Genomic DNA, 288358 nt, shown 5'->3' with positions numbered 1-288358 from the left:
TATCCAGGGGAAATACGTTGTTCTTTCTTGTGTGTCTGGGAGTCGGGTTTTTCACAATCTTTTTGTCGGGGAACGATGGAGAGAGAGGACACAAATGGAAAGAGTCGGAAGACCACCAGATGGAGTGGACGGAGGAGTGAGGGCCTGAGGGCTAGCAATGCTTGGAGGAGGTCAATGGTTGATGAATAGCCATATCAGTGAGCTCCAATGTGCACTTTGGACTTTTTTCCTTAAAATGGGCCCTTTTCCTTATTATTTACTTTACTAACCCTTTATTCAGATTAAGAGTTATAAAGTTCAATCATTTAATTGCATATGATATACTGTCTGATATTTTGCAGTGCAGATTTGTAACTGGGCAGCATCATACAGCATCCACACAAACGAGATTTCTCAGTTTGGTGGGGCCAGAAGTTGTTTTCCACTAGACGAACATGTGCTGGCGACTCTGAGGGTTACATGTATATTATAACTAATTTCCTAATAGAAAAAGAGAGATAGAAAACAGAGTGGGACATGTGGAGCAAACTGAAACTGGACAAAGAAAAGAAGGCAGCATTAGAAAGACTTGTAGAAAGGATATGGGAGCTTTAGAGAGGGTACAGAGGAGACTTACCAGGTTACTGTCTGGATTAGAGAGCATATCTTATGAGGATAGATTGAGCGAGCTAAGGCTTTCTTCTTTGAAGAGAAAAAGAATGAGAGGTGACCTGATAGGGGAGTACAAGATAATATGAGCTACAGATTGAGTGGACAGTCAGAGTCTTTTTCCCATGGTGAAAATGGCTAATGCAAGGTGTTATAATTTTGGGATGATCAGAGGAAAATATAGGGGAGATATCAGAGTTAAGTTCTTTACACAGAGAGTGGTGGGAAGATAGAATCACGGAATGAGTTGTAGACAGTTCCTTGTAGACTTATCAGTTTAAAAAAGTGAATGGTACCTGTTGGGACTTGTCTGTGGAATGGGAGATCGTGGAGTGAGTAGGAGACAGTTCCTTGTGGTCTTTTCGTGTTAGTTTTAAAAAGCAGGTGGGGCCTGTCGGGCCATGTCTGTAGAGTAGGAGATTGCTTGGATTATTAGTAACCAAGATTAATTAGCAAGGACCAATAAAGGGAATCAAGGTTTGAGCAGAGCAGCTGTTGTTGGGTCAGCCACTGTGTGAGTGAACAGTGTTAGAGTGGTCAAGCTTTGGCTCAACAGGCTTGGGAGAGAACAGGCGTAGGCTAGAACTTATGTTGGGCTCAATGGGCCAAATGGCCTAATTCTGACAAAGCCAAGGAACTGGAACTGGATGCACTCAGAACTGGAAGTAAAAAATTCATAGGTGAGTCTTTTACTGAGATGGTCACACCCAGAGTACAGGCTTCAGATAGTAGATGGGTGACCAGTAGGAGAAGTAAGGGGAAATAAGCAGTTAAAGCAGAGTTTTCCTTTGGATATTCCCCTCAGCTACAAGTATACCCCTTTAGATACTGCTGGAAGAAATGATTTCTAAGGGCACTGCAGCAGCAGCCAGGCCAGTGGCACTACGGTGCTCTGAGAAGGGTAAAGTCAAGATAGTGATAGGCGATTCAATAGCAAGTGGATGGACAGCAGATTTTATGATCACAAAAGAGAAGTCAGGATGGTGTGTTGCCTCCCAGATGCTAAGGTCCTGCATATAGAATGGTGCAGAAGGTTCTCAAAAGGCAGCCAGGGGTCATGGTATACATTGGCACCAATGACACAGGTAGAAAGGGGGAAGAGATCTTGCACAGTGAGTATAGGGAGTTAGAGAAGAGGCTAAAGAGCAGGACCTCTAGGGTAGTAATCTCTGGAGTACTCCTGGTACCATGTGCTAGTCAGAGCAGGAATAGGATGAGTGGCTGAGGAAGTGGTGCAGGAAGCAGTGTTTCAGATTTCTGGATTACTGGGATCTTCTGGTAAAGGTATGACCTGTACAAAAAGGATGGATTACACCTGAACCTGACGGGACCAATATCCTTGTGGGCAGGTTTGCTGGAGCTACTGGGGAGGATTTAAATTAAGTTGGCAGGGGGATGGGAACCAGAGTGATAGGGCTGAGGATGGGACACTTGGTATATAAGTTGATACAGTGTGTAGTGGTACTGTAAGGAAGGACAGCAGATAATAGAGGAAAATTCCAATCAGTGGGTTGAGTTGAAGTGTAATACGGGAGCAAAATTAAAAAAGGTGATGAGTACAAGACTGAAGGTGTTATAGTTGAATGCACACAGTACACAGAATAAGGTAGATGATCTTGTAATGCAGTTAGAGATCGCAGGTATGACATTGCAGGCATCACTGAGACAAGGCTGAAAGAAGATCATAGTGGTGAGTTTAACATCCAAGGATACACCTTGTACTGAAAGGTTAGACAGGTAGGCAGATGGAGTGGGATGGCTCTGTTGGTAAAAAATGAAATTAAATCTTTAGAAAGAAGTGAAAGAGAGATCGGAAGATGTAGAATCCTTGTGAGTGGAGCTAAGAAACTGCAAGGGTAAAAAGAGTTATGACCAGGTCCCCAGACAGTAGCCAGCATGTGGAATATAAATTTCAATGGGCAATAGAAAAGGCATGTAATAAGGGCAATGTTACGATAGTCATGGCGGATTCACTACGCAGGTAGATTGGGAAAATCAGATTGGTGCTGGATCCCAGGAGAGGAAATTTGTAGAATGCCTACAATAAATATATCAAAAATTAGTGCAAAGTTAGAGGATTTGGCAGCTTTTAAAAACCAGCAGAAGGCAATTAAGAAAGCCATAAGGAGAGAAAAGATAAAATATAAAGGTAAGCTAGCCAATAATATGAAAGAGAATACCATAAGTTTTTTCAAATATATAAAGAATAAAAGGGAGGCAAGAGTGGATATTGAACCACTGGAGAATGATGCTGGAGAGGTTGTAATGAAGGACAAAAAAATGGTGGAGGAACCTAAGAAGTACTGTATGTCGGTCTTCACTGTGGAAGACACTGGCAGTATGCCAGAAATTTGAGTGTTGGGGCAGGAGTGAATGTGGTTGCTATTACTAAGGAGAAGATGCTTGGGAAGATGAAAGGTCGAGAGAGGTAGATAAATCATCTGGACCAAATGGACTAAACTGCAAGGTTCTGAAAGAGGTGGCCAAAGAGATTGTGGAGGCATTAGTAATAATCTTTCAAGAATCACCAGATTTTGGAATAGTTCTAGAGGAGTAGGAAATTGCAGAAGTCACTACCTTCTTTAGGAACTGAGGGAGGCAGAAGAAAGGAAATTATAGGCCAGTTACCCTGGCTTCAGTGATTGAGAAGATGTTGAAGTCCATTATTAATGATGAAGTTTTGGGGTACTTGGAGGCACATGATAAAATAGGCCAAAGTCTGCATGTTTTCTTAAGGGGAAATCTTGTCTGACAAATCTGTTGGAATTCTTTGATGGAATAAAAAGCAGCAGAATTGGTAAATATTGTGTACTTGGATTTTCAGAAGGCCTTTGTCAAGGTGCCACAAATGAGGCTGCTTAATAAGTTAAGAGACCATGGTATTAGAGGAAAAATACAGCATGAATAGAAAGAATATTGGCTGACTGGCAGGAGGCAAAAATGAGAATAAAGGGCACCTAGCTGCTGATGACAGCTGATGTTCTGCTGCAGTCAGTGTTGGGACTGCTTTTTTCACATTATATGTGAATATAACTGTGAACTGGTCTGCAGACCGGTACCGGGCCACAAAGCATGTGCTACCAGGCCATGAGGAAATGATATGATTTTGCGATATGAAACGATATGAGTCAGCTGCACATTTCCTCATTCCCTGTCACGCCCACTGTTGAACTTGAACGCACGGGAGGTCATCAGTCGCCTAAACGCAGTGATACCCTCGTGCCAGTGATCACTGGTTGGCCTCGGGGAACTGGCCGCTTCATGTGGCTGGTGAGAAGTGCCGTTGCTACTGGCCTGGAGCGCGGACAGATGGGTGCTGCCTCTAAACCTGTTTACCACACCGAATGTTCATGGGGAATCCAATGCTAAAATATTTGCAGATGACCTAATTCGGGACCAGGGTTTTGTAAGTAGCAGAGCAGCTACCTCCTGCGATCTACTGAAAGTCATCCCTTGAGCCAAACTTTTGTCGGCTGATAGATCCTACCTACCTATGGGGTTGGGGGGGGGGGGGCGGGCGCGCGCCCTGTCGCACTCCTCCTTGCTCTCCGGACTGCAACCGTCGCATCCCCGGCACGGGGACCTCCAGCCCTTACCTTGTCCTCTCACCCCACCCACGACCAGCCACCAAGGCGTCTGGCGGTGGGGGAGTGGTAGGCTGGAGTTCGGGCCCGGAGGCTGTCTAATGAAGCAATGAAAACTGCTTCGGCACCTTAAGTCCAAGCACCCTGCACTTAAAGACTAACATGTTGAATTTTTTGAGCAGAAAAAACGTGAGCAAGTGGGACAGAAACAAGTGCTGAGAGCCACGAAAAATAAATTGCGGAATAGTCTGAACATAAGGAACCCATCACCCCTTGATGGGACAATCTTGTTGCAGGGAAACAAGCCCAGGGCTCCCACTGATTCAGCGATATTGGTGTGTTAATGATTTTATATATTCATATGAGGAAAATATGCTGTGTGTGTTTAATATCCAAACATTATTTAAAATGTTATGATGCTATTGACTTACAAGTGACTTATAATTGACTTATCACTATATTCACGTGAGGAAAATATGCGCTGTGTGTTTAATATTAAATTCGTTAGATAAACCCTTCTGGAAACAAAATTGAGTGTATTAAACCAGTCCGCAGTGCAAAGAAGTTTGGTGACCCCTGATTTAAATGATCAAATTGATAGCTTTGTGGCCAAGTTTGCAGATGATACAAAGATAGGTTGAGAGGCAGATAGTGTTGAGGAAGCAGGGAGTCTGCAGAAGGACCTGGGCAGATTGGGAGATTGGGCAATGAAGTGGCAGATGGAATATATTTTAGGGAAGTGTAAGGTCATGCACCTTTGTAGAAGTAAGAAAGACTTAGACTATTTTCTAAATGGGGAGAAAATTCAAAAATCAGAGGTGCAAAGGGGTCCTTGTGCAGGATTCCCTAACGGTGGTAAGGGAGGTACATGCAATATTAGCATGGATGTTAGCATTCATTTCTAGAATTTGCAAGGATGTAATGCTGAGGCGTTATAAGGCATTGGTCAGACTGCACTTTAAGGGCAGTTTTGGTCACTTATCTTAGAAAAGATGTTCTGGCATTGGAGAAAGTCCAGAGGAGCTTTAAGAATGATTCCGGGATGAAAATGTTAATGGATGAGGAGCGTTTGAAGGCTCTGAGCCTGTATTTGCTGGATTTAGAAGAATGAGGGGAGATCTCATTGAAACCTATCGCATATTGAAAGGATGTGGAGAGAATGTTCCTATATTCCCAGATGGTATGGGACATCTTGGATCAAGTCCTCAGCCTTCTTAAGCGGGAAGGGGAACAGCCAGAGGTTGTGATCTATGGAGGAACCAATAAGATAGGTAGGAAGGGTGACAAGGTTCTGCAAAGGGAGTTACATGCTTAGTTAAAGGGCAGGACCTCCAGGGTACTGATCTCAGGACTGCTACCCATGCCACATGCTAGTAAGGTCAGAAATAGGGAGTTTAACATGTGGCTAAGGAGTTGGTGTAGGAGAGAGGGCATAAGATATTTGGATCTTTGGGCTCTCTTCCAGGGAAGGTGGGATCTGTACAGAAGAGATGGTTTGCTCCTGAACTGGAAGGGGACTAATACCCTAGTGGGAAGGTTTACTAGTGCTGCATGGTGGGGCTTAAACTAGAGTTGGAGGGTAAAGGGAACCAGAGTGCCAGAACAGTTAGTAGAGAAGTAGTAGAGACAGATGTTGTTAAGATCACAAAGTCAGGAATCAAAAGGTTGGGCATGGTGTGACTAGTGCCCTGAGCTGTGTATATTTCAATGCAAGAAGTATCAGGAAAAGTGGATGAGTTCAGGGCATGGATCAACACCTGGAATTATGATATACAGTAGTAGCCATTATTGAGACTTGGATGCAGGAGCGGGCAGGACTGGCGGCTCAATATTCTGGGGTTCCATCATTTTAGACGCAACAGAGTGGGAGGGATTAAAGGAGGAGGGGTGGTGTTACTAGTCAGAGCAAGGCAGTGCTCAGTCAGGGCAGACTGGTGGCATTGTCTAGTGACGTGTTATGGGTGTAACTGAGAAATAAGTAAGGTATGATCATGTTAATGGGGCTGTATTTACAGACCACCAAACAGTCCAAGGGATTCAAAGGAACAAATTTTCAGAGAGATCACAGATTGTTGTAAGAAACATAAGGTTGTTATAGTAGGTGATTTTATCTTTCCACATATTGACTGGGAATACTATAAAAGGACTAGGTGGGACAGAGTTTGTTAAATGTGTTCAGGGAAGTTTCTTTAATCTATATGTATAAGTCCCAATGACAGAGTATGTGATGTTTGATTTGCTATTAGGGAATGAGACAGGGCAGGCGACAAATGTTTGTGTAGGGGAACACTTTACATCTAATGATCACAATGCTATTAGTTTCAAAGTAAATATGCAAAAACACAGGTCTGGTCCGTGGGTTGAGAGTCTAAATGATGACATCAGAACGGATCTGGCAAATGTGGATTGTGACAGGCTGTTGTCTGGCAAAGGTGTACGTGGTAAGTGGGAGGCCTTCAAAAGTGAAATTTTGAGAGTACAAAGTTTGTACGTGCCTGTCAGAATAAAAGGTAAAGATAATAAGTGTAGTGAACCTTGGCCATCAAAAGGTATTGAGGAACACGTACAAACACACTGGAGGAACTCAGCAGGTCGGGCAGCATCCGTGGAAACGAGCAGTCAACGTTTCGGGCCGAGATCCTTCATCAGAACTGAAGAAAGAGAGGGCAGGGGCCCTATAAAGAAGGTGGGGGAAGGTTGGGAAGGAGAAGGCTGGTAGGTGCCAGGTGAAAAACCAATATGAGGAAAGGTCAAGGGGTGGGGGAGGGGATAGGCAGAAAAGGTGAAGAAGGAATGTAAGGGGAAAGCACTATAGGTAGTAGAAGAAGGCAGAATCATGAGAGAGGTGACAGGCAGCTAGAAGAGGAGGCAGAGTGAAAGTGGGATGGGGAAGGGAGAGGGAGGGAATTACTAGAAGTTGGAGAATTCGATGTTCATACCAAGGGGCTGGAGACTACCCAGACGGTATAAGAGGTGTTGCTCCTCCAACCTGAGTTTGGCCTCATCATGGCAGTAGAGGAGGCCATGTATGAACATATCCAAATGGGAATGTGAAGCAGAGTTGAAGTGGGTGACAACCAGGAGATCCTGTCTGTTGTGGCGGATGGAGCGGAGGTGCTCGACGAAGCAGTCCCCTAATCTGCGTTGGGTCTCACTGATATAGAGGATGCGGACCAGGAGCGCCCGATGCAATAGATTACCCCAACAGGACTCACAAGTGAAGTGTTGCCTCACCTGGAAGGACTGTTTGGGGCCCTGAATGGTGGTAAGAGAGGAGGTGCAGGGACAGGTGTAGCACTTACACTTGCAGGGATAAGTACCAGGTGGGAGATCTGTGGGGAGGGACATGTGGACCAGGCAGTCATAGAGGGAATGATCCCTGTGAAAAATGGAGAGGGGTAGAGAGGGAAAGATATGCTTAGTGGTGGGGTCCTATTGAAGGTGGCTGATGTTGCAGAGGATAATATGCTGGATCCGGAGGCTGGTGGGGTGGTAGGTGAGGACAAGGGGAACACGGTCCCTGTTGTGGAGATGGGAGGATGGGGTGAGGGCCAAAGTGCAGGAAATGGAGGAGATGCGAGTGAGGGCATCATTGATGACGGCAGAAGGGAAACCACGATTCTTAAAGAAAGAGGACATTTGAGATGTCCTGGAATGGAAAGCCTCATCCTGGGAGTAGATGTGGCAGAGACAGAGGAACTGGGAATAGGGAATAGCATTTTTACATTTGGCAGGGTGGGAAGAGGTATAGTGGGTTTATAGAAGATGTCAGTGGACAGTCTATCTCCAGAGATGGAGACCAAGAGATTGAGAAAGGTGAGAGAACTGTCCGAGATGGACCAAGTGAATTTGAGGGCTGGGTGAAAGTTAGAGGCAAAGTTGATGAAATTGACGAGCTCAGCATGGGTGCAGGAAGCAGCACCAATGTAGTCGTCAATGTAGCGAAGGAAAAGTTGGGGAGCAGTACCAGTATAGATTTGGAGCATAGACTGTTCCACATAACCCACGAAGAGGCAGGCACAGCTGGGGCCCATGCAAGTGCCCATAGCTTCAGCCTTGGTTTGAAGAAAGTGGGAAGAGCCAAAAGAGCAGTTATTAAGTGTGAATACCAGTTCCGCCAACCAGGTGGTGTTGGGGAACTGGTGAGGTCTATTGTCAAGAAAGTAGCGGAGGGCTTTGAGGCCTTCTGGATGGGGAATTGAAGTGTATAAGGATTGAACATACATAGTGAAAATGAAGCGGTCGGGACCAGGGAACTGGAAGTTATCGAAGAGGTGGAGGGCATGGGATGTATCCTGGATGTAGGTGGGGAGGGACTGAACTATGAGTAACAAACTGGAGTCCAGGTAGGCAGATACAAGTTCAGTGGGGCAGGAGCAAGTATTGAGGCCCTGGTTAAGAAAAAAAAATGAAGATACGTAGCAGGTAAAGGCAGGTAGGAGCAAATGAGGTGCTTATGGAGTATAAGAAATGCAAGCAAACACTTAAGAAAGAAATCAGAAAGGCTAAAAAAAGGTATGATGTTGCCTTAGCAGCCAAAGTGAAGGAGAATCCCCAGGGGTTCCACAGATAGGTTAAGAACAAGAGGATTGTAAGGGACAAAGTTGGTCCTCTGGAACATCAGAATAGGGGAAATCTTAAATAATTGTTTTGCATCTGTATTTACTCAGGAGATGGACACAGAGACGACAGGAGTGAGGCAAAGTGGCACCAACTTCATGGACCCAATACTGAGAAGGAGGTTTTTGCTGTCCTGAGGCATATCAGGGTGGATAAATCCCTAGAGCCTGACAAAGTGTTCTCTTCAACTTTACAGGAGACAAGTGCAGAAATTGCTGGGGCCCTAGCAGAGATATTTTTTTAAATTTTTAGTGTGTCGCACCAGACAGTCAGCCATTCTTGTCTGGCGTGTGGTGTCAGGATTGGTCTCCTTTCAGATTAACTGGGTCACGATATGAACGTTCCTGACTTGACCTTTGTTTTTTTTACAACACCGAGTGGCTAGCTCGACACTCAACCTGGCACGGTTGGGAAGCGTGCTCAGGGGTGGCCCGATTTGGATTTGAACTTGGGAGCCTTCACTCCGGAGTCCGGAGCTGATGCCATTGCATCACCAGCCGGCCAGATACTTAAACCATCCTTAGTGACAGGTGATGTGCAGGAGGATTGGAGGACAACCAATGTTGTTTTGCTGTTTAAGAAAGGCTCTAAACATAAACCAGGGAATTATAGGCTGGTGAGTCTGACATCAGTTGTGGGAAAGTTATTGGAGGGTATTCTAAGGGACCAGATATACAAGTATTTGGATAGACATAGACTGATTAAGGATAGTCAGCATGGCTTTGTGCATAGTAGGTCACATCTAACCAATATTATACAGTTTTTTTTTGAGGAAGTTACCAGGAAAGTTGATGAAGGCAAGGCAGTGGATATTGTCTACATTGACTTTAGCGAGGCATTTGACAAAGTCCCACATTAGTGGTTGATAGAATAGGTGAGAACTTCAGTCACCTGGCATTCAAGATGAGGTTGTAAATTGGATTAGACATTGACTTTGTAGGACAAGCCAGAGAGTGGTAGTAGATGGTTGCCTGTCTGACTTGAGGCCTGTGGCTAGTGGAGTGCCACAGGAACTGATGCTGGGTCCATTGTTGTTTGCCATCTGTATCAATAATCTGGACAGTAATGTGGTAAATTGATCAGCAAATTTGTGGATGATACTGAGATTTGGGGTGTAGTGGACAGCGAAGAAGCTTATCATGGCTTGCAGAGGGATCAGCTGGAAAAATGGGCTGAAAAATGGCAGATAGAATTTAATGCAGACAAGTGTGAGGTATTGCACTTTGGTAAAACCAACCAGGGTAGGTTTTACATAGTGAACAGCAGGTGAGGAGTGTAGTAGAACAGAGGGATCTGGGAATAGAGGTCCATAATTCATTGAATGTGTTGTCACAGGTAGATAGGGTTGTAAAGAAAGCTTTTGGCACATTGGTCTTCATAAATCAAAATACTGAGTGCAGGAGATGGGATGTTATGTTGAGTTGTATAAGACATTGGTGAGGCCTAATTTGGAGTATAGTGTTCAGTTTTGGTCACCCATCTACAGGAAAACTGTAAGGTTGAAAGAGTACAGAAAAACTTTACAAGGATATTGCTGGGTCTGAGGGACCAGAGTTATAAGGAAAGATTGAATAGGTTAGGACTTCATTTCTTAGAGCACAAAGGATTGAGAGGAGCTTCAATAAGGGGTAGACAAAATTTTGAGGGGTATAGATAGGGTAAATGCAAATAGGCTTTTTCCACTGAGTTTGGGTGGGACTACAACTAGAGGTCATGGGTTAAGGTTGAAAGGTGCAAAGTTTAAGGGGAACATGAGTAGAAACTTCTTCACTCAGAGGCTTGTGATTGTAGAACGATCTGCCACCACAAGTGGTATATGCGAGCTTGATTTCAATGTTTAAGAGAAATTTGGAAAGGTACATGGATGGGAGGGGTAAGGAGGGATATGGTTTTGGAGCAGGTTGATGGGAGTAGGCAGTTTAAATTTTCAACATGGACTAGATGGACTGAATGGCCTGTTTCTATGCTGTATTTTTCAATGACTCTATGACTGCATAGTGGATGAGTCTAGGACTAGAGGGCACAACCTCAGAATAGAGGAACATCCATTTAGAACCAGAGATGAGAAAGTATTTCTTTACCAAAGTGCAATACCTCACACTTGTCTGCATTAAATTCTATCTGCCATTTTTCAGCCCATTTTTCCAGCTGATCCCTCTGCAAGCCATGATAAGTGTTACCTAGGCTAACTTAATTTGTTTTAGAACCATGTCTCTGTAGAATCTGTAGAACTTACTGTCATTGACCACGTAGAGGCCAAGTCATTGAATAAATTTAAAGCAGAGGTTGACAGGTGTTATGGAAAGGAGGCAGGAGAATGGGGCTGAGAGGGATAATAAATCAGCCATAATGGAATGGCGGAGCAGGTTTGATGGGCCAAGTGGCATAATTCTGCTCCTACAATACACCTTATGGCCTTATGGAATGCCCTGCCAGGAGTGGTGGTAAAAGGAGATACATTAAGGCATTTAAAAAACTCTTAGGTAGGCATATAGATGATAGAAAAATGGAGGCTATGTAGGAGGGAAGGGTTAGATTTTTCTTTGAGTAAACCAAACAGTCAGTAAAACATTGAGGCCGAAGGGCCTGTACTGTGCTATTATGTTCTTTGTTCTGTGTTCTATTTTAATCTCAGTACAGCGGGTGGTGATCTAAGTTAGCCTGCACCTACCTAAGGATCTATCAATGAATTTAAAAATCAGCTGTATAGTGACAAGACAAAAGAGATAGTTAAAAGTGAATCAAAATATCTTGGGTTACAAATATTTCAGTTTTAAAAGAAAATAGATTAAAATATTTAATGCAGGAAAATTACACATTAAATACAACCTTGCCTGTGTGCAATTCTTAGGGATTCTTAAAAAATATGAATTAAAACAATGACTTGGATTGTACATTCAAACAAACCATCTTCTGAGCTCTTAAGACTCTGAGCCTGAATAATGTAGAACGTTGTTTTACTATCAAATTCTCACAATGAAGCTTTACGGTATTGGCTTTTACATTATGCAAAGAGTATTAAACAACCAATGATGTCACCAAATGGCAATTGTAACCATCGACTTCTGACCTCTGAATCCTCCTTTTAAGGTCACCCTCTGACCTCCGACCTTCTCCTCTATATATTACTGCTCGCTGGCAGGTTGCTTCTGACAGTCAAAATGAAGGGACTGGTCTCATTCAGTATCTTCCTCTCTCTTCTGGTCTTTATGACAGCAGGTAGGTCCTCTTTTTAAGTGGTGGTTGGCCAAGTGTTACCTAGGCTAACTTAATTTGTTTTAGAACCATGTCTCAATTTTGTGCTATGTATAAGATAAGAACATTAAAGTTCAATTGAATGAACTGCCTGGAATCAGAGGCTAACCAACGGAGTAGAGTGCAGCAGCTGCAGCTATTACTTGCCACCAACTGTTCCTATAAAAGATATATACAGTGCGGGATTGCTGAAATTGACAAAGCTTAGTTTGGTATTGGAGTCTGAGCTCAAAGTTTTGCTAATGAAAAGCCCTTTTTTTTTGGGGTCCCCCATTTTTGGGCTTTCAAAGAGTGTCAGTTTGCAAAGTCATGGAGTGAGAGTTTGCAATAGTAGAAAACAAGTGATTATTCAAAGTAATTGTCATCCTGGAATACATGGAATGGAATTTAATTCTCTGTATTAAACATAAAAATGACTTCTGTGGAGAGTTGATGGAAGGAGGGCGAGGAAAGGGATCTGTATAAGATACCCTTGTGTGCCCTTGGGTTAATTTGATCTAGAAATTTTACAGTGGCTCATGTTCGAGTATTCAGGGTTGGTGTAAAGGAACTAAGTATGGAAATGGCTTTGTAACTGGACACTAACCCTGGCTCATTGCCTCGCTATGCCAGCAGCAGTTGTTGGCTCTCTGTGCTGTTACACAGGAGATTTATCCCATCTTTTTGACCATTTAAGGAGATCTTTTATTTTTCAAGAGAACTGAGATATTTGAGCAATTGAATCTAGCGTTGTCCCCTCAAGCATACTAGAGAAGTCCTGTAACTACTGACTACCAGGGATTCTTGGCTATAAACCATTCCCCTTTACCCTTCTCCATACAATTGTCTTGGGAGTTACTGAATAGAGTTGACGCTAGAAGCCCCAAATCCCCAACACCTGCTTCGTTCAATTGCATTCTTCCAAAATGACAACTTAACCCACACCACACATCCTGCCCTTCCCTTAAAGAAAGGAAGAACAAGTTTCCATTAGGCTTAGAATTTTGGTCAAATAGTCAACTGAATTTTTTTGTAGTCTGCTCACTTTTGGATATATCAAAAGCAGAAACCACTTTTTGCACAATAAAACCTTGCAAGCGGTAACATGATAACAACTCACTAATTCATTTTATTGAACAACGTTGGTCAGAACACTAGGAAAATTCTTCCTGTTTGGAGAGTGCTTGGGATCTTGGCTTAATGGCACACCTCCAAAAGTATGCACTTTCTCAGTTTGGTACTGTTCCTGGTTTTTAAAGTAAGACTGACAGCTTTTGATTTCCAATAATACAGGAAACTAATGAAGTGTAAACCAAATGACTGAGTTAAAGGCTCCAAACTATCCAAACTTATGTAGAAAAATCAGCTTGTATTTCTTAAATGGAAATTTATGTAGAAACGTCTCTTGTATTTCTTAAATGCAAGAGATTCTGTAGATGCTGGAAATCCAGAGAGACACCCACAAAATGCTGGAGGAACTCAGCAGGTCAGGCTGCAAATATGGAGAGGAAGGAACAGTTGACAGTTCAGGCTGAGACCCCTCATCAGAATTGGAAAGGTTCATCAGTAGCCTCCTCTCCATAGATGCTGTCTGATCTGCTGAGTTCCATGTTATGTGTGTTGTGTTGTATTTCTTGCCTTATATCATGTGGTGTTGAGACTTGGGGACTATTTAGTAGTAGGTAGGCACAGGTGAAGGTGAAGGTGAAGGTCCTAGTTACTAAAGATACTTTCACAACTTATGCAGCCTTCACTGATTGAGTATTGCCCTTGTCATTCATTAAAATGCACCTCATGCAAGGCCTATAAACACGATTGAAGTTTTCATTGTTGGATGGCTTTTTTCCCATTCAGTAGCGCCCTTCGTTACATGGTGTCCTGCAACTTGGCCTCAACCTTTCTTCTGCAGAATGGACTCTATTTGAAACAAATCAGACTTCAATCAGTCTACAATTCTTTAACCCTTTATTGACAACCTTCTTCTGATAAGCCGTTTCATTAAAGCTATCTTACAACTTGTGTTGTGACTGGCCTCATGGATGAATAATAGAGTTAGCCTCCAACAAGCATTGTTTCCAGCTCCATCCAATAGACTTTAAAGAGTCATAATTATAGAGCACTACAGCATAAATAAGCCCTTCAGCCCATCTAGTCCATCCTGAACTATTACTCTGCTTTGTCCCATCAACCTGTACTCAGACCATAGTGCTCCATACCCCTCCCAATCATGTACTTATCCAAACCTCTCACAAATGCTGCAATTGAAACCACATCCACCATTTCTGCCAGCAGCTCGTTCCACATTTTCACCACGCTCTGAGTGAAGAAGCTCCTCCTCAGGTTCCCCTTAAGTATCTCACCATTTCACCCTTAACCTTTGGCCTCTAGTTCAAGTCTCACTGAACATCAATGGAAAAAACCCACTTGCATTTACCCTTTCATAAATATAATCATAATACCCCTCATTATGCCGATGATACTAAGGTAGGAGGTGTTGTGGATAATGAGGTGGATTTTCAAAGCTTGCAGGGAGATTTATGCCGGTTAGAAGAATGGGCTGAACGTTGGCAGATGGAGTGTAATGCTGAGAAGTGTGAGGTTCTACATTTTGGCAGGAATAATCCAAATAGAACATACAGAGTAAATGGTAGGGCATTGAGGAATGCAGAGGAACAGAGAGATCTAGGAATAACTGTGCATAGTTCCCTGAAAGTGGAGTCTCATGTAGATAGGGTGGTGAAGAGGGCTTTTGGAACGCTGGCCTTTATAAATCAAAGCATTGAGTACAGAAGTTGGGATGTAATGCTAAAGTTGTACAAGGCATTGGTAAGGCCAAATTTGGAATATTGTGTGCAGTTCTGGTCACCGAATTATAGGAAAGATATCAATAAATTAGAGAGAGTGCAGAGACGATTTACTAGCATGTTACCTGGGTTTCAGCAATTAAGTTACAGAGAAAGGTTGAACAAGTTAGGTCTCTATTCATTGGAGCGTAGAAGGTTGAGGGGGGATTTGATCGAGGTATTTAAAATTTTGAGAGGGATAGATAGAGTTGACGTGAACAGGCTGTTTCCATTGAAAGTAGGGGAGATTCAAACTAGAGGACATGATTTGAGAGTTAGGGGGCAGAAGTTTAAGGGAAACACGAGGGGGTATTTCTTTACTCAAAGAGTGATAGCTGTGTGGAATGAGCTTCCTGTAGAAGTAGTAGAGGCCAGTTCAGTTGTGTCATTTAAGGTAAAATTGGATAGGTATATGGACAGGAAAGGAGTGGAAGGTTATGGGCTGAGTGCGGGTAGGTGGGACTAGGTGAGATTAAGGGTTCGGCACGGATTAGGAGGGCCAAGATGGCCTGTTTCCGTGCTGTGATTGTTATATGGTTATATATATTATCTGGAATTCTAAGGACAACTTCCCAAATCACGTATATTTTAAAAGCTATCATCAATTTCATTTCCAGCACATTGTCTGCTGGATATCCAATATCATAACACTTTGTTTGGGATATAAAATTCTCTTACCTTCTTTATTTGCTCTATCAATGATATGATTCTGATGTCTCCCAGTTACTAATCAGTTGTTAGTATTATTAAAAGCAGATAATCATTACACCTGCCCAATCACCTCCACCCTCACCTCCATTCAGGGCCCCAAACAGTCCTTCCAGGTGAGGCAACACTTCACCTGTGAATCTGCTGGGGTTGTCTACTATGTCTGGTGTTTCCAATGCAGCCTCCTATACATTGGTGAGACCAGTCATAAATTGAGGGGACGCTTTGTTAAGCATGTCCACTCCATCTGCCAAAAGTGGAACTTCCCAGTGACTTCCAATTATCATTCCCATTTCAACATATTGGTCCATGGCCTCCTCTGGTTCCATGATGAGCCCACCCTCAGAATGATGAAGCAACACCTTATATTCTGTCTAGGTAGTCTCCAACCTGGTGGCATGAACATTAATTTCTTCCAACAGTTAAAAACATTCCCTTCCATTCCCTTCTTCTGTTTTCCACTCTGGCCTCTTATCCCTTCTCACCTGCCTATCATTCACCCCCAGGTGCTTTCCTTCTTTCCTTTCTCCTATGGCCCGCTCTCCTCTCCCATCACATTCCTGGTTCTCCAGCCCTTTGGTTTTCCTACCCACCTGGCTTCAACTATCACCTTCTAGCTATCTGCCTTCCCTTTCACCCACCTTTTAATTCTGCACCTTTTCTTTCCAGCCCTGAAGGAGGGTCTTAGCGTGAAACGTAGACTGTTCTTTCATTTCCATAGATGCTACCTGATCTGCTGAGTTCCTCTAGCATTTTATGGGTGTTGCTTTGGATTTTCAGCATCTGCAGGATTTGTCATATTTATGATAATCATTAGGTCTGGATAAAATGTCTTGTGCTTTTAAGAGAAGCAAGAGCAGAAGTAACAGATGCACTGATCATTTACCAGTCATATTTGTTTATTGCTGCTGATGGACTGGAGGAATGCTCATGTAGTACATTGTTCAGAAAAGCTCAGATCAGAATCAGAACCAGAATCAGAATCAGAATCAGACTTTAATCGCCAAGTACCTCTGCACATACAAGGAATTTACTTCCGGCAGATGTTGTCTCTCTGCTCACAACAATAATAATGATAAATATAAATGAAAATATAGATTATACATACAAGTAGTGTAATCCAAGTAATAGTTAGCCGACAGTTAACCGACAGTTAACTGTTCAGCAAAGTGACTGCAGTAGGGAAAAAACTTCTCCAGTGCCTATTAGTCTTAGTCTGGAGGGATCTGAAGCGCCTACCAGATGGAAGCAGTTCAAACAGTCCGTGCGCAGGATGGAAGGAGCCCTTTATGATGTTCCCCACCCTCTTCTTCAACCTGGAAGAGTACAGGTCCACAATAGAGGGCAGGGAGGCTCCAATGATGCGCTCGGCAGTCCTCACTGTGCGCTGTAGTCTGGTTCTATCCTGCTTGGTGGTGGCTCCAAACCACACAGTGATGGAGGTGCACAGGACAGACTCAATGACTGCAGTATAGAACTACAGCAGCAATTCCTGAGGCAGACCATATTTCCTCAAGAGCCGCAGGAAGTACATCCGCTGCTGGGCCTTCAGGATGGAGCTGATGTACTGCTCCCACTTCAGATCCTGAGAGATGGTGGTTCCCAGGAACCTGAAGTTCTCCACGGTGGACACAGGGCTGCCAAGGACTGTGAGGGGGGACATAACGGGGGGATTAATCAATTCTCATCACCATAGGTGTGTGGAGGGAAATTGTGCTTAACTAACTTGACTGAATGTTTGCAAGGTTGACTCAGTGGTTGAAATCAAGGGATGCATGGATCTCTGTTTTCAGGACTTGGTGATAGGCTCATTGCTTTTTAAGATGTGTCAAGATGATACAAGGCATTGAAAGAGTGTACAGTCAGATTCTCTTCCCAGGGAGGAAACGGCTAATACAAGCGGGAACAACTTTTTAAGATACTTGAAGGAAAGTATAGGGGGGATGTCAGAGAGAGAGATGTCAGAGCTTTTTACATAGAGAGAGCTGGGTGCCTGGAACACTCTGCCAGGGATGGTGGTAGAGACAGATACATTAGGAACACTTAAGAAACTATTAGAAAGACAGATGGATGAAAAAAATAAAGGGCTACATGGCAGGGAAGTGTTAGATTGATTTTAAAGTAGGTTAAAGGGTTGGCATAACATTGTGGGCTGAAGGGCCTGTACTGTGCTGAAATGTTCTATGTACATCAACGATTTTCATTTGAATGTGGAATCTATGATTAGATTGTTTGCAGATTGTGGTTGATAGTGAGAAAGAAATCTGCATACTGCTAGAAAATATCAAAGGATTGTTTAGGTGGGCATTCCATTGGAACTCAATCTATACAGATGTGACATTAAGGACCCTAAGACCCAAGACATGTCCTCTTTTCATTGCTACTAGTGACAAGGAGCTACAGGAACCAGAAGACACACAGTCAACATTTTAGGAACAGCTGCTTCCCTTCCACCATCAGATTTCCGAATAGACAATGACTCCATGTACGCTACTTCACTATATTTTTGTTCTCTTTTTGCACTATTTATTTAATTTAATTTTAATATATATTTCTTATTTTAATTTATAGTTTTTAACTATTATTATGTACTGCTGCTGCAAAACAATAAATTTCATTACATCTGCCAGTGATATTAAACCTGAATCTGAGATAAAAGCAGATAAATTGGACTTGTTTCGTATGGCGGGTGTTTTTTCCCCTCACGCTTCTGATTGGTTTTTGTCAAGCCACCCCTCCAGCTTGTGGCCGCATCAATGGACCATGGCAAAGCAGTCTTGGATCTTGGTGAGAGGGCATGTTTGGATCAGGTGGAAGACGTCCTGGGTTGGGGCACTGCAAGGGCAAGCTAGGGTTTGTCAGTTGCCCCAATCGATGTAGTGTTTGCACTGTTTTGGCATGTCGAATTCTGAGTCTACTTGTGGCAGTCCAGTTTCTTCTGGCAGCTATAGTAAACCCTGGGAGGAGTGAGCTGGGGTCACTGATCAGATCTCTGCTGAGGGCCATGTTGCTGTGCCAGTACTGGCGCCATTCAGTGTATTCATCATAAAAGTCAAGGTTTATCAAGTTGTAGAAAGGTTTTCGGGATTTGAGTCAGGAAGTTGAAGGAGTATTTACGATGAGTCTATGAACTGGAATGCTGTTGGGCATATCTTGGATACACTTCTACTAATACACAAATTTTGGATAAGCTACTCTTCTACAGTTCTCCGGGGGTGCAATTCCGCTCATTGTTGGGAGCCATTGGACAGGTGTGGATTTTAGGGCTCCTGAGATTATTCTCATACAAGTATAGAGCTCTGTATTGATGATGTTTATACAAATCCAGATTCAACTTGTACGAATCTGAGGGGAAACCAACATCCTTGTGGGCAGGTTTGCTAGAGCTGTTGGGAGTGGTTTAAACTAATATGGCAGGGGGACGGGAACCAGGATGATAGAACTGAGGATGAGCCAGCAGGTTTACAAGTATATAATGGGTGTAACATGAATGTAAGGAAGGACAACTCAAAGATCAGACACAAATGCAGACAGTGCAAAGAGTTAAATTGTAACACCGAGGCAAAACTCAAAAGGGCAAGGAATGCAAGATTGAAGGCACTGTATTTAAATGCTCATAGTATTCAGAATAAGGTGGATGAATTCATAGCACAATTAGAGATTGGTCAATAAGATGTTGTGGTCATCACTGAGTCATGGCTGAAAGAAGGTCATAGTTGGGTGCTAAATATCAAAGGATATTTGTTGTATCGAAAGGACATGCAGGAAGGCATAGTTGGTGTGGCTCTGATGGTAAGAGATGGAATTACATCTTTAGAGAAAGGTAACATAGCGTCAGAGAACGTCGAATCTTTGTGGGTGGAGTTAAGAAACTGCAAGGGTAAAAAAATTATGGGAATCATAGATAGGCTTCCAAATAGTAGCCAAGATGTGGGGTTGAGACTGCAAAGAGAGCTGGAAAGGGCATGTAATAAGGGTAATGTCACAATTGTAATGGGGACTTCGATATACAAGGGGATTGGGAAAATCAGGTTGGTGTCAGATCGCAAGAGAGAGAATTTGTTAAATGCCTATGTGATGGCTTTTTAGAGCAGCTTGTGATCTACTCAGGGAAAGGCTATCTTAGATTGGGTGCTGTGTAATAACCCAGATTTTATTAGCAAGTTTAAGGTAAAGGAACCCTTTGGAGATAGTGATCATCTTATGATTGAATTCATACTGTAATTTGAGAGGGAGAAGCATTACTGACATGCATCAGTATTACAATGGAATAAAGGGAATTACAGAGGCACGAGAGAGGAGCTTACCTAACTGGATTGGAGGGGGATACTTGGCGGGTTTGGCAGCTGAACAGAGGTGGATGAAGTTTCTGGTAATATTTCACAAGATGCAGGATTGATATGACCCAAAGAAGTTGTTCTCAAATGGAAGGGGTAGGCAACTATGGTTGACACAGGAAGTTAAGGACAGCATAAAAGCCAAGGAAAGGGCATATAATGTAGCAAAAGTGAATGGGAAGCTGGAAGATTGGGATGTTTTTAAAATCCAACAAAAGGCTATAAAAAGGGAAAAGATAAAATATGAAGGCAAATTAGCCAATAATATAAAGCAGGATACAAAAACTTTTTTCAGTTACATAAACAGTGAAAGGGAGGTGACAGTTGATATTGGACCACTGGAAAATGATGCTAGTGAGGTAGTACTGGGGGACAAAAAATGGCAGATGAACATAATAAGTATTTTCCTCAATCTTCACTGTGGAAGACACTACCAGTGTGCCAGAGGTTATGAATGTCAGGGAGCAGGAGTGGGTGCTATTGCTATTACAAGGGAAAAAGTGAAAGGTCTTTAGGTGGATAAGTCACCTGGACCAGAAGGACTACATCTGTCAGTACCTCTATTCAAACTCTGTCTTTTTGTGTCTTTCCCCCTCGTTGTCAGTCTGTGCTTTTGTATTGCTATGGGCTCCTGTCCCTGCTCCTGCTCTACTCCAGCCCCTGTATTACTGAGTACTCCGTCTCTCGTCTGTTTCTCATTATTACCTGTGTTGCTGCCACCCGTGTCTCATTGTGCTCCACTTATCATCTGCCTCTCTGTTTATTGTTTGGTGTATTTTAGTCCTGTGTTTTCACCTATTTGTTGCCAGATTGTGCCAGTGAATTTTCCTGAGCATTTCCAGCATTCGTATCTGTACTCTGTCCGTCTGAATATTGACTCTGCCTGTTTCCTGATTCTGGTTTTTGGATTTCTCTGGGTGATTTGATCTCTGCCTGAACTTTGACGCTGACTTTGTTTGTACCTTGGAATTTGTTACTCAATTAATATCATTGTGTATACAATACCGGGTCTGTGATTGGATCCCTGCTCCAGTGTCCTGACAATATCCCAGAGTTCTGAAAGAGGTTACTGAAGAAATAGCATTGGTTATGATCTTTCAAGAATCACTTGATTCTGGCATGGTTCTGGAGGACTGGAAAAGTGTAAATGACACTCCATTCTTTAAGAAGGGAGGAAGGCAAAAGAAAGAAAATTATAGGCCAGTTAGCTTAACCTCAGTGGCCGGGAAAGTGTTGGAATCCATTATTAAGGACAAAGTTTCAGGGTACTTGAAGACTTTTGACCAAGTAGGTCAAAGTCAGCATGGTTTCTGTAAAGGGAAATCTTGCCTGTCAAATCTATTGGAGCTCTCTGAGGAAGTAACAAGCAGGGTGGACAAAGGAGAGGTAGTAGATGTCATTTACTTAGATTTTCAGAAGGCATTTGATAAGGTGCCTCACATGAGGCTGCTTAACAAGATAAAATCCCATGGTATTACAGAAAAGATACTGGCACAGATAGAGGAATGGCTGACAGGCAGGAGGCAGTGAGTGGGAATAGAGGAGGCCTTTTCTGATTGGCTGCCAGTGACTAGTAGTGTTCATCCCGGCTCAGTACTGGGACCACTAGTTTTCACACTGTTTGTCAGTGATTAAGATAATGGAATTGTTGGCTTTGAGGCAAAGTTTGCAGACGATACGAATATAGGTGGAGGGTAGGTGGTGCTGAGGAAGCAATGTGATTGCAGGAGGACTTAGACAAATTGGAAGAATGGGTAAAAAAAGTGGGAGAGGAATACAGTGATGGGAAATGCATAACAATGTATTTTGATAAAAGGAACAATAGTGCAGACTATTATCTAAATGGGGAGAAAATTTAAACATCAGCGGTGCAAAGGGACTTGGGAGTCCTTGTGCAGAACTCCCAGAAGATTAATTTACAGGTTGAGTCTGTGGTAAAGAAGGCAAATGCAATGTTGGCATTCATTTCAAGGGGATCAGAATATATATATATATATATAAAAAGAGATAATGCTGAGGCTTTTTAAGACACTAGTAAGGCTACACTTGGAGTATTGTCAACAGTTTTGGGTGTCATATCTCAGAAAGAATGTCTTGTTATTGAAGAGAGTCCAGAGGAGGCTCACAAGGATGATTCCAGAAATGAAGAGGATAACATATGAGTAGCGTTTGGCAGCACTGGGCCTGTACTCACTGGAATTTAGAAGAATGTGATGGGATCTCACTGAAACCTACCGAATGTTGGAATGACTAGATAAGGTGGGTGTGGAGAGGATGTTTCCTGTGGTGGGGGTGTTCGGAACTAGAAGGCACAGCCTAAAAATTGAGGGGAAACCATTTAGATCAGAAATAAGGAGGAATTTTTTTAGCCAGAGAGTAGTGAATCTGTGGAATGCTCTGTCACAGACAGCTGTGGAGGCCAAGACCATGGGTGTATTTAAAGCAAAAGTTGATAGTTTCTTGATTGGTCAGGGCATCAAAGGTTATGGCGAGAAGGCAGGTGTAAGGGGTTGAGTGGGATCTGGGATCAGCCATGATGGAATGGTGGAACAGACTTGTAATCTTATGCTCTAAATCTAGCTAGGCCACCATTGGAGAACTGCAATAGTTCTAGGCCCCACAAGAATCTGGAATCAACAACACGTTTATGAAGATATGCCAGCACCAGAGAATAGTAAGGATGTTTTCTTTTGAATATCAGTGGCCAATGGGAGAGTTAATTGAGGTGGATGGAATTATCAGAAGTCCAGGCAGTTGAATGGAAAGCACTTCATACTTTAACAGTAAGTTCAATAACCAGGATCACGGATTTGATACAATTTGTTAAGATTTAGGAACTAATTAGGCTTATTTTGCTGCTGTTGTTGCTTGTGTTGTTCTACTGAGCTTAGTGGACATGCAATGTTGGTGTCAGAATGTGTGGTGACATTTGCGGGCTGAACCACAACACATCCTCAAATTGTGTTGGTTGTTAATACAAATGATGCATTTCACTGTATAATTCAATGTATATGTGATAAATAAATTAATTCAAATCTGAAAATGAACCTCAGCCTGGATTAGTGGAGCCGCGAAAGATGTTTTCAGGTGGAGGTAGAAGCATCCAGCAATTAAGAAGAGCAAGTTATTATACTGTTTTTCACACACAGAAATGCCTTTGAAGTAAAGTCATTGTTGATAAAATAAATTCTTGTTCATATGGAAAAGGCCAGAAATGCACAAAGAATAAATTATTTTAAGAAGACAAAGATAGAAAATTGTCTGAAAGCATGGGAAAGCTCTAATGAGGCTGGATCCAGCAGTCAGATTCATACTTCACTGCTCCCTGGTTTATATACATTTTTTTTCTTATTACTAGAACTGTCACAGATCTGTTTCAGGGATTCAGCACATATGCCTGGGTCAGCCTTTGAGAGAATCTGAAAGTTAAAATAACTCAAAACTGAATGCCAATTCAATCTATCTAGTCAGGTGTCTTGTTGATGCTCAGCCAACAAGGGGAGCTCTGGGTCTATCTAGCACAGATCAAACATTGTGTTGAAAGAAGCTTTTATCCTCCCCCTTTTACATGAGACTTTATAAACATAAGAAATTGTGCAAATGATGGAAATCAGCCCCTTACCTCTTAACACTTATCACTTCCCAGCTTCTTACTTCATCCCCTAATCCTCCACACATGTACCTTCTCCCTCACCTGGTCTCACCTATCACATGCCAGCTTGTACTCCTTTCCTTACTGCCACTTACTTATTCTGACTTGTTTTGCTTTGATGCTGTTGCTGCTTGTTGTTCTGCTGAATATTGTGGACATGCTGTGTTGGCTACAGAATGTGTGGCAATACTTGCAGGATGCCCCCAGCAGATCCTTAGATTTTATTGGTTGTTAATGTAAATGATGCATTTCACTGTATGTTTTGATTATATATGTGAATCTATTTATTCCCCTCCATAGATGCTGCCTAATTTGCTGAGTTCCTCCAGCATTTTGTGTGTATTGTATATGAGACTTTCTATTGTTTTTTGTCCAAAAATGCTTTGGTGAGCAAGATGCACTATTTCCATGAATAAACTGGTAGTCAGTCTCTTGCTTAAGAAACAAAACATAGGAGCAGAAGTTGGCCATTTGGTCTCTCAAACCTGCCCCACCATTCAGTATGATCATGGCTGATTATGCTCCAAGCATGATCTCTTCTGCATATTCCTCAATTCCCTGAGAGTAATCTACTTCCTATTTAAATATCCCCATCGGTCTACCCACCACAATTCTCTGATGTAGAGAATTCCAGAGATTCACCATCCTCAGCTTGAGCCATTGTCATCCATGTTATAAAGATGTTCCATCCACAAAGCCACTAGGTAGAGATACTGGCCCAGCAGCAATGCTGACATACACTCAGTGGCCATTTTATTTGGCACAGGAGAGGAATCCAGTGTGGTCTTGCACTACAGTAGTCCATCCTTTTCAAGTTCAATGTGTTGTGCATTCAGAGATGCTCTTCTGCACACCACTGTTGTAACACATGGTTGTTTGAGTTGATGTTGCCTTGTCTCAACTTAAACCAGTCTGGCTGTTCTCCTCTGACTTCTCTCATTAACAAGGTGTTTTGTATACAGAACTGCTCCTCACTGGGTGCTTTTTGTTTCTCATATCATTCTCTGTAAACTCTAGAGACAATTGTGTGTGAAAATCCCAGGAGATCAGCAGTTTCTGAGATACAGCACTCAAACAGCTCCCTCTGGCACCAACAATTATTCCACAGTTACAGTCACTTAGATCACATTTCTTACACATTCTGATGTTTGGTCTGAACAACAACTGAGCTCTTGACAATGTCTGCATGCTTTTATGTATTGAGTTGCTGCCAAATGATTAGCTGATTAGATATTAGCATTAATGAGGTGTGTGGCCTCCAAGTGTAAGTCCAGACCAAAGTAGTGAGTGACATGGAGGTGAATTTTGAGAAGCTAAATTCCTATTAGTGGAAAATATAGGAGATAGGCATTATAGGGTTCTGTAGAGATTAGGGATATGGTGTTATAATGGCTAAAGTATTGGATTAGCAATCCAGAATCTACTGAGTACAAATCCCACTTTGAGAACAAGAGAATTTAAATTAAGTTAATTACATAGATTTAGAATTTTAAAAAAATCCAGAGCCCACTGAGTGACAAACAGGATTAAAAACATGATGAAACATAAAAGGTGCATGGAATATGTCATCCAACTAAATGTAGTATAAATCAGACTGGATATTGTAAACTGGGAAAAGGATGAAAAGAAAACTAAAACTGAAGGAGAGACTATTTGAATTAAGTAGTAATTAATAGAAAAAAAGAACCTAAAAGTCTTCCTTAGGCATGTAAGTGGGATGTCAGTAGAGCCAATTAGGGACAAAGAGAAATATCTATGTTGAGACAGAGGACAGGGCTAAAACTCTTGAAGGATATTTTATATCTGACTTTAGCAAGGGAGATGCAGCGTGATAGCAGTTACATAATGCTATTACAATGCCAGCAACCCAGGTTCAATTCTTGCTCCTCTCTCTATGGGGTTTTCACATTGTCCTTGTGACTGTCTGGGTTTTCTCCAGGTGCTCTGGTTGCCTTGCATATTCCAAAGACAGTAATTGGGTGGAGCGAGCCTGTTACTGTGCTGTATTTCTAAATAAATAAAATAGAAGATAACAGATGAACAGATGAAAATTGTCTGGTAGGTATTAAGCTTGAAGAAATGGTCCAAATGAAACGCATCCCTTACTGTGGAGGAGATAAACATAGAAAACCTACAGCACAATACAGGCCCTTCGGCCTACAAAGTTGTGTTGAACATGTCCCTACCTTAGAAATTACTAGGCTTACCCATAGCCCTCCATTTTTCTAAGCTCCATGTACATATCCAAAAGTCTCTTAAAAGACCCTATCGTATCCGCCTCCACCACCGTTGCTGGCAGACCATTCCACGCACACACCACTCTCTGAGTAAAAAACTTACCCCTGACATCTCCTCTGTACCTACTCCCCAGCACCTTAAACCTGTGTCCTCTTGTGGCAACCATTTTAGCCCTGGGAAAAAGCCTCTGACTATCCACACTATCAATGCCCCTCACCATCTTGTACACCTCTATCAGGTCACCTCTTATCCTCCGTCGCTCCAAGGGGAAAAGGCTGAGTTCACTCAACCTATTCTTATAAGGCATGCTCCCCAATCCAGGCAACATCCTTGTAAATCTCCACACCTTTTAGAACTTTATTTCTGAATTGAGGATTAAGTAGTGGATCTTCTCAAGGTGTAGACTGGACATGATGTCCCTGAGCCACTGGGCGTGGGTGGGCGGGGTAGCATCCCTCCACTTGAGCAAAACTGCATGCCTGGCCAACAGAGAGGCAAAAGACAGTGTGCGACGTTTAGTCAGACTTAGGTGCATGTCCCCCTCTCCAGAGGTGCTGAAAAAGGCAATCAAAGGGTTAGGTTCCAGATTGTAATTAAGTATTTGGGATAGAGCTTGGAAGACTCCTTTCCAGTAGTTTTCCATGTTCAGTACATATGGATAAGGGCCTCTTAAAATGGTGGATAAGTACTTCTCGTAGTAAAATTACTTTTTCTGGACTCAGACTTTACTTGAATCACTTAGACATTATTTATTGAAACTCTAAGGGCTGTTGACAATCTCTCCCCGGATTTGGTGTGTCTTTTTTAAATAGACATTCTGTGCTTAATGTTTCCCTATGGACGTTTAAATAGTACTAGTGTAATCTATTTTATTCTTGTATACCTTTATCTATAGAGTTCTACAATTGACTCTAACTTGTTTTGGAAGTTTCAAGTCTTTATTGAAGGCCTCCCTGTTTGTTGGTTCACAGTTTAACTGCTGATTATTTTTTTATTTATTATTTTTTTTCACCTTTTTTTTTAATCTTTGATTTTTTTCCCTCTCTGTAAATGGTTGATAAGTACTCTTCTTGAATCTATAATTTTCCCCTTCCTCCCTTTTTTTTCCCTTTCCCTTACTTTATTCTTCCATAATTTTTCGCGGGTAGGTTAGTTTTGGTTTTCTTCCGATTTTCTCTGTATTAAGTTTTATATTTCTGCAGAAGATGTTCCAATTTGTAGTTATGTTTTCTAGTGCATAAACTAGTTACTATTTGCTATAGTATTTATACGGAACTGCTGTTAATGACACAGATCTGGAAGTTATATTTGGGTTAATTTTTTTGGTAGAGCTAGCTGCTTATTTTGGTAGCCGTCTAGTTTTGGGTTGTGAGAGTGGGGTGGATTTTCCAGTTCCAACATCACTCACTGTATTTATTGTTTGTCTTTATCGCTCAGGACATGTTTATGTTTTGATTTCACGAATCTATGTTTACATTTCTGCTCCCAGACTGCTATTCTATTGCTTGACCTTTTATATGCCTGCTGCCTTTTATGCATTAGTAATTGATAATGGCTAGTGCACTTAAGTTCGTGAGCTGGAATGTAAAGGGACTGAATCACCCTGTTAAAAGGAGGAAGGTATTCTCACGTATTAAACAACTCAAAGCTGACATTGCTTTCCTTCAAGAAACTCATATTCGTTGTTTTGATAACTCCCGGCTTCTGTCAAAGTGGGCGGGTCAGCATTTTCATTCATCCTTTGCCGCTAAAGCTAGGGGAGTCTCCATTCTTATTAACTCAAATATTCCTTTTGAACTCCATAATAAAATATCTGATACAAATGGCCGTTTTATTATTGTTTCTGGTAAACTATATAACACTAAAGTTGTACTAGCAAACCTGTATGCCCCCAACTTTGATGATGTTAACTTTTTTGAACGTTTTTTTTCCTCACTACCAGACTTAAGCTCATACTCTCTTATACTGGGTGGTGACTTCAACTGTTGGTTAGATCCTAATCTGGATCGATCGTCCTCTGTTACCAGATCACCTACTAAATCTGCCTTAGCTATTCAATCGTTTCTCTCTAATTTTGGTATCTCTGATATATGGCGTTTCCTTCATCTACTGAGAGAGATTATTCGTTTTTTTCACATGTTCACCATACCTTCACTCAAATTGACTATTTCTTACTCGATAACCAACTTATTCCATTGGCCTACTCTTGTGACTATCAGAGTATACTGATTTCTGACCATGCCCCAATTACTCTCTCTCTGAACTTTCCTGGTCTCCCTCAGAGGAATAAACACTGGCGGTTTGATTCAACTTTATTATCGGATGATGATTTTTAAAAATTTATTAAGGATCAGATAACCTTTTATTTTAACACTAATACATCACCTGAAGTGTCATCCCAGATTGTCTGGGATGCCATGAAAGCATATTTGAGGGGTCAAATAATCTCTTACACAGCAAATCTCAACAGAAGATCCTGTGCAGATCGATTAGACATTAACCAGATTAAAGAATTGGATCAACTATATGCTCAAACTAAGAACCCTGAACAATACAAGAAGCGTGTTGAACTCCAAACTAAATTTAATCTTCTGTCTACTCAACCTGTCGAATGCCAACCTCTCGAAAGCAAGAGTCGCTTTTACATTCATGGGGATAACTCTGGTAAATTTCTAGCCAATCAGCTGAGGCTTCCAAAGCCAAACAACATATTACAAAGATCCGGAAAGAGAACAGAGACTTTACATTGGATCATTTAGAAATTAATGACGCATTTAAAATTTTTTATTCTCGGCTTTATTCCTCTGAATCTTTGAATGACAATATCTCTGCTGATCAATTTTTAAAGAATCTGAATATTCCTTCACTTTCATCTGATTCTAAAGCCAAACTTAATGCACCTATATCATCAGAAGAAATATCTTTTGCAATTTCTGCACTGTCCTCAGGGAAATCTCCTGGACCTGATGAGTTCCCTGTAGAATTTTATAAATCATTCTCTTCATTTCTTTCTCCTCAGTTATTTTCAGTATTATCTGATTCGTTCAATAATGGCAAATTGCCACCCTCTTTCAATGAGGCATCTATTATTCCTCTATTAAAAAAGGGCAAAGACCCAACAGAGTGTTCCTCGTATAGGCCGATTTCTTTGCTCAATGTTGATGTAAAGATCTTAGCTAAAGTTTTGGCTCATAGATTAGAAACCATTATTCCCTCCATTATCTCCTCCATTATCTCTGATGACCAATCAGGTTTTATTAAAAACCGTCTCCCTTTTTTTAACATTTGGCATTTACTTAATATCGTATACTCACCTCCAACTGGGATTCCTGAATGTGTTATTTCCCTCGATGCGGAGAAAGCATTTGATCGTATAGAGTGGAACTACCTTTTTGCAGTCTTAGAAAAATTTGACCTCGGTCAAAGTTTCATCTCTTGAATCAAATTGCTGTACCTGTGTCCTACTGCTTCTGTTTTAACTAATTTTCAGAAATCCCAGGTATTTAATCTCAAACGTGGCACCCGTCAGGGATGCCCCTTAAGTCCCTTTCTCTTTGATATGGCTATAGAACCTTTGGCGATAGCATTTCGAAATTGTCCTGAATTGACCGGGATTTGGAGAGGGGGTGTTGAGCATTAAGTTTTTCTTTATGCCGATGACTTATTACTCTTTCTCTCAAATCTGTCTACATCCTTACCTCCAATGTTTTCACTTCTTGACCAGTTTAGCCAGATCTCTGGCTATAAACTTAATTTACATAAGAGTGAACTTTTCCCAATTAATAAAGAAGCACAAGAATTAACATTTCGTGATCTCCCTTTTAAAGTAGTCCATAATCAATTTACTTATCTTGGAATTACAGTCACAATGAAGTTTAAAGATCTCTTTCGTGAAAACTTTGCCAATCTTTTATATACTATAAAACAGAGTCTGGTACAATGGTCACCTCTATCTATGTCTTTGGTAGGTCATATTAATGTTGTTAAAATGTATGTTCTCCCCAAATTTTTATACTTATTTCAATCTATCCCAATTTTTATTCCTAAATCTTTTTTTGATTCCTTAGACTATTTTTTTGTCATATCTGTGGAAGAATAAGCGCTCTAGAATTAATAAAATCCATCTCCAAAAATCTAAAAAAGAGGGTGGCATGGCTTTACCTAACTTTCGTTTATATTATTGGGCAGCTAATATACATTGTGCTACCTTTTGGTCTTTCTTCCATGGCCAACCCGAGTGCCCTAATTGGGTGGCAATGGAGTTGAGCTCCACTAAAGAATTATCTATCTCTGCACTTCTTGGCTCTGCACTCCCTAGCAGTCTGTCCAGATTAATAGCTAATCCTCTTGTTAGACACACTTTGTGTATATGGGCTCAGTTTAGGAAATGCTATGGTTTCCATGGTTTTTCCGTTTCCAGCCCTGTCATACATAATCACCTTTTTTTACTTACCATGTATGATTCAGCATTCCAGGTTTGGTATAGGAAGGGCATTAGACATTTTGAAGATCTTTTCATTGATAATCGCTTCGCTTCTTTTCAGCAGCTCTCTGTTAAGTTCAATCTGCCCAATGCTCATTTTGTTAGATATCTCCAAATCCGACACTTTATTGCTCCTTTAATTCCTAACTTTCCTGAAATGCCTGCGAAAAATGCTATGGACTTATTTCTTTCCATTAATCCACTAGGTAAAGGTTTAATATCAATTATTTGAGATAAATTAGCAGCCTTACGACGGGCCCCTGTGGATAAAATTAAAATGGCATGGGAGCAGGATTTAAGTACCTCCTTATCTGATGAGAGCTGGGACTCGATTCTCAAATCGGTTAACTCAACCTCTCTTTGTGCTCGCCATTGCCTTTTACAGTTTAAGATTTTTCATAAAGCCCATATGTCTAAATCTAAACTATCTCGATTCTACCTTGACATTAGTCCGCTCTGTGATAAATGCAAGAGGGGCGAGGCCTCTCTCATTCATATGTACTGGTTCTGTCCTAGCTTGGAGAAATTTTGGAAAGATGTCTTCACTACGTTATCGTATATTCTGAATCAGCACCTAGAACCAAACCCCTTAATTGCTTTGTTTGGTTTCTGGGGCAAGACAGATTTACGTCTGAGTCCGACCAAATGCCGAATATTATCCTTTGCCTCTCTCCTGGCTAGATGCTTGATCCTCCTTAGATGGAGAGATGTTGCCCCGCCCACCCATGCTCAATGGCTTAACGACATTATGGCCTGATTGGACCTCGAAAAAATTCACTATTCAGTTCTTAATTCGGACCTAAAGTTCCATAAGGTCTGGGGACCTTTTATCAAGTACTTTCATAACCTTCCTCTTGACTAGGGTTTTTTTCTTTTCGGTCCCTTGCTTTCAGCTCCCTTTTTTTTCTGGTAGTAGGCATTATTATCCTCTGTTGCTAAGTGTATTCACAGTCTGGGAGTTTGATTGTCCTGATTTATAGTCTCTATATTGTGTTGTGGTTGGTCTGGAGTTTTTTTTTGTGTTGTGGGGGTTGGGGAGGATACTAAGTTTACTTGTCTTCAATTTAGGTGCTTTTTTTAAAAATTCCCTTTCCTTGCATCATATTGTCACTTGTATGCTTAATTTTGCACTGTATTAATGTTCCTCATTGTGATTTGGGGTTTTTTAATCTGTAAAATGTATAAAAAAACTAATTAAAAAAAAAGTACATATGGATAAGGGAAGCATCGCCTCTTTTGCATTTGTCGCAACAGGGATTAACATCTGGGTAAATACAAGATAATTTAGTTTTAGACATATGGGCCCTGTGAACGACCTTGAACTGTAAATAGGCAGTGGTGGGCACATAAAGAGGCTAAGTTAACTAATTTGAAGACTTCATCCCATACCTCCTCTGACATCGAAAAATTTAAATCTTGCTCCCAGGCAGTATTTAATTTTGTCAAGAGAGGCTCACCTCAGAGCCGTCAACTGGTCGCAGACCATAGATATTAGACCTTTATGCAATGGATTCATACAGAGAAAGAAATCAATGACGTTTATGTTGGGTGTCTCAGGGAAGTTTGGTATCAGAGGGCAGGTAAAATGTCTAATTTGCAAATATCTAAAGAAATGATTGTTGAGTAGATTAAACTTTGCAGACAATTGTTCAAATGATGCAAAGCAGTTGTCTAAAAAATATCTTTAAAGCGTCTGATGCCCTTTCTGTACCAGTCTTGAAATGTTGAATCATGCATAGAAGGCTAGAAGAGATGATTATGCAGGTACACCTTCTTAACCACAGAGCCAATCTGCACAGCTGCTTTAAGCGTCCTATGGACTCAGACCCCAAGATCCCTCTGATCCTCCACACTGCCAAATACTATATTCTGCCATCATATTTGACCTACCAAAATGAACCACTTCACACTTCTGGGTTGAACTCCATCTGCCACTTGTCAGCCCAGTTTTGCATCTGATCAATGTCCTGCTGTAACCTCTGACAGCCCTCCACACTATCCACAACACCTCCAACCTTTGTGTCATCAGCAAACTTACTAACCTATCCCTCCACCTCCTCATCCAGATCATTTATAAAAATCACGAAGAGTAAGGGTTCAAGAACAGATCCCTGAGGCACCCCACTGGTCACCAACCTCCATGCAGAATATGACCCATCTGCAACCGCTCTTTTGCCTTCTGTGGGAAAGCCAGTTCTGGATCCACAAAGCAATGTCCCCTTGGATCCCATGCCTCTTTACTTTCTCAATAATCCTTGCATGGGGTACCTTACCAAATGCCTTGCTGAAATCCATACACACTACATCTACTGCTCTTCCTTCATCAATGTGTTTCGTCACACCCTCAAAAAATTCAATCAGGCTCGTAAGGCATGACCTGCCCTTGACAAAGCCATGATAACTATTCCTAATCATATTATACCCCTCCAAATGTTCATAAATCTTGCCTCTCAGGATCTTTTCCATCAACTTACCAACCACTGAAGTAAGACTCACTGGTCCATAATTTCCTGGGCTATCTCCGCTCCCTTTCTTGAATAAAGGAACAACATCCGCAACCCTCCAATCCTCGGGAACCTCTCCCTTCCCAATTGATAATGCAAAGATCATCGGCAGAGGATCAGAAATCTCCTCCCTTGCCTCCCACAGTAGCCTGGGGTACATTTCATCCGGTCCTGGTGACTTATCCAACTTGTTGCTTTCCAAAAGCTCCAGCACATCCTCTTTCTTAATATCTATATGCTTAAGCTTTTCAGTCTGCTGCAAGTCATCACTACAATCACCAAGATCCTTTTCCATAGTGAATACTGCAGTTAAGTGTTCATTAAGTACCTCTGATATTTCCTCCAGTTCCATTCATACTTTCCTACTGTCACACTTGATAGGTGCTATTCTTTCACATCTTATCCTCTTGCTCTTCACATTCTTGTAGAATGCCTTGGGGTTTTCCTTAATCCTGCCTGCTAAGACCTTCTCATGGCCCATTCTGGCTCTCCTAATTTCCTTCTTAAGCTCCTTCCTATTAGCCTTATAATCGTCTAGATCTCTAACATTACCTAGCTCTCTGAACCTTTTGTAAGCTTTTCTTTTCCTCTTGACTAGATTTATTACAGTCTTTGTTGACCACAGTTCCTGTACCCTACCATAACTTCCCTGTCTCATTGGAATGTACCTATGCAGAATTCCACACAAATATCCCCTGAACATTTGCCACATTTCTTCTGTACTTTTCCCTGAGAACATCTGTTTCCAATTTAAGCCTCCAATTTCCTGCCTGATAGCCTCATAATTCCCCTTACTCCAATTAAACACCTTTCTAACTTGTCTGTTCCTATCTCTGTCTAAAGCTATTGTAAAGGAGATAGAATTATGACCACTGTCTCCAAAATGCTCTCCACTGAGAGATCTGACACCTGATCAGGTTCATTTCCCAATACCAAATCAAGTACAGCCTTTCCTCTTGTAGGCTTATCTGCATACTGTGTCAAGAAACCTTCCTGAACACACCTAACAAACTCCACCCCGTTTAAACCCCTTGCTCTAGGGAGATGCCAATTGATATTTGGGAAATTAAAATCTCCCATCATGACAACTCTATTACTATTACACCTTTCCAGGATCTGTTTCCCTATCTGCTCCTCGATATCCCTGTTACTATTGGGCGGCCTATAAAAAACACCCAGTAAAGTTATTGACCCCTTCCTGTTCCTAACCTCCACCCACAGAGACTCTGTAGACAATCCCTCCATGGCGTCCACCTTTTCTGCAGCCGTGACACTATCTCTGATAAACAGTGCCATGCCCCCACCTCTTTTGCCTCCCTCCCTGTCCTTTCTGAAAACTTTCTGAAATAGGTGGTGAAGATCGCTGAAGTGCTTATTCAAGTCTTCCTATATAGTGGGGACAAGCAAAGGACTAAAAGATGACCAACGTGACTTCCTTGATTAAAAATTAGTGCGAGGACTTGTCTGGCAACTAAAATCAGAACAGCTTAAATGTAGTTTTGGAAACTACAATCATCGAAAAGAATGCTGGCTTTAGAAGAAAACTTGGAAAAGTTTGAATTAATAAAGGAAACCCATCACAGATTTCAAACTTCAAAGTTTAAAGTATATTTATTATCAAAGTATATATACTATACACAACCTTGAGATTTGTCTCCTTATTTGCAGCTACAGAACATAGAAACCCAAAAGAACCCATTAAAAAAGACTGTTCAACATCCAATGTGCAGAAAAAAAACGAATTGTGCAAACAATAAAGTTAATCAAGCAGCAGTCAGAACTGAAGTTCAGGAAAGTGAGTCCACAGCTATGAAGCCAGACACAGCGAATCCAGGAGCCAGTTAGGCAAACCCTCAGTTCAGGGCAGAGATGAGTAAACCTCACGAGCAGTAAGCTGATCACTGGAATCACGATTCACATTTTTGATCAGGTAACAAAGAAGTTCGGGGCAGCACAGTGACATAGTTAGTGACCCAGTTTCAAATCTGACCTATGCGGAGTTTGCATGTCCTCCCTGTGACCATAGGGGTTCCCTCTGGCTGATTGGGCTTCTTTCTATAACTCAGAGATGGGTGGGTTGGTAAATGAATTAACCCTCGTACGTGGGAGAGTGGTAGTAAACAGGGGAGTCTATGGACATATGGAAGAATAAAATCGGATGACTCTAGCTTGGTAATCAGTATGGACATGGTGGGCTAAAGTGGTTGACTCTTTGACTCCATGAGAAGCTGATAGATCTGACTAAAATTCCATTTTAAGGCAATAGAAACAGAATCTGAACTTTTAAATGGGGATTTGATACGGATTTGGATGGGAAAATGTAGTCAATTATGGGGAAAGAGCAGGGAATGGGTTAGGATTAATTGGATTGTTCTATAGAAAGCCAACAAGGCATACTTCTGTGCAGTAATTATTCTATCCTGTCAACAACAGTGACTGTAAAAACTACCAGATTGTCATAACAATCCAGCTGTTTCATTAATGTTCCTTTGGGAAGAAAACCACCTCTCTTTATTTGGGGAGGTCATAACATAAAAGAGGTCAGTCTCAAAAGTGATTGGCAGTCCTGTCCCTGGATTCAATAGCCACCACAGGATAGATCCATTAATGGCTGCACTCTATAAGAAGCTCTCAGAGGTTATGGGTCTTGTTTGAAGAACTCAGACCCTCACATTGCGATTGATTTTCAACTATTAATAAAAATGGCCTAGAAATCTGCTAAGTTCAAGGGCTGTTCAAACTTGTCTAACCAACAATACCATGCTGTGTGCATAAGAAAAGAAAGGCATTAAAGACAGCCCTGATGAAGTGTCTCCACTCGAAATGTAGACTATTTATTCCAATCCATTGACACTGCCTGACTTGCTGAATTCCTCCAGCATTTTCTGTGTGTGTGTGTTGCCCTGAATTTCCAACACCTGCAGAATCTCTTGTGTTTAAAATATTGATGATACTGTGCATCCTGGAGATGAGACCCAGTGGTGGAGTGGGTGAATATTGAACTGAGTGTAAGGAGAACCAATCAAATGATCTACCCTGTCCTGTTGTGGGGATGGGGGGAGTCAAGCCTCCTAAATGTTGTTGTGGCTGCCCTATTCAAGCAAGTGATCTTACAAACTGTAGACTACAGAATTAGATGTCCAAATGATGAACCATTGATCTGTGCACACTGAAAATGAGCCTTTTGTATTGTGAAAGGTACACCAGAAAAAAATTGCTCCGACGTGACCACAGATGGTGGTACTTTTGATCCTTGCTTGGTTCCAATTGGAACTACAAGTTGGTAACATGCCACCAGGAAAACCACTGGGGCTTAATCCTTGCTATAATGAATTAACACACATTCCAATATCCCTAGATCACTGCTTCACATCACATGTAACATGATCATGAATATGCATTTTCAAGGTTAAAGGCCAGCTCTTTTTTATGTCTATTGCAGTGTTGTATTACATTTTAGTAATAATTTGACATTTAATATCAAGTTGTACTGTTAACACCAATTACTAGTGAACCCAATTACTTACAACATGTCCCAAACTGTAAGTGGATTATTAAGGTTCTCGTCTTGTCCTATCAAGGTTGGTGTAATAGTTCTAACAAATCTAGGTGTATGTATGTTTTTTCTATGTAACATATTTTCATTGGTAATGACAATATACTGTTGTTAAGATGACAGACAAAATTAAGTTCAGATGTAATATCCAAAGATTTTATGTGTAACCACACGTTAAAGATGATTTCTTGGGAAAGTGCTGAAAGAGAAGATCTAGGTCAAAAGAGTGGGGAGACGAAGTGAAGGAAAATGTGACTGAAATGAAGACTGACTGGAGATGGGAAGAATATTATCTGTGAGAGAATAGAGAGAAGAATTTGAGGTACTGGAGGGACAAGAAACTAAGGGGTGAAGGTCCACAGACTAAATAACTCTAGGCAGATTACTGGACAGGAAGTAATCTGGCAGGGAGGACAATGTACCAAATAGGTAAACATAATGTTGAAGTCTTAGAGTCATAATGCATCAAAGCAGGCCATTCAGCCCAGCATATTCACACTTTCCAGTGGATACCCATCCTTATTAATTCCAGGGAGACACAAGAGACTGAAGCTGCTGAAATCTGGAGCAACACACAATCTGCCCACATTGGGCCTTTGACTTCCCCAGTGGACCTGCAGAGATTTGTTAGATGGAGGCTTCCATAGACTTCCAGACTTCTCATTGAACTTCGAGGTTCGATCTTCAGTATCAACCCAAAGACTCACCAGAATCAGAATCAGGATCAGGTTTATTATCACCGGCATGTGTTGTGAAATTTGTTATTTAATGACAACAATTGCAGACCCTGGATGAGGACCTGATCTCCAGGCTTTGAACTCCAGTCCGGCCAACTTGCGTGCCTAGAGAGGATTACAAGCCCTTGTACCTTCTGCCTGCTTGGAATTCTGATCTGAGAAACTCCCAGCAATTCACTAACGTGGGAGGGCCACCAGCCACCGTCCTCTCTGTTTTGCTGACTCGATATCTGACTACTGATGTCCTTCTTCTCGTGTCCACATCACTAGTCTTCAGAATGCAGAGTGGAGGTGTAGACTCTGGCTTGACCTCTAACTCACCCACACCCCTCTCTCTATACCCTATCCTGACCTCTAACTCCACTGTCTGTCCTGAAAACCATCCCTACAAACCTAAGAACAACTAAAAAACATTTGTCTGAGCTGCATCCTTGATGGAGACTGTAGCTTGGCTTCTAATTAGATGGCAGTGTAATTGGAGTCAGGCTGAAAACTTGGACACAAGACCAGCTACTCATTATTTAAAGAGATTATGGGAGCTGATGGACAACTATCAATATCAACTGTCATGAGTAAGGTGGGAACTGGTATTCTGTACCTTTTTTGTTTATCTTAAATATTTTTCTTTCCTTTTTTTGGTGCCATGTTGGATTGAAACCTTCTAAAAGACTGAGAGTATGACGATGAGCAGCCATTTTAATCTGGGTCAAGTGATACTTACATATGCTCCTGATATGCTACTGAATACAAAAATCACATTCCATATTCATAGTTGCTCTTTGCTTGACCTGATCTCACTGCCCTATTCTTTCCTCATAGTTTTATAATATGCTCTATTTCAAGTCTTTATAAAAATTTTATCATTAAATGCAAACCACTCATTTACAGCAAGATGTTCCAAACTCAAACTATCCTCTGCGTAATTTCTCATAAACCTTTCTATTTGCTCTCTAAATGACATTACTCAATTTAAACAAGAATTGCGATTAGTTAAAAAGAAATTTGAACAAGTTATTTGGACTTCTGGTCAAGATGGTCCTTCAGTCAACATCTCTGGATAGATCGTGAAACCATATATCTCACTTCTTTTATGTCTTTTACAGTTATTGTTAATTTTTAATGTGATTCTGAAACTGTTGGAGCCTGTGATTTGCAGTTCAGAGATCATTTGGGTGTTTTAGCGCTCTGCAGACTCCAAGAGGGTTTTGGGAGGCAGAGGCAGCAAGCCCAGCCCTTGTGTCAAGAAGGCTGCAGGAGAGCTGCAGGGCATGAACCAATGTTTGATTCCATTTCACCAATTAAAACTTCCATTGTTCGCCGATTGAAGTGACAAAGGAGATGGAAACATCAAGGCGAATTCAGAAGGTAAAAGCCAACTGCCTGCCTTTTGATCGCTGGTGGGATCACTCTGCTATCAGAGACAGAGACTGTCTTTTGATCACTGGTGGGATGCTCTGTTAACAGAGAGGGGAGACTGCCTTTTGATCTCTGGTAGGATCGCTCTGCAGTTGGAGAAGGAGACTGCCTTTTCATCGCTGGTGGGATGCTCTGCTAACAGAGAGGGAAGACTGCCTTTTCATCGCTGGTGGGATCGCTCTGTTAACAGAGAGGGGAGACTGCCTTTTGATCGCTGGTTGGATTGCTCTGTTAACAGAGGGGGGAGACTGCCTTTTGATCACTGGTGGGATTGCTCTGTTAACAGTGGGGAGACTGCCTTTTGATCGCTGGTAGGATCGCTCTGCAGTTGGAGAAGGAGACTGCCTTTTCATCGCTGGTGGGATGCTCTGCTAACAGAGAGGGAAGACTGCCTTTTCATCGCTGGTGGGATCGCTCTGTTAACAGAGGGGGGAGACTGCCTTTTGATCTCTGGTGGGATGCTCTGCTAACAGAGAGGGGAGACTGCCTTTTGATCGCTGGTGGGATGCTCTGCTAACAGAGAGGGGAGACTGCCTTTTGATCTCTGGTAGGATCGCTCTGCAGTTGGAGAAGGAGACTGCCTTTCATCGCTGGTGGGATGCTCTGCTAACAGAGAGGGGAGACTGCCTTTTGATCTCTGGTGGGATGCTCTGCTAACAGAGAGGGGAGACTGCCTTTTGATCGCTGGTGGGATGCTCTGCTAACAGAGAGGGGAGACTGCCTTTTGATCTCTGGTAGGATCGCTCTGCAGTTGGAGAAGGAGACTGCCTTTTCATCGCTGGTGGGATGCTCTGCTAACAGAGAGGGAAGACTGCCTTTTCATCGCTGGTGGGATCGCTCTGTTAACAGAGAGGGGAGACTGCCTTTTGATCGCTGGTTGGATTGCTCTGTTAACAGAGGGGGGAGACTGCCTTTTGATCACTGGTGGGATTGCTCTGTTAACAGTGGGGAGACTGCCTTTTGATCGCTGGTAGGATCGCTCTGCAGTTGGAGAAGGAGACTGCCTTTTTATCGCTGGTGGGATGCTCTGCTAACAGAGAGGGGAGACTGCCTTTTGATCGCTGGTGGGATGCTCTGCTAACAGAGAGGGGAGACTGTCTTTTGATCGTTGGTGGGATGCTCTGCAGTTGGAGAAGGAGACTGCCTTTTGATCGCTGGTGGGATGCTCTGCTAACAGAGAGGGGAGACTGCCTTTTGATCACTGGTGGGATGCTCTGTTAACAGAGAGGGGAGACTGCCTTTTGATCGCTGGTGGGATCCTCTGCTAACAGTGGGGAGACTGCCTTTTGATCGCTGGTAGGATCGCTCTGCAGTTGGAGAAGGAGACTGCCTTTTGATCGCTGGTGGGATGCTCTGCTAACAGAGAGGGGAGACTGCCTTTTGATCACTGGTGGGATGCTCTGTTAACAGAGAGGGGAGACTGCCTTTTGATCGCTGGTGGGATGCTCTGCTAACAGAGGGGGGAGACTGCCTTTTGATCACTGGTGGGATTGCTCTGTTAACAGTGGGGAGACTGCCTTTTGATCGCTGGTAGGATCGCTCTGCAGTTGGAGAAGGAGACTGCCTTTTCATCGCTGGTGGGATGCTCTGCAGTTGGAGAAGGAGACTGCCTTTTCATCGCTGGTGGGATGCTCTGCTAACAGAGAGGGGAGACTGCCTTTTGATCGCTGGTGGGATGCTCTGCTAACAGAGAGGGAAGACTGCCTTTTCATCGCTGGTGGGATCGCTCTGTTAACAGAGAGGGGAGACTGCCTTTTGATCGCTGGTTGGATTGCTCTGTTAACAGAGGGGGGAGACTGCCTTTTGATCACTGGTGGGATTGCTCTGTTAACAGTGGGGAGACTGCCTTTTGATCGCTGGTAGGATCGCTCTGCAGTTGGAGAAGGAGACTGCCTTTTCATCGCTGGTGGGATGCTTTGCTAACAGAGAGGGGAGACTGCCTTTTGATCGCTGGTGGGATGCTCTGCTAACAGAGAGGGGAGACTGTCTTTTGATCGTTGGTGGGATGCTCTGCAGTTGGAGAAGGAGACTGCCTTTTGATCGCTGGTGGGATGCTCTGCTAACAGAGAGGGGAGACTGCCTTTTGATCACTGGTGGGATGCTCTGTTAACAGAGAGGGGAGACTGCCTTTTGATCGCTGGTGGGATGCTCTGCTAACAGAGAGGGAAGACTGCCTTTTCATCGCTGGTGGGATCGCTCTGTTAACAGAGAGAGGAGACTGCCTTTTGATCGCTGGTTGGATTGCTCTGTTAACAGAGGGGGGAGACTGCCTTTTGATCGCTGGTGGGATTGCTCTGTTAACAGTGGGGAGACTGCCTTTTGATCGCTGGTAGGATCGCTCTGCAGTTGGAGAAGGAGACTGCCTTTTGATCTCTGGTGGGATGCTCTGCTAACAGAGAGGGGAGACTGCCTTTTGATCTCTGGTAGGATCGCTCTGCAGTTGGAGAAGGAGACTGCCTTTTCATCGCTGGTGGGATGCTTTGCTAACAGAGAGGGGAGACTGTCTTTTGATCGTTGGTGGGATGCTCTGCAGTTGGAGAAGGAGACTGCCTTTTGATCGCTGGTGGGATGCTCTGCTAACAGAGAGGGGAGACTGCCTTTTGATCTCTGGTAGGATCGCTCTGCAGTTGGAGAAGGAGACTGCCTTTTCATCGCTGGTGGGATGCTCTGCTAACAGAGAGGGAAGACTGCCTTTTCATCGCTGGTGGGATCGCTCTGTTAACAGAGAGGGGAGACTGCCTTTTGATCGCTGGTTGGATTGCTCTGTTAACAGAGGGGGGAGACTGCCTTTTGATCACTGGTGGGATTGCTCTGTTAACAGTGGGGAGACTGCCTTTTGATCGCTGGTAGGATCGCTCTGCAGTTGGAGAAGGAGACTGCCTTTTTATCGCTGGTGGGATGCTCTGCTAACAGAGAGGGGAGACTGCCTTTTGATCGCTGGTGGGATGCTCTGCTAACAGAGAGGGGAGACTGTCTTTTGATCGTTGGTGGGATGCTCTGCAGTTGGAGAAGGAGACTGCCTTTTGATCGCTGGTGGGATGCTCTGCTAACAGAGAGGGGAGACTGCCTTTTGATCACTGGTGGGATGCTCTGTTAACAGAGAGGGGAGACTGCCTTTTGATCGCTGGTGGGATCCTCTGCTAACAGTGGGGAGACTGCCTTTTGATCGCTGGTAGGATCGCTCTGCAGTTGGAGAAGGAGACTGCCTTTTGATCGCTGGTGGGATGCTCTGCTAACAGAGAGGGGAGACTGCCTTTTGATCACTGGTGGGATGCTCTGTTAACAGAGAGGGGAGACTGCCTTTTGATCGCTGGTGGGATGCTCTGCTAACAGAGGGGGGAGACTGCCTTTTGATCACTGGTGGGATTGCTCTGTTAACAGTGGGGAGACTGCCTTTTGATCGCTGGTAGGATCGCTCTGCAGTTGGAGAAGGAGACTGCCTTTTCATCGCTGGTGGGATGCTCTGCAGTTGGAGAAGGAGACTGCCTTTTCATCGCTGGTGGGATGCTCTGCTAACAGAGAGGGGAGACTGCCTTTTGATCGCTGGTGGGATGCTCTGCTAACAGAGAGGGAAGACTGCCTTTTCATCGCTGGTGGGATCGCTCTGTTAACAGAGAGGGGAGACTGCCTTTTGATCGCTGGTTGGATTGCTCTGTTAACAGAGGGGGGAGACTGCCTTTTGATCACTGGTGGGATTGCTCTGTTAACAGTGGGGAGACTGCCTTTTGATCGCTGGTAGGATCGCTCTGCAGTTGGAGAAGGAGACTGCCTTTTCATCGCTGGTGGGATGCTTTGCTAACAGAGAGGGGAGACTGCCTTTTGATCGCTGGTGGGATGCTCTGCTAACAGAGAGGGGAGACTGTCTTTTGATCGTTGGTGGGATGCTCTGCAGTTGGAGAAGGAGACTGCCTTTTGATCGCTGGTGGGATGCTCTGCTAACAGAGAGGGGAGACTGCCTTTTGATCACTGGTGGGATGCTCTGTTAACAGAGAGGGGAGACTGCCTTTTGATCGCTGGTGGGATGCTCTGCTAACAGAGAGGGAAGACTGCCTTTTCATCGCTGGTGGGATCGCTCTGTTAACAGAGAGAGGAGACTGCCTTTTGATCGCTGGTTGGATTGCTCTGTTAACAGAGGGGGGAGACTGCCTTTTGATCGCTGGTGGGATTGCTCTGTTAACAGTGGGGAGACTGCCTTTTGATCGCTGGTAGGATCGCTCTGCAGTTGGAGAAGGAGACTGCCTTTTCATCGCTGGTGGGATGCTCTGCAGTTGGAGAAGGAGACTGCCTTTTGATCTCTGGTGGGATGCTCTGCTAACAGAGAGGGGAGACTGCCTTTTGATCGCTGGTGGGATGCTCTGCTAACAGAGAGGGGAGACTGCCTTTTGATCTCTGGTAGGATCGCTCTGCAGTTGGAAAAGGAGACTGCCTTTTCATCGCTGGTGGGATGCTCTGCTAACAGAGAGGGAAGACTGCCTTTTCATCGCTGGTGGGATCGCTCTGTTAACAGAGAGGGGAGACTGCCTTTTGATCGCTGGTTGGATTGCTCTGTTAACAGAGGGGGGAGACTGCCTTTTGATCACTGGTGGGATTGCTCTGTTAACAGTGGGGAGACTGTCTTTTGATCGCTGGTAGGATCGCTCTGCAGTTGGAGAAGGAGACTGCCTTTTCATCGCTGGTGGGATGCTCTGCTAACAGAGAGGGAAGACTGCCTTTTCATCGCTGGTGGGATCGCTCTGTTAACAGAGGGGGGAGACTGCCTTTTGATCACTGGTGGGATTGCTCTGTTAACAGTGGGGAGACTGCCTTTTGATCGCTGGTAGGATCGCTCTGCAGTTGGAGAAGGAGACTGCCTTTTCATCGCTGGTGGGATGCTCTGCAGTTGGAGAAGGAGACTGCCTTTTCATCGCTGGTGGGATGCTCTGCTAACAGAGAGGGGAGACTGCCTTTTGATCGCTGGTGGGATGCTCTGCTAACAGAGAGGGGATACTGCCTTTTGATCTCTGGTGGGATGCTCTGCTAACAGAGAGGGGAGACTGCCTTTTGATCGCTGGTGGGATGCTCTGCTAACAGACAGGGGAGACTGTCTTTTGATCGTTGGTGGGATGCTCTGCAGTTGGAGAAGGAGACTGCCTTTTGATCGCTGATGGGATGTTCTGTTAACAGAGAGGGGAGACTGCCTTTTAATCACTGGTGGGATGCTCTGCAGTTGGAGAAGGAGACTGCCTTTAGATCGCTGATGGGATGCACTGTTAACAGAGAGGGGAGACTGCCTTTTGATCGCTGGTGGGATTGCTCTGCTGCCGGAGAGGGAAAAGCCTGCTGCTGTGCCTGGAGGATGTTACCCAGGTTTTCTGTTTTTTGGATATGGACTTGGACTATAGTCTTTTCTCAGTCTTATAGTTTTTTTGTATTCTGTGATTTTCACCTGATCTTTTTTGTTTTTATTTATGCTGAGAAGGGGGATTATGGGGATCAATGTGACAGTCCCATTTTTGTTTATGTTGTGTGTGTGTGTGTGTGTGTGTGTGTGTGTGTGTGTTGGGGGGGGGGGGGTAAGAGGGATATGAGGGTCGATGCTGCCGTTCTTTTCTTTCTTGGTTTCATCGCTATCTGGAGAAGAAGAATTTCAGAGCTGTTATTATACTTTGATAATAAATGAACCTTTGAATGTGTTGTATATTTCCTGAACGCGTCCCTTAATCAAGTGCACCCAATTCCCTTGTGACCAACTGATGGAATCCACCAGAAACTATTGCATAGAATCCACTACAAACCAGTGAGCTTGACATCAGTGGAAGATAAATTATTGGAGAAAATCCTAAGGGATAGGATTAAAGTGCATTAGGAAAGGCAGGGGCTGATCAGGAACAGTCAGCATGGTCTTGTGAGGCAGGAATCATGCCTCACCAATTTAATAGAATTTTTGAGCAGGTAACTAAGAAGATTTATGAAGGCAAGTAGAAGTCATCACTGTAGATGTTAGACTATTTTCTAAATGGGGAGGAAATTCAAAAATCAGAGGTGCAAAGGGGCTTGGGAGTCCTCCTGCAGGATTCCTTAAAGGTTAACTTGCCTTTTGAGTTGGAGGTAAGGAAGGCAAATGCAATGTTAGCATTCATTTTGAGAGGATTAGAATATAAATACAAGAATGTAATGCTGAGGCTTTATAAGGTATTGGTCAGATCGCACTTGGAGTATTGTGAGCAGCTTTGAGCCCCTTATCTAAGAAAAAAAAGTGTTGACTTCGGAGAGCTTCTGGAGGAGAGTCATGAGAATTATTCTGGGAATGTAAGGGTTAATGTATAAGAAGTGTTTGATGGCTCTGGGCCCTGTACTCTCTGGAATTCAGAAGGATGAGGTGGGAATTCATAGAAACCTATTGACTATTGAAAGGCCTATATAGATGGGATGTGGAGAGGTTGTTTCTTATAGTGGGGTAGTCTGGGACCAAAGGCACTGCCTCAGATTAGAGGGGCATACATTTAGAAGAGATGAGGAGGAATTTCTTTAGCCAGAGGGTATGAACCTGTGGAATTCATTGCTACAGACATCTGTGGAGGCCCAGCTATTGGGTATATTTAAGTGGCGGCTGATAGCTTCTTGTTTATTCAAGGCATCAACAGTGATGATGAGAATGGGGTTGAGAGGAATAAAGAGGAATAATATATTAGCTATGATGGAATGGTGAAGCAACCTCGATGGGCCGAATGGCTTAATTCTGTTCCTATGCTTTATAATCTTATGGTTAGTAAGACATTTGACAAGGTTCCACAAGGTAATGTAGTTGAGATACATTAGCATTGGTGGTGTTGTGCATTATACAGAAGATTGTCCAAGGCTACTGCAAGATATAAATCAGTTGGAAAGTAGGGCAATCCAAATGGCAAATAGAATTTATTCCTGAGAAATGTAAGATGATGCACTTTGGGAAATCAGATAGTAGGATGATAGATACAGCAAATAGCAAGGTGCGAAGGGATGTTGATGAACAGAAGGATTTTGGGGTTCAAGTCCATAGTTTACATAGTGGCAAAAAAGGAAGTTAGGGTGTTGAAGAAGGCAGATGGCATGCTAGCCTTCATAAAATAGAACATAAAATATAAAAATTGCATTGTTATGTGGCAAACATAAAATACCGGTGGGACCACACTTGAAATATTGGACCATAAGACCATAATATATAGGAGCAGAATTAGGCCATTTGGCCCATTGAGTCTGCTCTGCTATTTCATCATGTCTGATCCAATTTTACTCTCAGCACCAACCTCCTGACTTCTCCCTGTATCCCTGTGGTGAACTATGTGCCTGTCTGGACACGCCCCCTGCTGACTGCTCCTGTGGCTCCTCCCACAGGCCTCTGTATAAAGGCGATCTGAGGCCTGACGCTCGGCCTCAGTCTCCAGGTCATAGTATGATGGACACTCACTCCTGGTTCCTTCTTCCAGTCAATAAAAGCCGATATCTCGCCTTACATCTCAGTGTGAGTTATTGATGGAGCATCAATCCCTTCATACCCTGACCAATCAAGAATCTATCAACCTCTGCCTTAAATATACATAAAAACTTGGCCTCTACAGCTGCATGTGGCAAAGAATTCCACAGATTCACCACCCTCTGTCTAAAGAAAATTTTCCTCATCTCCATTCAAAAAGGACATCCCTCTATTTTGAGACCGTATGCTCTGGTCTTGTGTTCTCCCACCATAGGAAACATCTTCTTCTCCACACCCACTCATCAAGGCCTTTCACCATTAGATAGATTTCAATGAGGTTACCCCTCGTTTTTCTGAATTCTAGCAAATACAGGCCCTGAGCCATCAAACGCTCTTCATGTGACAAGCCATTCAATCCTGGATTAATTTTTGTGAATTTCATTTGAGCCCTCTCCAGCTTCAGCACATTCTTTGTAAGATAAAGGGGCCAAACCTGCTCACAATACCCAAAATGAGGCCCCACCAATGCTTTATAAAGTTTCAACATTGTGTACTGATCTAATCGCCTTCTTTATAGGAAGGACATGGAAACACTGGAGAGTGTGCAGAGGATTATGGTACCATTACAGGTCAATGGGAGCCAGCAGTTTAAAAACTCTATGACCCTATCCATATTAGACTTATGGACAGAGATTAGACAGGCTGGTTTTGTCTTCCCTGGAGCTAAAGAGGCTGATGGGTTACTTGGTAGAATATATAATTAAAGAAAGGTATACACAGTCAGCATCTGGGGATAACAAATACAAGATGATATAGGTTTTAGTTGAGAGAAAAGAGTTTTAAAGGGGATTTGAGGGGAAAATTCTTTTTTTCTAGTGCATAGAGTGGTTGATAACTGGAAGTTGCTGCTTAGAAGATGGTGGAGTCAGATACAATTACAGTGTTTAAGAGACATTTAGAAATACACTTAAATAGGCAAGGCGGAGAAGGATACATACCTTGTGCTGATAAATGGGATTAGTGTAGATGGGCAAAAAGATTGACATCAACATAGCTGTCCGTAGGGCCTGGTTCTGTGTGGTATAACTCAATGGCTGTAACTCAAGTACTCCATCATGCTGGGTCAATACTCAGAGGTTGGTGGTCCAAATTTGAAAGCCCAATGTCTGAGAATCTGAGGCCAAGGACTGGAGGTGGCCTGACTTGAGGCTGCAGGCCTTTCAGTGCCTGTGAGTGGGTGGGAGGGTAGGAAAGGGGCTTGTTTTTCTGTTGTTGTCTTGTTGCTGTTGTTGTTGATGTTGCTGCTTATGTTGTTCTGCTGAACATGGTAGGCATGGTTGGCGCTGTAACGTGTGGCAACACTTGTGGGTTGCCTCCAGCATATCCTCAGGATGTGTTGGTTGTTGACACATTTTTCAACAGCTGGAATTTCCTTTATATGCAAGTAGGTTCAGATATGCGTCATTAGAGGGAGCCAACACCCAGTTATACACCAATATTTGTAGGGATTCCCTCAAAGTGTGTTAACATGTGCAGGGATTCCCCAAGGAGTGTGCCAGTTTTTGTAGGGATTGCCAGGAGTATGTCAATGTTAAAAGGGGTCCCCAGATGTCAGTGCCAATAGTTTTACTTATTTAGAGATACAGTACAGAATAGGACCTTCCGGCCCAATGAGCCGCACCACCCAGCAACCCACCTCTTTAACCTACTAGGACAATTTACAATGACCAATTAACCTACAAACCAGAATGTCTTAGGACTGTGGGAGGAAACCGAGATGCTCATAGGGACTGTGGGGAATCCTCAGTTGCATGCCAATATTTTTTGTGGAATCCCCTAGGAAGAATGTAAGACAATACAGATGAAAGGATAAGATGATGGAATTTGGAGTAATGAACTCCAATTGGACAGTCAGAACATTCAGTGGCGATAAGATAGATAAAAAATATTATATAGTATCTTTCACAATGGTTATATTCATAATCTGATATCTCAAGATTTCCAATCAACACCTTTTAAGTGTTGTCCCTGTTGTTCTAAGAAAAGACTACACTGAATTGATAAACAGTAAGCTCCCACATGGAGCAAATCTTGGCTAGGATACATACAAATCTCACTGGCCCCCTACCACATATCTACCTATAACAGCAAATGGAACCACAATTTCAAAGATTCAAAGTATATTTATTATCAGAGAATGCATACAGTATACAACCCTGAGATTCATCTTCCCAGAGACAGCCATGAAACAAAGAAACACCATGGAACTCATTCAAAGAAAACATCAAACACTCAATGTGCAAAAAAAAGAGCAAATCATAGAAACATAGAAAACCTACAGCACAATACAGGCCCTTCGGCCCACAAAGTTGTGCCAAGCATGTCCCTGCCTTAGAAATGACTAAGCTTACCTATAGCCCTCTATTTTTCTAAGCTGCATGTACCTATCTAAAAGCCTTTTAAATGACCCTATCGTATCCGCCTCCACCACCGTTACCGGCAGCCATTTCCACGCACTCACCACTCTCCAAGTAAAAAACTTACCCCTGATATCTCCTCTGTACCTACTCCCCAGCACCTTAAACCTGTGTCCTCTTGTGGCAACCATTTCAACCCTGGGAAAAAGCCTCTAACTATCCACATGATCAATGCCTCTTATCATCTTGTATACCTCTATCAGGTCACCTCTCATCCTCTGTTGCTCCAAGGGGAAAAGGCCAAATTCACTCAACCTATTCTCATAAGACATGCTCCCCAATCCAGGCAACATTCTTGTAAATCTTCTCTGCACCCTTTCTATGGCTTCCACATCTTTCCTGTAGTGAGGCAACCAGAACTGAGCACAGTACTCTAAGTGAGGTCTGACTAGGGTCCTATATAGCTGCAACATTACCTCTCCCCTCCTAAATTCAATTCCACGATAGATGAAAGCCAATACACCATACGCCTTCTTAACCACAGAGTCAACCTGCGCAGCTGCTTTGAGCTTCCTATGGACTCGAACCCCAAGATCCCTCTGATCGTCCAGACTGTCAAGAGTCTTACCATTAAATCTATATTCTGCCATCATATTTGATCTACCAAAATGAACCACTTCACACTTATCTGGGTTGAACTCCATCTGCCTCTTCTTAGCCCACCTTTGTATCCTATCAATGTCCTGCTGTAACCTCTGACAGCTCTCCACACTATCCACAAATAGCGCAAACAGCAAAAACGAGTGAAAAATAGTCTATAAAACATCAAACTACAGGGTCATTGAAACAGTCTGGGAATGTTTAGTTTCGTGCTGTGTCATTCGTTGACTGCAGACTGTAGAGCCAATCCACTGCCATCAAAACCACACAAAATAGCTATAAAAAAAGGAGTAACCAGAAATCAGAAGCACTTATAACATGAACTGCAGATTCCATATCCACAAACTGCATTGGATAGCAGTAACAGGATCGGTCCGAGTCAGCATGGATTTACAAAGGGGAAATCAAACTTGACTAATCTGCTGGAATTTTTTGAGGATGTAACTATGTAAATGGACAAGGGAGAGCCAGTGGATGTAGTGTACCTGGACTTTCAGAAAGCATTTGATAAGGTCCCACATAGGAAATTAGTGGGCAAAATTAGAGCACATGATATTGGGGCTAGGGTACTATCATGGATAGAAAATTGGTTGGCAGACAGGAAACAAAGAGTAGGGATTAACGGGTCCTTTTCAGAATGGCAGGCAATGACTAGTGGGGTACCGCAGCTACTTACAATATACATTAATGATTTAGATGAAGGGATTAAAAGTAACATTAGCAAATTTGCAGATGACACGAAGCTGGGTAGCAGTGTGAAATGTCAGAAGGATGTTATGAGAATGCAGGGTGACTTGGACAGGTTGGGTGAGTGGGCAGATGCATGGCAGATGCAGTTTAATGTGGATAAATTTGAGGTTATCCACTTCGGTGGCAAGAACAGGAAGGCAGATTACTATTTGAATGGTGTCAAGTTAGGAAAAGGGAAAGTACAATGAGATCTATGTGTCCTTGTTCATTAGTCACTGAAAGTAAGCATGCAGGTACAGCAGGCAGTGAAGAAAGCTAATGGCATGTTGGCCTTCATAACAAGGGGAGTTGAGTACAGGAGCAAAGGGGTCCTTCTGCAGTTGTACAGGGCCCTGGTCAGACCACACCTAGAGTATTGTGTTCAGTTTTGGTCTTCAAATTTGAGGAAGGACATTCTTGCTATTGAGGGAATGCAGCGTAGATTCACGAGGTTGATTTCCGGGATGGCGGGACTGTCAAATGTTGAAAGATTGGAGCGACTGGGCTTGTATACACTGGAATTTAGAAGATGAGAGGGGAGCTGATAGAAACATATAAGATTATTAAGAGATTGGCCACACTAGAGGCAGGAAACATGTTCCTGATGTTGGGGAGTCCAGTACCAGAGGCCACAGTTTAAGAATAAGGGGTAGGCCATTTAGAACGGAGTTCAGGACAAACTTTTTCACCCAGAGAGTTGTGGATCTATGGAATGCTCTGCCCCAGAAGGCAGTGAAGGCCAATTCTCTGGATGCTTTCAGGAAAGAGTTAGATAAAGCTCTTAAAGATAGCAGAGTCAAGGGATATGAGGAGAAGGCAGGAACGAGGAACTGATTGTGGATGATCAGCCATGATCACATTGAATGGCGGTGCTGGCTCAAAGGGCCGAATGGGCTACTCCTGCACTTACTGTCTATTGAGTAAACCTTCCCCAAGATCCAAGACACCGGCACCATCAAGTGGGAGGGGGAGAGAGACCAGTCAAATGCAGGCAGATGGCACTGAACAGCTGCTCGCCTTCTGCTCTTATCCTCGTTCATTTCACGTTTGCTTGATGCTTTAATTGGCGAGATCAGCGAGAAATGTAGTGAAACATGGCCTCGTGCCCCATCTTGGCCTACAGGCTTCACAATCCACTCAAAACCTCACCAAACTCCCTTGTAGGCAGCAAAGTGCCTGGTCACTCAATTGGTTTGAATACACACCATCAAAATGTAAATCACAGGTTCCAATCGCATGCAGCTTAAGAGCAGAATCATATTCGTAAGAAGAAGAAGAAAAAGAAGTAGTTTTGTGAATTGTCTGAAAGACATCACTTTTTGTGTTAAAAAAGGATCTTGTGTTTTCCTGGTGAGTATCACAAATAAGGCTTCCAGCTGGGTACAGTTACCGATTATAACTGACATATTGAAGATAAACTCTGCCGTCTTCTTCAGGGATTATGTCTAGTAATGTCTAGTCCGGTGGTATTTATACCCACTTAGTCTGTCCCTCCTGAATGGTTAGTCCTCATTCAAGTAGGTTTCCACTCTCCCACCTTAGTTACAATCAAATTGCAGTTCTTGCTTAGAGCAAGACCTTTATCTTTGTTAAAATTATTTTCCTCTAGTTTTATTTCAATGGCTTCTTCTACCACGTGGTCTCATTGGTGCGGCACAGTAGTCTCGCTCGAAGAATTGGAATTCGATTGTAAGCAAGGTGGGAGAGCAGAAACTTGATTGGATGAGGACTAATTGATCAGGAGGGGCGGACTATGGGGGTATAAATACCACTGGACTAGACATGTCCAGGCATCATCCCTGAAGAAGATGTCAGAGTTTATCATTGATAGCTGTACCCAGCTGGAAGCCTGAGAAGAGTTTATTTGGTCATTTTGTCCACTGGCACCATTGTAACATCTCTCCAGAAGGTAAAAGTACTGCATTAGATTATCTGCCTAAATTGTTCCATGAAAATACTTCTGAATTTTCAGTCATAACATTGTATAATTATCTACTTTTTTTCCGGGTTTGAATTTTATAGGGAAGAAGGGCTGTTGTGCTCATATTACCTCTTAAATCAGAACAATATGTTTACAAGTACTACTGGATTAAAAACAAGTAGTACTGGTTAACTAAAACTAATTTTAGGTTAAAGTAGGACAAAAAAGAGTCTGAGCTGTACCTTTCATATCCTCAGAACATTCCAAGAGTACTTCACAGACAATTTTGAAGTGTAGTCACTGTCGTAATTAGGGAATGGTGCAAAAAAATTGACGTAACTCGAGGTCCCACTAACAGATCTGCACATGCTGGAAATCTTGAGCAACACACGCAAAAATGCAGGAGGATCTCAATAAATCAGGCAACATCTATGGAGCTGGGATCCTTCATCAGGACAGTAACAGTAACAGAACTGTTTTAATCACAGAATCACGAGAGCCTATTGAATCCACACTTGCTCCTTACAGAACAATCAGCTCAGTCACATTCCTTTATAATTCCTGATCGCCCTTAGAATGATTTTCATTCAAGTACCTGCCCATTTCCTTTTTTGAAAACTCTGATTGATTCTGTTCCTACACTTTCATAGGCAGTTCCAAATCATAACAATTCTCTGCATTTAAAAAAGTTTCTCTGCCTGCCCTCTCCCTACATATTTGGTGATCATTTTAAATCCATGTCCACTGATCTTTTTTTATCATCTTCTTATATTCTTTTTATTTACCATATATAAAGCTAATGCTATCATATACATCTCTGTTGAATTCCCTATCAGTCTTTGCTCCAGGGAGAACATCTTCATGCATCTAATCTAATAACTGAAATCTTCCATCATTGGAAGATGGGATATGGGAACCAGTATGATGGAGCTGAGGATAAGCCAGCATGTTTACAGGTAGATGATGTAATATGTAATATGAATGTAAGAAAGGACAAACCAATGATTGGGTACAACTGCAGACAGAGTAAGGAGTTAAGTTGTACCACAGAGGCAAAATTCATATGGGTGAAGAATGCAGGACTGAAGGTGTGTGCTGTGTTTAAATACATGTAGCATTTGGATTAGAGGGGACGAATTCCTGGCACATTTAGAGATTGGTCAGTATGATGATGTGGGCATCATTGAGTTGTGGCTGAAAGGTCATAATTGGGAGTTTAAAGAAAATACCTTGTACTGAAAGGACAAGCAGGAAGACATAGTCGGTGGTGTGGGTCTACTGGTAAGAGATGGAATTACATCTTTAGAAAGAGGAGACATAGGGTCAGAGAATGTCGATAAAGAATTTTACAATGTATATTGTATACATTTCTCCGACTTTAAATGTACCTATTGAAACTGGAATCTTTGTGGGCGGAGTTATGAAAATGCAAGGATAAAAAAAACATCATGGGAATAAAATAGAGGCCCCTAAATAGTAGCCAAGATGTAGAGTTGAGATTGCAAAGGGAGCTGGAAAGGGCACATAATAAGGGTAATGTCACAATTATAATCAGGGACTTCAATACTATAGGGGATTGGGAAAATCAGGTTGGTGTCGGATTGCAAAAGAGGGATTTTATTGTATAATAACATCTTATTAGTCAGCTTAATGTACAGGAGCCCTTAGGAGCTAGTGACTATAATATGATTGAATTCATATTGTGAGGGAGAAGTATAAGTCACATGTATCAGTATCGCAATGGAATAAAGGGAATTACAGAGGCATGAGAGAGGAGCTTACCCAGTGCATTGGAAGGGGATACTGGTGGGGATGACTGCTGAAAAGAGGTGGCTGAATTTACTGGGAATAGTTCACAAGACACGGGATAGATATGTCCCATAGAAGAAGTTGTTCTCAAACAGCAGGGGTCAGCAACCATGGCTGACAAAGGAAGTTAAGGACTGCATAAAAGCCAAGGAAAGGACATATAATGTAGCAAAAGTGAGTAAGATGTGGATGATTGGGAAGCTTTCAAAATTCAACAAAAGGCAACTAAAAAACTATAAGAAGGGAAAATTTGAAATATGAGGGCAAAGTAGCTGACGATATAAAGCAAGATACTGATAGTTTTCACAAGGAAATCTGCAGATGCTGGAAATTCAAACAACACACACAAAATGCTAGTTGAACACAGCAGGCCAGGCAGCATCTATAAGGAGAAGCACTGTCAACGTCTCGGCCCGAAACATCGACAGTGCTTCTCCTTATAGATGCTGCATGGCCTGCTGTGTTTCACCAGCATTTTGTGTGTGTTGTACTAATAGTTTTTTTCAGTTATATAAAGAATAACAGGGAGGTGAGAATTGATATTGGACCACTGAAAAATGATGCTGATGAGGTAGTAATGGGGAACAAAGAAAGGGCAGATGAACTTAATGAGTACTTTGCATCTGTCTTCACTATGGAAGACACTAGCTGTATGCCAGAGGTCAACGAGTGTCAGGGATCAGGAGTGAGTGCCGTTGCTATTACAAAAGAATAAGTGCTAGGCAAACTGAAAGGTCTTAAGGTGGATAAATCGGCTGGACCAGAGGGACTATGTCACAGAGTCCTGAGAGAGGTTGCTGAAGAGATAACAGATGCACTGGTCATGATCTTTCAAAGATCACTTGATCTTGGCATGGTCAAGATCATGGCATGGACTGGAAAATTGCAAATGTCGCTCCACTCTTTAAGAAGGGAGGAAAACAAACAAAAGGAAATTATAGGCCAGTTAGCCTAACCTCAGTGGTTGGAAAGTGTTAAAGTACATTATTAAGGAAGAGATTTTGGGGTACTTGGAGTCAAAGTCAGTATGGTTCCTAACAAAATCTGTTAGAGTTCTTTGAGTAAGTAACAAGCAGGGTGGACAAAAGAGAGGCAGTGGATGTCATTTACTTAGATTTTCAGAAGACATCTGTGAAGGTGCCTCACATGAAGCTTCTTAACAAGATAAAATTCTATAACGTTACAGGAAAGATACTGGCATGGATAGCAGAATGGCTGGCAGGCAGGAGGCAGCAAATGGGAAAAAAGGGGGCCTTTTCTGGTTGGCTTCTAGTGGTGTTTCTCAGGGGTCAGTATTGGGACTACTTTTCACAATATTTGTCAATGATTCTGATAGTGGAATTGATGGCTTTGTAGCAGTTTGCAGATGTTCTGAAGATGGGTGGAGAATGAGGTAGTGCTGAGGAAGCAATGTGATTGAAGCAGGACTGAGACAAATTGGAAGAATGGGCAAAAAAGTGGCATATGAAAGATGGTTTTGGGGATTGCATGACAATGCATTTTGGTAAAAGGAACAATATTGCAGACTATTATTAAATGGGGAGAAAATTCAAACATCAGCGGTGCAAAGGGGCTTAGGAATCCTTGTGTAAGACTCCCAGAAGGTTAATTCACAGGCTGAGTCTGTGGTACATGCCTATGGAGCTTTACTAAATGCCCTCTTAACATGTCCTATCTTAGTCAAAGGTTTCTACTACACTCAGTAGTCACATCATTAGGTACCTTCCGCACCTAATAGAGGCCACTAAGTGTACGTTCATACTGGTGCTGTAGCCCATCCACTTCAAGATTTGACATGATGTGCATTCAGAAATGCTCTTCTGCACACCATTGTTGTAATGCTTTGTTATTTGAGTTAGTCGCCTTCCTGTCAGCTTGAACCAGTCTGACCATTCTCCTCTGACCACTCTCATTAACAAGGCACTTTTGTCCACAGAACTGCTGCTCACTTTTTTTTTGTTTTTCACCCATTTCTCTGCGAACTCTAGAGATTGTTGTGCGTAAAAATTCAGGAGATCGTCAGTTTCTGAGATACTCAAATCATCCTGTCTGGCACCAATAATCATTCCACTGTCAAAGTCACATAGATCACATTTCTTCCCCATTCTGAGATTTGATCTGGACAACAATTTGACCATATTTAATGCTTTTATGCATTGAGTTGCTGCCACCTGATTGGCTGATTAGATATTTGCATTAACAGGCCAGAATATAGGTGTACAAAATAAAGTGGATACAGAATGTACATGTATACAGATTCCTCCATTCCTGTATACCCTTCAGAAACATGTCATTTCACTTATGTTGTCTCTTCTTGCACTTACAACCAAATAGGTCACTTTAAACCTAATTATGTCCTCTAACAGTTTATTATTATTGTTAGCATTGTTTATAACTGCTGCAATATTAGTATCAAATAATCTGATCACTGGTATTATTGAGGGATTATATTCTGGCCACGATAACTAGAATCCCTCTGCTCTTTTTCAAAACTGCAATTAAGTATTCAGGGAGGTGGCAAAATTGGTTTTAAAAAATAAAGGCTTAAAGGTGGCTAAATCGCCTGACGAAGGGCCTTGTCCTGAAACGTCGACTATTTATTCCTTATTCTTATTATTTTGCCTTTAACCCTGACAGGAACATACAAGCTCTGCACTCTCAAAATTTCTCCTTTGAAGGCCTCCCACTTACCAATCACATCCTTGCCAGAGAACAACCTGTCTCAATCTATGCTTTTTAGATCCTTTCTCATTTCTTCAAATTTGGCCTTTTTCCAGTTTAGAACTTCAACTGAGGACGAGATCTATCTTTATTCATGATCAAGTTGAAACTAATGGTGTTATGATCACTGGAACCAAAGTGTTCCCCTACACACACTTCTGTCACCTGCCCTAACTCATTTCCTAATAGGAGATCTAATATTGCATCCTCCCTAGTTGGTACATCTATATATTGATTTAGAAAACTTTCCTGAACACATTTTACAAACTCGAAACCATCTAAGTCTTTAACAGTATAGGAGTCCCAATCAATGTGTGGAAAATTAAAATCCTCTACAATCACAACTTTCTGTCTCCTGCAGTTGTCTGTTATCTCTCTGCAGCTTTGCTCCTCCAATTCTCGCTGACTATTGAGTGGTCTATAATACAACCCTTTTAATGTGGTCATACCTTTCCTGTTTCTCAACTCCACCCACATGGCCCCAGTAGACAAGCTGTCTAATCTGTCCTGCTAAAGGACTGCTGTAGTATTTTCCCTGACTAGCAAAGCCACACCCCTCCCCCCGACCCTTCATCCCTCTGCCTCTATCATGTCTGAAACATTGGAACCCTGGAACATTGAGCTGCCAGTCCTGCCCCTCCTGTAGCCAAGTTTCAGTAATGGCTATGATGTCATAATTCCATGTGTCAATCCAGGCCCTCAGCTCGTCTGCCTTTCCCACAATACTCCTCGCATTGAAATATACACACCTCAGAAGATTATTACCACCACACACAACCTTACTATTTGTAACTTTGCATGAACTATTAACATCATTTATTTTTACCCCCGTCCCACTATCTACTCTGGCACTCTGGTTCCCATCCCCCTGCAAATCTAGTTTAAACCCTCCACAATAACACTAGCAAACCTCCCTGCAAGTATATTGGTCCCCTTGTAGTTCAGGTGTAACCCGTCTCTCTTGTACAGGTCCCACCTGCCCTAGAAGAGGTCCCAATGATCTGAAAATCTGAAACCCTGCCCCCTACACCAGTTCCTTAGCCACGTGTTCATCTGCCAGAGCATCCTACTCTTACCCTCACAGGCACGTGGCTGATGCACCATCAATAACTCACACTGAGACGTAAGCCGAGATATCGGCTTTTATTGACTGGAAGAAGGAACCAGGAGTGAGTGTCCATCATACTTTGTCCTGGAGACTGAGGCCGAGCGTCAGGCCTCAGATCGCCTTTATACAGGGGCCTGTGGGAGGAGCCACAGGAGCAGTCAGCAGGGGGCGTGTCCAGACAGGCACATAGTTCACCACAGTGGCACAGGCAGCAATCCAGAGATTACTACCCTCGAGGTCCTGTTTTTCAACTTCCTACCAAGCTCTCTGTACTCACTCTTCAGGACCTCCTGACTCTTTCTACCGATGTCATTGGTACTGATGTGTACCACGACATCTGGCTGATCACCCTCCCACCTCAGAATGCTGTGCACATGATCAGAGACATCCCTGACCCTGGCACCCGGGAGGCAACAAACCATCCGGGAGTCTCTGTCACGACTACAGGATCTCCTGTCTGTACCCCTGACCATGGAGTCCCCTATCACTACCACTCTCCTCTTCTTCCTCCCTCCGTTCTGCACTGCAGAACCAGACTCAGTGCCAGAGATCCGGCTGCCGCAGCTTGTCCCAGGTAAGCCATCTCTGTCCCCCCCCCCCCCCAAAACAGTATCCAAATCAGTATACCTGTTTTGGAGGGGAATGGCCACAGGGGAACCCTGCACTACCTGCCCTTTCCCCTTCCCTCGCCTGACGGTAACCCAATTACCTGTGCCCTGTTCCTTAGTGTAACTACCTCCCAGAAGCTACTATCTATAAACTGCTCAGTCTCCTGAATGATCCGGAGGTCATCCAGCTCCTGCTCCAGTTCCCTAACACGGTCTGTTAGGAGCTGCATCTGGATGCAGGTATTGTTGTCAGGGACACTGGAGGTCTCCCTGACTTCCCACATCCTGCAAGAGGAGCATTCCAACATCCTGCCTGGCATTTTCTCTAGTCTGAACAACAAAAAAAGCAGAAAACAGAAACTTACTGGAACCTACCCTCACCTCTGCCTGTTTCTCGCCGAAGCCTGACTGAGCCAAAGCCATCCCACCGACTCAGTCCACTCCAACGATGGCCGCCACAATGATGGCCGCTGTATATGGTGGTCTTTCTTTTAAACCTTGGCACGCTATGTCACGTGCCTGCGCAGTCTAGCCTCTTTTCCCTGAGCTGTTAAAGAAAAATGACCTTCTCTCCACAATGCCTTCAGTCCTCCACTCTCAGCCTCTTGTTTTGCTTGACAAACTTTGATAATAAATTAACTTTGAAGGTAGTGAAAATGGCTTTGTTGGGGGAGATTCTGTCTGATCAATTTCATTCAACTTTTCAAAGAGATAACATATCAATAAGGGCAGTGTAATTTTTGTGGTCTGCATTAAGGTCTTTGACAAGGTCTCGCATGGGAAACTGATTCTAAAGTTTTGAATCCAGGGGATCCAAGGCAATTGGATACAAAATTGGCTTGGTATTAGGAAGCAGAGAATGATGGTGAAAGTTTAATTTTTGTAACTGGAGCCTGTGACCAGGTGTGTATCACAGGGATCAATGCTGGGTCCCTTACTGTTATACTTAATGATTTGTATATACAATGACCTGCAAGCTTGGGCACCCCGGTCAAAATTTCTGTTACTGTGAATAGCTAAGTGAGTAAAAGATGACCTGATTTCCAAAAGGCATATAGTTAAAGATGACACATTTCTTTAATATTTTAAGCAAGATTACTTTTTTTATTTCCATTTTTTACAATTTCAAAATAACAAAAATGGAAAAGGGCCTGAAGCAAAAGTTGGGGCACTCTGCATAGTCAGTACTTAGTAACACCCCCTTTGGCAAGTATCACAGCTTGTAAACTCAGCAGGTCGGGCAGCATCCATGGAAATGAACAGTCAACGTTTCAGGCCGAGACCCTTCATCAGGACTGAAGAAGGAGGGGGCAGGGGCCCTATAAAGAAGGTGGGGGGAGAGAGGGAAGGAGAAGGAAACATTGACTGTTCGTTTCCATGGATGCTGCCCAACCTGTTGAGATCCTTCAGCGTGTTGTACATGTTGCTTTGACCCCAGCATCTGCAGTGTATTTTGTGTTTAAATAGTGGGTTGTAAACGCTTTCTGTAGCCAGCTAAAAGTCTTTCAGTTCTTGTTTGGGGGATTTTCGCCCATTCTTCTTTGCAAAAGGCCTCTAGTTCTGTGAGATTCTTGGGTCGACTTGCATGCACTGCTCTCTTGAGGTCTATCCACAGATTTTCAATGATGTTTAGATCGGGGGACTGTGATGGCCATGGCAAAACCTTCAGCTTGCGCCTCTTGAGGTAGTCCATTGTGGATAATGAGGTGTGTTTAGGATCATTATCCTGTTGTAGAAGCCATCCTCTTTTCCTCTTCAGCTTTTTTACAGATGGTGTGATGTTTGCTTCTAGAATTTGCTGGTATTTAATTGAATTAATTCTTCCTCTACCAGCAAAATATTTCCCATGCCACTGGCTGCAACACAAGTGCAAAGCATAAATGAGCCACCCCTGTGCTTAACAGTTTGAGAGGTGTTCTTTTCATGAAATTCTGCACACTTTTTTCTCCAAACATACCTTTGCTCATTGTGGCTAGAAAGTTCCATTTTAACTTCATCAGTCCACAGGACTTGTTTCCAAAATGCATCAAGCTTGTTTAGATGTTCCTTTGCAAACTCCTAACACTGAGTTTTGTGATGAGGACGCAGGAAAGGTTTTCTTCTGATGATTCTTCCATGAAGGTCATATTTCTGCAGGTATTGCTGCACAGTAGATCAGTGCACCACCACTCCAGAGTCTGCTAAATCTTCCTGAAGGTCTTTTGCAGTCAAACGGGGGTTTTGATTTGCCTTTCTAGCAATCCTACAAGCAGTTTTCTCGGAAAGTTTTCTTGGTCTTCCAGACCTCAACTTGACCTCCACCATTCCTGTTAACTGCCATTTCTTAATTACATTATGAACTGAGGGAATAGCTACCTGAAAACGCTTTTCTTATAGCCTTCTCCTGCCTCCTGCTTTGTGGGCATAATTTATTTTAATTTTCAAAGTGCTAGTTCGAGGAGCCCATAGCTGCTGATTGTTGGGACAAGGTTTGAGGAATCAGGGTATTTATAAAGCTTTGAAATTTGCATCAACTGGCCTTTCCTAATGATGACTGTGAACAAGCCATAGCCCTAACAAGCTAATTAAGGTCTGAGACCTTGGTAAAAGTTATCTGAGAGCTCAAGTCTCTTGGGGTGCCCAAACTTTTGCATGGTGCTCCTTTCCTTTTCTTCACTCTAAAATTGTAGCAAAAAAAACCCCACAAATATTGCTTAAAGTGTTAAAAAGAATGTTTCATCTTTAACTTTATGACTTTTGGAGATCCGTTCATCTTCTACTCACTTAACTATTCACAGTAACAGAAATTTTGACCAGGGGTGCCTAAACTTTTGCATACCACTGTAGCTGTAAGAGATAGGTTTGCAGATGACATGAAAATTAGCAGTTTTGTTGTAGTGAGGACAGTCTTGGACTGCAGAATGATATTCATCAGTTGGTAAAATATTGAGAATAATTGCATATGACATTTAATCCAGTTAACTGTGAGGTGATGTGCTTTGAAAGAATAAAAAGGGTAGGACATACATAGTAAATGGTAGACTCCTTGCTAGTATTAAGCTAAAAAGGCTCCTGGGTGTTCAATTTCAGAGATCCCAGAAGCTGGCAGCTCAGTTAAGAAAGAAAACATATGGGTTACTTCCTTTATTAGCTAGGGTATAGAAAATGAAAGCAGAGAGTATGGCACAATTTTATAAAACCTTAGTTCTATATAATACCAAAAGGACCATAAGACATATAAGCAGAATCAGGCCATTTGGCCCATCATCTGCCTCACTATTTGATCATAGCTCACATTATCCCTCTCAAATCCACTCTCCTGCCTTCTCCCCATAACCCTCGACAACCTTACTAATCAAGAACCTATCAACCTTCACTTTAAATATATCCAATGGCTTGGCCTTACAGCCATCTGTGATGATGAATTCCACAGATTCACCACCCTCTGGCTAAAGAAATTCCTCCTCATCTCTGTTCTAGAGGGATGTCCCTCTAATCTGAGGTTGTGCCCTCTGGTCCTCATCTCTATAACTATAGGAAACATCCTCTCCACATCTCTATCCAGGCCTTTCTATATTCGACAGGTCTGAATGAAATTGCCCTCATTCTTCTAAACTCCAGCGAGTACAGGCCCAGAGATATCAAAACCTCCTCATAGGGTATTCCTTTTATTCCCTGAATCATTCTTGTAAGTTATGAAAAAAAGATGAGAAAATATTTTATATATTATTAGACAGGCCTGTTTAGTGTTTTATTTGAGAGAAGAATGTGCAACGGTCCACTATTCTCTCATTACTACTGCACAGCATTAGTCTGGATGTCATAATCAAGTTTTTGGAATATAACTTGAATCTATGAATGTCTGACACAAAGGCCTGTGTATTACCCACTGAGACAAAGCAAATGGATGTGATGACTCATAGACAAAAGCATCAGACAATTGTGGTGCACAGCACAAGAATCTGAAGGTTACAGGGACACATGCTGACTTTGGATTTATTGAATACCCCTGATGAACAATGTGACTGCGTGCCCTGGGAGTACTGCCAGTACCATTCATGGAATGCAAGCAGTCAAGGCTAAGCTATTTGCAACTTAAAATTAGAATGAAATCTCCCTGTTCCACTGATGTAACTGAATGGAAGACCTGCTAATTCTTTCACACAACCTTTGATGTTTTTTATTCACCATCTCAAAACTGGGGCTACTATTGACAGTACAATGCAGGCCACCTACAATGTACATATTATAATTTACCAGCTAAATAGCTGTTTTAAGCTTAAAATGTAACATTCAAGCTATTGATTCTGATGTAAGTATGTTCCAATGCATCTGATTTTCCTGATGCTGAATCCCTTCACCTGGCAATGTGCTTGTCTTATTTCATGTAAGAGTTAACAATCTTGTCCCTAGATTCTCCCACTAATGGAAGATCCTCTCCACATCCTATCTATTGAGGCCTTTCAATATTCAGTAGGTTTCAATACCATCCAGCCGCGCCACCCCCCCCCCCCCCCATTGCCCAGAACCATCAAGCACTCTTCATACATTATCCCTTTCATTCCTGGGATCAACCTTGCTATTCTGTGCAATACACACCCTTAATAATCATAGTCACATTACTAGGTGTTCAGAATTGATTAAGAAAAGGTGAAATATCAATTACGATTTGGGCAGCACAGTAAGTGTGGCGCTTAGCGTACTGCGTCACATAGATTTAATTGGGAGTCTTGGGCTCATTGGACTGGAAGGACCTGTTATTGTTTTATATTTCTAAAAAAATGATTATCAACAATATCTTAACAGACAAGAGAACTCCCCTTACTGAAGCTAATTTTGCCTCATTGAAGAAGAAGGTGGCTACTCAGTTCTTTAAGTCTGTTTTCCCATCTGCCAGATTGTGCCTGAACTGTGCCACTATTCCGTTTGCCTGGTGTAGCTCCAAAATTCCTTGATGATCTCATTTAACATTTTATTGATCTTTGTTTCACAAGTTTCGTTTGATATCTACCTCAACGGTGTTTTAGAGGAAAGTCTTTGATTGCAATTATCTTTGATAATTGATTCTTGATATCTACCTAAATAGGCTGGTTCTAATTTTAAGACTGGATTCCCCAACAGAGGAAACAGATTATATCTACCCTATGGAATCCTCAAAATTTTAAACACTTTTTAAAATACTTCTTAAGCATTTAAATCAAGGGCATATGAATCAAAATGCAATAAACTAGGTTTCCAAAATTCCTCAATGTGCAGTAATGGACAATGTAGGTCTAGCTTTATTTATTTATCAGTCATACGTACATTGAAACATATGGTGAAATGTGTCATTTATATCAATGACCAACACAATCTGAGGATATACTGGGGCAGCCTGCAAGTGTCACAACATATCATGTCCACAGCTTATAATCCTTAACCTGTAAGGCTTTGAAATATGGGAGGAAACCCATACAGTCATAGGGAGAATGTACAAAATCCTTACAGATAATTGCAGGAAATGAACCTCGATTGCTGGTGCCGTAAAGAATTACTCTAACGGTTGCACTACCATGCCACCAGTCACAAATTTTACACGTGTCTGAATACGTGGGTTTCCCCTGGGTGCTCCAGTTTCCTCCCACATTTCAAAGAAGAATGGGTTAGGGTTAGTAAGTTGTGGGCATGTTAAGTTAGTGACACTTGCAGGCTGCCCCCAACACATCCTTGGACTGTAATGGTTGGTAACACAAAGAACACGTTTCACTGGATGTTTTGATGTACATATGATAACTAAATAAACACACTAAAGCTAAATTGTCCATTACTACGCATTGAAGGTTTTTTTCTGATACATGGTTTATTGCATAATTTTGACTCAAATGCCCTTGAATTAGATGCTTGAGGAGTATAATACTATTTAAAATGTTGAGGATTCTATGAGGTAGATACAATCAAACTGTTTAAAGTTATATCATGCTATTATCAGATTGAAGTTGAAGTTTAGATAGTACAGCCTAGCATAGCACAATTATTCCCTACATTCCAGTTGTGCAAAATAGCTTGTCAAACTCACACATCACTCGATCCTTTCAGATAGCCAGAGTTGATAGAAATTTGAAGGTGCTAAGAGAAGAAAAGATTATGGCTTTAATTTCATCTGAATTGGAAAATTGTTGGAGGCCTTAAATGTCATTAGATGGATAGAAGGTAGGCAGGATTTAGTTCCTTGGTGAGAGTGGGGAGGGAGGTGCTGGACATTGTAACAAGGCATGCTCTATTTATTTTATCCTTATAGTCATACTGAGTGGACTTCCTCTCATTAGCCTTACATAATACTCTTCTCATAACTCAGTTGTGGGTTATTGGGAATGGCAGAAGATAGCTTATTTCAAGAGCTTGCAGGCTGTTAGTTGTTGTACTGATTGTGTTGTTCTGTGGAATATTATGGGAATGTTATTTTGGTGCCTGAATGTGTGGTGACACTTGTGGGCTGCCCCCAGTACAAATTATGTTAATACAAATGATGTAGCTGGATCAATAGGTATGGCTGTGGAGCAGAGATAAGAGTGCAGTATGAGCCTCAGAGTAATTTGGTATTGGCTACCATTAAGTTTGGGTAATTGGGAAAATTAGTGAGTGCAAGTTTAACTTTGGCCTGTCAAAACTTGCTGGTCTACCAGTGCAAGGAAGTGTCCACAACCAAATTTACAAACTAGCACATTTCAAACTGCAATGCAACAAGCTGAAGGATGTAATAAAGCTGCTGCAAAAGTTTGAGGAAGAAACCCACAATCTGAGCTCTCTCCTCATTGCACATTGTGAAACTGGAACTTGTGCAGAATATTAAAACAAATTACCTAGAACAGTGTAGCACAGCACAGTACAGACCCTTCAGCCCACAATGTTGTGCTGTCCTTTTAACTTACTGCAAGATCAACTGCTCATGAAAAATATGTAAAAGTGAAATTGAGGCCAAACTGATATAATGGAACTTCTGTAAGCAAATATAATTATACCTCTTGAATTAAAATGACAATATATAAATACACAATGTTACACATTCAGTAGCCACTTTATTAGATACACTTGTACACCAGCTCAATAATGCAAGTATCTAATCAGCCAATTATATGGCAGCAACTCAATACATAAAAGCATGCAGACATGGTCAAGAGGTCCTACTGTTGTTCAAACCAAACATCAGAATGTGGAAGAAATGTCATCTAAGTAACTTCGACCGTGGAATAATTATTGGTGCCAGATGGGGTGGTTTGAGTATCTCAGAAAATGTTGATCTCTTGGAATTTTCATGCATAACAGAGAGTGGTGCAGAAACAGAAATGATCCAGTGTGCACAGTTCTGTGGGCAAAAACACCTTGTTAATGCGAGAATGGAGGAGAATGGAGGAGAATGGCTACAAACGTTTGTAGATTGGTTCAAGCTGACAGGATAATGGCAGTAACTCAAATAATTGCATGTTACAAAGGTGGGGTGCAGAAAACCACATCAGGTTCCACTCCTGTACCTAACTAAGAGGCCATTGAGTATACATTTGCAGTTTTAATAAGTGAAGCAATTTTGCGAGAAAAATAGGGATAAAAATTCTAAGCGTTGTATCCAATGATACTGCACCAAGATTGTAACCAAGAATCTGAGTGTGTGGTTAAGTCTCATTTTTCTCAAGCAGTCTCTCAAGGTCAAGGGTGACTTGCTTCCAATCCAGTAACACAGACAAAATGCTGGACAAACTTAGCAGGCCTGGCAGCATCTATTGAGGGGAACAAACAGTCAATATTCCCCTCCACTGATACTGACTGCCTTGCTGAGTTCTTCCAGTATTTTGTAAATATTGCTCAATGTGGTGAACTACATATACCTGTCTGGACACACCCCCTGCTGACTGCTCCTGTGGCTCTTCCCACAGACCCCTGTATAAAGGCGATCAAGGCCTGAGCCCGGCCTCTCAGTCTCCAGGATGTAGTATGGTGGTCACTCACTGCTTGTTCCTTCTTCCAGTCAATAAAAGCTGATATCTCGCCTTTACGTCTCAGAGTGAGTTACTGATGGTGCATCACTCAGTTTCCAGCATCTGCAGAATCTCTTGAATTTATAACTGGCTTCCACTCCAGTTCTATGGGTTTTTGATTGTTGAGGAGTCCTGTGTAGAATCTGAAGATTCCACCACAGAACTACCTCCATGTAACCTTGACATGCTCGGTGCCTTCCTGAATACTATCCATTTCAAGCAGAAAAAGTCCATGAGTAGGTGAGAATATCATAGTTTTTCTAGGTTTTGAGAGTATCCTTTGTCCTCGTGAATACTCTTGCTGTAATGGAGCTCAGAGTAGAGTGCTTGCATCAAAAGTATAGTGTCAGACATAAAGGCAATGAGGCCCATCCATGGTAGCTTATTAGACCCTTCATGCAGTCCTGAGAAAAATTGCTAACAATGGTTAGTCTGTTTCACCAATGGCCATAGACAATCTTTGGAGGCAGCCTCTGAGTACTTCTAGGGTGCATATTGCAGGCTATCCATATCTCTGAAGCATCAGGAGGGTGGGGATCACAAATTTGTGGTAAAACATCAAAGTTCAAAGTTAATTTATTATCAAAGTACATATGTGTCACCATATATTACCCCATGATTCATTTCCTTGCAGGCATTTACAGAAAAAAGAAATACAATAGGATTTTATGAAAATTTCTACTTAAACAAAGACTGACAAACAAACAACCAATGTGCAAAAGAAAAATTGTGCAAATAAAAAAAATACTGAGAACATGACCTTGTGTACTTATAAATTGTAGAGTCCTTGAAAGAGAGTCTGTAGGCTGTGGGATCAGTTCAGAGTTATGGTGAGTGAAGTTATCCACACCAATTCAGGAGCCTGATAGTTTCAGGGTAATAACTGTTTCTGAACCTGGTGGTGTGGAATTTCTAGCTTCTGTACTTCCTCCTGATGGTAGCAGCGAGAAGAGAGTATGACCTGGATGGTGGGGGTCCTTGATAATGTGTGCTGCTATCTTGTGGCAGTGTTCTCTGTAAATGTGGTCGGTGGTGGGGAGGGCATTGCCTGTGATGGATTGAGCTGTATCCACTACTTTTTGTATGCCTTTCTATTTCTGGACTTTGGTTTCTCATGCCGTGCTATGATCATCAACATATCATCTGCGGCATGAAGGTCCGCAATACATTTTACCACTGCTATACTACTGTAAGGGTAATTACTGTTCCTGAAACACGTGTAGCAGGAACTAAGGCTTTTGTATCTCCTGCCCGATGGTAGTAGCAAGAAGAGGTATGGCCTGGATGGTGGAAATCTTTAATGATGGAGTCATACCTCAACCACTTGACTTCCCAGGTCACCAATCTTAACTCCACAGATCTAGCTCTCAGCAGTTTGGAAATCCCTTGATTAATCCTGGGCTTAATGATGAACACACCATGTTCTACGATTTTTATTTTCCTCTGGGGGCCAAAGGGTGTGCTGGCACACTGGAAGCTTTGGGCAATTCTGTCATTAATGTCTACCATCACTTACAGGTGATTCCAAAGATATGGAAGCATCTTCCAGGATTTGCTACAGTTTTTAATTGTTGGTGGGAAGTGGAGAGAAAGCTGCATGGCAGGGCAGGTTAGGTTTGCCTTCTGTCTGTTATTTGTAAGATACTTCCTTTTCAAGATTCAAGATTGTTTAATGTTATTTCCAGTACACAAGTGTAAAGGAGAATGAAATAATTGTTAACTTAGCTCTGATGCAGCACAAAAAAACCCACTATAAGATAAAGGACATGATCATAATTAAAAACACACAATAAACATAAACACGTAAGATGCCTTACATACATGGATTGATTATATGTCCATAAAGTGACACTAGGCACAGGAGTGTCTGTACATAAGGTGACTGACAGGAAATGAAAAAGTAGTGGTGGTTGGGAATGTGGTGAGGTGCGGTAGAGGGTGGAAGAGTTAATTAGCCTTACTACTTGGGAAAGTAACTGTTTTGAGCCTGGTGGTCCTGACGTGATGGGAGATTGACAAATAGTCCATGAGCAGGGTGGGTGGGATCCTTCATGATGTTACTGGCCCTTTTTGGAAACTTTTCTGTATATCTGTTCTTGATGGCAGTACTGGTGCCAGTGATGAGTTTGGTGGTTTTAACTACTCGTTGTAGAGCCTTCCTATCCATTTTTGTAAGCTTCTGAGAAAGAGTCAACACTAACTTGAAGCTCAGTCTCTGAATTTGAGCATGCATATGTGTTGTCTGAATACTGTAAACCCAAAACTATGCTTGGGGTGATGTTGGTATTGGAGAGAAGATGATGAAGGTCAAGGAGTTTCCTATTTATTCTGTAGATTAACTCCATTTTAATGAGAAGCTTAATGAAGGAATATGCAGTAATCTACAAAGAAGATTAAGGGTTAACACATTAGTCAAATACAATAATCAATAGTTAATCAATTTAATGCATACAAGTGTGAAGTGATAAGCACGGAAGATTTTGGAGATGCTGGAAATCCAAAGCAACAGACACAAAATGCTGGAGGAACTCAGCAGGTCAGGCAGCATGAGAGAAATAAACCATTCATGTTTCAGGTTGAGATCCTTCATCAGAATCTTTCATCAGTGTGCGGTGAAGCAATTTTGGAGGTCAAATGCAAGAGAAAATACACAGTAAAGGGCAAGACTCTTAGACACTGATGCACAAGAGAATCTTAAGGTGCTGGTCCATATTTCCCTGAAGATGGCACACAAGTGGATAAGGTGGTGGAGAAGACATACTTGCCTTTATCAGTTGGGGCACTGATTACAAAAGTTGTGAAGATGTGTTGCAGTTGTATAAAACTTCAGCTAGGCCATAGTGGGAATATTATGTGCAGTACCGGTCACAGCATTAGAATCAGAATTTGAATCAGAATCACGTTTATTATCACCGGCATGTGTTGTGAAATTTGTTAACTTAGTAGCAGCAGTTCAATGCAATACATAATATAAAAAAATAATAATAATAAATAAGTAAATCTTATTCAGTATACTTTATACAGTATACGTATATTGAATAGATTAAAAATTGTGCAAAAAAGAAAAATACTATATATATTTAACAAAAGTGAGATAATGTCCAAGGGTTCAATGTCCATTTAGGAATGGGATGGCAGAGGGGAAGAAGCTATTCCTGAATCACTGAGTGTGTGCCTTCAGGCTTCTGTACTTCCTACCTGATGGTAACAGTGAGAAAAGGGCATGCCCTGGGTGCTGGAGATCCTTAATGGACGCTGCCTTTCTGAGACACCATTCCTTGAAGATGTCCTGAGTACTTTGTAGGCTAGTACTCAAGATGGAGCCAACTAAATTTACAACCCTCTGCAGCTTCTTTCGGTCCTATGCAGTAGCACCCCCATACTAGACAGTGATGCAGCCTGTCAGAATACTCTCCATTGTACATCTATAGAAGTTTTTGAGTGTAGTTGTTGACATACCAAATCTCTTCAAACTCCTAATAAAGTATAGCTGATGTCTTGCCTTCTTTATGACTGCATCAATATGTTGGGACTAGGTTAGCTCCTCAGAGATCTTGACATCAGGAAGTTGAAAATGCTCACTCTTTCCACTTCTGATCCCTCTATGAGGATTAGTATGTGTTCCTTCATCTTATCCTTCCGGAAGTCCACAATCAGTTTTTTTGTCTTACTGATGTTGAGTTCCAGGTTGTTGCTGTGGCACCACTCCACTAGTTGGCATATCTCACTCCTGTACGCCCTCTCGTCACCACCTGAGATTCTACCAACAAGGGTTGTATCATCAGCAACTTTATAGATGGTATTTGAGCTATGCCTAGCCACACAGTCATGGGTGTATGAAGAGTAGAGCAATGGCCTAAGCACACATCCATGAGGTGCACCAGGGTAGATCATCAGTAAGGAGGAGAGGTTATCACCAATCTGCACAGATTGTGGTTTTCCGTTTAGGAAGCTGAGGATCCAATTGCAGAGGGAGGTACAGAGGCCCAGGTTCTGCAACTTCTCAATCAGGATTGTGGAATGATGGTATTAAATGCTGAGCTACAGTCGATGAATAGCACCCTGACATAGGTGTTCATGTTGTCCGGGTGGCCTAAAGCTGGATGGAGAGCCATTAAGATTACATCTACTGTTGACCTATTGTGGCGATAGACAAATTGCAACGGGTCCAGGTCCTTGCTGAGGCAGTTCAGTCTAGTCGTGACCAATCTCTCAAAATGTTTCATCACTGTAGATGTGAGTATTACCGGGTGATTAGATCATTAAGGCAGCTCACATTATTCTTCTTAGGCACTGGTATAATTGTTGCCTTTTTGAAGCAAGTGGGAACTTCTGCCCATAACAGTGAGAGATTGAAAATGTCCTTGAATAATCCCACCAGTTGGTTGGCACAGGTTTTCAGAGCCTTACCCGGTACTCCATCAGGACCTTCCGCCTTGTGAGGATTCACTCTCTTTAAAGACAGTCTAACATCAGCCTCTGAGACAGAGATCACAGGGTCATCAGGTGCAGCAAGGATCTTCACAGCTGTAGTTGTGTTCTCCCTTTCAAGGTGGGCATAGAAGGCATTGAGTTCATCTGGTAGTGAAGCATCTTTGCCATTCATGCTATTGGGTTTCACTTTGTAGGAAGTAATGTCTTGCAAGCCCTGCCAGAATTGTCGTGCATCCGATGTTGTCTTCAATCCAGTTCGAAAAGAAGAACATGGAGGATTTGGAGAGGATGCAGAAGGTGTTAGCCAGAATGTTGCCTCGATTGGAATATATTAGCTATAGGGTGACCTTGGACAAATTTGCTTTGTTTTTTTGGAATTCGAAGACTGAGCGGAGACTTGAAAGAAGGATATACAATGTAAGCAAGATTGGTTAAGGATGGCAGATTTCCTTCCCTGATTGATTGAGTGGACAACCAAAGATTTTTCTCCCCAGGGCAAGAATGGCTAATACAAGGAGGCATAATTTTAAGGGGATGTCAGAGTTAAGTATTTTCCACAGAGAGTGGTGAGTGCATGGAATATCCTGTCCGGGGTTGGGGGGGGGGGGAGTGGTAGAGACAGATATATTAGGGATTTTTAATTAATGCTCTCTGAAAGTTATCAATGAACCACTTGGGTTTTTCAAAAATTAATTATTTTGTCTGATTACAAATATCTTGTCTGTAAACATCCCATCTACCATTAGGACTAAATTGAAACTATCTCATTTAATGACTTCTTCTACCATGAGGCAAAGGAGAACAGTCTTGTTGAGTGAGGTACCAAGAAGCTTCAATCATGCCACAACAGAAATGAATGACTCCCTTAAGATGGAAAGGTAACAGATATAAGGACCAAAATGGGAAAAGAGTCAGGAGTGGGATAAGGTGGCTCATGGTGCAAGCAAGTTTGCACAAAAAGAAGGTTGGAAGTCACCTTTGGAGAACTTTCTTCTGTCTGGCTGTAAAAAGGTGGCTATCACCTCTGTTGAAACATCAAGGGGAACACTCTGATCTGTCAAGGTTCCACAGCAGTCTCTCCGAACATCCTGACTATCCCACACGTCTCCATCAGATTTCTAACATAGCTTCCGTGGTTGTTCAAATAGATGATGAGCTCAGTACATTGCAACAGCATTACCAAGATATAAGCCCACACTCCCAAAACGTCTATATATTTAAAGGTTACAGAATCGAAGAGAACAGTTCGTAGATGGTGGGTGTTTTATATATACAAACCCCATTTCCAGAAAAGTTGGGATATTTTCCAAAATGCAAAAAAAACAAAAATCTGTGATATATTAATTCACGTGAACCTTTATTTAACTGACAAAAGTGCAAAGAAAAGATTTTCAATAGTTTTACTGACCAACTTAATTGTATTTTGTAAATATACACAAAGTTAGAATTTGATGGCTGCAACACACTCAACAAAAGTTGGGACAGAGGCACATTTACCATTGTGTTACATCACCTTTCCTTTTAATAACACTTTTTAATCATTTTGGAACTGAGGATACTAATTGTAGTAGATTTGCAATTGGAAATTTTGTCCATTCTTGCTTGATATAAGACTTTAGCTGCTCAACAGTCCGTGGTCTCCGTTGTCTGACTCTCCTCTTCATGATGCACCATACATTTTCAATAGGAGATAGATCTGGACTGGCAGCAGGCCAGTCAAGCTCACGTACTCTGTGTCTACAAAGCCACGTTGTTGTAGCCCATGCAGAATGTGGTCTGGCATTGTCCTGCTGAAATAAGCATGGATGTCCCGGGAAGAGACGTCGCCTTGATGGCAACGTATGTCTCTCTAAAATCCTAATATACACCTCAGAGTCAATGGTACCTTCATATACATGCAACTCACCCATGCCACGGGCACTGATGCAGCCCCATACCATCACAGATGCTGGCTTTTGCACCTTTCACTGATAACAATCAGGGTGGTTGTTTTCATCTTTGGCACAGAGAACTTGATGCCCGTTTTTTCCGAAAACTATGTGGACTCATCTGACCACAGCACATGGTTCCACAGTCTTTCGGTCCATCTGAGATGAGCTTGGGCCCAGAGAACTCGCTGGCGTTTCTGCATAGAGTTGATGTATGGCTTCCTCCTTGCATAATACAGTTTCAAGTTGCATTTCTGGATGCAGTGACAGACTGTTAAGTGACAATGGTTTTCCGAAGTACTCCTGAGCCCAGGTGGCTATAATTATCACAGTAGCATGACGGTTTCTTAGGCAGTGCTGCCTGAGGGCTCAAAGATCACGCACATTCGACAGTGTTTTCCGACCTTGCCCTTTATGCACTGAGATGTCTCTGAATTCTCTGAATCTTTCCACAATATTATGTACTGTAGAGGTTGAAAGACCTAAATTCTCTGCAATCTTGTGTTGGGAAATGTTCCTTTTGAACTGACTAACAATTCTCTCACGAATTTTGGCACAAAGGGGTGAGCCACGACCCATCCTTGCTTGCAAAGACTGAGCCTTTGATGGACGCTACTTTTATACCCAGTCATGATACCTCACCTGCTACCAATGTCTTCCAAACCGGTGTAACTTAAATATTCTGTGCACTTTTCAATCTTATTTTAACTCTGTCCCAACTTTTGTTGAGTGTGTTGCAGCCATCAAATTCTAAATTTGTGTATATTTACAAAATACAATTAAGTTGGTCAGTAAAACTATTGAAAATCTTTTCTTTGTACTTTTGTCAGTTAAATAAGGGTTCACGTGAATTAACATATCACAGATTTTTGTTTTTATTGCATTTTGGAAAATACCCCAACTTTTCTGGAAATGGGGTTTGTAGATTAATAGATATCCTGGAGTAGTTTGAGGCAGTAATCCATTTGAGGGTTTAGTGAATTTATATATATCGAACAAGAACCATCTGGTTGTGAATTACAGCCTGGTTTAATTGGCTTCAATTGAAGGAAAATTTGGCACGCTCTAAAACGGTTTACTGAAACACCATAAGTATATCCCGCGCTGCAAATGGAGACCAGCACTCCATGGATTCCCCTTGCCTCATCGAGTCCCTGATCCAACTTAAATACCACATATGAGATTTTATTTCCCCATTATTTTTCTCTCCTTTTTCATTATAATTTTAGTGTTATCCCAGGAAACAACACAGACCAAATGTCTAGAAGGCTTTGTGCCAGACTTCAGGTAGTCTGCTCAGGGCAGTAAAGGACTTTGCAGGGGTGGTACATAGGAGCACTAATGACATTGACAGGACAAGAAAGAAATTCTGTGTAGTCAAGCACAGGCAGGCCTCCAATCTTTGGCCTTGGACTCTCAGACTTACAGACATCAACCTCCAGTCCTTAGTCTGGACTCACAGACATCGGGCATTACCTTTGTAACCTGTCATACCTTTGTGAGGAGCTGGCAGCTAAATTAAGAAGCAGAACAGAAAAGGGTATAATAGCTATTTGGGGTGGCATGGTAACATAGCAGTTAGCATAACACTATTACATCATTAGCGACCTGTGTTCAATTTCTACTCCTGTCTATAAGGAGTTTGTACATTCTCCCCATGATCATGTAGTTTTTTTCTAAGTGCTCTGGTTTCCTCCCACATTCCAAAAATGTAAGGGTTAGTAGGTTAATTAGCCACATGGGTCTAACTACGCAGGCAGGCCCTTTGGTCTGGGAGGGCCTGTTACCATACTGTGTCTCTAAATAAAACAAAATAAGTTGAATTATCAGCTCAGCTACTTGAAAATGAGTACAGGGCAAAGAAGATTAAGCCAATGTATGCACAGCTCACAGTCAGATGTGCTCAGGTTTGTGGGGCACTGGTGTCATCAGTGGGGAAAGTGGGGACGGTCTACACCTGAACTTTGCTGGCACTGGCGTTCTTGCCATTTGCATGACTAAGGCAGTAGATATTAATTCACCATAGGGACAAAGGGTTAACACTGGGAAAATTTGGTTGATCAAAGAGTAGATATAAGGGTTAGGAGAAAGGCATTATTAATATGGGAATGGTAAGCAAACTATGATATGGGGTATGAATGTAAGAGTAAATCAACAAATGAGGTTACAGATAACAAAGTTAATAATGATACAGATTCCAAAGATAATGTCCAAAGTTTGCATGTACGTGTTGCTGTGTTTGATACTGAGGAAGAGTGCAGAGCGCACACCAGGAGGTTAACATGCAGGATACTCAATTTAACTTTATACAATAGTGAACTCCTCCCATGTGGGAGCGGCTAACTGTGTGGCATAGGAATAACACTATTAACTACCACATCTCCCCTTCTTGTGAAAAAAAGAAAAACTAGGTATGTACTTCTTTCCATGGAATTGTATTGAAATTATAGTCACTGAAATTGAGCAATTCTGTTGACTACCCATAGCACATAACTTATGCTCCTCACATAAACATAAAAAGTAATTATGTATAAACTCTCCTTGGGTTTCATTGAAAGTGGTGGAGTTTGTCATCCAGATATCAGTAAAAATTAACATCTGTACCTGGCTGGACATCATATACACCAGGAAAGCACTAGATGCTTTTCCATTTAAAAAATTCCTGATTTATAACTGTCTTTCTCTTTGTTTTTAACGGTCCCTCTCTCTCTTTGTTTTCTTCCTTTTTTTCATCAATTCCTTTTTTAAGAACAGTCTCATTTGTGAAATGTTTTCAACATTAGAGCTCTTTTTAAAAAAAATACTAAATCTAATGGAGGCCAGGGTAGACTACCCGAACACTCTGGTAAAGTGGAATTATTATTCTACCTCTTCAGTCACTTGCCCTAAGGTATTAGGCTATGGGGTATATCTCTATAAATGATCCAATCTGGTAGAGGTTCCTGGAAGTGTTGAAGCTGATGGAGATTTTTGAACAGGTGTGTCCGCTTCAGGTAAGTGGTCCTAGTCATAACGATCAGGCCACTCTATTTCTTCCTCTACCTTTCGTGCATTTTGAATGTGCGTGAGTACACACCTGTTCTGCCTATCTCACCTCGTGATGTTTTGGTCACAAATAATCATGGTGCATGCTGCCAGAATATTGTTCCTTTGGTGGACTGGTCTGAAACCCAAACAGCTTCTCCACTCCTGAGTAGAAACAAAGATTTTACTCTGTATCTTAGTATCATGAGTGCTCTTGGTTTTCTTATGCTGTGTTGTTTCAAAATTGCTAACTTTGTCTAAGTCCAGTAAGTGAAGCTAGAGAATGGAAGGAACAACAAGCAGGCTTGTTCTCAGTCTCTGGCCCATTGACAGTTCTGATGGACTGCTGCCATTTGTAAGAGGTGTGGAGCAATAAGCTTGCAGTGCTTTGTTGGGTCCTTCACCTTCAATAGAAGACTGTTAACAGTTTGTACTTCTCTTTCTGCTTCTCTATTTGCCTATCGGTAGTGTGGACTGTGGGTCTGGTGTTTGAAATCATTGTCCCTAGCAAAGGCTTTGAATTCTGAGCAATTGAATTGTGGATTGTTGTCTGATACAAGTGTCTCTGGTGTTCCATGGTGAATGAGTACAGCTTTCAGGTGCTGTATAACTGCTGTTGAGAATGTAGAGGACAGCTTGGAACTTCAACGTTTTGTGAGTAGTAATCCACAGTGAGAAGACATTTGTCTCTTTTCAGCTCAAAAGTGTCTGACCTGCAATTTGCCATGTGCGTGACAGAGAGGTTCAGCATGATCTTTGTGCAGTTTTCTGCTTGCTTCACATTGCTTTATGTAATTTCCTAGCTAAGTGCTCAGACCAGGCCACCGCATGACTTGCCTTGCTCTTGGGCAACATTTTTCAATCCCTTGATGTCCTTGGTGGATTTGATTTTGCCATGTATAAAAGCAGGAATGATGAACCTGGAGCCCTTGAACACCAAACCATCAAGAATGGTGAATGTGCCTCTTTCAAGCCGGTAAAATCTGAGTTTGTGAGCTCCTCTTGGAACAGCTGGCCATTCATGCTCATAGTAATGCATGACCTTGCTGCAGATTTGGACTTATTTTCAACTCAGCTCGAACTTTGTCTAGTTTACTCTGTGGTGCAGAAAAGCATTTATGTCCCTGAGCTAAGTAGATGCTTTTATTTTCCATGAGGGTGGAATCAGCATCTGTCCATTCACTTTTGCATGGTATCCTAGACAATGTCTGGTGTAGCGAAGGATTTGCCAGGGACATGTTCAAAGTCATAACAGTATTGCAAAAGCTCATTCTGAATCTTTGCAGATGTGGAGGTAAGTCATCCAAGAGTTTTGAACTGAGCAGACAGATCAACGGCTTGTGGTCTGTTTCAAAGTGGGAATTTAGTAGCAGCTGAAGCATTCACGAGCCCACATGAGAGCTAGTGTCTCCTTCTCAATTTGTGGATAACGCTATTCAGTAGGAGTCAGTGCTCTTGATGCATATGCCACCAGTTTCCAAACACTACTACAGTATTGCATGAGCACTCACCCTAGGCCAAAGGAGGAGGCATCTGCTGACACCTTGGTTGCTTTGTTCAGATCAAAGAATGCCAATGTTGGTATGCTCTGCTTTAAGTGATGAGAATGACTTCTCCTGTGGTGCATCCCAGGTCCAAATGTTTCTCTGAGAGAGGAGGTCACATTGTGGCTTTGTTTTCTCTGCCAAGTCTGAAATGAACTTCCCCAACTGGTTTACCATGCCAAAGAAATTACAGATCTCTGATACATTCAAGATTGTTTCATGTTCTGAACTCCTGCCAGTTTGTCTGAATCTGGTTGCACTCCCTCTGAGGATAGTTGATGGCCTAAGAACTTCACCTCCAACTTGGTTAATTCACGTTTCATGTTGTTCAGGGTATTCCAGCCTGTTTCAGTTTCTCCAAGGCAGCTTCCACTCTTTCATTATGTTCCTCACTTGAGCCTCCGAAGATGAGTCTATCAGCCATGTGGCTGACTTCTCCTTTCAGTCCCTCCAAAATTTGGTTCATCCTTATCTGAAAGTGTTCAGGGCAGATCAGATGTCAAAAGAGAGCCTCTTGAGGCATAGCGTCCATATGGTGTGATATAGGTTGTGAGCTTCTCTGATTCAGGAGCTAAACAGATCTGTCAGAACCATCTAGTTTGGTGAAGGACTTTGCTCCACCCAGCATACCCAATGTGTGTTCAACTTTAGGCAGAATAAGCTTCACTCATCTCACTGTATTGTTCAACACATATGCTCAACTGTGTTATCTGGCTTGGGAATAGGAACAATGCCAGCACACTAGTCAGTAGATCCATTCTCTCTAGTTATGATGTCAAGTGCCTCTATTCTCTCAAGTTCAGCTTTGACTTTATTCATCAATGGGACTGATATATGCCCTGGTGAAATTGGAGAGTAGAGCGTCACTCCTGGCCTCAGTTGGATAAGGGTACTTTCTTTTAGTAACCCCAGGCCTGTGAACAGCTCCAGCAACTTCTGCCACTGAACATTGTTTAGCAGATCCAACCTTACAATGAGGTTCAGCTTCTCAAAGGCATGTCGTCTCAGTAGTGGCAAGAAGAAGATAGACATCCTCTTTTAACTGTTTGTCATTTTTTATTAATGGAAGTAATAAACATTCCTTTCACACTGAGCTTATGTATCCCAGGCACCAAGTGCACTTTCTTTGTCGGGCTTAGCGTAATGCCTGGTTTCTTCACCAGTTTTGTGGGATATCTGTGACACCTGTCCCAGTGTCAATTTTGAACATCATTGTCTCATTTGGCAACAGAAACATAGTACACTAGCTTTATCTATTTGAATCTAGAGCTCCAAGGAAAGCTCCCTCTTCATCTGAATCATGATCTCCTTTGACCTCCTGAAGAACTGTTTTTTTGAGTGACACTGGCTTTTATAATGATCAACTCTATTGCACCGGTGGCTTTTCCCTTCTTTTGCTGGACAGAGCACTTTGATGTTGAATGGGGACTTGCCATATCTTCTGTAGTTGGACATTTTACCTGCTCATTGTTTTGTTTGTCTTTTGTTTGAGCTGAGCTCTACTGTCTCCTCATTCTGTAGTCTCTCCGAGTGCACCTTGTTTCCTCATATATCACATTTCACTTTCCTGTGAAATATTCTTTGAATTTGTCCTACATTGTTTTGTACCCCATTTCCTGAATATGTCAGTCCTAATCCACCCATGATGTCATCTGCTTTGTGTCCTATGCAGTGTAACAGTGTGCTTACTTGATACTTTACTGAAGCTTGAGTGAGATTACTTGCAACCCTAAATCTCTCAAAGCATCTAAGCCATCATTGAAAGTCCCCTGGTTTAGAGAAATCAAATGTCTCAGGTGGGGGGGGGGGGAGGGGGAGGTTTATTAGGTAGGTAGATGTAGGCACTGTAGCTATTTGCTCCATTTTCCTGTTTGTCTGTCTATTTATTAATTTATTTATTTGGACTACAGAAATCTTCTTTTCTCTCTGACTTCTGAGTTTAACTGACTTCACTGTTGTGCCTGCGTGTCTCTTCACTTCCCCAGGCTAGCAGCTCACAGATTATTACATTTTTGGGTGCAGCCTGAAGGGTTGCCTAGCAACTCTGGCCAGTTCTTAGCTCAGTTAGCAAACTAGCATAGGTAGTTTAGTTTGATAAGTCTTTGGATATTTTTCATAGATATATACAAATAAAACAATCAAACTGTAAATTCTTTCTTGTTGGGGGTCTCTCTTGGTCTGTGGCATGAATTCATCAACAATCAACTATTTCTGATATCATGTGTTCAATATTGAGGAAGAGTTCAGAGCACATACTAGGAGGCCAGAATGCAGGATACTCACCTCAACTTTACAGAAACTCTGCTTGTACAATATGTGAACACCTCCCATGTGGGTGTGGCTAACTGGAGTAACAGAATTAACTCCACAACATTGTGTGTGTGTGTGTGTGTGTGTGTGTGTGTGTGTGTGTGTGTGCGTATGTGAGAGAGAGAGAGTGTGGGGGGGGGAGGGAGGGGCATGGTTTTGTTGTGCTCTTGTTGGGTAAAGCCCTCCTCACCATTGAACACATCTATAAAGAGTGCTGTCGTAGGAAAGCAGCATCCATCCTCAAGAACGCCCCACCACCCAGGCCATGTTCTCTTCTCGCTGCTGAAATCAGGAAGGAGGTATAGGAACCTCAGGACCCACACTACCAGGTTCAGGAACAGTTATTACCCGTCAACCATCAGGCTTCTGAACCAGAAATGTTAGCATCACTCAGCCTCACTCACCCTAACACTGAATGTTCCCACAACCCATGGATTCCCTTTCTCAATATTTATTGTTTATTTATTTATTATTATTAAATTTTAAATTTTTTTGTACTTGCTCAGTTGTCTTTTGAACACTGGTTATTTAACTTTTTTGTATGTGTAGTTTTTCATTGATTCCATTGTGTTTCTTTGTATTTATTGTGAATGCCCACAAGGGAATTAATCTCAGGGTTGTAATGTACTTTGAACTTTGTTGTTGCTTGTGCTGTTACACTGGACATTGTGGGCATGCTATGCAGGCACTGGAATGTGTGGCATCACTTGTGGGCTGCCCTCAGCACATCGTTGGATTGTGATGGCTGTAAATGCAAATGAAGCATTTCACTGCATGTTTCAACGTACATGTGATAAATAAATCTGAATCTGAAGGGTAAAAATTAAAGCATCTAAAGCAGAGAACATTCTAAACAAATCAAATGAATCAAGAGCACAAATGAAAATAAATGTAATCTGATGGCCTCCACAGAGACTTGAGTGCAGGATGCCATTGTTTGTAACCTGAATATTTAGGGGTAGATAATTGGAAGCTAGGGAAAAGTGGAAGAGTGGCTCTATTTAATGTCACGGTCATGGGCTCAATCAGTGACTTTTTGGAATCCAGGATGCAGAAGCAGTTTGGGTGGAGATTAGAAATAATAAAGGCAAGTCAATGTTGTGGGTGAATCTTCAGCACAATCAGTCTATGTCAACAATGGGTACCACCAAGCTAGTCCAAATTTCTTGTGTTTGGCCCATATCCCTCTGGCCCCTCTCCTCCATGTGAGTACAGTTTGTCTCCACCAGTTCCTCTGGCAGCTCATTCTATATAATCCCCACCCTCTGCATAAAAATAAATGCCCCTCAGGTCCATTTTAAATCTATGCCCCTTTCTTACGTGGTAGGATGGAGTATAGAGGAAGAAATAATTGGATAACAGAAATTGTCAGAACACCATCCATGTGAAACAACATCTGTGAAAGGAGAATTTTATTTGATGAGGACCTTTGCCCTGAAACATAAATTCTGATTCCCTTTCCACAGAAGCTGCCTGATTTGCTCAATGCTTTCAGCATTTTCTGTTTTTATTTCATATTTTCAGTACCAGCAGTTTATGGAGTCCTTTTTGGGATAAGAAGTGCTACTCAAGTAACATCATGAAGGATCCCATCTATCCTGCTAATGGACTGTTTGCCCTACTCCAATTTAGGAGGAAGTAATGTAGTATCCACACCAGGACCACCAGACTCAGTTATTTTCCCCAAGTAATAAGGCTGATCAACACCCTCATCCACTAACCCACCCCTCCATACCCCCATCTGCCATTACTGTAGCATTTCCTCTCAGAGTCATCTTATTTACGAACACTCTTGTGCCTAGCATCTCCTTATGGACATACAGCACAATCAATCTATGATATAAGCTATCTTATGTACTTGTATTTATTGTGCCAGCACCCAGGGCATGCCCTTTTCTCACAGTTACCATCAGGTAGGAGGTACAGAAGCCTGAAAGCACACACTCAGTGATTCAGGTACAGCTTCTTCTCCTCTGCCATCTGATTCCTAATGGACATTGAACCCTTGAACACTACCTCACTTTTAAAATATATATTATTTCTGTTTTTTGCACAATTTTTAATCTATTCAATATACATATACTGTTATTTATTTATTTATTATTTTTTCTTCTGTATTATGTATTGCATTGAACTGCTGCTGCTAAGTTTACAAATTTCACAACACATACCAGTGATAATGAACTTGATTCTGACTCTGTTTTTATTATTGTGTTATTTAGCTTATGTGTTTTTTTTTGGTGCTGCATCAGATCTGGAGTAACAATTATTTCATTCTCCTTTACCCTTATGTACTGGAAATGACATTAAATAATCTTGAATCATGAATCTTGAACAACTACTGTATGTCTTGGCTTGGAATTTGTAATGCTTTGTAACAGAATGAAATTAACAGCTTGTTATCAGAAGTATCCTTCTGTTGCCATCCAAAAGGATTCAGATGTTTAAGGAAGGCGCAATCACATTCTGGCCTCCACCTACCAAGAATCCATGGCAATTTTGATTCAAGATTAATTCATGAGTTTTCTCTACAGCTCCAATTAATTTTTATGAAATCAATGACAGCAAATAGGATATAATGTGGGAAGTGACAAATTATCCATTTTGGTAGGAAGAAAGGGAAAGTAGAATAATTTTAAATTGTGAGATACTAGTATATAGCAAGAAATGATCATCTTTGCACTCAGATAACAGTACATTACTCTTTGGGAAAAACAGTCAATTAGGGAGGCAAGCAGGTTGGAGCATAAAATTAAGGAAATCCTGTGTGAATATAAGAACACTGATGTCATCATATCTAGTATACTCTGGTGTGATTTCAAGGATGGACATAATCACCTTGAAAGGTTCTTGAGGGTAAAGGAATGAGCTTTCACTCTGTTCTTGTGAGTGTTGATGAATTGATGATTGGTGGCTGATGGTCCATAGACTATACTTTTGAACAACTATGTGCTCTGGTGTTTGAAGTAGATTACAGTGTCATCATCTTCACTGTTGGGTGTAACTATAGCATGGCAGATTGTTACATTTCAAAAGGTGGCCAGAGAGTTCATGGTAGAAAAGTTGACTGATAAAGATCACTAAGGTAGCTGATGTTTGAGGTCTGCATGCAGATGGAGACTGCATGCTGATTAATGTTCTTTGTGAATGTCTTCACACTCCAACCCTTCCTTAATATGAAGACTAAATTTGGTTTTGACTTCCCAAGTACAATGTGACAGGAGGTCTCTATATATAAATCCACTCCTCGCCCTCCCATACACAACAAAATTCTGTGACCATTGTAATACTACATCACACATATACTCACATGGGGATATCTTCATTCATTTCCTGCAACTGGATGTTTGTTATAAGCCTTTCCCTACCAAAACATCAGGCTAAAGTGGCCAGTGATATTTTAAAAAGCGTCCCATTCTCTCAGAATTCATCTAGTGCAAACCAAATAATGCCATTCATCCAAGCTGTCCACCCCATTAAGAAGGGACAGGGATAGAAAAAATTCCAGTTAAGAACTGGGATCTTTGACCTATCAGTTGGGTACAACACAGATAAGGTTCACTCAATGAAGTAACATTTCTGTTGAGAAATGATTCTCTGCTGCCCAAATGTCAGTTGGTCCCCACAGAATATGCAAACACTTTAACATAGGTTTCCTTCAAAACTATGATATGTTTAATAAGAATGGTATGCTATTGGAAGGGGGAGAACATCACAGAGAAAGTTACCTGATGTCCCACATAGGAGTTTATTTCTTACACTATCACTAGTCAGTTGCTAGTATCAAGGACCAGAGAGCTATTTTTCCATCTTAGTCCAAATAAAATGCTTCTTTTGGCATCAATCTTGAGGTCATCTCTGTGTTATTCATCAGTACTTGGAACAAATGAACCACAGAGCCAACTCTCCACACCTAATTTGGAATATTTGATAAATATTTACAAAAATATTCCCACGATTTTAATTGTCCTGACTAGTCATCTAGACTATGACATTCCATAAAACCATAGGAACAGAATTAAGCCATTTGGCTCATCAAGCCTGCTCCACCATGGCTAATTTATTATCCCTCCTAACCCCATTCTTCTGCCTTATCCCCATAATCTTTGAAGCTCTGAACCTTTCACCTTCCACTTTAAATACAGTGGATCCCAGTAAATGGGACACAATGGGGACCAGTACATTTTGCCCCATTTAAGTGACTACCCCAATTAGCTGAAGTTTCATGGAAATAATTAAAAAAGTATAAAAAAAGACAAATGGTAACAAATTATGTATTTAAGTGAAATACTGAACAAATTTGAACACTATCAATACTACTACAGTACTATAAAACTGGGTATTAGTTCCTAATAGCTATCGATGGAGGAATTTATCCTGTGTGAGCTACAGTATTGTTTTGATTGAAGCAAATGAACAAATCAGGGCAGGCACCCAGTGCAGATATGGACTGCCTTCATATAGTTCCTTTAATGATAGCATCCCCCAAATCTTCACTTTCACTGTAACATTCAAGATAACTGCCACTACCTTCAAATACCTCATAGTTCCTAACTTGTTGAAGTAGTGAAATCATTTCAGTTTTAATCCCAACCATTTCTGGCATCTCCAAGCCTAAATGCTTGAAACGACAGTGAGCAAAAGACTTCTGAATTGTCTCACTGTGTATTTCTAGACAACTAGCATAACAAAAATCACTGCTTTTTAAACACAGACACATGCAACTAATGCTATTAACTGTTTACTCTAAGCATGGTGTAGTGTCTAACATTCACACAAATGCATGCAACTGATGCTAGTTAGAAACTATTCGTCAATAGTTCCTGGCCCAATGAAGTGGCAAATACAGTCCCAAATAAACAAAGGAATTCTGACTATTTTCTGGATTAGTTTTTCCTTCTTTAAGCATTGTCCCAAATAAGTGGCTGCCCCGATTATCAGATGGTGCAGTTAACTGGAATCCACTCTATACCCAATTACTTGACCTCCATAGTTGTCTGTGACAATGAATTCCACAGTTTCACCATCTTCTGTGACTTAATATGAGGGGTTTCTTATTAATTAATGATCTTATTTTTTGCTACTAATTTGTTAATTATATTGCAGGAAAACCACAAAAGAATTTGGATCAGTAAGGGATGCACACATTTGCACATAACCCTTTGCGGTTTCTGCAGAATAAGTGATTTCCCCTTTAATGAAGTCAAGTCTACACTGTTTGATCTCCCTACAATAGCTTTTGGCACCATTCTGTACCCATAAATAATAATATTTTCAATATTTATTTTGTTATATCCCCAGAACCAGATTTATTGAAAAGAAATCAAAAAAGAAGCTGACATAATAACTGACTTATAATGTTCCTCAATTCCAATGTCACAAGTAAAAATTTGCCTCTAACCTTGTGGGTTCTGATCACTTAGAATCCAAGACTTTACCAAACCCAACAGTGAAGATGTTGTCACTCTTACAGGGAGCAGTGCCTTGGCCTCAAACCCAAGAGTTGATGTGAATGATGAGAAGCTTATGAATGGTATACAGCAAGCTGTGGATGGTAGGCCACCAGGGTATGCTGACTCAGCATTTGATGACAGTTCAAATTTGGGATCATCCAGTCCTACAGAAGGATCCAGTACATGGGAACACGGTCAATCACACTTTGACAGCTGTGCATCAGCATGTTCAAGGTGTGCTACCACACGTAAACATGTTATTAAAACAGCAGAAGAAGATGAAGAACATCAAAGTAATGAAAATAACAAGAATGATAATGGGGAATCGGAAGAAGAAAGTCACAATTTAGGCTCTGGCACTACTGAGTACAATGAAAATATTCTCAATGATAACATCAGCAAATCTCAAGAAATAGGTGTCAACAGCACCGTAATAACTCCATCTGTGGAAAGTGAATCAAGGGAATTGATGGAAAATACTGTAAATGAAATCCATGGAGATGGAAAGGAAAAAAAATTAAGAGAGCAAACACATAATGGGGTTCTGGAACCTGAACCTGATCCTGATGGAGAAACTGAAAAGAATGAAGACGGTAGACAGCCTGAGGAAAATCCCAATGGTGAGCCAGGTCTCAAGGAAAACCCTTCAAATGAAGTTGATGAGGCACAAAGTGAAGGAGAAGAAGACAGCATCAAAGATCTGGAAAGGGAAGTGCTGGATATTGAGGCAGAAAATACTGAAGTAGCATATTCTGAACAGGAAGCTCATATTCAAGAGAATGAATCTGTGAAAGAGGGCCAAAACAGTGAGAGAAGTGAGGATAAAATGGAGGAGAATGGAGCTGATGAGGTAGGTTCTGAAGATGCTGAAGATGAGGAGACTGAAACAATTACAAAAAGTGACAGTGGCAATGGATCAAATGAAGGAGGAGATGACACCAAAACATTTGCAAAGGAAGTGCAAATGATGGATCAAAAAACTGAAGGAGTAAAAATTGGGCAGGATGAGATTACTGAAGCAGGTTTTATTTCTGATGAAGGAGCAGCTGTTCCCTTCCAAGAGTCTGATGTAAAAGGGAAGGAAAAGGCTTCTGAATCTGAAGGAAGAGTGGCTGAAAGCATCAGTGAGAACACAAGGCTGTCTTCTGAGATGCAGGAGCAGGAGAAAGATGGTGAGTCAGCAAGGACTTGCCATATCACACCGTCAAATGAACATTCATAGTTTTGTAGAGTTTAACATTCATCCATTGGAATTTAATTGTTATTTTGGCATCACCCCTCAAAATAATTTAACACAACTGTATGGAGTGAGACTGACCAATGGAATGCAATTGCATTTAAAGATTTTGCAGTTGATGTCCCTAACTTCACTAATAATTGCTGTAATGGTTCATTCATAACATCAGAAAAAATTCCCATGATTCATGACTTCATGATTTCTGTGTGACCTTGCTTGTCCTATGCTACTGAATAGCCTGTATTAGACATTTATCATTACACTAACAGCACAATCAGGTAATATTTATGACCTGAACAGTCCAAGTAAATCCAAATTCAACCTTTTATAACCATATAACCATATAACAATCACAGCACGGAAACAGGCCATCTTGGCCCTCCTAGTCCGTGCCGAACTCTTAATCTCACCTAGTCCCACCTACCCGCACTCAGCCCATAACCCTCCACTCCTTTCCTGTCCATATACCTATCCAATTTTACCTTAAATGACACAACTGAACTGGCCTCTACTACTTCTACAGGAAGCTCATTCCACACAGCTGTAATCTGAATTTCATGTATATCAAAATTATGGGTGATATGGTTGTGTTTGCATAACACTCCTCTATGAAGTACAGCTAATTTTACAGTGAGGTAAAGCTCCCTCTCCTGAACAGCTGGGGAAAGGCCAGAGGTCACAGGGAGGACATGCGAACTCCAGACAGCACTGGAGGTTGGGGTTGAACCTGGGACTCTGAAACTCTGAGGCAGCAACACTACTCAGTGCCCCACTGTGTCACCTATCACTTTCCATTAATGTAAACGACAATAGTTGTTTAGAGTCTTAATATGGGCTTGTAATCGCTGGAGTTTGGAAGAATAAGGGTGAGTCTCATTGAGACTTACTGAATATTGAAAAGCCTGTATAGAGTGGATATGGAGAGGATGTTTCTAATACTGGGTGAGTCTAAGAACAGCGGGCACAAACTCAGAATACAAGAGTGTCCCTTTAGAGAAGAGAAGAGGAGGAAATTCTTTAGCCACAGATGGCAATAGACAATAGACAGTAGGTGCAAGAGTAGGCCGTTCAGCCCTTCTAGCCAGCACCACCATTCACTGTGATCATGGCTGATCATACACAATTAGTACCCCGTTCCTGCCCTCTCCCCATATCCCTTGACCCCACTACCTATAAGAGCTCTATCTAACTCTCTCTTGAATGCATCCAGAGACTTGGCCTCCACTGTCTTCTGGGGCAGAGCACCATTCTCTGGGTGAAAAAGTTTTTCAGCATCTCTGTTCTAAATGGCCTACCTCTTATTCTTAAACTGTGGCCGCCAGTTCTGGACTCACCCATCAGCGGGAACATGCTTCCTGCCTCCAGTGTGTCCAATCCCTTAATAATCTTATATGTTTCAATCAGATCCCCTCTCATCCTTCTAAATTCCAGTGTATACAAACCCAGTCGCTCCAATCTTTCAACATATGACAGCCCTGCCATTCTGGGAATTAACCTTGTGAACCTACACTGCACTCCCTCAATAGCAAGAATGTCCTTCCTCAAATTTGGAGACCAAAACTGCACACAATACTCAAGGTGGGGTCTCACCAGGGCCCTGTACAGCTGCAGAAGGACCTCTTTACTCCTATACTCAATTCTTCTTGTTATAAAAGCCAGCATGCCATTAGCTTTCTTCACTGCCTGCTGTACCTGCATGCTTGCTTTCATTGACTGATGTACAAGAACACCTAGATCTCATTGTACTTCCCCTTTTCCTAACTTGACTCCATTTAGATAGTACTCTGCCTTCCTGTTCTTGCCACCAAAGTGGATAACCTCACATTTATCCACATTAAATTGCATCTGCCATACATTTGCCCACTCAGCCAACCTGTCCAAGTCACCCTGCATTCTCATAACATCCTCCTGACATTTCACACTGCCACCCAGCTTTGTGTCATCGGCAAATTTGCTAATGTTACTTTTAATCCCTTCATCTAAATCATTAATGGCTGTGGAGGTCAAGTCATTGGGTATATTTATAGGTTCTTGATTGGTCAAAGGTTAGGGTAAGAAGGCAAGAGAATGGAGTTGAGAGGAATGATAAATCAGCCATGATGGAATAGCAGAGCAGACTCAATGGGCTGAATGGCTTAATTCTGCTCCTAAATCTTATGCCAGCCTATCAAACTTTTGTGGGGCAGCTAAACATAGGTTAGAAACAAAGTAAAGCTCCGTCCATATCATGCCATCAAATATTCTTGAGGTAAGCAAACCACAGATATAAAAGCAGAACATTTAAAGATAAGGCGAGTAATATTCACTTATATTATAGTGTGAGAAAACTGATAGTATTTTAAAAAATTATTGCTTAATTACAAACCAAGAGCATTACATCTCATGCTAGAACAACATATCCATTTGTCAGATTCTCCATGTGCCCTTAGCTTGAAACCCTGCACAAACAATGATGAGAATGGGAGAATAGAAACATGGGCATGAGGAACCCCAACCATCACAGATTAAACTCAAACCAAAGATTCTGAAATTGCCAGCATTAAAGATAACTAAAGTTTTAACATAGAGCATAATATGCTGAAAGCAGGAAATATCTATGGAGAGTCAAACAGAATTAACATTTCACAGCTGATATAAGGTTATTGACCTAAAATGTTTACTCTGTTTCTTTCTCCACTGGTACCACCCAAGCAGCTGAATATTTCCTTCATTTCCTCCTTTGTCCCAGTTTTTCTGCAACTGCAATAATTGAATGATATTTTATTCTCACTCATTTTGTTTTGTGGATGTATCTCACATATTGGATGACAATGCTTATTTCACTATTTAAATATTGTCAGACAGTTTGGTCTAAACACAGGAGATTCTGCAGATGCTGGAAATCCAGAGCAACACACACAAAATGCTGGAGGATCTCAGCAAATCAGGCAGCATCAATGTTTCGGGCCTTTTGTGTATTTAACCTGATCAAATGAATTGTTAAGTGTTTTCGAAGTGCATTATGAGATATATGAACATTGTCAAGCAGTTTTTGGCAAATAGCCAAAAGATGTGATTGAATTTAGAGTGCATAAGTTCTCAAAGATCAGAATTATCACAAACGCAAGAAGTGTATTGTTTTGGGGGCACCAGTACTGTGCCACAAAGTGATGGGACATGTATCTTCTTGAGTTACTCATTTTAATCATGTTACAGCAGTGGCCAATTTGGAAGAGGTGATAATTCTAAATATAGTCTCATTTTAGCCAACAAAAGGCTGGATTAACACTGTCTTCCTTTACCTGCTTTTAGTGCAAAGAGATTGAGAAACTCATACCATGAGGAAATGCTGAGCAAGCTAGGGTTCTTCTCTTTGGAGTGAAGGAGGATGAGAGGTGACTTGATAGAGGTGCACAAAATGATACGAGACATAGATTGAGTGGACACGCACCATCTTTTCCCAGGGTGTCAATGGCTAATACAAGGGGACATAATTTTAAGGCATTTGGAGGAAATTATAGGGTAGATGTCAGAGGTAGGTTTTATTTAATATCATTAATATAGATTTCTTTCAGAAATTAATATTTTGGAGTAGAGCTGAGTTACAGTATATGCAGACTGAAGTATACTTGGTAAAAGAATGTGACTTTTATACTTTCACATTTTTCTTCTAAAAATAAATCTGATTTTTCATTTTCAGTCAATGTAAATAGAATCAACACCTGACCCATCTCAGGCAGTACAATAGCATAGCAGGTAGCACAGCACTCAATTCCCACTGCTGTCTGTAAGGAGTTTGTTAATTCTCTCTGTGACTCTGTGACTGTGTGGGTTTCCTCTGGGTGCTCCATTTTCCTTCCACATTACAAGGACATGAGAGTTAGGATTAGTAAATTGTGGGCATTCTATGTTGATGCCAAAAGCATGAGACACTTGCAGGCTGCCCTCAGTACATCTTCGACTTTGTTGGTCATTGACACAAACAACACATTTCACCATGTGTTTCAATTTACCTGTGACAAATAAAACTAATCTTTATTTAAATATTTGGAACTATGTTTCCAAAGGTTACAAATATGAATCATATAACTGGACAGTGAAGTTTTAGGGTTCCTTGTCTCCAAGAATCAGAGGTAGAACAACTCTTACAGTTTACCACATTTCAACTTCATTCCAAAGCCCATCAGTCTGATGGAAATCACTCATGGGGTGGTAAAGGTGGAATAATGGAAACAGATCCATGCTCATTATTGCAGAGGGTAAATTAAAGGCACAGGCACAGACCCAAGATTTTCAACAAATGTTTGTCTCCTGAGAGCAATCTCCAAACTTGTTTACTCTATTTCTGACTTTTTCATTCCACCATTAAGAGGAAAGGACTGTGAGCAGTAAGACTGTATCTGCAGATTTAATTTGTCCTAGCTGCATACCTACAGCAAAAGCATAACAAAATTAAAAATTGCAATGATATTTAATCTTCATGCAGCATGAATATTGAAGGCAGAAGTGCACATTCTCCAGGGACCACGGCTGAATCAAGAAGAATAATGGCAAGATTATTGTAATCACAAGAGATTCTGCATTTGCTGGAAATCCAAAACAACACACACGAAATGCTGGAGGAACTCAGTTAGGTAGCATCCACAGAGAAGAAGAAACAATAAATGTTTCAGGCCAAGACCCAGGGTCACAAAACGTTGACTGTTTACTCCTCTCTATATAGGATAGGTTCAATCTCTCGAAGGTAAAATAGTCCAATATCACTTGCAGTGCAGGCTCACACAGAAGGAATGACCACGTAGTTACTAAGGTAGCATTATCCTTACCAGGGAGTGATAATGTTCAATGGAAAGAATAATTGGAATGGAGGGTTAAAAAGGAGAAGTGAAGAGAGCCCTGTAAGATTCGAACATTTTGAGCACAGCCGAGATTGATCAAGTGTTGATTCTATTTATATTGACTGAAAGTGATAAATCTGGTTCATTTTATAAAAATAAAATAAAGATAAGAGTTGAATTTGCAAAGTAATGAGGACTAATTCTCAACCAAGCAACATTTTTGGCTACTACGGCGAATTTTTCTAAAACTTGGCCTTGTTCTACCCCTTCCTCATCCTCACCTTCAAATAGTCCCAGCAGAGCAAATGAAGCTCAACGCACAAAGTGAACAGCAGTGAGTTTAAACTGAACATTTACACTCAATGGGCACTTAAGAACACCTGTATACCTGCCCATTAATGGAAATCATGCCAATTATTGTTCAATCCAAACATCGGAATGGGAAAGAAATATGATCTAAGTGATTTTGACAGTGGAATGATCGTTGGTGGCAAAAGGGGTAGTTTGAATATCTCAGAAACTGCTGACCTCCTAGGATTTTCACACACAACAGTCTCTAGAGTTTACAGAGAATTGTACGAAAAACAAAAAGAGAAAATCCAATAGTTGAGCGAAAATACCTTGTTAATGAGAGGCCATAGAAGTATGGTCAGACTTGCTCAAACTGTCAGGAAGGTAACAGTAACTCAAATAACCATGTGTTACAACAGTGTTGTACAGAAGAGCACCTCTGAATGCACAACACATTGAACCTTGAAGCAGAAGACCATGAACATACACGCAGAGGCTACTTTAGTAGATACAGGAGGTACCTAATAAAGTGGCCACTGAGAGTACAACTCATTGATTATCTGAATTTATTCTGACAAAACCCTGTAATTGGGCATGTGAAATTCACAGCAGCACTTCAGTCCTTACTCTTTGTCCTGCAGATGAAGGAGATGAGGCTGATGTGGAAGTAGAGGAGGAGTCTCTGTTGCAGCTACCTTTCAGAGATCGATCTCACATTGACAAAACACTTCGGTTGAATGAAAAGACTACAACTGATGATTTCTCAGGTAGGTCAATTGTTACAAGGGTCATGTTTGATTCTGTTACTGGGGATCCTAAACAACATTGTTTTTGAGAACATTCCCAGTCCCCATCCACTCAGTAATTCATGAATAGAAACATATTTTCAGCCTCTGGCATCCTATTGGAGTGTTTATATCTGCTGTCACTTCTGTGCAGTAGGTTAACTTATGGGGAGTTTAGAATCATTTTGTAATCTGGAGAGGAGAAGTCTTCTGAGAATGTCAGATGAAGCAACATCCTAAAAATACACAATCCTCTTCTCATCAATGGAGCTTCTTGTCATCCATATCACCAGTAATCTCAACTGATCCCTTCACACTGGTGTGGTGACCAGGAAAGCGTGTAAGTGTATTTCCTTTCTTTTGTGTCTGAGGAGATTCGGCATGTACTCCAGAAGTATCTCAAACCTCAACAAATGCACTCTAGAAAGTATTCTGAGAGGTTGTGTCTCAGCCTGATATGGAAACTGCTCTGCATTTCACAGAGAGAACCTGCAGAGAGTGGTGAACACAGCCCAGTCCATCACAGGCTCATCATTTCCTTCTATTCAGTATATCATCATGGGGCGTTACCTCAGGAAGTGAAACAGTATCATCAAAGAAGTTACCACCCCAGCCATTCCCTTTCTCTCTTCTACCTTCGGGGAGAAGATACAGCAGTTAGAAAGCCCAGATGTCCAAACTCAGGAACAGAATCTTATCCACTACTATCAGACTTCTAAACCAATCATCTTGTTTTCACGTGTTCTCACACTTTTAACACAATCTCTCTCAATAATACTGTTATTTCCATTTTGACATTTCCTTTTGCACTACTTCAGACTGCTCTACAATCTGTGTGCTTTCTGTTGTCCTGTGTTTATTGTTGTAATATATCTACTGTCACCACTTAAACTGTTTAAAGTATGAGTTTCACATGAACAAGGGATTTCGTTGCACCTAGGTGACAATAAACTAAGACCAAATTAAACAATTTTCTAGATTATTAAATTAACTGGGAATGAAAGAGTGTTTGTGCAGACTGATATGGTAAAATTTAACGGAAGGCCAATGGTCATTATAAAAGGCAAGGTTATCAACAGAATGAACTGTTCTGCATTCTATGTATTCTTGTTCTCTTCACCTATTTTTGTCTGTCCTTCATTACCAGGTGTACTGCAGCGGTTACGGAAGATATACAACAATGCTATCAGACCTATGGAGCAAGCATACAAATACAATGAACTGAGACAACATGAAATTACAGGTAGGAAAGCATACAGTGAGCGCTCATGTACAAAAAATCTGAGTACATGAAATCTGAATGGAAGTGGGGAGCTGTGCCTTATCAGCAATTTAAAGCAGCAAATCAATAATTAATATTCCTATTGGAAATACCTGCTGTCTGCCCTATGCTTTTAACAGTTGAAGTCAATACTATTAAAAGGAAAGCAGAAAACTGAGCAAATTGAATGTGAAAGGTCATTGATGTCATGCACACAATAATTAATTTATTGAAAATAAAGCCAAGTGAAAAAGAATTAATAGCAAGTGCTATTCTGCAAGACTGTTTCAATAGATGGAACAAGCTGCTAGAGGAAGTGGTTGAGACAGGTACTATAACAACATTTAAAAGGTATGTGAACAGGTATGTTTAAAAGAAGGTTTAAGGGGATATGGGCCAAACATAGGCAAATGGGACTAGCTTATTTGGGAATCCTGGTAGCAGGGATGATTTAGTCCAAAGAGCTTGTTTCCTTGCTGTATGCTTTATGATTCTATATTGAATAGGATGATTATTATACCAATCACTATTAAATAATTTAACTAACTTATCACAATCTTCTCAAAATAAAATACATATTTGATAACTGCTTATAAGACTACTGATGTGATTCGAAGTCAGAGTCAAGTTTATTGTCATCTGCATAAGTAGATGTATGCACAAATGCAATGAAAAACTTACTTGCAGCAGTATCACAGACACACAGTATCATAAAAGCAACATTTACAAGAAAAACACAGATTAGACATGAATTATATACAACCTTTACAAGGAAGAACACAATTAAAGAAGCCAAATCATTGGAGTTTATCAACACTCTGATCACATTGCATTAAAATTGGCCAAAGGCCATTCCACTTTAGTGCAATGTACTTCAAGTAGTTAATGTTGATAAACTGTAGTAATTAGAATTGTGTTGATTGGTTCAAGAACTGAATGGTTGAAGTGAAGTAGTTCCAAGGAAATAATCTGATTAGATGATTTATGAATGTTGCAGCATATTAACTCTAACCAGTTACACATTACCCTGAAATTAGGTTCCATCATTCTCGGATACTTACTTTGCTTTAAAAGTGAAATATGAACTCTAGCATTGTAAGGGCACCAAAATATGAAAGGGAGGTGAGGTCATCAAGATAAAATCAAAGGCAGTGATATAGAAATCGTAGAACCAAATTTATTGAGGTCATTGAAGAGATAACAGTAGACAAGAATAATGCAGTTGTAATATATCTAGATTCACAGACAGCATTTGATAAGGTACTATATGCAACTTTAAAAAATAAGGTCATAGCATTCAGTGTTTTGGCATCAGTAGTAGAAGAGATAGCTGGTTAGCTTGATGATCCATCTAGAACGTGGATGGAGCATAGAACAATACAGCACAATCTCTCCAGCCCATGATGTACCAACCTTATTACCCACTCTAAAATCAATCTAACTTTTCCTTCCCACACATTTTCTAGCATCAATGTACTTATCTAAGAATCTCTTAAATGTCCCTAATGGGGTTCTCTGTGTAAAAATCTAGCTCTGATATCCCCACTATACTTTCCTCCAATCATCCTCATATTAGTTATTTCCACACTGGGAAAAAGTCTCAGATCGTCCACTCGATCTATGCCTTTTATCATTTTATACATCCAGATAAAGGATGGCTAATTGTGACTGAAGATTGAAGGTGTTTTCCAATTAATGGACCACAATTGTTTACAATTTACTAATAATTTGGACATTAAATAGATAATTTCTTAATTTTGTGAGGATTATAAATTGGATGGAGAGAGACTTTGTTAGGGATTGTTATGATTATAGCCAATAATAAACAACACCGTGACAAATTAAAGCATGTTTAAATAACTTTGGTAGGGGCAGTGATGATTACAACCAATTCTAAGCAACACCATGACAAATTAAAGTGTATTAAAAATAACTTACAAAATTTGCAAGTAGCTAAAATTAATTTATATGGTTATAACTTGTTAGAAAAAAATCCAAATAGTAATTGTTAAATCAAGAATGGCAAGGTAAATACAGGATGTCAGAATACACATATATTAGTAGTAACAAAAATTAGCAAGTCCACAGAAAAGCACATGGATTCATTTCAGGAAGGAAATGATAAAAAGTGTAGAAGTCATGCAAAATGTGTGTTAAGTGTTGGATAAGAGTGTGCAGTCCTAGTCAGAATATTATGAAAGTAGAGAGACACTAGAGAGGGTATAAAATGAGTTACACATTGATGTTGAAAATGTATAGTAATGTATAGTCTTTAAGGAAAGAATGAAATCATTGATGGGAAAGCAGACTTCAAAATTAATAGAAACAGGGAAAGAAAATATCCAACTGAAGGGCAAGTAGATGTAATATAATTACTGAAGGATCACAAATGGAATTTAGGAGAAATGCTTCATTGGAATTTACTATCAGAGGGAATGAACAGTATAGGTCCTTCAGCCCACAATGCTGTCGAAGATCATCTAACCCATCCATCCCACAGAGCCCTCCATTTTTCCTTGATTGAGAATGATCAATAATACAGATGCATCTACAATGAAGCTGGAACAGAGGATGATGCTAAGAGAAGTAAGGAAGTAAGTAAGGGATAGTAAGGAAGGGACTGCACAGTAGTCAAAAGTCTTTTTCTCAACATATTCAATGCAAAAATAGGTAGCTTTGTTTAAAGTTGGTTCAACTTCTGCTCCCAAGTAGGTTATATTGTCTATGCTAAATCTAGTGCATCCCTGAGCACTACAAATTAACAGAGTATACTTACAAACAGTTAACAGTGAAACCCAGCTCACCTTGGGATATGACTGGTAAAACATAACCCAAAGTGGCAAGCAGTTGCAGTTTCCAGCTATTGTGGACAAGAAATTATAGATAATGCAACTATTATTGGACACCACTGTGCAGCGTTTAGCACGATGCTATTACATCTCTGACTGTTGGAGTTTGGAGTTCAAGTCTGACGTCACCTGTAAGGAGTTTGTATGTTCTTCCTGTGTACCATGAGGATTTCCTCTGAGTGCTCTGGTTTCCACCCATATTCCAAAGACTTGCTGGTTAGTAGGTTAATTGGTCATCGTAAATTGTCCTGTGATTAGGCTAGGGATTAGATAGGTTGCTGGGTGGTGTGGATTTTTGGGCTGGAAGGGCCTGTTCCATGTTACGTTTCTAAATAAATAAAATAAATAAATTTCTATCAAATTCTGTATTTGAAAAGCTATGAAAGAAACAATAAAAATGAATAGGAATGAGATGTTTTATAAGCGCTCCTTCTGAAATAAGATGTTCATATTCATCCAGCCCAGGTTAGGTCAGGCTGTCAAGGAACATAATGACATGGTGGGACTTTTTGCTACCTTTATAGTATCACTTGGGTTATAATATTCAGCTAACAGAAGACTGTTCAGGAGAAAAGCCTGGAGTTTGAGTTTTTTCAGTAATTTTTACCAACTGCATTTGATAAAACCAGATGCAAACCATTTTATATCACTTCCATGTACCTCAGCAAAATGAGTGAGTTAAATTGGAAAGAGGGTATCTGATTGGGAAATGATGGCAAAAGTGGATAGAAACATAGAAAATCAACCAATACAGTCCCTTCAACCCACAATGCTGTGCTGAACATATACTTACTTTAGAAATTACTTAGGGTTACCTATAGCCCTCTGTTTTTCTATTAGATCAATGAACCAGGAAAAAAAACACACAACCTAACAAAAGCTGACACAATTTTCTATATACATTATGAATGTTGAACTTCGCAAGTTTTTTGGCCAATGAAATGAAAACAAAAATACATCTCTTAGTACTCTAAAACAAGGAAACAGTATAATGATTAGGACAAGCTCTTCAACAGTCTGGAATCCTAAGCATAAGCAATATAGAGAATTGTGAAGAAGCCAAGTGAGGAAACCACCATGAGGCAAGATCAGTTCCCTGTGATCAGGATTTTATTAGGAGCATTGGAAGATGTGAAAACTGCTGCATATAATGAAAAAGAACATCTTGGCAAGCAACTGAAGAGACCATTATCAATGTTTTCAGATCTTTGGTCCTTTTTTAGAAACATAGAGACAAAGAAAACCTACAGCACAATACAGGCCCTTTGGCCCACAAAGCTGTGCCAAACATGTCCTTACCTTAGAATTACCTAGGCTTACCCATAGCCCTCTATTTTACTAAGCTCCATGTACCTCTTCAGGATTCTCTTAGAAGTCCCTATTGCAGAGGAGATTTACAAGGATGTTGCCTGGATTGGGAAGCATGCCTTATGAGAATACGCTGAGAGAACTTGGCCTTTTCTCCTTGGAGCGATGGAGGATGAGGGGTAACCTGACAGAGGTATATAAGATAATGAAAGGCATTGATCATGTGGATAGTCAGAGGCTTTTTCCCAGGGTTGAAATGGCTAGCACAAGAGGGCATAGTTTAAGGTGCTTGGGAGTTAGGTACAGACGAGATGTCAGGGGTAAGTTTGTTACGCAGCATGTAATGAATGCATGGAATGGTCTGCCTCTGGCAGTGATGGAAGCGGAAACAATAGGGTCTTTTAGGAAACTCCTGGATTGATACATGGAGCTTAGAAAAATAGAGGGCTATGGGTAAGCCTAGGTAGTTCTAAGGAAAGGACATGTTCAGTTCAGCTTTGTGGGCCGTAGGGCCTGTATTGTGCTGTAGATTTTCTATGTTTCCGCCTCCACCACCACTGCCGGCAGCCCATTCCATGCATTCACCGCTCTTTGCGTAAAAGAACTTACCACTGACATCTCCTCTGTACTTACTTCCAAGCACCTTAAAACTATTCCCTCTCATTCTAGCCATTTCAGCCCTGGGAAAAAGCCTCTGGCTATCCACACGATCAATGCCTCTCATTATCTTGTATACCTCTATCAAGTCACCTCTCACCCTCTGTCGCTCCAAGGAGAAAAGGCCGAGTTCACTCAACCATTTCTCTTAAGGCATGCTCCCCAATCCAGGTAACATTCTTGTAAATTTCCTCTGCACCCTTTCTATGGCTTCCACATCCTTCCTGTAGTGAGGTGACCAGAATTGAGCACAATACTCCCAAGTGGGGTCTGACCAGGGTCCGATATAGCTGCAACATTACCTCTCAGCTCTTAAACTCAATCCCATGGTTGATAAAGACCAATGCACCATATGCCTTCTCAACCACAGAGTTAAATTTGTGTAGCAGCCCGCCACACTATCCATAGCACCCCCAACACTTGTGCCATCAGCAAATTTACTAACCCATCCCTCCACTTCCTCATCCAGGTCATTTATATAAATCATGAAGAGTAGGGGTCCCAGAACAGATCTCTGAGGCACACCACTGGTCACCGACCTCCATGCAGAATACAACCCATCTGCAACCACTCTTTGCCTTTTGTGGGCAAGCCAGTTCTTGCATCCATAAAGCAATGTCCCCTTGGATCCCATGCCTCCTTACTTTCTTAATCGGCCTTGCATGGGGTACTTTATCAAATGCCTTGCTGAAATCCATATACACTACATCTATGGCTCTACCTTCATCAGTGTGTTTAGTCACATCCTCAAAAATTTCTACCTGCCTTTGACAAAGCCATGCTGACTATTCCTAATCATATTATGCATCTCCAAATGTTCAGAAATCCTGCCTCTCAGGATCTTCTCCATCAACTTACCAACCACTAAAGTAGGACTCACTTGTCTATAATTTCCTGGGCTATCTCTACTCCCTTTCTTGAAAAAGGGAACAACATCCGCAAGCCTTCAATCCTCTGGAACCTCTCCTGTTCTCATTGATGATGTGACGATAATTGCCAGAGGCTCAGCAATCTCCTCCCTCGCTTCCCACAGTAGCCTGGGGTACAACCTATCCAGTCCTGGTGACTTTTCCAACTTGATGCTTTCCAAAAGCTCCAGTACACCCTCTTCCTTAATATCAACATGGTCAGACTTTTCAATCTGCTGCAAGTCATTCCTACAATCGCCAAGATCTTTTTCCGTAGTAAATACTGAAGCAAAATATTCATTAAGTACCTCTGCCATCTCCTCCAGTTCCATACACACTTTTCCACTGTCACATTTGATTGGTCCTATTCTCTCACATCTTATTCTCTTGTTCTTCACATACTTGTAGAACGCCTTGGGGTTTTCCTTCATCCTGTCTGTCAAGGCCTTCTCAAGGCCCCTTCTGGCTCTCCTAATTTCATTCTTAAACTCCTTCCTAATCAGCCCAGCTTTGTTTAGTTTTGTTTTGTTTTGTTTACCTTGTTTTTGATTTTTCATTTTGGGTTTTTTTTCTTTGTTTTTTTATTGTTTTATTTCTTTATATCATGTTTATATTAAGAGCTTAGGAGGTCAACTATATTGGTGTTTCCTATAGCTTATATCAACATGTGTTAATAACCAATAATGTAATCTCACTCTCTTTGTACTATTATGACTGCTATGTATATGTGTTTAAAACTTAATAAAGATTGAAAAAGAAAAAAAAGCTCCTTCCTGTTAGCCTTACACCTTTCTAGATCTCTATCATTACCTAGTTTTTGAACCTTTCATAAGCTCTTCTTTTCTTCTTGACTAGATTTACAACAGCCTTTGTACACCATGGTTCTTGTACCCTACCATCCTTTCCCTGTCTCATTGGAATGTACCTATGCAGAACCCCATGCATATATCCCTGAACATTTGCTACATTTCTTCTGTACGTTTTCCTGAGACCACCTGTTTCCAATTTATGCTTCCAAGTTCTTGCCTGATAGCCTCAATTTTTTCTGGCCCTTTTCTCCTTCCTCTCCACTGGCATCCAGCTGATCTTTCCTCTTAATTAAATTTTTATTTAAAATATATAAATATATTTTAAACAAATATGTTTATATTTATTTAAATAAATATATAAATATTTAGTTTTCACTAAAACTGGACATCATGTTTATAATCACTCCCTGTTACATACAAGTTATACAGATTATGATGGTAAGAAATATATAGGAGTAAATTTTTCATTGTAAGTTTTAAGGTTTAAGCAATGAAAAAAATTTCCCCAATTTATGGAACTACTACATTAATTTTAAAAAGATGCCCTAGGAATTCTACCAGTAGTGCAGCAGTATCTGCTCCAGTGATCCCAGTTCAATCCTGACCCCTAGTGCTGTCTTTGTGGAGTTTGCATCCTCTCCATGATCATGTTGATTCTGGGTCCTTCCATGTCCCAAAGATGTGCTGGTAACTTAATCCATTAGTGTAAAATAACTCATAGTGTGTGGAGGGCTGGTAGAAGAGTCAGAGAAGAATTGATGGGTATGTGGGAGCCACTCATTAACTCCAGCCTTCCAGACAACCTCAACCCACTGCAATTCGCCTACCGCCAGAACAGGTCTATGGTGGATGCCATCACCCTGGCCCTACATTTAGCTCTGATGCATCTACATTGTTTATTGACTATATCTCCATCTTCAATGCTATAAGCAAACTCCATAGAACAGGTTTGCCATGGACTAGTGGGCTGAAAGGCCTATTTCTACGTTATAGTGCTCTATGACTCTACAAATGTGTGTCCATAAGATACAGTAGCAGATATAGGCCATTTGGCCCATTTAGTCTTCTCCGCTATTCATTTGTGGCTGATTTATTTCCCCTCTCCACCCCATCCTCCAGCCTCTCCGCATAATCTTTGACACCATCAACATCTGCTTCAAATATACCCAATGACTTAGCCCCCACAGCTATGGAGCTATGAATTCCATAGATTCACCACCCCCTGGCTGAAGGAAGTCCTCCTCATCTCTATTCTAAAGAGACGACCTTTCATTCTGAGGCTGTCTCTCTGGTCCTAGATTCTTCTACTATTGGAAACATCCTCTCCATGTTCACTCTGTCTGGGCCTTTCAATATTCATTAGGTTTCAATGTGATCTCATTTCATTCTTCTAAACTCCAGCAACTGCAGGCCCGGAGCCATCTAATGGGCATATGTTAACCCTTTAATTCCTGGGATTATTCTCATAAACCTCTTCTGGACTGTTTCCAATGCCAGCACATCCTTCTCTTAGATATGAGGACCAAACTGATTACTAACTTCTGGACCCTCAGAGTGGATCCAAGACTACCTGACCAACAGATTGCAATCAGTAAGGATAGGCAGCAACCGCTCTGCCACGATCATTCTAAACGATGAGTCAGAGTACAGGAAGGAATTGGAGAGACTACTGAGGTTTTGTCATGCCAACAACTCTTCACCCTGTCAACAAAAGAGCTGGTCAATGATTCAGAAAGGTGGGGGCGGTGGATGGTGCACAACAGCGTTGAAGTTGAGAGAGTTCAGAGCTTCAAGTTCCCAGGATTGAACATCACTAATAGCCTCTCCTGGACCAACAACATAAATGCCTCTACTTTCTCAGGAGGCTAAAGAAATTTGGCATGTTCCCATTGATAGCAATTTTTAATGACACACCATAGAAAGCATCTTGTCCAGATACATAACAGCTTGGTATGGCAATTGCATTGCTTGTGACTGCAAAAAACTGCAGAGAGTTGTGGATACAGCTCAGCACATCACAGAAACCTGCCTCTCCTCCATGGACTCTATACTTCTCACTGCCTTAGTAAAGCAGCCAACATAATCAAAGAACCCACACACCCCAGACATTCTCTCTACTTCCCTCTCCCAGTGGGAAGAAGATACAAAAGTCTGAATGCACATACCATTAGGCTCAAGGACAGCTTCTACTGTACTGTTATCTGACCATCGAATGGTTTCCTAATATGAAAAGATGGACTCTTGACCTTACAATCTACCTCATTGTCATCTTGCACCTCACTGTTTACCTGCACTGCACTTTCTCTGTAGCTAGTACACTTTATTCTGCATTGTTATTGTTTTACCTTGTTCAATGCACTGTGTAATGAATTGATCTGTATGAACAGTATGTAACACAAGCTTTTCACTGTATCTTAGTACATGTGACAATAATAAACCAATACCAATTTCTGAGAGAATAGATTACTCAAAAATAAGTGGTGAAATTCAGTTAACAGGATTGTTCTGAGAGCTAGCATAGACTCAAATTTGTGTATTCATGTTTGTGAATAAAATTCCATGTATCTAGTTGTGCATAGTTTAACAAAAAGCATGTTTCACACTGAACAGCCCTCGGAAATTATTTGGGTAGTCAATTGGATACTGCCCTCAAAAATGTTGTGCCTGAATGATTTAATGTCTCATTCAAGGAATGATACTTCCAGAAGTCATGGTTCCTATGTCCTGAAGTTGGGCCAGCCTAGATTCTGTACTCAATTCCTTGAAGTGAAGCAGTAAATAAAGATGTTTAAGTTCAAGTTTATTGTTATTCAACCGTATACATATACCACCAAATGAAACAACATTCCTCTGGATCGAGGTGCACAAACAACACAAAGGTATTATTGCCACAAATAAATTAACAAATAATAAGGTGCATTTAATGACACAAGTCAAAATTATACAGTATGCACTACTGGTGCTTCATACATGATGATACCTGAGTGGTGACTGGGAATTCAGTAGTCTTATGGCCTGGGTGAAGAAGGTATTCCTCATCCTACCAGACCTGAATGAGAGTGCTGTGCATTGAGTCCACTACTGACATCCGTGATAGGAGGGCAGGAGTTGGGCTCAATTCCTTCTCTTTTCTCTCCGTCTTCATTTTCACTCAGCTTTGTAAGGAAATCCATTTGGCCTCCAGTTTCTAGTGTCTTCACATGAAGCAATGATTTAACTTTTATTTCTGGTGCACTTTCCTTTCATTGCCAGGTTGTGGGTTATTTTGGTTAATCCTCCTGTACAACTCTGCTATTTTCCACTCATTTAATTGAATGTGACTATAACCAACACTTTGTTTTATTCTGCAGAAGTTCACCTCTAACTGTAACAGTATGTTCTGGCCTCACACATGAAAGTATTAACAATATTAACAATGAAATTGTGTATTTTCAGATTAGATCTAGGAGGAGGCCCAAGAATAAACTGACTCAATGTTTGCAATCAAAGGATATGTTTTAACAATCAGAATTTTAAAAAAAACAGCAATCCAGACAATGATAATGGAAGAACTCATGCATCAATGCTCATATAAAAGTTCAAGTTTATTGTCATTCAACTGTACACACATATACTACCAAATGAGACAACATTCCTCTGGGACCAAGGTGAACAACATAATACATATAATTCACACACATAAAGTAATATTACCATCAATAAGTTAACCATAATTAATAAGATAATATGACATAGGAGCAGAATTAGGCCATTCGGCACATCAAGTCTGTTCCATCATGGATGAATTATTATCCTTCTCAACCTGATTATCCTGCCTTTTCCCCATGGCCTTTGATGCACTGACTAATCACAAAACTATCAACCTCTGCTTTAAGTATACCCAATGACAGCCCCCACAGCCACCTGTGGCAATGAATTCCACAGATTCACCATCCTCTAGCTAAAGAAATTACTCCTCATCTCTGTTCTAAGAGGACGTTCTCGTATTCTAAGGCTCTGCCCTCTGGTCCTAGATTTCCCCACCATAGAAAACATCGTCTCCACATTCACTCTATCTAAGCCTTTCAATATTCAATAAGTTTCAATCAGAATCCCCTCATTGTTCTAAACTCCAGCAAGTATAGACCCAGAGCCATCAAACGGTCTTTATACATTAACTCTTTCATTCCACTGATATATACACATATCTGCCTCAGTTCCAACATTTCTTGAATCCTTTGTTCATCAACTCTTGTCTCTGTAACCATGGATTGCACAGAGAACAGCTACAGCTTTTAAAATCAAAATGAAGATTGGTAATAATGCAAGTCCCCTGACAGATTGTGTAGGTGAAAAGATCAGGTGAAATGCAACTGACCAGGAAGAAAACCTGTCTGATACTAAGTTAGCTGATATTAGCAATGAAAACTACAGTGATCTCAGTATAGATAGACAAAGCCACAATTAACTAGGGATTTTATTTCCTCTTATTTCACAATGACTTTTGTTAGAAATGACTGCACTTTAGTAGGAGGATTCAGGCTGTCACACTCTCAAGAAAAGAGGACTTACATATACACATTCTGTGGCCACTTTATTAGCTCCCTCTTGTATGAAGTAACGTGGCCACTGAGTGTATGTTTGTAGTCTTCTGCTGCTGTAGCCCATCTACAAGGTTCAAAGTGTTGTGTGTTCAGAGGTTCTATTCTACCCACCAATGTTGTAACAAATGTTTATTTGAATGCTGTCAGCTTGAACCAGTCTGGCCATTCTCCTCTGACCTCTCTCTTTAACATGGCATTTTTCCCCACAGAACTGCCGCTCACTGGATGGTTTTGCTTTTTGCACCATTCTCAGTAAACTCGAGAGACTGTTGTGTGTGGAAACCAAAAGAGATCTCAGCTTCTGAGATGCTCAAATCACCTTGCATAGCAACAACAATTATTCCACAGTCAAAGTCACTTAGATCACATTTCTTCCCCATTCTGTTGTTTGGTCTGAACAGTAACTGAACTTCATGACCATGTCTTCATGCTTTTATGCATTGAGTTGCTGGCACATGATCAGCGGATAGTTGCATTAATGAGCAGGTGTGCAGGCATACCAAATAAAATAGCCATTGAGTGTAAATTCAACAAACAATGCAGGGAAGGCAAGAGATTGAATCATACAACTGATTTTGTTAAAAATATATTAGATTCTGCTGTTGTAATGTATCTTATTGTTATCGTTGACACATCCACAAGTGTTCTTTGATTTAAATGAGCTCAAGAGTAATAGATCCATTGTGAAGGGCATCTTTCATTGACTAGGAAAACAGAAAAACATTCTCAAAAAGCTGGGGAAAAAACACCTGGCAATTTGAGTTAAATGAGAGATTGCAAAACTTTCATGCTCCAATCTCCAGAACCACAATTGCTCTGGGACAGGAAATAGTTTACATTGGAAAGTTGCCATTATAAATGTTAAATGTTGACATGCCAGTTAACAACGTAAATGTTGACATGAGTACACACTGAAGGCAGAAATTGTGCTGGTACACAAGACTTTACAGGATGGGGAGGCCAGCAGGGGGATTTCACCCAGTATCCCCATCTTGACTGCAACGCCTTGATTGTTTCTGGTAAGTGCATATCTGGGAAAAAAAATGCATGCAGCTTGCTAATGCGGTGCCTTATACAGTTGCATATTGAATGGCAGGGAAGGATCAACAAAGCATACCTTGCGTAATCACAACAGTACTGCTGTGGATTAGGATTCCAGCCCTGTTTATGAATTAGCACAATAACACAATGTTAGTTCTATTTAATATGTAAATATCCCTCCCAAACAGGTTGGTCACATCAGAACAGAATCAGGTTTAATACCACTGTTATATATCCTGAAATTTGTTGTTTTTCAGCAGCAGTACAGAGCAATACATAATAAAAAAGCTATACATTAAGAAAATATATGTTAAAATTAATTAAGCAGTGAAAAAAGAGAAAAAAGAGAAAAAAAGAAAAAATGGCGAGGTAGCTTACGAGTTCATTATTCATTCACAATTCTGATGGCGGAGGGGATGGCTGATTTAGTTTAGCCATTTTAATTGAGGAAAGAAATGACATTATTGGCCCTATCAAGTCCAGCTGGTCAACAACAGCTACTGTGCCTTCATAGAAAGCCAGGGCTACCCAGGAACATTTCTCCTTTTCAGCAGTTGTGCTGTCTAGATTCAAATGACGGTAGATATATGATTTAATCATGAATGATCTTTGGGAGCAACATGGGAAGTTTAAAAATTCCTTGGACCCAATTTTAATCTGGTCTTTAGTACAGGCAAGAGGGACAACAAATGAAAGTGTGCAAGGGTCACTTAAAACTCACTTCAATGGAACTAGTAATTCTGGTCATCTTGGACTGGCTACAATCTCCCACTAACTACCCCGCAATGACCTCTTGACATAAAACCCTCTAAAGTCATTTTCTAAACTGTGTTATCACCTGTTAGTCTACTGTTACTTTGTTCTGCCTTGGGAAAGAAGTGGTATTCAGGCAAAGGTTGTGTAACGGCAGGTGCGGGGGTGGGGGTGGGGAAGCAACTTTTAAATTCCAAAATAAATGTTATTCATAATAAAAACATTTACAATAGTAAACTGTACCATCTCTTTCATTCTTATATTTATAGTCCAATGCATTCAGTACTGTTCTATTGCATTCTTTAAAACGCTTAGGACTGTTGCCACTTTTGTGCCCCTGGGCGGGATGATACACCACTACAATAACTGTGGAATTTCTTTATGCATCTCAGCCCCTCCCTGTCCAGTAGCAGAAGAACCCTAAACTATTGTCCTTCCCCACTGAGTCCTTGCGGCTAAAAAGCCCACTGGATCCCCCAAAATGTACAAAGTCATAGCTAAGCTGGTGCCATTGAGATAACTAATGGAGCTGATGTTTCACAGAGTCTACGGTCTGAGTTCAATGCTGACCTCAAGTACTGTTGCAGTGGAATTTGCTCATGCTCCTTCTGATAGCGTAGATTTCCTCCAGGTGATGCAGTTATCTCACACATCTCAACAGCTTGCAAGGAACAGGCAAATTAGCCACTCTAAAGTGGCCCTAATGAATAGAAATTGGAAGAATTGATGGGTCAATCGGAGAACAAATTCTAGGGAAAATTAGTGGAGGAATGAGCAGTCTCAATACTCTAAATCTAAATTATCTCATTGTGTGTTCATCAAGGTCAAAGTAAGTTTATTATCAAAGTACCATATACTACCTGGAGATTCATTTTCTTGAGGGTATTCACAGGAAAGTAAAGAAATTCAATAGAATTTGTGGAAAGCTATAAAGACTGAAATATAACCAATGTGCAAAAGAAGACAAATTGTGCAAATAAAACATATGAACAATGGTTTGCTGCCCATCGTTCCTGTTTGATTTTCTGTTGGATTCTTGTGGACCTGCCCATTTTTACTGCTGCTTCAAGTGAACAAATTTCACAATTTATGCCGGTGATCATAAACCTGACTCTGATTCAGATTCAACCCAATAGCTAGCTCTATTGAGAAAAACCTATTCAAACTTCATGTAAGTATGATACATGGATTAATCTTGTATTAGGGAGGAAAAAATGTTTAATGTCTCAAACGTTTCCTCTTTCCCTGTATTTGTTTAACATTTTGTCATCATCATTTCTATCTCTTTTCTTTTTTCTGTCTCTCTCTTCACTGATTTCATTTCTTACCCTTTGCTTCACTCCACTCACTCTGCCTTTTTCTTCCCCTCCCATCTAACAGCCTATCCAGGACGCTCCATGACCTCATTTCAAGGTTGGTAACATTATCTGCCTCTTGCATGTTCAAGTCCAACCTCCTAATTATTACAGAATTACAGACAACTGAGCTAATGTACAGCTTGGTTGGAGAACTACCACTGGAAGGTGGCCAGAACTTAAGTCTTTGGCAGTCAATGGTTTCTGCTATCAGGCTCCATCTGTCACATTTCCAGGCCACTCTTGGTGTTTGTCTGTTAGGATCTTGCTAGGATGTCTCTACAAAGTACGCAGGGTAACATGCTTTGATGTTTTGGCCAATAGTTGAACAGCGTGGAAGAATTTCTTTGAAATCACATAATATTGCGAAAACCTAATTTCCAAATTTGTTGATATATGAAAATTAAAGAAGTAATTTCATAACCTTCCAACAATCAAAGTTTTGAAAATGGATCAATTCTGATTGTAAACTATTTATTATTAAAACAAATTTTAATTGACAGCAATTTTGTCACAGGATACACCAGAGGGTGGGTTTGAAAGGCAGAGGATTGCAGTTGTCACAATGGGGCTGTACTTTATAAAATGGATTGTACAACTTACAAGCTGCAGAATGACACAGGGATGATTGTGATATAAGGGTAATTGCTACAAAGAAAGGTGAAATTCTCACATTGAGAACGGGATAATAACTGAGGATCTTTAAGGATGGTTGGAATGGGAAAATAAATTATATAGAATGAGAAGCATTGTTGAGAAGTGTTGAGGTAATTTTATTTTGTACCTAGGCCATATGTATCTGTCTGAGAGTGTACAATGTGATCATAAGACATAGGAGTAATTCCTTTGAAAGCCTTGCTTCCTTGAGTAACGACTCAAATTGTGATGAAAGGTACCATGCAAATTTAAGATCATCCAGCCCAATTCGTGCTGGTCATTTACCCAAAATAACCCTAAAAAAAAAACTGCTTCTGGGTGGATTCATACAACAGCACCCACAGCAGAGAGGAAACCTCCTCCGTTGAAATGTGTGAAGTCAAAAGATGGTTAGACCATTGCTGGAAAAGATGGTAGTTTAAATGATGGCAGTCCCCAGCCCTCCCCTTCTGCTAACACTAACTCTCAATATGTTGAAGGACAAAGAAATGCATGTAATGCTTACAATAAAACTTGAAATACTAAAAAAGACAGTGCTCGCAAGGATACTAGTAAAAGTAATGGGATTAAAATTGCTATCGTTAATTGCTGCAGTATATAAGGAAAATCGGCTGTGATTAATTCATTTATTGAAACTGAAAATCCTGACATTTTAATTGGGACTGAATCTTGGCTTGATCCCTCAAATAAATCCGCTGAGATATTCCCTCCCCATCTCCAAGTTTTTAGAAAGGACAGAAACTCTCAAGGACACGGTGTTTTTATTGGTGTGAACAATACTATTCCTTGTTTTGAAAGAACTGACTTAGGCAACGATTCTGAGCAAATCTGGTGTCAAGATACACTTCAGGGACAGATGGTACAGATCGAGAGCTTTTATAGTCCACCTGATGCAAAGTCCGGGCCTCTTTTAGACCTTGAATCAAACACCTACAAAATAAACAGATTGTCGCACACTCCCTTTATCACCCTGGGGGGTGATTTTAATGATTGGACTGACAGCACACAAAGTGAACCAAAAGGAGCTCTTCCGGAAGCCCTGGCTGATCTGATTCTGAACAATCATCTGTCTCAGAATGTCACTTTTCCTACCAGACGTCATGGTACAAGTGGCACCAAAACACACCTTAGATTTGTTGCTGACTTCACATCCAGATTTAATATCAGAGGTTTCACCTAGTGCTGGAATTAGTGATCACATTATTATTCAAGCAAAACTGCACACAAAGACTAAAGTTCCTCCTAAACCACCTTGTAAAATTCCCCTTTGCAGAAAGGTAAACGGTGAGGAATTCAAAGACTTAACAAGACAACTTGAGAAAGACTTCTTTAACTTACAATCAGACAAAAGATTTGTTGAAGACAACTGGGTGTGGCTGAGAGACTCACTAAATGATATTGTTACAAATCATGTTCCTCATAAACTCATTAAGGGCCCTATGTGTCCTCCTTGGTTTTCAGTGTGTGGTAAACTATGTATACCTGTCTGGACGCGCCCCTCTGCTAACTGCTCCTGTGGCTCCTCCCACAGACCCTGTATAAAGGCGATTGGAGGCACTGCTTCCCCCCCCCCCCCTCAGTCTCCGAGATGCTGTGCTCAGTTTTGCTGCTAATAAAAGCCTATCGTTCGCCTCCCGTCTTCGAGAGTTATTGATGGTGCGTCACAGTGAAACTAAAACATCTCTGCAGTAAGAAAGAGAAATTTCACATCCATGCCAAGAAAAGTGGTACAAGACTGGATTGGGACAAATTCACCAGAATGCAAAAGCAAGTCAACTGTACCATTAGGAGTGCTCATAGACAACATGTTTCTTCAATTCTTGAAGGATTTTTGGAGATACAAGAAATCCAAATGGACAGACAATACTGGTGTCCAGATGCTTAAGGTGAATAACTGCCTGATCACTGAGGACTAGGAGAAAGCAGAAGCTCTTGCAAACCAATTTCAAAATGTCTTTACCAAGGAAGATACGGAACCTTCATCTTTTCCTGATCTACCACCCAGCCCATATATTGATATGCCTCCTATCGAAATTGAGGTTGAAGGTGTCAAAAAGTTACTGCTCAACATCAATACGACAAAAGCTCTTGGGCCAGACCAGATTCAGAATCAAGCCCTCAAGATCGCAGCCGAAGAACTAGCTCCTGTTCTGCAGTTTATCTTCCAGCAGTCGCTCGACTCAGGTAATCTTCCTCTGGATTGGAGAAAGGCAAACGTCACCCCTCTCTTTAAAAAGGGTTCAACCACCAACCCAGCAAATTATCGTCCTGTTTCATTAACAAGCACTTGCTGCAAACTCTTGGAGCATATAATTGACAGCAATCTGATGAGGCTCTTAGGAAGCATAGATCATGAGAGTCTCAGCTTATCCTAACAAAAAATGGACAAAAACTTTGATTACAATGTCACCATTGATTTAGTAGTGCTCGACTTCTCTAAAGCATTCGATGTCATTCCCCACCAAAAATTACTTAGGAAGCTTGACTTCTACAGTGTTCGCTTTAATACTAAAAGATGGATTTCCAGTTTCTTGACAAAACGTCTTCAGCGTGTGCATGAATGGAAAAAGCTCTGAATGGCATCCAGTATTAAGTGGTACACCCCAGGGCACAGAGCTGGGCCCACATTTGTTTTTACTTTACATTAATGACATCTACGAAAAAGTCACAAGCACCACTAGACTTCTTGCTGATGACTGTTTGATATACTGTCCAACTAACTCAGGTGATGATGAAGATGCTCTCCAAAAAGATCTTGATAGTATGGTTGAGTGGTCACAACAATGGGGCATGCAGTTCAATCCTTCCAAATGTGAAACCATGCATGTCACCAGGAAGAGAAAACCAGGTAAAACATCATATAAAATCCTGGATGTCAGCCTTGAAGAAATCAAACAAATCAAGTATCTTGGGATCAAAATCCAGAATGATCTGCTTTGGAGTGGTCAGACGCATCATGCAACAGTGAATGCAACAGGAGTCTTAAATTTTCTGAGATGCAATTTTCATCATTGTTCAACTTCTGTCAAGGAGAAGTTGTACCTCACCCTTGTTAGGCCACATCTGGAATATACAGCTGCTGCCTGGGACCCATACACAAACAAAAACACTACTTCCACTGAGAGAGTCCAAAGACAGGCAGCCCAATTTATCACAAATACCTATGAGAGAGAAGCGAGTGTTACCCAACTATTGAATTCATTAAAGTGGAACTCCAAGATAGACATGAAGTGCACCGTCTGACCCGTTTTTATAAACTGTTAAATGGTCAGCTTGACATAGACTATCAATCCTACACCAAACCCAAACCTATTAGGAGCAGGCAAGGGCACTCATTTCAATTTGAGATACTAACTACCAAGTCAGATGTGTACAACAATTCATTCTTCCCCCGCACAATTAAAGCATGAAATAATCTTCATCCTACCATAGTCACAAAATCAAACCCAATTAAATTTAAGACAGCTTTTCTTCTTCAAAATCCTCCGTAAGTCCACCCTCTGCCACCTCCAGTTTAAATTCCATGTGGAATATTTTGGAGGACCAAGAACCAAGAACCAAGAGCAGAATTAGGCCATTCAGTCCATCGAGTCTGCTCTGACATTCAATCATGAGTGATTTATTAACCCTCAACCCCATTTCCTGTCTTCTCCCCATAACCTTTGATGCCCTTACTGATACCAAGACCTATCAACTTCTGCCTTAAGTATACCCAATGACTCTGTCTCCACGATTGTCTGTGGCAATGAATTCCACAGATTCATCACCCTATAGCTAAAGAAATTTCTCCTCATCTCTGTTCTAAAGAAATGTCCTTTTATTCTAAGGGTTTGTTCTCTGGTCTCAGACTCTCACTTTACTGGAAGCATCATCTCAACATTCACTCTATCTGAGCTTTTCAATATTCAATAGGCAACATAGAGGGAGTTTTACTCTGCATCTAATTTATATTGTACTTACCCTGTGACATAAGCGAGAAAAAGGGAAGAAGTTAATTTGTTACTGAATCATAGAAACAAACCCAAGGAAGCTATCAGGAAAAACAAGTACAATGGATGAAGCTCAGTGAATAAATGCTCTGCCCTTGCTCATGGGAAACAAGAAGACCTAAACACAGCGTATCAGTCCAAATCCATGTACTAATGGCGTGAAGCTGAAGTTATGTTCGCTGTAGCCACTGACTGGTTGCTGAACAATGCTTCTATCTATCACCCTGTTTTCCCTTTGGACTTACATGTGAAGGTACTCTATCACTCTGACAGTTCCCATTCGTATCTATTCATTTGAATGGATCAATCTCCATTCTTTGGACTTTGGGGGTGGAATTAGACTAGAGTATTAACAAGAAACTGGTCAATATGCTCTCCAATAAGTAGTGGCCAAGGGCAAGTATTTCTCATTGGAAGTTGTATCCATTTTATGTCCTAACGCATGAGAAAAGAATCTTTCCATAGTCCACTGCAAGGAAGCAGAATGGCTTCATTGTAACAAATATCAAAAAATCTTGTGGATAGGACCACACAGCTAGAAAGGAATCCATCCACTTTGCCTAAACAATCCAGTGAAACCAGACTATGTAGGAAATTCCCCAAATAATCTGAAAATCAAAGCTTTGTTTAGTTCATTGCACAAGATATAGACCTCGTGGAGAAATGCTGGGACCTCCCAGTGTAAGTGCAATTTGCACCCACATACCCTCATGGAAATGTGAGTGCAAATGCCACTTCACTGGCTGTATTTGACAGCTTTTTCTCAATTGCACTTAGATGCTGAAATGGTTATGCAATTCTACAAAATTCTCCAGTATATACACTGGAAAAAGTGGCCAAGAAGCTTTATTAGGTTCAATCCAGTGTAAGAGTACCTCCATTTATTAGAATGGAGGAAATACGATGAAAGTGACAAAGGTAAGTGTTTGGTAATGTATGGTTCTTGAATTGTATTTAGTTAAACATTTTTATCTGTTTCTAAATGTTGGTACTTCAAGCTTTTTAGTTATGTTCAATGTATTTTTTTAATTTTTAGTAACTTGGTTAGGTGTTTAAAAGTTTAATGTTTCTGAATGACAAATATTCAGAAACATCTTAAACTTCTGAAAGGTATGACAACAAATTATCAGCATTCACAGCTGTTTTGGAACAGAATTTGCTCTAACTTTCCTTCATGTGTCAGAATTTGTACATACAAAGCCCTATTGGGTCTTGTCAGTGAGAACTGATTTCAACAATGACATCAGTATATTATCCAAAGGTAAGGTTATAGAACTTCAATAAGCAGAGGTTGCAAAAAAAAAAAATGCTGGCTTCCTTCAGGAAGTACAAATTTGGAAATATGTCTCTTCTACAAAAAGAATTTCACTGATATCTCACTACCTGAAGCAGTATATTAGAGGAATGACACATTTCTGTTGAAATCTTTGCCACATTTAACCTATCTCAAAGCTACAAACAAGCTTAGACTCCATAAAATAGAGTTATAGAAAAGTACAGAAGAGGAGCAGGCCTTTTGGTGCACTTGGTTTGTGCTGAATCAATTAAACTGATGGGAACATTGACCTGCATAGGGCCATAGCCCTCCAAACCCCTACCATCCATGTACCTTTCCAAACTTCTCTTAACTGTTGAAATCCAGCTCACATGCACCACTTGCACTGGCAGCTCATTCCACACTCTCACAACCCTCTGAGTGAAGTAATTTCCCCTCAGGTTCACCTTAAACTTTTCACCTTTCACCCTTAACTCATAACAGCTAGTTATAGTCCCACCCAACCTCAGTGGAAAAAGCCCTCTTGCATTTACCCTATCTATACCATTCATAATGTTGTATACCTCTATCAAATCTCCTCTTAATCTTCTACATATTAAGGAATAAAATCCTAATCTATTCAAGCTTTCCATATAACTCAGGGCCTCCAGACCCATCAACATTCTTGTAAATTGTCTCTACATTCTTTCAACCTTATTTACATGTTTTCTGTAGGTAGGTGACCAAAACTGCACACAATACTCCTAATTAGGCCTCACCAACATATTGTACAAATTCAACATAACATCCCATCTTCTGTACTCAATACTTCTGATTTATGAAGGTCAATGTGCTAAAAGGTTTCTTTGCAAGCTCATCAACCTATGATACAGATTTTTGGTTGAAAATCTGTCAGTTCAGTCTTGAATTTCTACACATTGTGCACCTCCATTCCCTTCCTGCATTGCTGTCCTTGACAGCAATGTCCTCCAGCAATGTTTAACTTCTACTGAAACTATAAGAGTCTGAAGAGATTAATTTATATTAAGCATACTTGCAATAAAAGGATCTAGTGCTTTCCCAGCATATATGACAAATAAACTCTTCTTGGGCTTCTAGCCATGTACAGGTATTGATTATAACCAATGCTTAGATGACTAACTCTGCCATCTTCTTCAGGGATGATGCTTGGCCATGTCTAGTCTGGTGGTATTTATACCCCTGTATTTTGTTCCCTCCTCATTGGTTAGTCCTCATCGAATCAGGTTTCAGCTCTCCCACCTGGTTTACAATTGAATTCCAGTTCTTACTTAGAGTGACCTTCATATTTGTTAAACTTCTTTCCCTCTAGTTTTATTACAATGGCTTCCTTTAACAGGCAGACCCAAAAATCATTGGCATGGCACAGTAGCTTTATGCCATCAAAGTCAATCCTATGGTCATTGCAAACAAAGACAAAGGTCTTTGATATTCTTCAAATGACTGTTTATTTTATTATGCAACCATAATAACATTAAAATGGTATTTCTTTAGGGTGAAGAGATTTTGAGAATCTTAAAGATATAAATGATGCTAGAGAAATGCAGATTTTCCTATTTGATGATTTTATATAAATGGAGTGAATATGAGCACAGAACAGAAATCAGTATAGAGCTCATCCATCATACTTGTTGCTGTCTATCTCAGGCACCATTTGATTGACCCACTACTGTTCTTGCAGATATTCCCTCTCTCATTCTCCACATTTTAAACTCCCACTGTTCTGTTGTAGTCCCCTACTTCAACTTACTCTGTGGCTTGGTTACTCAGTTCTAATGCAAATCAAAAGGAGTGCAGTTGCTGGAAGTCTGAAATGAACATTGAAAATGCTAGAAATACTCAAGAGGTCCAGTAGCATCTGTAGGAAGAAAACAGAGCTAATATCTTAGGTCTGTTTCTCTTTTCACAAATGATGCTTGACTACAAAAGATTTTCAGCATTTTCTATTTTTTTACTTCTCTATTCCACTACCTGTTTCCATCTCTGTTCTGTTTGAGTTGTTCACTTTCTCTGTTTTGAGTTGTTCACTTTATCTGTTTTGTTATCTCCTCTTTGCTTGTTTTTTATTTCCTTCTTTCAGGATTTTTCCCCATATATCTCTGTGCTAGCTTTATTCTTTATGTCACTTTGCTCACTTTTTTGTATGGTACTTGGAAAACTTTATCCTGTAGTTAGAACTTCCAAACTATTAAACTTGTTTGCATAGGTTGAGCCAAGTAGCCTTATATTCTTATCTTGCAAGCATTTGTATCTATCTTACCAGTCACCTGAATTACAGAATCCAATTAACTAACCAACTACTGTAACTCAGAATAATCAGAGAAACAGTTATTAGTCAAACACAAAAAATCTGATTGAGATACTCCAAGGCACAACCCATTGACTTTAGAAGTCATTCTAAGATATTTAGAGCTGTCTTAAACACTTCAATCAGTAATATGAAAGATAATTCATTTGTAGATTGATTTCCATATTCTCGGGTGATCACAGTAAGCTTCTGGCAAATTAATGTACTTTTTCTTCTGAATGTAGAAAAATGCAGCAGAGAATTTACGCCCAATAATTCTATTTGCTAACAATCTGATAATGACTACATAATTTAATTCTGTTGATGGTTAAGGAATGTATATTGGCCAGAAACAGAGAACATTCCTCTGGTATCCTTCAAAAGAGACATGGATGAGTACAGAGGGCTTTGGATTAACACCTCCTCTGAAAAGTGCTACATTTTCCAGTGCTGTATCCTTTTACTTCTACTATGTTGCTCAATGAGTAACACTTAAACCCTTAGACCAGGTGCCACCATTAAACCAAGATTTACATCTCTTTGGTTTCCATTCTGAAGATAATAACTGATTTTTGTATCTTTTTGCCAGACATTTCTAAATATGAACAAACAAATCATAAGCAGGAGTTGGCCATTCAGCCCTTCATGCCAGTTTCACTATTAATAAGATGATAGATGATCTAACGTTTATCCTGCATTCCCATCCATCCATGGAAACCTTTCATCCCTTGCCCATCAGGAATTCACCTATCTATGCCTTACAAACAGTATGTTCAAAAATATCCATTTAGGAGGGATATCCTTCAGTGTGACTGGAGCTGACAAATAACTCAGAGAAAAAGAATGATGGCAGATTGTTAGCACTAATGAGAGCAGGCGGATTACAAAAAGCTCAGAGAATAAGAAACAAAATAAGAACAAGCACAAGGTAAGACTAGCTGCAAATATAAAAGGAAATCCACAGAGGTTCTGTAGGCACATGAACAAGAAAAGGGTTAGAATAGGAGATGTATAGATACAAAATTGGGAATCATAGTGAACTGCAAAGATGAGAGAAATAGGAGATATAAATGAGCTATGGAATGATGGGATAGGTGGCTGATGATATGTAATGCAGAGAAATGTAAAGTTTTACATGCATATTGTTACAGGCAATAAATCTAAAGCAACACACACTGCTGGACGAAATCAGCAGGTCAGGTCGCATCTGTGAAGGGAAATAAACAGTTGTTGTTTTGGGCTGAAACCCTTCAATAGACCTTGATTGTTGACTGTTCAATTCCCTGAATAGATGCTGTCTTATCTGTTGAGCTCCCCCAACATGTTCTGTGTGTTGCTCAAGATTTCCAACATCTGCAGAATCCCTTGCGTTACCAATATAATTCTAAAAAAAAGTTGCAAAAACAGAGATCAGTGGTTGGTAAGTTGATGGAGAAGATCCTGAGAGGCAGGATTTATGAACATTTGGAGAGGCATAATACGATTAGGAATAGTCAGCATGGCTTTGTCAAAGGCAGGTCGTGCCTTACAAGTTTGATTGAATTTTTTGAGGATGTGACTAAACACATTGATGAAGGTAGAGCTGTAGATGTAGTGTATATGGATTTTAGCAAGGCATTTGATAAGGTACCCCATGCAAGGCTTATTGAGAAAGTAAGGAGACATGGGATCCAAGGGAACATTATTTTTTGGATGCTGAACTGGCTCGTCCACAGAAGGCAAAGAGTGGTTGTAGATGGGTCATATTCTGCATGGAGGCCGGTGACCAGTGGTGTGTCTCAAGGATCTGTTCCAGGAACCCTACTCTTTGTGATTTATATAAATGTCCTGGATGAGGAAGTGGAGGGATGAGTTGGTAAATTTGCTGATGACACAAAGGTTGGGGGTGTTGTGGATAGTGTGGAGGGCTGTCAGAGGTTACAGTGGGACAGTGATAGGATGCAAAACTGGGCTGAGAAGTGGCAGATGGAGTTCAACCCAGATAAGTGTGAGGTGGTTCATTTTGGTAGGTCAAATATAATGGCAGAATATAGCATTAATGGCAAGACTCTTGGCAGTGTGGAGGATCAGAGGGATCTTGGGGTCCGGCCTTCATCAATTGTGGGTTTGAGTTTAAGAGCCGAGAGTTAATATTGCAGCTATATAGGACCCTGGTGAGACCCCACTTGGAGTACTGTGCTCAATACTAGTTACCTCACTGCAGGAAAGATGTGGAAGCCATAGAAAGGATGCAGAAGAGATTTACAAGGATGTTGCCTGGATTGGGGAGCATGCCTTATGAGAATAGGTTGAGTGAACTCGGAGCGACAGAGGATGAGAGGTGACCTGATAGAGGTGTACAAGATCATGAGAGGCATTGATCGTGTGGATAGTCAGAAGCTTTTTCCCATGGATGGATACATGGAGCTTAGAAAAATAGAGGGCTATGGGTAAGCCTAGGTAGTTCTAAGGTAAGGACATGTTCGACACAGCTTTGTGGGCTGTATTGTGCCGTAGGTTTTCTATGTTTCTATATATATAGTCGTGCAATTCATTACAAGGGATGGTAAGTTGAGAAAGTGACTAAATATAGGTTCAAGGTTCATTTTAGTGTCAATGAAATACATATGAAAAAGTAAAAGAAACAAAACTCGCAGACCCCAGAATCCTCCACCCCTTTCCTGCAGAAAAGAACAGCGATAATTACAATCCCTGTCCCCCCTCACTCGCAGGAAAAAACAGCAACATTAACAATCCCCGACCCCCCTCCCCTCAGAAAAACAGCAACAATAGAATCCTCAACCCGCTCACTCACAGAAAAAAACAGCAACAATAACTATCTCTGACCCCCCTCCCCACAGAAAAACATCAACAAAAACAGGGTTGACCCCTCCCCATCTGCTTCCACTGTTCCAGTCAGTCTGACCTTGTCCATCCCTTCTTTGCTCCTGTTATGGTACTTTGGAATTCCCAGGAATCTGTTGCTAACTCCCACCCACCCTGCACTCCCATCTGCTGACACTCGGGTTAAGCTGTTGTCACCTGGCTTGATTATACCACAGCCCCTGCAACTCCTCACACTGCCAGCAAAAAAATTCTGCTTCCAGTCCACTCAGTCCATCTCTATGGCCACCATACTGCAACTCTATAGACCTCCCTTAGACCTTCAGACATAGTGCCACTGTTGGTTCTGCTTCTTCACTGACTGCCTGCTTCTACCCTCAAAGCACAGGCTGATCCCACCCCACAAGTGCTGAAACCTTTGTTTCTGCCTTTGCCCCCCCCCCCCCGAGCCCATCTAAGCAGCTTCTTATACACCCCCTCAACTCCCTCCCTTACCTCTGTGTCCTGCCACCTTCATCCCACACAGTTCAACCAGCACTGACCTCAGCCTCATTGGTTTAAACCTCTCGCCTGCTTTCAACCTCCAGTCTCCCTGTCTACCCTGTTGTGAGATTGGTCTCTGTTCATCCCTTCTGTGAGTGATGTAGGCTTGGGAATTAGAAATTGGTGCTCAATTTTGCAGATTAAAGAACAACAGATTACAAATTAACACAGTACAGAGCACAGACATTTAGGAGTGGATGTATGGACAAAGGGGGCAAATGCTAACTTAACTTTAGAGTCGCAGGTTTGAAATACCTTTGTGTAATGAAATAATTTTTACTACATGGAAAGGAATTTTATCCAAACATTTTGTAAATGTAATCAAGTTCACACTATGAATTCATTGGAAGGCATGGAGATGAGAGTCCAGGACTTAGTGTTACTGGCCAATGTAAGACAGAGTTGCTTGGACATATGCATTGGAGTCAGGTGATGTTCACTGGGACTTCACTGGCATAAAGTTCATCTGTAAATCATGTGTTCCTGAAGCAGGTCATACTAAGATGTTCTTAAAGGTAAGCTGCCTTTCCTGTGGCCCAGTGATCTGAAGTTCAATACCAGTAATTTTTGTAGTCAGCCATTCATCCCACACCAGTTCGCTGTTGGTGTCTGCATCTTCATATCATCAGATCTGAGCTAGAATACCCTCTGTCTTCTATGGGCAGGCCAATTCTGAATCCAAATGACCATGCATCCCATGCATCTTAACCTTCTGGATGAGCCTCCCATGAGGGACCTTGTCACACCTCTTACTAAAATTCATGTAACCCCAATCTAGAAATCCAATAAGGAATTCCAAATGAACTCCTATTCTGCAAAGATCATAGGGGATATGGAACTCACTTGTCTACGGAGTGACTAAAGAAGGTAAAGGAATCACAATTAAGGGGAGAGTGGACAAATAAATGAGAAAGAATGAAAGGTTTGCTCTGTCATTAAATAACTATACCTTAAACTGTATTCCCACCTATCCAAATAACCTTTCACCTTCTCACTTATCAAGAATCCATCTAAAACTGTGAAGAATGCAGGATGGGGAAGAAGAAGCTATTTCCTGGAATTTAGAATTTTAAAAGGAGGAAGGTAATACAGGTCAACCTTCTATAATCCAGCACCATTGGGACCTGAGGAGTGCAGGATTAGTGAAAATGCCAAATTACAGAAGGATCACATTAAGCAATAGCTAACTGCCTCATCATACCTTTAAAATATCATGTAAATCAGTACAAGTTAGATAACAATGAAACAGAAATATTATATTAGTATCAGGTGAAATGTTAATAAAGTAATATTCTGTACAGGCACAGATAAAATAAAGGGTACAGGTAAGTGTACGGGAATTAATTTATACAGGACAGTTGAGCACTTCCGCCTCTTCAGTGAGACGTTTAATATACCTCCAGGCAAAGTTACATGTCCCCAAGTGTGGGGTTGTCAGGATCATCAACAGCTTCATCTTGAAAAATAAATGAAGCATCAGGAACTGGTGCTGAAACTGGCAAAACAGTTTCTTCAAAAACTGTTGATGGTGGCAGCACATCTGGGTGAGCAGAAGCAGAAGTCGGAGAAAGGAGGTCTCCTACACACCACATTTCATGTGACTTCCAGGCAGCTGGGGATTTGGTGCTGGGCTCTTCCCTCTTTACTCGCAGCTACTGAGGGAATCCTTGTTTGTTTCTTTTCCTCCACTTAGTAATACGCTTAAGTTCAGCGGGTCGCCACATCTGATCTGAGGTTGTAGGCAAAAGAGAACGGAGCACCAGCCGGGCAATGCCGGAGGGTAGTGCACAACTGCCGGCAGTTGGGCAAGAAGGTGGATCGACCCAGCAAGTGCCAGCTCACCCGCCGCTGGTGGGTGAGATGGGTGGGTGCCATGCGGCCGCACCTCACGCAAATGATATTATTAAATGCAGGAAAACAAGCGGGAATCGCCTGCCTGTGCTTACAAGAGTGGGCCATGTGCCAACATGTGAACAGATCTAGCGCAACCAAAACAATGAACAGCAGATTGGTACAGTAGCCTGAGAAATTTGAAATTACGGTTGCACGGAAATTCTGAAATCAGTGCCAGATTATCAAGGGAACCGGATTACAGGTAGTCGGATTAGTGAAGGTTGACCTGTACTGAATTTATAGAGAATCTAAGGTTGACCACACTTGGAGTACCATGTCCCATGCTCATCTCCAAACCTCAGGATAGACTCCTCAGTAAACCGCAAACTCTGAGTAAGAAATCTTGCTGTTTTATGCCTTCAGAAGTGGTGTCTGGAAAGGTGATAATGAAAAATTAGGAAGCATCATTTCAAGTTACAGGATAATTAGAGGACACAAGTAGATACCAGTAAAAGGCTGGTAGAGGATTGATGAAATGAAGCTTAAGAAGGGTGCCACACCTCCTCTCATCCAAAGGGCAGGTAGATGTTTAGTTGGGGAGATTTTCCACCATTACAGTGTTCATTAAATTCTGCTCCATTTTGGTGGAATTTACAACACTGGTTTTGTAGTCTGGAGGGTTATCAGAAGGCTACAACAGGACATCGATAGGATGCAAAACTGGGCTGAGAAGTGTCAGATGGAGTTCAACCCAGATAATTGTGAATTGGTTCATTTTGGTAGGTCAAATTTGAAGACAGAATATAGTATTAAAGTTAAGACTCTCGGCAGTGTGAAGAATCAGAGATATCTTAGGGTCTGTGTCCATAGGACACTCAAGGCTGCTGCATAGGTTTACAGTGTTGTTAAGGCGTATGGTGTGATGGCCTTCATCAACTGTGGGATTGAGCTTAAGAGCTGTGAGGTAATGTTACAGCTATATAAGACCTTGGTTAGACCCCACTTGGAGTACTGTGTTCAGTTTTGGTCACCATACTGCAGGAAGGATGTGTATACTATAGAGTACAGGATGTTGCCTGGATTGGAGGACATATCTTATGAGAATAAGTTTAGTGAACTTGGCCTTTTCTCCTTGGAGTGACAGAGGATGAGAGGTGACCTGACAGAGGTGTATAAGATGATGAGAGGCTTTGATAATGTGGATAGCCAGAGACTCTTCCCCAGGGTTGAAATGGCTAACACAAGGGGGCACAGTTTTAAGGTTTTTGGAAATAGGTATAGAGGGGACATCAGAGGTAAGTTTTTCACACAGAGAGTGGTGGGCGAATGGAATGCATAGCGAAGATGGTAAAGGCAGATACAATAGGGTCTTTTAAGAAACTCTTAGATTGGTACATGGAGCTTAGAAAAATAGAGGGCTATGCAGTAGGGAAATCCTAGGCAGTTTCTAGAGTAGGTTACATGGTCGACACAACATTGTGGGCCGAAAGTCCTGTAATGTGCTGTAGATTTTGTATGTTTCTATACTCTATAACATCACCAACCCCCTCCCCACGGAAAAAAACAGTAACAATACAATCCCTGACCCCCTCGCTCACTGAAAGAACAACAATAACAATCTCTGACCCACTCCCCACAGAAAGAAACAGCAATACAATTCCCAACCACCTCACTCGCAGTAAAAAGCAGTGACAATAGCACTGCATCCTCAACCCTCCCCTGCAGAAAAAACAGTTACCAACCCCCTCACTTGCAAAAATGAACAGCGACAGTGGCATCAAAAAACCCCTAGCTCTCACCCATACACAAAGAACTTACAGATCACCCACCCGCCAATCAGCCACAAGAAAGAAAACACCGAAAAACTGAAGGAGACCAATATAGAGTACAGTCCAATCACATAAATTTCAGAATTCACACCTGGTCCAAGTGGTGGCCCCTTTGGGAGTGATCATTCACACTCTGGCACTGTTGGAACCTTAAAGTTTATAAATAGTGGCTTAGAATTCAAAAGTCATGAGTAAGCCTTATGAAACACTGGTTCATACTATATCCAGCTCTAGGGTCTGAACCTTGAAAGGATGAAAGCACTTTAGAAGAGGCATAGTTGATGATTTACCAAAATGATTTTGGAGTTGAAGCTCTTTGGTAATGTGGCTGGATTGTAAATACTGTGTTTGTTTTTAAGAACAGAGGAGATAGCAGGAAGATCAGATAGAGGTATTTAAAGTTTAAATCTAGTGAGTATTTGAGTCTGAAATTCACTTCCAGGGTTAGTAGTAAAGGATGATTCAATTATAATGTTCAGAAAAGGATATAAAGGGAAAGAGTTTAGAGTTGTGGGGAGAGAGCAGGAACCAGGACTCGCTTAATTGCTCTAAAGTAGAGCCACAATGGACTTGAAGGCTCTCCTATGGTATTACCATTCTATGATTCTGTGAACTCAGTGTTGTCTTGCTATGCATCACAATGAATTACATGACTGTTCTATTTTCAGATGGAGAAATTGTATCAAAACCAATGGTATTGTTTTTGGGACCTTGGAGTGTTGGAAAATCCACCATGGTCAACTATCTCCTTGGACTGGATGAGACTGTCTACCAGTTGTATACAGGTACAGAAAGGCAATATAGAGAATATTAAATATTTGGGTGATGGACAATAAAGATTGCTTTAACATTAAGTTCTTGACCAGGAACACAGCCAAAGGGACAGATATATTTATACTCCTATCTTAGGCTTCCCATGCCCCAAGCATCTCAGATTCAGATTTATTTATCATGTATCTATTGAAACATACATTGAAATGTGTTGTTGGTGTTAACAATCAACACACCTAATACCTAAGGATGTGCTGGGGATAGCCTACAAGTGTCGCCACACTTCCGATCCAATATAGCATGCCCAAAACTTATTAACTCTTACTACGATAAATACCATTTACTAGTTAAACAAAATATAGCTCATTCATTACTCCAGATTAGCAAGATAATTTCTTTTAGGAGCTAGGTCACTATGTAGGAATGTGGATTTAAAGTAATCAATTGATGATTGATAGAAAGATCACTTGGGAGCTTACGAATTAGGAGGTAGTCAGGACTATTGCATGCACACTGCTCCACTGTATGTGCAGAAGTTTCTCTCCGCAGCTTTGTGTGCTCAATATATGATCCTCTGCTTTTTTCAAATTCAGATTTGGAATCTGATTCTTATTTATTTATCAAAACATACAGTGAAATGTGTCATTTGTATTAGCAACCAACACACTCAAAGATGTGATGGGGGCAGTCCACAAGTGTCACCACACATTCTGGTACCAACATAGTATGCTCACAATGCTAGGCAGAGTAACACAGAACACAAATAACAAGCCCCATTCCTCCCTCCTTCCTATCCACCAACCCAAGCTCATACACCGACCTCTAAACCCAAGATAGGCCATCTTTGGCCTTCAGCGTACAGTACTCATGGATTCACAAACAATGGGTCCCGACTTCCCCAGCAGACTCGCAGGGATTCGCAGACTTGGGGTCCTGGTCATTGGACCTCAACCTCTGGAAATCCAATAGACCTTCGAGTTTCCATCTATATGCTTTCCCTGCAGACCTCACCCAGAATAGTTTTTCTAGTTCAGCAAAAAATTGGAATGATTGTGTGTGATAGAAGAATGGCTTCTTTGGCAAGGGCAATAGGGTATGTAGTAAAAATCAGAAAAATAAGAGTTGATGTGCAAGGGTAACTGAATGAAGGAGCAGGCTTTGAGTGTCAAATGATCTCTGCTGCCTAATTTTTCTGTATTTTCTATCTATCCATTAGGCGCAGAGCCAACTACAACAGAATTTACTGTACTCACACATGGAAATAAGATACGGACTGTGGAAGGAATTGTCATGGCTGCCGATAGTGCTCGATCATTTTCCCCTTTAGAAAAATTCGGGCAGAACTTTCTAGAGAAACTTGTTGGCATTGAGCTCCCACACAAGCTGCTAGAACGAGTGACTATTGTGGACACCCCTGGAATCATTGAAAACCGTAAACAGCAAGAGAGAGGTACTGTATACAACTTATAAAACTATAATAACTGCTTACAAATCATATTGCAAGCTGAGTAGGAAACTGGGGATTTTGTGAGCTGGGGAAGGAGAAGTAATTTAGAGTTAAACTAAGAAGATTAAATTAAATTATATGGCTTAATTACATAAAAGCTTAAATTACATTTCTAAAACCACAATTAGAAATGGATATACAGGAAGCATGTTTCATCTGCAGTAAGTCTACAACCCAAGGAACTTTCATTCTGAGTTGGACTCTGACATGTAAGTGAAAAATTGTTGTTCAGTTTGATCCAAGTCATGCCTTGTTGATTAGATAATGGTTTAGATTTGTTTAGTTGTCAAGGACATAAGCAAGTCTGTGACTCAAGCAGGCAGAGGAGCCCATAAATAGAATGGTGGAAGAAACTTAGTCTTTGACTTACATTGTCCAACCGGTACAGGGTATTTGCCACGAGTTGGGTGATAATATGGACTGCAAGGGTTAGGTGGGGGTGGAATAGGAAGTTTAACCAGAACATTGTTTATTGAAAATTGGAAATTGATTATGAATATGTAGTTGATATTACAGAATGAAGGATAGATAAAAGTCTCTACAATTATAGCTGTAGATTGTTTTGCCCATTTATTGTTGAAATTAAGGACTTCTTTTCCTTCAGTTGCAGAAACTTTCAGAGTATAAAAGGAACTGTTCAATTATTGTGGTCCACAAAATTAAAAGCACTACATGGAAGTGTTTCATTGAGGAATAGAATGGTTAAGTGTAAATTTTGTCATGATCTTCTGTGGCATTGTCAAATGGCTGCATTTGACTGGCAAGGCAATAGCAATGGATAGGGGTGAAGGGGAAATGGAGAATGAGAAATACAGAGTAGTTTAAATGCACCCATGGGGAAAATCCTCTTGGCCATCTTGCCAAAGATTCATTCAGTTCACTTTGGCAAGAACTTCTGTTCTTGTATGAACTAATCTGATCTGAGTAAAGTACATTGCTAGACTAGGGAAACAAAAGTTCTTGAGATCCTACCAAAGGAGTTCGTGTAAATTATACAATTATATTTTTAAATAGTGTAAATATTAGAAAAGGATTTTCATCAATTCCCCAAACATTTGAGGATTTACATCTGCTCCACAAGCTTGACTCAAGGATGTACATCTCCTGTGAAGCATAGTTTTGCAAATGGTTCTGGTTACCGCATTATAAGGAGGATGTCAAGGCTTTGGAAAGGGTATGGAAGAGGCTTACTCAGATCTTGCTTGGATTAGAGGACATGTGCACAAGTAGTTGCACAAACTTGGATTGTTTTCTCTGGAGCAGCAGAAGCCAAAGGAGATCTGATAGAGGTTTATAAGATTATAAGAGGCATAGAGTCAACAGTATCTTTTTCCCAGAACTGAAATGTTCAATACCAGAGGGTACGCATTTAAGGTGAGGGGTAATTTTAAAGGAGATGTGAGGGGCAAGTTTTTTTTACACACAGAGTGGGGTTGCCTGGAATGCTCTGCCTGAGTTGGTGGTAGAAGCAGTATGGTGAACTACATATACCTGCCTGGACACGCCCCCTGCTGACTGCTCCTGTGGCTCCTCCAACAGACCCCGGTATAAAGGCGATTGAGTGCCTGAGCCTGGCCCTCAGTCTCCAGGATGTAGTATGGTGGTCAACTACTGCTTGTTCTTTCTTCCAGTCAATAAAAGCTGATATCTCGCCTCACGTCTGAGAGAGCTATTGATGGTGCATCAAGCAGATACATTAGAGACGTTTAGATTGTGAATGTGAGGAAAATGGAAGGAGCTGGACATTGTGTAAGCAGAAGAGATTAGTTAATGCTATTTGATTACTAATTTAATTGTTCAATACAACATTTTGAGCTGAAGGACCTGTCCTGTGTGGTACTGTTCTATGTACCATGATTATTAACCTGAGCTTTTCTATGTACAATATTAAAGTAATGTTCCATTTTTTTCTACTTTTTAAAGGTTATCCTTTCAATGATGTTTGCCAGTGGTTCATTGACCGAGCGGACCTCATATTCGTTGTGTTTGACCCTACAAAGCTAGATGTTGGATTGGAATTAGAAATGCTCTTCCGTCAGTTGAAAGGTCGTGAATCCCAAATCAGAATAATTCTAAACAAGGCTGATAATGTAGCCACTCAAGAACTAATGCGAGTCTATGGAGCTCTCTTCTGGAGCTTGGCACCATTAATCAATGTCACTGAACCACCAAGGGTCTATGTTAGCTCTTTCTGGCCCTATGAGTACCAACCTGATACAAATCAAAATCTCTTTCTGAAAGAGGAGGTCTCCCTACTGGAGGATCTTAATCAAGTGATTGAGAACAGGCTGGAGAACAAAATTGCTTTTATCCGCCAGCATGCAATACGTGTGCGCATTCATGCCCTTCTTGTGGACCGGTACTTGCAAACTTTTAAAGACAAAATGACCTTCTTCAGTGATCCGGAACTGGTTTTTAATGAAATACTGGATGAACCAGACAAATTTTACATCTTTAAATCCATCTTGGCTAAAACAAATGTCAGCAAGTTTGACCTTCCCAATCCTAGCGTCTACAAAGATTTTTTTGGCATTAATTCTATCAATAGTTTCAAATTGTTATCTGCACATTGCTCCTACATGGGAGGGTGTCTGCTGGAGAAAATCGAGCGCATCATCACCCATGAGCTTCCTGCTTTGCTGGGAGCGATCTCCGCTGGGAAAAACCCATCCCTTTCATCCTGTGACATCACGGGATGTGGAGAAACACCAAAAAACCGATACAGAAAGCCCTGATCAAGGAGCTTGTAAATTATTTATGGGTGAAATAGCTTATGTCTTATGTGTCTGAGAAACCATGGTTCATTAACCCTTTGAGAACTGAACTTTCAGAATTCAAGCACCTATTGTATTCCTTGAGGACATTAAGAAGTACCTGTACATAAGACATACTTTTCAACAAACATCATTCAGTGTGCAAAGATGCACCAACCTGGTCACTTTTGATACAGTTTAGAAAAGTTTATAAAGCGCTCAGAGGGTTAATTTATTTTGCAATGTAGCAAGTGATTAGTCCCATGATGCATGTTTAGCTAGAGTTTTGACAGCATTTCTGCAATGTTTGGAGCATGTTGACTATCAGTTCTTGCTGGTGCTAACATTTGTTCTTGTATCTTTCTCATTGTCCTTCTCCTTTTTAGTTATTTCTCATCACTTTGAACTGTCTAAAATGTAGCTCCACATTCACCTAACCTCCCTTCCAGTTAGTTTCACTTTCTTCACCATCCCATATTTATGAATAATTTTGAACTTGATCACAAAACCATTCACAGATATTGCTGAGAGATACAGAGGTTGTAAAAGTTTAGCTTTTGAGTGGTCTTGCTCTCCATTCAGAGTCTCACTGGCTAATATTATTGGTTCCATTGCCAAATCACACAGAACAAAATTTTTAAAAAAGAAAATCAATTGTAAAGTGAGAAGTGGTTTTAAATCATTGTTGGTTATACAAGGGCTGGTTACAAAACACATTGGTTCACAATCCATAAAAACCTTTAAATTGTTTCATGAAACAGATTAGTATCGCAGATTATAATAATCTTACAAACTATTCAACCAATCATCTCTTTCTCTTGCTCATTTTTTCTTCACTGTATTTATATGATGTTCAACATACTTTGGTACAACAGATATAGAGACAAAAAGATTATTTATAAATAGTTCTTGTGATAGGGACTTACAAGTCACCTTAAATGGGAATTTTTCTAGGAACACAATACTATGCTGTTTTGATATTGTAAGAGCATTTTGCATTGACATCATTAGAACTTATTTCTTCACTTTCTTTGAGATATGAAGTCTTTCAGATCAGAATGCAATAACCACTTAAGAGGTAATTAAAGGAAAGTTAAGTTTAGAGTGAAAGGTGTAAATCCTGTAAGCATAAATGCTTCACACTTATTTAATAGCACAGCCAAAATGACACTTACCTCCAGACAATAAATTGCTTCATCACTTGTTTGTTCTTCATGTTCTTTTTTCTAAAAGCTTTCTTGTGTATTTTGCCCTGTTTCTGGAGCCATTCATGTAGTTTTCCAAAACAACTATTTTTGTCTTTGGGTGGAAATGCCTCTCCACCTCCGTTTAATACATTTTGAACAGAATACTGAAATCAATAAATTTCTCCAATCAGAACAGTTTACAGTACAAGTGTGTGTGCTAACAGGGAAAGAGAAGAGCTAATGAGACAACTAATGAAAGGGTGCACCTTTGAATATTTATAAAATAAAACAAGATTTGAAATAAATATATATATATGCCTGAACATTATTTATTAATGACATCCATGGTTTCCTTTCTAATTGTTGGAAATGGCATTGGAGGAATTTGATCCTCACCCACACATAAATCCTTGATTTCATAAAAATAATTTGACTTCCTTAGTGCATTATTTACTGTCAGCTATATTTCAAAGGCCAAGAACATAACTTGGTAGCTGGCCAGCGTAAATTGGTCATTTAACTATATATAAAATTGAGGGGTATGGTAGGGTAGACTGCAGGAAACTGTTCCCAGTATCAGAGGTAGATAAAATTAGAGGGTATAGATTTAGGGAAAGAGGAAAGAGATTTAGCGGAGATATGATGGGGACCTTCTTCACCAAGTGAAAGTACTTGGAATACATTTTCTGATAGAGTGGTTGAAGTAGGGTCATTAATAGTATTTAAGAAGTGTTTAGATGAGCACTTGAATCACATGGGCATAGGGTACTCTGGACCAAGTACTGGGTGATGAGATTAACACAGGAGGTTGGAATGGAACAGAGAGGCCAAAAGGTCTGTTTCCAAATTGTATGATTCCATGATTTTCCAAGGACTGCAGTATGCAATTGGCCTTTCTTGGTGAAATGTCACTATATAACTTAAACAATGGTAATTTTGATGGGTAGCTATGGTGTAATTGACAGCACTTTTACCTCTGGATCAACAGGTTCTGAGATTTAGACCCACTCCAGAGATTTGAGGCTGACCTTTTGGCTAAGCTTATAGTCTTAGAACTTCGTGATAGTAGAGTGTAACTAATAATGTCCTATTACAGAGACTCCATAGCACCTTCTAGGGATAGAGAGTGAGATATATGGTATATTTTATATTATTGCTCATAACTTGTGGATCTTGGTGTAAACTCAACGACATTGGCCTTATAGGATTGGGTGAGTGACTAAAGCCATTAGAATTGGAGGGGTTGGGGAAGAGAGGGAGAGAGAGAGAGAGAGAGAGGGGAGAGGGAGGGAGAGAGAGAGAGGGGAGAGAGAGAGGGGAGAGAGAGAGAGAGAGAGCGAGGGGAGAGGGAGGGAGAGCGAGAGGGGGAGAGAGAGAGAGAGAGGGGGGGGGAGAGAGGAGGGGGAGAGAGAGAGAGAGAGAGAGAGAGAGAGAGAGAGAGAGAGATGTACAGTACTGGTTGTAACCTGTGAAAGGTCTGTGCTTTGGTAACTCTTTTACAGGGAAACCTGGTATTACATTACAATTTGGAGAATACCCAAATCCAGAGATGCAAAACACAGGCTATTAATATTCTAGAACTGATTGCATAACTACATGGTGCTTGCAAGAAGTGTTGACAATTGGAAACATATTGGGACACTATGGATACTGCCATAAGTTTAATGGATAGAAAATTGTTAGGAAGGAATTGAAATTAAATTAACCCTTTCATGCAGTCTTTCAGATTTTGTCTTTTTCTATGAATTAATATTGGGAAGTTGGTGATAAGAAAAACTTGTTTTTCTTTAGGTAGAGAACAAACACAATGTATGAAATTTGGAAACAGCTGGTTTAATAGGACAGGAGGCAATAAACTGAATAAATGATGGAACCCCTTGATAGCAGAGAGACAACTGAATAGAACAGTTTATGGCTAGCTGGTGAAACCTTCTTATTATTTCAGATTTAACATAACTTAAATGACATTTTTAATGGGTTGAACCTGAATCTTGAGATTCATATTTTATATTTTATTGCTGGATTGCTTCAGAGTTAAAACCTAAAATCACAAAGCTTGGAAATATCCAAAAATAAAACTTCGAACTTTTGTATTTCACTCCAGAGCTATGGAATAAATCAAAGAGCAGTTTACTTTTGATTCGTAATTTTCATAGGCCCGTCTAATAAAGCTCATGTTGAAACATCTCACTTTGTTCTTGCTTTTTCTCAGTGTCTGAAATGTTTTTGCACTTTCAATCTGTCCAAACTTATTTCATTGTATCATTTGTTTCCTTTGAAGTCCCAAAGGTGGTAGGCTTCCTATAAATGTTTCTTTATTGAGTACTGAAACATCTTGCATGTATCATGTTTCCTGAGAAACTTCTACTTAATCTTGGCATTTTCATAAAGTTTCTTAAGAATGTGTTTTGTTTTATATGGTTACAAAAATACATTTTTAAACAAAATAATCCAGTGCTTAACCCCTAAGGAACTCCATGGAGAAATGCCAGAAACCTTATAATTATAATCTTTGAACTGACACTTCATTTGCTAGATATGCTGTGAGTTCAGTTCACATTAGAGTACCAATCTCAGCTGAAGTAATTGAGCTACAATGAGAAGCTTCATTTCCTAGGATGGGTGAGGTGACTTCAGTCAGGATTCAGGTTTGAGATCTTCTCTGTATTAACTTGAATATCTGCTTTCATATCAACTGAATTGTCACTAAGGTTTAAGTAACAGAGGGAGGAAGGACCTATGAGTTTATCTCATAACAGAGAAAAAAATACGTAGAAAGTAATGCTTTTATAGTGCCTGAATTTGCATGGGTTCATCCCCCACCCTTCATTTAATTCTGGCAAGAGATAATTATATCTCTGGGAAAAGGAAAACAGGATTGCACTGATCATTTGCCAGCATTATATTGATATTTTAGGACATTACCACAGAACTTCTACAATATCCTGAGAATCCAGAATGAGGAATTAAAATTAAAATAAGAGGTATTTAAAATCTTATGATGAATTTCACTCATACTACAAGCCACACAGTACAGCATTAGCTCTCTTCTCACTAAATATGACAATATGCCATGAACCATCTAAGATATTTTATCACCAATTACTCTGGAACACAAAATAGAAAACTTCACATTCAGTGGCCACTTTACTAAGTATCTCCTGTACCTAATAAAGTGGCCACTGAGTGTATGTTCATGGTCTTCTGCTGCTGTAGTCCATCCATCTAAAGGTTTGACGTGTTGTGCATTCAGCAATATTCTTCTGCACACCACTGTTGTAATGAGTGGTTGCTTGAGTTGCTGCCGCCTTCCTGTTATCTAGAATCAGTTTGGCCATTCTCCTCTGACCTCTCTCATTAACAAGGCATTTTCATTCACAGAGCTGCCACTCACTAGATGCCTTTTGTTTCTTGCACCATTTTCTGTAAACTCTAGAGACTCTTGTGTATGAAAATCCTAGAAGATCAGCAGTTTCTGAGATACTCGAAACACCCCATCTGGCACCAACAATCATTCCATGGTCAAAGTCACTTATTTCTTCCCATTCTGATGTTTGATCTGCTTGACCATGTCTACATGCTTTTATCAATTGAACTGCTGCCAGATGATTGGCTGATTAGATATTTGCTTTAACAAGCTGGTGAACAGGAGGCCATTTAGTGTATAATTCCCCAGCTGGTATTGAAAATAGCATTTTCTATATTAAATGCTAATATGCAAAATTATGATTCCAATTGAAGTAAAATTTGTGAGCAGGAAATGCTTTCCATTTTTAATAATGCCTGTGTGTATTTATATTGCCTTTAAGTAGATAGTTTTAATGTTGCCCCTCAACTGACTGTCAGATCTTCAACAGTCCATCACAGTGCCTTCTCCAAGGGTAGAAAGTCTCAACATACCTGAACTATTCATATGCACCTATTGGCAGCAACCACAGAGTCTAACTATAGTCATTAGTCATAGAGCTGTTTACGTCAGAAATGAGAGTTTTAGACTCCCGTTCTCTGGGAAAAATACTGTGTATCTACTCTATCTTTACCTATGCCCTTATAATCTAATAAGCCTCTATTAAATCATCCCTCAGTTTCAAAAGCTCCAGTGAGAACAAACCCAGCCTATCCAATCTCTCTTTGAAACTGGAGCACTGTGTTGTAGACATCATGCACAACTTCAGGATTGAAGGACGTCCATTTAGAACTTAGTCAGAGGGTGGTAAATCTGTGGAATTTGTGGCCACAAGCAGCTCTGGAGGCCAAGTCATTAGGTGTATTTAAGGCAGAGATAGGTAGGTTCCTGATTAGCCGGGGCATCAAAGGGTATGGGGTGAAGGCAAGGGAGTGGGGATGACTGGAAGAATTGGATCAGCCCATGACTGAATGGTGGGGCAGACTCGATGGGCCAAATGGCCTACTTCTGCTTCCATATCTTATGGTCTTATTATTCACTTTCTAATGTGACCACATCCTTCCTGTAGTATAGCAAACCGAACTGTACAAGTATATCCTAACCAGTGTTCTGTACAGCAGTAACTTGTCTTGACCTATGAAGGCAAATATGCCAAATGCCACTACTCTATCCACCTCTATCACCATTTTCAGAGAACTACTAACTTTCACCCAAGGTCTCTCTATACATCAGTATTCTTAAGACCCAAGGCATTTACTGTAAATATCATGCCAGTATTTGACATTTTGGTATCTCACACTTGTTTGGATTGATTAACTTCTATCTTTTTCTACTCAGCCCAACTTCCCAGCTGATCTGTGTCTCTCTGTTCTTAACAACACTCTTCATTATCTATGACTTCATCAATTTTCATGTCATCAGCAAACTTGTTATGACTTCCTTTGAAGTCCTTTACCACGCTTTTCCTATTGAAATTCATGCTTGCCTGGAATCCTGCATTCCACCTTCAGTAAAAGTGATACCAATCCAAACCTGAACCAGACTTTTACTACTTCACATCCAGAATATTTGTCAGGCAAATAAAATCACATTGTTCCTCAAAATTGTTCCTTGAATGCCAGATGAAATGTGATAGTCTTTGGGGTAACTGCAAGGTCTGTGTCTTTGTGCTCGGTGCTCAGTAGTGAGTGTGCTTTTTTTGCTGGGGGGGTATTTTTGCCTTGCTGCCACTTATGCACGGGACTGAGGAGCTGGGGGGGGACTTTGGGGTTCTCACGTTTAACTGTCATTCATTCTTTGGGGTACTTCTCTGTTTTTGTGGATGTTTTGCGAAGCAAAAGCATTTCATGATGTATATTGTATACATTTCTCTGACATTAAATTGGACCTTTGAATCTTTAAAATTTTCACCATTATTTTGTAATAATGTTGAGAGTTATGAAATGTGTTACTCAAATTTTGACCTGTTGAGTATTGCTAATAGATTCATCTTTGCTGGCTGTGCAATCAGTTGCCAGCACCCCAAACTCTGAATTTGTATTTACTATCCTTAAAACACTCTTTAAGAATTCTGTGAGCCAAATGTTTTAATGCTAGTTGGTGTCACTTCCTGTGATGCACCTGGTAAATTATCCCATGATTAGGCTAGGATTAAATCAGGGGATTGCTGGGCAGTGTGGCTGGAAGGGCCTATTCCACACTGTATCTCAATCAATATTTTATTATTTATTGTTGGACACAATATGTCCATAAAGCATCTAGCATGTTTTCTTTAATGGCTGAAAATTGAGTTTCTCCCCCATTTCTTATTTTATGCTCTTAACTTAGAGAAATATCAAGTGCATCACAGGAAATGACACCAAGTAGTATTAAGACAATTGGCTCACAGAACATGTACTTCACAACATCCACTGAAATGGCTTGTTAGTGTCAAATCAAATCAGCAAGAATTGAGCTGGGGTCAGACCACAAGTGTTGTCATAATTCTGGTGCCAACACAGCATGCCCACAACTCACTGACCCTAATCTGTACATCTTTGAGATGTTGAAGGAAACTGGAGCATCTGAAGGAAACCCATGTGGTCACAGGAAGAACATACAAACTCCTTACAGACCTCTATTGGTGATCACTGGCACTGTACAACATTTGCACTAACTGTTATACTACCATGCCACCCATTTTTCAGGTAAAATGGGTCACCTTCTCAGGTGGATACAAAGGACTACATGACACTACTTCAATAAAGAGCAGGGGAGTTTATTCATGAAGACCGACTGGTCATTATCACATTGCTGTTTGTGGGAGATATGTAGAAATGTGGAAACTGGCCACTGCACTTTCTCATTTATAACAGACACTATAGCTCAAAAGTATAAGCACGAGAGTATCTGCAGATGTTGGAAATCCAGATCAACACACACAAAATGCTGGAGGAACTCAGCAGGTCAGGCAGTATCTATGCAGTGGAATAAATAGTTCACATTTCAGGCTGAGACTCTCATTATGACATCAGCCAAAAAGTATGTGACTGACTGTAAAGAGCCTGATATATACTCTGAAAGTCACTGAAGAAATAGTTTACATTCTGCATTGACCTATTTCCTTCAAAGGTACAGTACCCATTTTGCCAGGAGGAACCAGCTGCATTTATGCCAAACCATCAACAGGTGGCACTATACAACCAAAAGAATACAACATGCAAATTACAGTTCCACGTGTCAGACCAGCACCAGAGTTTAACTCATTAAAAAATACACTGCTGGAGCAACTCACAGGGTCCAGCAGCATTTGAAATTGTTGAAGTGTCAGCATGACACCCTGCATCAAGTTTACATCTGCAGCTTGCTACCACCCAAACTGGACCCCCAACAATTCACCCACCGACACAACCGATTGATGATGATGGAATAGCCACTGCTTTACATATTGTCCTTACACATCTGGAGAAGGATGCTTATGTGAGAATGCTGTTCTTGGACTACAGTTCCATCCGGGCTCGACAAGAAGCTCAGAGACACTGCCTTGTGCAGCTGAATCCTGGACTTCCTGTCAGATCCCCAGCAGGTTGTAAGAGTGGGCTCCCTCACCTCCAATACATGAGCCCCTCAGGGCTGAGTACTGAGTCCCTTCCTTTACTCCCTGTATACCCATGACTGTATTGCCATCCACAGCTCCAATCTGCTAATTAAATTTGCCAACGACACTACATTGATTGGCCTTATCTCAAACAATAACAAGATGGCCTACAGGGAAGAAGTCATCTTTTTGACACAGTGGTGTCAAGAAAACAATCTCTCCCTCAATGTTGCAAAAACAAAGGAGCTGGTTGTAGATTACAGGAGGAATGGAGACTTGACATGACATGGAGACTTGACTATTGACATCAATGGATCTGGGTTTGAGAGGGTAAACAGCTTCAAGTTCTTCGGCATCCACATCACTGAGGACCTCATGTGGTTTGTACACACCAGATGTGTGGTGAAAAAGGCACAACAGCACCTCTTTCACCGTAGACAGTTGAGGAAGTTTGGTATCGGCCCCCAAATCCTAAAAACTTTTTACAGAGGCACAATTGCACCATTGCCTGGTATGGGAACTGTACCTCTCTTAATCTCAGCACTCTGCAGAGAGTGGTGTGGACAGCCCAGCACATCTGTAGTTGTGAACTTCCCATGATTCAGGACATTTACAAGGTCAGATGTGTAAATATTACATTCTCTGTTCTATTTATTATAAATTATTATTAATTACTATGATTGCACATTGCGCATTTAGATGGAGATGTAACTTAAAGATTTTTATTCATGTATTTGAAGGATGTAAGAAATATAGTCAGTTAAATTCAATCAGTCCAACAGTTTGTATTTTTTTGTTCCAGATTCTGGCATCTGCAATCTTGCGTTTTAATTCATGCAAGTCACTGCATTAAAATCTGTGACCTGAGTAGCAATAGTTAAAATTAATTGTATAAATGGAGTTAGCTTGAAACAGTATTAACCTGGTATTAATTTGCAATAAAGTTCCATCCTTTATTGGATACAGCCTGTCAAAAGATCATTGAGTCAAACAGCAGAGAAGAAACAGGTTCTTCAGTCCTTCCCGTCTATCCTGACCATAATGTACAATTTCATTCTAATCCCATTTATCAGCACTAGGTCTGCAGCCTTGGCAATTTTAATGTTTGCCCATATATTGCTTAGGCGTTGGATGATATCAGATATCAGTGAAAAATCTCTTCTTCAGCTTCAACCCATGCCCTCTGGACTTAGATACCTCTATTTAGGGGAAAGGTTCCTTTCCACCTACACCATTTGTGCCTCTCATATCTCTATTGGGTGCTTTCTCAGCCTCCTCTGTCCAAGAAACACAACCCCAGCCTACCTACTCTCTCCTCCACTGTAGGCAAAATCCTGTTAAATCTCTTCTCCAGTGCTGTGGTGTCATGGCAGAAGTATTGCTGCCTGTCCCTATCGATTGTGGTTTGTTGGTCAGAAAGTCAAGGATTCAGTTGCAAAAGGAGGTGTTGAGTCCCAGGTCTGGAATTTGGAGATGGGCTTCCTTGGAATTATTGTATTGAAGACTGAGCTGTAATAAATAAACAACAGTCTGAAGGTATCTTCAAAGTCCAGATGCTCCAGAAATGAATGTAGGGCCAGGGAGATTGGCCACACAGACCTGTTTTGATGGTAGGTGAATTGCAGTGGGTTGAAATTGTCTGGGAAGATGGAGTTAATGCATGCCATGACCAACCTCTTGAAGCACTTCATGATGTACAGGAGGTACATATTCTTGAGCTTGGTAGTACATGTTCTCAAGGTTTTGGAAGGGAGAGATAGAGAATGACTGGGAGGGGTGTGTCTTTTATTACATCAGCTATGATTGTGAGGCAGTGAGAATTGAACAAAGGGAAGAAAAATCAGGGAAAAAATGGTTACTTTCATTCTTCCACTTCCCTTCAATGTCACTTAAAATAACTTTTTACTGACAAAGCACCTGTGATTTGAAGCATAATCCAAAATTTTCAAAGTTCAAAGTATATTTATATCAAAGTACATTTACTGGACAGAAGAGGCTGAGATTCATTTTCTTGCAGGCATGCTCAATAAATCCATTATAGAACAATAACCATAATAAAATCAATGAAAGACCAAACCAACGTGGCTGTTCAACTAGTATGCAAAAGACAATAAACTGTGCAAAGACAAAAAGAAATAAATAATAATAAATAAATAAACAATAAATATTGAGAACATGAGATGAAGAGCCCTTGAAAGTGAGTTCATTGGTGTAGGAACATTCCAATAATGGGGCAAGTGGAGTTGAGTATCCCTTTGGTTCAAGAGCCTGATGGTTGAGGGGATTATAACTAAGCAAATAAGGAAAGGTGTGGGAACGGTCAAAAGGCAATAATGAATTCCTCAGCATGCCTTAGGAATCAGAATTAGAGTAATTATCACTGATATATGCTGTGAAATTTGTTGCTTTGCAGCAGCTGTATCATACAACACATAAAATTACCATACCCTTACAAAAATAAATAAATAATGCAAACGTTGAGGAATGAGGTGGGGTTCACGGTTTCATGGACTCTTCAGAAACATGATGGTCGGGAGAAAGAAGCTGTCCTTAAAAAGCTGAGTGTGGGTCTGCTGGCTCCTTTAGCTCCTCTCTGATGGTAGTATCGAGAAGAGGACATGTTCTGGAAGGTGAGGATCCTTAATGATGGATGCCGCCTTCTTGCCACCTTCTGGTTTGTTGAGCTAATGACCTTCTACAAAAGACCAAAAAAATCGGAAAAATACTGCTGCTGCTGATTTATTGCTAAATTGGTCTATTATTGTCACATGTACAAAGGTATAGTGGAACACTTGTCTTGCATATCAGTCATACAGATCAATTCATTACAACTATGCATTCATAATCAGAATCAGGTTTAATATCACTGGCACATGTCATGAAATTTGTTGTTTTGCTGCAGTATTACATTGCAATGCCTAACAAAAAAACTATAAATTGCAATAAATATATACAGTATATTAAAAATTAAATCAAATAAGTAGTATGAAAAGAGAGCAAATAAAAGAAAAAACATTGAGGTAGTATAAGAAGAAACAGTAACAGTGCAGAATAATATTAAACTTACTGAAAAAATTTTGAAAATGATCAATCTTAATGTAAAGAGAACATTATTTTTGTGCATATTTGTACTATGAATGATTAAAGTTGCTTATTATAATTTTAGCATTTGTCACAGTTTACTCTGGAACACAGTTTAGTGCTATCCCAGAGTGGTGATTCATTATAGTACACATGATCCTTCAGAATGAACATGCATGGGTGCATTCTATTATACTTACATTTATTCAAGCTGCTTGATGTGTGCTGCCAAGAACAATTTCCCAGCTATGAGTTGCCCATGGCTCTGTTTGGAGATTTATAGAATAAGGTAAGAGTATGACTGCATTTCTTCTCATAAATAGTTCCTATCTTTACCTCTGAACAATGCCACAGAGGATTTACTGGTATTGTTTAATTGAGAGGATTGACACTGTGAACCTGTCTCACTGTATCTCCTCTGTACTTCCTGTCTGCCCAATTTCTGGTAAATGATGCAAACAAAACCATTAGTGCAAATGATTATGGTCTTCAAGATAGTCAATAAATTTATCATGTAGCATGAGATAAACTTATACGACCAGAAGGTCCCAACCTCCATTTAGATCTGGTTAAGTCTATTGTTCTTGCTATTTGAGCTGGTCTAGGAAGAAGAAAAATTCATTTAGACTCCCTCTACTGATTGTTATAGTTGGACAGCTGCTGGAATGTACTTGAATATACAACTCAGGGCAAGCACAAGGCAACAGTAGGTGGAGACACAAATGATTCTGCAGATGCAAGAAAAATTGAGCAACACACACAAAATTTCAGAGGAACTTAGTAGGTCAGGAATTTTGTGTGTATTTTGCTTCAACAGTATTCTCCCCTTTTTCACATAATGTAAAATTGTAAGGATAAAATCAGATAAAGAAAATAAGAAATACATGCATTTATAGAGCATCTTTCCAAGCCTTAGTCCCAAATTCGTTTGCAGTAGATGTAGTTATTTAAATATTAATCTTGGAACTGTGATAGTCAACTGGCATGAAACAAAATCATACAAACAGCAATTGGATAATGACTGGAAAATCTTTGCTTCTTTGTAACTGATTATCTGCTAACTGTTTGCCATCACACCAGGGATATATTACCAGGGTTCATTTTATCTCCAGTAAAGAGAACTAATGAAACATCACTCAAAGGTAGGACCTATGCCAAGATGGCACTACCATAGGACAGCATCAGTGTCAGTATGGATTTTTATTTGAAAAACCAAGAATAGGGAATGCTGGGAATGTGAGGTACATGCATAAAATGCTGGAAATACTGAGCAGATCAGGCATGTAATCAGCATGGTAACCTCTCTGTCTTGTCCATCCATCCACCTGCTGTAATTTTAAATAAATTTGTTATCTCCCTTTCCCTGCTTCAGCTGTAAACACTAACTCGGTTTCTCCTTCCAAAGATGTGATCCGATCTGCCAAGTGTATCCAGCTTCTTTTATCTAGATATTTATTTGTCCTTAAGTCTTTGGAATAAGACATGACCCACTATTTTCGAACTATGGTTAGCAAAAGATTTTAGAAAATAATTTTGTTAACAAAGTCTGAATCTTAATGACTAAAATGAATGGTAAACTTTGAGAGTAAGACGCAGCCCCTGTCAAAATGAAATCTCAGTAATTGGAAGCCCTTGGAGTTAATGTTGAGTTGAGGATAACCATATAACAACTACAGCACGGAAACAGGCCATCTTGGCCCTTCTAGTCCGTGCCGAACGCTTACTCTCACCTAATCTCACTGACCCGCACTCAGTCCATAACCCTCCATTCCTTTCCTGTCCATATACCAATCTAATTTTACTTTAAATGACAATACCGAACCTGCCTCTACCACTTCTACTGGAAGCTCATTCCACACAGCTACCACTCTCTGAGTAAAGAAATTCCCCCTCATGTTACCCTTAAACTTTTGCCCCCTAAGTCTCAACTCATGTCCTCTTGTTTGAATCTCCCCTACTCTCAATGGAAAAAGCTTATCCACGTCAACTCATAATTTTAAATACCTCTATCAAGTCCCCCCTCAGCCTTCTATGCTCCAAAGAATAAAGACCTAACTTGTTCAATCTTTCCCTGTAAGTTAGGTGCTGAAACCCAGGTAACATTCTAGCAAATCTTCTCTGTACTCTCTCTATTTTGTTGACATCCTTCCTAAAATTTGGTGACCAGAACTGTACACAATACTCCAAATTCGGCCTTACCAATGCCTTGTTCAATTTTAACATTACATCCCAACTCCTATACTCAATGCTCTGATTTATAAAGGCCAGCATACCAAAAGCTTTCTTCACCACCCTATCCACATGAAATTCCACCTTCAGGGAACTATGCACCATTATTCCTAGATCACTCTGTTCTACTGCATTCTTCAATGCCCTACCATTTACCATGTATGTCCTCTTTGGATTATTCCTACCAAAATGTAGCACCTCACACTTATCAGCATTAAACTCCATCTGCCATCGTTCAGCCCACTCTTCTAACTGGCCTAAATCTCTCTGCAAACTTAGAAAACCTACTTGATTATCCACAATGCCACCTACCTTAGTATCATCTGCATTCTTACTAATCCAATTTACCAACCCCTCATCTAGATCATTAATGTATATGACAAACAACATTAGACCCAGTACAGATCCCTGAGGCACACCACTAGTCACCGGCCTCCAACCTGACAAACAGTTATCCACCATTACTTTCTGGCATCTTCCATCGAGCCACTGTTGAATCCATTTTACTACTTCAATATTAATACCTAAAGATTGAACCTTCCTAACTAACCTTCTGTGTGGAACCTTGTCAAGGGCCTTACTGAAGTCCATATAGACAACATCCACTGCTTGACCCTCGTCGACTTTCCTCGTATCCTCTTCAAAAAATTCAATAAGATTTGTCAAACATGACCTTCCACGCACAAATCCATGTTAACTGCTCCTAATCAGACCCCATCTATCCAGATAATTATATATATCATCTCTTAAGAATACGTTCCATTAATTTACCCACCACTGACGTCAAACTGACAGGCCTATAATTGCTAGGTTTACTCTTAGAATCCTTTTTAAACAATGGAATCACATGAGCAATATGCCAATCCTCCGGCACCATCCCCGTTTCTAAAGACGTTTGAAATATTTCTGTCAGAGCCCCTGCTATTTCTACACTAACCTCCCTCAAGGTCCTAGGGAATATCCTGTCAGGACCCGGATATTTATCCACTTTTATATTCCTTAAAAGTGCCAGCACTTCCTCCTCTTTAATTGTCATAGTTTCCATAACTTCCCTACTTGTTTCCTTACCTTACACAATTCAATATCCTTCTCCTTAGTGAATACCGAAGAAAAGAAATTGTTCAAAATCTCCCCCATCTCTTTCGGCTCCACACATAGCTGTCCACTCTGATTCTCTAAGGGACCAATTTTATCCCTCACTATCCTTTTGCTATTAATATAACTTTTGAAACCCTTTTGATGTATTTTCACCTTACTTGCCAAAGCAACCTCGTATCTTTAGTTTTTCTAATTTCTTTCTTAAGATTCTTCTTACATTCTTTATATACCTCGAGCACCTCATTTACTCCATGTTGCCTATATTTATTGTAGATATCTCTCATTTCCCTAACCAAGTTTCCAATATCCCTTGAAAACCATGGCTCTCTCAAACTTATAATCTTTCCTTTCAACCTAACAGGAACATAAAGATTCTGTACCCTCAAAATTTCAACTTTAAATGACCGTCATTTCTCTATTACATCCTTCCCATAAAGCAAATTGTCCCAATCCACTCCTTCTAAATCCTTTTGCATCTCCTCAAAGTTAGCCTTTCTTCCATCAAAAATCTCAACTCTGGGTCCAGTCTTATCCTTCTCCATAATTGTATTAAAATTAATGGCATTGTGATCACTGGACCAGAAGTGCTCCCCAACACAGACCTCTGTTACCTGACCTATTTCATTCCCTAACAGAGGATCCAACACTGCCCCTTCTCTAGTCAGTACCTCTATGTATTGCTGCAAAAAACTATTCTGCACACATTTTACAAACTCCAAACCATCCAGCCCTTTTACAGTATGGGCTTCCCAGTCTATGTGTGGAAAATTAAAATCTTCCACAATCACAACCCTGTGCTTACTACAAATATCTGCTATCTCCTTGCAAATTTGCTCCTCCAATTCTCGCTCCCCATTAGGTGGTCTATAATATACCCCTATAAGAGTTACTACACCTTTTCCATTCCTCAATCCCACCCAAACAGCCTCCCTAGACAATCTATCCTGCCAGAGCACCGCTGTAATATTTTCTCTGAAAAGCAACGCAATAGCTCCCCTTCTTGTCCCTCCGATTCTGTCACATCTGAAGCAACGAAATCCAGGAATATTCAGTTGCCAATCACACACTTCCTGCAACCATGTTTCACTAATAGCTACAACATCATATTTGATAACATCATATCAGGTATCAATCCATGCTCTAAACTCATCCACCTTTCTTACAATGCTCCTAGCATTAAAATAAATACATTTAAGAAATTCTCCACCTCTTCCTCTCTGTTTATCTCTAACAGTACAAAGAACTTTACTGTCTTCTTTTTCTTCCTTCTCCCATACACCTGTTCCTACACTCTGGTTCCCCTCCCACTTCATATCTACACTTTGTAGTTTAAATCCACTGGAGCCTCTCTAGCAAACCTACCTGCAAGAATATTTGTCCCCCTCTAGTTCAGATGTAAACCGTCCCGCCGGAACAGGTCCCTCCTTCCCTGGAAAACTGCCCAATTATCTATAAATCTGAAGCCCTCCCTCCTGCATCATGTCTTCAGCCATGTGCTGATCTGCACTATCTTACTATTTCTAAACCCACCTGCATGTGGCACTGGTAGCAATCCTGAGATTGCTATCCTGGAGATTGCTATTCTTTAACTTGGCACTTAGCTCCCTAAACTCACCTTTCAGGACCTCCTCACTCTTCCTACTCATGTCATTGGTCCCTACATGGACCACGACATCCGGCTGCTCACCCTCCCTCTTGAGAATAATGAGAACTCGATCCGAGATATCACAGACCCTGGCACCAGGGAGGCAACAAACCATCCGGGATTCTCGATCTCTTCCACAGAAGCTCCTATCTGTCCCCCTAACTACTGAATCCCCTATCTCTACTGCTCTCCTCTTTTCCCTCCTTCCTTTCTGAGCTGAGGGTCCAGTCTTGGTGCCAGAGACACATACACTGCAACTTGTCCCTGGTAGGTCGTCCCCACCAACAATATCCAAAACTGTATACTTATTGTTGATGGGAACAGCCACAGGGGTGCTCTGCTCTTCCTGTCTATTCCCCTTCCCTCTCCTGACAGTCAAACAACTACCTGTCTCCTGACTCCTAGGGGTGACTATCTTCCTGAAACTCCTGTCTATTTCTGCCTCTGCCTCTTGAATGATCCGAAGTTCATCCAGCTCCAGCTCCAGTTCCCTATCACAGTTTGTCAGGAGGTGCAGCTGGATGCACCTTTTGCAGGTGTAATCATCAGGGACAACAGTGCTCACCCTGACTTCCCACATACTGCAAACAGAGCACTCAACTGCCCTAACTGCTGCCTCCATTACCTACTCCTAAGCTAATTAGATTAATTAAAGGAGCTTACCCAGCCTTACTTCACCTGGAGCGAAGCTCGTACTCAGCCTCTGCTTGCTACTTAAATTCTCCCGCTGCCTCACTGGCCGATTTTCACACGCTTGAGCAGTTGTGCCCCACTCAAACCTCGCCTCTGCCTGTTCTCGCCGAAGCCTGATTGAGGCAAAGCCGACCTACTCTGTCTCAGTCCGCTACGATGATGGCCGCAATACATGGCGGTCTTTCTTTTTAAACCATTGGTGTGCTACGTCACACGCCTGCGCAGTCTAGCCTCTTTGCCACGATCATTTGGAAAAAACAGCTTCTCTCTGAGCTTCTTTTACCTCTACCCTCTCCGCCTCTTGCTGCGATGCCGGGATTTGATCTTCAGCCTATATCTCTGTCAAGAAAATCAATATCCAAAATAACCAGAAATTTTTTCTCCCATATCATTCTGTAAAACAAGTAAAAATAAGCACCTTTCTATCTTTGATGCTGTGCTTTCCTTGCACTACAGATATCAGTGAATGAGTTTCATTCTCCAGTGCTGCCAAACCTCAAGGTCCTCCTCTTCCATAATTACACACCACAGACTACTTTACACCATTTCTAAAGCTTAGCATTTCCATGATTATTTATAAAAATGACAAGCTACATTCTTCCTGTAGCTAAAGCCAATATAACCACCTCCAAATACTCTATGCAAACTTGACCTTTAATAACTGAAGGGATTAAAAAATCTAGATATGTAAAATATGTGATAAGATCATTGGACTATAAGTTATAGGAGCAATTAGGCCATTTGGCCCATTGTGTGAGCTCCACCATGACTGATCCAATTTTCCTTTCAGCCCTAATCTTTTGCCTTTTCCCTATATCACTTCAGCCCTGACCAATAAAGAATCTATCAACCTCTCCCTTAAATATAACAAAGACTTGGCCTCCACAGCTAAATGTGGCAATGATTACCACAGATTCACCGCTCTCTGGCTAAAGAAATTCCTCCTCATCTCTGTTCTAAAAGGATGCCCCTCTATTCTAAGGCTGTGTCCTCTGGTTTTAGATTCTCCCACCATAGGAAACATCCTCTGCACATCAACTCTATCAAGGCCTTTCACCACTTGATAGGTTTCAATGAAGTCACCCCTCATTCTTCTAATGAATACAGGCCCAGAGCCATCAAACATTCTTCATATGTCAAGCCATTCAATCCTGGAATCATTTTCCTGAACCTCTCCAGTTTCAGCATATCCTTGATGTGATCTAAGTTACTTTGACCGTGGAATGGTTATTGGTATCAGGAGCAGTGGTTTGAGTATCTCAGACACACAACAGTCTATACAGTTTACAGAGAATAGTGTGGAGAATAAAAAAAAGTGAGCAGTAGTTCTGTGGGCAAAAACACCTTGTTAATGACAGAGGTCAGAGGAGAATGGCCATTCTGGTTCAAGCTGACAGGAGGGTGACAGTATCTCAAATAACCATGCATTTACAACAATGATGTGCAGAAGAGCATCTCCAAGTGCACAGCACATTGAACCTTGATGTGGATGAGCTACAGCAGCAGAAGACCACAAAGACTCACTCAGTGGCCATTTTATTAGATACAGGAGGTACGCAGGACATATGGCAGATAATTTATACCCAATTCAATCCCATAAACAGCAATGTGATAATCTGTTGTACTGAGGGAGAAACATTGGCAAAGACATCAGGACACATCCCCGATCTTTCTCAAGATAGTGCTATAGAATTTTTATGATCTTCTGAGGGAGGTAGTTGTGAGCCAGGTTTAATGAAAAATAGCTCTAATAATATCATACTAAAACGTCATTTCTTTGGAGTGCAGTTTAAACTCATGACCTTTTGATTCAAGGATAAGAATTCTGCTGACCCAAGGTTGACAAATGTAACCAGAAATATAATTTTAATTAGAAATTTGAATAGCTATTAAAGTTTATCTTAAAATATCAATAAGGAAAATCAATAACATCCCTGGTATCAAATTGTGCAACTCTTTCATGGTGAATAACAAAAGAAAACGATTGCATCTAAAACATCTAATTTCAAATAGTGAGTATTATCACAGATGTGCTATCTATCTATAAAAAAGGAAATGAGTGGGCACTTACTGCATTTCAAACGTTTATAAACATGATTTTTTCCATGATGCTTAATGATTGGGAAACTTTATTACTTAAACACATCTTTATATAGCCACATTTTCATCTCTGTAAATGGAGAACAAGAAAACTGATTTCATTTGTGGTTTACTGCCACTCAAGATCGACAATAAAAGTTGTAACATACTATTAAATTTTAAATTGTACATTACAGAATAATTGGTATTTAAAGGTTGGCTTCCGAGATTTAAAATCTACTTTACCTGAAAGTCTTGGCCTCCCACAGAATTTGAAGAAGATACGATGTTCCAGGGGATTTCATCAGATGCAGGGTGATAGCACATTTTGAACAAGCACAGAATTTCTATACTGCACATCAGAAAGATGCAAAGCACAATGTCTGGGTATGAATTCATAATTCCCTCTGTGCTTTCACAAATTATTTGTGAACCAAGCTGAAAAATGAAGTTTTTTAACCTTTAGTGAAGTGCTGAATTGAGTAGGCCTTATTTGCACAAACTTGACAGAAAATCAGATGCTCAATACAAAGTTAAGCACAATTTAAATCAGGTTAATAGGTACAGAGACATCAGCTCAGTTGGCCCACATGCAACAATGAACATAACCAAAAAAGCTGTCTTGCTGGGGAGTACTGGACAGATGATGGAAATAAACTTGGAATATAGTTACTTTAAGGTATACGGCAGCTTAATGGTGTTGAGTTTCGAATGTAATTTTCCGCAGGTTTTACACTGACACTAGATTTCCTGGTTACAAGTTTACTTTGGTTATCAACACAAAGTACACTGCATATGCTGTGGTTAAAGCAACACGTACAACACGCTGGAAGAACTCAGCAGTTCAGGCAGCATCCGTGGAAACCAGCAGTCAATGTTTCGGGCCAAGACCTGAGTCCTGATGAAGGGTTTCAGCCTGAAACGTTGATTGCTCATTTCCACAGATGCTGCCCGACCTGCTGAGTTCCTCCAGAGTGTTGTACCTGTTACTTTGATAATCACTGGGCGTGAAAAGCAATAAACAGTTGACATTTTGGGCAGAGACCTTTCATCAGGACTGAGTGGGTCTCATTAGTGGATATAAAAGGAACGCTGGCAATATATCTCTGATGTAATGACAAACAATTATCACATAATCAGTCTTGACAAAGGGTTTCGGCTCAAAACATATTTATGCTTTATGCTGCCTGACTAGCTAAATTCCTCCAGCATTTTATGTGCGTTACTCTGGATTTCCAGCATCTCTTCTGTTTACAGGTATGACCCAAACATCTTTTGACAATCAAAGTTTTTCTTTATATAACAATTGTTGAAGATATTGGCAATTTCCACTGACAATTATATAGCTAAATTCTGTCTTCTGAAGTGGTTACCTTCTATTAATATACTCACTAACTTTTCTTTTATTTTCCTGAACCTCTACTCTTAACAAAACTGCTCAGACCAGGGTCTAAGTGACTTGGCAATCATCCAAGATTGAAAGTTGAAATGTACTCCACAAAATTATCATACTTGTGGAAGTGGACATAAATAATACAAAACATGACTAAAATCAACTCAATAAGTCTTCCCACTACCTCTTAATTTAAGAGATGCTACTTTTGGGGAAAAAAAAGATATTGCTGTGTGGCTACGAGCTGCAACAACCACTTATGAGTAGATACCAAGCATCCATGGATGCTTTGGATGAGAACTGGTTAATGGGAAGAAAAAACTAAGAATGAATCGCACTTTCTAGTTGAGAGGCCATACCTAGTGCATTTCTATAGGGATTTGTGTTGAGACTCACTGTTCCCAGTCTATATTATTGATTCAGATGATAAGATTATGTGTAACAAATCTTATTTCATTAAATTCACTAAATTCATTAAATCTTGTTCATTAAAAAGACAAAGCTTAGTGGAATATGAGGATGATTTCAAAAAGGTTTAGGTGATAAAGATAGATTATGTGAATGGGCAAGGTCATGAAAGGTGGAATATAATGTGGGAAAAAAGGTGAGGTAATTTAATGTAGGGAGAAATGGAAAGACTGCAGTGTTTAAGGCTACATCCACACTAGACCAGATAATTTTGAAAATGCCGGTTTCGTGTAAAAATGATAGGCGTCCACACTATGTTTTCAAAAATATCTCTGTCCACATTAAAAGATATTTCGGCAAATTTCCTCCTACTGCGTATGCGTAGGACATATCTACCGAAAACAAGCAACATGTTTAGTGTCGAATCTCGCTGTGAAAGTGTGTGTTTGTGCAGTTACAGACTAGAAAAACTTAAATGACGGGCAGCTCTAGGCTCTCGTGCAGGAGGACTTAAAAGTAAAAAAAAACAAATACTGGAGCGTATGGAGGCAACTGACAGGGAGTTCACGGACAGTATGACCCAGCTGACGACGAACATTGAAAAACTGACTAACTCTGTTGCATTAATAAAGCACCTTGTTAAATGTATAAAACATGTCTGTATCAGTATTAACTTGTATTTGCGTACAATGTTACATTAGGCTGTTACACATCTATTGTCAGAGAAGTACTTGCATAAATAGGTAAACCACCTTCATATAAGCAAGGACAGAAAACAGGGCAAAGTGAGTATACTTATTTATTCAATAAGTTATAAGTATTTGGTGAGTACATTTCTAACTCTTCTGGCTTCAGTCTCATTGCCGTCTGTTCTGAAATTGTTAGATTGTGTCGGGGGGTTGCATTCAGGAAAACAATGAAATGGCACGCTGCCATCTGACAGCGTTTTCAGATTTCTCCAGTTACCCCGTCCACACTAATCTGCCCAAGCAGCGTTTTCAAAATTAAACACCCTGGACAGCATTTCTGAAAATCTCCATTTTCGGGGGACGAAAATGCCATTTTAGTGTGGACGGAGGGTCAAAATGAAGAGAAAAAGCTTCAGTTACAGATTTATCCGGTGTAATGTGGACGTAGCCTAAGTGGTGATGATTGGAAGGCATTAATGTTTACAGGAACCTGGGTGTCCTATTACATAGAACACAGAACACTAAAGAACAGTGTAGGCCCTTTACACCATGGTGCTGTGCTGACCTACACGAAGATCAATCCAACCCTCTCTCTTACAAGAAAGATGTAAATAAAATGGAAAGAATGCAGAGAAGATTTACAAGGAAGTTGCAGGGTCTTGAGAACCTGAGTTATAGGGAAAGGTTGAATAGTTTAGGACGAACTTTCTACAGGGGCACAATTGAGAGCATTCTGACTGTCTGCATCACTGCCTGGTATGGGAACTGTACCTCCCTCAATCACAGGACTCACAGAGTGGTGCGGACAGCCTAGCGCATCTGTAGTCGTGAACTTCCCAAGATTCAGGACATTTACAAGGACAGGTGTGTAAAAAGGGCCCGTAGGATCATTGGAGACCTGAGTCATCCCAACCACAATCTATTCCAGCTGCTACCAGCCGGGAAAGGGTACCGCAGCATAAAAACCAGGACCAACAGGCTTCTTCCACCAGGCCATCAGACTGATGAACTCACGGTGATTTGAGTGTATTTCTGTGTTACATTGACTGTTCTAATTATTATAAATTACTATGATTACACATTGCACATTTAGGTGTAGACGTAACATGAAGATTTTTACTCCTCATTTATGTGAAGAATGTAAGAAATAAAGTCAATTCAAATGCAAAATTCAAATTCAAAAACTTTATTCCCTGGAGTGTAGGAGAATGAGGGAAGATTTGATAGATGTATACAAAATTGAGGGGTATAGATAGGGTAAATGCAAGCAGGCTTTTCTCACTACAACTAGAGGTCATGGGTTAAATGTGAAAAGTGAAATATTTAAGGGAAACATGAGGGAGAGCTTCTTCACAAAAAGGGCGGTGTGAGTGTGTAACAAGCTGCCAGTAGCATTGGTGGATGCAGCATCAATTTCAACATTTAAGAGGAAGTTGGCTAGATACATGATTGGAGGATATGGCCCAAGAGCAGGCCAATGGGGTATGGACTAGATGGGCTGAAGGGCCTGCTTATGCACAGAGGTGTTCTATAACTGAGTTTCAGTATATCCTGTATTTAGACAGAGAAATTATCCACTGCTGTATTGGATAAACAGTCTGCCAATTTAGAGATAGAGAGGTGGTGATGAGGCAAATCTTGGTGTTATCAGTGTACATGAGGAAACAGGTGCGTCGTGTTTTGGCGATATGTTGAAGGACGGCATGTTGAGTAGAAATGGGAAGGGATAGATACAGGAAGGAAAAATATTGAGTTTATAAATAAGAAATTGCAAGTGTTGTCTAGATGGTGGTGGCGAGACTGGCATAATCAAACTGCAGGTGGAATCGAAAAGGAGGTCGAAGGGGGAAACCCGTGATTGTTTTGACTCAAGACACGGGTATCATTACATTTAAATGATTCAGAACAGGAGGAGGCCCTTCGGTAGAGCTTCCCGCTCTCGCTCACTCAGAGTCCTGAAGAAAGATTCACTTCAAGTATTTATCTAAATCCTTCTCAAAAGACGTGACTGAATCAGCATCCATACCCTCTCAGGTGATCTCCAGATGAGGGAATCCTTCACTGTTAAAACTCCTCAATTTTCCCTCACAACTAATCCTGCGTCCAGTTTGCATCTCCCACAGCATCTCCGTTCCCTGCATTCCCTCCCCTACTCCACGCCCGCCGAGGCGAACTCCAGATCGGAGCTCCGATGCCCCCTTGGCGGCGACCCGACCGCGAGCGTCAGCTTCCCGCCCGGCGGCGGCGCGCGTGCTCACACCACGTGACTCTGGCTCGGGCGCGCTCCGGCTTGGCGGTTGGGATCCGATCGGTGTACGCACGCGTGGGGGAAAGGAGGGAGTGAGTCCGTTGTTTCCGGTGGCGGGTGCCCGTATGTGAAGCGCCCTGACCACCGCCAGCCACCCTCCCCCCGTTCCACACACACACCTCCTCAACCCCCGCCTCTCCCTCTCCCCGAAACCCCCGCCATTGGCCGCGGCGGAAATGGTGGATGGAGCGAGAGAGCGGCCGCACACCATACAGCAGCACCCGACGAGACCGTTAGTGGAGGGCCGCCGACTCCGGCTCCCGACACATTCCCCGGCGGCGGCGGCGGCAGGTCGCGGACTCTCTCCATGGCGGCCCAGCAGCTGCGCGGCACCAAGGTTTACTGCGACTCTAGCGGGGACTGTAACCATGTCGCTCTCAAGATCGGGAGGCAGCGGGAGGTACAGCATGCGGCGACGGCGGACGCCCCTGCCCCCGCCCCTGCCCCTCAGCACCAAGGCCCCGGGCCCACCAAGTATAGCATTTCGTCCAGCTGCAGTTCGGGCGAGTCGGTGAGGCGGGCGGCTCGGAGCCCCCGCCGCCGCCGCAAGTTCCCGCAGCTCTTCGAGCGGGCGTCGGGCAAGTGGTGGGACCCCGCCTTCGACTCCCGCAAGCTGGAGGACGCGTGTCTGGAGCGCTGCTTCCCGCAGACCCAGCGCCGCTTCAGGTATGCGCTGCTCTACCTCATGGTGGCCGCGCTGCTCTGGGCCATCTACTTCGGCTGCGTGGTGAAGGAGTCGGCCCGCGGCCTGGCCGCCGCTTTCCTGGCCCCCACCCTGCTCTTCATGTCGTGCTGCGCCGGTTTGCTGGCGGTCACCTTCAGCGGCCTGTACTCCCGCCACTATGTCCGCATCTCGCTGCTCTTCACACTACTGGTCTTCGCCCTGTCGCTGGCCACCCGCTTCCAAGGCGGAGACTTGGAGGGCAGCGGCTGCGGCTGGAACGAGAGCCGGACCCCGGCTCCCTGTTGGACGCACCTGTCGCCGGTGGGGAGTTTCTCGATATCTGTAGAGGTGTTACTGCTGCTTTACACCGTCATGCCACTGCCCCTGTACCTCTGTTTTCTCTTCGGCGTCTCCTACTCGCTGCTCTTCGAACTGTTGGGTTACTACCTAAGCAGCGCTGAGTGGTGGCGGGGCCCGGGCTCCCAACCCCTGGTGCTCGAGGCCCTGGCTAAATTCTTCCTACACGCCTGTGTGCACGCCGTGGGCATCCACCTGTTCACCATGTCGCAGGTGCGCTCTCGCACCACCTTCCTCAAGGTGGGCCAGTCCATCATGCACGGCAAGGACCTGGAAGTGGAGAAGGCCTTGAAGGAGCGCATGATCCACTCGGTAATGCCCAGGATGGTGGCCGACGAGCTGATGAAGCAAGGTGACGACGAGAGCGAGAACTCCTTCAAACGCTACTCGACATCCAGCCCCAAGAGCAAGAAGAAGAAGACCTCAATCCAAAGGGCGCACCTCATCTTCAGACCCTTCACCATGCAGAGAATGGAACCAGTCAGTATACTCTTCGCCGACATTGTGGGCTTCACAAAGATGAGCGCCAATAAGTCGGCCCACCTGCTTGTCGGCCTTCTCAATGACCTCTTCGGACGCTTCGACCGCCTCTGCGAAGGCACGGGGTGCGAGAAGATTAGCACCTTGGGGGACTGCTACTACTGCGTTGCCGGCTGCCCAGAGCCCCGCACCGACCACGCGTACTATTGCATTGAGATGGGATTGGGGATGATTCAGGCCATCGAACAATTTTGCCAAGAGAAAAAAGAGATGGTCAACATGAGAGTCGGGGTGCACACTGGCACCGTTCTCTGTGGCATTTTAGGAATGAAACGTTTTAAGTTTGACGTTTGGTCCAACGACGTGAACTTGGCCAACTTGATGGAACAACTTGGGGTAGCCGGAAAGGTCCACCTTTCTGAGGTCACTGCCAAGTACTTGGATGAACGTTACCAGAAAGAGGATGGAAAAGTGATGGAAAGGGTTGGCACACAAAGTGTGGTTGCCGACCAGCTGAAAGGTAATTGCCTGATTTATATTTTGTTCTGTTTTATAAAGTACTCAATAGAGTGTTACCCTACTAGGTCAGTAACCTTTGGTTGGTGGAAATGGATTAATCTTTATAGAGAGGATCGAAGGTTTTATTGACAGTTGATAAGTTTGTAAGCTAAAATATTTAATTTTCTTATTAGCAGTCCAGTGATAAATATGTTTGTTGTTTTTGAAAAAGTAATTACCCCAGAGAATTTATAGCAAAAATTAATTTCACATGTCTGCAGAATGTATATGCAAATTATGATGGAAATCCAACTTCAATTAATACTCAAGGTCTCATCCAAAAGGGCAAATCAGTTAATATATTATGCTCTCAGATTTCTTAATAAATAATTCAATTTTTTTGATCTTTTTGCATTACTTAATTTTAAATATATATTATCATAATTTAGTTTACCTATTATATATTGCAATGTACTTTCGCCACCAAACAACAAATTGCACAATGCATTCCAGCAATATTAAGCCTGATGAAAGCAACACTCAAAATGCTGAAGGATCATGGCAGGTCAGGCAGTATCTTTGGAGAAAAGTATAGTCAACATTTTGGGCTGTGTGTGTGTGTTGCTTGGATTTCCAGCATCTGCAGATTTTCTCTTGTTTGTGATTAAACCTGACGGGGCTAGGCTGATTAATAATTCTTTGCTGTGGTGCTCTTTGACCCTAAGAGGCGGGATTCTTCCCCTATCAACTATCCTTTACCTCCAGTTTTTCATTAGGGGAACTGAAGATGGTTTTCTCTTAATGTTTTGTGTATTAGTAATGGGGGTGGGTGTATTTTAGGACAAGGTACTAATGCAGAAGAGAAATATTTGGTATCTTTGGCAATTCCCCCCCACCCATATTAAATTGGTTGCAAGTTGTCAAGTTTGTTTAGGGAGCCATATTTAATTTGAGATGGATTGACAATGTGAGTGCTAAGTCAGCAGTGTAGGTAGGGGTTAAGTAGTGTGAACTGTTTTGTATCCAGGAAATAATCATTTTAGGCTTGGAACCTTTAGTGGGATCCCAGAAGAAACATCACTTAAAGAGTAAATCTGCTTCTTGGAAAAGTACATTGTATTTTTGTAATCCTATGTCATAATTCATACTGGAACGTCTAATGTTTAGGTCAGGAAAAATTAAAATTTTACTACTTAATGTGAGAAACTAATTCTGAAGAAATTGTAAACAAGCACTTTAGATGATTCACTATAAAAAATATTCAGTTATTTGCCAGCCATTATTGAAAAATTAAACTTGACTTGCATCTGTTATGAAATATAAGAAATAGTGAAACATAGCACAAGACTCTGAATCTTCAATTTTGATTTTTTGTCAATATTTCTAGGATTTTTTTTACAAAGTATGAATATTATGCAGAATTACTTTCTTGTCAAAATTATAAAATTCTTGAGAAAGAAACATTTCCAACACATTCTACAAAAGATCATCTCTTACCCAGTGTGTTATCTTTAGTTAAAACCAACCATTATGTTAACCTTGTGGACTGAATGAGAAAAATGTAGAAAATCAGTTATTGCATGCAAGGTTTTAGTTGGGTACCTGACCACTTTTTGGTGACTAATTCTGTACTCAATAACAGACGTAAAAGCTGTCTTTTTAAGTTCAGGCAAGGTTGATTTCTTTCCTTGGGTAAATGCAGCCAGTGGTGTGCAACAAAGGTCAGTGCTGGGCCATGTATATTAATGCTTTGAGAATGTAGGTGGCATTATTAGCAAGTTTGAAAATGACATCAAAGTTGGTATATTGGACATTAATGAAAGTTAGAAAGGGAATGGGCAAGTAAATGACAATTGGAATTGAACTCAGAGAAGTATGCAAAGTGATGCATTTGGGAAGATAAAACAGGGGAGAACATAATGAATGACAGTCCGAAGGATTGTTGAACAGAGGAGACATGTACATGGTTCTGTGACTCTGGCAATGTAGACAAGGTGGCGAGGAAGGCAAATGATATGCTTGCCTTCGTTGGCTAAGGCATTGAAATTTATGTTATGATGTCATAGTTAGACTTAGAGTATTGTGTACATTTCTACTTACAGTTTCGGAAGGATTTGATTCAGTATGAGAGGATGCAGAAATCATTTATCTGTCACCTCGATGTGTTATCTGGAGAACTTGTATAGGATGGGTCTGTTTTTCTTGGATTGATGAGGCTGACAGGTGACGTACAGGTATGAAGATGGGAAGACATAGGTAGAGTAAATAACCAGTGTCCGTTTCCCATGGTAGGGGTGTTGAAAACTAGAGGGTATTGGTTTAAGATGAGAGGAAGAAGGTTTAAAGGAGTTCGAACAAGTAAATTTTTCACAGTGAGTAGTTGGTATCTGGAATGAGCTGGCAGGAGAAGTGGGGAACTCAGTAACATTTAAAAGGCATCTGGACAGGCACTGGAATGAACTGGGCATGGAGGAATACAGAATTAACGCAGGCATTAATATTGGAGAGCCTGATGGTTGGCAAGATGAAGTGAGCTGATGGGTTTTTTGCTCTGCATCTCTGTTTAGTACTGTTGCTGTTATTCTAAGTTTTTGGTATCTTTTGTACTATTTATTATTACAAAATAAATGTCATGATTCATGTGTGTGATTCTGAATCCACTGGAGGCCCAGAGGCAGTCTCTCCTGGGATTGGATAGACTGTGTGAGTGAGTGGCAGGGAGGGACAGGACTTGTTTTGCTGCTGTTGTTTTGTTCCTGTTGATGTTTGTGTTCTGTGGACAAGGTGCACATGCTATGTTGGCACTGGAATGTGTGGCAACACTTGCAGGCTAAGCTATCCACAGCACATCCTCAGATTATATTGATTGTTAACACCATCGGCGTATTTCATTGTATGATTCAGTGTACATGTGACAATTGAATCTGATTCTGAGCCCCACCATAGTTCATGGAAGTTAAAACTAGGCAATCTACTTAGCTATGTTTGCACCTGTAATCCTTTTGATAAAGCTCATTCTAATCTTTATGTAAATAATCTTAAAGAATTGCTGAGTTGTTGGATAGCTTCCAATGATCAACTCCAGTTTAGATGTTTAAGAAAATGTATTTTTGATTCACTTATTTTGATTCTGTAATTCATGTTCTGAATCAATATTGTGGATAATGAGCTTGTTTTTGGAGTTACTTTTGAATGGAATTTAACTTGATGTAAATGAAACCCAAGTTTCTTCCAAACCACCTACATGAAATTTTCATTGTTGCCAATAGGACATTAACTTGTTGCTGGAGACAGTTTTGTTTTATCGGCAAAAAAAATGCAGGTGTTCAAAATCCCAACTTTAAAAATTGCCATTAGATAGCTCCTGAGGATAGAGATGCAGTTAATGATGCATGTTAATAATCTATCAGATGAATATGTTAACTTAATTTCTGGCCATCCTGCATATTAATTTTTCTTTTGAAATGTTCAAGAATATAATGGTTAGGAGTGGGGAATTGTTCTGTGTCAAGTGGGAGTCTCTGTCCATTCAGTAAAATCATGGCTGAATTGATAATTTGCTTAATCGCTTTCCTCCCAGTTCCCATAATCCTTGACTTTTCTACAGCCCAAAATGACCAACTCATCTTGTTTAAGTAGTGTTAAGTTCAAAAGCAAAAATAACAGTATAATAGCTTTTTTAAAAAAATGTTCAAGGGTTCAGTGTAGCCCCCCTCATACCAGCTGGTTAGAATGATCTCCATGGTATATCTGTAGATATTTGTGAGTGTTTTTGGTGACATACTAACTCTCCTCAACCTCATAATAAAATATAGCTACTGTCTTGCCTTTATAATTGCATCGATATATAGGGACTAGGTTAGATTCTTGGAGATCGTGACACCCAGGGTGTGGACCCACTGCATTTTGCCTATCGCCACAATGGGTCTACAACAGGTGCAACATCAATGGCTCTTCATGCAGCCTTCGATCACTGGGACAGTACAAACGCCTATGTCAGGATGCTGTTCATTGACTATAGCTCAGTGTTTAACAACACCATTCCTACAGCCCTGATCGATAAACTACAGAACCTGGGGATCTACCTCCCTCTGCAATTGGATCCTCAACTTCCTAACCAGAAGACCTCAATCTGTGTGAATTGGTAGTAATATCTCCTTCTCGCTGATGATCAACTCTTGGCACACCTCAGGGTCGTTTTCCCCCCCCCCCCCCCACACCCAGCCCACTGCCCTTCTTTCTCTATACCCATGACTGTGACTAGGCATAGTTCAAATGCCATCTATAAATTTGCTGATGATACAACCATTGTTGGCAGTATCTCGGATGGAAACGAGAGGGCATAAAGCAGAGAGATGTATCACTAGTTGAATGGTGTCAGAGTAACAACCTTCCACCTGACGTCAGTAAGACCAAAGAGCTGATTGTGGACTTCAGAAAGGGTAGGATGAGGGAACACAAACCAATCCTCAAAGGGATCAGAAGTGGAGAGAGTGAGCAATTTCAAGTTCCTGGGTGTCAAGATCCGAGGATCTAGCCTGGTCCCGACGTATCGATGCAGTTATAAAGAAGGCAAGACAGTGGCTGTATTTCATTAAGAGCTTGAGGAGATTTGCTTTGTCACTGAAAATACTTGAAAACTTCTACAGATGTACTGTGGAATAGTATTCTGACTGTCTGGCATGGGGGTGGGGGGGTTGACTGCACAAGATTGAAAGAAGCTACAGAAACTTGTAAGGATAGTCAGCTTGATCATAGATATTAGTCTCCACAGTATCCAAGACATCTTCAAGGAGTGGTGTCTCAGAAAGGAGATGTTGTGGCAACCCATTTCCTGGCGTATCCGAACCGACTCACAATTAGATAGCCTACGGGGGTTTGCGAGCACAGAGCTTTGGAGCCTCTGCGCCATGGGGGGCTGGTTGACAGAGGCTTAAAAGTGAGGCTGAAGTTTTCGAATAAAGTTTTTTCCTTCGACTGCAGTTACCGACTCCGTGTCGTAATTTTAGCGCTGCGTGTAGCACACCGCTACAATGTCAATTATTAAGGATCCCCATCACTCAGGGCATGCCTTCTTAATGTTACCCTTAGGAAGGAGGCACAGAAGCATGAACGTGTATACTGAGTTATTCAGGAACAGCTTTTTCCCCTCTGTCATCATTGAACCGTTGAGCACCACCTCACTTTTTAAAAAATTGTTATTTATGTTTTTGCACAAGTTTTTAATTTAACTTATCAACACCTCCACCCAATAATCCACCCCTTCACACCCCCAATCACCACTACTTTATCATTTAAGCTATCTTATGTATTTATAAGTGCAGTGTTTTTGTTTTCTCATTTTTTTTTCCTACTGCGTCAGATCCGGAGTAACAATTATTTTGTTCTCCTTTACATGTGTGTACTGGAAATGACATTAAGCAATCTTGAATCAAGTGGAGACTAAGCAGAAATATTTGTTTCGAGGCAGTGATACTGTGGATAATTCCAGTTGAGCTTCTAAATATTTCTGGAATGCTGTGGCAAGTAGCAGCAAAGTTATTGATTTCAAATGCTGGAAATGTATGGTTTAGAGTTTCTGACACTGATTTTATTTAGAGTCCTATTGTATAGGTTGCTAATTGTAGGGAACATGATAGACTTGTCCTTTTAGTTTGAAAATAAATTAAATCCTACTTCTGTCCTTCTACTCCCAGCATTATCATATTGATATCCTAATAAACTATATTTTTCATTGCAAATGAGTCTAGATTTAAAATCCAAGTCAATTTATTTCTTAAGCACTTATAAAGCCCTTGTGATGGCTGATTTGGAAACTGGAGCATAAGGAATCACTAACAGTTATGCATTGAGGTGCAATCAAAATACTGTGTTCTCACTTCTGTGCAACTGGTATAACAAGCTCAACGATTGTTCTTATGAACCTTAGGATAAGATAATATAGTCTACAACAAGTTAGCCTATCGTGTTTGAATATGTATTCATTTTGTATAAAGACATTTCAAATTGTCCAAGGTTGGCTTTGAAGTGAGTTAGCAGGTGAAAGTAGAGAGGCCATCATAAATGTGACAATCAGCTGGATACATTTGTACTACTTATAAGTTTACTTTTTGTAAGCATTTTCTGATGTGCAAACTGCATTAAATGTCTTAATGCCAGGAAATTGAAATAAATTGAAAACTAGCATCTTTTTGATTATGTTGCAGATGACCTCATTTACTTAGATCTTTATTGAAAGTTACTATTTGCTGCCTTTAACTTTCCGTGTGATGCGTTCCAGATCATAACAGTTTGCTAGAGTAGTTAGTAACAATGTTCTCATCTCCCCTGTAGTTTTTCTGGTTGCCTTTAAATAAGCTAGTGTAACCTCCAGTGGAAAATTTCCTCCTTTAATATTTCAACAACTTTTTTTGTCTTCTTTCAAACCTTTAAAAAATGACTCCATTTTTTTTTAGTCTCTCATATGTGTCATTCAACACTTACCTTTGAAATTAAAGTTAAAAGTAAATTTATTATCAAAGTACATGTACGTCACCATATAACAGATACACTTTCCTGCGGACATTCACAGTGAGTAAATGAAACACAATAGAATCAATGAAAGACCACTCTAACTAATATGCAAATGACAACATATACAAATACAAAAAGAGAAAAAAAACTAATATCGAGAGCATGAAATGAAGAGTCTTTGAAAGCAAGTCCATAGGTTTTTTGGAACAGTTCAGTGATGGGGCAAGTGAATTTGAGTGAAGTTATCTCCTCTGGTTCAAGAAACCTGATGTCTGAGTAATAACTGTTCCTGACCCTGGTGGTGTGGGTTCTGAGCTCTTGAACCTCCTTCCTGATGGGAGCAGCAAGAGAGCATGGCCTGGGTGGTGGGAATCCTTGATGATGGATGCTGCCTTCTTGCAGCAGTGCTCTGTGTAGATGTGATGAATGATGGGCCATATCTGCTGCTTTTTGTAGGCTTTTCCCTATAAGGATATTGGTGTTTCCATACCAGATTGTGATGCAGCCAGTCAGTATGCCTCCATCACACATCTATAGAAGTTTGTCAAAGTTTTAAATGATATGCCGAATCTAGGCAAACTTCTAAGGAAGTAGAGGCACTGCTGTGCTCTCTTCGTAATGGCACTTGCGTGCTGGATTCAGGACAGGTCCTCTAAAATGATAACACTGAGAAATTTAAAGTTGCTGACCCTCCCCACCTCTGATCCCCTGATGAGAACTGGCTCTCTGATTTCGTTTACTCCTTCTGAAGTCAATAATCAGCTCCTTAGTCTTCTGATGTTGAATGAGAGATAGGATGTGGATAGGTAGCCATCAAACAGTAACATCTGGCAATATTCCTGAAGGCGTTTGGGTCTCTTTTCTGTTGGCATGAGAAACTAAGAGGTGACCTAATAGATTATGAAGGATCTTAACAGTAGTATAGAGAGAATACACTGTGGGGAAGACCATACTGTAAGTACATGACAATCATCAAGAAATCCATTAAGTAGTTCAAAAGAAACTACCTTCTGAAAGCAGTGAGAATGTGTACATTGTACCACCAGCAGTAATAGATATTAATATTGACACTACATTAAAGGCAGGCACACAAGACAGAAGGGAACAAGGATTTAGACAAGTAAAAAATAAGAAAAGACTTAAACATCAGCAACAGCTAGTTAGGCTGAATGAACTATTCTTGTGCCATTCTTGTGCCATTCTTGTGCCATTCTTGTGCTATGTTCTGTGTAAGATGTTCTTTCTTCCCTTTTAAAGATTCCAAATTTTGAAAGGTTCAAAATATAAAAAATGAAGGACTAATATAGGAATATTTTACAAACGTGTTATTTCCTTAAATGGATCTTTTATGTCTTTGTTTTAGTGCCCAGATGTGACGCAGGATTCTAAAATTTAACCCAATGTAAGAACCCAGTGTTTATTTACCCAATGATAATAGTCTCAGGGAAACTTCCAATAATGTGCCTGTGAAACTTTTGTCAGGCGCATTAAATGTGCTATTGCAAAAACCATCTGGCTGCTCTTTCTGAGCTGATGAGACTGCACATAACTAGGACCTGTAGTACTTCATCCATCTGGTTCCTGGAGTAGTTCTTCATGGTGTCATTACAAGTGTTAATTGTGCAGAGGATAAAGAAGAGTTGACCTTTACAATCCCATTTTCTGTGGACGGTATTTCGAGTAAAGTCCTCGATCACTGGAGTCTGGATTAAGTAGCTTGTTTGTCAGAATTCCAATATTGCTGCTTTTAATCCTCAGCCAGCTAGTGTTTATGGTCTAAGAATTATCCTTTGAAGACAGATTTTAATAGGGTGTGAATATTGTACTGTGATTTGACATTTCACAGTGCAGTTGTGGATTATGAATTAATTGCCTGTTCTTTATGATTGTGATGATATGAAGTTTATAAGTATTTTTGTTTTCTTTCTATAATAATTGTTCAAGTTATTTAAGGACTACATCCAGAGCACTTGACCTTTTGGAGTAATTTTTAATATATTAACCTTTTTTTTTAGAAAGGATGATATGTATGTTCTGGTAATCCAGGAACCTGGAACAATCCACAATTTCTGATATCCCAGTTTGAGGATTAAAATTCAGTTTGAGTATGGGAATTAAAGAAAAATCTCTACTTGGCAATTTTGAAACAGTCAAATTCACTGATGTTCTTTTTGGTAAATGAACCAGTATGGGTCTGGCTTGTATGGAATTCCACCTCGGCAAATGGAATTAGGATACTTGTCTCCTATAACATGATTTAATACCAGAATTCACTGAATGATTTGAACATCCACTGCATTCCTGGACCCATGCCAGTGTAGTTTATTCAAACTGTTAATTCCTTCGGTGAAATAAAGATGTCATTGTTGATTATAGCAGAGCAAAGGTATATGGGTGATAACATTTTTATAACCATATAACACATAACAATTACAGCACGGAAACAGGCCATCTTGGCCCTTCTAGTCCGTGCCGACTAAGTTCTAAGTGAATCCTCCCTGTCTGGCTGTATCCCTTTTGTTTACTGTAGCATGTAGGATGATATAGCCAAATATGCCAAAGGATGCTTAAGACTAAGAAGGATAAGCAGTAGAGAGCACACTAATAATTTTGAGCTGGAATAAAATTAGCAAGTTACTTTCTGGTCATTCCGAGTGTTTCACATGCTCCCGATGGGTGTGGTAATTACCAGCAGTTTCCTCTGAAGACAGATGTTTAGTGCAAATCTGAGAAGGTACAGAGCACATTTGACTTGATATGAGCTCGTAATGCTATTTGATATGTTTATTGATGCTTTTTAAAAAAATATAATGTCATGTAATTTCAGATTAATATGGGAGCAACACTATCAAACAACACATTAGCATATTTCTTTTTTATCCTTTGTGTTATATTCCTGTTTGTGAAGTATTTGAAGTAACAATGCTGCTTTTGGATACAGTGGGATTGCTGATGAAGAGTTTTCCCAGCATCAAGAGCAAAGGGGGGGGGGGGGGTTTGGGGGAAGGAGGTATGATTGGCTGCGTCATGGGAAAAATAATGCTACTGGTGGAATTTAAAAATGCAAATTGCATTCTCTCATGTTTTTCCGGCATGAGCTGTTTGGGTCCTTGTGGTTTTCCCATGGCTGGATGTGGTTATGCAATAGCAATGAAGCGTGAACTTTGAATTTTAGAGCTCTGTATATGGTTGTTTGAGTTTGGAGGGGTTTGCCCCTAAAATTGTAAATACACTGCTCATAAATTACATAGCAAGTAATAACTTTCAGTTCAAAATGATGCCACTGATTCTCATTATATAACTTTCTTTGAATGTATATTATTCAAAGGGAAAGAGCCGTAAGTTTTCCGTATTATGCTGAGGCTGTATCTACATCTATGTTTGATTGTATGTTTAGTATAGCATCAGCATTAATTTCAAAATTTGCTGTCATTTTTAATGTACAATTGGAAAATAGATATTTTCAGTCAGGTGCTTAATTTCATGCACTGTTAGCTGATATAGAACAATAGAGCACAGTACTGACCCACAATGTTATGCCGACCTATATAAAACTCTATGATCAATCTAACCCTTCCTTCTACACAGCTCATAACCTTTCATTTTTCTTAAATCCATGTTCCTATCTTAGAGTCTCTTAAATGTCCCTATTGCATCTGTCTCTACCATCACCCTAGCAATGCAAATTAGGCACCTACCACACTGTTTACTAAATAAAAACTCCCGACAGCTCGCCTGGACTTTCTTCCAGTCACCTTAAAAGCATGTTCTATGGTACTTGCCTGAGGAAAAGGTACTGGCTGTCCACTCTATCTATGCCTCTCATGATCTTATACACTTCTATTAAGTAGCCTTTCATCCTCCACTCCAAAGAGAAAAGCCCTAGCTCGTTCAACCTTTTGTCATAAGACATTCTCTAAGCAAGGCAGCATCTTGATAAATCTCAGCATCTTCTAAAGCTTCCACATCCTAACTATAATGAGGGGACCAGAAACAATTACTCAAGTATGGTCTGAGCAAAATTTTATAGAGCTGCACCATTTCCTTGAACTCAATCCTTTGACGAATGAAGGCTAACACACCATACACCTTCTTAACAACCCTTTCAACTTGCATTTCAACTTTGAAGGATCTACAGATGTGGATGTCAAGATCACTCTGTTTCTCCATGCTGCTAAGAATCCTGCCCTTAACCTTGTACTCTGCATTCAAGTTTGAACTTCCAAAGTGTGCCTGTACAGTTTTCCAGATTGAACTCCATCTGCCATTTCTCTGCCCTCCATTTTGTTTATGTTCCATTGACAACCTTCTGCATTTTCTACAATGCCACCAACCTTTGAGTTATCTGCAAACTTAGTAACCTACCCTTTCACTTCCTCAACCAAGTCTTTTCTCAAAGTCATAAACAGTAGGATTCCCAGAACAGATCCCTGCAAAACTCCACTGATTATTGATCGCCAGGCAGAATACACACCATCTGCTACCATCCTCTGCATTCTTGGGTAAGCCATTTCTAAATCCCTGCAGTCAAGTTTCCATGGATTCCATGCTTCATGACTTTCTGGATAAGCCTACCATGGGAAATCTTGTCAAACATCTTAACTAAAATCCATATACGCCATATCCACTACTGGATAGACATTGTCTACATGAATTTTAGCATGCGGTAGGATTGTCCAGAAGGGTAGAACTTCTGGATCTAGAACAAACCAGCAAATTGAATACAAAATTGACTTAATTGGCAGAAGGCAGAGAGTGGTGGTGGATGAGAGTTTTCCAGATTGGAGGCTTTTGACCAGCATGTTTTGCAAGAATCAGTGAGTCCTCTGATTTGGATGAGAATGTAGGTGGCATGATTATCAAGCTTGTAGATGATACCAAAATTGGTGGTCTAGTGGACAGTGAAGAAGATTGCCCAAGGTTACAATGGGATATATAAATATCAACTGGGGAGTGGGGGCTGGGTAATGACAGATGGAATTTAACCGAGACAAGTATGTGAAGTGGTGAATTTTGAGAAGGTAAAACAGGGTTTTGGGGAATATTGTTGAATGGGATATGTTTGTCATATATGTTAGTGATACGGATGAAATAGTTGATAGTTGCAGATAACACCAAAATTGGTGTTGCAGTGAAGAGAGTTATTTAAAATTACATTGGGATCTAGATCAACTGGGGAAGTGGACCAAAGAATGGCATATAGAATTGTATGGAACTTGAACAAGTGTGACATGTGACACTTTAGGTAAGTTAAGCCTGAGTAGGAATTACACAATAAATGGCAGGACGCTGGATGTAGTTGCAGAACAGGGACCTAAGGTTACAAGTGACAGATGGAATATGATGTTGGGAAGTATGTGGTTGTGCACTTCGGTAGAAGTGAAAGAGCTGACTATTTTCTAAATGGAGAAAGAGAAAAAAAAGAAAAAATCTAGGGTGCAAAGGGATTTGAGAGTCCTTGTATAGGATTCCCTAAAGGTTAATTTGCAGTTTGTCTGTGGTGAAGAAGGCAAATGTGATGTTAACATTCATCTTAAGATGACTAGAATATTAAAGCAGGGATGTGATGTTGAGACTTTATAAAGCACTGGTGAGGCCTCACTTGGGAGTATTGTGTGCAGTTTTGGGCCCTTTATCTTTGGATGTGCTGAAACTGGAGAGGGTTGAAAAGAGGTTCACAAAAATGATTCTAGGATTAAACATCTTGTCATATGAAGAGTGTTTGGCTCTGGGCCTGTATTCATTGGAATTTAGAAGAACTGAGGTGACCCAATTGAAACCTATTGAATGGTGAAAGGTCTTGATAGAGTGGATGTGGTGAGAGTGTTTTCTATGAGGGGGGTCTAAGACCAGAGGACACAGTCTCAGAATAGGGACTGTGTCCTTGAAGAGGAATTTCTTTAGCCAGGGAGTGATTGGTTGCCACAGGGAGCTGTTGAGACCAAGTCTTTATACTTAAATCAGAGGTTGATGGATTCTTGATTGGTCAGGACTTGGATGGATACGGGAAGAAGGCAGGAGATTGGGGCTGAGAGGAAAAATGGATCAGCCATACTGAAATGGCTGAATACACTTAATGGACCAAATGGACTAACTTTGCTTTTATATCTTGTGGTCTAAGTGCATAATTCCCTAAAAGTAGTGATACAGATTAATGGTGGTGAAGGAGTTTGGCATGTTTGCCCTCATTGGTTAGGGAATTGTGTATAAAAGTTGAGATTTCATTTACAAACATTAAAATTATAGGGAAGTCTGCGGTTGGAGTATTGTATGGTGTCGGATTCTGGACCCTACAGAGGATGGTAAAAACCTCTGAGAGGATCACCAAGCCCTCTCTTCCCTCCTCCCCCTTATTTGTGACTTGTATTAGGAGCATTGTATACGAAGGGCCCAAAGCATTGTTGAGGATCCCTATCACCCATCCCACAATTTCTTTGACCCACTACCGCCAGGAAGGAGGGACAGAAGCATCAGGACTAGGACTGCCAGACTCAGTAATAACTTCTTTCCCCAGGCTGTGAGACTGATGAATACCCTGTACCACCGAGGTCTCGTAACTAGGGCAGCAAGCTGCATGCATTTTGAATATTTTAGTAACTTTGTAGTAATATGTTGTTTTCTGTGCTCTGTGTGATATGTTTTGTGGTGCACTGTTGTCTGGAAGAATGTTTCATTTAGCTGTATATATGTATACTGTGATGCCAATGAAATTGAGCTCAGTTTCTGGTCACCTGGTTATAGGCAGAATGTCATTACGTTGGGAAGGATGCAAAGAAGGTTTACAAGGATGTTGTGGGACTGGAGGATGTGAGTTGGGAGAGGCTGGATAGGGTTATCATTTTCCTAGAGCACAAGAGGCTGAGTGACCATAGAAATGTATTAAATCCATGAGGAGGTGATTTGTCAGTCTTTCCCTAGGGTAGGAGAGTCTAAAATGAGAGGACATTTTTTAAGGCAAAAATGGTAAGAGTAAAAATGGACAGACATCTTTTCACACAGTGTGGTGATAAACTGCCAAAGGAATCTTGAGAAAAAGGTCCTAAATGCATTGTTCATGAAATACTTAGACAGCTACATCAGTAGAAAAGCTTAGAATGATATCTGCCTGATTCAGGCAAATAGGACTAGCCAACGCAGACAACTTGGGTGGTGTGGCCAAGTTGGGTTGTAGGGTTTGTTTCTGTGATGTGTAACTCTATGACAATGAAAGAAGATTTCCTGTCTGTTGGTGGTTTTACTGTCACACATAAATACAAGAGATACTGCAGATACTGGAACACACACAACACAGCAGGTCAGGCAGCATCTATGGAGGGGAATAAACAGTTGAGATCATTCATCAAGATATTTGTGTACAGTTGTGTACAGGCCACCTAACAGTAGTAGTGAGGTTGGGGATGGCATTAAACAGGAAATTAGAAATGCGTGCAATAAAGGAACAGTAGTTATAATGAGGAGGACAAAAGGCTTAATTAGGAAAGGGAAAAAAGATTATGAGAGAAAGCCAGCAGGGAACATAAAAACTGACTATGAGCTTTTATAGATACGTGAAAAGGAAAAGATTGGTTAAGACAAATGTTGGTCCTTTACAGTCAGAAACAGGTGAATTGATCATAGGGAACAAAGACATGGCAGACCAATTGAATAACTACTTTGGTTCTGTCTTCACTAAGGAGGACGTAAATAATCTTCTGGAAATAGTAAGGGACCGAGGATCTAGTGAGATGGAGGAACTGAGGGAAATGCATGTTAGTAGGGAAGTGGTGTTAGGTAAATTGAAGGGATTAAAGGCAGATAAATCCCCAGGGCCAGATGGTCTGCATCCCAGAGTGCTTAAGGAAGTAGCCCAAGAAATAGTGGATGCATTAGTGATAATTTTTCAAAACTCCTTAGATTCTGGATTAGTTCCTGAGGATTGGAGGGTGGCTAATGTAAACCCACTTTTTAAAAAAGGAGGGAGAGAGAAACCGGGGAATTATAGATTGGTTAGTCTGACATCGGTGGTGGGGAAAATGCTAGAGTCGGTTATCAAAGATGTGGTAACAGCACATTTGGAAAGAGGTGAAATCATCGGACAAAGTCAGCATGGATTTGTGAAAGGAAAATCATGTCTGACGAATCTTATAGAATTTTTTGAAGATGAGAAGTAGAGTGGATAGGGGAGAGCCAGTGGATGTGGTATAGGCTTTAGACAAGGTCCCACACAGGAGATTAGTGTGCAAACTTAAAGCATGCGGTATTGGGGGTATGGTATTAATGTGGATAGGGAATTGGTTGGCAGACAGGAAGCAAAGAGTGGGAGTAAACGGGACCTTTTCAGAATGGCAGGCAGTGACTAGTGGGGTACCGCAAGGCTCAGTGCTGGGACCCCAGTTGTTTACAATATATATTAATGATTTAGACGAGAGTATTAAATGCAGCATCTCCAAGTTTGCGGATGACACGAAACTGGGCAGCGGTGTTAGCTGTGAGGAGGATGCTAAGAGGATGCAGGGTGACTTGGATAGGTTAGGTGAGTGGGCAAATTCATGGCAGATGCAATTTAATATGGATAAATGTGAGGTCATCCACTTTGGTTGCAAGAACAGGAAAACAGATTATTATCTGAACGGTGGCCGATTAGGAAAAGGGGAGGTGCAATGAGACCTGGGTGTCATTGTACACCAGTCATTGAAGGTGGGCATGCAGGTATAGCAGGCAGTGAAAAAGGCAAATGATATGTTGGCATTCATAGCAAAAGGATTTGAGTACAGGAGCAAGGAGGTTCTACTGCAGTTGTACAAGGCCTTGGTGAGACCGCACCTAGAATATTGTGTGCAGTTTTGGTCCCCTAATCTGAGGAAGGACATTCTTGCCATAGAGGGAGCACAAAGAAGGTTCACCAGATTGATTCCTGAGATGGCAGGACTTTCATATGAAGAAAGACTGGATCGACTAGGCTTATACTCACTGGAATTTAGAAGATTGAGGGGCGATCTTATTGAAACATATAAAGTTCTAAAGGGATTGGACAGGCTAGATGCAGGAAGATTGTTTCCGATGTTGGGGAAGTCCAGAATGAGGGGTCACAATTTAAGGATAAAGGGGAAGCCGTTTAGGACCGAGATGAGGAAAAACTTCCTCACACAGAGAGTGGTGAATCTGTGGAATTCTCTGCCACAGGAAACAGTTGAGGCTGGTTCATTGGTTATATTTAAGAGGAAGTTAGATATGGCCCTTGTGGCTAAAGGGATCGCGGGTATGGAGAGAAAGCAGGTACAGGGTTCTGAGTTGGATGATCAGCCATGATCATACTGAATGGTGGTGCAGGCTCAAAGGGCCGAATGGCCTACTCCACCTATTTTCTGTGTTTCCTTATTTGATGCTTTTACTGTGACTCATGGCGAATTCTCCAGTTCTGTTAGTATGAACTTATCTGCAGCTTGTCATTTTGTAAAAGCAGCATCCAAGTTCATGAGCTTGTAACACATGTCTCGTTTATGAAATAATTCAGATTAATGAAAAAGTTTCCCCCATATGGTAAGAATATTGGGGCACTATGGTAGCACAGTGCTATTACAGCTCAGGGCATTTGGAGTTCAATTCCAGGTTGTCAATAAGAAGTTTGTACATTCTCCATGTGACCATGTGGGTTTCCTCCCACAGTCCATAGATTAATTGGTCATTGTAAATTGTCCTGTGATTAGGCTGGTATTTTAATATAGGTGGGTGTGGCACTTTGGACTAGAAGGGCCTGTTCTGCATTGTATTCCTAAAAAAAATAAATAAAAAGCAACATACACAAAATGCTGGAGGAATTCAGCAGGCCAGGTAGCATCTATGGAAAATAAAAGTACAGTCAACATTTTGGGCTGAGACCCTTCAGCGGGACTGGAGAAGAAACAATGAGTAGATTTAAAAGGTGGAGGGAAAGGAGAAAGAAACACAAGCTGATAGGTGAAACTGGGAGTGGGAGAGATGAAGTAAAGAGCTGGGAAGCTGATTGGAGAAAGAGATACAGGGCTGAAGAAGGAGTCTGATAGGAAAGGACAGAATACCATGGAAGAAAGAAAAAGGGGGAAGAGCACCAGAGGGAGGCAATGGGCTGGCAAGGAGATAAGGTGAGAGAGAGAGAGAAAAACAGGGATGAGGAATGGTGAAGAGGGTGTGAGTATTCTCTGGAACTTCTGCCATCTCCAACAGGATCACTCCCTGCGTGACTTCATTGTCTATTCATCCCTCCCCACCGATCTCTCTCCTGGCACTTATCCTTGCAAGTGGAACAAGGGCTACACCTGCCCCTACACCTCTTCCCTCACTACCATTCAGGGCTGTAAACAGTCCTTCCAGGTGATGCAACACTTCACCTGTGAGTCTATTGTGATCATATACTGTGTCTGGTGCTCCTGGTGTGGTCTCCTTTATGTTGGCGAGACTCGGCATAGATTGGGAGACCTCTGCGCCAAGTACCTATGCTCCGTCTATCAGAAGAAGTAGTGGCCACCCATTTTAATTCCACTTCCCATTCTGATATGTCATTCTATGGTCTCCTCTACTGTTGTTATGAGGCCACACTCAAGTTGAAGGAACAACACCTTGTATTCTGTCTGAGTAACCTCCAAACTGATGGCATGAGCATCGATTTGTCAAACTTCTGGTAATGTCCACCCCTCTCCTTCACCATTTCCCATCCCCATTTCCCTCTCTCACCTTACTCCTTGCCTTCCATCACCTCCCTCTTGGTGCTCCTCCCCCTTTTTTTAGTTCCATGTCTTCTGTCCTCTCCTATCAGTTTCCCCTTCTCCAGGCCCATATCTCTTTCACCAAGCAACCTCCGAGCTCTTTATCCCTTCCCTTTCAGATTTCACCTATCACCTTGTGTTTCTCTCGCCCCGAGCCTATCTTTTAAATCTACTCCTCAACTTTTTTCACCAGTCCTGCCAAAGGGTGTTGGCCCAAAACATCGACTACTTTTTTCCTAGATGCTGCCTGACCTGTTGTGTTCCTCCAGCATTTTGTGTGTGTTGTTCAGATTTCCAGCATCTGCTAATTTTCCCTTGTTTGTAAATAAAATAAATATAATTTCACTATAGAGGGTTCCATTGCCCAATTTGGTATTTGAGTTGAAATTGTGTCTTTAAGGATTAGCATCTTTTGGTGCCTTTACAAATAAGCTTGGAGAGCTGCTGGAACTTGGATAAGAAGAACTCTTCAGAGTAGCATTGGGAGTACCCATTAACCTTGATCATCTTCCATGTCATTGCTCTTCATTGTCATTCAGCACAGCTTAAGAGTTCTATGGTATTTATTTTCTGAACTTTTTAGTGGTGTCATTCAAATCTTTGCAGATTAGTTTCTTTATAGACATGTGCTGACTGCATGAAAACTTTTGCTCTGGAAACAAAGGCCCAAATTGTTTTGTTTCTTGGGAATTTTACCAACCTTTTATGTGGTGGTTATATTGTTGGCAGTTTCTGTTGTTGGAATGGTATGTGTAGGCTTATGTAGGTTGCAGAATTTTTTCTCTCTGAATTGTGATTGTGTGTCAGTGATCACTAATCATTCAAACTCCTCCATTCAGCGTCCTCCACCTTTGTTCATCTACATCTTATAAGCTCAGCAATCACTCTTTATGGTAATGATCCTACCTTAGAATTCCTTGTCCTTTATTGTAACTGTTTACTAGAACCAAAACAATATCTTCACTTTAATTGTTATTGTCATATTATATTGAAATACATTCGATCACATTTGTGCAGTTAAAATAAAACATTCATGGGATATCAGATGGGTAAGGTTTATATTTTGACACTTGTATTGACTCTTAAGGCTGCATTAACATATAGCAAATTTGTAATTTAAAAGTTGTAACCTTGTTAAAGTGGTTAAGTTTGTTTTTCTAGAAAATTGCTGAAACTTCTGTATGTGACATGCTGACTAATTTCAGAAGATATGTGACATTATCGATTTATTTTGTGGAGTCTTGAATATTGGCATTGATTGCAGTTGTACAAAAATTGATGTGATCAGTTGATAAGTCTGAGGTTGTTTTGAATGCCCTGTACATTGTAGATAGCGCACAATGGCCTTATGATCAGTACTGCAGTCCATTTACTATATCACGGCTGATGCAATTTTGGCCTCAGCTAAACTTATCTTGTCAGTTCCCATAACCTTGCTGTCCAAAAATCTGTTTGACTTAACCTTGAATATATTTAAAGATTCCCTCCACAGCTTTCTAAAATAGTAAATTGAAAAAGTTCAAAACCCTCGAGAAATTTGGAATTGTAAGTGATGAGACCTGTTTATAAGATGTATGGAAAATAAATTGGAAAGGGGAATAAAAGAAAATGGACAATCTGACTGAAAATGATCACCACCTGTCTTGACTGTGTCCTGTATAAGAAACTTAGTTGTATATTGACTTTGCAAATAGGAGTTTATAATTGTTACCGGTTTTCAGTGGTGTCTCTCTAAAATAAGTGTGAATTTGGCACACTATTATGCATACACTTTTTCTTTTTGTTTTAAAAACCTTTTTTCTTTTTGCCTTCTGATTTTCTATTTTTTTTCTCTGGAGAGATGAATATTAAATATTTAATATCGCCTCCACTTAATATCCCCATTGTTCTGTTATCTAAACTTCTCAGAGACCATATTATATCTTTGTTGCCTTTTTGCATGGCTGTAAAGCTCTTAGAATCTTTATTTTTCTTGCTATTTTAGTTTTTCCATTTATAATTTTTTTGTGACCTCTCGCTGGATTCTTATCTCAATTGTTCAACTTTTTTTTGCTTTAAGATCTCTCTCAATCTAATACAATCCTTATTTTAGTTAACATTGGATGAATGTCTTTTTCTTGGGTAATTGCTCTGTATTTAATACCTCCTAATAATTATGAATTTTTTGTTTGTCACTGCTTGCTTCTTGTCTTCTTTTAAGTTCAAGTTTAATTGTTATTCAACCAGACACGTGAAGACAGCCAAATGAAGCAGTCTAAGATGCAAAACACAGTACCAACATTCACACACAGCACATATAGTTATGATAGCAGCAAAACATACAGTGAAAAAAATCTAGCCCAAGTTTGGAGTGGCGTGGCCTGTAGACTGGTGCATGGGAACTGCTCTAACCATAAAATTGTTACTTGAATTCAATACTGCCTAACCCACTGAATAAAATACTCAGTGAGTCAAACAGTATCTGTGAAGAGAAAAGATTTTGTTTTCAAACTGAATGTTGTAGTTATTTCCCAAAGTATCTATTTATTAGATCAGTAATTGCTGAACTAATAGATCCCCTGTTGGGTTTATAATTGGTTTTGGAGGTTTAAAATCATAGAATGGATTAAACTCAATTACTGAAGATGCACTTCCATGATTACAGCTTCATTTAAAAAGAACAGCTAAGCAATTACCTACTTGAATATCTCTTCCATGAAAGGATCTAGGACTTACTAGCTACAGGATACTGTGTTAAGGCTGGCTTGTACATGGCTGAGGTGTTATGTATTTATTAGCACTAGGGATATATATAAATATATATATATTTTTTAAATGTAAGGTTAATATCTGTGCAGTAATATACTAACTTCCCATATCTAGTGGAAGAGCACCCTGATCTACCCAGTTGCTCCTACATCTACCCTGGTCTCTTTCTCCTATCCCCCTTCCACCCATTCAATTTGCTCATCACCCACACCCTCCTACTGAGTCCCCATCCCTGCACATTTTCCTTCTACCTGTCACCCGTCTTAACCTGAATCCATCTACGACTTGATCGTGCTTGCTCCAGCCCTTTCCTTCATCTTTTTTATACTGATTTTCTCCTGTCTACCTTTCCATCCAGAGGAAGAGTTTCATCCCACCCCTCCACAGATGCTGTCTGATGTATTGAGTTCTTTCAGCATCTTGTTGCTCGAGAATCTTCAGCCTCCTGTCCCTTATTGTTTTCCATATCTACAGGATTTGCATACATGGTAGTTTGTTTTTGACTAAGGATTCAGGTGTTGTACAATGTGTATGATCTTAGTGATAGTCTTAACAACTTGCCACTCCCTGCATTCATTGGTCGGATTTTACACCAACCGGCTGAATTCATAGCCGTTAAGTGATTAAATGCTTGGACTTCAGTGTAATTTAATTCTTGCAAAGTGAAACAGTTCATCAGAATATTTGGGGAAATATTAACTGCAAAATGCAGTTACATATATAAAAATTGGAAGTTTGGCAGGTATGTACAGTTCAATGTTAAATATTTAATAAAAATTGGTCTCTAGAAATTGGGTGAAAACTACCTATTCCCTTTGTGTCTGATATGTAGCATTGTTTGACAATATATCATAATGTTAGCTAATTTTTCTTTGTGGGTGGAATGCTGGTTTGCTTTACAGAACAATTAAATTGCTAGATTGGTATTAATTGTATGGGAAAGTGTTCTGTGATGGGGTTTTTACTGGTTTTTACTTCATGCAAGTTGATCTATTGTCTAACAGTTGTTCATAATGCTATAGATTACCTGATATTAGAGAGATATTAGATGTAATGGAAGAAGGCACTTTGGCCCATATGTGTCCATGCTGGCTAAGATGCATATTCAAGTTAATTCCATTTCCCAGCATTTGACCTATAATCCTCTAAACTCTTGACATCCATATACAGTACCTTTCCACATACAGTTGGCCCTCCTTATGCATGGATTCAACCAACCATGGATCGAGAAAACTCAGAAGTTCTCTCCAGCACTTGTTGTTTGAGCATGTACAGACTATTTTTTCTTGTCATTATTCACTAAACAATGCAGTATAACAACTATTTACATAACATTTACATTGTTTTAGGTATTATAAGTAATCTAGAAATGACTTAAAAGTACAGGCAATCCCTGGGATATGAATGAATTCCGTTTCTGAGTCCGTCTTTAAGTCAGATTTGAAGTTGGAACAGGTATATCCGGTATTATTTAGCGTAAGTTAGTCAAATGTTTTTCTTAGTATATAGTACATATTTTACCTTTCTGTGCATATAATACACTTAAGAAACATAAGTATTTCAATAATTAAATTGCTGTGTTGCTTAGTAATAATTGTAGCTTTCGTCGGGGCAGAACCTTTCTCATGCTCCATTAAAATTGTTCCGATCCTTGACTGACGTAGCCTAATGCTTTTCCAATGACCAATGGCGTTTCACCTCTTTCCGATTGCTTTATTACTTCCACCTTATTTTCAATCGTGATTATTTTCGTGAACAGAAACACTGTGGATTCAGAGCTGCGCTGGGTCCTAATGTCCACTGCACTGAGTATGTTAGATAAAGTCAGGGGTTCCGTGGGGTGTCTCGGAACCAATACCCCGCGGATCAGGAGGGCCGACAATACTCCTTGGGTATATTTAATGTTCTCAACTCGTACATTTCCTCTGGCAGCTGATTCCATACATTAACCATCCACTCTTTTTAAAAATTGTCCCTGAGGTTCTTATTGAACCTTTCCCCTCTAATCTTAAAACTGCCATCAAAACTCCCTTAACACTGGGGAGGAAAAGGATTACTGTGCCCTTCATGCTTTTACATACCTCCAAGATCTTTTCTCTGTCTCTGACACTCTTAAGGAATAAAGTCTAGTCCAGCTTGTCCAACTTCTCCTTGTCACTCAGTCCTTCAAATCTTGGCAGCATCCTGGTAAGTTTTTTCTGTGCTCTTCCCAGTTAATTACATCTTTCTTATAGCAGAGTGACCAAAACTGAGGGTCTACACAATGTCTTCCAAAATTCTACAGTGAATGCTGTGACTGATCAAGGCAGGAATGCCAAAAGCTGCCTCCACCGCTATCTACCACTGACACCACCTTAAGGGAGTTTATGTATTTCGAAGTCTGGCAATTCCTGATAAGTCATCTTTACTGTCTTTGACACAAAATGGTATTGTCACTTTCTAATTTTATTTTAAATTTAACAATATGTTGCAGATCAATTTAGGATCAATGGGTAAAATGTAAAAGATTATGTCTTTATGTAGATGAATGATATTTGAGTTAAAAGTGTAACAGTGTGATTTGATGTCATCTGGAAAAGCTAATTGCGGTCTTAATTTTTTTTAAACAAAATATACTTTATTCAAAAATAAAATTATATACAATAACCATTCAAAGATTTTCAATTCTTTACAGTTGGTACCATTACTGTCTTTACATTTTCAAAGTTCAACAGTTTTGCCACCCACGTGGCACTTTGTTCTTTCATATTTACATTCGGGGGTATACCCCCAACCCCCCCCCCCCCACCCCTCAACTCCCACAGGAGAAGAACCCTAGACTGTGGTCCTTCCCCACCGGGCCCTTGTGGTGGCTGCACCGAGTTTGAGTGCGTCCCTCAGCACGTACTCCTGCAGCCGAGAATGTGCCAGTCTGCAGCATTCCCCCACGGACATCTCCGTGTGCTGGTAGACCATCAAGTTTTGGGCCGACCATAGAGCATCTTTGACCGAGTTGATGATCTGCCAGCAGCACCGGATGTTGGTCTCGATGTGCATCCTCGGGAGCAGCCCGTCAGAGAGTCCTCTGTTACGCAGCTGCTGGGGATGAACCTCGACTTTGTCCCTTCCATCCTCCTCCACACCTTCTCCGCGAACCCACACTGTGCAAAGAGGTGTGTCACCGAATCCTCCTCACTGCAGTCCTCTCGTGGGCAGAGGGGTGTGGAGACGATGTTCTGGGCATACAGGAGGGATCGGACTGGGAGGGCCCCTCTCACCGCCAGCCAGGTGAGGTCTTGGTGCCTGTTGGTGAGATCTGGCGATGAGGCATTTTGCTAGATGAACTGGACAGTCTGCTCAGGGAACCACCCCACTGTGTCCATCATGTCCTTCTCCTGCAGTGTCTGCAGGACCTTACGTGCTGACCACTGCCTGATGGCCCTGTGGTCAAAGGCGTTGACCTGAAAGAACTTCTCTACGAAGGACAGGTATGGCGCCAACAACCAGCTGACAAGGGTGTTGCGTGGGAAAGGGGCCAGACCCATCCTTCGTAGCCAGGGTTACAGGTAGAACCTGGGCACGTAGTGGTACTTGGTGCCCATGTACTTGGGATCCCCGCACAACCTGATGTAGCCACACACGAAGCTGGCCATCAGGGTGTGGGCGACACTGGGAAGGTTTTACCCCTGTTGTCCAGGGACTTGTGCATGGTGGTCTGTCTGATCCGCTCCATCTTGGATCCCCAGATGAATCTGAAGACTGCTCGGGTGATTTCCGAGCTGAAGGAGCAGGGGACTGGCCACACTTGCGCCAAGTACAGCAGCCCTGAGAGCACCTCACACCTGATGACCAGGTTCTTGCCCGCTATCAATAGGGAGCGCCCTCCTCACAGCCCCAGTTTCTGTTTCACCTTGGCAGTCCGCTCCTGCCAGTTCTTGTTGCACGCCTCGGCCCCTCTGAACCAGATCCCCAACACCTTCACGTGATCAGCCCTGATGGTGAAAGGGACGATGGATCGGTCGGGATAGTTGCTGAAGAGCCTGTCTTCGCTCTTCGTGCGGTTGACCCTGGCCCCCGATGCCTGCTCGAACTGTTCGCAGATGCCGATCAGCCTGCGAATTGACCTTGGATCAGAGCAGAAGACGGTGACATTGTCCATGTACAGGGAGGTTTTGACTTGGGTCCCTCCACTGCCTGGCAGCGTCACCCCTCTTATGCCCTCATCCCTCCTGATGGCTTCGGCAAAGGGTTCTATGCAGCACAGGAACAAGACGGGAGAGAGGGCTGCCCTGCCTGACTCCAGGCCTGATGGGGAAGCTGTCTGTTTCCCACCCGTTGACCTGGACTGCGCTACAGATGTCCGTGTAGAGCAGTTTGATCCAATTCTGGATTCCCTCCCTAAATCCCATTTTGGAGAGTACATCCGCCATGTACGTGTGCATATCGATATCCTGTCGAAGGCTTTCTCCTGGTCCAAACTGACCAGGCAGGCATACACCCCCCTGTCCTGCACATAGGCGATGGTGTCCCTCAGCAGCGTGAGGCTGTCTGAGATCTTCCTGCCTGGTGCAGCACAGGTTTGGTCCGGGTGGATCACCTGCTCCAGTGCAGACTTGACCCTGTTGGCGATAGCCTTGGACAGGATCTTGTAGTCCACATTCAGGAGTGAGATGGGCCTCCAATTTCTAATGTCTTCCCTCTCCCCCTTCTGCTTGTAGGTGAGGGTGATGATGCCCTTCCTCATGGATTCTGACACAATTGCCTTCCAGGAGCGTAGCATTGTACACTTCCAGCAGGTCAGGGCCCATCCGGTTCCACAGAGCGGAATACAACTCGACCGGTAAAGCCATCACCTCCGGGAGTCCTACCCAACTCAAAGGAGCCAGTCAGCTCGTCCAGGGTCAGTGGCTGCTCTAGACTCTCCCGCTTGCCGTTGTCTAAGACCTGCGTGATAGACGACAGGAAGTTGCAGGAGGCTGTGGTGTCTGTAGCCTTCTCTCCGAACAGACCCGCATAGAAGGACCTGCAGACCCTCAGTATGTCTGTCTGCGAGGACGCGACTGAGCCGTCCTCTTCCTTAAGGTTGTGGATATCAGAGCTCCCCCTGTGCACCTTTTGGAAGAAGAATCGTGAGCAAATCTCGTCCTGTTCCACAGTTTGGACCCTTGATTGGAAGATGATCTTGGAGGACTCGGCGGCAAAGTGCTGGGCCTGCTGGCCCTTCACCTGCCGCAGTTACTCCCTGACATCCAACCCTCTCGACTGCAGAAGGAGGAGTTGCTGCAACTCTGTCTGGAGTTTACGCAGTTCCCTCTGCCCCTGCCTCGCTCTCTGGATGCCCTTGCATATGAAGAATCTCTTGATGTTCTCCTTGGTGGCTTCCCACCAGTGAACCGGGGAACCAAAGGAGGCTTTCAAGGTTCTCCAACCTGTGTACTCTTTCTCTAATTCCTCGATGTTCTCTGGGGTCAGCAGCTTGACCTTCAACTTCCACGTCGTCCTCCCGCAGGTGGCAGGTGGCTCGCAGGAGGCAATGATCAGAGAAGAACCCCAGCGTGATGTCGGTGGTTCTGACCGTGAGGGGCTCTGACAGGAAGAGGAAGTTGATCCGGGAACGGGCTGAGCCGTCCGGTTGTGTCCAGGTGACTTGTGGCTGCGCTTCACCTGTGGGGGTGCCAAAGGCGTCGCGCAGCTTGGCTGATTTTACCATATCCATCAGGAGTCTGGAGGTGCTGTCCAGCCTGCTGTCGGCGCTGCCGGATCGTCCAGCCGCATCAATGGTGCAGTTGAAGTCTCCGGCCGGGACGTCACCAGCAGTGGTGGGAGCTGCTCGAGGACGGCCAGCTGCTCGCTCCGCATGGGGGGAGGCGTACACGTTGATCAGCCGGAGCGGAGTGCCCCAATATTTGACGTCTGCTACCAGGAGGCGCCCAGCAACCACCTCTTTGACTTGGGTGATTGCGAAGTTGCCTCCCCGTAGCAGAATTCCCAGGCCGGAAGCATGACAGTTGTTACCCCCCGACCACACCAACAAACCCCGGGTCCACCAACATGACCACCTCCGGTAGTTGCAGAGTTGTGGCAGTCCGCACTCCTGGAGGAAGGTCACGTCGGCCTTTACAGAGTCCAAGTACTGGAGCGTGTTGACGCATCGCCCAGTCCTCTTCAGACTGCGCACATTAACAGTTGCCAGTGAAATGTCCTCCATTTAAAGTTCTTTAATTCAAAAGCACACTGTCCTTACCTTTGCAGTCCTGAGCCTTCATGCCCACTGCCTTTGTGAAGTCCTTCGCCTTCTGTGGGCTCAGGAACTGCAGGTTATTCTCCCCTGTGTGTGGGAGTTCCTGTTCTGTGCCTGGGGGCTTGGTGTCTCCCAGGCCTGCTGCCCCTTCAGGCTGCGAGGCGCCATACGTGGCTCCACTCCGGGGTTCCCAGAGCTGGGGGTCTCTGGTGGTCTCCGTCTCCTGTGCTTGTCCTTGGGGGGAGGCCAGCAGACTTTCCCCACTCTCTCTCCTCCTCTCCGCTGGCTTTGTCTGCCGCTTGGTCTTCTGGGGCTGCTGCTGGCCTCCCCCAATTCCTTCCTCGTCTGAAGTGGACAGGTTGCTGCAGGCTGCATGGTCCCCTGCCTTTCTCTTCACGTGCTCCTTCTATTCCGCCCTCTGTCGTTTGGCTGGACCTTTTTGGGCCTTCTTTCATTTGCCCACAACGCTCCAGCCTTCCTCTCCCTTGGCACTCTCCTCCTCCGTGGACGACTCCTCCTTTTCCTGTGGCAGGTCCTGCAGGGTCTGCGAGGGGGAGGGGGCCCTCAGGGTGGCTGCGTCTTCTCCTCTGCTGGCGTTTTCCGTTGCTTCGGGCACCGCCTCTGCAAGGGTGGCGGGTACATCCGATCCTGCCGGGGCCCTTCCAGTGCCAGCACCTCCCCTGGTCGCCTGTGCATAGGTGCCGGCACGTTTTGGACAGGCCCAGTACAGGTGGTTGGTGTCTCCACAAAGATTGCAGGACTTGGTGAGGTGGCCCTCTACAGTTCTTGCAGATTATAGCTCTGCACTGGGCTGCGACATGCCCCGCTTTGCCACAGTTGCGGCACACCCTAGGCTGCCCGGCGTAGACCAGGTAGCCTCGGTTCCCTCCGATGTCGAAGACCGAGGGCGGGTGGATGACACAGCCGTTGGAGTCGACCTTCAGCTTCACCTTCACCTGCCGTTTGCCTGTCCAGCAACCCAGGCTATCCTTCACGTCCAGACAGGCTCCTACGCTCTCCACACACTGAGCGAGGAATGTAAGGACGTCGGCCACCGGCACGTACGGGTTGAACATGTGCACGGTGGCAGTCCGTTCCTGCTGGTTGGCAGCAAAGAGAGACTGCTTGCAGCGGCGCCTCTCTCCCCTTCTCCTGGAATAGCTGGAGCAACCTCTGCCACCCTGCGGGTCGTCGGAAGGTGACAGCGAAGAACCCAGCAAAGTCCTGGATGCAGTAGATGTCGTCGATCGTGAACCCGCAACAGTCCATCAGGACCTTCTGGATGAAGGTCACTCTTGTAAATCCATTGCCCTCGCTCTGGCGTCACACTGTCAGCCGGACAGTGTTCTTGATGCCCAGGCCTCGGGCCGATGCACTGTTGTCTTCAGCCATCCTGTTCGCCACTGTCGTCATTGTCGCTGGAAAGGGGTGTTAGATTGGGAGTCAATCAGCTTTAGGATCCACCCCTGCGTCAGTGCAAAACCTTCTCTGTCTTCCGATCGTTGTGTATTTCATGGGAACTCCACTTGATCTTACCCAAAAGGCCGAGAAGCGATCTTTTAATTTGTGCCAGCTATTGTACCTGCCAACTTCGATGTACGCTGTATATCCCAATTATTACTTGCAACTCTATAATTCAGTTTGCTTAGAAAACACTGGTAATTGATTAGAAGAAAATTAGAATTTTCCTGGCAACTTCATATGCCACGTAAGTAAACCATTAGCTTTTCATGTCAGGCAAGGATAGGTTTTTAAACTTATTCACAGTTATATAGTTGGATGTGGTGGGACAAAAGATCTGTCTCCATGCTAATCAAGTACCTGTCTATTCCAATCCCAGTTTCCATCACTTGGTCTATGGTGTTTCAAGTACTCATCTGAATGAAACTTAAATGTTGTTAGAGTGACTGCCTCCTTCAGACCCACAGGAAGTGCCAAATTCTAATCACATTTTGGGTGAAGGAGAATCCTTCAAAATTCCTACACCTTGCTTTTAAATTTCTGCTTAGATGACATGTTTCTTGCTGGCCATAATCCTCGGTTTTGTATAGTTCAACTGAATTGCCCCTTGGCCTTCAAAGATAACAAGGAGCAGAATTAGGCCATTCAGCCCATTGAGTCTGTTCTGCTATTCCATCATGGCTGAATTATTTTTCCTTTCAGCCCTATTTACCTTCTCTCCGTAACCTTTGCCCTTACTAACAATGAACCTTTCAACCTCTGCTTTAAATATACCCTAATGACTTGGCCTCCATAACAGAATTCTGAATATACCTTCCTGGTATTCAGAGTCTCTGCCCTCTGGTCCTAGACTCTCCCACTATTGGAAGCATTCTCTCCACATCCACACTTTCCAGGCCTTTCAATATTTGATAGGTTTCAGTATTCTTAACTCCAGCAAGTGTAAGCCCAGTGCTCCTCATATGTTAATTCTTTCATTCCTGGGATCATTCTTGTAAACCTTTCCTGGATCCTCTCCAATACCAGCATATCCTTTCTTAGATAAATGGCCCAAAACTGTTCATAATACTCCAAATGTGTCTGGCCAATCTTTTTTTAAAGCCTCAGCATCACACCCTGGCTTTTATCTTCACGTCCTCTGGAAATTATTGCTCACAGTGCATTTGCCTTCCTTACCACTGATCAACCTGCAAGTTAACTTTTAGTGATGAAAGGGTTACCATATGAGGACTGTCTGGCAGCTCTTGGGCTGTATTCCCTGGAGTTCAGGAGAATTGGGGTGGGGGCGGGAGATCTCAGAAAAACATTCCGAATGTTAAAAGGCCTGAACAGATTAGATATGGCAAAGTTATTTCCCATGGTAGGGGAGTATAGTACAAGAGGGCACGACTTCAGGATTGAAGTACATTCCATTCAGAACAGAGAAACAGGGAAATTACTTTAGTCAGAGAGTGGTAAATCTGTGGAATTTGTTGCCATGAGCAGCTGTGGAGGCCAAGACATTGGGTGTATTTAAGGCAGAGATAGATGGGTTCTTGATTAGCCAAGACATCAAAAGGGAGAGGACAAGGGAATGGGGATGACTGGAAGAATGGGATCAGCCCAGGATTGAATGGTGGAGCAGAGTCGATGGGTCAAATGGCCTACTTCTGCTCCTATATCTTATGGTCTTATGAATCCTGGATGAGAATACCCAAATCTCTTTGCATCTCTGATTTCTCAATTTTGCCTTTATTCCATCTACCAAAGTGCATGACCATACATCTCCTTATACTTTTTCTATTCATTATACACTTCCCAATACTGTATTCCATTTGCCTCTGTCAAGGTCACCCAGGATCTTGTAGTTCCTGGGGCCCTGTTATGAAAGTGGTCATGTGAGCTAGGGAATTCAGGGAAAACTGATGTCTTGAAATATATCCACATTTACAGAAAGATTGAAAAAATCTGTGGGGCCTGACCAAGTGTGTTAAGATATTTTAAGAAGCTAGGAAATTGCTTGGAGCTAAAGAGAGATTGGTATCACCAATAGTCACAGGTGAGATACAAGAAGACTGGAGAATAGCTAATGTTGCTGCATTTTAAACAGGGCCACCAAAGAGAAGGTGGTTGGGGTGGAGATAATGTCTCTTCCAAAGGTGTGTAAGGTATTCCTTCCCTCTGGTAAACTGCAGGTTACCCTTAGGCAAGATGTAGCACCTGCTTACCCCCCCCCAGATCAGGGTCACATGAAGCCAGAGGAGCAGGTGATGGATGGTACATATCACAAATCCTGGTTATGCAACCACTGATGACAAGCAGACAATTTCTGAGGAGTGTTGACAGTGGCTGGGGTCACCCATCTTATAAAGACACTACCTAGAAGAAGGCAGTGGCAAACCACTTCAACAGAAAAATTTGCGAGGAACAATCATAATCACCATGATTGCCATTGTCACATGACATGGCACAATATGATGACCAAGGAGAAACCAGAGAACTACAGGCTGGTGAGCCTAATGCCATTGGTAAAGCTATTGCACAGGGTATTGAGAGAAGACTTATCTGCATTTGGAAAGGTAAGCACTGATTAGGATAGTCAGCATAGCTTTATGCTTGGGAAATTATCTCATGAATTTTAATCCGTTTCTGGAAGAGGTGGCGAAGAGGATTGATGAGGACAGGATAATGGCATCTACATGGACTTCAGTAAGTCCTTTTTACAAAGTCCAGCATTGTAGGCTGGTTTAGGATCTGGGATGATCCAGCCATTTGGATATGAAATTAGCTTGATAGTACGAGGGAGAGTGTGTTTTTTCATATTGAAGGTCTATTTCATATTGGAATGATGTATTGCAGGGATTGGTGTTGGGTCTACTGTTGTACGGTTAGTAAGTTTGTGAATGGGTGTGCAACTTGGTAGTGTAAAGGATGTTAAATAGGGTTGTTTAAAGTTACAACAGGATCTAGATCAGCTGGGGTAATGGGCCAAGGGAATAGCATAAGGAGTTTAATTTAGACAAAGGCAAAGTGTTGCAATTTGGAAAAGTAAACTGGGACTTGCACAGTAAATACCAGTGCTCTGGAGAGAGTTGTAGAAGAGAGTGATTGAGGGTTACAAGTAAATAGTTCCCTGAAAGAGGTGATACAGGTAGATAGTGAAGAAGACATTTGGCATTCCTGCCTTTATGGGTTAGGGCATTGAGTACAAGGGTTGAGTCATGATGTTACAGCTGTGCAAGCTGTTGGAAAGACCACATGTGGAATATTGTGTGCAGTTCTGGTTCTCTATCTATGTATAGTAGGAAGGTCATTAAGCTGAAAAGTGTGCGGAGTAAATGAATAAGAATATCACAGGGCTTAGCGAGCTTGAGTTAGAAGAAGAGACTGGTTAGTCTAAGGCTCTTTCCCTCAGACTATAGAAGGCTTGGGGGTGAACTTATAGAAGTATATATCAGCTGAAGGCTCAGGTTTTTTTCCCCCTCAGCGTAGGAGAATGTAAAACTGAAGGGCATAAATTTAAGGAGATAGGAGGGAAAATTGAAAGGGAATTGTTTGTTGTTAGAAGTGTTGGATATGTGGAACAAGCTGTCAAAGAGGTAGTGGTTAGAGGTGGGTTCAGTTATGATACTTAGAGATACTTAGGGACATGGATAGGAAAGGTTTGTAAGGGCTTGGGACAAATGCGGGCAAGTGAGATTAGGTCAGGTAGGCAGTTTGGTTGGTATGGAGAAGTTGTGTTGAAAAACTTATTTCTGTGCTATGTAACTTTATGACTATCATTGTATAGCATAGAAATGGGATTTTCATCCCGTCCCTTTCGTACCAGCCACCACACCTATATACTAATCTCATTTGCCTGCATTATTTACATATCATTATGTAGTTCAAGTACCTGTCCAGATGTTTTTAAAATGTTTATTGTTCTTGCCCCCACTGAGTTCTTAGTGTTCTGTGTTGCTCTGGGTAATAATTGTTAATTTTGTGAGTGTAGACCCACACATGGAAAAATATTTTTTCCCAAAATTACCTTATTGTGAAAATCACTAGTTTTGATTGGTCATCCACTAGGTTGTTAATCTTCTGTGCATAGATAAGTAAAGGGTCGTAGATTTGTAAAGATGAACTGACAGCCAGATTTGTTTGTAAGATAGCTGTGGATCGAGAAGTTGGGTGGGGGGTGGGGAGGAGAGAAACTGCATCCAGTTCAGAAACACTACCAGAGGTATATGAAATTGAATAAGTGCACTAAAGTGAAACTTAATAGATTGTCTGATTAAATGTTTCCACAAGTATCATTCTCATAGCTTCTTAAATTTCCAGCCTCTTGAACTAAAAATAGACTTGTTCAGGTGTTTCCAGCCCATCAGTCAGACAAGTGTAACTTTGGATTCTACAAAAATATGTGGAGGAGGTAGGTTTTGTCTAGTGTGATTATCTACCAGCTGTTAACTTGGCTATGCCAAAATATAAAATAAAAGAATCTGTTGCTGGAAAATGCAGTTAAGTATTCAACAATAGACTATGTTTTAATGTCAAAAATACTCCAAGGTGCTTGCCAGAAGCATAATCAGACAAGCAAAAATATATACCAAACAAAGGAGATATGGACTTAAACCACTGCTAAATTCAACCTAAGTTGTTTCCATAATGATGAGCTTAACTCATTTCGTAGTTTGAGTGACTATTTGCATTGGCCTTTCATCAATCTGAGTTTTGCAATAGCTTCTTGTGTTCAACAACCCTAATCAGAACAGTGATTGGTGAAATGTCTTGGATCTAATAGCCTGAAATAAAATGAAACTTTTCCTGTTTCTCTTAAGATTTCCAAAAACAAGTAGGCTTCCAGGAGGCTTTGTTTCCAGCCATTTTGAGCTCGATCATCCATCTTGAGCTACTTTGTATATTTTAATGTGTTCAGCATCTTTTTTTTTTCTGTTGAGCAGATATAGGAAAAAATTTCCTAGAATAACACACTTGTCTTTGTAATGTGTGGGTAATGTGTTCAGTTAGAAATTATTTCAGTTATATCTTCTTTCAGTAGTGAAACTAAACAAGCATTGAATTGCCTCGTGGACATTTAACTTGCATTAGATTCAGCTATATAGGAGTGATCTTTCCCACATTTTAATTTGAAGTCTTGAGTTGCTTTCAAAATGGAGCATTTTTCAGAAAGGTGGTTGTTGGCTTGCTGCTGTCATGACTATGAATACCAAAAAGCAGAGTAACCAAATTTGGCCAATTCTGCAGTTTTGAATAATGGTCCTGCAAAGTGAGTTCAGGAAGTTAGGTACTAAGTTAAAGGATAAAACCTCCAGTGTTGTGATCTCAGGATTGCTACCCATGCCACATGCAAGTGAGGCCAGAATACGGAGATCATATAGTTTCACATGACTAAGGAGTTGGTGCAGGAGGGCTTCAGATTTTTGGATTATTGGCTTTCTTCCAGGGAAAATGGAACTTGTATAGAAGGGATGGTTTTCACCTGAACTGGAAGGGGACTAAGAATGAACATTTGCTGCATGGGGGGGGTGGGGGAGTTAAACTAGAGTTGCAGGGGAATGGGAAGCACAGGACCAGGAGAGCATGCCTTATGAGAATAGGTTGAGTGAACTCGGCCTTTTCTCCCTGGAGTGACGGAGGATGAGAGGTGACCTGATAGAGGTGTTCAAGATGATGAGAGGTGTTCAAGATGATGAGAGGTATTGATTTTGAGGATAGTCAGAGGCTTTTTCCCAGGGCTGAAATGGTTGCCACAAGAGGACACAGGTTTAAAGCGGTTGGGGGGGTAGGTACAGAGGAGATGTCAAGGGTAAGTTTTTTACTCAGAGAGAGGTGAGTGCGTGAAATGGGTTGCTGGCAACAGTGGTGGAGGTGGATATGATAGGGTCTTTTAAGAGGCTTTTAGATAGGTACAAGGTGCTTAGTAAAATGGAAGGCTATAGGTAAGCCTAGTAATTTGTAAGGTAGGGACATGTTCAGCACAACTTTGTGGGCCGAAGGGCCTGCATTGTGCTGTAGATTTTCTGTGTTTCTAAGAGATGGTGGAGTGGTTGAGGCACCTGCAGATTGGAGGATAGCTAATTTTGTTCCATTGTTTAAGAAAGGCTCTAAGATTAAGCCAGGAAAGTATAGGCTGGTGAGCCTGACATCAGTAGTGGGAACATTACTAGAAGGTATTCTAATTGGATATTATAAGTATTGGGATAGACAGACTGAGTATGGATAGTCGGCATGACTTTGTGCATGGTAGGTCATGTCTAACCAATCTTGCAAGGAAGTTACCAGGAACATGATAATGTTAGGCCAGTGGATGTTGTCTACATGGACTTAGCAAGGCCTTTGACAAATTCCCACATGGGAGGTTGGTCAAGGTGTTGGTGAGGCCTAATGTGAGTATTGTGTTCAGTTTCGGTCACCTACCTGCAGCAAAGATGTCAATAAGAATGAAAGAGTGCAGAGAAAATTCCAGGGATGTTGCCTGTGCTTGAGGGCCTGAGTTTAGGGAAAAGTTGAATACGTTAGGGCTTTATACCCTAGAACGTAGAAGGCTGAGAGATTTGATAAAAGGTATACAAAATTATGAGGGTAAATAGATAGGGTAAATGCAAGCAAGCTTTTTCCACTGAGGTTGTGTGAGACAAGAACAAGTGGTCTTGGGCTAAGCATGAAAAGTGAAATGTTTGAGAGCCATGATGGGCAACTTCGCTCAGGGTGGTGAGAGTGTAGAGCGAGCTGCCAGGGCAAGGGGTGAATATGGGGTCGATTTCACATTTAAGAGAAATTTGGGTAGGTATGTAGACAGGATGAGGCAGATTAATAGTTTGGCATGAACTAGGTGGGCTGAAAGGGGCCTGTTTCTGTGCTGTAGTGTTCTATAATTTCCAAAATGTTTCTCTTGTTTGTACTAATTCTAAGCAATTCTTATGATATTAATATGTTCTAACTTTGCATTGTAATTGGCCTGCTTGTATTATTAAAAGACAGTTACACCAGAAGGTTTAAAATGCAGTTTGGTGGTCTGAATAGTCTCATTTCTAATGCTTATTTAATGAGAATGGAACTTTGGTATGCCATTTATAAGTAATTCTTAGTATTTGGTTGCAAAAGGGACAGATGTGACATTTGCCTCAAGGTAAGTTCAGAGGTCCAATTTAATGTCGGGAATGTATACAATATACTTCCTGAAATGTTTTTTCTTTGCAAACATCCACGAAAACAGAAGTGCCCCAAAGAATGAACGGCAGTTAAACATAAGAACCCCAAAGTTCTCCTCCCCCCCCCCACCCTGGCTCCTCCCTCCCGTGCATAAATGGCAGCGAGCAACAATCTCCCCTTCCCCCACACTCAAATGTGAGCAAAGCAATAGCAAAGACATAGACTTGCAGTTACCCCAAAGACTTTGCGTTCTACAGGTTCTTTCTCGCTCTCTCTCTCGTTTCCATTTTCCTAGCGAGCGGTCACTTTTTTCAAGCTCTGTGCCTGAAGATTGCAAAGAGCTAGGGCAGGGGTCAGCAACCTTTGCCACTGAAAGAGCCACTTGGACCCGTTTCCCACAGAAAAGAAAACACTGGGAGCCGCAAAACCCGTTTGACATTTAAAATGAAATAACACTGCATACAACGTTTTGTTTTGCCTTTATGCTATGTATAAACAAACCATAATGTGTTGCATTTATGAAATTGATGAACTCCTGCAGAGAAAACAAAATTACATTTCTGCATGCAACAAAAACATTTTGAACTCAGAAAAAAAGACGTTGGGTTGAAGGTTACTTTTAAGTAAAATACTCAACGTCTATTTGAGTCCTCCTTGTATTTATGAAAAACGCCGAACTTAAATTTGCCGCCAGCAGCAAAAATAACGTCAGCCAGCTGTCAACCTGAAAAATAAAAGGACTATTTCACTGAACAATGAAAACATATTCATATACGTAAAATAATAAGCAATTAAAATATTTATCATACTTGGTCAGGTTGACTCACACCTGACAATGCAGTCGTATTCAGTAGGGATGGATCGATGCTTAGGGGAGTGACCGGGAAGGATAATGTGTTTTTTTCCTCTCTGAACTCACAGAAGCGTTTCCCAAACGATGTTTGCATTGCGATGATTGCAGAATGTAAATACTCCGAATTTATCATGTCGTGACCTTGTTTGAACTCTCTCAAATTGGGGAAGTGAGACAATGTGCTTTTCTGTAAATCTCTGGCAAGCAACGTCAAGTTGCGCTCGAATGCCAAAACATCCTCCAACATGTGCAGGGCTGTACGTCCTTACCCCGTTGAAGAGCTGTGTTCAGCGTGTTCAGGTGCGCTGTCATGTCTACCATGAAGTGTAGCTTTTCCAGCCACTCTGGCTGTTCCAGCTCAGGAAAGGTGAGCCCTTTGCTGCCCAGGAAAGTTTTCACTTCTTCCAGACACGCGACAAAGCGTTTCAGCACCTTCCCTCTGGACAGCCAGCGATAAAAACACGTTGTAGCGGTGTGCTACACGCAGTCAGTAAACTGCAGTCAAAGATAGCTTTATTCGAACTAAACAGCCTTGCTTTTAAGCCTCCCTCAACCCGCCCCCCCCCCCCATGGGCGCGGATGCTGCAAAAGACACGTACTCACAAACCCCCGTAGGCTATCTCCCTTAGCCTGAACGCTGGCTAATTGTGAGCCGGTTCGGATGTGTCAGGAAATGGGTCGCCACAACGTCTTATTTAGATTGACAAGATCACCATAATCTTCAAATTTAGAATTACATTTCAAAAACTAACAAACTAACATAAAATACATTTTAATTAAATACTGACCATGTAGCGGTGTGCTACACGCAGCGCTAAAATTACGACACGGAGTCGGTAACTGCAGTCGAAGGAAAAAACTTTATTCGAAATCTTCAGCCTCACTTTTAAGCCTCCCTCAACCTGCCCCCCATGGCGCAGAGGCTCCAAAGCTCTGTGTTCGCAAACCCCCGTAGGCTATCTAATTGTGAGCCGGTTCGGATGTGCCAGGAAAAGGGTCGCCACAACCAATTATTTCCCAAAGCAACAGGGAGCCGCAGCACAGACGTAAAAGAGCCACATGTGGCTCTGGAGCCGCGGGTTGCCGACCCCTGAGCTAGGGTCTTTGGGCACACAGCAGATGATTTTCCACCTCCCCCAAAGTCACGTGGGTCTCCTATCGTGACACCATCCCTCGATCCACCCATCTCCAGAGCCCTGAGATCTTAGGCTTCCAAATATGAGCTGGACTCTCAGGCTGAACCCTTGGCATGTTGAACGATGGCCAGTCCTGAAACCCTGAGAACGGGTCCCTTTCCCGCAATGAACCGAAGTTAACGTGTAACTCCAGGTCAGGATCTTCAAAAGAGCCCTCAAAGGGGAAAAACAGTTATTAAAGATAGAAATAGAGCTGTTTCTGAAGATGCAAGCAAAGGAGTTGCTGTATAACGCCATCCTAACTCCACCTTTGTCTCCGATTCAATGAAGTTGTCAGTGAAGTTGTGTTTGCTTAAACTTTCAGACATAAATCCCTAAACTCCCAGGTGCCATTCAGATGCACTTTTGTTTAAATGATTTAGTTATCTGGACCCAAGTATTCTGAGGACAATTAGCTTCAATAAATTTGAAAGCCAAAGATGTGCTTCCAGTGGATTATTCAGTGCAGCGGTCAAATTTGAAAAATTAATTTGATGGCATGTTTGCCATGATGAAGCTACTTGAGGTTGATTTGTCTAAGTGGGGAACATCTTTAGTTAGGTTTGTTTGATTACCATTACAATATTTGTTTCCTGTAATGGCCTACCATTGACTTGAAAGGATTTTGCATTTGGCTTGGTTTGTGCCTGTAATGGATAAATATGGCCCTAAAGCAAACATTCTCTCTTGAGCCCAGTAACATAAATGGGCTGGAATAAACTGAGATTTATTCTACTATGCCACAATGAAAATATTTACTGATCGGATGAACTAATTAATTGTTGACAGCTAGGCACGCAAGGAGAATGTTTTTGCCAAAAGTTTGGTGCATGAGATGAGTGTTTCATGGCGAAACCAAAAGAAAGATTGTAAACATTTTTATGGGTCCTAAATTTTTTCTCAGTTCCAATAATTTTTTTGATTCTTTTCCATAATGGATTATTTACTGCCATTATGGCAAGTGGATTATTTACCTATATCTCCTAATTCTTGAATTCCTTCCAGCCTATCAGATCTTTGATCATTTCCTTAAAATATAGATGGACGATGTCCACTGTGTTTTGATCAGAAACAATCCAGTCAAATTTGTACATGAGTTCCTTAATTAAACCTTTCCAAGTGCTTATGAATTTTTCGACCAGCTTTGTCATTACTTTGAATGTCTTCGTACCCTTCCATGAGCAGTTGTCAGATTTGACACTTTATAATCCTGTTGTATCCATTGTCCCTCATCATTCATGGGAAGTAAGCATTACCTATACCGCTTTCTGCCCTTTTCATTGCAATTTGGGAGACAATTTGATCTGAGTGACTTTCTCGCTTGGAATATACGGTATCCTGCCTATCAGTTTTCACTCCATCCATTGCTTCTTTCATCTCAGCTATAAGTATTTTGCTGGTATTCTATTCTTTATAAATACATTCTCTCAACAAAAATGTTTTACCCTTGCCCTTCACCTCTGAGTAAAAATCATCTTCACTATCCATGATAGTGCCAGCCCCACCTCTTACTATCCCTTTTGTATTTACCTACATTTAAGATTTCTATTAAATTCAAAGTCAAGTTTATTATCATATGCACGAGTCCATGTATGCACAGATATAATGGAAAGCATAATTGCAGGGTATCACAGGCACATAGCATCAGATCAACAGCATTCACAGGAAAAACAAATTATAAGCAAATTTTACAAGAAGGAACACAATGAGAACAAAACCAGTCCATTTTAGTGCAATATGATCAAAGTGGTAATAGTGTTGCTAAACTGTAGTGATTAGTGTTGCTGTCAGTATTATTTTGCACAGTTTGCTTTCTTTTACACTTTAGTTGTTTGTCAATCTTTGTTAATGTATAGTTAAGTAAATTAACTTTTGCGTTGTCTATCGTCTATCAGCAGTTATCTCTCCACACCCAGATAACTGAAGTAGTAGTTGAATGCAGAATTTTCCAGTTCTCTGAATCAGCAGTTCAGATCAAAGCTCGAGTCGTGTTGCATCAAGTTGTGAATGGCTGTATTACACTATTAAATACAACAGGTGGTGGCTGTTGTGTGTTTCTTACCTAGATCATTCTGACTGCACCATCTAATTTGACACTTAACACCAAGGCAGTCAATGCATGAGAATGACCATATCTTCAGGTAACATACATCTGACTTGGAAATGTATTGCTCATTCATCATGGTCATTGTGACTAAGCCCTGGAACTTCCTCCCCAACAGCACTGAAAATTTTTATCGGGAATTCAAGAAGGTAGTTCATCACCACCATCTCAAAGGCAAATGGGAATGAGCAACAACTGCTAAGTATGCCAGAGACGTCCACATCCCAAAATATAAACGACAGAAGTTAAAACAAAGTTGCTACTGTGAAAATGTTTTGTTTTATTCAGTGATATAATAACCAAAATATTTGACAGAGGACAATATACATTAAGTTACTGGAAATATATAATTATGTCAGTTTCATCAAGTTACTTGAAAATTTGTTTTTAGGTTATTCCCTAAGTTAGCCCACCGTACCTCACCCGATGTCTGATTCCAGAAGCATACACTAACTGGCTTTGTTTAAGAGAGCTACGACTTACTTCTGGTATTATACCTAAACTTTTTCCTATCCTCACCGACATAGTTCACACAAAATTCAGAGGATTACGTTTTCATCCTCATTCTCATTTCTCATATCAGATCAGCTAATTTACCAAAGAGCCCAAAACAAAATAGGTACTTGTCAACGTAATGCCGCTTTAAATGATGAAACATTCAGGAATTGTGATTATTGTAATTGTTTTGATAGGTAAACCTCTTGTAACCAAGCAGTTAAGAACTTTGTAGTTCTGGTACACAGTTTATTTGTATTAATTATCTCCTGTTTTGAAACATTTAGAAAAGTAGATATTAACAACTTTTGAAAATGTGGGGAAAGGAATGCATAAAGATGATGTAATTTCTTAAGTTTATTTTACCTTTAATTCGCAACCTTTTAGTCCTTGTCCGAAAACCAATTTTTTCAGAGTACTATCAAATCAGTTGGAGATCTTTTATGGGAGTTATTAGTTGCCCTCCTGTCTATGATTCAAATTAAAATTTAAAAGCTTTCATTATTAAAATTGGTTACAACTGCTCCACTAATGCAACAAAAACAAAAAAAAATGCAGGGAATATTCATTAGATTACAGAGAGGTTATGGAGCACAAAACATTAGTTCACAGCACAAACCCAAAGTGCTGGAGGAACTCAGTAGTTGGGCATTTTCCATGGACTTTCCGGGCTGACACCCTTTGATCAGGGCTTGGCTTGAAACGTCGACTGTTCATTCCTCTCGGTAGATGCTGCTTGCCGTATAGAGCTCCTCCAGAATGTTACTTGTTTTTGAGTTCTTGTTGCAGGTCACCTCAAACATTGACTGTTTCTCTCTAAGTGCTGCTTGGCCTGCTGAAAGGTTTCCAATACCACTCCTGCTTTAAATGCCCCATATTTAGTGTTGTGCTTTTTGGTTCACAATTTCCCTTTTGGGAGGAAGCTGCCCGACCTTGCTTGGTCTGGATCTGAATGGGACTCCTTTATGCTGATATTCTCAATTATCCTAATGATATCAATATTGTTAAAGATCTAAAGTAGACAAATTGTAATTTTTTCCTAAGGTAAAAATGTCAAATACTAGAGGGTCCTGATGAAGGGTCTCAGCTCGAAACGTCGACAGTGCTTCTCCTTATAGATGCTGCCTGGCCTGCTGTGTTCCACCAGCATTTTGTGTGTGTTGTTTGAATTTCCAGCATCTGCAGATTTCCTCGTGTTTGCTCTTTAAAAATACTAGAGGGCATAATTTTGGGGTGGTGGTGGGGGAGAACTTTCAGGGGATGTGCAGAGCAAGTTATTTTACAGAGTGGTAATTCTGGAATGCTCTTATAGAGGGGAGGAGCGGCAGAGGAAGCAGAATGATAGTGGTGTTCAAGAGACTTTTAGATAGGGATATGAATATGTAGGTATATGGTTTATGTGCAGGCAGAAGGGGTACTCAGCACAGATACCGTGATATCAATGTTCCTGTGCTGTACTGTTTTATGTTTAAATATTAAAAATGACAAAATCTCAAAATGGGAGAGACATTATTTTTCTCAAGTTAACAAAAATCTAAACTGTTGTGAAGTTGCCCTTTTCTCTGGCCCTGTACCTTCACTTTACTACTAGAAACAAAATAAAGTTATTATTTATAAAATGTGGGATTTCTGTTGGGTGCAATCCTCCCATCAAGATTCAGTTGAAAGAAACTTAAGCAAGTTATCCTTGAATTTAACTTGGAGTTGGGAATTTCAGTACCACTTTCAATTAAAAAGGAAGAATCTAAATTAACTGTTCCAGGTAGAATTAGCTCATGCGGTATTGTTACTTGCTGATTTGATGACATTTGTTTGTGCTTCGTACTTTGATATATTGGTGGGGTTGGCTATTGCAGCAGGCTAAAGAACTCCCAGTCTTTGCTAATCTAGGTTTCATTATAAATGCTATAAATTGTTACATGAATGGATCGCTTTTATTAGTGTTGCTGCCAGGTTTCCTTGGCTGTTGAGTTTATCTTAAATCGGCAGTGCTGTAAAAACTCAGCAGGTCAGCATCTGTGAAGACAGAAAGGGTTAACTTGATAACCATTAATCTAAAGTGGGGAAAGCTGGAGATTAAAAAAATGAGCCCGAAGGAGTGGGTGTGGGAGCAATGTCTGAAAGGGTGGGGTTGAGAGAGAATGATCCATTGATAGTGAGAGGGTGGCAAATGTTAGTGATCACTAAAGTGTACACCTCAGCTAGTTATAAATAGAATCTGTTGATATGTCTGTTTTGAAGGGTGTGTAGTGATTAGTGGAACGCTATTACAGCATCAACAGCCCACGTCCAATCCTGTCGTCGTCTGTGTGGAGTTTGTATATTCTCTGTAACCACGTGAGTTTCCTCTGGGTGCTTTGGTTTCACCCCATGTTCAACATACAAGCTTGAGTAGGTTAATTGGTCACAAGTGTAATTGAGCAGTGTAGGCTCATTGGGCCAAAAAGGCCTACTACTACAACAAAAATACTGAATAACTAGACAGAATGAAGCGAGGAGACCTTTTTGGAATAGCACCTTCGCTTACTTGAGTGTGCTGCTTTAGATTATTATAGAAGGTCAAAGATAAGAAAGCAAAAGTGGGACCATGAGTAACAGTGCTGGACTGTCAGGGTATTTTCTAGCATTATGGTATATAGCAAATATTAATTTCAACAACAGCCAGTCTTCAGACCCGTACATGGATTGTAGATTGAATTTAAAATGCAGCTCTGAACAATGACCTTCTGGGAGCTGCAGATTGGGGTTGATTGCAAACCAGGAAATGCCCATTCACTTGATGGCTGCATATGCATGGATGCCCCTAGAGAGAGACAATGTTGATAAACATACAATCTAGGGTGTCTGGAGTGTTGGTGTGAAGATTTAGATCAGAGGTTCCCAACCTGTTTAAATCCATGGACCTATACCATTAAGCAAGGGGTCCAGGTTAGGAGCCCTCGATTTAGTTGTTTGAAAATTATGTGCAACTTAAATGAAGCATTTTCAAACCCAAAATATTGAAGTAAATTATGTCATTGTAACCATTGAAACTGTATTGAGTTACCAATAATCTTAAGGGTACAGAACTTTGATGCCTCTTCTTCCAAGAGTGACTCAAATATGATGTCTGCTGCTCATTTTACTGGATAAAGGCTTCTATATCCACCAACTTCAGTGTCACAGTATGGACAACGGTTAATTTATTATCAAAGCATGTATCCATATACAATTCTGCATTCTCCAGATAGTCACAAAACAAAGAAGGAACGTGAACACAATTTCAAAGTCAATCTTGTAGACTGAAGAAAAGTGTCCTGCTCAGTGGTCACCCAATCTGGTTTTGGTTTAGCTAACGTAGAGAGCAGATCATATCCCATAATTAAACTAGAAGTTAAGGTAAATTCCTGAGCAACAAACAAGTAAAGCGGAGCAAGTGAATCCTTCTCTTGGAAAGAGTGTTTGAAGCTCTGGATTGGAGAATGGGGTGGGAGGGGTAAAAGGGTTCTGTATTTTTGTAGTTGCATGGGAAGAATGGATGTAATTGGAGACTGAAGAATACTCGGTCACGGGGAACGATCCCTTAGAATGCTTAAAGGGGAGAATGCATTGATGCATCATTCTGGGTGTAAACATCCCAGAGGAGTTATCCTGGACCTAACACATTGATGCAATCACGAAGCAAGCATGCCAGTGGCTATACTTAATTGGGACTTGTATAGAGGAACCAATGTTCAAGATCGAAAGAGGTTGCAGAAGAATTTACAGATGGTATTTGAGCTGTACCTATCCACTCAGTCATGAGTGTAGAGAGAAAAGAGCAGTGGTTTTGTTGATGACACCACTGTTGGTAAAATCTCAGATGATGACGAGGTGGTATAGAAGAATGGGATAGATTGGCAGATTGAGTGGGGTTGCAAGGTTGCAACAACCCTGCACTCATATCAGCAAAACCAAGGAATTGATTCTGAACTTCAGGAGGGGGAAAGTCAGGGGAATGTGCACGAGACTCTGATGAGGTCCAGTAAACTAATCAGTTAACTCCAAGAACTGAGCTTCAGGGGGTGGAGTTTCAAGATGGCGACGTAAACATCTGCCTTTTAGGCGCTCTTCACTTTTCTAACTATAATCACCCTTTAATCTAATCTTTTCGAATTTAATCAAATGAGTTGATATTTTCGATTGACTTTTTTTTCTTTTAAAACTATATTTGATCTAACTTTGCCGAACTTAAAATGGCTACAAGTAAGAAATCGTCTAAGGAGCCGTTATCTGTTGAAACAATTTCTAATCTTCTGGACACTAAACTTGCAGGTTTGGATAACAAGTTGCAAAGTAAAATGGCAAGTTTGGAAAGTAAAATGGCAAGTTTGGAAAACACGTTTACCACGAAAATGTCTGAACTTGAAGGAGCTGTTAAATCGCTTGATACTAAGTTTCAGTCGCAGGCATCGGTTATTCAGCGGCATGAAGATAAGTTGGCGACTCTTGAAAAATTAATTGTTGAAAAAGTACGTACAATTGAAGTGTTGGATAAGAAGGTACAATCGACTCTTAAGACTGTAGATCAGTATAAGTTTAAAATTTCTGATCTCGAAAATCGATCTCGCAGACAGAACTTGCGTATTATCGGATTTCCCGAAAAAGTTGAGTCCGGTGATTTAACTGAATTTTTCTCTAAATTACTGTGGGAAATTTTCGGTGATGAGGGTTTGCAAACTAAACCTGTTATCGACCGCGCTCACAGAGTTGCGAGGTTTTCGTCTGTGCCTGATAAACCACGAGCGGTGATTGTTCGCCTTCATTATCCTCGTGAGAAAGAGCTTCTAATTCGATTAGCTCGTAAAAAAGGTATGATTTCCTACAAAAACTTTCAGTTTCGAATAGTCGAGGATTATTCTTTTGAAGTAATGAGAGCCAGGATCGCTTTTAAACCAGTGATGGCAGAGATTCATTCCATCGGACTTAAACAAGCTTTAATGTATCCAGCTAAGCTTAGAATCGTGCTGCCCGACTATAGTCAACGATTTTTCAACACTCTGGAAGAAGCGAAGAAATTTGTTGGAGAATTTCGATCTTCTACTGCAACTTGAACTATGTGTTATGTGGAAGATTTTTCGGAGAGAGGATATCTTCCTATTTTAAGTTGTAACCTATGAAGTTGGGTTATAACTTTTTATTTTTTGATCTATGGGTTCGGTTTTTTTTTACTAGCTTCATTGTTTATAGATGTTTTTTTTTAATTTTGATAATATTCTTTTTTTTCTTTCTGTTTTGGTTATATACGTTTATATTTTGCATTAATGATTTATCTTTTTTTTAAGTTGTTTATTTTTCCCGTAAGATTCTGTTTTTTTACAAGCATTTATCTGTTTGCCTGTACTCAGATATGGGACGAATGTTTTGGACTTTTAGTTTTTTTTATATATATGCTGTACTGTACTACATCCCTTTCTTTTTAAATGTCATTTTGTCTTTTAACAGATTGCTGAACTCACATTTGTATTTAGTAATATGGTTTTTTTCAAAATGGCGTTTCTTCTTCCCATAAGTCTTTGCTCTTGAAACGTCATCTTGTATTTGAATATGGGATTTTTTTTTAAAGGTATACTACACTTTTAAATTTTGACGTTTATACCTTTTTTTTTATTAATGATTGTTGTATTATATTAGTTTTTTTTTTATTATTCTGATTGATATATATATTTTTTTTTGCAACTCTATATTTTAATTTGGGTGATATATAGTTTTCTTCTAATCTTTTTTTTATAGAGCTGCCATCTTGAAATGGGGGTAATATTAGTATTAGATTATGCGCCTGCCGCTTGGCTTTCTTTCGAAGGGTGGGGGGAGGGGGTAGGGATCTTTTTTCACGCTTTTGCTTTTTATTTTTTTGCTTTTAGTTTATGGGCCGACTTTAAATTACTAATATTGTTGAGGTGTCATGTTCTCCGGCTGCTCCTGAATCAATTTTCCTCCTTCCTGAATTGTGGGTTATGTGTCTTTTTAACCTTTTATGATACACACAATTAATATTGGTATGATGGATAGATCTGTTAACTTTATCTCCTGGAATACTAAAGGTTTAAATCATCCGATTAAACGTAAAAAAATATTTAAAGTATTCCATAGACTGAATGCTAATATTATCTTTGCACAGGAGACCCATATCAGGAGGGAGGATAATCAACGTTTTTTTAGGTTCTGGAAGGGTCAACAATTTCATTCGAATTGTACCGCCAAAATTAGGGGTGTGTCTATTTTTATAGATCCCTCAATATCGTTTACACATCATGAAATTATCTCTGACCCACAGGGTAGATTTTTGTTGATAACTGGTTTACTTTTCCATCGGAAAGTTGTTCTAGTTAATATTTATGCTCCAAACTTTGATTGCCCTGAATTTTTTAGACGTTTATTTACCTCTCTTCCTAATCTAAATGAATATATGTTGATAATGGGTGGAGATTTTAATTGTTGTTTGAATCCTTCGATGGATAGATCTAAACCTATTCGCACTCTTCCGAATAGATCAGCCCTACTTATTAATTCTTTTTTGGTTGACTCGGGAATTACAGAAATATGGCGGTTTTTGAACCCTAAAGATAAAGAATTTTCTTTTTTTTCACATGTATATCATAGCTACTCTAGAATTGACTATTTTCTTATTGATCATCGGTTATTAACGGATGTTATTGATTGTAAATATGATTCTATTACTATTTCGGATCATGCACCTTTGAAGTTATCTATTAAGATTTCGGACTATTCCAATAACACCAGATCTTGGAGACTTAACGCTACTTTGCTTCAAGACCCAGAATTTATTACTTATATAAAACAGCAAATTGACTTGTTCTTTTCTACAAACTGTACTGAAGAAATCGACAGAGGAATACTTTGGGACTCTTTTAAGGCTTTTATTCGTGGTCAAATTATCTCATATTCTGTTGGTAAAAGAAAACAAAGATATTTAGATATTGCTTTATTGGTGGATAAAATTAAGGAAATTGATAAGATTTATTCCGTGACTCCTACCAAAGAACTTTATAAGAAGAGAGTTGAGCTTCAAATGGAACATAGTTTACTATTATCTTCTTCAATTGAAAATCAATTAATTAGGACCAGGGCTCAATTTTATATTCATAGTGACCGTACTGGTAAACTGTTAGCTAATCAATTAAAGGCTATCTCGACTAAGCGACAAATTATTAAAATTCGCAAATTAGACGGTAATTTAACTACTGATCATAAAGAAATTAATAATACCTTTCAAGATTTTTATAAATCTTTATATCATTCAGAATTTGATGGTGACCAGTCCATGATAGATAATTTTTTTAACAATTTGAATATTCCTAAACTGACTGATGAAGATCATAGTCTGTTAGATGCTCCTATTTCTATAGTGGAAATAGGAGAGGCTATTTCATCAATGAACTCAGGGAAGGCTCCTGGTCCTGATGGTTATATAGTAGAATTTTTTAAAACTTTTTCTTCTTTGCTTTCTCCTTGGTTATGTGAAATTTTTAATGATGCGTTTGCTAAGAAGAGATTACCTCAATCTTTTTATGAAGCTAATATTTCTCTAATTCTTAAAAAAGATAAAGATCCTACTTTATGTACATCTTATCGTCCTATATCATTATTAAATGTAGATTCTAAGATTCTTACAAAAATTTTAGCTATTAGATTAGAAAAAGTACTGTCTCAGATTATTTCAGAAGATCAAACTGGTTTTATGAGGAATCGGTATTCCTTTTTTAATGTAAGAAAATTGATTAATATAATTCATACTTCACCACCCACAATCCCAGAATGTGTTATTTCATTAGATGCTGAAAAAGCTTTTGATAGAGTTGAATGGATATATTTATTTAATACATTGAGAAATTTTAATTTTAGTCCTAATTTTATATCATGGATTAAATTAATATATCATAAACCTGTTGCTTCTGTTTTTACGAATAACCACAGATCCTCTTTTTTTCAATTATCTCGTGGTACGAGACAGGGTTGTCCCTTAAGTCCTTTATTATTCAATATTGCATTAGAACCTTTAGCTATTGCTATTCGTGAATCTCCTAATATTTTTGGTATTACCCGTAATGAGAAGTTATATAAATTATCTCTTTATGCTGATGATTTGCTGTTATATATTTCTGACCCTGATAGGTCTATTCCTGCTATTTTATCCTTGTTGGTTCAATTTGGTACTTTTTCTGGTTATAAACTAAATTTAGATAAGAGTGAATTATTTCCTTTAAATGCACAAACTTTATTGACTGATAGGACACCATTTAAAGTTGTTACTGATAACTTCACTTATCTAGGTATAAAAATTACCAAGAAATATAAAGATTTATTTAGAATGAATTTTTTACCTATGCTTCATCAAATTCATCAACTTACTACAAGATGGTCTCCCTTGTTTTTATCATTAATTGGTCGGATTAATGCTGTCAAAATGATGATTTTACCGAAATTTTTATATTTATTTCAAGCCCTACCAGTTTTTATTCCTAAGTCTTTTTTTGATAGCATTGATTCAAAAATTTCTTCATTTGTGTGGCAAAATAAAAACCCTAGGTTAAGTAAAAAGCAATTACAAAAATCAAAAAAAGATGGGGGTTTAGCTTTACCTAATTTTAGATTTTATTATTGGGCAAATAATATTCGTAATTTATTGTATTGGAAATTAGATTTGGATTCACCACTGTGCCCACAGTGGGTAAATTTGGAATGTAATGAGGTAAAGGGATATTCTCTATTCTCTGTTCTTGGTTCTTGTCTTCCTGCGGATTTAGTTAAATTTAATAAACAAATATTTAATCCTGTTATTAAACATACATTACGAATTTGGTTTCAATTTCGTAAGTTCTTTATTTTGAAAAACTTTGTTCTTGATAGCCCTATCTTATTTAATTTCTTTTTCAAACCTTCCTGGACAGATCAAGCTTTTAACATATGGAAAAGGAAAGGTATAAAATGTTTTCGTGATCTCTTTTTTGAAGATACTTTGATGTCATTTGATCAACTTTCTAATAAATTTGAATTACCTAAATCTAATTTTTTCAGATATTTACAAATTAGAAATTTTTTACATAAAGTTTTACCATCTTTTCCTAATTCAACTTTGATGGACACTACAGATTTGATCTTTACCTTAAATCCTTGTCAGAAGGGATTAGTAGCTTTTATTTATAATATGATTATGAAGATACAACCAGAAATATCAGTTAGAATTAAACAAGAATGGGAAAAAGAACTTCAATATAACATATCAACAGATAAATGGGAAAAAATTTTGCAAATGGTTAATTCTTCTTCTATATGTGCTAAACATGCTTTAATACAATTTAAAATTGTACATAGAGCTCATATGTCTAAAGATAAACTTGCTCGATTCTATTCTCATATTAACCCTCTATGTGACAGATGTCATTTAGCAGTGGCCTCATTGACCCATATGTTTTGGTCATGTCCCACTTTACATAATTATTGGAAGGATATATTTACTACTATTTCCTTAATTTGGAATATAGATTTACAACCTCATTTTATTACTGCAATATTTGGTATACCAAATGAAGATGGCAATCAGTTTTCCCCCTCAATCAGACGAATGATTGCTTTTGTAACATTAATGGCCAGAAGGTCTATACTACAAAATTGGAAAGAAGTAAATCCTCCTACTACATTTCAGTGGCTTTCTCAAACTATTTCTTATCTGAGTTTGGAAAAAATTAGAAGCACTATTTTTGACTCATCAATTAAATTTGAAGAAACTTGGAGACCGTTTATTCGACATTTTCATATGAATTAATTTGGCCTTCTCCGGACCTTTCTGCTTATTCATGTTCAGGTGTGGAGTTCCGGAGTTCTTTGACACTATCTTATACTTGTAAACTGTTATTATTGCCTATGTTAGTTTAGTTTAGTGTTTTATTTTTTTTTTAATATATATTTTTTCTCACATATTTTTTAATATTTTTTTTTTTCTTTTTTAATGGTTATTTGTTTTTTTCATATAATCATGTGGACTTGATTAAGGTATTTTCTTTTGATGATGTTTAGTAGGATATTATTATCTTATCAATGTGATTTCAAGTCTATTGTATTTATAATTTACTTATTACTATGTTATTTTTTTTTGTGTATATGTAAAAATCAATAAAAAGATTGAAAAAGAAAGAAAGAACTGAGCTTCAATCCCCCCTTGTGCAATTGGATCCTGGATTTCCTCACTTGAAGACCCCAGTTGGTTTGGATTGGCAAAACATCTCCACTACAATCTGCAACTGCACAGGAGCACCGCAGGGATGTGTACTTAGCCCCTTGCTCTACTCACTTTACACCCATGACTGTGTGGCTAAGTACAGCTCCAAAACTATTACACGTTTGCTGTTGACACCACTGTTGTGGGTCCACCCTTGTGGTTTTCAATTGTCTGTTGAGGGTGGGGTGGTTATAATAGTACTGTCCACTGTATTTTATATTGTAGCCCAACATTTTTAGGACTGCTGCTACCAATGCATATATATTGGTCTCAATTCTCTTAGAGGCTGCAATTGTGAGTAGTGCTTCACTTGACTGTTTCTAGTATGCTTCACTTGACTGTTTTTAGTATGCTGTCTGATGGAATTTTAAAAATTAGCCTGGGGAGCCTAGTTCATTGATTGACAATTGCCTGTATAGCTATGATATTCTCTCTGATTGCAGCAGCCAGTGTTGATATGCCCTGAGCATTTCCTGTGTACAAGGTGATGCTGCTACCTTTGTGCCACTTATGAGTTGTGGAGGTGGGTTTAAATTAGTATTCCCCGATTGGGTCGGTTCTGCGGTGATGTTGCTGTGGTGTATAGTGATTGTATGTTTTCCAATTCAAGGTGTGATAGCAATCCTCTGTTGACAAAGCTTTTTTTCCACATGGTCCACATGTTGCCAGAGTTCCCACACGCTCTTTCATGTGGGTTGCTGTTAAAGTAGCATTCTTCGTCTAGACTCATACATTTATGGTTTGTTCTGGTAGCCAATTTCTCGCCAGATGGTCTCAGTTCCCCAACCATTGGCGCGGACCTTGTTAATCAGGGCAATGTCTGAGCAGGCATGACTCTTGTTTTCGTCACTCTCATCCGGATGTTTTTGTGGTCAGATCGCGGAGGGTTCAGCCCAGTATTTATATGTACATGTCTAAGACTTTTGAACAGAGCTGTATATTAATCTTTTGTGTAGCAGTTATATTTGCAATATCGGACATTCACTTTTTGATGCTCTTACTTGGAAATTGTGACCAGTTAGAGCTGCAACTGGAGTAAATACAGTCTAAGAAGGTGGAAGGCTATAGGCAAATAATAGGTTTTGCTTTGATCTCAATTAAACAAGTTTAAACTAGTAGCTACCAGCATTTTACAGGAGTAATTAACTTGATCTTCTGTCTTGTGGCTTTGATCTGTGCAGTGGTGCCTACTTGGTGCTTCAGGGATTTGAAACCTTTTTAAAACAGTGTTTCATTTCCAGTGAAGGGTTTGCCTGGAATTATTTTCCAAACCAATCAATCAAAACAAAGCTATTTTTAGCTTTGTTTTGATTAAAACAGCAATCTTTAAAAAAAGACTTTAGGAAGCTAAAGAAATTTGGCAAGTTCATGTCAGCCATTACCAATTTTTATTGATGCACTGTACTCGTGACAACTGCTCTGCACGAGACTGCAAGAAAATACAGAGTTGTGGGCACAGCTCCATAATTGAGTGGAGGCAATTTTCTGCGGACACTACTTCTCACTGCCTCAGTCAAACAGTCTGTATAATCAAAGACCCCACCCACCTCACATTCATTCTTCCCTCTCCCTCCCTCATTGGGCAGAATATGCAGTCTGGGTTTTTAAAGATTGAGGGACGATGCTGTTAAAACATTCTTATCCCTGTACCTACACTATCAAGACTAATGATATTTTCCTACAATTTCTAGAAGCAGTTATAGAACACTACTGCACAGAATCAGGCTCTTTGGCCCACCAAGTCTATACCGAGCTACTAATCTGCCTAGTCCTATCAACCCGTACTTGGGCCATGGCCCTCCATATCTTCCCATCCATATTATACTCTTCTATCTACATTTTTCTTAAACGCTGCAATCAAACCCACGTCCACCTCTTCCACTAGCAGGTGGTTCCACCCCCTGAGTGAAGACGCTTCTCCGTCATGTTGCCCTTAAACATTTCGCCTTTCATCCTTAACCCATGACTTCTGGTTCTAGATTTGCCCAACCTCAGTGGAAGAAGCCGGCTTGCATTTGCTCCCATCTATACCTATTGTAATTTATTTATGCCTCTATCAAATCTCCCCTGTGGGAATTCAAATCCTGAGCTATTCAACCTTTCTCCATAACTTTGAACCAGTCACAACAATGAAAATGCATGTCCAAATGAAGAGGGTATATGACCACAGAAGCCATGTTAAACTGCTATAGTGTATTTTGCCAACAGTAAGAAGATGAATGCTTGGTGCATCGGAAGAGGTGGGATCGCTCAGAGGGTCTTGCTAAGATTCTTGAATGTTTTTGTAGCTGCATTCATCCAGGTTGGGAAGCACATCGGTCACACTATAGTCTGATGCCTTTAGTGGGGAGCTGAGAAGTGAGCTACATAACCTCAGGCTTTGTCCATTTAAGTTAAGTGAGTTGGTCAGCCTGCTTAAGGCTTAAAATGGTTAAGGATCATTTAGGCTGACGTGAGAACTTTGTTCACCTAATTTTCTATCTAAGAGGGATGTGGAGACAAGGTCATATTCAAAGCAAGTGATGTTTGGATATTAGGGAAATTAAAGCAGTTGGATCAAAGCTGAGGTAAATCAGGCATAATCATAGAAACGGCACAACGACCTGCTCCTTACATATGTGTGCAATGTCATTTTGTGCACCTTAGCGCGACGCTATTACAGCTCGGGGTGTCAGATTTCGGAGTTCAATCCCATTGTCCTCTGTAAGTCCTCCCCTTGGAGTGTGTGGTTTTCCCCAGGTCCTCTGGTTTCTCCCACAGCCCAAAGATGTACTGGGTAGGTTAATTAGTCATTGTAAATTGTCCCATGATTAGGTTAGGGTTAAACTGGGGTTGTTGTGCAGTGAAGAGCTGATTCCACACTGTATCAATAAATAAAATAAATTTAAAAAAAATCCTATTTGGAGTGCTCTGACTATTTATTTCTGCTTTGGTTCTTTGACAATATTTGGTTGAAAGCCTCTGTTTCTTGCTGTGTTAAAGACAGCAGCATATCAGCCTGTCAGCAGGAAACCGCATCTAAGCTTGCTGAGTCTCTGAGAACCTGTGCACTGGCAGCCAACGCAAAATATAGTAACTTGTCCTAAAAGTTGCTTGATTTCCATGGTTTTTGCCAACTGGAGCAGATTGTTCCCTGCAACTGTTCAGATGATTTCCTTAGCTCACAAATTAGTCCAGAAAGCCACATTGATCTAAGAATAACTCCAATGCTGTCCCATTGCAATTGACAACTGCAGTCAAAAATTTATTTTTATTTATTGATACAGTGTGGAATCGGCTCTTCCGGCCCTTCAAGCTGCACTGCCCAACAACCCCAATTTAACCGTAACCTAATCATAGAACAATCAGATATATCTGCTGTATAATTAAAATTAATGTTAACTTACAGGTTTCAATAATGGAATAGATTTGTCCTGTTTCAAATTGCCATATTGGTCTATTGTATTGAATAATTACGTGAGCTTGTGGAAATTAAGTCCACTCTTTTATGCAACATAACTGTTGCTTAATTTTTGTCCAATGTGGGAAGGGCCACTGTACAGTATGTACTGAAATTGAGGGGCAAGGGGCTTCGACCACCATCCAATTTGTTGGGTCTTGGGGTTGGTTTATGGGTTAATCAGCTGCAAAGTAACCTCACTCCCAATCTGCCATCGTTTGCTGGTCATACAATACAGCCGCAGACAAACACAATCCAGCTTGTATCTCACAGAGGAAATACTGGGCATTACCAAAGGGAGGGGGTCAGCCTCCAACCCTGAGTGGAATCCAGTGGCGCACAGTCAGCTCCAACATTTCTTTTCTCGGCGGCCGCAACTGGCAATCCCAAGGCATGAATGAGAGTCTGGTCTGTGCCACAGCTGAGCTCATGCAGTCCTCCTGCTATAAAATACAGTGCAGGTCAATAGGTGCAAGGTCATACTGGAGTAGATTGTGAGATCAAGATTCCATCTTATCATCCTAGAGAACCATTCAATACTGATAGTGGGGTAGAAACTGTCTTGGTGCCTGGTGGTATGTGCTTTCAGGCTTTTGGATCTTTGGGGAAAGAGAAAAAGTTTGGGGTGGATGGGATCTTTGATTATGCTGGCTACTTTACTGATGAAATGATAAGTATAGACAGAATCAATAGAAGGGTGGCTGATTTCTTTGATGTCATGTGTCCAGAATCTTGCATTTACTGGCAGAGCAGTTGCCATACTAAGCTGTGATGCATTTGGATAGGATGCTTTCTAAGGTGCATCAGTAAAAGTTGAAGTTCAAAGGACACATTCCAAATTTCTTTAAACTCAAGGAAGTAGAGATGTTGGTGAACTTTGCTGGCTGTGGCAGTAACATGATTGGACCAGGATAGGATATTGGTGATATTCACTCTTACGAACTTGAAGCTCCCAACACTGTTGTAGACAGGCCTGTGTACACCAGCCCCCCTTCCTGAAGTCAATGACCAACCAGCTCTCTGGCTTTGCTGACATTGAGAAAAAGATTTTCCTGACACATCACTAGGCTCTCTGTCTCCTTTCTGGACTCTTGACTCATTATTTGAGGTCTTGTCCCACAGTGGTAGCATCTGCAAACTTGTAGATGAAACAGAATTTTGCTGAGGCACAGGGTGTAGAGCAGGAGGTGTAGGGCAAAACCAGTATTGAGAATAATCTTGATGGAGATGTTGCTGCCTACTGATTATGGTCTGTTGGTCAGGTGGTCAAGGATTCAATTGCAAAGGGGAATGTTGAGTCCCAGGTCTAGAGGTTTGGAGATGAATTTGCTTGAAATTATAGAATTGAAGACAGAGGCTGTAGCAGCCGGGTTCCAATTAAATATAAATGCACTTTGGACTAGATATATTTCCAGGAAAACTGAATTAATGTGAGTTATTTTTGGTTTCTGTAGTCATCCATTTTCCTCCATGTGTGTAAGGTTGTAAGTAATTGAAGATTTTCTTTGAAATAGATTTGCATAATACTGGTTGTAGAACTAAGAAGCCAGTATTAGACAGGTGTATGTTTAGTTTGGTACTTCAAGCCTGGTTTCACTTAGAAATCCTGTGAATATTTTTTCACAGAAGTTAATATTTTTAATCTTTCTGGAATTAATATTTTGTAGATTTGCAAATTATTTTCTGCACTATTGACATTGGCATGATTCACTGTGGTTTATTGGGCTGGGGGCTCACTCTGATGTACACATAGTTTGTGCACAAAGAGTGGAAATAAAGAGAGCCTTTTCTCTTGGCTGCCAGTGACTAGTGGTGTTCTACAGGGCTCTGTGTTGGGACCAATCCTTTTTGGGTTATGTCAGTGATTTGGATGAAGGAATTGATGGCTTTGTTGCAAACTTTGCAAACAATTTGAAGAAAGGTGGAAGAGCAGGTAGTTTTGAGGAAGTAGAGAGGCTAAAGACGGACTTGGATAAATTAAGAGAATGGGTAAAGAAATGGCAGATGGAATACGGTGTTGGGAAGTGTATGGCCATGCATTTTAGTAGAAGAAATGAAAAGGTCAACTATTTTCTAAATCTATAGAAAATACAACAAAACTGAGGTGCAAAGGGACTTGGGAGTCCTTGTTCAGGGTTCCTTAAAGGTTAATTTGCAGGTTGAGTCCGTGGTGAGGAGGGCAAATGCGGTGTTAGCATTCATTTCAAGAGGACTAGGTATAAAAGCAATAACGTTATGTTGAAACTTCACTGGTGAGGCCTTACTTGGAGTATTGTGAGCAGGTTTGGGACCCCTGTCTTAGAAAGGATGTGCTGAAACTGGAGGGTTTAAAGGAGGTTTGGAAAAGGATTCCTGGATTTAACGGCTTGTCCTATGAGCAGTGTTTAGTGGCTCTGGGCCGGTATTCACTGGAATTCAGAAGAATGATGGGCAACCTAGTTGAAACCTATGGAATGGTGAAAGGCCTTGATAGAGTAGATGCAGAGAGGATGTTTCCTATGGTGGGAGAGTCCCATCAATCAAGAGGGCACAGTCTCAGAATACAGGGACATCCTTGCAGAACAGAGATAGGGAGGGATTACTTTAGCCAGAGAGTTATGAATCTGGAATTGACTGCCAGAAGCAGCTGTCCGGTGCTCCTGGTGTGGCCTTTTATATATTGGTGAGACCCGACGCAGACTGGGAGACTGTTTCGTGGAACACCTACGCTCGGTCCGCCAGAAAAAGCAGGATCTCCCAGTGGCCACACATTTTAATTCCACGTCCCATTCCCATTCTGATATGTCTATCCATGGCCTCCTCTATTGTCAAAATGAATCCAAACTCAGGTTGGAGGAGCAACACCTTATACACCAGCTGAGTAGCCTCCAACCTGATGGCATGAACATTGACTTCTCTAACTTCCGTTAATGCCCCTTCTCCCCTTCTTGCCCCATTCCTGGCATATTTAGTTGTTTGCCTGTTCTCCATCTCCCTCTGGTGCTTCCCCCCCCACTTCTTTCTTCTGAGGCCTCCCGTCCCATGATCCTTTCCCTTCTCCAGCTCTGTATCACTTTCGCCAATCACCTTTCCAGCTCTCAGCTTCATCCCACCCCCTCTGGTCTTCTCCTATCATTTCGCATTTCCCCCTCCCCCTCTACTTTCAAATCTCTTACTATCTTTCCTTTCGGTTAGTCCTGACGAAGGGTTTGCTGTCTAGCCTGCTGTGTTCTACCAGCATTTTGTGTGTGCAGCTGTGGAGATGGTCTTTATGTGTATTTAAGGCAGAGGTTGATAGATTCTTGATTGGTAAGGACATGAAGGGATACAGTGGGCAGGGTGGGGGGGAGGCAGGAGATTGGAGCTGAGAGGAAAAATTGGAGCAGCCATGATAGGCTAAATGCCTCATTCAGTTCCTATATCATCTTATTTTGAATCTTATGTGGTGAGAATGTGGAATGAGCTTCCAGTACAAATGGATGTGGGGTGAATTTCAACATTTAGACCATAAGACATATGAGCAGAATAGGCAATCTGGCCCATGGAGTCTGCTCCGCCATTCAGTCATGGCTTTTTTAAAATCTCCTCCTCAACCCCAGTTTCCAGCCTTCACCCCGTAACCTTTGATGCCATGACCAATCAAGAACCTATCAATCTCTACCTTAAATACACCCAGCGACCTGGCCTCCACAGCTGCCTGTGGCAATAAATTCCACAAATTCATCACCCTTTGGTTAAGAAATTTCTCCGCATTTAAGAGAAGTTTGGATAGGTACAGTACATGAATGAGAGGGCTATGGAGGGCTGTGGTCCCAGTGCAGGTCGATGGGACAAGACAGATTAGTGATTTGGTATAGACTGGATGCATTGATAGGCCTATTGCTCTGCTGTAGTGTTCTATGACTTTTGGAGGGTGTCAACAATGAATTGCAAGAGGATCACATGGAACCGAGAGTTTATGACATTTCCTCCCACAACTGGAGTTCTCTTTTATATAATATAATTTTGAAATTATGCCAATATAATTTTTGAAATCTGTTAAAGTGAAATACCTTGTAAATTATGTTTTAATGAATATAATTCATAAATTGTCTAAATGTACTACAACCTTTGAAACGTTGGTGTTCTAAGTTACAACACTGTTACAAATTGTAACACAGAATGGAAATCAGTAGCTCATTGTTAATAATGTTCAGCAGCCTGTTGAACACTGATGCCTTCCAGTAAAAACAGTTTATTTGTGTTGAGTTGTGGTTTGTGTTTGATGTGCATATTACAAAAGAACTTTAAAGTGCAGCAGAGTTTTCAGGCTGTGTAAAAACTTCATGCTTAGAGTGATGGTTGATCCGTGCAGCTGTTTTAAAACAAAATTAAAGAGAACGTTGGTTTACAGTGATCTTCAATAATATAATCTGGTACAAGTAAATTAAAATAAGACACTCTTGAGGACATAGAGTGAACTGCAATATCCTAACATCCTCCCTCTACACTGTCTCTTCACAAACTCCCAGAACAAAAGCTAAGACAAATTTGATTCTTGGGCATTGCTGGATTACATTACTCACCTAATGCTTTCATCAGCTTATCAACTTTGGTCCATGAGGTTAATGTATTTCGGCAATCGACAAACTTGTTAGTTAAATGTTTGCTTTGTGTTTTGATAAACTTATGTGTGCTTCAACATATAAATGATAACAATATACGCATTGCTAGGAGAGTTTGAAAGGCGTGATTAGGGCTCCTTTGATTGCAGTTCTTTCACAAACTTCACTCCAAAATGTGCTTGGTCATTTATGACAGATGGTCATAGGTCTGTGAGCAGTGGTGTTCTGCAAGGCTGGCTGCTGGCAACACTGCTATATATGATTTAGATGAAATTGTTGTAAGTCTGCAGATGACACACAAAACCTTGGAGTTCTGGGATTTTGGGATAATGTCAAAAGATTCAGCAGGATTTAGATCACTTGGGCAAATAAAATCACAGATAGTTTAATCCAGACAAGTATGACAAATACTTAGAGGTCAAATTTATTTATTTTATTTATTGAGATACAGCACAGAATAGGCCCTTCGAGCTGTGCCACCCAGCAAACCCTGATTTAACCCTAGCCTAATCACAGGCCAATTTACAATGACCAGTTAACATACGCAGTGTATCTTTGGAGCGTGAGAAGAAAGCAGAGCACCCGGAGGAAACCCCCGCGGTCACAGTAAAAACATACAAACCCCTTACAGACAATGGCAGGAAATGAACCCAGGTTGCTGGTACTGTAAAGTGTTGTGCTAATCACTACACTGTCGTGCCACCACAAAAGGAAAATGTACAGAAAAGGGCAAGATATTTAGGTGGAGTGCAAGTCCATAACTCTGGATGTTATAAGTAGATAGGGTAGTAAGAAAGCATACAGTCTGCTAGCCTTGCTCTGCAGAAGTTAGGAAGTCTTTGCAGTTGTACAGAACTTTGGTTAGGCCACATTTGAAGTATAGTGTGTAGTCTGTTTACCACATTACAGGAAGGATGAGGATGCTCTGATGGTGCAGAAGTGGTTCACTGGCACGTTATCTGGATTAGAGAGTATTATTTACAAGGATAGGCTTGACAAACTAGTATTCTCTCGAGTTTTGGGAGCTGAGGGGGGTGGTGACATATAAAATTGAGAACCGTAGATAATTAGACTGTCTTCCCAGGGTGGAGATGTCAGATATTAGAGAACATGGGTTTAAGATGAGAGGGGAAAAATTTTCTTTATATTGAGGTAGGTGTCTTGAATGCAGTGCCAGAGGTATTGGTAGAAACCAATACAATAGCAAAGTTTAAGAGGCAGTCAGGCAGGCCTAAGGATAGGTAGGGAATGGAGGGATATGGATATGGCAGATGCGATTAGTTTGAATTGGTATTATCAAAGTGGGTAAGGTGAGCTTGAAGGGCTTGTTCCTTGACTGTATTGTTCTATGAATTTAAAAGGCAAGTATAGGACGCTGGAAAATTGCAGCTTGGAACAAACACACAACTAAGAATTTGAAAATGAATTGAAGGCATTGTCAAATCATATTGTTGTGGAAAAGGAATGTTTCTGGTTGTTAAACAATAGCATCTGAAATTGAGGATGGGAGCTGAAACTGAGGATGGGAGCAGAGGCTGAGATTGCAAACTGGCAAATGGGGTCTGACTGAGCAGGCATGGGAGGGGAAAGGATTTGGGCAAACGTGTAGTCTAACTGGGTGTCAATTCTGGAAATGACTGAGTAACAGTGAGAAGAATTGATTGTAGAATTGACTATGATCAAGACAAAGGAACAGAAGGCAAGGCGGTGGCTATAATTCATTAGGAGTTTGAAGAGATTTGGCATGTCAATAGATACACTCAAAACCTTCTATAGATGTACAGTGGAGAGCATTCTGACAGGCTGCATCACTGTCTGAAATGGAGGTGGGGGGGGGGGGTGCTGTGGTGAGGCTACTGCACAGGACTGAAAGAAGCTGCTGAGGGTTGTAAGTCTAGTTAGCTCCATCTTGGGTACTAGCCTATAAAGTACCCAAGATATCTTCAGGGAGTGGTGTCTCAGAAAGACAGCATCCATTGTTAAGGACCTTCGACACCCAGGGCATTCCTTTTTCTCACTGTTACGATCAGGTAGGAAGTACAGAAGACTGAAGGCACACACTCAGCAATTCAGGAACAGCTTCTTCTCCTCCGCCATCTGATTCCTAAATGGATATTGAACCCTTGGACACTGCCTCGTCTTTTTAAATATACAGTATTTCTGATTTTTGCACATTTTAAAAATCTATTCAACATACATATACGTTTACTATAATTTACATAGTATTGTTATTACTTTTATTTTTTTTCTCTGCAATATTATGTATTGCATTGAACTGCTTCTGCCAAGCTAACAAATTTCACGTCACATGCCGGTGTTAATAAACCCGATTCTGATTCTGTATCTTGCAAATGAATAATTCAAGATTGTGACTCGCTAGCACCACCCTGAGGGCAGTTAGGGATCCCTAGGGGAGAAAAAAACAAGCTAACCCTGAACAGGTATCCCCCGTTTTTCAAATGTTTGCTTTACGACACCTCACTGTTACGAAAGACCTACATTAGTTACCATTTTTCGCTAACAGAAAGTGTTTTCACTGTTACGATAAAAAGGCAGTGTGCACGTGCTGAGCAGCTAAGCTCCTCCCCCAGAACTGCATTCTAGCCAGTATTGCTTAAACATGTGCCTGTGAGCATCTGTGCTTTATATCGATTTATTTTGTGCATCTGTTAAGTATTGGAAAAGCCTAAAAAAGCGCATAAGGGTGTTACACTTAGCGTAAAACTAGACATAATTAAGCATTTTGATCATGGTGGACGAAGTAAGGACATAGTGAGTTTGGCTAAGGAGGCTGGGTTTGTGGAAGTTGACTAAGATGATGTTGCAGAGATTTTGGCATCTCATGATTAAGATCTGACAAATGAAGAGCTGATGAAGAGGAAAGGATAACAATTGAAACTGAATACAGTAACGAATGGCCCGAAAATGAAGTCGTCCAGGAACTGATTGTGAAGCAATTGCGTGAAATTTTCGCTGCGATTGACAACGCTGCAATGATTGCAGAAAAGTATGACTAATTTTGAAATGGTATGTAGGTTTAGGGCATATTTGCAGGATGGTTTGAGTGCTTACAAAGAACTGTATGATTGAAAAATGTGCAAGGCTAAGCAGTCAAGCATACTATCGTTTATCAAGCCTTCCACATCAGCTACAGCAGACAACAAACCTCGACCTTCAACAATGAGGCAGACAGACATAGAAGATGATGATGAGATGACACCCCAGTCTCCTCTACCTCCCGCCACCCCAACCTCCGACGACTCAGCCTAACACACCATCCTCAGTGTGCTTGCTGTCTTCCCAATGGCAGTAAGTGATGCTACACTGTACACACATTATTTCTACTTTATATAGGCTGTGTATTTTTATGTGTTATTTGGTATGATTTGGCAGCTTCATAGTTTAAAGGTTACTGGAGAGAGCGCTTGCGCCAAGTGTTTCTTCCGAGAGCGCTTGCGTGGGATTTTCGCGACGGTGGACAGTGCTGCATTGATTGCAGAAAAGTATTCCTACTTTATATAGGCTGTGTATTTATCATATCATGCAAACACGAGGAAATCTGCAGATGCTGGAAATTCAAGCAACTCACAAAATGCTGGTGGAACACAGCAGATCAGGTAGCATCTATAGGGAGAAGTGCTTTTGAGGTTTCTAGCCGAGACCCTTTGTCAGGACTAACTGAAAGGAAAGATAGTAAGAGATTTGTAAGTAGGAGGGGGAGGGGAAAATGCAAATGATTTATCATATCATTCCTGCTTTTATTATATGTTACTATTATTTTAGGTTTTATGTGTTGGGATGATTTGTAGGTTATATTTTGGGTCTGGGGTGCTCACAAAATTTTCCCATATAAATAAATGTTAATTGCTTCTTCACTTTACGACATTCTGGCTTACGAACCATTTCATAGGAACACGCTACCTTCGGATAGCGGGGGACCCTATACAGGTTGAGCATCCCTTATCCAAAATACTTAGGGGTGGAAGTGTTTGGGATTTTTTCAGATTTTGCAATAATTGTATGAGATACCTTGGGGATCCTAGTATGAACACAATCCATTCACATTACATATATTGCTTATACATATCCCCTGAAGGTAGTGTTTTAAATAATATTTCACTGTCCTGACCACCCAGGTGGACAGTCAGTGACTGCTTGGCACTGCCATCATTCCTGACTCTGAATTTATGTGCTACCGGTAGAAGTCTTTATCTTCTATCTGTTTATCACATTTCAGTGACACTGCGATTCATGTGTTATTTGTTTACTACTTTATATGCATGGTTTGTTCTTTTTTTGCAAATTGGGTGTTTGACAGTCTTTGTGGATTTTTTAATGGCTTTTAGTGTGTATCTTTGATTTGTGGCTCCAACAAGAAGATAAATCTGGAGGTTGCATACAGTTTACATAGATACGTACTGATGCAGTTATTCAGAATGCTTGCTTTTCATCAGTGTCTTGGCAAACTCATGAATTTCTATGCTGCTTCATGATTAGCAGATGAAGGATACCACAAGTCTTCAAAAAATTTATGCTGTGCCTTTTCTTAAATTTCTGCGACTAGCCTACTGAATATTACCTTTAATTTTCAGTTTATTATGATACATCTTTGGTAACACTCAAAATGCTGGAGAAACTCAGCAGGTCAGACTGTATCCATGGAAGAGAAACAGTTGATGTTTTGGACTGAGACTCTTCTTCAGGATTCCTGTCATGAACCAATTCCAAAAGCACTTTACTAATCCATACTTTTGCACAACTGGTCGTAAACTGGGGCGTAGCAGTTAGCACATGCTATGACACTTCATGGCATCAGAGTTCAATTCCAAAGCTGTCTGAAAGGAGCTTGTACGTTCTCCCTGTGAACACAAATTTCCTCCATGTGCTCTAGTTTCCTCCCACAGTCCAAAGACGTATTGGTTAGTAGATTAATCGGTCATTGTAAATTATCCTTTGATCAGGCGGGTTGCTGGGCAGTGTAGCTTGATGGGTCGGAGGGGCCTGTTCCGTGATATATCTCTAAATAAAATACAGCATCAGATTGTTCATAGTTTCTTAGCACTTCAGTAAAGATGTTGAAATTACTTTCTTTCCTTAACAACTGTGGCAGAGAAATTGTGGGCATTTTTAATCTTCTGTTTGAGCTGTGAACTTTATCGGGCTGAGTAAATTTGGGAAGGAATCTTCTGTGCAGTTTTTTTTTGAAGCCTTGAATGAATCACTCCCTTTGCTGAAGATTAGTTTATCAAGCTGTTTATAAAAAAAAAATCAGAATCAGTTTATTATTGACATAATCATGAAAATCATTTGTAGCAGCAGCGCAGTGCAAGACATTAAGATCGCTGTGTTACAAAAAGCAGTGCAACCGGTGAATAACAAAGTAGTATTCGTGAATTCATGGACCATTCAAAACCTCAATGGAGGTCTTTGGGTTCCAGTACCACTCTCCAAATGTTACCATTGGAGAGGTGCACGTCCTGGATATTGAGGGTGGTGAGTTGAAAAGGGTTGCACTGTGAAGCAAGTTATGAATTTTGCACAAGTTTTCATTGTTTTAAATCGAACCCGACATTTTACATACAAAATTCTGCAGATGCTGGAAATCCAGAGCAACATGTATAACATACTGGAGGAAGGCCGAGACCCTTCATCTGGACCTTCAGAGTGAACTGTTTATTGCTCTCCATAGATGCTGCTTGACCTGAGTTCCTTCAGCATTTTGTGTGTGTAACCTAGCTTTTCTTTACTCATGGTAGGCTGGAGAATTTGTCATGATGAATAATTTTAAATAAACAAATTATAATTGAAAATACAGTATATTAAGACAATTTAGAGGGTTGTATTGAACATCATACTAACATAATAGGAGAATTCAGTTTATTGATGACTTTTGCAGTATGTTAGTTTTTATTGTGATCACAGGACCTGTTTGGACATTGGTAATGTAGAATACTGCAAATCCAATTCATCCGTTCATCAATGAGACTGATGGTACAGGAGCTGTGTGGCTCAGTTGTGGCAGGGACCAGGCCCTCATGCCTTGGGGTTGCTTGTTGTGGCCGCTGGGGAACAAGGCACCAGAACCGGCTAAGAGCCGCTGGATTTTGAACTGAGTTGGGTGCTGGCTCTTCCCCTCTGTGCTGTCCTCCTGGGAAGATGAGCTGGAATGCGTGTGTCTGCAGCTGCACTTGCACAAGATGAGCAACTGCTGCAGGCTGTTCTTGCAGAAATGTGGACAACTTCCATGCACCATCAAATCTATAGGCCATGTCACTCAGGGACCTGGGATATGTTTTTTTTTTGGTAGCATGTGTTTCTCTGTTGTCGTTATTTGTACAGTATGAGCTGAGTGTGATCGCTGGTGTTGTGTTTTGCACCTTGGCCTCAGGAACATTGTTATGTTTGACTGTATTCTTACATATAGTTGAATGACAATTGAACTTGAACTTCATTATGGCTTATTGAGTTTAAAACAATCACTCGTGGCACTAGTTCAAATTTGAAAGAATTTCAAAGGTTCTATTTGTGAATTGTCATACTTAAATACCTTGTATTAAGAAGAAGAAGAAAGCCCTTAACTCTGAGTGCAGGCTTTCTTGTTTTTACGAGGCTGAGTTGCTAGCTTGACACTCAACCCAGCACGGATGGAAAGCGTGCAAAGGAGCCGGCTGGTTTCAAACTCGGGAGCCTTGGCTCTGAAGTCCAGTGCTGATGCTACTACACCACCAGCTGGCTATCTTGTATTAAGATCAAATAGAATTTCAGCAGAAGCTAACAGAGCTATTCTGGATAAGATGGACTCTTGGCCTCACAATCTACCTCATTATGATCTTGCATTGTATCATTTGTATGCAGGGCATTCATTTGCTAGCTTTTACTTCTTTCTGCATTGATCTCGTATTACTTTATTCTAGTCATTACTGAGTGATGACCTGATGTGTAATGACAATATGTAAGACTAACTTTTCACTGTATCTCAGTAGATGTGACAATAATAAACCAATACAATACTCTCCCAATAAAGGCTTGAAATATTGGAATACATTTAATGTTAATCTAAAATGCATTAACTGCTGAAAATAAATTTTATTAATTGGCGTTAAATCAGTCTTCATATACTCAACAGTTGTTAATTAACTACATCCACATTTATCCCTCCCTCCCACCTTCTATCCCAACCTCCACCGAACCTAGTTTCTACATAAATTATTTTAATAATTTGTGTTCCTCAAGTTTCTGGAAACTGCATTTTGTACACAACTATTTGGGTTTGTGAGGTTTTACTGTCCTGAACTCTGGCTATATTTTTTTCATTTATTTAGAGGTATAAAGGTACAGCATGGAATATAGGCATTTCTTGCTTTTTGAGCATTTATGCTGAAAAACAAACCCCGATTTATCCTTAACCTAATCACAGGACAGTTTATAATAACCTATTAACTTACCCGATGCTTGTTTGCACTGTGGGAGGAAACTAGAGTACCTGTGGAAAACCCATGCATTCCACAGGGAGGACATACAGAGACTCCTTACAGTCGGTGCCGGAATTGAAGTCCAAACTCAGCACCCTGAGCTGTAATAGCATTGTGCTAACCGCTACACTACAGTGCCTTCTTGTGCCATAATTTAGCGATTCGGCATTTCACCTTTACAAATGTTATATTCACACTGTTTATTTGGCATTCTGGCTGAAACATTGTTTCACCTTATAGGAACAAGAAATGGAAGTCCCTGGAATTCATTGATCCCTCTCACCCTCCCATGATTATATACACGATATAGACTATTACTTGTATATAATGAGCCTTTTCTTTTTTTGTATTACACCCTATCCTCGTTATATGCGGGGGATACGTTCCTCACAGTCGACACATAATGGGAAACTGCATAATGTGAATAATTATTTAAATAGAGAAAACAGGGATGCGTTCCAGAGGGCTTCCTGAATATGCTTTATCTGTAATTTATTCGCATTTTCATACCAATACGACACAAAAGCAATACCACAAGGCAAAATTCATATTGTATTTCATCAATTTAAGGTAATGTTCAATGTAATTAAATCATAGAAAGTTAACATACTAGGGTGTACAGTACTCACCAATGGTGGCAGGTGTGTTTGCTCCGGGAGATGAGTGGTTGTTGTGGTGTCAGGATCATATCAAGCACAGCAAGGGGTGAAGGAAGACTCACAGAAGTCTTAGAACTGCCAGCAGCAGGAAATGACACCGGTTTGAAGAAAGTGGTGAGGGTTGTTTGCTTGCCAGCATTTTGTTTTTCAGCATAAATTTGCTTGTATGGAAGAAGGGTTGACTGCCAGGAATGACTGAAGTGCTGACTCCGTTCTAAACTTGGGTCCATGTCCGTCGCCGTTTGTGCTCCGACTTCCATCATTCCCTCACCATTGGTAAACTCCTGGGATTTTCAAAATCATCTGTTGCTTGCAGCATCTGAGAGATAGTTTGCCATTAAAAAAAACACCTTGAATGTGGATCACACCTTGGTCGAGTGGCTGAATCAGCGATGTTGTGTTAGGCAGCAGGAAATGCACTGTTATGTTAGGATGAATGCTATCCAAATGTTTAGGATGGGCTGGCGCATTGTCAAGCAACAAAAGAACTTTAAAAGCAAGATTCTGTTCCTGGCAGTAGTGTCCCAGAGCTGTGTTACCTTCAGCTGATGTCGTGCTGTTTATAATTTCCGACTTTTTTCCAAGTGTTAAAGCAGTTCTCTGTCACTCAGCTGATGGCCCAGGACATGACATTGGATGCTTAGGAGGCATAATCAAATATTTCAAGCACAAAATCACTGCACTGTAGGTAAAACCAACAAAAGTTTAAGAGCGCAAGTTCGCACATCCACACCTTGCCAAAACCAATGTGAAACTGGCAGGAGTGAGATTGTGAGGTATGCGCACCTGACTTGTATTAGCGGGAAAGTGGTGCTTCTTGTCCCAACAGTGAGACTGTGAGGCACGCGTGCATGACTTGTACTGGCGGGAAAGCAGTGCTTCTTGCGTAAGAGTTTTGGACGCATATAAGGAGACGTTGGTAGAAATAGGTTCTTCTCATAACTGGGAATCTGCAGAGTCTGAAGACGCATATAACGAGGACAGGGTGTATATAGTATTATTGTGTTTGCTATAGTTCAAAATATTTTGTTAATATAATTTCAATTTAAGTTTATGCTGGTGTGAGCTAAATTGTTTCCTGGAGAACAGTAAATTTTCCTGGGGGTGTGTCAGTGTTCCTGTGCTTTCATTTTACCTCCCATGCCTACCTCTGCCTAGTGATACAATGTGCCAGAATTCGAAGTTCTGGAGGAACAACTTTTGACAATGGTTAGTGAAACGAGATGGAGAAATGCACTTTAAATTTGCATTTACTACTAAATGCAGTAGTAGAGTTTTATACTAACACTGAAGTCCAAGTAAGCCAGCCATATGAGATAGAATGGTTAGCATTCTGAGTAGGAATCCTTGAAATCTCTGTATATTGCAATGAATGATGATCATTGTTTTAGATTAATGTGCCTTATTTTTCTCATGCTGTTCCACATATCTCATTGTAATTTCAGATTTCCAGAATTTTTTGAACAGTTCTGTAGTTGTACATCTGCATTTGAGATGAGTTAAACTGATAGGTTAAATTGAAACCCAATTACTCTATCAACATCCACGTTAAGTATACCCACTGATTTGGTCCACACAGCTGGCTGCCAATGCATTCCATAGATTTATTATCTGCTGGGTAAAAAAAATCCTCATTTCTGTTCTAAATGAACACCCTTCTATTCTGAGACTGTGCCTTCTCTGGTTCTGGACTTCCCCACTATTGGAAGCATCGTCTCTACATCCACTCTATTTAGGCCTTTCAATATTCGATAGGTTTCAGTGAGATTCTCTCCCCCTCCCAGCTCCCCAATTCTTCTAAACACCAAAGAGTATAGTCCAGGAGCCATTAAATGTTCCTCATACATTAACCCTTTCATTTCCAGGATCATTCTCATGAACCTTCTCTGGTCCCTCTCCAGTGCCAGCACATTCCTTAGATAAGGGGCCCAAACCTGCTCTCAATTCTCCACGTGCTTTCTGACTAATGCCTTATAACTTCTTAGCTTTACATCCTTTTATATTCTAGTCCTCTTGAAATGAATGCTAAGATTGCATTGCCTTATTTCTAAATATTGATTGTCATTTCATTGATTTTATTTTAAGCGGTTTATTACTCCAAACTCATCTGCGGTTAAGTTGAAAACCGATTACTATGACAGTTTTTTAACTCATTTGAAATGTAGATGGGTAACTACAGAAATGGAGTTAAATCTGAAATTACAATGAACTATGTTGGAACAACATTGTTGTGCAGATTTCTCACTTTGGATGATCTGACTCTTAATTATGTTTCCTAATATTGTGAAGGATTTGATTATAGCAGCTTCTGTCTGTTTTCACAGGATTGCAAACGTTCCTTATTTCTGGAAGAAAGTCACCTCATTCTGTGTGTACCTGCTCCCAGGCACCAGTTCCTCACCTTTCCATGGGAGACCCCAGCTCCCCCACAGTTCCCAGTCGACACCAAGAAGTAATAAGTGAAGCTGCCACTGAAGGATCACAACCTAGCAGCATGATGAGCAAAGCTAAGGTGAATGTTTGCAAAGCTTCAATTGAAATATTATGAGAAAACTGTTAAAAGGAGCAGATGAAGCAGAGGTTTCCGATGTCAGTATTTGTTTAGAAAGTAATCTTAACTGGATATTTATATTTATTTTAGTAATGAATTTGCTATTTGGTAGGAAGAACCCATATTGAAGGAGTTACTGAAGCAGATATTGTAAGATGAACATGTGCAATTATACTATTAAAGTAAGGACCATTTAAAATAATTTTAATTCCTCCATATTTCGAATTTAGTGACTTCATTATTATTGATTTCACTGTCTAAAATCCACTTAAAATTTTTGTTACATAAGCTGAAGTAACTGACTAACCGTACCTGGTTCTCTACACTGGTGACACCTTAATGGCATCTTGGCTCTGCCTCTGGTCTGATTGGCTGTCTGCTTCAGGTGCTGTTTGCTTGTTCTGCAAAGATATTCTCAACTCCCTCTATCATGCTTCACCCTTCATTATTTACAAATCCATAGACAATCTCCTGTCGTCCTTCACCCCTCTTTTTTCTGTGATGTAGAGACATTTTGTTTCCTTCCAGTTCTACATAAATGCAAGTTTGACTTTAAAATCCTTTAAGGCAACACTTCCTGTTCAGTAAACACATCACATGATAGAAACAGAAAAACCTACAGAGTGAATCCATTCCACAGTGAACAAATTAAATGCAAAGTCATGTTTTCAGATAAAATTCAAAAAATAAATCTATATTTAACTATGGATCGTTGAATAATGAAATACATAGTTGTATTCCACTTGAAAAAATTACGTATAATCTAAGAAATGAATATGATATATTTTTGAAAATTTGGTTCCCATACAAAAAAATAGGATTAAGTATATAGGTCCTTTGAAGATAAAATTATAGTAATTGGGGAAAGTAAAAATAAATATCAAAATTATTTTGAACTCCATGGAGCATGTGGGGATCCTTTGATATTCAGGCAATCCTTCTCTTCTTTCCTTTTTTTTCCTTTCTTTAGATGAGGGTTAAGGGGGGGAGGGGGGAGGGTCATTATTATTTTTCTTACTATTTTATTACCACATTTATTCTTTGTAATTTTTAAAATTTAATAAATAATATTAACAAAAATAAAATCGGGGACAAATTAAAAAAAAACTCACTGTCAACCACCTAATGTTTCTTACATGCTCCTCAGTAACTCCACTCTGGTGATGGTTTATTTTATTTAGCAGTTTAGTGCAGAATAGGCCCTTCTGGACCTTCAAGCCAAGCTACCCCAGCAACCTGCTGATAAACCTGTTTAACCCTAACCTAACCATGAGACAATTTACAGTGAACAATTAACCTATTAACTGGTACATCTTTGGACTGGGGGGGGGTGGAACTGGAGCACTCGGCGTTGGGGGGGGGGGCTTAATCCATGGGATGGGCATTCAGACTCTTTACAAGCGGCTCTGGAATTGAACTCTGAACTCCAGAGTGCCCCGAGATGTAATAGCGTCACATTAACTGCTACAGTACCATGGTGCCTGTTTTTGACAATTAACCTTGAAAGTGATCGGGAAGTTAAGCTGTGTGGCTTCAAACAGAAGGGTTTTCTCTGTATTTATTGTTTTATTTAGAGATACAGCATGGTAACGGGTCCTTCTAGCCCAATGAACTCATGCTGCCCAATTACACCCATATGATTGACTGACTAACTTACAAACTTGTATGTCTTTGAAATGTGGGAGGAAATTGGAGCACCTGGAGGAAATTCACATGGTCACACGGAGAATGCACAAACACCTTACAGACGGTGGGAATTGAACCCAGGTCGCTGGTACTGTAATGGAATTATGCTAGCTCCTATGCTACTATGCTGCCTCTATAAATTGTTGAATCAAATGAAGTTATGGTCTTGGGCAAACAAAAAAATGTTGGAAATAATGTAGGAAATGCTGAAAATATTCAGAAGGTCAAGCATTTTCTGTAGAAAGAGAAACAGAACTGATTAGAAATGGAACAATTGAGAAATTGGACATGTTTCATGTTGCAGAGATGGGGCTGAGGCAAAGGAGAAATTAAGGAAATGGCTGCATTTGTGTGGAGATTGAGAGGAAATAGTTGGTTGAGATTAGCAGTGACTGCTTGTTAAAGGGTTGAGGAATTCTGAATAAAGGAAGAGAATTAAACACAAAGATTAAAACACCTGTGATGCAAAAAACTGCAATGAGTTTGAAATACAATGTTCTCAGTAACCCTGCAGGTTGGATAGCATCTTTCAAGACAGAACTATTTCTGTCAGAACTGGGTAGAGATTGACAAGTTTGAATAAAACATGTATATGTTGCACATCTGAAAGAAGAATAGAGGATGCTTGGCATTTGCACAAAGAGCTAATATCTCTGTGGGAGGAACTACAAACATATGTAGCATCCAATCCAGGGCAACCAGACCAGCTCAAAACAGTTACTTTCCCAAAGCAGTAAGGCTGATCAACACCCACCCACAAACCCACCCTTCTATACCCCCCAACCACCACTACTTTATCATTTTCTGTCAGTCACCTTATGTATAGACCAGGGGTGGGCAAACTTTTTGACTTGTGGGCCACAAAGGGTTCTAAAATTTGACAGGGGGGCCGGACCAGGAGCAGATGGACAGAGTGTTTTGGTAATACACCTCATCAGAGAAAATAAAATATCATGGGATATGTAGAAAACATGTGCTTTAATTTCAATTGAAAATGAACAAATGCATTACAACAAAATATCTGTCTTTGAAGTCCCATGGTATTTAGCTATTTATTGAAATGACTTTTAAAACACTGAAAATTAAATGAATAAAATACAGCTTTTTTTAATAGTAACAGTTATTATTTTAAAGCACTGAAAATTCTGTTATCCTTCAAGATATTATCATCATCACTCTCCTCCTGACTGTCTTTATTTCAAAAACGGTAGGAGATGCAGGTCTACTTGTCCTGCTCCTTCTTATTCAATTGTCCCCTGTGCCAAAACTCAACAATGACCAGCACAAGGACAGAACAGTGACAGCGCGCCAGTATGCGGAGCGCGTTATTATTTTGAGAACGTACGTGCACCTGCGCACTACTCATGTCCATCACTTAACAGAAATGACATGTAACATGTAAGGCTTATTGAAAAAATATTTTCAAATGCATTTTTTACATAACACAACGAAGAAACTTATTTTTAATTTCAATGGGAACAGTGTTGTTTGTCTCCCTTTTTAGCCAGCGCATCAAAGTCTGGATTTAGTTTTGTTGTGGCGATTCTCAGGATGGATCTGAGGAGTTGGTCAGTTAACTTGGATCTGTGGCTGGCTTTGTTGATGTTCATGACGCTGAACACCTGTTCACACAAATAGGTCGAGCCGAACAAAGAGTAAAGCGCAAATGTGGAGTAATACGCTGCACCTCAACAAAAGTCAATGTATATAGAGTGCGTCATCTATTGGGAAAACGCCAGAATTGCGGGAAAAAACGTTAACAAGGTTTATTAATATAATTTCATCAAGTTCTGTGGGCCGGATTAAAAAGCTTAACGGGCCGTAGTTTGCCCATGCCTGGTATAGACACTCATGTGCCTAGTGTCACTTTACATACAATCAATCTACGTACAAACCCCATTTCCAGAAAAGTTGGGATATTTTCCAAAATGCAATAAAAACAAAAATCTGTGATGTTAATTCACGTGAACCTTTATTTAACTGACAAAAGTACAAAGAAAAGATTTTTAATAGTTTTACTGACCAACTTAATTGTATTTTGTAAATATACACAAATTTAGAATTTGATGGCTGCAACACACTCAACAAAGTTAAACAAACTCGACAGAGTTAAAATAAAATTGAAAAGTGCACAGAATATTCAAGTAACACCGGTTTGGAAGACTCCACATTAAGCAGGCTAATTGGTAGCAGGTGAGGTATCATGTCTGGGTATAAAAGTAGCATCCATCAAAGGCTCAGTTTTTGCAAGCAAGGATGGATTGTGGCTCACCCCTTTGTGCCAAAATTTGTGAGAGAATTGTTAGTCAGTTCAAAAGGAACATTTCCCAATGCAAGATTGCAGAGAATTTAGGTCTTTCAACATCTACAGTACATAATATTGTGAAAAGATTCAGAGAATTCAGAGACATCTCAGCGCGTAAAGGGCAAGGTCGGAAAACACTGTTGAATGCGCATGATCTTCGAGCCCTCAGGCGGCACTGCCTAAGAAACCATCATGCTACTGTGACAATTATAGCCACCTGGGCTCGGGAGTACTTCGGAAAACCTTTGTCACTAACACAGTCCGTCGATGCATCCAGAAATGCAACTTGAAACTGTATTACGCAAGGAGGAAGCCATACATCAACTCTATGCAGAAATGCCGGTGAGTTCTCTGGGCCCAAGCTAATCTCAGATGGACTGAAAGACTGTGGAACCGTGTGCTGTGGTCAGATGAATCCACATTTCAGCTAGTTTTCGGGAAAAAATGGGCGTTGAGTTCTCCGTGCCAAAGATGAAAACGACCATCCTGATTGTTATCAGTGAAAGGTGCAAAAGCCAGCATCTGTGATGATATGGGGGTGCATCAGTGCCCACAGCATGGGTGAGTTGCATGTATATGAAGGTACCATTGACTCTGAGGCGTATATTAGGATTTTAGAGAGACATATGTTGCCATCAAGGCGATGTCTCTTCCCATGACGTCCATGCTTATTTCAGCAGGACAATGCCAGACCACATTCTGCACGGGCTACAACAGCGTGGCTTTTGTACAGCGTGACACAGAGTGCGTGTGCTTGACTGGCCTGCTGCCAGTCCAGATCTATCTCCTATTGAAAATGTACGGCGCATCATGAAGAAGAGAATCAGACAACGGAGACCATGGACTGTTGAGCAGCTGAAGTCTTATATCAAGCAAGAATGGACAAAATTTCCAATTGCAAATCTACTACAATTAGTATCCTCAGTTCCAAAATGATTAAAAAGTGTTATTAAAAGGAAAGGTGATGTAACACAATGGTAAACATGCCTCTGTCCCAACTTTTGTTGAGTGTGTTGCAGCCAACAAATTCTAAGTTTGTGTATATTTACAAAATACAATTAAGTTGGTCAGTAAAACTATTGAAAATCTTTTCTTTGTACTTTTGTCAGTTAATAAAGGTTCATGTGAATTAACAGATCACAAATTTTTATTTTTATTGCGTTTTGGAAAATATCCCAACTTTTCTGGAAATGGGGCTTGTATATGATCTATCTTGTATATTTATATTTGTGTCTTTTTATTATTGTGTTCTTTATCTCATTTTTTTTGTGCTGCATCAGATCCAGAGTAATAATTATTTAGTTCTCCTTTACACTTGTGTACTAGGAATGACATTAAACTTTCTTGAATCTCTAGATAGATGACCCCTTCGTGAATGATCACCTATCCAAAATGCCAACCTTTATCCCCCCCCACCCCCCACCACAGATGCTAACTAACCTGCCGAGTGCCCCTGGTGTCCACTGCTCTTCTGCCACACTGACTTTGATAAAATTTGGGAAAGTTGGATACTAAACTGGTTTGAATAAGACATGTTTGGTCTTGGTCTTCCCCTCACCTCACCATCTCTCCCCCTCCCCCCACCTCCCCAGTTCTGAGAGGTCATTAATCTGAAACATTGTTTATTTCCATGTTTGACCCATTCCCATCCTTCTCTGCTTTAATCATCTGAAAATTTAACATTTTAGAATTTTGCGTTGCTGAGATGTGTTGGCCATCTAACTACAATCTCTGGTGTTCAAATATTTTTGAGATAATAAATTTGACTCACTAATGCTTTACACCCATCAAAGCTTAATCATATTATTTAATTTACTGTGTTCCTAATGTTGTGTTGCATTTTAGATTTCAATAGGTTTGTATATAAACGTTTCAATTCGAACTGAATTCCAGACAGGGTGCCATGGTAGCATGACACTATTATAGCTCGGGACATCAGAGTTCGGAGTTCAATTTCTTTTCTATATAGAGCAGTGTATGACCTGCTCCCAACACCTGCCAACCTCAGCACCTGGTAAGAAGATAAGACAGACAGGTGTACTGCTTGTGGCGCGAAGGGAACACTTCAGCATACTTTGAGTGCATGCTGAGTTAATCTTTCCAGCGGCATGTACGAGACATAACAACGTTCTCAAAGTTGTAACAGAAGCGGTTGAGCAGAGAGTACTGCAGCACAACTTATCTATCTCATGCCCCATGCTGCACAGAACATCGCATATCATTTGTGAAAGAAGGCTCCAAGTCAAGGGTGTACAGTACAGGCCTACGATTGAGCATACTTTCTTCAGCCAATGATTGGTGTGTCAAAGCCAACCTGAGTGGGAAAAGCAGTTTCCTGGAGCAAATAGTTTTCACCACATTGCGTCCAGATATAATCGTCTGGTCTGACACCAGTAGAGAAGTGGTTATTGGTGAACTCACAGCCCCCTGGGAAGACAACATCGATGAAGCCCATGAGCACAAGTTAACCAAGTATGCAGAATTAAGATCAGAGTGCAGAGACAGAGGGTGGAAGGTCTCATTCTATCTATTTGAAGTAGGGTGCCATGGCTTTATTGCGTTCACTTTCCATAAGTGGCTGCGTGACCTTGGCTTTACTAGAAGAGAGATCAAGTCAACCAGCAGGGATGTAGCTGAGGTAGCGGAGACAGGATCATCATGGGTGTGGACTAAGTACGTCCAGAGGGGCAAATAGTCGGACAGTGTATCCACCTTTTGCAATCCCTTCAGTAGCTGCATAGACCCCTGAAGAGTCTATTCCATCTGTTGGATGGAAGCGACCAACAACTCTGATAGAGGCCGATGCCAATTTGTTAAGCTCATCAGTGGGAGGTGGTGCTTTAACGCTGCTGGCCCACCACCCTGAGGGAGTCTTGATCATAAGCAGGCCGAACTTATGATCCCACTGATGATAGCACAGGATAGTTAACATCTTAGTCCACGTGTATTTTCAATTCTAGCTCGGGGCATCAGAGTTCAGAGTTCAATTCCAGCAGTCTTTGTAAGAAAGTTTGTACTTCTTGTGTGCACTTGGGTTTCCTCCAGGTGGTCTGGTTTCCTCCCACTTTCGAAAGACATATGGGTAATAGGTCATGGTAAATTGTCCTGTGATTGGCCTAGGGATAAGTAGGTGAGTTGCTGGTTGGCACAGGAGGTCCTGTTCTGTGCTGTATCTCTAACTTTTTAAAAAGCAAATGGTATTTAACAAAGCATGTTTCTAGATGCCTATAATTTTGACCTCTGAGACACTCAGACCAAGAACCAGTGAAATGAAAGTCTACTGTAGAGCCTTGAAGTCCAGGCAAAAGGGAGCTTGAATTGTGAATGAGATCCATATGCTGACTGCTTCCAGGTTAGTGTTGACAGCATCATTATCGAAAGATAAGAGAAAGGGTAGATGCTGGAATCTAGTGCAAAATGCAAACTGCTAGAGGAACTCAGCAATTGAGCAGCATCTCTGGCAGGAGAGGATCTGCCCACATTTTGCATCAGGACAGATTGGAATTTAAGAAAAAGATATGGACACATTGATGACCAGGTGAATAACTGGTCGATGATTTGCTAGTAGGGATTTTACTAGTGATGTGCATTAAATATGGTTGCTAAAAGCAAATTATTTAACCTGTACAATGAGTTCAAGAGATGAAGATCTCATTCAAAACTCACAAATTCTGAACAAAACTGAATATAGATTTTCCTGTCCATGGGATTGTTCTTCAAATAGATTGCAGTGTTGACTTAAGTTGAGCTGACTTTCAACATAAATGGATATATATCTATCTTGAAAGGATGTTCAGGTTATTGGTTGTTGCTACCGCTGCTTAATTTTATTCTGAGATACAGGTGGCCTGCATTTTTTGAACATTTGCTTTACAACAACTCGCAGTTTCGAAAGACCTACATTGGTACCTGTTTTCACTAACCAAAGAGGATTTTTGCTTTTACGAAAAAAAGACGCCCGCTTTATACGTGTGTTTACCCGAGGAAAAATTACCATGACTGTGAAGCCTTGTGTGGGCAGTTGTTTGCACATGTGTGTACGTGCACATGCATGTATGTCGATTTTTTTTTTCCCCCCCCAAATCGATTTTGGCTCGCTGCCTTCCCGATTTTGATAAGTGAAACTACATTGTACATACAATATTTCTACTTTATATAGGCTGTATATTTATCATATCATTCCTGCTTTTACCATATGTTTGTGTTATTTTAGGTTTTGTGTGTTATTTGGTATGATTTGGTAGATTATTTTTCTGTTCAAAAAATTTTCCCATATAAATTAATGGTAATCGCTTCTTTGCTTTATGACATTTCGGCTTACAAATGGTTTCATAGGAGCGCTGTACCTTCGGATAGCAAGGGAAACCTGTACTTAATTGACCTTTGTGCTTGTGTGCCCCACTGGGAAGTTAGGCTCTCTGTGGTTATGCATGCTTTTATGTCGCCTCTCTCAAGTGTGTGGAGAATGTGAATTCCAAAAACAAAATGGTTGCTCAACTCTACCCTTGGCTGTAGTAAACCCAAGCTTGAAAGTATTTTGCACTTATGAAATCTTTTTCACTCCATGGTCAATAAATCTTTGTAGAAGAGTCATTACATTGATGCATCCTGTAGCTATCTTCACATCAGGCATCCATAAATGAATGAGTGATTGGAAGTAAAGCAGTATTTTATACAGTGTGGATACAGGGCATTGTAGATGGAAGAGCCAGGAAGTCATAAATGCAATTGCTAAGAGGGAAGGAGCAAATATGTCTGGTTACAGAATTTTGCAGAAGTGTACAGAACTGAATTCAGCAGAAATGGAGGAACTGTGAAGATTAAAATGTAAACAAATTAAAGTGAAGGTGCTGGAATCTGGAACAAAAACTCGCTTTGGAAAAAAACAGAGCCAGTAATGTGATATCTGGAAAAAGAAACCTCAGTGGAACTGAGAAAGTAAGTGTTTGGTCTGTAACGGGCGGCGGAGGGGGCGGGGAGGTGTAGAAATGAGGATGTAAAGGGAACTGTCAGTTACTGTGTAAAGCAATGCTTGAATGGACAGTTGTCTGTGTTCTTTGTGTAGTACAGTAGGTTGTGAAGCCTGGTTGATGAGACATACTGAACAGGTCAAAGTATACATAAGCCCATCACCCCTACTGGGCAAAGGCAGGCGACAACAGCTGGCCAGAGTCCTCTGTGTTGGGCCAGATTTTCACATTGTCACAAGTGTAGCAGTCTTCCAAGATCCTTCCTCTCCCAGTGGTGTCTTTGGAGCTTCTGCTGTTCTGTAGCTCTGGGTTTTTATGGGATGGAGAGCCCTTCTCCTTTTGCAGCCAGACTTTGGACCATTCAGAGTATATATAAATGAAAAAAGAGAGCTGGAGGGAGAGGATTCGCATATACAGAAGTATAGTTGAGGTAGCTATAGAAGTCTATAATGGATGTATCTATCTCTGAGATGAATGGAGAGAGAGATCCAGGAACAGCAGGGCGAGTCACACATGGACCACACAAAAGAACTGGATGGAAATTGGCAGCAAAAGTAATGATATTTGAGTTCTGTATGACCGCAGGTGGCAGTACCAATATAGTCATCAGTGTACTGTGAGAAGTCGTGAAGGTGGGAGGGGTGGAAACAAAGACCTTTCCATGTCCAACAAGAAAGACAGCTTGTAGCTTGGTAACATGCGAATCCCTATAGCTATAGGTTTGATCTGGAGAAAGTGAGTGGAGTTGAAGTTGTTTAATGTAATATCAAGTTCAATCAGGTGTGCACCTGTGGAGAATCCTTCAAGCAATTGGTATGTCATGCATGTTGACGGGTCAAGAGCCTCTCCCGTCAAAATCTTATTTGTTTGCAATCCAGTACCAGAGTGGTGTCATAATGCTTGAGTCTAGAACACCTGATCTGGTGACACTCAGTTTAACCTAATTTTTACTCCATGAATTATATAATTTTTTATTATGGATTTTCATATGGATTAGTAAAGGTGTCAAAGGTTATAGAAAGAAGGCAGGAGAATGGGTTTGTTGGATAATAAATCAGCCATGATGGAATGGCAGAGCATACCCTGTGGGCCAAATGGTCTATTTATGCTCCTATGTCTTATGGTTTTGTAATTGGAGCAGGTCACTATGACAAGTTGAATATTGAAAAATATTGGGTATTGAGAATATTTAAAGCAGAAGTTGATAGATTCTTGATTAGTAAGCACGTGAAAGTTTATAGGGGGAAGGCAGGAAAATGAGGTTGAAGGAAAATAAACCTGCTATGATGGACTGGCAGGGCAGACTAGATAGCCCCAGTGGCCTAATTCTATCCCCATGTCTTATGGTCTAATTTTCAATTTGTCTAAAAAAAGGAAGTTTTAATTATATTGTGCTAAACATTAAAATGGAACCATTCAAGAATCCCACCGATAATTGGGCGGTCACAAACAAGAGAAAATCTGCAGATGCTGGAAATCCAAGCAACACACAAAATGCTGGAGGATCTCAGCAGGCCAAGCAGCATCTATGGAGAAGAGTACAGTCAGCATTTCAGATCAATACTCTTCAGCAGGACTGCTTTTCTGTACTCTTCCATAGATGCTGCCAGGCCTGCTGAGTTCCTCCAGCATTTTGTGATAATTGGGTGGTACATCTTTTGTAGTATTTCATGGGAGATGTCAGGCCCACTTACTACATAAAATCTTCAAACCAGTACTAAATTTTCCAGAATCCTGTGGTGAGTCTTATTTCAACTGAAACTTTATATTACCCGACAAGAAGTGTAATAGGATTATGTTCTCATTGGCTATTAACTGGAGTAACTCTGCCAGCAGCAGTTTGAATTTGGTACCAGTTTCGAAAGTTGCTGTGGAAAATTGCAGATATTTTGGTAAGCAGTTTTGTGTAAACACACAAAATGCTGGAGCAACTCATCAGGCCAGGCAGCATCTATGGAAAAGGGTAAACAATTGATGTTTTGGACCAAGGCTCTTCATCAGAATTGTTTACTCCTTTCCATAGATGCTGACTGGCCTACCAGGTTCCTCCAACGTTTTGTGCATATTGCTTTGAATTTCCAGCATCTGCAGGCTTTCTTGTATTTATCACTTTTTTTTAAAATAAAGTCTTTTCCCCGTACAAGATAAAATTATGAGGAAGGTTAAATTGGTTTCCTGTTAACTAATCCCTGTTTGTGTTGTTGATAATGGTGTTCATGGTTCATGGTTCCACACAGATTTTGTTGAGAGCAGAAGTATACAATCTACTCTCGCGAGGCTCCCTTGTATTTTAAATTAGGCACGTGCTACTTTTATAGTATTGGTTAGTTATACAGCTTTTTAAGCATAAAATACTTTACTGATACAAGAAACTAATTAGTGTTAAAATAATGTTGCGTTTCACAAGTTTCTTTCAACTATTTATAAAATAAGAAACTTAAGTTATTAGAACCCCTAAAGTGAAGCAATCCCAGTGATAATAAATTAGCATAATCCCTATATCAAATATTGCTTTGGCATGAGTACACTCACTTTTGAACTAAGTGAAATACTTTGTTCTTGTAGTCCTGTTCTGAAATGTTGACCACCCCTCTGCCTCCAGAAATGCTGCCTGGCTTGCTGGATTCCTGTTGTTGCTCAAGATTACAGCATCTGTAGTCTCTTGTGTTTCAGTCATCTGAACCCAGTTTCAACATCTTTGTTTGAATAGAGTATTTTGAAGGCATTAGCTGAAGTTATAAACACGATGATACTGCCTAGAAAGAAGCTCTTGGACTGACCATGCCCCTTCCCATCAGTGTACTTATTTGAACTCTCCTCTTTTACCCTCATTTGGTATGTAGCATTCTGTGCCTTGGTGGTTCATGAGTTTGTCTAGTTTGCATCGTAAATTTTAGGAGAAATTGGCAGTAAGTTTACTGAAGTTTTTGGGTTCTTTCTGACTGCAGGAAGCAGCACTAATTCAGTCAACATGTGAACTGTTGAGGAGTGACTTAAACAAATAATGTTCTGCAAAATTACATGCATAGTGATCCAATGGGAATTTCTGTAGCTTTAGGTTTGATCTGGAGAAAGTGAGTGGAGCTGAAGGAGAAGTTGTTCTTTATCAAATGCAGGGCAAACACCTTCTCCTATACCTGCCTCCTCCCTCGGCACTACAAGCAGTCTCCAAGCATTTTGAATGGAGTGTGGGGGGAGGAAATAATTCCCCCTCGGATTCTTTCTAAACCACATCTCATCTTATACCTATGTTGCCTTGTTTTATGAAGAAAGCCTCACCAAAGGAAAAGGAATTTTACTATCTGCCATTTCTATCACCTTCATAATTTTGTATGCTTTTGATCAGGTCACCCCTTGGCTTCCTCTGCTCCAGAAAAGAAAAGCTAATCCAGCCTACCCAATCTGCCATGTAATTGAAGAACAGTCGGCCCTCTGTATGCGCGGGTTCCGTATGCGTGAATCGCAAAAACCCAGAAGTGCTCTTCCAGCATTTGTTGTTCGAGCATGTACAGACATTTTTTTCTTGTCATTATTCCCTAAACAATACAGTATAACAACTATTTTACATAGCATTTACATTGTATTAGGTATTATAAGTAATCTAGAGATGATTTAAAGTATACAGGATGTACATGTGTTATCATGGATCGGGATCCAAAAAAAATCGGAAGTTCTCTTATTAAGTAAGTCGGAGCATGTACATCCGGCATTATTTAGCATCAGTTAGTCAAGCGTTTGTCTTAGTATATAGTATATATTTTACCTTTCTATGCATATTAAACACTTAAGAACTTATGTTTCAGTGCCAGGCTTGGGAACTTCTTCCCGAGTTCGATCCAGTGACAGACCGCTATCAAATGTGCTCTCCACCGTGCCGGGTTGATGTGGAGGATCAAAAACCCAATAATTGAACCACTGCGTTGCTTAGTAATAATTGTAGCTTTCATTGGGGCAGAGCCTTTCTCACTTTATCCTTTAAAATTGACTGACGTAGGCTAATGCTTTCCGAATGACTGATGGCGTTTCACCTCTTTCCAATTGCTTTATTGCTTCCACTTTATTTTCAATTGTGATTATTTTCGCGAACAGAAACACTGCGGATTCAGATCTCTGCCACTGGGTCCTAAGGTCCACCGCGTTGAGACAGGTTGAATAAGGGATTTGAGCATCCACAAATTTTGGTATCTGCGAGGGGTCCTGGAACCAATCCCTCGTGGATAAGGAGGGCCGACTGTACTCCAATACTCCACCTCTGGGTGAATCTCATCTGACCTCTCCTTAACACAGACACGCCCTTCCTTTAATGTAGCAATCAAAACAACACACAGAATTAGAATCTGATTTATTTTCACTGACTTGTGTGTTATGAACTTTGTTTTTGTGGCAGCTATGCAGTGCAAAGATAACTGATGAAAAGACAAGGAATAATGAGGGAATGCTCATGGGTCTCGAGGACTGTACACAAATCTCATGCTTGGAGGGGGGCAGGGAGTTGTTTCTAAATCATTGAGTGTGTGTCTTCAGGCTCCTGTGCCACCACCTGATAGTAGTAACAAGAAGAGGGCATGTCCCACGTGGTGAAGGTTCTCAATGGTGGGGAAACTTGTGCCTTATTCCGAGCTGGATGAGTCGACAACTTGTGCAGCCTCTTGTGATCCTGTGTGTTGGATACTCTCAGTACTCCCTAATAAGGCTTTAACCAATGTTGTGTAAATTTGTAAAGTGATACCTCTGCCCTTGTATTTCATGCCATGGCACCTTCAAACTCTGTGTATTTCCACTGTCTGGTGTCTATGGATTTGTATTCCAAGGCTTCTTCATCGTCTCAGAGCTAAATATGAGGAAGGAAACAAACTCAGATGAATCAGTCTTGTCAACTGTCTCAGCATACCAACAAAGGCATTTTGTTATGTATTTTTAGTACTGTATTGAAATAATATGTTTCTGCCCATTACACCACTGGCATTTAGGGCAGCAGTGAAGGTCCTCCATCTCTGGTAGTGTTCAGGGATTCATTCATCATGTCATTAGCTTGGTTTTCACTACTGTCAGTCATGCAAGATTCAGGGATACCATTGCACTCGGATATAGAAGCATTCTTCATTGCTGTTTCCGTAACAGTTTTGTTTGACCAGCCAGGGTTGTTACCCCAGAGCTGAACCTCTGAATCTGGAGGAATGGTGGACCACTATTAGTCAGGCCTCTACCCATTGACCTGTTTGGCATGGGTGACCTACCAATAGCCAAACTATAAAGCCCTGACTCCAGCCAACATAGCTCTCTGGGTTATTAAAGTACATAAGCCCCCAAACCATGGCAAGGTTGAGGTTCTCTTGGAGGGAAATAATGTGTGCAGATGTTGAAATATGGCATGCAAAATGTACCGGCGAAGCTTCCAACATTCTGAAATTCTGGACATCTCAAAATTCAGGACCCTCTAATCTTGCACTATTAATCAGTGGGGTATTTGCTATTGGGCAAGGTACATCCTGTATTTATGTTTGGGCTGTATTCTGAGACACATCTGATTTTGGATATTGCAAAAATTGACAGCAACACAATGCTTCCTGTTCTAAACCTAGTTTCAATCATGAAACTAGGTGATTGAAACTACTTGTAGAAGGTGCTGAGCTACACCAGAAGCACTACGTTTGCAGAGCCCTTGGCATTGTCAAGGACCCTTCCTATCCATCCCACAATCTTTGACCTCTTGCTGTCAGGCAGTACCACAGTACAAGAACAAGATCTGCTAGGCTGGGTAGCAGCTGCTTCCACCAGGCTTTGAGTGTTCTGAACGCCCTCTGCTAATATGTAGTACATATTGTTGATGATGGTGCCAGTAGCAGTACATTTAACTGTATATGCACTGTCATTTACAGATTACCTTTTTATCTGTTAATATTTTATGGCTGTACTGTGATTTGCACCTTGGTCCCTGAGGAAGGTTGGTTTGTTTAGCTGTATGCATGTGTGTGGTTGAATGACAGTGAACTCGAACTTTTTGTTGTGCATTCTAATTTGCTGCTTTCAATTGAAATACAAAAGTAGTGCATCATTTTTGCACTAAGAATCTGTGTTCTGTTGTTTTGAGCACTGGACAATTGCCTGATGCATCTGACACACAGTGGTCAAAATTTCATAATATCACTGGATAAAGCACCTGGCTGTCCAGTTTGTAGTTTTAAGGTGCATCCATCCTTGCATTAAATGCAGCAGTTGAATTTTGCATTGGTACAAGTACTTCATATCTGTTTGTATTCAATGGTTACATGATGTTACTTCTGAAAATTAAGGTCCAGTTGGAGTACACGTCCCTTTGTCTAGGTTGGAGCTCTGTTTTTAATTTAGTGCAATTGGAATCCAGTGCAGATGTTTGCTACTGGTTCCAGCACAGAAATCACTTGTAGAATAAAGGTCCTGAAGCACCGATTTGATGCCTTGTGAACTACTTCACCTCTTATGGTTCAGTGTCTAAGCTTGCAAAGACTGATGAAGGCCAGTAGGTGAGTAAAGCGTCACTATGGTGTTCAGTAAAATGAGAAGCTAATTGTTGTTGAATGTTTTCTGTCTGTGGATTACAGATGTATCCATTATAATTGGGATGATAATTTATATGTGATGAACGTGCTGTTTTTATGCTTCTGTAAGCTGTATAAATGAGAAACTTTGGAATGTTTGTGCAATTCACTAGTACAGAGGGGAAGTTAAAACTCTGCTGCCTCCTGTCAAGCCTTGCTTTGTGTGTTGTATTAAGCTTTAGTACCGTCCCTTGACTCTACTAAAATCTGTGTGCTTGCAGTGTGAGGAGTGTTTGTAATGTAAGCTGGTAACAGAAGGACGCTGGGAAGGGAGATGCCAGTCTTCATGTATGAGCCTGGACGGTGAGTGTCATAATGCTATTCAAGCATAGAGATATCAGAGGATTGTTCTCCACTTTAGAGGGTGGAGATAATAAGTAGCAAAAACCCTGGATGATCATTTTCCCTTCCCTCCTAGCCAAGTACAATTGAAGCTCATTGTAGCACTCAACAGCTGGGATCATCTAAGCACTGAATTTTCTGATCAGACTATTGAAGTGAAGAATGCAAAAAAAGTTATAATATTCATTTCAAAAATATCTAGTCCTAACTAGTGAGTATGGATTATTTGTTCTGTTAACTGAACAAGTTGTACTGAGATGGGACACAGTGGTGTTTGGATGCTGCAGAATTATATTTGAAACCTTTTTTGAAAGGACAGACTTTCTGACCTGAATCCTGGGTTTTCTTTTCTAGTCCACGTGTCCTACCTGTAGCGTCATGCTGGTCTCTCGACCTGATGCCAGCACGGAAGAAAACACAGTACAGAATGGTTGTCAAGATGAACTGAAAAACACTAAGGTACCAATCCGGAGTGGGTGAAGCCTCAAGCATCTGAATGTACAATGGCCTGCAGTTTTATATTTTTATAAAAGAACCGTTGATCTGAATTTCTTTAAGTTTAGTATTCAATCCTAATTTACAAACTGGGATACACCTGGGGCAGTGATATATTGCCGCACTGCCCGAGTTGTAAGTTGTATGATGTCACTATTTCTGGTTTGCAATATAGAGAAGCTGGATGATGAGTGATGGAGCAAGGACTGGAGCCATATACTGGTGAGGTTAGGGAAGAAGGGTTGGAGGATGTTCTTTTGATATATGAAAATCTTGAACCAATTAAACATCATGGTCTGTTTCATTGCTGTGAATTCTGTATATCAGCAGTCCCATGTTAAAGGTGCAAACACTTCATTTGTAAAAGTTCTGCTCCTGAGCTACATTGATAAAGGAGATTAAGATTTTCCATAGTCATTAATGACAACTTATAGAGGACATAATTTCAAAGGTTTCAAAAGTACATTTAATGTCAGAGAAATATATACAATATACATCCTGAAATGCCTTTTCTTTGCAAGCATCCATGAAAACCGAGGACTGCCCCAAAGAATGAACGGCAGTTAAATGTTAGAACCCCAAAGTACCCCCCAGCTCCCCTTCCTCCCCCACTGGCAAAAAAAAAGCATCAGCACCTGCCACCAAGCACTAAAGCGTGAGCAAAGCAAACAGTAAAGACACAGACTACATTGTCCCCAAAGACTACATTGCTGACCCAGCATTTGACATACCACAGGCTCTCTCTCCCTAATAAGGGAGAAAGAGGTGTTTCCATTTTCATAGTGAGTGGGGAGACATAACATAAACCAGCAAGTTGTTTGTTAAAAGTCCATTATGTCGCTTTTGTCGAGCTTTATGCCCAAAGATCTTGAGTCTCTGGGCACATAGCCATAGATATTCTGACTCCCCCAACGACACACGGATCTCCTGCCGTGACACTGACTTTCGATCTGCCAGTCTTCAGAGCCCTGAGATCCTAGGCCTCTAAAATTGAGCCGAAATCTTAGTCTGAGCCCTTGGTCAGTTATGAAACCCTGAGAAGTTGGTCCCATTCCCACAAAGAACAGTAGTCAGCGTGTAACTCCAGGTCAGGGTCTTCAAAAGAACCCTGAAAGGGAAAAATAAAGATGGAAATAGAGCTGTTTCCAAAGATGCAAGCAGAGGGGTCACCGTTTAGCGCCATCATCACTTCACTCCGCCTCTGAGTTCTAGTACATTTGGAATGCTGCATGTTTCCCCATGTTGTGCGTAGGTATGTTAGCACAGGAAATAAGCCTCTAGGTATTAGTGATGTCTTGTTGTTCTGAAATGTGATTTCACAGAGCCTTTTCTCTCTTGTGTAGGCACCATCAGCAGGACGAGGTCTGAAGGCCCAAAATGGTCTGTTAAGTCCTCCAGAGGAAGAGAAGCTGAACAACAGCCAGACATCATTGTTTGAGATGTTGCAAAGTGACAGGCAGTTGGATGGATTACTTCCACTACGCTTCAAACAGATCCGGGAAAAAACAGATGCCCAGTTTGTCAGTGTCATTAAAGAAGATAGGTAAGCTCTGTTAGGCAAAAGGGTTAAATATTATTGAAGCAAAGTGACTATTGGAATTAAAGTGCGATTCAGGATAGATCAAGTTGTACCTGGTTATTTTGCACCAATTCCAATGTTATACTATTTAAATTGCCTGTAAAGAGTGATATTACCTGCAAAACAATGGGTAATTAAAGGCAGTGTGCTGGTGTTTGTAGGAAGTCGAAAGGACTACAAAATAAAAACAAAGGTGTAATGCTGAGGTTTATGAAGCATTCGTCAGACTGCACCTGGAGTATTTTGAGCAGTTTTGGCCTCTTTATCTAAATGTAACGCTCGTTTGTTACATAAAAAAGGATATGCTGGCATTGGAGAGAGTCCAGAGGAGGTTCATGAGAATGATCTTGTGAATGAAATGGTTAATGTATGTAGAGCATTTAATGGCTCTGGACCTGTAATCGCTAGAGTTGAGAAGAATGAGAGGGATCTTATTGTAGCCTATTGAAAATTGAAAGACCTGACTAGAGTGGATATGGAGAGGATGTTTCTTGTAGGGGAGTCTTGGACCAAAAGACACAGCCTCAGAATACAATGACGTCCCTTTAGAACAGAGATGAGGATTTCTTAAGCCAGAGGTAGTGATTCTGTGGGATTCATTGCCATAGACTGCTGTGGAGATGGAGTAATTGAATATATTTGAAGCAGGGTTTGATAGGTTCTTGATTAGTTAGGGTGTCAAAAGTTGTGGGGAGAAGGCAGATGAGTGGAATTGAGAGGGAAAATAAATCAGCAATGATGGAATGGCTGAGAAGATTGGCCAGATGGCTTACTCTTGCTCATATGTCAAACAATACAATAAACACAATTGAATCAATGAAAGACCACACCCTTCGGGGTGGACAACAACCAAAGCACAAAAAACCTCAAACTGCAAATACAAAAAGAAGAAAGAAATAATAATGAGCAATAAATATTGAGAGCGTGAGATTCAGAGTCCTTGAAAGTAAGTCCAAATCAGTGGAATCTATTCTTTGATGAGGTGAGTAATGTTATCCCCTCTGGTTCAAGAGTCTAGTGGTTGAGGGTTGAACTTGGTGCTGTGGGTGCTGAGGCGCCTGTACCATCACCTTGATGGCAGTGAGAAGAGAGTATGGTCTAGGTGGTTGGGTTAATTGATAATGGATGCTTCTTTCCTGTGATAGCACTTCATGTAGATTATCTTCAGTGGATAGGAGGGACTGAGCCGTATCCATGACTTTTTGTAGGATTTACTGTACAAGGGCATTGATGTTTCCATGCCTGGCCATGATTACATGCTGGTGTAGGTAAGCCTACAAGAGGAGAGTCTGTACTTGATCTGGTATTGGTAAATGAACCTGGTCAGATGTCAGGTCTTTCAGTGGGAGAGCACTTTGGAGATAGTGATCACAATTCTATCTTCTTTACCATAGCATAGGAGGGGGATAGGAACAGACGAGTTAGGAAAGCATTTAATTGGAGTCAGGGGAAATATGAAGCTATCAGGCAGGAACTTGGAAGCATAAATTGGGAACAGATGTTCTCAGGGAAATGCATGGCAGAAATGTGACAAATGTTCAGGGGATATTTGCATAGGTTCTGCATAGGTATGTTCCAATGAGACGGAAAGGATGGTAGGGTACAGGAACTGTGGTGTACAAAGGCGGTTGAAAATTTAGTCAAGAAGAAAAGAAAAGCTTACGAAAGGTTCAAAAAGCTAGGTAATGATAGAGATCTAGAAGATTATAAAGCTAGCAGGAAGGAGCTTAAGAATTAAATTAGGAGAGCCAGATCAGGCCATGAGAAGGCCTTGGTGAGCAGGATTAAAGAAACACCCAAGGCGTTGTACAAGTATGTGAAGAGAAAGAGGATAAGACGTGAGAGGATAGGACTAATCAAGTGTGACAGTGGGAAAGTGTGTGTGGGACCAGAGGAGATAGCAGAGGTGGTTAATGAATACTCTGCTTCAGTATTCACTATGGGAAAGGGTCTTGGTGATTGTAGGGATGATTTTCAGTGGATTGAAAAGCTTGAGCATGTAGACATTAAGAAAGAGGATGTGCTGGAGTTTTTGGAAAGCATCAAGTTAGATAAGCCTCCGTGACTGGACAAGATGTACCCCAGGCTACTGTGGGAAGTGAGGGAGGAGATTGCTGAGCCTCTGGTGATGATCTTTGCTTCATCAATGAGAACAGGTGAGGTTCCAGAGGATTGGAGGCTTGTGGATATTGTTCCCTTATTCAAGAAAGGGAGTGGAGATAGCCCAGGAAATTATAGACCAATGAGTCTTACTTCTGTGGCTGGTAAGTTGTCATGAAAGGCAGGATTTATGAACATTTGGAGAGGCATAATATGATTAGGAATAGTCAACATGGCTTTGTCAAAGGCAGGTCATGCCTTACAAGCCTGATTGAATGTTTTGAGGCTATGACTAAACACATTGATGAAGGTAGAGCAGTAGATGCAGTGTATATGGATTTCAGCAAGGCATTTGGTAAGGTATCCCATGCAAGGCTTATTGAGAAAGTAAGGAGGCATGGGATCCAAGGGGACTGTGCTTTATGGATCCAGAACTGGCTTGCCCACAGAAGGCAAAGAGTGGTTGTAAACAGGTCATATTCTGCATGGAGGTCAGTGCCCAGTGGTGTGCCTCAGGATTCTGTTCTGGGACTCCTTCGTGATTTTTATAAATGACCTGGATGAGGAAGTGGAGAGACGGGTTAGTAAATTTGCTGGTGACACAAAGGTTGGGGCTGTTGTGGATAGCTTGGAGGGCTGTCAGAGGTTACAGTGGGACATTGATACGATGCAAAACTGGGCTGAGAAGTGGCAGATGGAGTTCAACGCAGATAAGTGTGAGGTGGTTCATTTTGGTAGGTCAAATATGATGGCAGAATATAGTATTAATAGTAAGACTCTTGGCAGTGTGGAGGATCAGAGGGATCTTAGGGTCAGAGTCCATAGGACACTCAAAGCTGCTGTGCAGGTTGACTCTGTGGTGAAGAAGTACATACGGTGTATTGGCCTTCAGCAACTGTGGGATTGAGTTTAAGAGCCGAGAGGTAACGTTACAGCTGTATAGGACTCTGGTCAGACCCCACTTGGAGTTCTGTACTCAGTTCTGATCGCCTCAACACAGGAAGGATGTGGAAACTATAGAAAGGATGCAGAGGAGATTTACAAGGATGTTGCATGGATTGGGGAGCATGCCTTATGAGAATAGGTTGAGTGAACTCGGCCTTTTCTCGTTGGAGTGGCAGAAGATGAGAAGTGACCTGATAGAGGTGTATAAGATGATGAGAGGCATTGATCGTGTGGATAGTCAGAGGCTTTTTTCCCAGTGCAGAAATGCCTAACACGAGGGTGCAGAGTTTTAAGGTGCTTGAAAGTTGGTACAGAGGAGATGTCGGATAAGTTTTTTATGCAGAGAGAAGTGAGTGTGTGGAATGAGCTGCCGATGACGGTGGTGGAGGCACATATGATATGGTCTTTTAAGAGATTTCTGGATAAGTACATGAAGCTTAGAAAAATAGAGGGCTGTGGGTTACCCTAGGAAAGTAAGTACATGTTCGACACTGTATTGTGGGCCAAAGGGCCTGTATTGTGCTGTAGGTATTCTATGGTTCTATGCTCCACCACACGTCTATAGAAGTTTGTCAAGGTCTTAGGTGATGTGCCAAATCTATGTTAGCTTTTAAGAAAATAGTGGCACTGCTGTGCTTTCTTCATAATGGCACTTGTGTGCTGGATTTAGGACTGAAAAATTAACACTGAGGTGTTTAAAGTTGCTGACCCTCTCCACCTGTAATCCCTTGATGAGAACTGGCTTATGGACCAACTGTTTTCTCCTCCTGTAGTCAATAATTAGCTCTTTGGTTTTGCTGACATTAAGTGAGAGGTTGTTGTGGCATCACTCAGCCAATACAAAAAGGATGGGCTACATCTGAATCCTAAGGGGTCCAATATCCTAGCAAGCAGGTTTAGTAGAGCTGTTAGGGTTTAAACTAATTTGGCAGGGGATGGGAACTGGAATGATAGGTCTGAGGAAGTGGAAAACAGAAACAAGTCAAAGATGGTGTGCAGCAGCAGAGATGATAGGAAGGTCAGGCAGGAGATGAGGCATAATCACAGCCGGTGGGATGATTTACAACAGAAAGCAACAAATACTGGGCTGAAAGTGTTATATTTGAATGGATGATCTTGAAATTCAGCTACAGATTGGCATGTATAATGTTGTATATAACATCTCTGAAATTTGGCTAAAGGATGGCTGCCATTGGGAGCTGAATGTCCAAGGATATACCTCCAGGAATGAAAGGGTTACCATATGATGAACATCTGGCAGCTCTTGGGCTGTATTCTCTGGAGTTCAGGAGAATGAGGGGGGATCTAGAAACATTCCGAACATTAGATTAGATATGGCAAAGGTGTATCCTGTAGTAGGGGAGTCCAGGACAAGAGGGCACGACTTCAGGATTGAAGAATGTCCATTTAGAACAGTGATGTGGAGAAATTACTTCAGTCAGAGGGTGATAAATTTGTAGAATTTGTTGCCACGAGTGGCTGTGGAGGTCAAATCATCAAGTGTATTTAAGGCAGAAATTGATAGGTTCCTGATTAGTCGTAACATCAAAGGGTATGGAGTGAAAGCAGTGGAGTGGAGATGACTGGAAGAATTGACTGAATGGCAGAGCAGACTCGATGGGCCAAATTGCCTACTTCACCAATATCTTTTGGTCTTATTTTCAATCTCCCTCCAACTGATTGTTACCACCTTCTATTCGGCCCACAAAAATAAAACAACTTCCCCAATACATCTGCTTTTAACTTACCTCCTCTCACCTTAAGTGCATGCCCTCTGGTATTAGATATATCAAGCCCATGAAAAAGATATGGTCTGTCTACTGTATCTAAGCATCTCATAATCTTATAAACCTCTATCAGATCTTCCCTCAGCCTGTGCTGTTCCATTTCATAAAATCATGGCTGATCTGATTGTAATATTAACTCTATATTCATGTCTCCTTTATCCCTCCACCCCTAATAACCTAATGAAGAACTGAACTGAATCCCCATAATTATGTGCTATCACAATTGACTTATCAATAGTTGGAAACCAAGTTTCAACTTTCCACTATTCTTTAGTCACAATTGCTGTAATTTTCTTTCCAGATTTAAGTTTGTATTGTATTCAGCTTACCAGACTCAGTTTGTTTTATTGTGCGGGACTATGACTAAATTTATTAAGTCTACCCACCATTGCTCAACATTAAGGTTTCTAAACAAATGGTTAAGGATGGTTAAGGAAAATGACACATCGAGAAACAATTGTGTGGAAGTGGAATACAGTCTCAGTGTTTTAAAGAAACCATAAGTGATTTGATATCTGAAGAGATCTGGCTTTATTTAAAAGCAAAGTCAATGTGCTTATGTGTCTCTGATCTTAAAACTGTTACAAAGTCACCCCCATTAAAATAAAAATATTTCCTGGTTGCCACGTCAGTCAGTTTAGTTGGTAGCATTTTTGTTTAAGCCGTTAACTTGTGCTCATTTTCTAAGTGCCAAATTATCTTTTAGTTTTAACAACGGAGGAAAGAAACCCGTAAATTTTGCTGTATATGCTTTCAAAAGAGCAAGACCATCATTCCTTTTACTCCAAGTTTAGAAATTTGCTGAGATTTTCAACTGCATTGAGTTTGTCAGATTTCTATTTATCATGTGTACATTGACATACAGTGAGATGTGTTATTTGCGTTAACAACCAGCACAGCTAAAGGTATGCTGGGAACAGCCAGTCACCACACATGCCAGTTCACAATGTTCAGCAGAGCAATACAGAACTCAACAAAGCAAAACATGGGTGGTGGTAAAGGCAGATACAATAGAGACATTTGAGAAACTCTTAGATAGGCACATGGATGACAGAAAAATGGAGAGTTATATGGGAGGGAATGGTCTTGATTAATCTTGAAGTTGGTTAAGACTGGCACAATCTCTGGGCCGAGGGACCTGAAAAGTCTTGGTTAGTGTCTGCACGGCATTTTGTAGAAGTTGTACACTGTAGCACAGTGGAAGGCATAACTTGCCATCTGCCTTGACTTGGATAGTGTGACAAGTTTCTTGAATTTTGTTGAAGCTTCATTTCCCCCATGCCCCTCACACACACTCTTTTGCACTCACCAATCTTTCCTTGCTATTCCATCAACATATCTAAATAAAAGCATTTCTGTGAAATCTGCTGACTGCAGCTTGGTGTTGTGGTGCTGCACTCTGAACATTATGGGATGAAACAGGATACGAACACCACGTGGTGCTGTATTCAGCGCACATTGTGAGAACGTGGCACTGCTCGACTGTTCAAGGGGCGTGCACTAATATAGAAGGATCATTGGAGTTCAATAGGTGTTCGGAACCATGTTTATTCTCAGCAGATCAACTATAGCTATTATTTCATTGTGGAGCAATTTGTGAACATCTAATCCACGCAGAAGGAAGTATGTACAGTGTCCTTAAAATGGCAGCTTGTAGCGGTGTGCTACAAGCAGCGCTAAAATTACGACACGGAGTCGGTAGCTGCAGTCGAAGGAAAAACTTTATTCGAAAACTTCAGCCTCACTTTTAAGCCTCTGTCAACCGGCCCCCCATGGCGAAGAGGCTCCAAAGCTCTGTGCTCGCAAACCCCCGTAGGCTATCTAATTGTGAGTCGGTTCGGATACGCTAGGAAATGAGGCGCTACATAACCCCCCCCCAGAACCGGCGATACACCCCCCAATGTCCACAGCCTGGGCCAGAACCTGCTTGGGAGGTCGGCCTCTGCGCCGAGGCGCCGGAAACTCGGCCGGTTGCGCCAGGTCCACATGGGCCGGCTTGAGGCGGTCCACCGTGAAAACCTCCTCCTTCCCCCCAACGTCCAGCACGAACGTGGACCCGTTGTTCCGGAGCACCGTAAACGGCCCCTCGTATGGCCGCTGCAGCGGTGGCCGATGCCCGCCCCTTCGTACAAACACAAACTTACAGTTCCGTAGGTCTTTGGGTACGCAGGTCGGGTGCCGCCCATGCTGTGAAGTGGGTATGGGGGCCAGGTTACCGAGCTTCTCGCGAAGTCTGCCCAGGACTGCAGCGGGTTCTTCCTCTTGCCCCCTCGGGGCTGGTAGGAACTCCCCGGGGACGGCCAGGGGCGCGCCGTATACCAACTCGGCCGACGAGGCGTGCAGGTCGTCCTTGGGCGCTGTGCGGATGCCGAGAAGGACCCAGGGAAGCTCGTCCGCCCAGTTGGCTCCCCGCAGGCGGGCCATGAGGGCCGACTTCAGGTGACGGTGGAAACGCTCCACTAGCCCGTTCGACTGTGGGTGGTAGGCAGTGGTGTGGTGCAGCTGAGTCCCCAAAAGGCTGGCCATAGCTGACCACAGGCTGGAGGTGAACTGGGCGCCTCTGTCGGAGGTAATGTGGGCTGGTACACCAAAGCGGGATATCCAGGTGGCGAGCAGGGCTCGGGCGCAAGATTCGGAGGTGGTGTCGGTGAGCGGGACCGCCTCTGGCCATCTTGTGAACCGGTCCACGATAGTCAGGAGGTAACGCGTTCCGCGCGACACTGGCAGGGGGCCCACGATATCCACATGAATGTGGTCGAAACGCCGGTGGGCGGGATGGAACTGCTGCGGTGGGGCTTTGGTGTGCCGCTGAACCTTGGCCGTCTGGCAGTGCATGCACGTTCTGGCCCATTCACTGACCTGTTTGCGGAGACCGTGCCAAACGAACCTGCTGGAAACCAGCCGGACAGTTGTCCGGATGGAGGGATGCGCCAAGTTATGAATGGAGTCGAAAACACGTCGCCGCCAGGCTGCGGGGACGACCGGACGGGGCCGGCCGGTGGCGACGTCACAGAGTAGGGTCCTCTCACCTGGGCCCACGGGGAAGTCCTGGAGCTGCAAACCAGAGACCGCAGTCCTGTAACTCGGAATCTCCTCATCTACCTGCTGTGCCTCTGCCAGTGCCTCAAAGTCTACCCCTTGGGAAAGGGCATGAACGGTAGGGCGAGAGAGCGCATCCGCCACGACATTGTCCTTACCCGAGACGTGCCGGACATCCGTTGTGTATTCAGAGATGTAGGACAGGTGGCGTTGCTGGCGGGACGACCAGGGGTCGGATGCTTTCGTAAACGCAAAGATAAGCGGTTTGTGGTCCGTGAACGCGGTGAAGGGCCGACCTTCTAGGAAGTACCTGAAATGCCGGATTGCCAGGTAGAGCGCCAACAGTTCCCGGTCAAAAGCACTGTACTTGAGCTCGGGTGGCCGCAGGTGTTTGCTGAAAAACGCCAGGGGTTGCCAGCGACCTGCGATGAGCTGCTCCAGCACCCCACCGACTGCCGTGTTTGATGCGTCCACTGTGAGGGCGGTAGGGGTGTCCATTCTGGGATGTACTAGCATTGCGGCATCAGCCAAAGCTTCCTTCGTTTGAACGAAAGCGGCGGCGGACTCCTCGTCCCAGGTAATGTTCTTGCTCGGACCCGACATCAGGGCGAACAGGGGGCGCATGATCCGGGCAGCTGAAGGGAGGAAGCGGCGGTAGAAATTGACCATACCTACGAATTCCTGAAGGCCTTTGATCGTGGTGGGTCGGGGGAAGTGGCGGACCGCATCTACCTTAGCGGGCAGAGGGGTTGCCCCGTCTTTAGTAATCCTGTGGCCCAGGAAGTCAATGGTATCAAGTCCGAACTGGCATTTGGCAGGGTTGATTGTAAGACCGTACTCACTCAGTCGGGCGCAGAGTTGACGGAGGTGGGACAGATGCTCCTGACGACTGCCGCTGGCTATGAGGATGTCATCCAAATAGATGAACGCGAAGTCCAGGTCCCGTCCCACCGCGTCCATTAACCGCTGGAACGTCTGTGCGGCATTCTTCAGGCCGAACGGCATGCGGAGGAACTCGAAGAGGCCAAACGGGGTGATGAGAGCCGTTTTGGGGACGTCGTCAGGATGCATCGGGATTTGATGGTACCCTCGGACAAGGTCGACCTTGGAGAAGATCCGGGCGCCGTGCAGGTTTGCCGCAAAGTCCTGAATGTGCGGCACAGGGTAGCGGTCCGGTGTGGTAGCCTCGTTCAGCCTGCGGTAGTCGCCGCACGGTCTCCAGCCCCCCGTCGCTTTGGGCACCATGTGCAGGGGGGAAGCCCAGGGGCTGTCGGACCGCCGGATGATCCCCAATTCCTCCATTCTCTGGAACTCCTCCTTCGCCAGTCGGAGCTTGTCCGGGGGAAGCCGCCGAGCACAGGCATGGAGGGGTGGTCCCTGTGTCGGGATGTGGTGCTGTACGCCGTGCCTGGGCATGGCTGCTGTGAACTGCGGTGCCAGAACCGATGGGAACTCCGCCAGGACCCTGGTGAAATCGTTGTCGGACAGCGTGTGGGAGCCGAGGTGAGGGGCTGGCAACTGGGCCGCGCCCAGGGAGAACGTCTGAAAGGTCTCGGCGTGTACCAGTCTCTTCCTGGGCAGGTCAACCAGCAGGCTGTGAGCTCGCAAAAAATCCGCACCCAGAAGCGGTTGGGCTACGGCGGCCAGTGTGAAGTCCCACGTGAACTGGCTGGGGCCGAACAGTAGCTGCACCTGACGGGTGCCATAGGTCCTTACTGTGCTGCCATTCACGGCCCTCAGGGGGGGACCCGGTGCCCTGCTGCGGGTGTCGTAACTCGTCGGAGGTAAAACGCTGATCTCAGCCCCAGTATCGACCAAAAACCGGCGTCCCGACCTTCTATCCCACACATACAGGAGGCTATCCCGATGGCCAGCTGCCGTAGCCATCAGCGGCGGCTGGCCCTGGCGTTTCCCGGGAACTTGCAGGGCGGGCGGCAACGGCGGGCTTCTGCGCCCCACCGCTGGTGGTAGAAGCACCAGTGGTCATTGGGCCGGGGGTTAGTGGGCTCTGCGGCCGGGCCTGGACTGGTTTGCTGCCGGGAGCGTGGCTGGGAGATCTGTGCGATGGACGCCCCGCTCACCTGTTTGGCGTTCCACAGCAAGTCCGCCCGGGCTGCCACCTTCCGGGGGTCACTGAAATCCGCGTCGGACAGCAGCAGGCGTATGTCCTCGGGCAGCTGCTCCAGGAATGCCTGCTCAAACATGAGGCCTGTGTGTCCCTCGGCCAGAGACAACATCTCGTTCATTAAAGCCGATGGAGGTCTGTCGCCCAAGCCATCCAGGTGCAGTAAACGGGCAGCCCGCTCGCGCCGTGAGAGTCCGAAAGTCCTGAGGAGCAGGGCTTTGAATTCCGTGTACTTGCCGTCTGCCGGGGGCGACTGCACGAACTCCGCGACCTGGGCAGCTGTGTCCTGGTCGAGGGAGCCCACCACGTAGTAGTAGCGGGTGTCTTCTGAGGTGATCCGGCGAACGTGGAATTGGGCTTCGGCTTGCTGGAACCATAGGTCCGGGCGCTGTGTCCAGAAACCCGGCAGTTTCAACGAAACCGCATGAACAGAGGCGGCGTCGGTCATTTCTGGTCCAAAAATCGTTTGGACCGTCGGGGTCACCAATTGTAGCGGTGTGCTACAAGCAGCGCTAAAATTACGACACGGAGTCGGTAGCTGCAGTCGAAGGAAAAACTTTATTCGAAAACTTCAGCCTCACTTTTAAGCCTCTGTCAACCGGCCCCCCATGGCGAAGAGGCTCCAAAGCTCTGTGCTCGCAAACCCCCGTAGGCTATCTAATTGTGAGTCGGTTCGGATACGCTAGGAAATGAGGCGCTACAAGCTCAGCATTATCATTTTCAATCTCTTATCAGACATTCAATGTATATTTAATGTATTTTTGCCTTGTCTGACTTTTTTTTACAGACTAATGGATGAATACTTCTCCAAACCTCCCATTAACAAATTCAGCTTGAATTTCTTGGATTCAAGCCTGGAAAAGGCCTACAGAGGCAGCTATCAAGATGAGGTAAGGATGTAACCTGTATTGTACAGTACACTACATAAAAAAATACTGGAGAAAGTCAGCAGGCCGGGCAGCATCCATGCAAAGAGTACAGGTGATGTTTCAGGCTGAGACCCTTCATCAGCCCTGATAAACATTCACTATATTCTTTCCATGGATGTTGCCTGACCTGCTGACTTCCTGAATTTTGTGTGCTGCTTAGATTTTCAGCACCTGCAGATTTTCTCTTGTTTGACATTAAAAAAACTACCAAGTTACAATAAGAAATATTAAATAAATAGCTCAAAATGGTGAGGTTGAGTTCATAGGTTTACTTTAGACTGACCAATGTACTTTGTGTAGAAGTCTACGCTTGAAGGTATTTCTAAGTTGAGCTTGTTTCTACCATATCATTACAGGATGCCATTGAGGTAACAGCTTAATTTTAAGTTGTGTGATGTGCTGTACTTGTCTTCTGTTTTTCCACTGTGAAGTAGCCCTGAAGAAATTTAGATGTCTGTAGCATCTTTCATTTTGTACCAGTTTATTGTTGATAGAGAGCAAAAATAGGGAATACACACAGCTCGAAGTTTCTTTGCTTAGAGATAGAGCATGGTAACAGGCCCTTCCGGCTTAGTGAGCCCATGCTGACCAATTACACCATGACCAATTAATCTACTATTTGGTACATAGAAAACCTATGGCACAGTACAGGTCCTTTGGGCCACAAAGCTGTGCCGAACGCATACGTACTTTAGAAATTACTTAGGGTTACCCATAGCCTTCTATTTTTCTAAGCTCCATGTACCTACCCAAAAGTCTCTTAAAAGACCCTATTGTATCTACCTCCACCACCGTTGCTGGCAGCCCATTCCACACACTTGCCGTTATCTGCGTTTTTAAAAAAAAACTTACCCCTGACATCTCCTCTGTACCTACTTCCAGGCACCTTAAAACTGTGCCCTCTCATGCCAGCCATTTCTGCCCTGAGAAAAACCTCTGATTATCCACATGATCAATGCCTCTCATCATCTTATACACCTCTATCAGGTCACCTCTCATCCTCCGTCGCTCCAAGGAGAAAAGGCAGAGTTCACTCAACCTATTCTCATAAGGTATGTCTTTGGAATGTGAAAGTAAACTGTAGCAACAGCAGAAACTCCTTGCAGTCAACAGTAAGAATTGTATCTGGATCACTGGATCAAAGCGTTTGCTAGCTGCCATGCTACCATACCTCCCATTCAGGTTGCCATTGAAATGTCACAATTGCTTCTCACTTAGTTACATTTTGTTCCATATCAGGAGTGGAGTAATCACTCCTGATTCGGAATGGTCTCTGAATTAAATTCTAGTTGGGCTTGATAAATTGAGGATTGCCAGTGAAACAGTCAAACAGTTGAGTTAAGCTATAAGTCGATCCAGTAAAAATAACCTACACTACAGGACTGGTCCCCAAGATGAGCTAACTGGATTACTCTTCACGGTAGAGAGTAACAACTTTCTGCATTACAGCAGCTCCAAGGAATTTAGCAAATGTTCTGTTGAGAGATTCAAAGGGAGCCCAAGTGTCCTGGTGATATTTTTGTTACTCTTGGTGGTTGGGGGGGGCGGGGGGGGTTACAGGGGAGACTGCTTGCATGTACACGTGCATCTGCTGTGGATTGGCCATCTTGCCAGACTGTTTCCTCTCACTAAATAATCAAACATTCTGTTGTTGTTGACGGTTCAATCAGGGCCATTCAAATAAATCTAAACTAATTGTGCATTGTTTCTGGTGTGATCCTGGACTTGTTTTAAACTTCATAAATTAGATGGGTTAGATCCAGTTTCAGTATTTAGAATGGTGAATTTCTGAGGCTTCCCTTTACCTCTACATTAAGGCTGCTTTCTTAAATAAACGACTTGGTTTCATCTACTACTTACAAGGTTACACACAAAATATGAAATTCCAGGACAAAATGGCTATATGTACCCATAGAACACAATACAGTCTATTTAGCTCATAATGTTGTGCTGACCTTTTAACATTCTCTAAGCTCTCAATCTGATCTTTCCCTCCCACGTAGCCCTTCATTTTTCTATCATCCATGTGCCCATCTGAGTTTCTTAAATGCCCCTCATACATCTGCCTTTATTACCAATCTTAGCAGTGTGTTTCATGTATTCACTACTCTGTAAGGAATTTCCTCTGACATCCCCCTCATACACCTGTCTTTATTACCAATCCCTGCAGTGCGTTTCATGTGAAAAGCTAAAACAACTCAGCTCATGTAGCATCCCTGTTTTAGGACTGGATGTCTGATGCAGCCTGATCTGAGGTTTTTGTTTAAAAAGTTCAAAGTAAATTTATTAATCAAAGTTCATTTGTGACCATATACAATCCTGGGATTCATTTTCTTGCAGGCATGCACAGTAAATCCAAGAAACACAATAGATTAATGAAAGACTGCACACAATAGGATGAAGGAACAGCCAATGTGCAAAAAACAAATTGTGCATATGCAGAAAAAACACAATAAATAAATAAATAAACAAAAAATATTGAAGACATGAGCTGAATCCTTGAAAGTGAGTCCGTAGGTTGTGGGGAACTGTTCAGTGTTGAGGTGAATTAAGTTATCTCTTCTGGTTCAGGGGCTTGATGGTTGAGTAATAACTGTTCCTGAACCCGGTGGTGTGGGTCCTGAGCAAATGTGTTGTAATTTCCAATTTTTATTTTAAGGCCAGTTAAACCATTCTGATCTTGTGCTGATCTGAAACCAGGATTTGGAAGAACTTCTGGAAGGAAATAGTGTTATCTTTATCTGTCATTTATAACTAATCAGAATCTAAATAAATGTCCAGCGGAACACTGGATGAGATAGGACACTGATCAAGCTTGTTCTTTCAAGAACCCTAGATCAGGCATGGGGAAACTACGGCCCGCGGGCCATATGCGGCCCGTTAAGCTTTTTAATCCGGCCCGCAGAACTTGATGAAATTATATTAATAAACCTTGTTAACGTTTTTACCCCGCAATTCTGGCGTTTTCACAATAGATGACGCACTCTATATACATTGACCTTTGTTGAGGTGCAGCGTATTACTCCACATTTGCGCTTTACTCTTTGTTCGGCTCGACCTATTTGTGTGAACAGGCGTTCAGCGTCATGAACATCAACAAAGCCAGCCACAGATCCAAGTTAACTGACCAACACCTCAGATCCATCCTGAGAATCGCCACAACAAAACTAAATCCAGACTTTGATGCGCTGGCTAAAAAGGGAGACCAACAACACTGTTCCCACTGAAATTAAAAATAAGTTTCTTCGTTGTGTTATGTAAAAAAATGCATTTGAAAATATTTTTTTCAATAAGCCTTACATGTTACATGTCATTTCTGTTAAGTGATGGACATGAGTAGTGCGCAGGTGCACGTATGTTCTCAAAATAAAAAAATGCGCTCCAGATCAAATAACGCGCTCCGCATACTGGCGCGCTGTCCCTGTTCCGTCTTTGTGCTGGTCGTTGTTGAGTTTTGGCACAGGGGACAATTGAATAAGAAGGAGCAGGACAAGTAGACCTGCATCTCCTACCGTTTTTTGAAATAAAGACAGTCAGGAGGAGAGTGATGATGATAATATCTTGAAGGATAACAGAATTTTCAGTGCTTTAAAATAATAACTGTTACTATTAAAAAAAGCTGTATTTTATTCATTTAATTTTCAGTGTTTTAAAAGTCATTTCAATAAATAGCTAAATACCATGGGACTTCAAAGACAGATATTTTGTTGTAATGCATTTGTTCATTTTCAATTGAAATTAAAGCACATGTTTTCTACATATCCCATGATATTTTATTTTCTCTGATGAGGTGTATTACCAAAACACTCCGTCCATCTGATCCTGGTCCGGCCCCCCTGTCAAATTTTAGAACCCTTTGTGGCCCACAGGTCAAAAAGTTTGCCCACCCCTGACCTAGATTATGTTAAATGTTAGAGGCAGAACCCTTCACCTCGTACCTCCAGGCATTGTGTTTCAGGTCTCCAACATATGAGGTGAAAGATTCTGTGAATTAATTTTCCTTAACACCAGTTACCTTAAAGCTATGGCATCTAGCTATTAAACCACTCTACTAAGGGAAATTAGGTCTTCCTATTCATCCCGGAACATAAGAGCATCAAGCCTGCTTTGCCATTGTAAAGAGATGAAAGATTAGATTTGTCACACGCACATCAAAACATACAGTGAGATAGATTGAGCTGGGGGCAGCCTGCAATTGTTGCCATGCTTCTGGCAGCAACATAGCATGCCATTCAGCCTGATCATGGTGAACCTGTTCCAGGCTTCATCTCTTGGATCCATTCCCCATAAAACTTAATTCCCTAATCTTTCAAGTATTTATTTTGATCATTATAAATGTGCTTGGACTTGGTGGGCCATAAGGTCCATATTTCTGTGTATGACTCTGAGAAATAACACCATTGAACTAGCCTCTAACAACCTACCAAAGTAGAGAATTTGAGGTTAACAATACTTAGCAAGGAGCTGTTGTTAAATTCCCTTTGGCCCTCCCTGTTCCAAAGAAAACACTGGCTTAGCCTACACTCGGTGGCCACTTCATCAGGTACTCTATGGACACCTCATCAATGCAAATATCTAATCAGCCAATCATGTGGCAACAACTCAATGAATAAAAACATGCAGACAGGGTCAAAAGGTTCAGTTGTTCAAACTAAACATCAGAATGGGGAAGAAATGTGATCTAAGTGACTTTGACCATGGAATAATTGTTGGTGCCAGATGGGGTGGTTTAAGTATCTCAGAAACTGGAGACTACTGTGCATGAAAATCCCAGGAGATCAGCAGCGAGAAACAAGAAGTGTTTAGTGAATGGCAACTCTGCGGGCAAAAATGCTTTATTAATGAGAGAAGTCAGAGGAGAGTGACCAGACTGGTTCAAACTGACAGGAAGGCTTCAGTAGCTCAAATAACCATATGGTTACAACAGTAGTGTGCAGAAGAGCATCTTTGAACACACAAGACATTGAACCTTGAAGTGGCTGGGTTAAGCAGCAGAAGATCACAATGCGTTCCTAGTAAAGTGACCACTGAAGTGGGTCTTTGACTGTGACAGGACAAGTTATAGCAGTGAATACGGAATTGATAAATACTGAATTGACTATTTCTTACATCCTTCATATACATGAAGAGTAAAATTCTTTACATTACGTCTTTGTTTAAATGTGTAATTTATAGTAAATTATAATAAATAGTATGTACAACAGGATGGTCAATATACATGGAAATACAATTGTATCAGCATGAATTAATCAGTCTGATGGCCTGAAGAAACTGTCCTGGAGCCTGTTGGTCCTGGCTTTAATGCTGCGATACCATTTCCCAGATGGTAGCAGCTGGAACATTTTGTGGTTGCGGTGACTAGGGTCCCCAGTGATCCTTCAGGCCCTTTTTACACACCTGTCTGTGTAAATGTCCTGAATCATGGGAAGTTCACATCTGCAGATGTGCTGGGTTGTCCGCACCATTCTCTGCAGAGTCCTGCAATTGATGGAAGTATAGTTCCCATATGTGAGATCTTTAGTGATGTGTATGCTGAGGAACTTGAAGCTGTTCATTCTCTCAACCCCAGATCCATTGATGTCTATAGGGGCTATCCTGTCTCCATTCCTCCTGTGATCCACAACCAGCTCCTTTGTTTTTGCGACATTGAGGGCACGGTTTTTTCTTGACACTGCCGTTTGTTTCTTCACAGGAAAATTTTGTGGGAATAGTGATCAGTAAATGCAGAGTAACAGGTAGCTGAAAGAAGCCAGTATTTAAAAAAAAAATTGAGCTGAAAAATCCCCAGTACCTGATGACCTAATCCCAATTTTTGTAAATTTCTAACATGGTTCACATAGATTGGAAGATAGCAAATTTAATCCTGCTATTTAAGAAGGGAGGGAAAGAGAAAATTGAGGTAAGTTAGCCTAACTATTGTTGATAGGAAAAACATTAGAATATATTATTCAGGAAATGTAACAGAGTACTTACAAAATAATAGTATTGCAGAGAGTCGATGTGGATTAAGGGAAAACATGTTTGATAGGCCAGTTTTTTTCCCTTTGAGGGAATTAGTAGAACAATTAAATTTACAGCACATTACAGGCCCTTTGGCCCACAAAGTTGTGCTGACCATGTAACCTACTCTAGAAACTGCCTAGAATTTCCCTAGCGCATAGCTCCATGTACCTATCTAAGAGGCTCTTAAAAGACCCTGTCGTATCTGCTTCCACACCTGCCGCTGGGCAGAGCAATCCATGCACCCACCACTCTCTGTGTGGAAAAACTTAGTCCTGGCATCCCCTTGGTGCCAATTTCCAAGCACCTTAAAACTGTGCCCCCTCATGTTAGCCATTTCAGCCCTGAGTAAAAAGCCTCTGGCTATCCACATGATTAATGCCCCTCATTGTAGTAGCAGAATACAAAGGAGAAAACTGACCTAACGTATTTAGATTTTGAAAGGTCTTCAAGGTGCCACATGAGTTGATAAATAAAGTTATAATGCATGAGGTTGGGGCTACTATACTGGCATTGGTCAAGGGGTATTTAAGACAAAATATTGGGAATAAATGAATTAATTTCAAATTGAGGCTGAATGAATTCCGCAGGTGGTTGAGTTTTTAATCAATGATTTGAATTAGTTCAGTGAGGTAGAGGCATCAAAGGAATGTGAGTCGATAGGATGAATGAGGGAGGGAATGGCAAATGAAGAGGAAAAGTGCAAAGTCATCCACTTTGCTAGGAAAGAATAAAGCAAAGAATTTTTATATTGGGAAGTTTGAATAGTGTTGATGTCCCTGGATATCCCTGTAGGTGAACGTTTACATTTAGGAAGACAAGATTAATTAAATCGAAGAATAAACACCTCTTATTGCATCCAAAATATTGTGTAATAGACTAAAACATTGTCTGGTTTCCTTGCTGAAGGGAGAATTCACTTGTAATAATGCAATAAGATTCATCAGATTGCTTCCTGATATAAAAAGTCTCTGCTTTCTCAAGTTCAAAAGGGACAAGTGTTAATCAAACATAAAATTCTTAAAAGGTTTTGACCAGTTAAGATGCAGGGATGTTGTTTCTCCAGGGAGTGAGATTGGGGGGGGGGGGGTCGCTCATTTAGAACTAAAATGAGAATTAGTGAAATGGGATTAGTGCAGGATTGGTACATGTCTCAGGGTTTGCTGAATCTTGGTGCCCACTTCTTGTTTAATTCTTTACTGGCAGTTTGTCTGGTCTCAGACATCAATTTACAGTGTAGGCAATGCTTGTCTACCTGTGTTGTCACTTTCAGAGAGCTCTGGAGTTGAATTCTAAGGTCCCTCTATTCATCAAGAGAATCAATCAGGTTTATTATCACCAGCATGTGACGTGAAATTTGTTAACTTAGCAGCAGCAGTTCAATGAAACACATAATCTGACAGAGAGAAAAAATAATAAATAAAAAACATAATAATAAACAAGTAAATCAGTTATGTGTATTGAATAAAATGTGCAAAAACAGAAATACTGTATATAAAAAAAATTGATGTAGCGTCTAAAACTTTAAAGTCCATTTAGGAATCAGATGGCAGAGGGGGAGGAAGCTGTTCCTGAATCGCTGAGTGAGTGCCTTTAGGCTTCAGTATCTGTTACCTGGTGGTAACAGTGAGAAAAGGGCATGTCCTAGGTGCTGGAGCTCTTTAATAATGGACACTGCCTTTATGAATTACCACTCCCTAAAGATGTCCTGGGTGCTTTGTAGGCTAGTGCCCAAGATGGAGATGACTAGATTTACAACCTTCTGCAGCTTCTTTCGGTCCTTAGCCTCTTGCAGCATTCCTTGGTGCCTTATTTAGATTAGATACTTTAAGACCATAGGAGCAGAAGTAGGCAATTTGGGTCATCGAGTCTACTCTGCCATTCAATCATGGGCTGATCCAATTATTCTAGTCATCCCTACTCCTCTGCCCTCTCCCCATACCTTTTGATGCCCTGGCTAATCAAGAGCCTATCTATCTCTGCCTTAAATACACCCAATAACTTGGCTTTCACAGCTGTACGTGGCAACAAATTCCACAGATTTGCCACCCTCTGACTAAAGTAATTTCTCCACATCTCATTGAAGTACGTCCTTTAATCCTGAAGTCTTGCCTCTTGTCTTAGAAACCCCCTACAATGCGAAATAAATTTACCATGTCTAATCTGTTCAGGCCTTTTAACACTCAGAATGTTTCTGAGATCACCCCCCCACCCCCATTCTCCTGACCTCCAGGGAATACAGGCCAAGAGCCACCAGACGATCCTCGTACGGTAACCCTTTCATTCCTGTTATCATTCTTATTCATACTTTGTTGATCCCAAAGGAAATTGCTATGTCATAGTAGCATTACAAGTGCTCAGATATACAAATATTATAAGAGAAGTAAGAAAGAATTTTTAAAAAGTTACCTCAAACGGTCTAACAAGAGGGGGGTCATCACTTCCCCGGCTATAGGTTGACTCATTAAAGAACCTAATGGTGCTCTTTGGACCAGTGCAGTTGTCTTAGTCTATTACTAAAAGTGCTCCTTTGTTCAGCCAAGGTGGCACACAGAGGGTGAGAAACATGGTCCAGGATCGTCTGAATTTTCCACAGGGTGCTTTGTTCTACCACAGCCTCCGGTGTTTCCAGTTTGACTTCTATAACAGAGCCAGCCTTTCTAATCAGCTTATTGAGCCTGTTGGCATCACCTGTATTGATGCCTCTGTCCCAGCACACCACCGCATAGAAGATTGTACTGGCGACAACAGACTGGTAGAACATGTGAAGGAAGTAGAGGCGACTCTGGCTCTACTTGTACTTAGCCTCTCTGTTGGTGCTCCACTCAAGTCTGTCATACAGGTTCACCCCCAGGTACTTGTCGGTCCTCATCACATCCATGTCCTCACCATCATAGTAACAGGGAACAGTTCAGGCTTCGTCTTCCTAAAGTCCATCACCATCTCCTTTGACTTACTGATGCCGAGCTGCAGATGATTCAGCTTGCACCATTTGACAAAGTCCTCCACCCGGACCCTGTATTGATCCTCCCGTCCACCCTTTATACACCCAACTGTTGCTGAGACATCAGAGAATTTCTGCAGATGACATGACTCTGCTGTATCTAAAGTACATGGTGTGCAGGGTAAACGAGAAGGGAGCCAATACAGTCCCGTGTGGGGCCCCAGTGCTGTTTATAGTCATGTCTGACACACAGCTCTGAAGCCGCATGAATTGTGGCCTGTCATTTGGACAGTCCATTATCCAGGATACAATGGAAGTGCCAACCTGCATTGAGCAGTTTTTCCCCCAGCAGTGAGGGCTGTATGGTGATGAAGGTACTTGAGAAATCAAAAAAACATGATCCTCATAGTAGTTCTGCTTATCCAAATGGGAGTAGGGTCTATTCAGCAGGTGGATGACAGCATCTTCGACTCCAATGTAGGCAAAATGGAGTGGATCGAGTGCTGATCTGACCAGGGGTCGCGGTGAGTCAGTCCAGCCTCTTTAGGGTCTTCATGATGTGTGAGGTCAGGACTAATGGATAGTAGTCATTCAAGTCTTTGGGTTGCCCCTTCGTGGGTACTGGGACCACACATGATGTTTTCCACAGAGTCAGAGGACCCTTTCCAGGCTGAGACTCAAATTGAAAATGTGCTGGAGAACTCCACACAATTGCTCAGCATACTCCTTCAAGACCTTGGGTTTCACGCCATCTGGTCCCATTGCTTCCCCAGAGCTCTTCTCACCACCACAGTGGTGAAGGTGAGTCCATGATGACTGGGGAGTTGATGAAAGGTGGGGCTGAGGGTGGTGAGGATTGGGAAGATAGCATTTGTTATGTGGTAGAATGTACGCTATAAACGTCCTACTCCTATCTGCATCACCTTGAACTTGTCATGATTAAATTCCATCTGCCAGTGCTCTGTCCAACGTTCCACCTGGTCTACATTCTGCTAAAGCCTTGAACAACCTTCCTCGTGTCTCAGATTCTGTCAACGGCATTCTAAAGTGGGGGGGGGGGAGGGTACCAGTGGCATAGGCAGGAAAATGGAGGCAGTTCTGAAGAGAGAGAATAGGGAGTTGGATAGAAAGTTGAAAAGCTGAACCTCCAGGGTAGTAATTCCTGGATTACTGTCTGTGCCAGATGCCAATGCAGATAAGAATAGGTTGATTTGGCAGATGAATGAGTGGCTGTGGAATTGGTGCAGGGGTCAGGGTTTCAGATTTCTGGATCATTGGGATCTCCTCTGGGTGAAAGTATGACCTGTACAAAAAGGTTGTGTTACAGCTGAACCGGAGGTGTTACGATAGTCATGTGGGATTTCCATATGCAGGTAGATTGGTGAAAATCAGATTGGTGCTGGATCCCAAGAGGGAATTTGTAGAATGCCTATGAAGTGGCCTGTTAGAGCAGTTGAACCCACAAGGGAAATGGCAGTTCTGGATTGGATATTGCGTAATGAGCCAGATTTGATTGGGGAGCTTAATGTAAAGGAACACTTAGGAGCAGATGATCATAATATGAAAGAATTCACCCTGCAATTTGAGAGGAAGTAGATAAAGTGAGATATATCAGTATTATAGTAGAATAAATGAAACTGCAGAGGCATGAGTGAGGAGCTGGCCAAAGTTGATTGGATGGGACACTAGCAGGGATGATGGCAGAACAGCAGTGGCTGGAGTTTGAGGACAATATGAAAGGCACAGGATAAATACATCCCAAAGATGACGTATTCTAAAAGGAGGATGACACAACTGTGGCTAACAAGGCATAAAAGGAAAAGAGAGGGCATATAATATGGCAGAAATTAGTGGGAAGTTAGAGATTGGGGAGCTTTTAAAAAGGCAACTAAAAAGCCATAAAGAGAGAAAAGACGAAATATGAATGCAAGGTAACCAAAATAGAAAAAGAAACAAAAAGTTTTTTCAGATATATTAAGAGTAAAAGAGATGAGGCATCCCAAGGATGTGTTCTGGAAGACGAGTAAGTCTTCGGGGTTCCAAATTCTTGCACCCATGTGGACGGGTGATTCTAAGCCAGTACTGCTGACTGAAGTGTCATGGCAGAAAACAGAACAGCAGATCAGTTGACACAGGCTCTGTTTTTCGCAAATATCTCGCACATGCACCCCCCCCCCACCCTCACCACCTCCCATGCTGTATCAAAGGTAGTGATGAATCTGCATATAGGAGAGAGATTGAAAATTTGGCTGAGTGGTGTAATTATAACAACCTCTCACTCAATGTCAGCAAGACCAAGTAACTGATTGTAGACTTCAGGAGAGGGAAACCAGAGGTCCATGTGCCAGCAATCATCGGAGAATCAGAGTTGGAGAAGGCCAGTGTCTTTAAATTCCTGGGTGTCACCATCTCAGAGGACCTGTCCCAGACCGGTCGTATAAATATAATTGCAAAGAAGCAATGACAGCGCCTCTACTACTTCCTCAGGAGCAGAGATTTGGCATGTCATCAAAAACCTTGGCAAAATTTTATAGGTTTGTGGTGGAAAGTGTGCTGACTGGCTGCATTGCAGTCTGGTATGGGAATACCAATGTTATTGAGTGGAAAATCCTACAAAAGATAGTGGATTTGTCCCACTACATCACAGGTAAAGCCCTCCCACTCATTAAGCACATTTACTCAAAATACTGCCTTAGAAAAGCAGCATCCATCATCAAAGGTCCTCACCACCCACGTCATGCTCTTTTCTCACTGCTGCCATCAGGTAGAAGGTGCAAGTTTCTCGGGACTCCACCACCAGGTTCAAGAACAGTTGCTAATTCTCAACTGTTAGGCTCTTGAGTGTTCAAGAACAGTTGCTAATTCTCAACTGTTAGGCTCTTGAACAAGAAGGATAGCTGTACTCATTCTGTTTCTGGTGTTCCCACAACCGATGGTCTCACTTTAAGACCTCTTTATCTTGTTATTTAATGCTCATTATATATTGCTATTATGCAGTTTGTTTTCCATCGATCCTGATTACAGTTACTGTTCTATTGGTTTGCTAAGTATGCCTGCAGAGAAAGAATCTAAGGGGGTGTATGTGGTGACATGTATGTAGTCTGATAATAAATTTTACTTTGAACATTTTTTTGAAATGGACACCATTGGGCTGGTGCATTTTTTAAAAAAAATTACAATGGACAATGATTGTGCTGCCCCCTAGTGGCACATGAGTAGAATTTAAACACAAGATTCTACAGATGCTGGAAATCCAGAGCAATACACAAAATACTGGAGGAATTCAGCAAGTCGGGCAGTGTCAATGGCAAGGAATAAACAGTCGACATTTAAAGTCGACACAATAGATTTTTATTGTTTCAACTGAATTGTCTTTATACAATTTATTCACAATATATAATTTCATTTTGGGTATCAATGCATCACTGGCTCATCTCAGACTTTATTGTTCATTGCTAGTCATCTTTGAGAAGGTGGTGGTGAGCCTCAGTCTTGAACCACCAGCATCTCAATTGGAAAAGGTATCCCTACAGCATTATTCGATAGGCTTTTGCAGGATTGAGAAGCAGGCATGATGAAAGGCTAACTTTGTATTTACAAGGTGGTGGTGGTCCTACAGGTTTGATAGATTCTGTTGGAGTAGCCACATAACATCCATCGGTTCTGTTAATGGTGTACACTGCAGCACTTTAGCACCACACTCCATCCACTACTCAATGAAGTGGGCTGCTTTACTGTGGATGGTGTTGAGTGTCTTGAACATTGCTGGAGTTGCATTCAACCAGGCAAGTGGAGAGTGTCGAAGAGAAAGCTGAATGGCTCTGCCTCTATGGATGGTAGTTGTCAGCATTTGCTTGAGTGTTATCTTGGTCCTGCTACAACAAGTATGGGTATATACACTGATGAGCTGTGAATGGGATTGAACATCAGAGTCTATCCCTGTTTCGTAGCTTATGATTGAAGGAAAGTCATTGATGAAGCAGCTGAAGAGGTTGTGTTTAGTACACTAGCCTGTGGAACTCCTACAATGATGTCCTGGGACTGAGGTGATTGACCTCCAACTATTGCACCTATCTTGTGTGTAATGCTTGACACCTCCCACTGGAGTGTTTTCTCATTTGATGTTGAGAGCTGTTGCTCTGCATACCTCAGGATTTCATTCATACATCACAGAGTTGTGTCCTTCAGATCACAAAGTCCATACAAACTGGGGAAAAAAATGCTTACACTAACCTCATTTTATTTTCCTCATCTACTTCATACATGTGTATACTGTCAAATGAAATAATTTCTTTGGAATAAAGTGCACAGCACATTACATATAACGCACACAACACAAAGTCATATAGACACAAATAAATTAATAAATAACAAGGTACGTGAACAACGCAATTTAAAAGCAAACAGTATAAAGCTACTGGTACTTTAAATGTGGTGAGACGTGTGTTGGCAGGGGGTTCAGTAGTCATAGGATGGAGGACAGCTTCTTCCATGTCATAACTGTCCTTGTACCTTGCTACGGTACCTCCTGCCTAATGGTAGGTGGTCAAAGAAACCTCAACACTCTCCAAATGATTTACAATGGCCAATTAACCCAAGAGTATCTCAGTTTATGGGATGTGAGAGGAGATCCATGCGGTCATGAGGAGAACAGGCAAATTCAACAGAGATGTCTGTGTGGATCTTCTGTCATGGTAGATGTGAGGCAAAAGTGTGCCTACTGTGCCCTTCTGCTGCTGTTAGGGTTGATTTATAAATGTGTGCCAATTTAGAGACATTTAATGCCATTTTGAGTTGTAGAGTTTGATTTCTGTTGATGGCAGTTTTAATTCTATAGGAGGTGGTTTAATATATTATTCGATGGGATACAACTTTCTGTCATAGTCCTTGGTTAGATTTAACCAAGGCACAAATACACATTTGTCTCACCTGAGTAAAACTGTTCACTTATTTGAGAGTTTTGTTTATCAATTGCAGCTTTGTGCCTTTTGGTTTTAAAATTTGCACAATGATTATCAAGACATGTAATCCGCAAATAACATGAGATATTGGCACTGTGCATCATTTAAAGTTACATTAATTAGTCAATTCTAATATTTTATACTGTCTTTATATTTAAATTAGAACTACAGAAATTTAACTGTTAATTTCAGTTTTGAGTTTTGAGACCTTGTGGAAAAACTTGGAGTGGGTGGTCTGCATAATGGTATGTGTCAGAAAGTAATTAGAAATGTGAATTGCTTTGGAGCAGCTGGAGGATGTGAAATATGTATATAAAAGTTCATTCTTTTTCTTTGGGTTGCAACTAATTGTGCAGGAGGTATTTTTTCCTGGTTTGTAAGTAGACTGGTTACTTCTCCTGTGTTTATATTCACACAAGATTGGGACAATATGGACTTTTTCTTTCATTATGTGAAGTATTTGTGTGTTCAGTTCTTTTGGATTTATGTACCAAATTTGTTTGCGCCTGATCCTTAACGCTTCATATGATCTTTGTGGAATAGATCAGGTAGTTGAAAATTGAGGATTCATTTGTATTTCACCACAATCTGTAACCTCGTATCCCTTACTCCACCACTATCAAACATCCAGTGCAACCCAGGTTCAACAAGGAGATCAGAAGGGCATACTGGGAGTATTACCAGGCTGATCTAAACGCTGAGATCTCAAGCTGCTGCAGTATAAGTGTCATGGAATTGTTACAACATAGGGGAAAAGTTATTTGGCTCATCCATTCCATACTAGCGTTCTGTTGAGCAGTCTAATCACTCCCTACTCCTCTCCTGTGGCCCTGCAGGTCATTTTCTTTTAAATCTGTTCTCTGTTCTATTCCATTTTGACAGTCCTGATTGACTGTTTTCACCATCCTTGTTGGTAATTAGTTGAAGCCAAAGTAATGTCTGTAATTTTGTTTACCTAAACAAGATATTCTGCGGATGCTGGAAAACCCAATTAATGTTGAAAGAACGTAGCAGTTCGGGCAGCATCTTATGGATAGGAATAAAGAGTCAACATTTCCGGCCAAGACCCGATGAAGGGTCTTTGTCCAAAACATTAATTATTCCTTTGCTTAGATACTGCTTGACCTGATGAGTTCTTCCAGCATTTGGTGTGTGTTGCTTACTGGTGTTTCTCTGAAGGCTCCTTTTCTCTTTTACACGATTCTGTGCCTCTTGACCTTGCTATTCACCAATAAGATCAGCTTGTATTTACCACATTAATTGATCCAGACTTTGTGCATTTCAGTCAGATTGCAACACTCTGGAGAGTTAGGCCAGCTTCACCACTGAAATCTCATATCACTCTTCTATACACTCTCTAGACTTTCACATTCTTTCTAAACTATGGCACTGAGAATTAGATACCATATTCCAGTTATGGCTTGGATTATAAAATTTAAATTAAATTTCTAAAATCCATTCATAGTGTGTTCTACCACTTTCAGAGACTTGCACATAATCATACTTAGTTCCTCTGTTCCTGCATAGCAACCAGCCATTTTATCTATATTGTGTAGCTCTTTCTATCCAAAAGTCTCATTTTACATGATTGTTTTATCTGCCTGTCTGTACATTTTTTCAGCACTTTTATTGTTTGCTGTTATCAAGATATTTTAACCAGAGCACCCAATATATGCAAATATTAATATACAATCAGAAACAGAGGTCCTGCCTAAGGTGGTTAGAAAAATGAATATGACTGACTTGAGGAGAAATCAGTTAATACTCAGTTCTGAAGAACAGAACTCTTCTGTACCCTAATGGCTGCATGGATATTTTCCAAATTGGCTGCCCCTACTATTAACAGATCAGAGCAAAGCTCTGCAAGCCCTGAATTATCCAGTGATGAAGAATGACAGGTTCAGCTGTTCATTAGATATGCAGATTTGAAGAATATCCCAAACTACTGTGGTAGTGGAGGCTGGTGCATGCAATGATCATTGAGTCAATGATGGATCAAGTTCCATTCCTCCACATGTCCCTGTTAACCATTTTCTCACATGCTTACCTATATTGACCATAATTCAAAGCAGCAAATTGATCTACCAACCAGCATCTTTGAGTTGTAGGAGGAAACTAGAGGACCTGGGGAAACATGTATTCAGAAGTTAGTCAAACTCCACACTGGTGGTATCATGGGTTAGGCTTAAACTCTGGTCTCTGGAGCTATGCAGCAAATGCAAGCCAAAGATGAGGCTGAAATGTTCACCTCTGCTTCCTCTTGGTTTCATCACCAAGGATGTTCTTCACTTGAATCAATTTGTACCGCGTGAAATTGAAATTGATATAACTGAACATGGCATTGTCTTTGGAACAACCCAGATGTGTACTGAAGATCTTAGCATGCAAGTTTACCTCATCCCTGTTCATTGAATCATACAAGGAAAGATTATTGTGGTTGTTGGAGGTCATTATTCCTTCCATCACATGTTCCAAATTGGGGATGATTCCTGATGATTAAGTTCAGCTCCATCAGCAGCAGTTCAGAAAATGAAACCGGCCATACTGTACACAGTAAGATTCAACACGTGGCCATTGGGTTGTTAAGTGGCAAGTAACATTCATGCTCCATAAATACCAGGCACCACATCCAACAAGAATATTTATTCATGTCCCTTGGTGTTCAAGATTCAAGATTGTTTAATGTAATTTCCAGACCACAAGTGTGAAGCCGAGCAAAATTATTACTCCGGATCCAATGCAACTTAAGAAACATATTAAGGTTGAGAACATGATAATTAAAGAAAACAATAAATAATAATACATGAGATAGCTTATATACATAGATTGTATAAAAGTGACACTAGGTACAGAAGTGTCTGTACGTAAGTGATCCTGACAGGAAATGATAGTGTAGTGGGGGTGGGGCTGATCAGCCTTACTGTACTGCTGGTGGTCCTGATGTGGATGTCCACTTAAATCACTGGGTTTAATTGTGTAGCACACTAATCAGCAACTCTACAGTCTGAAATAGGAGGAAGGGTAAAGGCAAGGAATTATGGACTAATAAGCTTCGCAGAGTCATACAGCATTGATACAGGCCATAAGTCCACCATGTCCAATCTGACCACTGGGTGTCCATTCAGGTTACTCACATCTTCCAGAGCTTGCCCACTGACCTCTATGCCCAGGTGATTCCAAGTGTCCATCTACATGCTTATGTGCCATCAGCGACTCTTATTTCTCAGTTGTGTATTGGCCACTTGCTGGGTAATCCCCTTCAGATCCCTTCTAAAACTCTTGCCTTATCCTAAATCAATTTCCTCTAGTTTTAGCTACCTCTGATATGGGAGAAGAAGTTATCTGTAGTCTACCTTATCTATTTTCCTAACTTTATATGCTGTAAATCAATCATATTCCCTCTTATCCTCTTCTGCTCCAAAGAGAAACTCTCAAGTCACTGCTGATAACTAAAAAAACATCCTGGTGAATCTTTTGTGCACATCCTCCACTACCTTCTCTTTCCAATAATGCAAGAAATGCTAGAATCTATAATAACCAAAGACTTGGTGAGCAATGGGATTGAGCTAAGTCACCATGAATTTTTTGCAGATGTGTGTTTATTATAATATCAATGCATATGATCTGAATGCTTTCTATAAGTCTTGCATAAAAGTTTAATGTGCAGAATTAAAGTACTTGCCTTTGGGTAATAAGCTGGATTGTGAACACCACAAAAGGTTGCAGAGATGCTGTGATAAAAAAATGAAGAGTTCTCAAATGATAAATTGAAAGAAGGGCAAGTGCAATTAGATTAGGGTGTCCTCATGCAACACTTGCTGAATGCAAGCAGTTAGGAAGGCAAAGGATATATTGGCCTTCATTGCAAGGGAATTTGCATACAAAAGCAGGGCTATCTTGCAGATCTATATGGTCTTGGGTTAGACATGATCTGAAGCTTTGTTTGCATTTTAAGTTTCTATCTGAGGAAGGACCTCCTTGTCTTAGAAGGGAGCACAACAAAGGTTTACTGGACTCGTTCCTGGGATGGCAGTAGAAAGAGGATTGATTTGGACTACTAATGGGAGCTTGAGAGAATGAGAAGTGGTGTCGCAGAAATCAATGAAGTTCCACAGGACTAGGTACAGGAGGATATTCCCACAAGCTGGAGAGTGCAAAGTCATAGCCTCAGAATACAGACCATTGGCAATCATTGAGGTTACAGCAATAAAACAAGCCCTTTGATGCAACTCATCCACACCAACCAAGTGCTTACTTAAGCTAGTCCTATTTGCCTGTGTTTATTCCATATCCTTCTGACCCTTTCCAACCATGTACTTGTCCAAATGTCTTGAGGCATAGTAATTTTACCCACTTACTCTGGCAGCTCATTCTACATACCCACTGCAGATGAGAAGGTTGTCCCACAAGTTAACTTCAAACCTTCCTTCTCTCAACTTAATCTATGCCCTCTAGTTCTAGACTCTCCTACTCTTGGGGGGGTGGGTGGAGGGAAGAGGCTGTGATCATACATCTTATCTATGCCCTTCATGATTATATATACCTCAATAAGGTCACCCCTTGCCCCCCGCGCTCCAGGTGCAAAAAGCCACAACCTGTCCATTTATTCCTTGGACGCTGAGCCCTCGAGTCCCAGTCATCTTGTGAATCCTTTCTGACCCTCTCCTGCTTAATGCCATAATACTTATAGCCAGGTGACCAGATATATGTGCATATAGTATTCCATTATCTCGTACAGTTGTATTTGGAGCCAAGGGAAGTAGAACTTTCTTCACCCTGTGGGTGATGAACCTATGAAATTCTCTGCCATAGTAGGATGTGGAGCTTTTGGAGATGGTGCAGGACAGGTTTACCAGAATGCTGCATGTATTAGTGCATTAAGGAGAGGTTGGATAAATTCTGGTTTATATATTTTTATTCATTGAGATAACAATGCAGAACAGGCCCCTCTGGCCCAATGATCTTCATTGCCAAGCAACCCACTTATTTAACCCTAGCCTAATCACAGGACAATTTACAATGACCAATTAACCTACTAATGTCTTTGGAGTGTGGGAGGAAACTGGAGCACCCGGTGAAAACCCACGTGGTCGCAGGAAGGATGGCAAAACTTCTTACAGAGGACATCGGAATTGAACTCTTGAGCTCTGGCTCAAGCTGTAGTGATGTTATATAAACCATTTTTCTATCTTGGCGTCCCCTTGTTGTTTCTCTAGAGTGGTAGAGGTTGAGAGGAGACCTTTTGAAAATATATAAGAATATGAGAGACATAGGTAGGGTAAACAGAAAGTATCTTTTTCCCAGGGTTGAAATGTCTACATACTAAAGGGCACGGGTTTAAAGTGAGAAGGGGTAAGTTCCAAGAAAATGTTCATTATACAGAGTGGTAGGTGCCTGGAATGCACTGTTAAGGGTGGTGGGTATGGAAGCAAATAGTCATAGAGCACTATAGCACAGAAAGAGCCTGACAGCTGTCTGCCTAACTATTAATCTGTCTAATCCCATACTTTAGTGACAGCTGTTAAATAGACATGTGAATCTGCAGAGAATAGAAGGATATGGACATTGTGCAGGTAGTTAATTTAGTTATGTGTTTAATTGCTAGTTTAATTAGTTTGGGACAACTTTGTGGGTGGAAGACCTACTTTCTATATTGTTCCATGTTCTATAAATATATTCAAGGAGGAGGTAAATCTAGTTCCCAATGCTTAAAAAGATCAAGGAATATGAGAAGAGGATGATCGGGCTTGAATGTTGAATGGTGGTGGAGAAAGGCCAAATGATCTGTTAATTTCAGTGTTTCTATGAACTTCCACCAAAAGGATATCAGATGTTTAGGAAGCTGGCTTACCAACAACCACTTCGTTGGCCACAACCCTAACTTCTGAGGACCTGGTGGAGATGCTTGTGATACAATTAGAAATGTACAATAAAAGTTGATTGTGCTGAAGTCCATATCCCAAGAATTAGATTAAAAACACCACAAAAGGTTGCAGAGATGCTGTGATAAAGCTCCCTCCTTTATCTGTGGAATTATTTCCCAGTGCCTCATTTTAATTTCAGGAATTGCCATTGTTCTCCAGGTTGTAGGCTGTAGAAACGAGTACGTCCATTAATAACTCTCACAATCGTTCATGCTGTCAGAAGTGAAACCGCGTAAATGACCTCTATTTTACAGCTCTGTTGTCAAGCAAAGTTCCACAACTACTTTTCTCATGATTTGCCTGCTTTAGTCTTCCTAATCTGACTATTCTATGACAATCTCTTCCTATTATTTTGATTTTTCTATGTATTAGTCAGTTGCTTATTCCAGCCCAGTGAGACCATGCTGCTATTTACACCATGTGACTAATTAACCTGCTAACCTGTTTGTGTTTGGAATGTTGGACGAAACCGGAGCATCCAGAGGAAACCCACATGGTCACAGGGAAAACATACAAACTCCTTACATACAACATCTGTATAGACAAGGAATACAGTACTGTGCAAGTCTTAGGCACATATGAGGGATGATTGATAAGTTTGTGGCCTAAGGTAGAAGGAGTCAATTTTAGGAAACATAGCACATTTATTTTTCAACATCGTTCCCTCTGATGTTTACACACTTAGTCCAGCGGTCATGGAGGAGACGGATCTTGGACCTCCGGAAAGTGTCCACAGCGTGGGTGATTGATAAATTTATGGCTAAGGTAAAAGGAGATGAGTTATCCAGTTCTCGTTACATGCACATGCAGTTCAACTCTCTGAGTGATTATGCAGAAAGTTTGAAGTTAATAACTCATTAGGGGGTGATTGATAAGTTCGTGGCCTGTAGAAGGAGATGTTAATAACTTCAAACTTTCTTAATAATCACTCAGAACTGAACTGCATGTGCATATAACAAGAGCTACATAACTCATCTCATTCTCCTTAGGCCACAAACTTATCAATCACCCCTGCTGTGGACTATTTCTGGAGGTCCAAGATCCATATGCTCTATGACTGCTGGACTAAGTATGTAAATGTAGGAGTGGACTATGTTGAAAAGTAAATGTGCAATGATATATATGTACAATGGCTGAAATACATCTTATGGAAATGTTTGATGAACTTCAATTAAAAAAAATACAAAAAAAGAAAAGTAAATATGCTAGGTTTTCTAAAATTGACTCCTTTTACCTTAGGCCACAAACTTAACAATCACCCCTCGTATTTATAGCCAGGGTTACCAAAGACTTTTGCACAGTTCTATATTTGTTAATGTGAAGCAGAGAGCAAGTTTGTAAATCTGGTGGGAGTAAAGGATGTTGGGAATAGCAATGGTGGAGCGCTGCTAGAGTGGTGTGGGACAGGTGGCAGAGGAGGAGTGCCATGGGTGGGGTTGGCATGGGTGTAGCCACACCTAGCTCTGAGATATCAGGCAATGACATTTGATTCCAAACAATCAGTTTATTGATCATTACAAAACGTGTCTCTGATGCTTCTTGCTCCCTCACTGTTCCCACTTTCAGTCCACAATAGAGACCCATATCAGAATCATGTTTATCATCACTCACATATGGCATGAAATTTGTATTTTTTTTGTGGCAGCAGTACAATGCAATACATAAAATTACTACAATACTGTGCAAAAGTTTTAGGCATCCTAGCTATATATATGTGTCTTAAGTTTTTTGCACAGTACTGGATGGAAACATTCTTTTCAGTGCAGTTTTCCAGGACGGATTAAAAGTGTTTACAACTGAGCTGTATTGAACATAAATGGTGAAAGGCTTAGGAAGGGACAGTGCTGAACAGTATATGGACATGACAAAATGTGGTATTTAACAATAGGATTTACATTTGTTAGGATTTGATATTATAGATTGCTAATATCATTGCTTGCTTGCAGACCCAATTATGTGTGCATCAAGCATTTTGTACCTGGATCATCAGTGCCTCTCCCATCTGTTGTGCTCTGTGTTTGTGATGCCCTTGTATTAGATCTTATTAAACGCATACAGTATTTTTTATTTTTGTTTCTTTCCCCCAATAGGTTGTGAACAATGCATCAGAGAAGACGTTTGCCAGTGCCACTTTCAGTTCACTCCTTGATGTCATTCTCTCCACCATAGTCTTCCTCTTTCTCTCCATCACATGTTTCATGAAGCAGGGACTATGTACATCACCTCCGCATGCCTCTGTTGTGGTTTTTGTCCTTGCGATCCTGCTTCAAGTGCTTTCCTTGGTTATCTCCATCAGGTGAGGCAAGCATGCAGTGTGAAGGCTGTATGCAGTGGGGAAGGGCCTGTGCAGAACCCCAGCACCATCCATAAACCACCCTTTGTGTAAATGTCTCAATGCATTTGCTTTACAGTTCATCCATCAGGTGTTGGCTGAAGTTGAATGTGTATGTCTTTATCTCTTAAAAAAAAATTAACAATGGTAGGAACCCAAGTTACCACATGTCATTTTGGGAGCAGTTTGAATTTTCTGTCTGTGGCAAATTAATACAGGAAGAAATTCATTTCATGTTCAAAATCTGTATTTGGATTTAATTTCAATGTCTTGATTACTATGATTAATACAGTTGATGTAACAGTTGCAATATTGAATTGTATGTTTTTTTAAAAAGTCATCTAATGTTTACAATCATACGTTCAAGTTTAAGTTTGTCGTTCAATCATACATGAATACTCATGAATACAGCTAAACAAAACAGCATTCCTTCGGCCAAGGTGCAAAACACAACACAAGGCATATGTAGCACATATGATAGCCGTAAACATACAGTTACAAAAAAATAATAATCTAGCCCAGTCCCTGAGTGCCATGTCCTGTAGGTTGATGGTGCATGGGATGTTGTCGACAAGAACAAGCCCACAGCAGTCTAATCCACACGCTGGTGGCAGCCACAGTCCTGCTTGTCCTCCACAAAGTGAACACTGGAGGGCAGCACCAATGGGAGAGTACAGCTTCCAATCCTGCATGGTTGTCTTCCACGCCTCACCGTCTCTGGTGTCTCCTCCTCTAGGCAGCTGCAACAGATGAGGGCCTGGTACGTGCAACAACCAAGGCCATGCATCTACCCCACCATTGGTCTTGCCAATGAAGCAGTGAACCAGACTTGCAGTATTGTACACCGTATTGTTCAGTGTTCCCTTTAATATCACACTGTATGGCCTGCCTGGTTTCAAAGATTCCCAGCAGATGTTACAGTGGAGTTTTATTTGAGGTTAGGAAGAGGCATGACCCAGTGAAGAAACAATTTAATCCTGCACAAGCAAACATTTAACGTCAGTGTCCGGATTACTTTGTAAGGATAAAACACATGTTTTGATACCATTTCACTTCCTTTCTGCACTTTAAGTTGTTCAATTACACACAAAGGAAATTTATAGCATAAAACTGCCTGAAACGAAGGAAGGTACAGGTGATCTGAATAAGGAATTGTAGGTGATGAATACCAGATGCCTAATTCACTCTCAAAGATGCTGAAGACTTTTGTCAGCTTGTGACCTTGCATGAACAGGGTGCCCTTTACAAACACAACCTCCTATGGGGACCAGATGACAACATAATTTCCAGCCTTGAAGAGCCTTAACATCCATGTGAGGGAGCTTAGACTTTGACAAATGCAATTATAAACTGTTGATAATTTCCAATGCAAAGCTTGGGGCAAGGTGGCACTCATCGATAATTCAAGTTCTTAGTAGGTGGTGATGTCAAATCATTGATTCTTTATGGTTCGACATTACCACCAGCAATATGATTGGAAATCTTTATAGAATAACTGGTAAATTTACCCCAGCCAGTTCCTAACAATTACATTGGACCCCCCACGGCTGGAAAGTGAATGGGCTGGGGTTAAATTGGAATTCCCTTTCGAAGTACACATTGTTCAATTTCCCTTCTGTTCCTCTAGCCCCAATCTCTCATGATCTTGGGTGACATAGAACACTATAGCACCATAAGGTTCTTCAGCCCACAATGTTGTGCTGACCTTAGAACCTAATCTAAGATCAATCTAACACTTGCCTCAATTTTTCTATCATTAATTTGCCCATCTAAGAGTTTATTACATTGGGGATATTTGTCTGCCTCTACCACCATCCCTGGCAGTGTGTTCCATGCACCTACCGCTCTGGCATTCCTCCTATACTTTCCTCTGATCACCTTAAAATCTGTCATATTAGCCATTTCTACCCTGGGAAAATTTAAGGACTGTTATGTAGGAGTTTATTATACTGCACCCTTTTACCTTGGTAGCTCAGGTTTTAGTGCAGGAATCTGGACAGTTTCCTTCTCCCAATGTAATGTCCGGATGTGGTTATCGGTTTTATGTTCAATTTGGAAAATCTGCCAGCAACTCTATTCTAGGAATGCGAGATATTGCAAAGATTAAAGAGCACCAACATAACATGCCCATGATGTTCAGCAGAACAGCACAAACAACAGCAATCATGCAAGAGGACAACAACAAAAGCACCTTTCCCATCTGTCACAATCCTTGACTATGCTTTGTAGGTCAATGTCCTTCATTGTTTGTATCCTCAGTTTGAGCTGGAACACAATTACATTCAACATCTCTAGACAACTACACTGATACTTTGTTTTGCCTGTTAGTCTGTAGGTCTCCATGGTTCTACATCAGTTCCATTTAAACATTAGCTGCTTAGAGTTGGTAATCTAGAGTTAGTTTGGTATAACTGCTTTCATGATTTGCCTTTTTGTTCTAATCTCTGTTCACTGTTTTGTTGTAGAATGGCGTTCTACCTGGATGAGGTGATGCCATGCACCAAAAGATTGATGAGGGCAATCTCAGGCTGGCTGCCTCGACATTTTGTTGGAGCCATTCTCATCTCTCTCCCTGCTGTTGCTGTGTTTTCCCATTTCACTTGTGAATTTAAAACTAATGTAAATGTGAGTATTCATGCATCACCAAAATGCAAAGATTCAGAAAAGAAGTCCACTTTTGACTATCGTATCCTTCATTCCACTTGAAAGTTTTGCCATGTTGGGTTATTTGGGAAGTTCTGAGGAAGTGAGTGATGGAAATGCTTTCAGTAGTAACTCTGAAAGCATTGGAGAAATGCTCAAAAGTTTGCAGAATCTTAACAACCTGAAGCATCTTGTCTGTTACCTCAGATAATTCAGCAGAGCCTGTGAATCCAAATTCATTTATCATTCAACTGTACATAAATACCCATGAATACAGCCAAATGAAACAGCATTTCTCTGGGGCCAAGGTGCAAAACAGCATCAACAGTCACACACAACACAAAGCACATTATAAGATAACAGTAAACGTACTGTTATCTTATAATGAGATATAAGATAACTTATAGTTTACTTATAACTTTTTTGTTTACTGCTATCTTATTTGTGCTGTAAGTATTTGTATGTCTGAACTTAGCATTTCATACCATTGTCTTTTTCAATAGCTCCTCTGCAGCTGCTAGAAAATATGTAGAGCTAACTCAGAAAATCCATGCCAGTGTCTTTTCAGTCTGTGCTTCATCCATGTGCTTGACCAAAAGAGGTGACTATGATGGCTAATTCGAGTTGCTTCACAAGAGCAGAGAGGAGTGGTCATCCCATCTCAGCAGTAGAGGTCATGAGGGGCAAGACTTCACAAATGAGACTTGGCGCAAGCTGAACACAGTAAAATGACAGCTTAAGTGACCAAATAATACACACAAAAATGCTGGAAGATCTCAGCAGCCTGAGCAGCATCTATGGGGGATAAAATGTATAGTCAGCATTTTGGGCTGAGACCCTTCGGCAGGACTGGAGGGGGAAAATGTAGATTTAAAAGGTCAGGGGTAGGGAGAGAGAAACACAAGGTGATAGGTAAAACCAGGATGGGGAGGAATTAAGTAAAGAGCTGGGAAGTTGATTGGTGAAAGAGATGTACAGGATTAGAGAAGGAGGACTCCGATAGGAGATAGAAGGCCATGGAAGAAGGAAGAGGGAGGCGATGGGGTGGCAAGCAGATACAGTGAGAGAGGGCAAAGGGGATGGTGAAATGGTGAGGGGGGCATTGCTGGAAGTTCAAGGAATTGACATTCAAGATGTTTATTTAGCCACTGACTCTCTTAGCAGAGATTCCAACTGAAAGAGTTAGGTCTGGTGCAGAACTGTAGAGTTTAATGGATGTGAATTATTTCCAAAGTGGTACTACAAATGCAGTAGCCTTTGGCCACTTGCAGTTGAGAGACTGGATCTTGATGTGTGGAGGCCCATGGACAGTTTTTAATGACATGTTAGATTCAGATTTACCATATGTACATTGAAACATACAGTGAAAGCCCATAACTTTATATTTGAATCTGGGGGATCTTGGTCTGTATAAGATCTTGGACGGGGTTTAATGCAGAGGTCACGTAATTTGAGGCCCAGTTAAAAAACAACTTTCTGAGAATTATTTTTGCTTATGGCTCTCTCTGCAGGTGACCATGTTTTTCTGTTGTGCAATGATCATCACTTTCATTCACTACTGTAACTTTTGTCAGCTGAGCTCCTGGATGAGGTTTTCTTTGGCCACCATTGTTGGTGTGTTGCTTCTCATTCTGCTCTACGTCACACTATGTCCTTCAATGTAAGTATGGCCTCACAGTCTGTTGCAAGGCAGAATTATTTGCATGCAATGAATATTCATTTTGTATATTTCATCCTTCCTATGGTGTCTGATAAGAACCAAATAACAGGAGATGCAATTGTTACGTATGTGTGGACCAAGAACAACAACATAATATGATCGAATGTTTTTACTGAGTTGTGTTGGTAATGGTACACACTGGGGAGCTCAGTGTGGGACCGGAAAACTGCCCACTGAACTGAGAAACCTCTGCACTCAAAAGAGTGTCCCTCCCACACATAGGTCCAATCAATTCACCGTGCAATCAATCAGCAGCATGCACACTTGCCGTATTCTCTCCCATCAATCCAATAGGGTACATCATTGTGTTTTTAGGCTGAGATAGTGAGTTTATGCTGCTTTGTACAACCAGTAAAAAGCAGAGAGAGAGCACATGTGTGGCTGGACTGCTCCATACCTTCAGCAGGCAAACTGGAGGGGAAGGGTACCAAGCAATGGGAAAGAATATCTTGCATAATTGCAGCTTGGTTGCTGGAAGATCATCTGCTTGGTAAAAGATGTCTTTTCCTCTGCTTGAAGGTGGTCTGAAATAACAATAGCACTATTGATTTTAAGAAAGGTAGCCACACACTACCTAACACATTGTCTATAAATGTAGAATGAAAAGGCATTGCAAGGTATTTTTTCTTGTAAACTTTTTTTTATTATTATGGATAAAGTTTGTTTTGATTTTAAGAAAATCCTACTGATATTTGCACCTGAGCTGAGTCCATCTATTTGCGGTGTTAGCTGATGCTACAATCCAATACAAGGGCAAATGAATGCCATTGCTCAATGGCACCATGTTTGCCCTTGATGGCATGATCTGGGATGCATCACTGACAGGTTTAGCAATGACTACTGATCAATAGGGGTTAGTAACAAAAGGATGTATTTGACACAAGCTTATCTACAAGATGGCTTTTTAGAGTAACTTGTGCTTGAGCCTAATCTTAGATTGGGTGTTATTTAATTACCCAGATCTTATTAAGGAGCTTAATGTAAAGGAACCCTTAGGAAGCAGTGGTCATAATATGATTGAATTCATACTGCAATTTGAGAGGGAAATTTTAGAACGGAGCTATGGAGGAATTCTTTTTTTAGCCGGAGAGTAATAAATCTGTGGAATACTGTGCCATAGACTGTGATGAAGGCCAAGTCCATGTATATATTTAAGGTAGAAGTTGATAATTTCCTGATCGGTTGGGGCATTATAGGATATGGCGAGAAAGCAGGTGTATGGGGTTGAGGATCAGCCATGATGAAATGAGGAAGCAGACGATGGACTGAATGGCCCAATTCTGCTCCTATGTCTTAATGGTCTTATCTGAAAGGAAAGAACATCTGAGAATCAACTGTTAAAGTCATCGCTTGTGCATCTATCAAGGCAAATGGAACAAGGTTCACAATATCGATATTTTGGAGTGGTTTTGGCATAACTTGGAGATGGATTTTGACAGACAGACATACTTTATTGATCCCGAGGGAAATTGGGTTTTGTTACAGTTGCACCAACCAAGAATAGTGTAGAGATATAGCAATATAAAACCATAAATAATTAAATAATAATAAGTAAATTATGCCAAGTGGAAATAAGTCCAGGACGAGCCTATTGGTTCAGGGTGTCTGACACTCCGAGGGAGGAGTTGTAAAGTTTGATGGCCACAGGCAGGAATGACTTCCTATGACACTCAGTGTTGTATCTCGGTGGAATGAGTCTCTGGCTGAATGTACTCCTGTGCCTAACCAGTACATTATGGAGTGGATGGGAGATATTGTCCAAGATGGCATGCGACTTGGACAGCATCCTCTTTTCAGACACCACCGTCAGAGAGTCCAGTTCCACCCCCACAACAGGAATGAGTTTGTTGATTCTGTTGGTGTCTGCTACCCTCAGCCTGCTGCCCCAGCACACAACAGCAAACATGATAGCACTGGCCACCACAGACTCGTAGAACATCCTCAGCATCGTCCGGCAGATGTTAAAGAACCTCAGTCTCCTCAGGAAGTAGAGGCGGCTCTGACCCTTCTTGTAGACAGCCTCAGTGTTCTTTGACCAGTCCAGTTTATTGTTAATTCGTATCCCCAGGTATTTATAATCCTCCACCATGTCCACTCTGATCCCTTGGATGGAAACAGGGGTCACTGGTGCCTTAGCCCTCTTCAGGTCCACCACCAGCTCCTTAGACTTTGGAATGGGAAGAACAGAATAATAGTTTTGTATTAGAGATAAGTGCATCTAAAACATTAATTAGCACTTTGAAACATCAGTACTCTCAGTTCTGGAGCCAGCTGAGCAATTACACAAGCTCTATGTGCAATTAATCAATACGGTTTTAAAGGACAGAACTGGTTTCAGAATGTTTCTCTTTGTTTACAGCCTACCCGAAACCCAATTTGAATCTCTAGAAATATTTGGGTAAGATTTAATATTTATTACTGTGATTCATAAGAGCAATTGTAGAAACCCTTATTTTGAGAAGTCAAAATCCTTATCTGTATTAGTCAGTGCAGGATTCCTGTCCATTGGTCTATATTTTGCTTATGAATATAAGTTGAGTTTTTCCACTGCTACCAAATACAGTAAATGATGCAGCATCTGATACAGCATTCACTCAGTTCTAGAAGGGACAGCCTTAGTAATAATGCAGCCACTTCGGTATCGTGCTCTAGACATGCAGCAATCTCATAGGTGCAATCAATAAATGATTCTGCAACAAGACTTCTGTACTGTGCAGACCAAATTGCAACCTTCAAACAGCATCAAGTTCAAGTTTATTGTTATCTAAATATACATGTACACAACCAAACAAAACAACTTTCTTCTGGGCCACATATATCTCACACAATTCAATTCAAAAAACAAATTTTAAAAATGTGTGAAACAAAATATTGTTATAATGAAAGTAGGTAATCTAAAATGGAGGACTATGTGAAAGAGAAGGGTTAGATTGATCTTAGAGTAGGTTAAAGACTTGGCAAAACATTGTGAGCCAAAGAGCCTGTGCTGTTTTAGGTCTGATGGTTTAAAAAAATATATGTACATGCTTGAAATACTTAACAGGTCAGGCAATATCCGTGGAAAGAGAAAATGCTAATCTTTCATAATATTCTATGAGTGTTAAAATTTTAAATAATCTGAACCTGAACATTGATCTTATTTTCATTTTGTAATGGGATAATATTCAAGTATTTTGTCGGTGGAAACATTTTAAAATGTTTTGAGAGAATCAATAAAGTTTTTTTTCAGTTTGTTAGTTTGTAATATTGGATTTCAGAGAAGTGTTACACTGGAAACCAAGTTTTCACAACAGTAATATCTCTATTGGACTGCTGATGGTATAGTGGCATCAGCATTGGATTTAGAGGTGAATGGTCCTGCATTCGAATCTGGGTCCCAACCTGGGCAGCAGCAGTAACTGTGTGGAAGAAAGGCCTGGCAATCTACTTCTGTATCTTGCCACGAAAACCCTATAGATGACTACACTATCCATAGGATTGCCATGAGTTGACAGCACTCAACACCAATATATCTATATGGAGATATTCTTTTACTTAATCTGTGTAAGGTTCAGAATCTTAAATCATCAGTTATTTCAACTGCCAGACTTTTCCCTACTGAGAGCATGACCAATTTATATATTCCCTCAAGTCCTTCAATTGTCCTGATGATATACCTTATCCTTTTAAGAGAATCTCATGTTAGGTGATATGCATATACACTTGTGTTGGTCTGAATATATTCTATTTATTCAAATTGTTATTACTTATTCAAAGTATTATTAAAAATTGACACTTTTAAATACCAGCTGAAAGCCTTGTTTTTAACTAATGTTTTGTCTTTTATTTTAATGTTTGCACTTTATCCCATTGTAAAGCACTTTGAACTACATCATCTGTATGAAAAGTTTTGTTATTATTTAGTGAAACAAACCTGATTTTTGTAGAATGAAAAATCTCTTTTTACTCTCCTCACCCAACCCCAAACAGAGAGATTGGCTGCAATATTTCAATGTCTGGATGGAGTTCAAAAAATCTAGAACTGATGAGACAGGAAGTGATTCTGGATATCGTCCTGTTGCTTCTGCTGGTCTGGTTCCTGAACAGGGAATTCGAGGTCAGTTACCGCCTCAATTACCATGGTAATGTGGAGGCAGAGCTTCATCGCCACAAGATACAGAGCATGAAGGACCAAGCCGACTGGCTGCTTCATAACATCATCCCTGCCCATGTGGCTGATCAACTCAAGGTCACCCCCCATTACTCTAAGAACCACGAGGACGTTGGGGTTATTTTTGCCAGCATTGTTAATTTCAGTGAGTTTTATGAAGAGAACTATGAAGGGGGTAAGGAATGCTACCGGGTGTTGAATGAATTGATTGGTGATTTTGATGAGTTACTGGGAAAGCCTCAGTACAACAGCAACATTGAAAAAATTAAAACCATTGGAGCTACCTACATGGCAGCATCAGGACTAAATCCATCACAGCGTCGCGACAGCAACCATCCACACAGTCACTTGCAGACCCTTTTTGAGTTTGCCAAAGAAATGATGAGGGTCGTGGATGAGTTCAATAAGGACATGTTGTGGTTCAACTTCAAACTGAGGATTGGTTTCAACCATGGACCCCTCACTGCAGGAGTGATTGGCACTACAAAGCTACTGTACGACATATGGGGCGACACAGTGAATATTGCTAGTAGGATGGACACTACAGGAGTGGAATGTAGGATCCAGGTGAGTGAGGAGAGCTATCGAATATTGAGTGAAATGGGCTACGACTTTGATTATCGGGGGACAGTGAATGTCAAGGGCAAAGGTCAGATGAAAACATACTTGTACCCCAAAAGCACAAACAGTGGGATCATCCCGTCACATCAGCATTCTGTGTCGCCGGACATCCGAGTGCAAGTGGACGGAAGCATTGGGCGCTCTCCCACCGATGAGCTTGGTGGCCCTGTGCCTTCTCTGCCCATCTCGGACAGACCTGCTCACTGCGCAGACAGCACTGAGGATAAAGACCTGCCATGTGCTCGACAGAAGGTAAAGAGAAAGCAGGTTGAAGGGGCAGGCAGCGTAATGGGTGAGCAGGATCCAGAGAAAGTGGATGAACTGACAAAGCTACAAATCTCTAGCTGTCTATGATGCATCTTTTCATATCAAATCAGCCTCATCGGTAGGACCCAGTTCACGTTGGTAGTGTGTGCGTGAAATAATTATTCCTGGTTTTTAATATTTTCATTTTATATCCTGGTTTCTGTGTGGATCACAGAGATGCAGGTGGCAGCTCCATTGCTAATGTCTATGCTGTTTATGGATATCAAGTGCCTTTGGAAAAAAACTGAGGCCTATACTTCAGGTAAAATGGAAGGAGGTTGCAGAAAGCCTGACTTGGAATCCTGTGTAGAGCTCTGGTTATAACCTTCTCACACATCAGCCCCCTCGCCCACCCAAATGTAATAGTTGGTTTATTAATTTGTCACATTTAATCAGAGCCTATGAGAAATTCTAATGATGAAGCTTGAATGCCAGCAGTGCACCAGGAGATTGGAGTAGGAAGAATCTGGTTCTGTGAGGCATTAACAATAAATAAGCATTCTTGCTGGTATTCCAAAGGGTCTAAAATTAATTGCCTATTTCAAACTTCAGTACAGAGCATCCCCCTTTCCTCTACCGTAATCTCTCAGACCAGGCTGTGAACTGGTTTTCTGCTACTCCCCCTTGTTGGGTCACAGGGTGGTGCTCAAAGCCTGAAGCCTTAAACCCAGGGTTCTTCAGATCTGTGTGAAAGTATGGCAGATTATGTTGACATTTAATTTTGATGCTTTTTCTCATAGTTGCCACCAAAAAAATGTTCTCATTAAAACTCCCCAAGTATCTTGGATTCCTTTAATATCTGCTTTCAGTTCTGTCAATTGGTGTCTGTTCCATTTGGAGATGAAAAGAGTTATAAGTGTTGACCTGGGGCAGGACCAGTAGCTAAACCAGTGAGGAGTTAGTTCCTAGGCATCTTTGGTCATGGGCCCATCTGAGGGGTTAATGTTCTTCGCCCGTCAAGCAGACTGCCGCAGTTACATGGCATCTACTGGTGCTTGGTTAAGATCCCTGACCTACCAAGCCTGCTATTGTGAAACATTCCCAAAACTAGTGGAGTTGTCTGTCCTAAAATAAAAAAATGTTCAAAACATGCAGGAAGTCCAGCAGCATCTGAGGAAGAGGAATGGAAATAACGTTTCAGCTTAAAGGTCCTTCAAGGTTAACCCTGTTTCTCTTTTCGTAGATGCTGCCTGATCTGAGCGTTTCCTGCAATTTCTGTTTTTATTTCAGATTTCCAGGATCTGCTTTTTTTTTGATTGAAGCTGTCTCTCATTCCTGTTCATGTATGAGAAGCTAGTTGTTGGGAGATTGAGGATGGAAATGAGTAAAAATGTTACGTCAATTCATGGAGGGTGAATGTGGCATTTAATTCATGCTATGAAAGGATATAGTAAAGTTACTGTTGTTGCATATGTTGATGGGACTATGCAAATATTGATGATAACTCCCTTGTCCACCCAAATAAAAGTCTAGTACTGAACCCAGGATTTATGCCGGATCATGACAGAGTAGACACATTGGTTAGGTTCGATCTCTCTCCCAACTATTTTTCACTGCCAGCACTTCCTCTCTCATTCCCCCCACAAATTTTTATGTGTATTTATTTGAATTAGTGATAGTTCTCGTGCTTTGAAACCCATCAATACAAAATAGGTTTTGTGATATAGTATTGGAGAATGTAAGCCCCTTGTAATGGTGTGTTCGAGGCCCTCACATCATTGCTGATACAGTGAGATTCCTTATTAAGAGCTGATCATGTGTTCCCATGTTTTAAAACAATTAATTTTATCATTTAATTTGGTGTGTCCCAATAAATAATATTGGATTCCTTTCTCCTGATCAGTACTGGAAGTTCTGTGTGAGCAGCTGGCTAACCGATCTGACCTTGCTGTCTTCCCTAATTTGGTTCAGATGAGTAAAGTTTTATTTAAACAACATCCATTTAAAGGTGATGTGCAAAGCAATATATGCAATAACATTAGATGTTTAAGAAAAAGAAAATGGTGTTAAATTAAATTTTTTAAATGGGTCTTATGTTGTAAGTCCCCAAATCAGATTGGACCCAAATCAAATTCTGGATCATTTACTACTTGAACTAGATGGGTCTTATTTGGTGTTAGACTGAGTAGGTTTCAAGCAATTATGCAACGTGATCAGAAATCCAGACCCAAGCAAGAATTATCCCAGTTTGCTGCTCTTGAGGCAGAATGTTATTTGGGGTCACTCTGGTGTTTAATTAGGATCAGGATAATCATGTTCTGCAATTGTATAAGCAGGCCACACATGGGCACATCTTTCAATAAGATTAGATACTTCATCAGCAGAAACTTAATACAACAAATGGCTGTAATCAAAACACTGAAAGGAAAGTATGAGAGATGAATTAACATCTGTTGTCAACAAATGGAGCCTTTCTAACTAGAGTCAAATGAAATGTTTTTAAACTTGATCACACCAAGATGCTTTGGCTCCATTCAGGCAGGCATCACCTCAATAATTCACAACTCAATTATGCTAAGCTCCACTATCATTCAAGCAACTTTTCTGTACATATGATTCAGTAGACTCTTCTTTAAGTGGGTCCTTGATGACATTTTGCATTAAAATATGAGTTATATGAGCAGATTAAATGTTCTGAATTTATTTGCATATTAGAGACTGCCTTATGATTTATTCAGTGCTAGAATTTGAAACACTGAGCACTGCTACTGAATCCAAAGTCTTGATGCTGGAGAAAAGTACTCAGACCAGTGAGCCTGAGAAAGGCCCTTTAGTGGGTAGGGTTTCAAGAACCAAGTAGACGTTGCTTTGATTGTCATTGTGCTCAAAGTTCAATCAGCATGAAAGCTTGAATATTTTTAATGACACTTTTTTTAAAACTTAAGGTGCACAATTTTCCAGTTTTTTTTTAAAATGTCCAGCTTTGTCATTGAAATAGTATGTTATTGCCTTCCCCCACTGGTCCTGTGATAGTTTCTCTCATATTAACTCTGCTTGGACCACTGCATCTTATAGAAATTCCATCTTCCACCTCTGCCCTCCCCTACAACTTGCAAAGTCTAAGCAAATGAGAAAACATTTCCTATTTAAATAAAATTATTTCTTCCTCATGAAGCAATTGCACTGCTTCCTGCCGTGAAATTACTTAAAATTAAAAAAAAAAATCACAATATGTACCCAACTGATCTGTTATTCCCTCTCACTATCATTTCCCATCTTCCAAACCCATTGTAGCCTGCCCAGTGCTTGGCATTGTTAGCCATCAATGTTTGACATCCAGGCAGCACAGTGTAGAAATTGCACTGCTTTCTGAAGTGAAATGACTTGAAATTAAAGTATGCACCAAACTGATCAGTTATTTCTGCTCACCATCACTACCCATCTCCCCGGTCCTTGCTATTGCTTGTTAGCCATGAGTATTTGGCATCCAGTCAGCACAATAAGGAATTGTTCCAGTATCCCAGGATTTTTAAAGCAAACTTAGACAAGTGAATCACCTTTTGAGTAACAGTAAGTGCTTTTAAATTACTCTTGCTACAAAATATATCAATTTCTGATCAAGGGTTTACCACAGTTGAAATCATGTTGAGCAGCAATAGACAGATGAAGCTGTTATTTTTCCACTTGGGATGGTTTTCCATCACTTATTGCAGTATATTAAATTGAAATTTAAATTGCCATGGCTTTTGTTTTTGAAAAATACAATCATATGCCAAAGTTGCCCACCTGTACCACCACAAGCTCAATGGAGTAGGTTGTAATCATTGTGTAATGTCTCCAGCCATAATGTCTCCTAACCAGGAGCAAATTCTGTAGCTCAGTTGAATAGGAGTTGGCCACTCAGCAATCCCCAGAAAGTGGTGGAGTGGGGGTCCTGTGTGGGAGTCAGCTACGTACGTACTTCATATGTTTTCAGGGACCTGTCTGTCTGGTATCCTATAACAAGTACAGATTTTATACTGGGCCTCTACTTTAAACAGATAATGAATATTTATCATGAAACTACTGCAAATTCAACAAATGTGTTTTTTTAATGACTAATTATGGACATTTTAAAATAAAGTGAGTTACCTATTTTTGTGAGCTGCTGTTCCACTTTTGTTCCCACTTCCCCATAACCACTGAACATTGGCCCAATGTAAGGAACTGACCACCATTGTGGGAAGGGCTGGTTGCTGTGTGTTGAAATGCCCTAATAACCCTGTGAGAGTTGGCAGGTGAACTAGGGTTTGGAGAGTGGTTTGCTGCTGCTGGTGGTGGGTGAGCTGGACTTGGGGCTATTTTATATGCAGTCACATGGACATTATACCACCTTCAGACATTAATTACCCCTAATGTACTTCTACCTTGCAAAGCACGTTGATTGTTGAACTACGCTTGTCCACTTAGATCATCACACTGCCTCAAGGCAGACATCACGGAAATGACACAATCTTCTGTTGATGTTAATGAAATTAATGGCCATGGGTTGGGGGTTGTTCTGGGAACAGCAACCAGTTGCTGTGACTCATTATCTGCTGCTGAATGTAGTGTCAATAAGTGGCAGTAATGAAGGAGCGGATCTCTGAACAACACTACGTTGTAACTGAGTGTGGCCTGAAGAGATTGAGGGGGAATAATGCTCCAAATGGTCTGACTGTAAATACAATGCCTATGCTTTGACAGACAATGTATGTGAAATATTAAGCTATATGTATATAGATAAACAATTATCTATCTGAATTATTAATACCAATCTGTAATCAATTGTATATTAAATCCATTTTACTGTGAATAGCAATGATTTCACTGTAAATGTTCACAGTACCATCTGCCAATTGAAATACAGTATTCATAATAAAGTTTTACATGAATGGTGCTGTGAAGCACGAATAATTAACCTCAAAAACTGGAAAGTCCAAGCTGGTAAGTTCAACTGTGTGTGGGCATATATAAAGTGATGGGTCCTATGTTGCTGCCACATGCTTTACAGTAACTTCTATTTCTATATTAGTTTAGCTTTGTGTTCATATTGTTCTCTTTAGGGATCTCTGGATCCCCAAACCTTGTTTGATTTTTTCCATTGTGATAGCAGGCATACACCAATTTTTATTCCCTTTTCTTGCAGTACTTGGTGACTTTGATTATTAATCAGAGCTTGATTCATGCACTTTCTGGATAAGAAACTCTCTTAATAGCCAAAATAACTTACCTTAAACTCAGAAAATTGAATGGTGGGGAAATTTGGTATCCGTTTCAATAGTAGTACTCCCAGGACAGAAGGTTTTTCAAAGATCTTGAGCCTAATCTAGGCTGATACTACACCTCTGTAATAGTTAATATACTTTTGAGGATGTCTATTGAATGAGCCATTTTTATGTCCCTTCAGAGTGATGTAAACAACAAGAGCTGAAGTACAGTTGAAGGTTTAACAGCATCCTGGATGTTTTATTCCAGAACAAATGATACTGATAGGAATTTTCTGTCTCTTATTTGCCATTATGAAGGACAGATCTCCCTTAATTAAGACAGGTTTTAAAATGCCACTAAGGTTGCAAATTTCAAAGTTAACATTCTGGCACATTCAACCTAAGTGCAACACAAAATGCTGGGTTAACATTAGGATATTTTTATTTCTTTGTATATATGATTGGTCTCAAAACCTGCTGTATGTTACTTTATGAATACCATTGAAGAGGCCCATAATTGGGACTCAAGGTAGAAGCTGTATCTTTACTGTACTGTTTGTATGTGTACTTGGACTACAGTTCTGGAGTATTTTGCTACATTTCTCCGTGCAGTTGTCCGAGAATATCTATACATAAACTGTACCATGTCAGTTCAAATTCTGACAAAAAAAAAGCTCAGAAATAAAATACATTCCTGTTCTCACTCCTGTTGCTCCCCTTGTCCAAGTGAAAAGGTGGGCCACCATACTAATCAATCTCCGAAACTAACAGTAACGCATATTCCTACTGTTTTCTGTCTGTACATCAGTTCTTGCTCCACAGTTGTATATTGCCTCCTCCCTTGTCACATGCTCTAATTCTCTTTATAACCTTTTTGGTACCACGTTTAAAGACCTTCTAAAATTCTAAATACACTCCATCACTGGTCTCTTCTCTTCCCCC

At 41.1% G+C, this 288358-nt stretch overlaps 2 protein-coding genes across 2 annotated transcripts; both read left to right on the top strand.

The window, feature by feature from the left end:
• The first annotated feature begins 75275 nt into the window (after positions 1 to 75275).
• On the top strand, positions 75276 to 127568 carry srl (sarcalumenin). The gene is made up of 9 exons (XM_059978803.1): positions 75276 to 75308; positions 76143 to 76315; positions 84617 to 85818; positions 91633 to 91758; positions 92924 to 93019; positions 107326 to 107358; positions 123224 to 123340; positions 124543 to 124776; positions 126757 to 127568. The coding sequence occupies exons 1-9, from the start codon at positions 75276 to 75278 to the stop codon at positions 127566 to 127568; spliced, it is 2826 nt and encodes a 941-aa protein (XP_059834786.1).
• A 22620-nt stretch (positions 127569 to 150188) lies between these two features.
• adcy9 (adenylate cyclase 9) lies at positions 150189 to 286324 on the top strand. Its single transcript, XM_059978909.1, has 10 exons — positions 150189 to 153400; positions 221541 to 221728; positions 238003 to 238107; positions 239487 to 239686; positions 250506 to 250608; positions 272567 to 272772; positions 275274 to 275433; positions 276963 to 277111; positions 279531 to 279569; positions 281141 to 286324. Exons 1-10 carry the CDS (start codon positions 151687 to 151689, stop codon positions 282294 to 282296), a joined length of 4020 nt encoding a protein of 1339 aa, XP_059834892.1. The 5' UTR covers positions 150189 to 151686; the 3' UTR covers positions 282297 to 286324.
• Positions 286325 to 288358: the final 2034 nt, after the last annotated feature.

The sequence above is a fragment of the Hypanus sabinus genome, chromosome 9 (assembly GCF_030144855.1).
Source record: "Hypanus sabinus isolate sHypSab1 chromosome 9, sHypSab1.hap1, whole genome shotgun sequence".
Taxonomy (NCBI): Eukaryota; Metazoa; Chordata; class Chondrichthyes; order Myliobatiformes; family Dasyatidae; genus Hypanus; species Hypanus sabinus.
Note: the sequence above shows the minus strand (reverse complement) of the source record. Positions and strands in the feature narration are given on the sequence as shown.

Excerpts from the sequence above, each read along its gene's own strand:
- adcy9 (XM_059978909.1), top strand. The coding sequence starts at position 151,687 with ATGGCGGCCCAGCAGCTGCGCGGCACCAAGGTTTACTGCGACTCTAGC. Across the intron at positions 239,687-250,505 it reads AGTGTCATTAAAGAAGATAG|ACTAATGGATGAATACTTCT; the intron begins GTAAGCTCTGTT and ends TTTTTTTTACAG. Across the intron at positions 272,773-275,273 it reads TCCTTGGTTATCTCCATCAG|AATGGCGTTCTACCTGGATG; the intron begins GTGAGGCAAGCA and ends GTTTTGTTGTAG.
- srl (XM_059978803.1), top strand. The coding sequence starts at position 75,276 with ATGGAGATTTTTGAACAGGTGTGTCCGCTTCAG. Across the intron at positions 76,316-84,616 it reads AATGTGCCTCTTTCAAGCCG|AATCCAAGACTTTACCAAAC; the intron begins GTAAAATCTGAG and ends CTGATCACTTAG. Across the intron at positions 85,819-91,632 it reads GCAGGAGCAGGAGAAAGATG|ATGAAGGAGATGAGGCTGAT; the intron begins GTGAGTCAGCAA and ends TTTGTCCTGCAG.